This window comes from Arvicanthis niloticus, chromosome X (genome assembly GCF_011762505.2).
Source record: "Arvicanthis niloticus isolate mArvNil1 chromosome X, mArvNil1.pat.X, whole genome shotgun sequence".
Taxonomy (NCBI): Eukaryota; Metazoa; Chordata; class Mammalia; order Rodentia; family Muridae; genus Arvicanthis; species Arvicanthis niloticus.
Genome location: NC_047679.1, coordinates 102,862,284 through 103,141,810, shown reverse-complemented (window position 1 = coordinate 103,141,810; position 279,527 = coordinate 102,862,284). Strand labels below are relative to the sequence as shown.

Here is a 279,527-nt window from a genome sequence, read left to right as displayed (position 1 = left end):
CAGCCTACAACAGCTGAGCACACTCTGATAACATCTTGTTTTTATATACCCAGGATTTTCCCTTGGGTGTGTGTGACTTAAAGGCATGACTTAAGAAGTGAGACTTATAAAAGGCAAGAGGCAGACAGAAGGGGAACTGGAAACTTGGGACTTGGAGGCATTAGGGACTAAGATCTAGGGACTAGGAACTCGAGACTTGGGACTTGGACTAGGAAGAGAGACTTGAGAATAAACAGGACTGAATCACTCTGGGTCTCCATTCTTCATGTCTGCCCTCACACTCTCTCTCATGCTGAACCTTGACCTGCGGACAGGAGCAGCAGTAAGAGCCAGAACCATTTAGCCCCCAAAGCTTGGGGCAGTGTGGGCTCTAACAAATTTTGGCCATCAAGCTTGGGGCAATGAGGGTTCCAACATTTGTCAGAGCAGTCCCCAACAGATGTGCACATGTGTGTGTGTGTGTGTGTGTGTGTGTGTGTAATATAAAGTTACACCACTTGAGGTGATTACTGAACCAAAGAGCCATAGACTGTCTTAAAATAGATAAATAAATAAATAGTACCAAGGACAAGGAATTTCCTTTAGAGTGTTGGCCATGGGAGTCTAAGAAAGTCCAAAAATAGTATAGGCGATTGCTGTTGCCCTTTGTTTCCTCCCAGAATTAAAGATAGGTTCCTATTGCTGGAGATACCACACACTGCAGACAAAATACTTGTTTTGTTGTTGTTGTTGTTGTTGTTGTTGTTGTTGTCTTGAGACACATTACTTGTAATAATAGAGCTGGATCTAACCCAAAAGCCTCTTCCCTCAGGACTGGCTTTCAAGGTGTTATGAAAGCTGCCAAAAGAGTAATGCAATGACCAGTCCAACCCAACTGTGACACCTAGGAACCACAACAATAACCAGCCAGGCAAGAGATCCTTAAAGATACACTGCTAGTACTCACATGTGGGTGCGTGCTACTTTCCCAAACCAGTATAATCTGTAAGGTTATAATACTAAAAACCCTGTGGTCACATGTAAAAAAAAAAAACTCTAATTGTGATGTGTCCAGGCCCAAAAGATATATCTATAACACAACCCCTACACCTAAGGCTCAGGGAACATTGTGGAAGAGTGGGTGGAAAGATTGTAAGCCAAAGGACCAGGAAGTCTTCTGTAAGATTGTGTCTTCTAGATAAGTTACAACCATGAAACCTCAAGAATATAGGTTATCTAAACAAAACCAGAGCAAAGAAAACAGCTGACATGCTAACATGGATGATGGGAAAAGGAGATAAGCTTATCTTTGGGATATTCAGGCCAAGACTACCACAGGAAGGCTATCTTCTTATTCTAGTCTTAACAGAGCTCTAAGATCAACCTGCACTCTACTTAATACTATAGAGGCCTGCCCCCTTGGGGAGCAAACTATCATAGGCACCCGATATACAGCCAATGACCTAGAAGGTGTTTGTGTGCAGTCAGTACTATCATTCTTATCTATATGGGACTGAGTTTCCACAAACTGACTCTCAATATGTATGCACAATGCACAGACTTGTGTTGGCCTGTGGAAATACAGATCTATCCTGTAAACCCTATTCTGCTAGTTCTGCTAGACTAATCAGACAAATCAAGGGTCTGGTAGCTGTTTCAAGCTTTATGGGTTGGTGTCTCATCATTTCATCAAGCTCTTTATATTGTGAAGAAGAGATGCAGAAGAAAAACAACAGCAGTTTGACTTTTTTCCTAGTGGAAAATTCAGGATTTGAGGCCTGACTTTAGGGAAAAATTTGGCAAATGAAACTTGTTTCACCACACCCTACAAATCACAAGCCTTGGGTAACTGCCTACTCCATCAACATAAAGCTGGCTCTAAGTCTAAAGAGACTCATATGGTGTCCAGCTGTCTCTCACTTAAGAGTCCAAGGCTTGGACTTCCTCTTGTCTTCTGTAACCTAGATTCCATCACCTTCACACGGATCACTGGTGGGAGCCATATGTTCAGCATTTACATGCAATGAATTCATAATGGAAAATTCTAGTCAGACTTCTGTAACAGATATCTGGATGTTAGTCTTGTTAAATTTCTCTGGACGTGGAACAAAGCCATTTGGCAGTCATCTCTCTCCCCAAATCTTATAAAAACCAAAGTTAATGTTTTTGTACTAAGGAAATTTCCTTGGCTGCAGATTATAAAGACTTTTGTAAATATTCTTGCAAGCCTGTGATTTCCTCTTTTCTATTTAGATTAATATATCCCTTTCAGAGATGAAATTTAACTCTACATTTCTAAATATATTCTGGTTGTTCCACAATCCAAAGAACAAATACTCCAAATGCATATAGTATATCATTCAATTGCAAAAGCCATTCTTCTAGTCTAGGTAGATGATTCCTCATTTCATGATCTGTCCCAATTTATAACTTGCTTAGATAAGGTCTCAATGATTTGCTGTGTATTAAGCCAACAATACTAACTATTTTGTAACAACTTTGATACTCTAATCATGAATTACTGAATTATACTGTTTGTATTGCCCACAAAATTCACTGCAGCAGTGAGCATACAGTAAAAACATTGTAAATGAGAATAGCAGAATCAAATTAGCCTTCTTAATCTATTTCCATAAAATGTTGGGGAGGAAATTTTAACATAAAATCAAGGTCTGTTGACTGGGGAGTGTAGAGGAATTTTAATTCAGCAACGTGGCTCTTGTGGCAAGGGATAACATCCAATGACCCAGGTCTGCGTGATCTGGCTGGAATGCAGAAACTCCATACACCTTTAATCCCTCTGGCTAGAATACAGTCAGGCCTTTAGTACACATCTTTAATCCCAAAAATTGACATCTAGTTGAAAGGCAGACAAAGTGATGAATCAGAGAAAGATTTGACAGAGTGAGTCAGAAGTAGAATATAACAAGTGGAGTTGAATTTGGTGACATATACTTGAATGCAGTTGAGTTCAGTTCAGTCAGTCAGTACATTTCCTACAGTGCACTTGAGTTCAGCTGAGTTTGTTAGTGAGTTCCATTCAGTTTGTACAGTTCATCCTGTGAAGGTCAGCAGAATTAGTTGAAGTCAGAGAATAAGGAATGAGAAGATTAGAACAAATTGCCAGAGTTAGTTTGAGGCCAAGCAGAGCAATTCAATGAGGAGCCAAAAGAAGCCAGTTTGGATCAGTTGTCTTGGAGAGGAGTTTTGAGCCAGAACTGCTAAGTTGAAATCAACCAGCCAGAGTTCAGAAAGAACTAGAATAGGTAAGCTTATTCGGTAGTAAGCTTCCGAGATGACAATTATTTGGTGCAAATAAATATTACATTTACAGAGGAAAGCTCATCAGTATTAAAGAACTACCAGGAAATTTTTCTGGGAGTATCTTTCCTCATTATTGTGATGGCTATACAAGTCTATATTAAAATACTCACCAAAGGGCCAGTAAGTGCACTTGTTGCCAACCCTGATGATCTGAGTTCAGTCCCAGTAATGCCCATGGTGGAAGGAGAAACCTGATTCTCATAGTCTTTTGACACCAAATATGCACACATAGTTTGCTCACACACAAATGAAATAAATTTAAAAAAATAAGCCTTTCACCAAAAGCAATTTATATGTTAGAATTTTTAGGATAAAATAGTTTTATGATAAAAATAAAAGCAAACAATTGAATAAATTGTAGTTAAAATCAGTTATTTTATTAATCTTAAGATTTAAGCTAATCTTGGTTTCTTGTCCAGCACTGACTACAATGCTCCTCTCCAATCACGCTAAATATCTCAACTTAGAGTTGTGTGACTAAAATTGGCTTATATATCAGAGACAATCTTCACATAAAATTTCATTAAATGCTATACTCCTTAGTAAACTTTCTGTCTTCTGAATTATACCAAAATTTTCCATATCTAAGCTGATCCAAAAAAAAAAGAACTTCACAAAAGCCTATTAGAATGTCAGTGCCTGGGGATGGGGATGGGGATGTCACACAGTGGATCTTAATATTTATAGGGCCATAAATTCCATTCTCAGCACCACAGGAGAAAATAGTAGAATCTATTCAATGCATGGTGACTTTTCACTGTATCACAAAGGACAAATAGTATACAAGTTTTCTGTTTATATCTTTGAAGATTTCCTTATACAACACAAGATTCAAAGTTACACAGACACATGGTTTATTTTGTAAAATTACATAAACCAAAAATGAACATGAGGACAAAAACATAAAACAGGATCATGAAGAGGATTAGGAATTTGAAACCATGGATCCCTACATAGTTAATAAAGTAAGAACTGAAAATTGGGCTCTGAACATCCTGGCAGCCAAACAACATGATCGTGTTTCCACATTGTCAGTTGTTACATTTATATGGTCCATGAGGAATAAGCATACCAGTGACTCAGAATGAGCAAAGATTTTCCTGGTGCTTACATATGAAATATGTCATGTGAAAATGTCACATAGAGGACACAGCATAACAAAGTGAGTGAAGTCTTCAACAACATCTTTAACAATGCAGTGAACTTGCTCTTTCAGGATTCTACAAAATTTATGTTAAAAAGTATTCCTGAATCAATTACATTATGATTTAGGCAATTTCTGACCTTATTTGTATCCATTCCACCATCTTTCTATCAGCACCAATATCCTTTGACTCTGTGACTTTATAAATTTTCATTTTTGTGCCAGCTTTACTGATTCCTTCATGTACATATATAAGTACACATGCATGACACAGAACACTCACTTTCTCTTCCACATCTTCAAATATTGCCAATTTCAAACACAAACTTAATAACAGACAGCTTGAAACCTGGTATAATTATTTAATAATTTTTTTTTATTTTTTTTTTTTTGCGGGGGGGACGGACTATTTAATGTGGTGTGAAATACATCAATATCAATTCCCTGGTTGTTGTGAATACCAAAGGTAAACCTGGAAGGGGAGAAAGGAAAGAAAAAAGAAGTGTTAGCACAACTTCAAACAAGTATGGGTGGCAAAGGAAAGCAATCATGGGGACAGAGGCAGTCCTCCTACCCTAGGGTGATCAAGGCATGCCTGGTGATCTACCCAGGTTATTAAGGTGGGAAGGGGGCTAGAACAGCTCTCAGCAGGCTGCAGCCCCGCTGTGAACACTTGGGCAGCTCCACTGGCCTCTGCTCAGCCCCCGATAGGACTAACATGATGGGAATTAGGAAGCGTTAAATAACCATCTTTACGGAAACAACATTCTTGCAGAAAGTGCCTAAGCTCTGCCCATGATCCACAAGCCTCATAGAAAAGGATGACAAAAAAATAGGGCTGACATGGCATACATGAAGCTGTCACCTGAACAAAGACCTAAATATTGTTTGTATAGCCAAAGGCCCTGGGCTCTAAGCCATACCCAGTGTGGTCCTCTAGAGAAAAAACTAACTATCTAAGAAACCAACACAGCTCTTGGTCCTAAAAATGATGTCATGTGCAAGGGACTTGCCCACGTGAGGAAGGCAGTGTCCTGCTCACAGATAGGCCCTGCAGCTGGCCCAGGCTCCTGGGCTGACTTTGGAAAGCAGAGCAGCTGCAGTGACTGTTTAGATTTGGTCAGTGGAGAAGAGAAAGGAAGAGATTACCATCTATGTATTGCCTACAGGTGGATGGAGCCAACAGCCAAGGTTCTACTGACAAATTGTAGCCTCCCAGCCTGCCACACTGAGACCCAACAGCTGTAACCCCTGCACATACTTTAAAAGGTAACTGAAGTGAGGCAAGCCAATGTATGTGGACCACAGAAGGCCCTTCCATTTCCAAGGAGGCAGAAAGATGCCTTACCCCTTACATCTCTGTAGCCTGAGGAGCCCCATGGGTTAACAGTTCAGACCTCAGCCCGGAATACAGGCTGGGAGGCCTTCCTGGAACAAGAAGAATACTATGATTTCCAAGAGAGAAGACCTTGGTAGAAATTCCACAGGACAACAGATGTTGTATTCTTCCTGTTCCAGTAATGGATAATGCAATAGTTGAAATACAGTAAGAAGCAACATTTCATCCAACCTCAGTATATGGTTCACTTAGCTTATGGAAAGAAGCCTCAGCTTCCAAGACACTGTTACTCCAGAAAGCTGCTGTCGAAACTGGCTATAGCCTGACAAGTGCTCAACAAGAATTTCAGCAAGGCTATTCAGAGAAACAGTAACATTGTGAGGGGGACAGGGAGGGAAGGCAAAGACAATTCCCTGCGGCTATTTCCTGGGACATGTGTTCTTTACATACCAGTCAGCTTAAGCAGAAAGAAGTGAAATCCCAAGGACTCACTTTTTGGCCAAGAGGATGCTAGGAAATGGCACGTGAGCAGTCTTCAAAAACTGCTCCTCTGAGTTGGAAGTAAGGGGAAAGGAGAAAAATAAAAGAGGGGCATGCGGACCTGGGGCCCAACAAAGGCTGCATGGAGAAGTGGATGGGAGTCAGTGGGTGCCTCCTAGGCTGAAACCCATAGGCAAGCTTGTGGCAAAAATTAGAAGCCACTTTCTATCTGTGAAATATCTCATCTTCCCAAGCAGGATACCTTGGTACCTACATGGCAAAGGACCCTGACAGAGAGGTTCCAAGTAGGGCACTGGAGGCCAGGTACCTGCGGACCACTGCTAGAGTATCTCTCTTCCTTCATTCGAAGCTCTTTAATACAAACTCTTATGCAAAACAAGCAAACAAAAACCCTCCCAAAAGAATCCTTTGGGTGACATTTGTCAATTATTTGTGCAGACTAGAGGCACCTGTGAATGATAAGGCTACTGAGAACTGAGAAGCAATACTGGCCCTCTACCTGGCACTACCAGAGGGGAAGTGGGCCTGAGGGGATTCCCTCCCACACAGCCAGCCACACCCTCCACCTCTGTTTCCACAAAGACTCTGCCAGGGACACCATCCCCAGGTTAAGAGAGGCAATGGGACCTCCAGAGGAGTGACAAGAGCCCAAACTGCCCCAAGTTCTATTTATAAAGAAGAAGAGTCCAGGCCTGGGTATTTTCATTCGTCACGAGCTCTGAAAAGGGCCAAGAGGGGTCTGAGCCTCAGAGCTGGGTAGGAAAACACTGGAGTCCTCTGACCTGCCAGCTTATTGTGATGGCAGCTACAGATGACATCATCTAAGACTTTTCAGTTTACACTCACCAGCTTCATCTGCATACCCAACCGTGGTGAAGCCCATAGTACCCCTACAGGTGTGAACTATGTAATTGCATGAGGTTTGCATACCTGCGTCAGCCATGTAAGGCTACCCCCCAAAATTCAAAATTGTTAAGTGTCCGATGCCTTCCAGGTCAGTGTAGAAGCCTGGCATGAACCAGGCCTGACTGGGCTGCTGCTCCCTTCCCAGTATGTCCAAGCACCGTGATCTTCTAAGCAGTGCCAAAGGAGGGCTCTTTGGGCCCTGTTTGCCCTGCTGTTTCTGTGCTCGGTGCTCCAGGGCAGCCAGGGTCATCTGTAGCCCTTGGAGAGCTAGATGGTTGAGCCCCAGGACTTTCAGCATCTGGTTCCTTGGGGGTAGTGGCAGCCTCCGGCCTCTGCTCAAAGCCAATGTCAGTGAGGGAGCCCTGGCCCCTGGCAGTCAGGTCCTGTACCCTCTTGTTGAGGTCATTGCGCTCTGTCTGCAGCCCTCGGCACAGCTTCTCCAGCCGCTGGATTTTCACCTGCAGGCCTTCCAGTTCTTTGTCCCGGAGGGTTTTCTCTTCAGCCATCTGCAGCAGAACCGTTTTGCTGCTCTCCCACCGTGATTGATACATTGTGTTCTCTTTCTCCAGTTTCTTAATCTTCTTTGACATCTTTTCGATTTCCTGTTTGAACCTGATAAACATCTCATTGCTTTCAGAGAGTGTGCTCTGGAACTCTTCGAACTTCTCCTTATACATGGTGAGCTGATGCTTTAAGTGGATCCCCTGCTGCTTCATGACTTCACACATCCTCTGGGACTCTTGTACTTCTTTCAGAAGAAACTCCTTCTCCTGCTCGTGCTGCTCCTCTGCCTCCTTCAGCTTTTCCTGGGTCTTCTGGAGTTTGATGTCCGTGAGCTGCTGCTGCAGGTCCTTATGTTTGAAGATTTTGTAGATGAGCTCCTCACGGAGCTCGTATTGCTCAATCAACTTCGTGAGCCTCTCTGCTAGTTTTGTATTATCTTGGCACAGCTTGTAGTTTGGGTCATTATGCTGTTCCATCTGCAACTTGATGGCGTATTTCTTGCACAGCGCAGCTAGCTTCTCCTCTGGGTTATTCAGCGCATTCAGTATCTCTTTCCCTAGATCTCTGATTTTCTTCTTTTCTTGTGGCCTTCGATGGTCTTGGTCTTCGACCTCATCACTTGCTCCGATCTCTTCTGTACCAGGCTCCCCGTTAGAGGTCTCTTTCTCGCCCCTGACTACAGAAACACCTGATTCTGGTTCCCCATTCCTGGCTTCATAGGTTAGGGGCTTTTCTGTGTCTTCCGGCTCTTTGGCTTCACCCTGTGCTCCCTCTTCACCTAGGCCCCCCTGATTGTTGTCCATACGGTATGTACTCGGAATGTCTTTCAACTGCTGGAACATCTCCTCAGAGATGTCACAGGGAATCCCAGACGGAGCTGCTTTAGCTTGAGCCCCCTCAGTCATCTCAGGCGCCTGGCTTGTGGAACCTTCAGCTTCTGCTCCAGGAGCTAACCGTCTGGCTCGTCCATGTGCTCCCTCCGGTCCTGCTTCCTGTGGCCCCGGACTGCTCTTCCGGTTGGAGTGTTTGGCAGGCCTATTCTTTATGTCGTGGTTCTTCATTGTGACGTCACTGCTGACGTCTGACTGCATCCCCCTCTCTGGCCAAGCACCAGAAACCTTATTTAATGAATTTTTAAAGATGTCCTCATAGACTTCCCATCACCCTCTTCTCAAAAACAAACCAACCTTCTTGCTAGATACAAATACCTGAAATTGTTCTACTCCTAGGCAAAAGGGTAAAAAATAGAAATACGAAAAAAATTAGTTGACTCCCTACTATGTACTAGATACTTTGTACTAGATATGGGTTAGCCCATTTACTCTTCAGAGCATTTCTGAGTCGGGTATGCAGTCCCCACTAAGAAACAGGCTTATGGTTTGTACAGTAAGCCTAGCTAAGCTGCAACTGTAATCACAATTCTCTTCACTTTTCTGGATGGTTCAAGTTAAGCACAGGTGATAAGAAATACTTTGAACACAACTTGTAATAAATGATTGGATATAAAGCAGCAGACAACATATTATTTATATATAGAAAAATGGGTGGGGAGCATCAGCTGTTGTTGAATCTCATAGATGTCATTCATCCCTTCTTTTCTGGTTCAGTGGTGGTACACAGTCCAGCCCTACTAAGCCTCCTCCTTCAGCTTCTCTGTACAATTCTGAGAGAACATGCACAGGCTAAAAGTTCTTTAGCACCCGTGAGATGTACTCTGTCAGCTTCTGTGGCTCCGGGACCAGGTATGTGATTAGCTCCATAATGAAATGTAACAGATTGTTCTACAGGACAGCCCTACCTTTGAAGTTGGAAGCTTGGAGACCGTGAGGTATTGGTAGGGATTTCAGTCCTCACAGGTTCTGGGCAGGTACTCATAAGGTCTGGTGTGACCTTGCTATCCTCTAGCTTGCATCTATCTTTCCTGTTTACCGTTCTGATTGCAAGCCTAGCCTCGGACATAGAACACCAGTTTTTATGTTAATTGTTTAACCAACTCCCACCACTTGGTAAGTCCACTGCATCATAGCACTCCTAAGCATTCTTCTTCAGAGACTGAACATTGAATGATACAAGACTTGATGGAATAGGATTATTTGTGGAAGGTCACAAGGCTACAAGACAAAATTATGATATATATATATATATATATATATATATATATATATATATCCACATAAGTTTTGATGAGAAGGAGTAGTGATTTTCCCAGGAAGAAAGATGTTAAGCACCGGGCAGTGGTGGCACACGCCTGTAATCCCAGCACTTGGGAGGCAGAGGCAGGTAGATTTCTGAGTTCGAGGCCAGCCTGGTCTACAGAGTGAGTTCCAGGACAGCCAGGACTACACAGAGAAATCCTGTCTCGAAAAACTGAAAAATAAATAAATAGGTAGATAGAGATAGATAGATAGATAGATAGATAGATAGATAGATAGATAGATAGATATAGATAGATGTTAAGCATTTGTACCCAGTTCTACCAAGCCTATACCTTGCTTTATTTTCTGTCATAGAATTTATCACCATGTAACACACAAATCCAATATACTGAACTATTATATTTTGCTCAGTGCCTGAATACCTAACTAAAATGTAAGACCCATGAGGCACAACTGTATGCTTATTCTGTACACTGATCCCCGGTGCCTAGGAAAACATTTCACTCCGAACAGATGTTCAACATTTGTTACTGAATGAACAGAAATAAATCACAGAGTTAATAAGGACAGCACTTGGAACTAGAAACACTAAAAGAATCAAAAGTTAATCGAGGACAATTACAAGGAATGTTTTCATGTCTCTCTTAAAATGTAAAGCTAGTAGAATGAGATGCTTCAAACTTGTCAATAACTTAGATCACTGAAATGAAAACCCCAGAGAAATGGGGTGCTAGAGGACTGAGGAAGGAGTGGGTAGGAGAGTGGGGGAGCTTCCTCTTAGAGGCAAAGAGGGGGGGATCAGGTGGGGGATTCATGGAGACCGAGAAGGGGGGGTAATATTTAAAATGTAAACAAATAAAAGGATTAATAAAAACAGAAATAAAAACCCAATAACAACAATACAAGAATTGTTTGTCTCTAACCTGCTACCTCTGACAACAGCTCGATTGTAGAATACTGCTATGTTATCCTAACTTACAGGTTAGACACTGATAACTTCTGGCCTTTATCTCCTTAGGACACAACACCAAGAAAACAGGGAGCAGCTCGTACGCATAGATCCCAGACTGACTGTCAGAGCCAGAAGTGCATTAAAGATAACCTTTCATATTAGAGGTGATGACATTGAAGCTTAGAAAAAAGTGAGTTGCCTAAGGTCACACACCTAGATATGGGGTTCCTGCTACCTAGTAACCAATCTCCACTCTCCTGTGACCCTGAGCAAATTACTTAACCTCTCTAAGCAGTAAGAGAAGCAAAGTAGTATCTGCTGCCGAGGTTCTGTGAAAGTTAAAGGAAAACAATGCATAAGAAACACTCAGCCCCATGCCTGGTATGAGAGAGCATCACGAATTAATGGTTATCTGTCAGTGCAAGACATGTTCACAGGTACACACACCACAAACCATCAGTACAACTCCTTCTTCTTCGTTCACACAGACATCTAACTCACACCATCTAAATCAGCACTTAGACTTTTTTTTTTAAATACAGTTTACAGTGACAGACTCTGAAACCTCTCCAAGAATCAAAGAAACCTCAATAAAAATGCAAACATCGAAAACAGGGATGTTCACATGCTGAATAAACAGATTCCTTGCTGGATCCCCTTTAGCTAGCATATTCCTCTGGCACAAATTTAAAATTGGATTTGTTTACCAGGAGTGAATTTTCCTCTCTACCATTTCAGGAAGAGACACGGTGGCAGCGTTCCAGGCACACCTGCATTCATTGCAAGCCATCTGGAAAGTTTCTGACATCCTCATTTCCCCAGTGTATGGATGTTTTCTGGCTCCCATGCTGTTGCCTGCCCTCTCTGAAAGCTGAGAAAATGGAAAGGAAGTCACCACCAAGGAGAGTCTTCTCCATGAGTAGAATTCCTACCAAACATGGCATTTTGCTGGGACTTTCTGAAGTGGGCCAAGAAATTGAGAAATGACTGTCCATAGGCTTTGAAGTTGTGCCCTGTCAGCTGCCTCTTCAAATCTCATTCTTTGGATGACTGACTTCATCTTCCAGTACCTCTTCAGTCTAAACCTGTCACAGTTAGCGAGAACATGCTACTTCCATGCTGAATGGTTTCCACTATTGGTGAATGATCTGTCCAGAAAGGCACTATGGGAGCATATACTTTCTTATCTGCTGCAATGAAAAAACTGAAAGTTTCCAACTACAGTCATGCATTGCTCAATGACAGGTTTATACTCTTAGTGGCTGAGGAGTTAGCTCAATGGATGAGAAGCATCTGTAAGCATGGGGACCTGAGTTAGACTATCTAGCATCCATTGTACATACCTGTAACCTCAGTATTCAGGAAGAGAGACAAAATGGGAAATCACTGGCCAGGCAACCAGCCAGCTTAGCCAAAACAGTAAGTTTCAAGTTCAGTGAAAGACCCTGTCTCAAAGGTATAAGATACCCTGTCTCCAAGATATACGATAGAATATGATAGAGGAACATACTTGCTATCCATCTCTGGATTCTGCATGTACATGTGTGTATAGTTGTACCCCACACTATACACACACACACACACACACACACACACACACACACTAGTAAGCAATATGTTCACAATAAAAATAGATACATTGGACCTACTTGCTGTACAATCACAAAATATATGTACATAAATAAGATAGCTACACTGTTACAAGTTCATGTAATCTTGTGGAACCACCATCATGTAGAATCTATCATTGATTGAAAAGTTGTTATGCAGTGGATTGCTTATTTCCAGTTACTACTATTTGCCTTATTAAAAGAGGGCTTCCTTTCCCTTCTATCAAACACAGATGTGTGTGTGTGTGTGTGTGTGTGTGTGTGTGTGTGTGTTCATATGTATATGAATATATAGGCCCATATATGTATATGTGAATATATGTGTGTATTAATTACTGGGGCCTTTGTTAAGCAAAACCGAAAATCCTGAGCAGGCATTGCTATACTCTAGAGGTAGGGGAGAAGGAAATAGGAGAAACTCGATTCTGATCTCTGGCCCATTCTCAGATCTCACAGGTATTAAAATGATCTAGATTAAAATCTAGATCTAGATTAGATTAAAAATTAGATCTAGATTAAAATGATCTAGAGCCTTCTACATACTTACAATAGGGAACACTGTGGGAATCACTGTGATGTTTCCAATTAGATCTCTTGAAACTTGATACTGCATGGAAAATTTCTAAGAGGACTGAGGGCAGGTAATAATCATCCTACTATGTTCTATCTATGGCCAATCTCGTAAGCAGAGTTAAAAAGTTCTTCTCCGTGTGTAATGCACTTGTGAATATGTATTTGTGTGTTCTAGTGTGTGCACAGACATATGTACATGCCTGTGTGTGCCTGTACATGTGGAGGCCCGAGGCTGACACTGTGTCTTCTGCAATCACTTTATGTTTTGAGATAGCCTCCAACTGAGCCCGGAGCTCACTGATTCAGCTACAACACCGCCTGACTAATGGGCTCTGAAGATGCACCTTACTCAGCCACTTCCATCTCCTAATGCCAAATCCTGTATCCCCACTGAAGTTTTAGAGTTACAGACAAGTACCACCACACATCCATCTTTTACATGGTACTAGGAATCCAAACTCAAGTCCTCATCCTTGCACAATATGCATTTTGTTGTCTGAATCATCTACCTAGCCCCCAGATATTTCTATTCACATAGCCAAAAAAGACAAATACCTATAAAGTATATGCTTTTGAGCATAAAGTAAGATGTAACGATTTGGAGTCTTGAAGGGTTTGCCAGTGACAACCTAGGTAACTATCACTAAAAATATAAATTTCCATGAAATTTCCATGTTATCATCTGTAGCAAGATCACCATGGTACAATTTCATTGGATTATTATATTAAATGACATAAAAAATGTACTCTAATGTTTGGCACTTACTTCATAATACTTCAGCATAGCTAGTGATATTGTTGTTCCAATGTTTTTTTATTTTCTTTCTAGAGTCATTCCCATGTTCTCATTAGGATGCACAGGTAGTAACATGGAGCCAGAAAAGACTATATTCCAGACATGATGAATCAGCTGAATCAGATGAGATGTGTCAGCTACTCATATCTCAAGCACAGGATACTACCTCCTTTTTGCTAAATTATATTACAAATGTCAAAAGGTGCTTTCATTTCCCTACCTGTTAACTTGCAGGACAAATATTTTAAAATAGGCTTTTACTGGCTTAAAATAAAATGCCTAAACTCCTTTCACATATGCTCTCGCTCTTGTACAAAGAGGCTGTACAAATCTAGGGTAACTTGTAGTCTGCCGACACTTTTTTTTTCCTTTGTGTAGCCTTAGCTGTCCTGGAACTTGCTCTGTAGACCAGGCTGGCCTCACACTCAGAGATCCTTCCTGCCTCTGCCTCCAGAGTGCTGGGATTAAAGGTGTGCACCACTACTGCCTGGCCTGCCTATACTCTTAAGGAAAGGTTTTGAAGCTAACTATCTAAAAAACTCTAATCTATTCACTGTTTTTTTCCCTAAATGCCTTCTAGTATTAAATATATACTACAAAGACTAACAGCGCTGCTATCAGGAATGCCATCCTCAAGAACTGGGGACTAGAAAATAACAGAGCCCCGAGTTCTTTCTTAAAAAGCAACTGTTGAGTCTGTGTTTAAAAATCTTCCAGAATCAACTTTTGAAAAATTTTTCAGGACTGGTATTGTTATTGAGGGGGTTTGTGGGTTTTATTTGTTGTTGTTTTGTTTCATTAGAGACAGTGTAACATAGTCCAGGCTACTTTCCAACTTGAGGCAATCCTCCTACCTGGGGCTCATGTCTGTTAAGATTATAAGCATGGGCCACATTGCCCAGCTTGAAAAACTCTGAAATTTAAAATGTAGAATACCCAACATGAACAGAGGAAGATTTAAAGAACAAACTGGCTCCTGGTAAGAGAGTCCAATGCTAGTTTCCATTGCTCCTGGCTTTTTGATTAAAGCCCCTTGCATGTGTGTGGCTTCTTTCCCAACTTCTTTCTTCCAAGGATTTTCAGTTTGCCTATAAATTCCATTTCTTTTCCCTTGTCACAGATTATTATAGGTAGTACCTGTGTCCTTATATACTTTGATATCAGAAACCATAATAAAGCTGGGAACTCAAAGTTGGGAAAAAATAAAAGCTAGTTTTTGATGTTTCTTTTTTTTTTTCTACATACAACGCATTTTGATCATATTCTTTCCCCTCCCCAAACTCCTCCTAGATCCTTCCTACCTCCCTACCCACCCAACTTTATGATCTATCCTCATTCTATCTCTCAAAATAAAATAAAACAAGGATCAAAAAAAACAAAAACAGTAAGAGAGAAAATATCAAAACAATACTCAAACAAAAAAATATGGCGTCCATTTTATTCTGGCCAACTATTCCTTGGCATTAGCCTGCCCTGGAGTATGGTTTATACACTCAATAGCAGTCCATTGGGAAAAACTGCCTTTTCCTCTTCCAGCAGGTATCAATTGCAAATAGCCTTTTGGTTAGCGATGATACTTTGTGTCTATTTTCCCTTATCTGGGCTGAGGATTTATCTTGTTTGAACTTCGGCAGGTCTTGTGTATGTTGCCATGGTCTCTCTGAGTTCATATGTGAACTGGCCCTTTTATTTATGGAAGACACTACCTCTGACGCTTATCATCTTTCCACCTCCTTGCCCACATAGATCCCTGAGCTTTGTTGAGATGGTTTTGATAAAAACATTTGGAGCATGGGGGCTGAGTGCTCTGAAGTCTCTTGGTCTCGGCACATTTTCCAGTTGGGAATCTCTGTTAGTTACAAGCAGAAGCTTCTTTCATGATGGTTGAGTGATATGCTGGTCTATGGGCATATCACTAAGTCATTGTGGTAGTAGTAGTGGTGGTGGTGGTGGTAGTAGTAAGAAAGGAGGAGGAAGAAAAGGAGATAGAGGTGGAGGAGGTAGAGGAAATGGAGGAGGAGAAGGAAGTTTTCCTCTGGGCCCCTGACTATCTAGTCTTGGGGTCTTTATAAGGGCTCCATCTCATGGAGTAGGCCTTAAATCCAATCAAAAGGTGGTGGTACCCGCCCCCCCCCCATGTCTCTGCCACTGTTGTACCAATGTACCTTGTAGGCAGTTGTCTGGTGTAGGTCACAGGTTTTGTAAACTGGGTGATAACAATGATTACCTTTCTTTTCTGGTAGCATGCAAAGTACCCTCAAGTGCTATGAGTGCTAGTCAGTTGGAGTGAAACTTCTGGTTGCACACCCGTTCCCTTCCGTATGATTGCTAATCTAAGTAAGTGGTATCATCAACAATAGAGCATTAGCGTCCGGTTGTGGAAGGTATCCAACAGCTTTGGTAATAGCTTGTGATGTTTAGGGGTTTTATGGGTCCCTTTTATCCAATGACTCAACAAGAGCTAATCTATTCTTGCTACTGGAGGTTTTATTTGGTGGTATAAGATGGTTATTGATTTGTTTCTTGACAGAAAAGAACACGGCAGATCAAGATCCATCCTCCACTCACAGACTATCATGTGAACTCCAGCTTGTGCTTTGGCACAGATTGTCCGAGGCAATAAGTACCTTATCTTTAAGGAATTGGATCATAACCTGTTCTGTTATTTTCCTCAAGGAACAGAGCACATAGCCCCAGTTACATCAGAGACTAATACAGAGATATTTTCTTGGGCCCGCAAGTTCCAGGCCAACACAGGCAATATAGGCAAGTCCAATCTAAAATCAAAAGGCTCCTGTGTATATCAGGGAATCAGGAAGGCACACACATGCACTATGAGGGATATACACTCAAGAAAAGCTCAAGAAAGGCTATGAGTATATCTCAGGGATATAGAGCACCTGACAGCATGTACACAACTATGAATTCCATAACCAACACTGACAATAAGGAAATAGAAAAAGAAAAAGGCCTGTGTGTACAAGAATAGACCAGTCAGTCCACAGTTAGACATAGATGGAAAAAGGACATCTAGGCCATAACCGTGACTGTTGAAATATTTGCTACTACTAGATTTGGGGAGAAGCAAAGTTATTCTCTTCACTTTTATGTTATTGTCACCACTGGTGACAACACCAGACTCCAGTGGATAGTGCCAATCCAGTGGTAATACAGATATCCTTAGTTAAATGAAATGTATCACAAAAAAAAAAAAAAAAAACGTTCTGAGCTTGAGAGAAAGGTCTGATGGGGAGATTGAAAGGCTGACTGTTTTAGGCAGGAGATAAGGTGAACAATAAATCAGTGGTTCTCAACCTGTTCGTCATGACCCCTTTGGGGTTGAACAAGCCTTTAACAGAGTTCACCTAAGACTATCAGAAAATACAGATATTTACATTATAATTCATAACCATAACAAAATTACCCTTATGAAGTAGCAATAAAAATAATTTTATGATCAAGCATTGCCACACCATGAGGATCTGTATTACAGGGTGGCAGTGTTAGGAAGGTTGAGGACCAATGCAATAGATGAAAAAAAGAGAGATAGAAAAGAAGGGGGTTGTAAGAGACTTTAAAGTCTAACATCTGTTCCCAGGCAAATAGAAAGCAAAAGTTAAGCCTGCATTGTAAACAGTGCAGGTGAGTATTGAAGAAGCACTCCAACACAAAACGAATCCACAAATCCTGAAAACATCTGTTTTTCCCCTTCCCTTTATATTTAGTTCCTTTTTTTCCCTCTTCTTTTTATCTTTGGTTGGTTCTGAGCATTTAAGGTAATTAAAAAAACAGCTTACAGTAGATATGGTAAAATATAAACTTTAGGGGCCCATGTGACTAAGAATAGAAACTTAACAAAAGTTTGTACTTAACAAAATAGTATAGAAATGCCACCAAACTAATAGCAGCAGCCACAATAATGGGTGATAATGACCTCAAGAGGAAATAAGATCAAATTCTGGTTAAGGTGCATATTCCAGTTTCCAAAACTACCAGTTTTGTTTTTTAAAAAATGTAAGGAATGTGAATATCAATAATGTGTTCCTTATCTATAGAAAAAAATTCAGTTCCTTGAGATGTCCTGTCATTGGAATTACCACACAAAGACTTTATATGAGCTATTAAATATTCAAAACCAGGACTGGGTATGGCTTGGTGGTTGAATACTTACTGCTTTCTAGAGAACACAATTTCAATTCCTTGAATCCATATTAGTCAGCTTGAAACTGCTTGTAACATCATCAACTTTGGGACATATGATTCCTTCCTCTGCCCTCCACACACGGTATACATACATACACATAAACAAACATGGGAAAAACAAATTTTAAAGAATATATTCAAAACCTAAAGGAAACCAAAAAATCAGTGTCTCAACAACTACAGAGTATCACTAAAAGATAAGAATAATTAAAAACATTTCAAAATGAAAAATCAAATTTACTAAACAAGTTCAGCAATTGGCTAGCAAGAAAACTAAACAGTCAGCAAGTTTACAGATGGGTCACTTGAGATTGTTCAGAGGAGTCAAAAGAAATAAGAATCAAGAGAAATGAAGAGAAGCTGAGACCTATCAAACACTCAAGATATTAAGTATATCAATGTGTGTGCATAAATAAATTCCCAGGAAGAGAGATGAGACGGAAAAAAACAATCATTAAAGAAGAGGTCATAAATTTTTGAGGGAGTGGAAATAGACATGAAGGAATTAGGGGAGAGAGAGGGACAGGTAGAGATGATGTAAAGACAGTACTCATGCATGAAATTCTAAAACAAAATTTAAAAGTAGGACTGGAGAAACACCTCAGGAATTAGGTGTACTTCTTGGTTCAGTTTCCAGCATCCACATGACGCCTAAGGCATAGGAAACTCCAGATCCAGAGGATCTGATGCCCTCTTCTGGTCTCCACAGGCACTGCATATACATAGTGCACAGACATGTATGCAGGCACCACACCCATACACATCAAATATAAAAATAAGTGGGTTTTTCTTTTTAAATTAAAAATGTACTCCTTGATAAACATAAAATGAAATGACCTTATCAATAGAAGGCATGCAATATAATATGCTAAAAGAGAGTCATGTGATATAAAATGTTAGCACACGAGCCATCAGCCCAAATACCATAGGAAAAAAATTTTAAAAAGGTAGAAAATGTATTTAGAAACATCAATATAAAAACTATTAAAATTTCAAAATAAATTCTTTCTTTTTTCATCTTTTTCTTTCAGATTATTTGAAAGACAATGTAAAATAATAATAATAATTACAGGAACTTGAGAGTTGGCTCAGCAGTTACAAGCACTTACTGTCCTTGGAGGGGACTGTGTTCAGTTCCCAGAAGCCACATGGTGGTTCACAATTATACCTAATTCCAGTTCCAGGGGCTCTGTCTTCTGCCCTCCATGGGCTCCTATGTGTATGTGGTACACAGAAAAAAACTTCATGCAGGCACACACTCATATATGTAAATAAAAATAAAATTTAAAATATGTGAAGATATAATAATAAGCACATAAAGATATAGTTGAGAAAAGTAAGTCAAAAAGTGAACTGGAACTGAAACCAGCACAGTTTTGAAACTAAATATTAATTCAAATTTAAATAGAACAACCATAGAGTAACCACCAAAGAAAGGAAATATAGGATAAAGGATAGGAAAATCAAAATTATACTCTTTAAAAAGTCATAAAAGAGAGATAGAGAGATGGAGCAAAGGTTATTGTGATTGCTGGATGAGGGTAGTGACTACCTCCAGCCCCAGAAAGTGGAAGCAGAACCTTCAGAACAATTTGGATAATGAGACTTTACTTCTTGGCATCCTCTGTGTTTAGTTCAAAGATACTGCCTCGAAGAATAGTATAAGAGCAATTGGGGAACTTTGAGCTTCCACACACACACATGTACATGTGCACACGAACACCTACACACAAACACAATTAAGTGCCAATATCATACATACAGTTTTAAGATGCCACAGAAGGCAATAATGGTGGGCAAAGTACAACTAAATAACACAAAAAAAGCAAAACAATTAAAAAGAGTCAGGGGCATCTACAAAACCCTGCAAATAACACAAACTAATGCTATTGCTCTTGGTTGGCTTCCAGAACTTAATGGAACCTTAGAGCTAAAGACACCACATATTTGATCATGGGACAATCAAGCTGGTACTAATCTAGAAGCTTCTTCCCTTCTGACTAGCTTTTACTAAAATGAATATAGTTTCAAACTAACTTCTAAATATTTATCCTTATGCCCACAGATTAGAGTACCTCTCATCCCTCATCAGAGAAGCTTCTTTCTGCCATTAACACAGTGACATGAACCTAGTCAAAGTGGAAAAAAAATAAGACAGGCAAATAACACACACTCCCAAAGGCTAATGGAACACCTAAGGAGAGGCAACAGAATAATTGTAAGAGCCAAAGAGTATAGAGTACTGCTGTCAAATGATGTCTTCTGGATGATATGTGACTATTGTACTCAAGAACTTACAGCACCTGTGGTTGTCTCAAAAGAACCTGCACAAGATCAAGCCAATCCGCATTTCAGAACTGATAACAGAGGTACTTGTGAGGTCCCATCTCTAACTAGAGAGCTAATGTTAGTTGATGGTTTCTGGAAAAGGGGGAGTCCCTTTCTTCGGGGATATAGCTCAATGGTAGGTTACTCAAACTTCAGTGGATGCCCCTAACTGATGCAGGAGATGAGCAGGACTAATTAGACTTAGTGCATTAAAAGGCCATAAAGCTAGGTAGGGGTGAAGAGAGACATGGGAAGAGTAAATGGAAGGAGCGATGAGTGTATATGATTTAAATACATCACATTCATGTATGAAACTACCAAAGAATTTTTAAAGTACTAAATCTCAAAATAAGATCTTTATCAGATTTTTGTAAATGACAAAAAATAGACATTTCTAAAAGAAGATACACAAATATTTGCGAATCATATAAGATGGTTAAGACCACGTCATGAGAGAAATGCAAATTGAAATCATAGAATTCAAATCAGAAACAATAACTCGGGGCTGGAAAGTTGGCTTCGCAGTTAAGAGCACTTGTTGCTCTTGCAGATGGCCCAAGTTTGATTTCCAGCACCCAAGTGATGTCTCACAACTGTCTGTATCTCTAGTCGTAGAGCAGCCAGTGCCCTTTTCTGACCTCTATGGGCACCAGGCCCACATGTAGTACACAAAAATGCATGCAGGCAACAAGCTTATAAAACAATCTGGATAGACAGTTTGTTACTGCCATAACTAAAAAAGGCCAATCTCACAGAAGTTGAGAGTATAAGAGTGGTTACAAGAGGTCAGATAGGGACTTAAGCAATGAAGTCAGCATTATAGTAAGATAGAAAGAAGAAGAATATCTGGTATGCTATTGTGTTGCTGTTGACAACAATAATGTACCACAAATTTCAACATGCAAGAAAATGTTAAAAACTTACATCATAAAAGATAAAATAAAAAATAAAATAATAAATGTTTGAGGCAATATGTATGCTTATCCCAATTAAAGCATGGCATTTAAATATGTATTAAATTATCATGCAGCCCCATTATATATTTTAATCTTTTGTGTATTATTTTAAAATAAGAGGAAATACTGGAGGCTCTATGGACAGTGTGATAAAGAGTCCTCATGAGTGAAACCCAGTGTGCAATTTCCAGCACTGCAAAGAAAATTTAAAGTAAAATAAGTCAACTTGCCATTAATAAAGGATTTTCACTTTCCTAAAATATATACATAGATAATAAACTTCTCTCTCTGCACTATGACATAGGTATAGAGACATTATGTGTATTTTGTTGATAACAAAACAGCATTACAAGAGAGAGGGGCAGGAGAAAGAAAAGAAGAAAGAAAGATTGGTTAAATAATTTGGGTGAATGTAGCTTGGGGACTCTTATGGAAAAATAGGAGAAAGGATTATTACGGACCCCAAAAGGGATAGGAACTCCATAGGAAGACCAAGAAACTCAACTAACTTGGGCCCTTGGGGTTCTCAGAGACTGAACCATACATATGTAGCAGATGTGCAGCTTGGTCTTTACGTGGGTCCCAAACAACTGGAACAGCAGCTATCCTTAAAGCTGTTGCCTGTCTTCCAGATATGTTCTTCTAGCTGGGCTGCCTGGTCAGGCCTCAATGGGAGAGGAAGCGCCTAGCTTCGCAGAGACTTGATGCACCAGGGTAAGGAGATACCCAGGGGCCCCTACCTGCTCAGAGGAGAAGAGGAGGGGGAAGAGGAAAGATTGTGGGATGGGGTGGCCAAGAGAGGAGCTGTGAGCACAATGTAAAGTGAATAAGTTAAAAAAAACTATATTTTAAAACAAAACAAAGATGGCTAAAGGTAGATTAAAAATTCAGATCTTCTAACTTTTTGTTGAAAACTTTTTTTTTAACTCAGGTTCCAGAGGTGTAAATTCTGAATCAAATAGGTTCAAATCAAGAGTAGAGAATTGGAGACATGGCTCAGCAATTAAGAGCACTTGCTGAGCTTCAAGGGAACCTGAGTTCACTTCTCAGCTCCTATATCAGACAGCTTCACAACTGTCTGTAATTTGAGGTTGAAGGGATTAAACATTGTCTTATAGCCTTTGTAAGCATTCTTTTACACATAACATACAGTCACACACACGAACACATACACATAAATAACAATAAAAAAGCAAGAGCAATATCACTACTTAAGAACCAAGAAGGGGTCTAGAACTTTAGCTGAGTTCATAGAGTGGTTGCCTAGTATGCACTAAGCCCTGGGTTCAATTCCCTTCATTGCATAAACTAGTGTGGCAGTACACAACTGCAATCCTATCACTCAGAAGTGGGGACACAAAGATTAGAAGTTAAAGATCATATTTAGCTACACAGAAAGTTCAAGGGCAGCCCAGGATACTTGAGATAGTGTTCTAAGAAAAAAAAAAAAAAGACGGAATGAGAGAGAGATGGAGAGGGAGAAGGGAGAGAGGGAAAGAAAGAATAAAAGGGAGGGAGGGAGGGAAGGGGAGAGAGAGAGAGAGAGAGAGAGAGAGAGAGAGAGAGAGGAGGAGCAAGAAAGAGGAGAAAATGTCAAATAAAATTCATGTCTTTGTACACTGACCCCTCCCCACCCCGCACCAGTGTGTATCAGTGTGCTGAGTATATGTAGCATGCAGAAAAAAGTAAGATCTACAATGAGAAAACCACACCACCCAGCACCATCACTTCCCACCCTATTAAAAGCCTTTTTTTCTGGAATGAAAATGCTCAGAGCCACAGATCTGTGAAACAATGGAAACTGGGTGCCTGAGTCTGTTTTTCATTGCTATCGTTCTTCCAAAACACCTGAGAGCAGGTAAATTATAAAGAATAGGAAAATATTTGGCCTACACTTCTGGAAGCTAGGCAATCCCAAGGTTATAACACCTGAACCTGCAATTGCTGAGAGCTTTCCTGCTGCATAGGAGCTCGGCATGATGACACAGCAGTGAGACAGACCAAACAACTTAGCTCAAGTGTCTCTGCTTCTCTGTATAAAATCACAAATGTCCCACCTTTAGGAATTCATCAAGCCCCAATTACCTGCTAATGTCCCACCTCCAAATATAATTAATATATGATTTGATGTAATAAGTTTTAGTATATGAACTTTTCAAACAATAAGTCTTCCATCCAAATGAAGTACCTGAAATCTAGCACAGGAATCAAGCATGGAAGCTGCACACCTGAGGTAATCAAAGACAAATCCTATTTCGTTAAGCTTCAAACCATTTTTCTTATTCAGCTCCCGTAATGCTTTTAGTTTATACGGCTTAATACTTACATGGTTGCCAAATGTTACAAGATAAATTCTATACTGGCTCAACAGCTGTTGATAGAAATCAGAAAACATACAAGAAAAGCAGCCTTCAAAACCCTGGGCTGAGCTGGAGTGATGGTTCGGTGGTTAAGAGTACTGGCTATACTTACAGAGATCTTGAGTTCAATTCCCAGAGCCTCACACAGTGGCTCACGACCATCTACAACTCGTCTCATAGAATCCCTGATATGCAGACAAAATACTCATCTACATAAACAAATAAGCCTTTTTTTAAAAAAAAAAAAAAACTGGCCTTAAAAACTCTAATTGTCAAGATAGAATATATATTTGCAATCTTGAAACAATATGACATATCACAAAAAAATCCAAGATTGAGCCATTGAGATGACTCTGTGAGCAAAGACACTTGCTGCCAAGCACAAAAAGACCTGAGCTTTATCCCTGGAACCTAACACCTACAAATGAGCATCTATACACATACACATAAATTAAAATGCAAGAAAAAATCTAAGAGACCAGAATAAAGGAAATTCATTTAATCATGGAAATTACCACAGTGTCATTCCTACTTTACCGGTACATAAACAAACTCAGAAAGCACATGCATCTTGTCAAGAAAACATAGGCAGCTAGTGGAGATCCAGAAGTTGAAACAAGGTCTGTCTGCATTCAAGAGGACTCCATTAACTAGAGAATGCTTTCTTTGAGAACTAGAACTTGAACCAGGGCTTAAAAGATAGGAAAGTCCTGACATTTGAAGGATCTTGTTTGGATTTTGATATGGTAAATATCAAAACGCAATATTCACATGTGTCTTTGTACTCTGTTTATTTGTTTATTCTGTTTGTTGAGATAGGGTCTCACTATGTAGCTCTGTCTGTCCTGGAACTCACTATATAGACCAGGCTGGCATCAAATTCATAAAGATCTCTGCCTGCCTCTGCCTCCCATATGCAAAAATTAATGGTGTACATTACCGTGCCCATCAGGATTTATTTACTTTTATTTGTATATTTCTGAATATTTTGTCTGCATGTATGTTGGTGCACCATGTACTAGTGCCCAAAAAGACCAAAAGAAGGCATTGGGTCCCCTGTACCTGGAGTTACATGCAGTACGAGCTGTCATGTGGGTGGTGGGACCTGAAGTCCAATCCTCTGGAAAAGTACCAAGTGCCCTTAACCACTGAACTAATTCACCAGCTCTACAACAGCTGTGTTTACCTACAGGAGACCTGCCCAAGGTTGGGCTCACCAACATTTCAACTTGTATGGGGCTTATATTTCAACTCATGAGGCTCCACCCCAACAAGGGACTATTGGCAGTTAATGGTTGCTGGGGTAACGAGAGTTTTTGTCTCTCCAAAGGAGTAGGCCACTGGTAAATTGCCCACACTCCAGTACATAGCCTCACATCCATGTTCATGCAAGCAACTCTAATTAAATTAATTTAGTCATCAAAAAAAATTTAAAGATGTAGAAAGGGGGAAGAAGAAGGGTTTGGGGAGGAAAAGGAGGGGGAGGAAAGGATACTGGGCAGTGAGAAGACTAAAAGAAAATTACATGTGTGTGTGAAATGGTAAAAAAAAAAAAAAAAAAAAAAGTTTTTAAAAAGAAATGTGCCAGAGTGGCATAATGAAACCAAGAACTTAAGATCTTGAAATTTGTCTTGAACAGCTTGTGTGGGACTGTGCTCCCACATGTGTCCAAGTAAGGACTCCAAAGGTAAACAACTGCTGCCTGCTAAGCCGCTTCCCCAGGCCTGCATCCGTCTCTACCACAGCAGGCTGCTCAAATTTGGAATCTCTGACCGCAGCGACAAATGCTTCAAGTGCAAATGCTCTGGCAGCTGTCTTAGACAATGTCCTACTGTTGACAGGGGGGCCAGGGTCATCTCATGAGACGCCATGGCAGAGGTTTCATCCACAGATCACACAATGGAGCAGAAGAACCCCATCTCCCAAATGTTGTCCTCTGACTTCAACATGCATTGTAGCACATGAGCACGTTCACATACACATATAAACACACACAAAATAGCAAACAAACAAATACGTAATTGTGTTACGTTTAAGGCAGCTAGTTCAGGAAGACAACTAGGAAACTCACCCAGAATGCAAACATTCAGTACTCCACAGCACCCTGAACCATAATTGAAGGAGATACAATGGAGGGCAATGAAATTCTCTCAGCTGGGAAATTCTAAGAATAGACTGGGATAAATTGGGGGTACAAAGCAGGAAATACTGTGGAACAGACACATCCAGGACTCACCAGCTCCTGCATAGGACAGAAGCAAAGCATTAAGTGAGTGGCTGTGTGCCGAGGTGAGTGGATACAGGACAGCACTGGAACTCAACAGCAGAGATGAGGAGATCTGGTGAAACTCAGACTTGAGACGACTGCATGGAAACAGGAACAAAGCATCCTAGCAGCTGCTCCCTTGCACAGTGTTCAGGGGGAGGAGAGTTGTCCTCATGCAAGGGTAAAGATGACAGAAGGTCTCAAAAGGATGTATTGATGGAAAAGCCAATATTTTCTGAGTTCTGCAGAGTGGGCTGGATTTAGAGAAAGTATACATCATCTCCTGACATACTTTCAGGGTACTACATCAGGGAGCCACCTGGCAGCTTTACTGTTGTTTGAATGTGTCCTGCTCAGAGTATCAGAAAACCCTGCAGGTTTGCATCTCTAGGACTCTGTGGACATCCCTCTGTATAGTCTCTGCAGGCAACTAAAAACAACTTTAGCTCATGGAAGAAACTGGCTCAAACTACCTAAGGCAATGCTCAACTTGTGGATTGTGACCCCTAAGTTGGGAGGGGGAGGAGAGGTCAATGGACCTTTCAGAGGGTCATGTATCAGATGTCCTGCATATCAGGTATTTACAGTACAATTCATAACATTAACAAGATTACAGTTATAAAGTAAAAACAAAAATAAATTTCTGGGTGGAAGTCACTACAACACAACAAGCTGTATTAAAGGGTCACAGCATTAGGAAGCTTGAGAACCACTGACCTAAGGGCTCTAACCTGTGGAGAGCATTGCTGAGTCCTGCAAGGCCATGTAGAAGGAATGGTGTAACATTGTTTCCTGCCCTAGAAACAGAGCTAGTAGGCCCCATGAGCCTCCATGAATAATAATGGTTGCTGGGTATGAAGCATGTGTGTGTGTGTGTGTGTGTGTGTGTGTGTGTGTGTGTGTGTGTGTGTGTGTGTGTCTGTGTGTCTGTGTGTCTGTGTGTATCTGTGCGTGCATATGTTCATGTTCCTCCTTCTGGAAATATTCTCCTGCCAAGATAATCAGGGAACTTTCTCTCTGCCAAGGTTAATGACTCCATGATAATCAGAGACAGCATGAATACCAGAGATGAGAGTGTGGCTATGTACCTAGCAAAAATCTTAAATGTGACCTACAGAGCAGTCTTTAAGGCTATGGGAAAGAACTCTAAAAACGGAAGCTCAAAAATATATAATTCTTTAACTATGTAAAATATAAGGATGCAATATTAACTATATGAAGGGCTTCAAGGACCTAAAAGAACAGAGGCAGCTGCACTATGAGCCAGCTTGTCAGAAAGATACAAAGGCAGACAGATACAAAGGTAGGCAGATTCCTGAGTTGAAGGTCAGCTTGGGATACAGTGAATTTAGGTTCAGGCATGGATAGAATGGTAATTTCAGTACAGGATCCCATGCAGCTAAGTTTATTGTTTGTGCTTACAAAAGCAGGCAGATCTCTGAATTAACTTGCACTGCTAAAAAAATAAAAATAAACTTGCTGTCTGTTTCTAAGAATCGGGAGGCTGGGGTCATGAAATACTGATTCATGGGATAATTAAAAGAGATCCTGGGGTAAATGACTGGTCTGGTATGTAAACAAAAGACTGGGCCTTGGTCTTCAAGAGCTGAGCTATCTGGATGAGCTCTCTGGAGATCTCTAGAGAAAGCTGTCTCTAGCAGAATGCAGGCCATCAGCTTGTACCCACAAACTGACTTTGAGTCTGGGTTTTTTTGGTTTTGGCTTTTTGTTTGTTTGGTTGGTTGGTTAGTTTTTGTTTTTTCTTTTGGGAGTGGTTTGGTTTGGTTTGGTTTGGTTTGGTTTGGTTTGGTTTGGTTTGGTTTGGTTTGGTTTTTTACAGCTCTCAAACACCCTTTCTCCCAGGAACCCCTCTCCAAGATGAGGTGGATCCAGATCCTTGGCAGAACATAGGCTGTAATGCAGGGCCAAGCAAAAGATACTTCCCTTCAGTAAATGGTAGAACAGGGAACACATCCTTGGAGTCCCGGGTATAACCTATAGCCTGTGGTTTTGCATAGTTACAGAAACTGAGATGCCAGGATTAAGGACATCAGAAAAACAGGTTGGTACAGCTCTCTCCTACAACAAAATTTTGGAATTCCATTGTCCCCACCATCACCCATAAAGGCATCTGAGAACACATGGTAGTTCCATGTGTTCTGCTTCTGGGGTACACAGCCTAAGATGCTCCAGAGAGTCTTTGCTTGATGCCCAGTGTCTTCCTTAATGATCTTTTCTGACATTCAACTCAAATTTAAATAGCCTCAGTCAAGACATCTCTATGTGATGTCTGTAAGAATGAATGGAAGGGTAAAAGGCCTTTGGTCAATACCCTGTTCCACAATATACTGACTAGAACAATCCAGAATGCAGCTTTTTTCAACATAGCCCTTTGCAGATATTTCAACTTAAGAAATGTAGGTAGGCAGGTTTTATAGTATATGCTTATAATCCCAGCAGTTAGAAGGCTATTCTCAGCAGTTAAAAGGCTATGAAGATACCAAGTTCAGATCCTTTTGCCTTCACAGTCCCAAGTACTGGGATTGAAGAATCATGTCACTATTCCAAGTTTTTTAAATGTTTTATTAGCACATTTTAATAATATACAATAATGTTTTTCATTATAACATTTTCATATGGGTGCAAAAATTAGCTTATTTCATCATCTCTACTCCTACTAACTAACCCTCTTCCTCTTCCCAACTTGCTCCCCTATATATTTGTCTGTTTGTGTATTTATGTGTGTGTGTGTGTGTGTGTGTGTGTGTGTGTGTGTGTGTGTGTGTGTGTGTTATGAAGGACAAAGAGAGAAAAACAGAGAGACTCAAAAAAAATTATGATTGTTTATAGGCATATGGGCACCTTATTACTACATAAGTGACTACATCACTGAAGAAAACATGTCTCCTACACCCATCACCTGTGTATAAATCCTCATGAAAAGCAGAACCCCATAAATACATCACTTTTCCATGAAAACGTATTGTTGGGCCCAATCTAGTACAGATCTTATATGTGTAATTACAACTGCTCTTGAGTTCAAGATTGCAGTGTTCATTCATGAAAAGAAGTCAACATTCCATAGCAGTCTTGCAGCTCTTTCATTCATTCAGCCTTTTCTTGTGTAATGTTCCCTGAGCCTCAAAGAGTAATATAGTTCTCTTGTTTCTGGATGGGTATTCAACAGTGCAATGACTAATTTGTTTGTCAACTTGATTACATCTGGAATTAAAATGCAAACAGCTGGGTACACCTGTGAGGGATTTTCTTGAGTGGCTCATTTGAGGTGGGAAAACCTACCCTAAATTGGGGTCTTACCTTCTAGTGGCAGCCCACATAGAAGAGCATGAGAGAAGGAAGTGTTTCAGGTTTTGACCATTTGTTTGTTTGTTTGTTTGTTTGTTTTTTGCCTGTTTGCCCTCACTCTCATCTAGCAAGTTCATCTATCCTGTTGCTGAAAATTTTGTTTCCTAGTATTAAAACTTACTTCTTTGGGATTTCAACATAGATTGAAGACCAACAGCTGTCTAGGATGTCCCTGGGACTTCAGCAACAGATTGAGACTGCTGAGACATCCAATCTCTTGGACTAAACACATTCCTGGCCTTTCTGTCATCCATTGTGGGACTACTCAAACTATATTCTGTAAACCATTCTAACAAATATCAAACACACACACACACACGTTTTTCTATCAGTTCTGTCCCTTTAAAGAAACCTAACTAATATAAGTGTTTAATCACATTACTTTAGCTAGTTATGAGTCTCAGCAGACATTACTACCATTGCAAAAAGAAGCTTCTCTGACTAAAGCTTACAGCAGCACTAATCTATGGGTATAAATATAGTTAATTAAAAGGCAATCTGGTATCATGTCTATTTAGCAAAAAACAGCAGCAATAACCACTCCAGCCTTGTTATTTTGACCAGTTTTACTATACCAGGTATAAATTCTATACTGTCAAGTAAGTATCAAATCCAATCATAAAGGTAGTTAGTTATATAAAGCACTCTACCAACTGAGGCATATCCTCAGCCCTGAATAACACACATACTTTCAGTGATTAGAAAGGTCACAGGGTAAGTCTTAAAATTAAAATCATTAAATTCTTTCTTAAAATTAAAGTCATTAAATCAAGTAAACCTAGAAACAGGCATAGCAAAATCTGTGAGATACAGCCAAAGCAGCGCTACGAGGGAAGTTCATAGCAATGAGTAGTTACATCAAAGAAAACCAAGTAAATAAACATCAGAGCATAAAGAAATGAAATGGAGTGTCTTTGGTTACTTTTCTATTGTTGTGACAAAACAACATGACTGAGGCAGCTTGTAGAAGAAAACATTTAATGTGGGGTTACCATGACCATCATGGCAGGAAGCATGGTAGCAGAAAAGCAGGCATGGATCTGCAGCAGTAGCTGAGAGTTCAAATCCTTATACAAAAAATAGAAGACAGGGAAAACTAACTGGGAATGAAGAGCCTTTTGAAACCTCAAAGCCCACTGCCAGTGACACACTTCCTCCAACAAGGCCATACCTCCTAATCCTTCCCAAACAGTAGTACCCACTGAGGACCAAGCATTCAAATATATGAGCCTCTAAGGGCCATTCTTATTCAACCTGCTACATAGAGACTATAGTACAGTTCAAAGAATCAATGAATCAGCCTTAGTTTTTTGAAAAAAAAAAAGGTTCTTTGAAAAATGAACAAACCTTTAGCCAGAATAAGAAAGAGGAATTGGAAACAAGAAAAGATAACTGATAACAGAGAAATTCAAAGTCTCATAAGTCTTTATAAAAAACTGTATAGTAACAAATGGAAAGATCTAGAAGAAATGGGTATGTTTCTGGACACTGGACACATATGACTTACCAAAACTGTATAACATGAAAAGTATCAAAAAAAGTGTTGATGAAAATACAATCTCTATAACAAATGGTTCTGGATCTCCACCTGTAGAGGACTATCATGAGATACATATTTCTCATCCTGTATAAAAAGCAACTGAAAATGGATCAAAGAACTTAATGTCTGACCTAAAAGTCTAAAACTACTAAACTACAATACAAGGGAAACCCTTCAAGATGTTGGCCCAGGTAGCAATTTCCTCAGTAAAATTGAAAGTGTAGAAAATGGAGGCAAAAATATGACAAACAAGATTACATCAAATTAAAAATCTGTACAATGAAAAAAGCAATCAGGTCCAGTAAGATGGCTGAGTAGATAAAGGAACTTGTCACCAAGCCAAACAACCTGAGTTCTATAATAGAACCCATGTAATAGATGACAACTGACTTCTGCAACTTGTTCTCTGACCTCCATATGCCTGGCATAGCAGACAGTGTGATCTGTGGATCAACAGACATAGCATCACTTGGGAAATGGTTAGAAATGCAAATTCTGAGGCTCCATGCTAGATTCATTGTATCATAATCCCTGAGAATGGGGATCCAACCATCTGTGGTTTTACAAATCTTTTAGATGATTCTGAGGGCTATTGCTATAGGCCTTCTAAATCACTACAAACATACCAAACACACACACACACACACACACACATACACAACACATACACACACTCACACAAGCACACGTGCATGCTCATACACACATCATACACACACATATCATACACACATACAATAAATAAATAAATGTTTAAAAAGGGAAACACTCAACACAATAAAACACAATCCACACAATGGAAAAAAAATCTTTTACCCGATATTTATCTTACAGAGGATTAAAATATAGACTATATAAAATAAGTTAAAAAAAAAAAAAAAACCCTAAACCACAAAGGTAATCGAATTTAAAAATGGAAAAAAATGCAAGGTCTGAAAAGATAGCTAAGTGGCTAAGAGCATATACCACCCAGCAGAGGACCAGAATTCAGTCTTTAGCACCCAAGCCAGGCTGCTCATAACCTACTTTTACTCCAGTTCCAGGGGATCCAACATCTCTGGCCTCTGAGTCCACCTGCTTTAATGTGTTGTAGCCATATACCTACACATAATTAATTTTTTAAAAAAATTGTTTTTAGTAGTCAAGTGCAGACTCTGAAAGATAAATATCACATTTTCTCTCATATATGAAATCTAGGTACACACAAAACACACACACATACATACATACACACACAAAACCTGAAAATAGGAAGAAAGGAAGAGACCCATAGAGGGGTAATAGAAAGTGAATATGGTGAAATCACATTATTATATACATGTATGAAAAATGTCACGATAAAACCTATTATTTAAGAAAACTAAAATTGTCCAGGACTTTTCAAAATATCAAAATGAAATGATTTACATGAAAATGGATAGAACTGGAGATCATCATGTTAAGTGAAATAAGCCACAAGTGTCACATTTTCTGTTGGAATTGGAACCTGGGGAGAAATAAAAGGGACATTAAACTAAAAAGAAGGTTGTTAGGGATTTAGAACAGGAAAATGGCAGAAAAAAGGGATGGGAGTGGGTAAACAGGGTAAAGAAGATCAAAAGCATGATATTCATAAATGGAAGTGTCACAGATGAAATGTATTACTTTATACATCTAATATACAAAAGTTTAAAAATTATGGTTATTAGAATCCATGGAGACAAGAAAAATATGGAAGGGAAGAAAATACTACTGAGATTTTGATTTTCTTTTTTAAACCACACATCATTAAACTGAAATTGCCATTTTTAATCAATGTACCATTTAACAGAATTTCCATTACCCTGATGTGGTTATCAGTTTGCTTTCAGAGCACACAGTCAGCTGTCAGGGCCCAACATATAGCAGAGATTAGATCAAAGTCAAGAGTTACCATCATCATCATCATCATTATCATCATCATGAACTGTAGTAAAATATCCTTAGAGGAAGAAAGAAAAAAATAGTATTTGCTCTTCTGAAAACATCAAAAAATCAAAAAAGTTTTTGGTTGTCAATTTCCTCAAGCATAGGATTAGCACCTGTCACAAATAAATTAAAAAACACGAAAAGGTCACCTGCTTGCAACTTTTCTTTCTTGCTCATAAGTCAACAGGGGGTTTCCCAGGAAAGTAACACTCTCATTTAAGACATTCTGGAGCCTTTGTTTCCATTTCAAATGCTAAGTTATCTCTACTTTTGATTAAACAAGTAACTTTGACCCACCACCACGACTTTGACATCTGTGAAAATGGTATGTTTCTGAGAAGGAGCATGGGGAAAATCCACCAGTACACCAGCCCTTCATCCTCCATCCTAGAGCTTTTGCTACCCCACCACCAGGAAAGAGCATTAGATGTAATAGCTGAATGTAATTTTATGTAATAAGTACTGGGAGATGTAGAGGAAAGTAGCTGAGGAACAGCTGGAACTCCCAAATAAGATCAGATTTGACTTGGGCAGGATCTCAGGAAAGTATTACTATGTTCCCATGTTTGATACTATATGGTTCAGCCATCTCTGCTACTTCCCCTGGGGATAAAAGGTAATGATTTCTCCTTCCTAGATATGTCCACCTATTAATTCCCCAAACCTATATACATGTGACTTTATATAGCAAGAAAGACGTGGGAGCTGTGACTACATTAGGAGTAACATCCTGAATTATCAAGACTCAATAGTATCACAAGATTCTTATAAGAGGGAATCGCCAAGGCCAGGGTCAGAAGAGTAGAGGGTTGAAGAATTTGAAGATGCTGTGTTTCTGCTTTGAAGATGAAGAGACAGACTATGACTCCAAAGTGTGAATGATTCCTTGCAGTTGGAAAGAGCAAAGAGTCATTGTCCCATGGAGCCTGTAATAAGAATGGATCTCTGCTAATACCTTGACTTTAGAACTTTTAAATACAGAACGAAAAGAGAACACATTTGTGTTGTGTCACATCACAAAGTTTGTGCTAATTTGTTACTGCAGTACTGATGGGGTGAAAACCCACAGATCAAAGAAAACAAGAAATTGTTTATTCTGTAGCCAAATGTGTGTGACCAAAGCCCAGAAATACAGATTTAAGTCACCACAAATACTATGTTCTAAGGTGGTAACCATTTCATGAAGTTTTTATAGTAACAGAACAAAGACAGTCATAAGTCAAGACACCTTCCAAATGTATTGGTGGAATTCAGGGATATAGATCACAACAAATTAGAGAAATCTCTGATACAGGCCTCAGATGTCTCCATCATCTGGCTGTTTAGATCCAACATGGCTTTCTCTCTTCCACTTCACCTCCCTCCTCCAGACAGCTGCTAAGATTTACAACTTGCCTGCCCTACAGTTTTGTTTTGTTTTTAGAAATTCCAATAAAACTGTCCTCAAGCTTTCTTCTGAGTCTGGTCTTAGATTCTTCTACTAAGAAAACTAAAACCTCTGAGAGACCCCGATTTCCCTGCTAACACCATAAGCAATAACAGTGTCGGCCATGCATGCAAAATGAAGAGGAAACACCACATCTCCATCATACGTAATAAAGTATATCCCTTTTCTCCAACTCAAGACACAAGCTAGAACACTTCACTTAATGTTCAAATTATTGTGACTGAGATTGTATATAATTATATTGACAAGAAATTCACTCTTTCTGTTGGAAATCCCTTAGAAAAAAATATCAAACACATTTCCTGAAATCATTACTTGGTCCCTACATCTATCTCCCCACCCTCTGCCTATATTATCAAGCACAGGAACTCTGGGGCTGTTACCCCAGATAAATGTTTCAAGGTAAAGTAGACCCAGACTCTTCCAAGTCTTTTCATACACATGGGGTCCTTTGTTTTGACTTAACCCCACTTCCTCCTCTTCCTCCTCCACCTTACCACACCCATCCTGAGTTGCTGTGCTGAAACAGACTTTGGTCTTAGCAGCCTCAAAGACTTCATAGAAAACTGCCCATAATTCTAGCACCTCAGGACCTGCACCATAAGGACCAACCACCTTCTTCTTCTTCCTTTCTTTCTTTCTTTTTTTTTTTTTGTTTTGTTTTATTTTTGTTTTGTTTTGTTTTGTTTTGTTTTGTTTTGTTTTGTTTTTTGAGACACGGTTTCTCTGTATAGCCCTGGCTGTCCTGGAACTCACTCTTTAGACCAGGCTAGCCTCAAACTCAGAAATCTGCCTGCCTCTGCCTCCCAAGTGCTGGGATTAAAGGCATGTACCACCACTGCTCGGCAACCACCTTCTTCTTTTTCCTCCTATCTAAACAATATTGTCACCCTTTCTTACCTCCAGAAATTGACCTTGACAACATAGTCCATCCAATTTTGTTACAATGTATGTGGGCCTCAAATAGAAATTTAGTCTGAAATGTAATATCTTAATTTATCTCCTATTGAGTCCCTAATATTCCTTATGCAAATACCTTCCATTTCTATTCCAGACAATGGGGGGGGGGGGGGGAGTTTCCTATTGTGATGAGGATATAGTGCTTTAGATTTAGGTAATTAAAGGGCCATTCTGATGATTTGTGCAGAAGAGAGAATAAAAGGAATTCATAGTGAAAGAGATTCAAAAGCAATCAATGGTTTCACCAAAAATTCCCAGCAACTTCAAATGTTCCCTTCCTTGCTTAGAAAATGAATATAATCCCCCCCCCTCAATCCCTACCCCAGTACCCTTACCCCCATTAATTTGTTATTCCTGGTTTAGGTAATGAAAAGACATTGGCACCTTAAAAGGGGGAATTAAAGTTGATAGAAGCAGAAACAAGTCTGGAAGCAATAAACGTGAACAACTTGGCAGTGAATGCAGTCAAGGGGGATTGTGCTTAGAGGTAGTTGAGATGGGCAGAGCCCAATAGATGTCAATAGATCAGGGCAGCTTTATCAGGGAACCCATACACACTGATGCATGCAGGACTGTCTCAGTGCCTTCTGTTTGCTTAGTATCACCTTATTAATGTGCAGCTACTTCCACTTGACAGGTTTTCTGAGTTTACCCTGTTGATATAGGCCAGAGTGGGAATCTGGAGGACACTTGCTGAGATTCCCAGGTTCTTCCGTTTCAGAACCTGGGAATTAAACGTGTGCCACACAGAGAGTCGGAGAAATAGAGTTTATTTATTAAGAGGGCACTTTCAAAGAGTAGAAATGAGCCAGGCAGCTGGGCAAAAGTTAGAAGCTCAATGGCACCAGGCCAGTCATAACCCTCTATGAATATGTGACTCAGTACCTGACTTCTTCCATATTTGTATATGGGAGCTTTTCACTCACATGCTCTGTCCCTCACATGCAGCACTTGCAGGATAGTCCAGTCTTTCTTGTCATTGGTTTCTTTTATGGGTTGATTTTGGTCCCTCTGACTCCATGATCTACTGAAGAGCTCCAAACTCTGGAGACCCTTCCTCGAGCCTCAGGACATTGCGGCCACCCAAAGATCACAAGAAACCATACCTGGATGCAATCAGCAGAGGTTTATTAGGGAAAGAGCTGGCAGCCAGCGGTCTGACCAGGTACTCGCGCTGGAGTCAAGGTCCGACCCCCACGGCCAGTCCTTGGAGGGTTTAAAGGGAAAAACCACAAACCAGGGGAGTGGGAAGGGAGGTGAGGGGTTGTCAAAGATACAAAACATGAAAACAGTGGAACAATTCAGAGGTACTCACCCTAAATGATTAGTGTCATGTGGAAATCGCCCTGCATTCTTCTCAAAAATGTGGTTTTTACCATGCTATTGTGTCCTATCCTGCCATTTCAGATTACTATCTTTACTTTTTCCAGCTATAGGGCTATAGCCCCACCTAGGTGGTAGCATCTTTATCTGTAATCAGGAATGTCTTCCTGCCTTGAGCCTCTCCCACCTGTGGGAGAGGCTTGAGGAATGTCTGCATTTTTCCTGCTCAGGTATTCTTGAGAACGTAAGTTTTTCTAAGGCGAGAAATCTACACATATTTCATAAAATGGCCTTTATAATTTTTCACTCTACACTACCACCCTGCCATCCTACAACCAGGGTTCCCAGATTTTGGTCCATTAGACCAGTAGAATCATCCCAGTGGAAACTTGGTAGATATGCAGGTTTTCAGACAGCATCTTGAGTAGGCTGGGGCTGGGGAGCAGGAGGGGAGCAATATGAGTCTTTGTCATTTCAGGTGATTCTGTTCGCATGTGCAAATGTGAGGACACACTTAAATGTGTCTTAATCAGCAAGCTCCCTGCCAGGTGCTGGAGTGGAAATTAGAGTGGCCAAAGAAGACAAGAGGCTCAAAGCCGGATGTGACAGTTCATGCCTGTAATCCCAATACCAAAAAAGCCAAAGCAGGAGGACTGTTCACAAGTCTCCAGCCAGTACAGAGTGAGACTGTTTAAAAAAATGTTGATGATAGACAGACAGATAGATAGATAGACAGACAGACAGACAGATAGACCGACCAAAATGTGTACAATTTAAAACTATTGAAAACTGTTTTAAAAAAATAGTATAAGACATAGAAACCTTAGCAACTTCAATTTCTGCTGCATGACTTTTTTTTTTTTTTTTATTGCACGGGGTATAATTAGCAAGCAAGCCTGGTTTGGTGGTTTGCTTGAAATCTCAGTACCTGGGAGGATGAGGCAGAAGGATCAGACTCAGCTCCAAAGAAAAGTTCTGGCCAGTCCTGACTACTGGGGAGGCTGAGTCAGAAGGACCACAAGTTCAAAGTCCATCTGAATTATAGCGTAAGTTCAAGGCCAGCCTGAGTAATTTAGTGAGGTCCTGTCTCAACTATAAAAAGAGACCTAAGTTATCTTGTAATGGTAGAGTACATGCCTGTCATGCAGAGGCTCTGGGTTTCATTTCCAGTATATCCAGTATACCCACCACACAAAAAATGTTATCTATCCTGAAATGCAAGTTTGTTTTATTTATTTATTAACTTACTTATTTCTCACTATGTACCTCTGACTGACTTTGGAAACTGGGTCTGTACTCACTGTTCTAACTCAAGGAAATGACACTCGTTTTCTTTTACTTTTTTTCTCTGTGATTAAACTGCTGGCCCATCTGTATACGGCAGCTCCTGTGAATTAGATAAAGGCACCTTTCTATTGATTGATGCAACACCACACTTAGATGCGCAGTCTGAAAGAGGGACTCTAAACTGAGGTTTCGCCCCTGCTCACCCCGCCCCCCTCAAGCTGCACAGTTCTTTGTGACAGATCAGAGCCCACTGCCCTTCTGACAGGTCTTCTTACTGCAGGGCTTCTTGGACTCATTCTAATTGCTTACACTTGGCTTTGTTTCAGAGTCCATCCAGGGAGGGGAGCGTCTGCTCCCCACCACCCAGACTCGGGTTTTCTAAAGCCACGTTTGTCAAAAGCATCCGTGTGCAGATCCTTTTGTTCATAATGGTGGCATTCAAGTCGAATTGCGCATGAAATAGTCTTGCTAAAGAAATTGCAGTTCTCTATATAAAGGGGGGGGCAAGAGAAATGGAAAGATCTGATTAGTTAATAGAAATTCTGAGTAGTGAAATTTCGGATTAGCATAAGACGGTTTCTTGTTCCGAGCACGTGCAGCACCAGAGCAAAAGCATTCTTTTCTTTCCCCTTTTCGGTGAAAGCATTTAGTTCTAAAATAGTATAATCACAATAAGAGTTTCCAACGTGTGAATTATCGTATATTAAGTCATGACTAATTGCATTGATTTGCATTCAGGGTTTTTTAACATCTGTGTGGTAATTATCCTAATCCAATTTGTTATGCAGAATACAATCAACGTTATATATGTTGGTGTTTAGGGCCCCCCCCCCCCCCCCGACACCATTTCCTGCTAAAAAGGGGGACTGAGATACAAAGGTAGCTCAGGTGGAAAGACAAGCCCATCTTTTAGAGATATCAGCTCCCTTTCTTGATCTCCCAAATTAGCTGGGGGTTGGGAGTGGGAGAGGGTGGAAGCAGAGATCAAGCAAATTTCATTAGCATTTTAAAAGGAGGCCCAAGAAAAGGAAGCAAAGGAGCAGAGCCAACGGGAGCGCCTGTGAGAACAAGGGAGAGCAAGGTGTATGAAATCCTCAGGAAGATTTTTTTTCCCCTAACAGGCTGTGGCTTTCAGAAGCTTCCAGAAATAATATCCTGACCTTGCCTGATAATGAGCCAATAAGACCGTGTTCTGCTGACACTGTGCTATTTCTGTAAGGGTTGCATCTTACCTGGGAGTCCGGGTTTAGCTTTGAACCTTTCTTTTTTTTTTTTTTTCCTCTGTCCTTTCAGGAAAAGGATAGAACACTGACTGATAGCGCTTAGAAAGTCCTGTAAACCTGGGGCACAGCCAAAATATATGAGCTGACTTCAGGCAAAGGCAAGAGAAACAGCAAGCCCCGGCTGCTGTCTCTACACAAACATGCATCTGAACACCCACTTGACACCTTGCTGCCCTCTCTCTGCAAGTGTCTGCATCTACGTACTCTGGAGCATCTGATCAGCTAAGTTTCAGTCTTCCTTTAGCAACAATACAAACCTTAGTGAGCAATACTTAGCCAGGTTCTTGTTTGTTTGTTTGTTTGTTATTCATTGGACTCTAACCCAGGGCCTCCGATCTGTTCTACCATGGCAATATTTCACCAGTCCTTAACCAGTCCAGCCTCTTTTGAATTTTTTAAATTTCTTTTCATACAACATATTTTTCCATTAATTTATTTATGTATTCACATCCCAATTGCAGTCTCCCTCTCCTCCCAGTGCCCCCTTTCCCACGGCCCCTCCCTCCTCCCCTTTACCTCTCCTATTCTTTCCCCTCCCCCAACTCCTCTCAGATTGCTTTCCCACCTCCCAATTCACCCAACTTTATGTTCTTTCTCTCCCTCTTTCCCTCTCTTTCTCTCAACGACAAAAGGAACTAAAAAAGACAGATGAACTAAAAAATTAAATAAAAGAAAGAAAATAAAATCAGTAAGACAAAAAATACCCAGACAAAACAAAGCAGAACATGAATTCACACACACACACACACACACACACACACACACACACACACACACACACACAAATGGACATGGGGCCTGCCCTGCTGTGGTATACCCAGCCACAACACTGCATGGGGGAAAACTGATTTTCCCTTTCCCAACAGGCATTAATTGCAAATAGCTTCTTGGTTAGGGGTGAGACTTTTTGTCCACTTCACCATTACAATATTGGGATCTTTGTCTGTTAACCAGCTTCTTTTTAAAAGAGCAGGCTTTATTTAATTCAAAAAAGACGGGAAAGAAAGTGAAGGTCCAGATGTCTGAGGGACAACAGAAGCCCCACAGGGGAGGCCTGAAAAGCCAATGTGGCAGCTTTTGCCATCTTCACTTAATTCGCCATTTCCATAAGCACACAGATCTTGAGCCCTCCAAATATGGCAGGAGCTCATGTTGAAGAAAGGGATCAAGGAATCCCCTTCAACCTTCCCTCATCCCCGTCCCTCCCCAACAAGCCGGTACTGTCTTTAGTCAGCCCACAATGCAAGCCTATGGCCCCATGCCAAGCTGCTAATGAGAATCACCAGGAAAGCATGTTAAACATATAGTTATCTCATTCCTCCTTCATTGACAGGGGCTTAGTAAGGATCAAGCCTAGAGTTTTCAAAGTTCTGAAGATTCCAATCAGCAGCGCACACTGGCAGAGGCTCTGAGTCTCAACATGCATCCTTATGAGTAAAACAGATTGGTAGTCCAATCTGTGCAGAGGAAATTCACTCCACAGCTAAACAAAAAAGTAACAGTTTTTTTTTTTTTATCAACTTTCCTTAGTCTATTACAAAGAATTCGGTAAATAAAGCAATAATAGAACTATCCATATGAATACAAACTGGCATTTTCCCATTTTGGAGCAGTCCACTTTCAGTTAGGTTGGGTCTCTATGTAAGCAATTTCCTTTCCTACAGCTCATGACAGTTCTAATTGGTTGATGCCTAGTCCTGATGGTAGGGTGGATTTTCAAGAAGACAGCTTCGTTTTGATTGGCCACATTCTGACATTTGCAGTTAGGTGAGAAGAGGGTTCCAATTTTCTGTTTGGGAACATTTTCTGAGACCAGGCTTGCATTTGGAGGGAACACCATGAGTTCCTGCCATAGCAACTGTCAGACCTAATAACAAAACTACATTCCGGTAGACTAGGAACACCAAGGTTTCCTCCTTGATTAAACTTCACTCAGGTGCCTCTAAGCTCTCTTTTTAACCAGTTCTTCTCCTTGGCCTGGCCCTCAGCCTATCTTTAACAAAGAATCCTTTTAGCAAATGTATCCCTACCCTGATCATCCTTGATTCTTCAACTTTCCACCATTAACATCTAAGTCTTAGAATATCCTTACTGCCCTGCACGCAATTCTCAAAGCAGAGAGAGGGGTCATTTTTACTAAGACTCATTTCCAGTCCATTTGGCATAAATCTCCCAGCTCTGAATGTCTAACCAAATTCCTGTTGGAAATGATCATTGGCTAGCTATACCACTTGTCCTCAAAGTGGTTCAAGTTGAGTCCAGCCTCCTCCTAGTCCAGGAATCTTGAAGAATCTTACTTACTACCACTTGCTTATAAGTGTCAGAATATTTGTTGTTCAATAGGCTCCTGAGAGAAATGACTTCTTAAATGAACAGGGCTTCATTTAACCAACTACTTCTAAACTAATAATCCAGGCCTGTCCCAGAATACTAACCAGGTTGCTGGTGAAAGACCTCCAAACGAGGACCCTCACCCAAGTCCGGACCTGCACGAACCCAAAGACACACGAGAAACCATCTTGATGCAATTGCAGAGGAGGTTTAATGACGAGGGCCCTCGGGCCGGAACATATCTCACGCAGGAGATAGAGATTCCGACCCCGGACCCAGGAAACTTGGGATATTTATCGGTAGGGGTTGGGGAGAACGGGAAAATTTGGCGCGGTTACATATGATTGGTTGCACTTTCAAGCGGCTACACATGATTGGATATTTCAAACATCAGCAACTTGTAGAACTGGCAGAACTTGCAGCACCTAGGACCTTCCAGAAAAGGAGGGAGAGAGAGGTAAACACCAGATAGCCCATTACTCACTTGGGCTTGTTTGGACTTGTCTGGGCACGCCCTTGCATGCCTTTATTTTTGGTCACCCTGCCCCTGTAGGGACTTAATATTTTATTATGACTAAATTTAACAAATTGTTGGTGGTCTTTGCTGACCATGAATGTTTCAACGCTGCTTTCAAATTTTATTTTCACATTGGCAGCCCCTTAATAAAGGAGCTTAATGAAGAATCAAAAGTCTCTCCTAAGAACTGGCCCTCCTTGTTGAAACTTTGTTATCGGGATATTTCTGACAGGAAGATGCTAAAGGTCTCGGCTAAAAGCACTTGTTGCTCTTGCAGAATACCCTGGCTTGATCCATCCCCACTGGGGATCACAACCATCCATAAGTCCAATTCCAGGGATCTAGTGCCCTCTTCTGATCTCCATAGACACTAGTGTTATAAATCAGGAACTCTTAGATCCTGCCTTCAGAGACTCTGGCCCAGCAGCTTACATCATCGCCCACTGGTACTTAGTGCAGCACATTACCACTGGCAGTATAAGTTGCTAGTTTTCCTATGAGACACACACACCTTTAAAAGGTCCCTCTAGATACCATGGCTCTCTGTCGCCTTCTCTCTGCCTCCCAGCCTGTCTCTTTCTCTGACCTCCCTGCTCCAAGCTGGCCTTTCAGTCCCCTCTCCCCTCATAAACCTCTTGTGTTAGATCTGTTGCATGATGTGAACTATGTAGCATACCTTAGCAGCTGCTAAGTTATCTTCTGCAGCTTAATCGTCACATCTAGTATAAGTGTGATACACATATATGCATGCAGGCAAAATACTCATACACATAAATAAATAAATATGTCTAAAACAGGTTTTAAAACAATGCTGAAATTTGAGGTCAGGGTAGGCAAGGATCAACATGGTTAGCAATGAAGCCTGAACCAGTCAATCACATGTCCTTTTTTGTTATCCTCGTGTTTCTTTATTGAAAGATAGCTGAATGTTTTCATTTCTAATATCATATTTACCATTCCCTTTGAAAAACAACATCCTAGTTGATAAATTGACATTTTACTCCACACATCTGTGATGCATAAGAAGTTGCATTACTGGTAAGACATCTGTCTTACTACTAATGTTCACACATTAAAGAACCGTATGGGGCTGGAGAGATGGCTCAGCAGTTAAGATCACTGACTGCTCTTCCAGAGGTTCTGAGTTCAATTCCCAGCAACCAGATGGTGGCTCACAACCATCTGTAATGGGATCCAGTGCCCTCTTCTGGTGTGTCTAAGAGAGCCACAGTGTACTCATATACATAAAATAAATAAATAAATCTTAAAAAAAAAAAAAAAAAAGAACTGTACGACTGGACACAGTGAAGATTGCCTCTGATCTCAGCAATCACGAGGCTGGAGGACAAGCAGCATACACAATGAAAACAGCCTGGGTTACAATATGAGCTCAAAGCCAGCATGGATTATAGACAGATCAAAAGCTTGTTTCAAAAAATGAAAAATTGCTGGGTGGTGGTGGCACACGCCTGTAATCCTCATACTTGGGAGGCAGAGGCAGGCAGATTTCTGATTTCAAGGCCAACCTCTATAGGTCTACAGAGCAAGTTCCAGAGTAGTCAGAGTTTGACAAAGAATCCTTGTCTCAAATAAAACAAAACAAAACCAAACAACTACAAATAAGAAAATGATCACAGAAATGTCTCTGACTAATAAAAAGTTCTATATTTGCTTTAATTTTTCCACAATTGAATATACTTACAAGTCAAAATTAAGATGATAAGTTACAGCTTAACATATTTTAATTTTTACTCTTATTTTTTGTACATGCACACATGCAAACACACACATAGTATGGCATACACATGGAAGTCAGAGGACACATTGCCAGAGTCAGCTTTCTCCTTCCATCAGGTGGGGCTGAGTAACTGACCTCAGGTTGTCAGGCCTGGTAGCAAGCTTACTCACCTGCTCAGTACTCAGTGTCTTAGGACACAGAGTTTTCTAAAGCTTATTATTAGTAATATCATTATTATTATTTTCTTAATTATGTGTATAGATGTGTGGGTATTGGCATATTAGTACAAGTACCCTCAGAGTTTGGAAGAGGATATCAGATCCCCTGGATCTGGAGTTAGCTGTGGTTATAAACTGCCTAATGTAGGTGATGAGAATCAAACTTGGGTCCTTGGCAAGAGCAGTTTGAACTATGAATGGCTGATCTATCTCTCCAGCACCTCCCACAACCTACTTTCTAACTGACCGAAAATAGTAAAATAGTATCTTGCACATCAATCAATCTCAAAAGGAAAGGAACATCAATCTGGGAAGAAAGAAAACTAGAAATGAACAAAGGACATGGGAGAGTTATACTCAGATTTTCTTTTGTGCCGGCTACAATCTGCAGGGACCATTTGACTTTTTTAAAAGCATAGGAACTAGCCTAGTAGTGTACAATAGAGCTCCCTGTGATGATGGTCCTATACTACAGAGCCATCGTCCCACATAGCAGCCACTTCCCACATGTGGCATTTGAGCACGTGAAATGTAGCATAAACAAGAAAGTACATTTTAATAATGAATGTCATTTCACTCATAGTCACATGTGGCTAATAAAAAAAAAAAAAGCACAGGTCTAGAGTTACTACACTGTGTATTCAAATCTCAGATCTAACTATTGTTAGAAGTCTTAACCTAGTGGACTTCTCTGTACTTTAGTTTATTTATCTGTGAAATGGAAATAATAAGGAATTGCTGAGGACAACTGTGAGGAGTGTGTGTGCGTGTGTGCGCGCGCGTGTGTGTGTGTGTGCATGTGTTTGATAATTCAACATGTGCCTGCTGTGTGTGTCACTATTTTTCCAACAAGACACACTAGTAGAATAACACTCACTGGCCACTGTGAAATCTTTGCCAGGTAACTGAAGCTCCTTATGGCCACAGACAGTGAGTAAAAGTCAAATGCTCTTCTTAGTCAGATTTCAGAATACATGCCATTTAAACCACTGTCCTTTATGGAAATCTCTCTCTCTCTCTCTCTCTCTCTCCCACCACCCCCTCTCTTTCCAACCATGTGTGTGTATCCAGATGAGGTACTCAACTTGACTCTGTCTACATCTAGGGCTTCTCTGTAAATATATAGAACACCCTTCAGCTTTCTAAGCTTACAAATACATAAGAGAGAGAATTCTTGCAGGTAAACGTCACCATCCTTAACAGTGAGGTATCATAATAGCTTATAGGACATAGTCATAGAGATCTGAATATGAATCCCAGTCTAGCCCATAAGTGAAAGGGCAAGAACTGGTACAGGACTTCCCATCTCTGGTCCTCTGCTTCTCCCTCTGCAAAACAATGGTACGTAAAGTGCACTCTTTCCAGATTTCGCTGTGATAAATGAAGGAAATAATATAAGCTGAGCATTCCACACAGAAGCTGGGGCTGCTACTTTTTATCATCCATATCTGTATGTTGAAAGGAGAACCAATTGAAGGTATGTAGGTGAGTGGAATCATGTCACAAGCCTTCATTAACAACAATTTAAGCTCAGATGTAGATAAGAAAATCCACTTGTTAACGCTGAGGGAAGGAGAAACCAGCTGCGAAGCCAAGCTAAAACCAAGTCCTCCTAGCCCCAGGCCAGGCAGAACCATAGGCTCTTTGAAATGGCCTGCTGGCTGCTAGTTTCTGATGGGATTGTAAAGTATTTTTTCATCAGTCACTCTCAATGTAGGAAACAGAAGTGCAAGCTACTTCATTAAAAGCACTCACACATAACTGGATACATTTACATATTAAGCAGGCAACTGAGACTCTAATCTTTCTATTTTATGTACAGCTGTAATCATTACTCAACATCAGAATGCTTGTTAAATACTCAGGGTACTATAGAGAACTCTCAGATCTTTACTAAGCAAAGGTGCCGATTTAGTAGGGCTCCCATTCACTCCCCGTCAACAAGCTTTCAACACTGGTGACAATGTGCACAGGCACTCTGGGGCTCATTCAAGTGAACCTACACTATAGAAAATATGTGACCATAGATCTTCTAGCATATCTAATTATCTAACTATCACAGGCAGAAAGCAAGCTGCTTTTATGCATTGTGTTCTTGGCTTGCAAGTAGGGTACAGAAAGGAAACAAAAAAAATTCTAAGCAGTTGGAAGAATCACCATTTTTAGCTGTAGAAAGAGAGGTCAAATGTAGTTTTACATGCTAAAGGCAAGTAAATTCAAATCAGAGAACTTTACATTCTTATATCATTATTTTGCTCCACAACTTGAAAAACATCTCTTCTCTATGTCTGTCTCTATTGTTTTTTGTTTTTAGTTTTTTTTGAAACAAGTTTTCTCTGTACAGCCCTAGGTCTCCTGGAATTCACTCTGTAGACCAGGCTGGCCTCAAACTAAGAGATCCACCTGCCTCTGCCTCCTGAGTACTGGGATTAAAGGCATGTGTCACCACCACCCGGCTAACTCACTCAATATCATATCAAAGATGCTATAAGAAAGCTGCCAAAGGATATCATTGGTGAACATACCACACACAATCCTCCCAGAAATATTGACTTGTCACATCCAGCAATACATATAAAAGGACATTATTACTTCAGGGTCAAACAAAATTTATCCTAAGAACACAAGCCTGACTAAAATTTTAAAAATTATTCAGTATAATTTACCATGTCATCAAACTTTAAAATGAAGAACCATATAGCTGTCTCAATAGATGCATAAAAAACAATTGAAAAAAACAAAGACTAATTTGTGATATTTTTAAAAGACTCTCATAAAATTAAGAATTGAAGAATAGCTATGAACAACTCACAAATAATATCACACTTAAACTTTCTTCCTCTAAGGTACCAGAGAAAGAACAAGGTGTCCACTGTTGCTAGTTCAATTTGACATTGTACTGGTAGTTCTAGACAGAGAAAGTAAGCAAAAAAGAATATGGGTTAATATAGAAGACAAAAGATATGAATTAATATAGAAGAAATAAGGTTGTTCTTATTCATAGGTGTTGTGATCACCTACATAAAGTGTCCCAACCAGTAGAGTGTTCGGTGTTTGCATTGCTTATGCAATGCCTATAGGTTCAATCCTCAGAACCCAAAAAAATAAAAATAATAAAAAAAACCTGCTGCTGCAACTAACAAAAGGTTAAAAAAAATCATAAGATATAAGGTCAATATAAAAATCATAATAACATCAATTAGAAGTTGAAAGTCGCTGGGCAGTGGTGGCTCATTCCTTTAATCCCAGCACTTGGGAGGCAGAGGCAGACGGATTTCTGAGTTCGAGGCCAGCCTGGTCTACAGAGTGAGTTCCAGGACAGCCAGTACTACACAGAGAAACCCTGTCTCAAAAAACAGAAAAAAACAAAACAAAGCAAAACAGAAGTTGAAAGTCAACATACAGTATCGTTTTCAATAATAGAATTCAAATGAAATACTTAGCAATAAATCTAACAAAGTTTGTTCAATATGTAAATGTAGGAAAACTACTAAGTATTGATAAAATGAAGAACTAAACAAATGGAGAGGAATACCATGTTTGTAGATAGTAGTTTCAGTGGGCTTAAGATCACAGTTGTTACTAATCTGGTCTATAGATCAACATAATCTTAGTGAAACATCCAGCATCCAGAATTTTTTCTCCTTTAGAAATTGGCTAGCTAGGCTAAGGGCATATTTCAGTGGTAGAGTGCCTGCCTAGCATGGGTTTGGTCTTGGAGTATGAAAGAAAGAGAGAAAGGAAGGGAGGGAGGCAGGGAGGCAGGGAGGCAGGGAGGCAGGGAGGCAGGGAGGCAGGGAGGCAGGGAGGCAGGGAGGCAGGGAGGCAGGGAGGCAGGGAGGCAGGGAGGCAGGGAGGCAGGGAGGCAGGGAGGCAGGGCTGCAGGGAGGCAGGGAGGCAGGGAGGCAGGGAGGCAGGGAGGCAGGGAGGCAGGGAGGCAGGGAGGCAGGGAGGCAGGGAGGCAGGGAGGCAGGGAGGCAGGGAGGCAGGGAGGCAGGGCTGCAGGGAGGCAGGGAGGCAGGGCTGCAGGGAGGCAGGGAGGCAGGGAGGCAGGGAGGCAGGGAGGCAGGGAGGCAGGGAGGAAGGGAGGAAGGGAGGAAGGGAGGAAGGGAGGAAGGGAGGAAAAAAGAAGGTGACACACAGGCTGATAAGGGACATATATCCAGAAAACATAAAGAACTTTCAGAACTAACATGTAAAGGCCCTTTTTTTGCCCTTCCACCTTGTATCATGTGAGAATGTGACACAGAGCATGAACTCATCATTCACTGAACCTGCTGGCATTGTGATTGTAGATTTCTAATCTCCAGAACTAAAAAACATAATTGTAAAAAAAAGGGAGGGATGGAAAGAGGAAGGGAGAGAGAGAGAGAGAGAGAGAGAGAGAGAGAGAGAGAGAGAGAGAGAGAGAGAGAGAGAGAACACATGAGTAGTTTCCTAAGCAGGAAGATCTCTTCATGCTGTTGCTGGCTGTGTTTAGCTGTACGTCCCTTCTGTGCCACCCACCCATTGGTAAATGTACTGCTTCTCACTCCCACAACCATTGTATGAACTTTTATTCCCTATATTGTCTCCAGCATTCATTGTTTTATGTTTTTTTTTTTTTTAAGATTTATTTATTTCACCTATGTGAGTATATTGTCGCTGTCTTCAGTCACACCAGAAGAGGGCATCGGATCCCATTACAGATGGTTGTGAGCCAACATGTGGTTGCTGGGAATTGAACTCAGGACCTCTGGAAGAGCAGTCAGTGTTCTTAACCACTGAGCCATCTCTCTAGCCCATTTTCTGTTTTCTTGATTTAGGCATTCTGACTAGGATTGAATGGAAGCTTAATCTAGTTTTGCCTTTACATCTCCCTAATGGCTAGAGATGCTAAACAATTTTTCATATACTTTTTGACCATTTCTCTTTTGAGAAGTGCCTATGAGTTCATTTGTCCAGTAATTGATTATATTATTGGGTGTTTGATTTCCTTACTTTTTTATATATTCTGGATTTTAATCTCTTGTCCAATGATCAGCTGGTAAAGATTTTTCTCTACCGTGTAGGTTATCTCTTCACTCTGTTGATTGTTTCCTTTGTTGTGATAAAGGTTTTTAGTCATATTCAATCTCAGTTGTTAAAGCTGGACTTTTAGGGCAAAACCCCCCACTTAAGCAGTCCCTATATGTAAGGCTTGGGCACCCAATCCAATGTGCCAGCTAAAGAGATGAGCAAAGGCAAAGGCTGAGAAAACAAAGTTGATCTATGTGTGCACTAGTAAATAGAACAGATAAAGGGTTTGGTTACCTCCAGTTTGTTTGGGAGGTACTGCTTTAGATTTTTTTTTAAAGAAACCTTTGGATAAGAGGCATACATAATTAAACAGTCTCTATCCTGGTATAGCTTGATTTACCATTGGCTCTGCACTATGGTCCAACAAAGGGACAGTGTCAGATGATTCTCAGAACATGACTACTTGTAATCCAGAATGCATGTTGGACCTTATCAGGGGATGGCCTTGTGCTAATGGCTTTTCTGTTCATAGACTCCAAGGTGGCTATACATTAGGACAATGACTAGTACTAGTACTGTACACTGGGACAAGTACCTTTTGGGAATCTGGAACAGGACACTGTAAGAAAGGCAAACAGTAAGATGTCTCAGTCATCGATTATGTGTGTTCCTTTAACCTTGAAGAGTGATAAGCTAGATTAGCTAGCACTGGTTTCTAGACAGACATTTGTGATTGTCTATATTATCATCTTGATAGGAATTAGAATCACCAAGGAAACAAGCCTTTGGGCATATTTGTAAAGGAAAACTCTGTGTGTGTGTGTGTGTGTGTGTGTGTGTGTGTGTGTGTTATGGCACATATGAAGGTTTTTCCTTCTACTGTTTCAGTTTCTGGGATCAAACTTAGGTCATCAGGCTTGGCAGCTAGCATCCTTACCCACAGAGTTTTCTTACCATTCCCATTAGAGAGAACAATTTTAGAATTGTTCAATTGAGATAGAAAGGCCCACTCTAAAAGCAGCATCATTCCAAGGGCAGAGCTCTTCTTCTACTTTCTGACCATAAACCATCAAACTGTAAGCCAAAATTAAACCCTTCTTTAAGCTGCTATTCTCAGATATTTTGTCACCACAGTGGAAAAAAAGGAACTAATACTCATCCTTGGAATGGATTACATGCCTCTGTGCAAAGATAAATATGTATACCATAGTAAAAGAGACATGAAAGATATAGGCAGATGGCCAGGCTTTTATTCTGTTTGTAGGTAACTAACTGCTTTTTTGCAAATCAGTTGTGTTTTGTTTTGTTGTTTTTGAGAGCAGATATCATATATCTCAGGCTAGCCTTAAACACCATGTATACAGGGATGTGTGTATACACCCCCTTGGATGCCTGGTTCTCCTGCCTCTCCTTCCCAAGTGTTGAGATTACAGGTATGTGTCACTTCTCCTAGTTTTATGTGGTGCTAGGAATTGCGTTTAAATTTTCATATATAGTAGAGAAGACCTCTTCCCACTGAGCTATATCTCCAGCCTAGTAAAATCAATGTCTAAGTATACATGTCTTTCTTGTGCCACATGCATGTCTGATACCCATGACAACTAGGAGAAGGCATCAGATCCCCTCAAATTGCAATTTTGGATGGTTGTGAGCCACCATGTTGGTGCTTGGAACTTAACCTGGGTCCCCTAGAACCCGTGTTTTTAACCACTGAGTCGTCATCTCTCAAGCTCTGGAAAGGTATTTTTGATACCTGTGTTGGTTAGTTTTTCTGTCCACTTAACATAAGGCAGGGTCATATGAGAGAAGGAAACTTCAATTGAGAAAACACCTACATCAGATTAGCTTGTAGACGAGTCTGTAGACATTTTTCTTTTTTTTTCTTTCTTTTTTATGTTCCTTTTTTATTTATTTTTATATTTTATTTACATTTCAGATGCCACCCCCTTTCCCTATTTCCCCTCCCTAGAAAACCCCTATCCCTTGCCCCCTTTTCCTTTTTGCTTTTATACAATTTTTTAAAATGTTAATCAAAGGCTTTATAAGTTTGGTAATGCTCAATCAGAAGCGTAACCCAATACCCAACCTAGATATAAAAACTATCTTTGACTGGTGGAGACACGTGAACATCTGCCTCCATGCCCCCCCCTTCTCTATCTTTCTCTCTCTCTCATCACCTAGCTTCACCCTTCCTGTTAAAATAAATTTTTTTCTCTCAAAACGCAATTAGAGCATAATTATTTCTAATTGTACCAGTGAGGTACAAGATAGTCCTAATACCCAGTCCATCATTTTGTTGACTAACCAGAATGTAGACATTTTTCTTGATTAAAGTAGATGTAGAAGGGCTCGACCCACTGTGGACAATGCTATGCCTGGGAAGGCAGGCCTGGGGCGTATTAAATTCAACCAGGCTGAGCAAGGCAGGAGAAACATTCCTTCATAGCCTCTGCTTCAGTTCCTGCCTCTAGTTTCCTGCTGGAGTACCAGCCCTGGCTTTCCTCAATGATGGACTGCCAAACTGGATGCTTTTAGTCATGGGTCTTTATCAAAGCAGTAGAAAACAAGACTCATGTTTTTATTGGTGGGTGGGGAGGGGGAAATGGGCCTTCAGGGCTGACCTAGGTCCCTCACTGCATATGGCTTCTTCATTGGTACTGCTTTCGGAATTCTGTAGCTTCTTCAAATCTAGAAACTCCAGGGGGCTGGAATTTAAGCAAACCCACTTTACAATATATTTCAGTTTCCTCCTCAACGAATTCTCTTTCACAGAATACTGTGTCATTCTTTAAGTGCGCACCTACACTCAGCAACTCAGCCACATGCCCATGTCCTCAAGTTGTGCCATGATAATCTACTAGGAAAACAAAAACCAACAACAACAACAACAAAAAACCCAACAACAAAAAACCCCAACAACAAAATCTTTTCTGGCAACAATCACTTCAACCATAAAAGTGTCAAGACAACTTTATAGAAGAAATAGTTTATTGGGAGCTTACATTTAAAGAGAGTTCAAGTTTATGACCTTACTGGTGGGGAGCACAGCAGCGGGCAATCAGGAAGGTACTGGAGCAGTAGCTAAGAGCTTAATCCTGATCCACAGACAGGAGAAAGAGAAAGCTAACTGGGAATGGTGAGAGTCCTTTGAAATCAAAGCCAGCCCCCAGTCACATACCTCTTTGAAGAAGGCCACACCTCCTATTCTTCACTAAGCAGTGCCACCAGCTAGAGACCAAACATTCAAATAGATTTGAAAGGGCTGGAATCAGCACAAGACACCCCAAGACCAAGTTCTCAGCACAAAGGAAATTTATTTGCCCCAGAGGGACAAAGGGCAGGAAATAAAAGACAAAACAAAAACAAACAAACAAATAAAAAATGGGACCTAGAGAATGAGGGGGCAGAAACAAAGGAGAGGGGAAACAGATATTTGGGGGGGGGGGGGTAAAAGAATGCCTTTGGATAGAGAGGAGACCACATGGCCCATAGGCAAATGGGAGTTTATAAAAGCAAAAGGAGAAACTCTGAGTTAGAATGAATTAGTTTGTTTTGATTGTGCATGTTAATTAAGGTAGCCAAAGGGGAACTTTTGCTAGCTGGAGCTCAGTGGCCAGCCTTAGGGAAAGGAAATGGCAAAATAAGGGAGAGACCTTGACGGCTAGCTTTAGGAATGTAATCTTACAGTTCAGCTAGGAGGACAGGATGGGGATATGGCTAGGTCTGGCAGAGCCATGTTTGCCACGTCCAGATCTGCTAGAGCCCTTCATTGTGAGCTTGTGAGGGCCATTGTCACTCAAACTACCACGTATGGTTTTGGCACTATGGTCAAGAACCGAATGGTTGTAGCTGCATAGATTTATTTCTGGGATCTCTATTCTATTCTATTGGACTACATGTTTGTCTATGCATAATGCCACAATGTTTTTGTTACTATGGCTCTGCAAAGTAGAAAAGTCTGCATTCTTGGAAGCCTACACAGACTCCTTACCTCTTCTGTGTATAACACTATTCTGGGGCATCTTCTCATTTCCCTGCTGCATGACTGGGGTTTATTCTTTCTCTTATACTTCCAAAGACCAATATTTCTGGCTTTCCCATGATTGTTGCAGACCAATGCCATTCCGAGACACCCTCTTCTTTGCGTAGCCACATACCTCTTATTTGGCTCCAGAGTTGCAGGCATCCTCCTCTGCCTCTGTTTATTAGTTTCTCTACTTCTGTTATTCTAAAACAATAGGTCTCAAGCTGACCAGCTCCCTTATGTCTAAAACAAGAGCAAAATCACACACTCATCTCTTAGAAGCTCAAGCATGTGAATAAAATGACATGCCATGAAAGGAGAGAACATAGGAGGCAATGGGGAGGGAAGTACTTGACAAGTGATAACCATTCTGATTCCTAAATCAAAAGATGGAGAGTAGAAGAACGAAGCAGCCCAACTGGTAGGAAGGATGTGTGGGTGGCATTGGCACCTTTCATACACAACCACATTCAACTCTATGTCCCACTTGTGGCATCACCCATTTAGTGGGTGACCTACATTCTGGAATTTCCAAGACAGCCATAATTCTAGTTCTCTCCCCTCACCCAGGGGAATGCATGTCAAAGTTGGGAAAATAGGGAACCACAGTCAAAGGACATATTCCTGATCCCCCCCTTTTCATTTCTCTCTTTCTCTCCAGTGAAGGGTTTGTTCAGAGTTCTTTCATACAGAATCAAACAGAACTGGAAGGTAAATCTCCTGGGTGGAAAAAGAAAGCAACAAAACTCCATGACTTTCATATAATACATTTCAACACCAAACAGAAATGGCTGAGAGATCAAGTCTGTTCTATTTATCTGTGACTTCTAATTTCTCCCTACCCAACCCTTCCCTCAGCCTCAGCCTCAGCCTTCCCCCCCTTTCTCCAGAGGTGGCTAGAGTGGAAAAGCATTTGTCTCTCAGCTGATCAACTGGGACTGGCGCGGGTGGGGGGCAGGGAGGCAAAAGAATGATTTCAGCTCTGCAGCAAGTGTGAGTGCGGGTTTTTCACTGCCTTCCTCCCCTCTTTTTAATTAATGAACAATCTGGCCCATTACTGCTCCCGTAGGTATGCAAAATAGCTTCTTGTTTGAAATCCCTGTTGTTGAATGTACTCTGTGGGGCACATTGCCACCCCCTGTTTTGCATAAGAAACCGCTGTTTCCAAGATAAGAATCTTTTCATTTAGCTGTCATGAGCTCATCCTTTTTCCTGCGCATTGTAGCTCCGACTCCTTTGAGTCAATACCCAAACAATGACTGCCAGCGTTCAGCCGCCCTCCTGCCCCCAATCCCCGGAAGACAGAAGGCTGCGGCCTCCGGAAGCCTGCCTAGGAAGGCACCCCGAGTTCTTTTCAGTCCTTAGATGTCAAGAGGGCGAGAAGTAAGATCTGAGACCACTGAAAATCTTCCACCCGCTTTAAAGCCGACCCTGTGGGGGAGGGGGAGACCTGAATGATATGGTGTGTGGTAGGGGGTGGACATGCAGGACTCTGGGATCATGAACTTAAACAGCCTGGGAAAATCTAAGGGCTGGGAGTTAGGAACCCATCAATGTGCACAGCTGCTAGGTCACTCCTCCTCTGTCCCTGATCATCAGACTGCATCCTGCCGGTGCCCTTTGGTTTGGAACAACCACGCCCACAGCACAAGCGACACAATAACACTCCATTCCAAGTAAAAACTAGAGGTAAGACCGAGATTCCGGGGAATTCAAGCCCTTGCCTCTGTCTGTGGGTAAATTAAGGCCAGGGAGGGGGAGAGCAGCTTGCTAAGAGCAGTCACATAGTTAGCTGAAGACATGGGTGTTGAAACTCCAGCTTCATGCTGTTTATCCTGCCGCACATGGCTGCTTCTGGAAGGAATCAATAACATTTGTGTACAAAGAACCGAGGAAAAAGACAAGATAGGGGATTAAACATGGCCATGGTAAACTACAAAGTCTATACAAACAGTAGGGGTTTTATTGTTAGCCTTCTCATTTGTAGGAGACAGTTTCAAAAGAGCAAAATTTAACCTTTGCCAGGATGAAAGAATTTTATAGAAAGAAGTGAGTTTCCAGACAAATAAATGCAATCATTTTACCTAGAGAGGGGAATAGCATGTTTGCATCAACTCAGACCTTTCTCCTTTATTTCTTCTTCGGAGGAAAGAAATAATACAACAAAGGAGCTCTAATTGAACCATAGACAGCTAATGTGTAGTTAGCAGGAGACCAGGTGCACCGAAGTCCACAAGAATTGCAATAAACAAAGACCCTGCCTTTACAGAGAGGGCAAGCTGGGTTGATCCGCCGCCGACGTTGTTTGGTCTGTAGTTTGATCATAAACCGGCCTGCATCAAGGCCAACCCTGTGTATCCCTGGTAACTTCCAGCACTGCAAAGTGCTCACGGTAGGTGCCTAGTCTATCCTTACTGATTGGCTGGTTAAGTAAGATCCCGTGCTGCCTCTGAAATGTTCCCAGGGCTGCTTTTTCCCCATGCTTGGCATCAAAGAAGATTCATTACAGTTTCAAAGAAACGGTTCTGCTATCAGTGCCCCCGAGAAATTTCCAGTGATTCACAGAATGCTTGACTTTCAGGGGTTTGGAGGGAAACATTGACCTTCCAGGCACCAGAAGTCATGTTTCAATGTCACTAATGAAACTGACGGGGGGCGGGGGGGGGGGGGGACACAGAAACATGAGAACGAAATGTCTCTCTCATTTGCCCAGCAGGTTTTGGAAGTCAGAAACCTCATGTTCTACTCCTCCCTAAAGGCTCGTTGGCAGTTAACGGTTGCTCAGGGAGGGGGGATCATTTTCTTCTGTAGCAAAGCCTCTGAAGAGGAGCTGCTGTTGTGATATATAACTCCTCAGCCATGCCCATGCAAGCAACACTAATGAAACTCACTGTGTCACAAAAAGAGACATCAAAGTAGGAGGGGGCATGTTGCGGAGAAGAAAGATTCCAGCAGGCAAGAGATGACAGGGTGGAATGGGAGTGTATGAAAATGACCAACATACATTATATACAGGTATGAAATTGTCAAAGAATAAGAAAGGGAGGAACGAAGAAGAATGAACAGAAACCTGGTGGCTTCCATCAAAAAGCACCAATAGTTTAAGAAGCAGCAGCCTGGGTGTCCACCCTAACATGGCCCTTCATTGGTTAATGAGATGTTGGCAAATACCTCTCTGGCCCTGTTTTCAATCTCTTTGTCTGAAAAATGATTTGACCGAGGTTGACCAAACTGAAGATTGAAGTCAAAATGTCTTTAAGAATTAGGGTGATGGGGAGGGAGATATGGATGTGTAAAATAAGAGGTAACTGGTGGTGAACAGACAGGAAGCACTGGACTGAATGAACATTTCTAGTTATATTTCATGCTTCTATGAAATCCAATTTCTGTTCATGGAATAGGCTTGAAAATGAACCCAGTGTTTGTTATTTAAAACAATTCCACTTCCAAGTTTAGTCTGGTAGATCAAACACATGCACTTAATTCCTTCCTACCGTATCTCAAAAATGGTAAAGGAATTAAAAGGTCAAATTTTGTAATTACAAAGGAAACATGAGAGGGTACCATGAGCAAGGCAGGGCACTTACATGCATACATGATTGTACAAACTATGGAAACTAGAAAATGAATACAAAATAACTGACAATATATCAGAGAAAGCTAAACACCAAGGAAGCTATCTATACTTCATATCCCAAATAACTCAAGATTTGGAGGTACCACATATCACCGAAAGTGAGAGTTTGGGTATAGTGTTGAAATCCAAAAGATTGATTGACCATTTTTAGAAGAAGCAGTTAGTTGCCAGGTTGCTTTCTCTTCCCTAATGGAAGAGGAGACACTGAAGCCAAGAACCACTGAGATGCCAAGTTGAAAATGGGGATTAAATTGAAGTCAGTATTCTGAATATTAAGACCCTCCCAATTCCCTTCCAATACTTCCAAATAATAAGAGCCAGGCTTACACATGCCAAGCAAGAAGTTGGAAAGACTGCTTTGGGAAACTACTGGAACTCAGAGAAATAAACTAAGATGATATTGGAGAAGGAAGCAGGAGTCAGACTATGTTCAGGTTCTTAGGACATATGAAGGGTTTTGGGATTTCAGCCCCAGATCAGAAATTATCCAGGGGTTTCAAATAGTAGGACATAATCAAGCTTGCATTCTTAAAACAGTTATTAAAAGGAGCCATATGTGTAGATTAAATAAGCTAGTTTTGGTGGTTTGAAAATGTGTGGCCCAGGGAGCGGCACTATCAGGAAGTGTGGCCTTGTTGGAGGAAGTATGTCACTGTGGTAATGAGCAATGAGACCCTCCTCCCAGCTGCCTGGAAGACAGTAGTCTTCTCCTTCCCATCAAGATATAGAAATCTCAGCTCCCGGACCATGCCAGCCTGGATACTACCAAGTTTTCCTCCTTGATAATAATGGACTGAACCTCTGAACCTGTAAACCAGCCCCAATTAAATGTTGTCCTTTATAAGAGTTGCTTTGGTCAGGTCATGGTGTCTCTTCCCTGCAGTAAAACCCCAAACTAAGACACTAGTATATCCATTCATGTAATTAAAGGAGCTAGTATATCCTTTGTTCAAATAGAAATGACTCTAAACTACATTTGTGTGTCACTTGCAATCGTATAAAAATGCAAGGACTCCTGTTCTCTTTCCACTCTTCTCTCCAAGTGGGAAGGAGTAGGAAAGAGGCCACATGAGGGCTTATCATTGCTATGCAGGGGTCACAGAGTGCTGGGCAATCAAACAGGCAACTGGTGGCCATGAGGCAGTAACGGGAAGCAAATGGGAACTGCACAGAGATCAAATAGAAGTGTATATATTTCGGTGCCCAAAGACATGAGGTCCTTAAGCAGTATAGAATGCCATATGGAAATATATTGGCAAATGTGTCAACTGATATAGAAGAATATAGACCATTAAGACTGGGAAATGTAGTTCAGTCAATGAATGTTCCAGTTTGGCTTTCTGTTGTTGTAGCCAGACTTAAAAAAAAAAATTTAAAGTGACCAAAAACAATTTAGGAAAGGCATCATTTCATTTGACACCACCAGATAACAATTCTTTAATTGAGGGAAGTTAGGGCAGTAACTCAGGGCAGGAACCTGGAAACAGAAACGGAAGTTAAAACCCACTGAGAAACACAGTCTAGTGGCTTGATCCCAAGTTCTCAGCCAGCTGCTTTTCTTAGACAGCCCACATGCCTACGGGGTGGCACCACTTCAGTGGCTGGGCCCTTCTCCAACAATCAGCAATCAAAAAAAACAAAAACAAAAAAAAACCTACAGACATGCCTACAGGCCAATCTGATGGAGGCAATTTTTCAAACGAGAGTCCCTTTTCCAGGTGTATCAAGTTGAAAACAAGCTTTGCCACCATACCAGAGTATTTACCTAAGGGCATGGTATCCTGGGTTCCAGCCCAAGCACCCCCTCAAACAAGTTAGTGGCACATGCCCATCATCCCAGCATGAAGTAAATGGAAACAAAAGGATCAGGAGTTCAAGACCATCCTTTGCTATGTAGCTAGTTTGAGGCCAGCCTGAGGAACATAAGCCAGTTTCTAAACAAAGAAACCAAAAAAGGAAAAGAGGAATGTAGGTTGGCAGTGACGGTATACAGAAGTGGCAGATGATGTTGGCTCATGTTCAAGAGGAGACTGGTTGGCTACTTTGAGAGAATAAGCGAAAACTACATCAAACCTGATAATTGCTGGGATTCTTAGTTTTGAAGATACTTAAAAAAATAATACTAAAGGACTGAGGGCAGAAAATAATGTAGTAGAAACCATACTTTACCTTTTCCACCAGCATAAAGTAGACAACTGTAAGCTAAGCTGTCATTGTAAGTCAGGAACTGTTGAGACACACTTCCCAGCTCTGTTTGCTAAGAGACATTCCACAAAGAAAGAGCACACCTTTTTTTTTTTTTTTTTTTTTTTAGATCTTGGTTTTCATTTACTATTCTCTGATAAAGTAATGGAAAATGTCAAAAGGACACACAAAAAAGCAACTTGAACAAAAGCCCCCACTAGTGAAATCTGCAACAATCTGGGCATCAAAATAAATGATAGTGATAGATTCTGATTGATTGTGTAACTTAGGAATCCATGTACATATAGTGAGATAAATGAGTTAGTAAATGGAACACAAAGCAGGCTCTAGTCTACAAAGATGTCTACCAAAACATATTGTAAAGGCTATTCTTACAATGTGCTATTAATAACTGTCCTGTGGAAAGGTATGGGCTATATTCCCTCCCCTTAACCCTATATAGATATGTGTGACTGCCTCAGATAGGTGGAAGTAAAAGCTTTCCTTCTGAGGTCATGCCACACAAGGACTACTGAACTTTGTTCACTTTGTCCACTTTGTTCTCTTGTAATGTTATTGTATCTCAGTCACAACCCTGGGATGAAATCAGGCAGCCACACAGAAAGGCTTCATAGAAAGGCTCTAGCTGACAGCCCAAGGTGAGGTTCTAGCCCTAGCCATGAACCAGCATCAGTTAGTTATGTGAGTAAACCACATTGGAAGCCTGTTGGTCAGCCCAATTGCTCTAGTTGACATATCACCTTGCCAGAATCACAAATTTAGAAGCTGGCTAGGCAATTATCATTATAAGGCACTAAGTTGGGGCTGATTTGCATATTAACAATAAATATCTGGAACAAAAGACAGTCTCTTCTCTACAGTAAGTTGTCAAATAATGTAGAAAGATTGATGGAAATAAAGACTCCCTATTTGACTATCATGACAGTGGCAGCTAATTTAGGAAGCTAAGGGTGGTTGGTGGCTGATTGCCAAGAAACTGGATGTTAGCATGATTTGCAAATATTGCTCCCAAATTTTAATCTATTACAAATAATGAAATTGGTGTGTTTATAGTGGGGAAACCTGCAGATACCAACAATTGGTAGGTGTTTAAAGTTTGTATCACCAGTAACAGGAGTAGAGGACATGTGCCTGCCCTCTGGCATTTAGTACTAATAAGAGCACAGCAACATTTCTAGCGTATTCCTTCCAAGAGGAAGGGCTTCTCACTGAACCAATGGCTCACCAATTAGCTTAGACTAACTCGCCAATGAGCTTTGGGAAATTCATCTTTCCAGGACTAGGGTTACAGATGCACAAGAATACTCAGCTTTTATGTAGGTGCTTAGGCTCCCAATTCAGGACCTCGTGCTTCTGTAGCCCAAGTGCTTGCAAAGCAAGCACTTTGTTGACTGAATCATCTCCCCAACCCTTAAACACAGTAATTTCCAAAGCCACTGTGAAAATGAAATATAATAAAAGACTATAAATGCTATCTTCTAGTGAAGGAGCCTATAGAGTTACTATAGCAGCTAACTTTTGGACAGACACTGTTGATGGCCAACTGCTGACAGCTAAATATTCCTGGATGGAATCCTGAACCAAAAGGGTAAGAGTGTCAAAATAGTAAAGTTGTTAAGGGGTCCATAATTTAAATGATAGTATTTTACCAATGCAGATTTCCTGAGTTGAAAGATCACATACTGGTAAGTTTGAAGAATGGACGTAACTTGAAGGTACATACACAGGAATATTTAGGGATGAAGAAACATCATATATGCATCTACTTTCAATCTCTGCAAAAATGGGAAAATGATAATGGGATTATAGGTGAAAGAAATTTGGAAACTTTGGGTACTATACTGGTGATTTTTCTGTTGGTTTGAAAGTATTTCAAAATGTACTCTTTAAAAACCGCACAATTGCTCATTTTATCAAATAATTTCAGATCAAGGGTTCATTGCTTAATTTTAACCACCCAGCGAAGTTTGTTCTTCAGAGAAAAGGGGCGCGTATGGGTAGGCATAACCCCAAACCACAGATATGCAAATCACATGGCAAACCAGGCTCCAATTGATACTAATTCATCAACATTTCCATGCCCGCTGCTGGATCAGCACTCTCAACTCCAACCCAGCCACTGTAGCTTTTGCTCTGCTCACTCCCAATGAGCTGCAGGTGCTCATCGCACAAGACAGCCCTATGCCTCATCTAATATAACAAAGAGGTACACCATTGTGGTAACAGGTTTTATGTGTCATCTGTTACACTGGACAAAACTATTAACAGACAAGGATTGGAAAGATGGCTCAGCAGTTAAAAGCACTGGCTGCTGTTACAGAAAACTAGAGGTTCAATTCCCAGCACCCACCACTGCAACTGTGCAACTGCATCCAGGAGACGCATCGAACTCCATTGGCCTCCAAAGGCACCTAGCATGCACATGGTATAGACACACACACACACCACGAATGCATGCATGCACACGCGCGCGCGCGCACATACACACACAGACAAATGCACACGCATGCACCAAACAGCCTGTGATGGTTTGAATATGCTTGGCCCAGGGAGTGGCACTGTTAGGAGGTAAGGCCTTGTTGGAGTAGGTGTGGCCTTGTGGGTGTTGGCTTTTAAGAACTTTGTTCTAGCTGCCAGGAAGCTAGTTTTCTGTTTACCTCCAGAACAGAATATAGAACTCTCTCAGCTCCTCCTACACCATGCCTGCCTGGATACTGCCATGCTCCCACTTTGATGATAACGAACTGAACCTCTGTACCTGTAAGCCAGTCCCAATTAAATATTGTCCTTATAAGAGTTGCCTTGGTCATGGTGTCTCTTCACAGCAATGGAAACCCTAAGACACTGTCATTCATTATATATATATCAAAATAATACAGGTTTTTTTAAACTATGAAGTGTGTATTTGGTGTTCTAACATCTTTTCAGTGTCATTCTTCCTTCATTGTCGTCATTCCCTGCCCCGGGTGTCGTGATGGCTCAGGCATTATTTTAATGCTAGCTTTCCAGTTAACAGTACACACAGAGAGCCTTTCCTGTTTTTCTTCCAAAATGTTCTAGTCCACAAACAAACAAGTTTGACAACAACAAATCCAAATGGCAAGCAACTAAATGGAGAAAATTCAACACTATTAATAAGTAAAGAACACAAATAAAAATAGAATGTAGTAACTATTCATTTTATATTAGTACTATCAATATAGTTAGGAGCATATTTATGCTATGTATTGGGTATCTTGATATAATTACTCTACTCTTGGAACTTTAACCAGAAACATTCACAAGACGATATTGATGTAATATTAAACATACAAATGAAATGTGCAATATTCATGCTCCCTTTCAACTGGTTATTGCTGAGAAGCTAGTACATACCAAGTATGTGCCAGAATAGATTATGTGTAAGTCTTATGATAAACTGACACCAAGAAATGTTACACACCCACGGAAACTCTGAGTAGAAGCACTCATATATGAAACTGTTTACAAAATGGTGTCAAGTAAAAAGCGAACTGTCATAGGCACAATGTAAGGGTATGTACAGACTGTAAATTATAGCAATAATACAATAAATAAATAAAGCCATATATGGACCATAAAATACAATAAAATTAAAATTTTATAGGCACTATGTGGAAGTAATGTGCAAGCTATAAATCAAACAATAATAAACTCTGTTCGGTGCTTAAATAGCTAATTGAAATGCTCACAGAAATTCTAGTGTTATTGTTCACATGGTACAATAGGAAACTGAGGCTCAGGGGGATTTAAACTAACATTAGAGCATTAGTTCTCTAAGGAAATGCTTTTATGCCTTGTTCACTGTAGGATCTCCAATGTCTAGAATGGTGCCTCACGTGGACCAGACACTAAATAAGTAGTTCTTGACTACTAGAAATGGCTGGGTCATGAGTTCAGTGTCCCCCTAGAAGTGTACATAGAAGCTAGATATACCAGGACTTCCGGCAACAAACGTGTTTAGAAATGGACTGTAGAACCTACAAGTTCCTTGTTGGGTTGCCTGAGCCTCACTTCCTTTCCTATTGTTTCTTTTCTTTTTGATTGCCTGCCCTCTGGTGGAGCAGTGAAGAGTGGGTCAAGGTCATCATGAGCCGCACAGATCACCTATGTGTTGGTGATGTATACGGAATTAACATTCAATTTTGTCTGTTTTTCGATGCTGCAGAATTGACTAAATGGACTTCCATCAAATTTGGAACTAATATTCAAGGTGATGATTGGACTTAAAACGTATTAGCAGAATGTCCTTGGCAGCACTTCAACTCACAGTAATTTTCTTTTCTGAGTTTGGGGGTCTAATTTCATTACAGGTCTGTGTGAGTTAAGACATTTATTTTTCTTTGAGGTGCAGCAATCTCACTTGGGGCTTTGTGTGTGCTAGGTAAGTATACTACCAGTCAAATACAACCTAAGCCCCACTCCCAAGTATTTTGCATTCTGAATTTTTCTAAAATGTCACCAGCTGAAGACAATGTACAAACATTTTTAAATTACATATATGTATTTTTTCAAAATTATGTGTATTCACATATGTGCATGTGTGGGTAAAGGTGCCTGTAGAGTCCTGGAGAGGGCACCAGATCCCCTAAAGTTAGAGTTCTAGGTAGTGTGAGCCACCCAGTGAGTCTCGACAAGAAAACAATAAGCTCTTTACAAGTTTACAAGCCATCTCTCCAGCCCAACACTCAAAAAGAAAGTCTCAAAAATGATTTATTTTTATTTTTTCCCACATAATGAACTTACTAAAAGCCACAAAATTCACCCCGAGGATGAATAAATCTTGGTTTTAAAATCATCAACACCATTTTTTTTTTCTAATGAGAATTTTTACAGGAAAAAAAAAAAAACACTCCGTTTAAAAAGAACAGCCACACAAGGGTGGGAAAGTCCGTCTCTTTCAAGGATGAATGACCATGCTATGGGAAGAATGCCTGGGGAAAGACCAAGAGAATCACGTTCTTTCATAGGCAATTAAAACCAAAGCCCAATTCAAAGAGACATTTGGCTGCTGATTAGGAGCTAGGTAGAATATAGATCTACATGCTTCTGCTAGAGAAAGCTGTGCCTTCCAATGTGAGCTCAAAATCAGCCACACCATGGAATTTCTACCACTTCTATGTGTGGAATCTTCAAAGGGTGCATGAGTGTTCCAATGGAAAGGGCTAAGCTGCCAAAAATGCTCAACTCACTATTTATGGCTCAGCACCCACAGTCTCAGCATGTCTGAGCTGGTATCAGAGCTTAAACTGTACACTGCGGTGGAGTGATGTAAAAGGGAACCCAGTGGGTCTCTCAGGCTACCCCTTTATCTTTTACATGCCACAAATACCAAGTGAGCATCTTTCTGACCATACCACAGCTATTAATAAATCTCAAGTGCAGATGCCTCAAATAATTGGCACTGGTTTGAGATAGGGCGGCTTCTCCCATAAGCAACACTATGCAATGTATTCCTAAGAGAGCTACAGGGATTTATACGAATGTGCTCCAAAGCATAGCAATGAATACGACCTCTGAAGACACATGTAGCAAAGTAAGAAATATCCCAGTTCAGAAGTAGTATCTCAACTACAGAGGGTTACCACAATACCAGTAGTAGTGTCTTTATTGTCTCTGGAGGCTTCATCTAATAGTAGATACATATTCTGTGAAGCACAGGGAGTTTCCTGGAGTCTCATTACTTCCTGCACTTACAATGAAGGTGTACAGAATTGTTCATTCCCATTTTCTCTTATTAACAAGAGAGAACAGCCAATTAGCCACTTAGAAATCCAGAGAGGCTGGCATGCTCCTGGAAAAATTATAAAGGACATTACTACCTGTTTTCTAAATGATTTAATGATAACTTCAGATGACTGAGTTTCTGTTTTGGTTTTTTCGTTTTGTTTTGTAATGATTGTGACAAACAAAATCCAGCTGCGGCTCACTAGTGAAATAAAGGCTACTTTAGCTGAAGGATTTTAGAAGAGCAAGCCCAGTTATGAACAAGAGCAAATACCAGAGAGCTCCAGAAGGCCTTTAGCAAGAGCCGCTTCATGCTTCATCCGAATCTACTTATCACTCCATAGGTGAATCAAATTTTCGAGAAACTTCTGAACTGACCTCACTCCTAAAAAGTGAGAGAAGATAGGGTGACTTGGTGGCTGTTGCTGCTGGGACAGAGACAGGAGTTTCTAAAATAAGACTGAGGTGCTATTGCCAAAAAAAAAAAAAAAAAAAAAAAATAGAAGAAGAAGAAGTCAGAATAAATGCAGATGAGGGAAGGAACAAAAGAAGAGGAAAGGGAACGATGTTTCTAAGGCCTCCACAGCAAAGTGCCTAAATGGGCTGCAAATGGAGTTGGGTGGAATGGTGTATCCTCTATATGTGTGGGGCTCTGCACGAGCCACAGCACCATGAAAGCATGCGTGGGACAAAGGGCTCATTAAGATTAAATGAGATCATAAGAGCGACCGTGGAGCCCTGGGTGGAGGTGGAGGTGGAGGTGGAGGTGGAGGTGGAGGTGGAGGTGGAGGTGGAGGTGGAGGTGGAGGTGGAGGTGGAGGTGGAGGTGGAGGTGGAGGTGGAGGTGGAGGTGGAGGTGGAGGTGGAGGTGGAGGTGGAGGTGGAGGATGGGGCTGGATTAAATGAGTGTGCGGGTAGGGGGACTTGAGCCAGCAGGATTAGTGTCATCGGTGCATATCAATCAGTCGCAAACACTCTCCCCTCCTCACCTCCTCACTTTTCCTTTCCATACAAACACGCCACAGAATCGGTCACTTTGTTCTCAGATTTCGAGTCTCCGTTACTGTGAGAAAGTATAATTGTATACTTTAAGGCACCTGGTTTACATAGCTGTGTAAGGAATGACATAAGATGAATGTAAGCCAACACACAAAACTGTGGATACAGTCTAGGAAGTACAACACATCTCATATGATGTAATAACTTGTAGGTATAAGTATCCTTATTTAGTTTGTGTCCTACTTTGCTTTCTATTTCTGTGATGAAACCCATGACCTAAAGCAACTCTGGGAGTAAAAGGTTTATCTTGCTTGCACTTTTATTCCTCAGTCCATTCTTGAGAGAAGTCAGGGCAGAAACTCATACAGGAACCTGGAAGGAGGAACTGAGGCAAAGAGCATGGAGGGACACTATTGGCTTGCTCCTCCTGGTTTTTAATACAACCTGCTGCTCAGGGTAGAACCACCTACAATGGGCTGGACCCACCACATCAATGATTTATTTTAAAAATGCCCTACACATGTTCCCACAGGTCAATCAGCTGGGAGTAATTCCTCAGTTGAGGCTCACTCTTCCCCAGGTGACTATAGTTTGTGCCAAGCTGACAAAAACTAAAGAGAGCATTTTTGCTAAGAATAGAATTGATTCTGTAGATCATTTTCACTAGTAACTGCTTCCTTAACAAACTAGATCTTGTAATCCATAAATACAGAATCTATCCATATGGCCTTTTATGTTGGCAGCACCTTTAGTCTTCACTGTAATTTATTATTTCTTGATCAAATTTATGCCTAAATATTTTACTCTTTTTCTGCTATATAATTAACTTCATTTTCAGAGTGTCCTTTGCTAGAGTGGAAAATTACAACTGGATTTAGTACCTTGACATTGTACCTTGCAATTTTTTTTGAAATGTCTTAATTCCTCTACTATCTGTATGATCATGTGCTTGTATACATATGGTCATTCCTTACAGTTACCACATGTGATCTATTTCTAAAGATAGTTTTATTTATTTTTTTATTTGATTTATTTCTAAAGATAGTTTTATTCTTCTTTCTTTCTGATGTGATTTTGTTTCTTGCCTAATCCTCCTGGCTAGAGTGTCCTATAAAATGTCAAATATTATTGATAAAGCAGGCATCATGTCTTTCTTAATATTAGAGCATGTGCTTTCAGTCTTTCATCATTGACTAAAATATAATGTTAGCTATGTGCTTTTCATTTATACTTTTGTCACATTAAGAAATTCTCTTTCAATGGGTATAGTAGCTAATGTCTTTAATCCCAGCATTGGAAAGGCAGAGGCAGGAAGATACCTTTGAATTCAAGAGTTCGAGGCCAGCCTGTTCTACATAGTGAGTTTCAGGACAGCCAGAACTACATAGTAAGATATTGTCCCAAAGATTGAAAAGAAAAGAAAAGAAAAAGAAGAGAAGAAAAGAGAAGAAAAAAGATAAGAAATTTCCTCATTCATAAATTTGAGTGTTCTTATTAAGAGAGTGAGATTTTGTCAAATGTTTTGTCTTAACTAACTGATGTATGTATATGTTTTTTGTTGTTGTTGTTGTTGTTTCACACGATTAACTTTCATATATTGAAACTCTCCTTGGATTCCAAAGTTAAATTTCATGTGATCATTGTCTGCAATGCTTTCAGTGTGCTGCAGGACGTTTTCTCCCAGCATCTTGTTAGCAATTTCTATAGCTATATTCATGAGGAATATTGGTTTGCATTTTTATTTTCTTATTGTATCTTTCCCTGCATTTGATATTAAAATGATGGTAGCCTAAATGGAGTTAGAATTTTTTTTAATAATTTGTATACAAAATGACCTCCCATTGCATAAGAAATGTTCTCTCACCGGGCAGTGGTGGCACACACCTTTAATCCCAACACTTGGGAGGCAGAGGCCAGCCTGGTCTACAGAGTGAGTTCCAGGACAGTCAGGGCTACACAGAGAAGCCCTGTCTCAAAAAACAACAACAACAACAACAACAAAACAAAAACAAAAAAAAAAAGAAAGAAAGAAAGAAAGAAAGAAAGAAAGAAAGAAAGAAAGAAAGAAATGTCCTCTCAAAAGGCTCGAGTTTCAAATGCTTAGAATTCAGTTGATGGACCCAATCATTAAAAAGGAATCAGATCATGCAGGCTGTAGCTTCATCAAAACATTGCTGGATACATGATTTGGTGGCATTATTTGGAGGCTTAATACATTTTTTATAGGAGGGACCCATTCAAGAGGAAGCGGGTCTCTGGGGGAATTTGCTTGGGAGTGATATCTCATCCCATGACTTTGTGTCTTTGCTTTCCTGGTTAGTATGAAGCAAACAGCTCTTCTCTGCCCTATGTACCCAATCCATCATCATGATGATGCCTTCCCATTGGCCCAGAAACTGGAACCATGTGATCATGGACTAAAACCTCTGAAACCAGAGTTCAACATAAATCTTTCTCCTTTAAGTTGTTTTACTCAGATATTTGGTCACAGAGGCAGGAATTTTTTTAAAAAGCAAAATGAAACAGAAATGCTCCTTCATGTTGTGTATTTTAAAAGTTCGAGAAAATTTAGAGCTATTTTTTTTTACTAAGTAACATGTAGTAGTCTGAATATTTGTGACTTCCTTAAATTCACACGTTGACACCTAATCACCATTGGTGATGGCATTATAGGGTATTGGAAAGTAATTAGGTCAGTGGAGACTTAGTGGCCTCCAGAACTGGTGAAAATAGGTAGCTATTATCTATAAACTACCAAGCTTACATTAGTTTTTATTATGGCCAAAACAGACTAAAACAGTTGTTAATTTTGTAAGCATTTAATGATACCATGAGCATGAGCTTCTGGTCTGGACTTTTATTGGTATTTATTTGAATATTAGTTTATTTTCTATGCTATCATCATTCTATTTGGATTTTCTGGGGTTTTTCTATTGAATTAATTTTGGTAGTTTGTGTGTTTCTAGGACTTTCTTTTCACTCAGGTTATCTACATCTGACAGAAGGCTAATATCCAAAATTTACAATGAATTCAAGAAGTTAAATACCAACAACACAAATAACCCAATTAAAAATGGGGTACAGAGCTACACATATAATTCTCAACAGAGGAATCTCGAATGGCTGAGAAGCACTGAAAGAAGTGTTCAGTGTCCTTAGTCTTTAGGGAAATGCAAATCAAAATGACTCTGAGTTTCTGCCTTACACCCATCAGAATGGCCAAGATTAAAAACTCAAAGGACAGCACATGCCGATGAGGTTGTAGAGCACAGGAACACTCCTCCACTGCTGGTAGGAATGCAAACTTGTACAACCACTTTGGAAATCAATTTGGCACTTTCTCGGAAGATTCTACCTCAAGATTCAGCTATACCACTCCTGAGCATATACCAAAAGATGCTTCACCACCCCACAAGGACATCTGCTGAACTATGTTCATAGCAGCTTTATTTGTAATAGCCAGAAACTGGAATCAACCTAGATGTCTCTCAACTGAACAATGGGTACAGAAAATGTGGTATATCTACACAATGGAATACTTACTACTCAGCCATTAACAACAAGGACATCATGAATTTTCTGGGCAAGTGGATGGAACTAGAAAAGATCATCCTGAGTGAAGTAATCCAGACACAAAAGGACATGCATGGTATATACTCATTTATAAGTGAATACTAGCCATAAAGTACAGGATAACCATGCTATAATCAACAGACCCAAAGAGTCCAAATAACAAGAAGAGCACAAGGTAGGATGGTTGAATTTTTCTCAGAAGAGAAACAAAATAGACATTGGAGGTCGATGGAAGGAAAGAACTGGTTGGAAGGGGGATGGGTAAGGGAGTGGGACTGGGGGCTCATATATAGGGAGAGCAGGAGAGAAAGAAAGGAGATAGGCTGGTGGATGGAAACAATCTCTAGGACAAGAGACCTGGGATGGAGAGAGGCCACAGAGGATCTATGGGGGTGACTCAAGCTAAGATTCCTAGAAGTAGGGGTATATAGAACCTGAAATGGCCACTTCCTGTAGCCATGCAGGACTCCCAGTGGAAGGATAAGGACAGCAACCCATCCACAAAGCCTTTGACCCAAAATGTGTTCTGACTACAAGATATGCAGGGACAAAGATAGAGCAGAGTCTGAGGTAATATCCAACCAATGACTGCTCCAACTTGAGACCCATCCTGTGGGCAAGAACCAATCACTGACACTATTAATGACACTCTGTTATGCTTGCAGACAGGAGCCTAGCATAACTGTCATCTGAAAGACTCCACCCAACAGCCAATGGAGAGAGTTGCAGAGATTCACACCCAAACAGTAAATGAAGCCTGGGGAGTCTTATGGAAATGTTGAGAGAAAGATTGAGGGACCCAAAGAGGACAGTGACTCCACAGGAGGACCAACAGAGTCAACTAACCTGGACCCTTGGGGGCTCTCAGAGTCTGAACCACCAACCAAAGAACATACATGGGCTGGACCTAGGCTTCCCACTCATATGTAGCAAATGAGCAGCCTGGTCTTCATGCAGGTCCCCCAACCACTGGAATGGGGGCTGTCCCTGATTCTGTTGCCTGCTTGCCTGCCTGCCTGCCTGCTTGCCTGTGGATCTCACACCCCTAAATGGACAGTCTTGTCTGTCCTCAGTGGGAGAAGATATACCTAGTCCCGCAGCAACTTCATGTGCCGAGTTTAGGGGGTATGATAGGAGGAGTAGGGGGATGACATACAGAGGGGGGTTTTCCCTTCTAAGGGAAATGGGGGGAGAACTTACATGAGGGGGTACTGGGAGGAGAGGAAGGGCTGACATTGGGTTGTAAAGTGAATAAATACATTTAATAAAAATGTACCATCTAGTTAAAAATTGTTTAATAAAATGTGCTAAACTACATTGAAGAAAGTTGGGCTGGGGCTGGGGCACCACACAGCAGGCTTATTCCTACCCTAGCGTCAGCAACAGTAACAGTAAGCATGGCAGTCTGAGTAAATTTATGTGTCACAACTGTAAGAAATAAAATTTCCCAAGGTTATATAGTGAGTAGTTTATGGATACAATTTAGGTGCCTTTAATGCCATAATAAAAGTGGATTCTAAGACCAGAAGAAAGCTTGAGACAGAAACAAAATCTGAAAACTATACAGAGGATCAGTTGAAGCTCATTCAGTTCTCTGGGTCAGTAAACAGAGAAGGCCAGGGTCATTCAAAAACCTGACGTGATCAGGAAGAGACTGAGACAGTTTTGCTCTTCTCTGAGACTTCCAGTACTCTCATCTGGAACTTAGACTCCCCCGTCAACACACACACACACACACACACACACACACACACACACACACACACACCAAGCAGTTTAACAATGGGAAAAAGAAATAGAGCACTGTAAGTATTTGTGGAGTTAATGGCTTCAAAAAAAAAGCCCCAGGCCACATTTGACAAACCAAAGCAGCAAAAAGCTGTCAGTCTCTGCAAGTAATCACATTGTTTTACTTGAAGAAGCTAGGCCAACATCCAGCTAGGTCTAATTTGAGTTAAAGAAAGAGATTTATAGGAGTGTCGTGGTAGGTAAACTGTAAGTGTTTACTAAGTAGCTCTTCATAACTAAAAGCCTCCGATGTGTGGTATTTGTTGATTTTCAACACTGAAATACTGTCACTGTAGCCGATCACTTGTTCTCAGTGTGACTGTGTTTGAAAGCTTTCTGTCACCATGACAAAAGAGCTTGGAAAATCAGCTATACATACGCAAAGCTTGCTTTTGACTCATGGGCTGCATAAATGACCCCATCAGCTCTTCACAACAGCCCTGCTAAATTGGCATTGCTCTCTTAAATGGAGACACTGGCACAGTTAAGTGTTAGACTTGTTTAATGTCCAAAATCCTTGGCAGAGCTAGCATTCAAATTTGAAAGGATATAAACTGTGTTAAAAACTAAAGCATTTAGTGGTTGCCTCTGGATGGGGAAATTATGGGATTTTGCTGTCTTCTTTTTGCTTAGTTTTTCTACTCTATAATTAAAACTCCAGGACAACATAGCCATGTAGATATGCTGACAGGATCTATGATGTTTTTCTTCAGAGGCTCAGTGGGTTTGTTGCTACTAGTTTCCAGAAAAACTAGTTTCCAGAAAACCCATTGAAGAGGCTAGAGACACATGCAAACACAACCATGAGAATCTGAGTTCTGATCCCCTAAACCCACCCAAATCTGAATGTGTTTGTATTTGCCTATCATTCCACCACTCCCATAGTGAGATGGGATGAAGCAATAGGAAAAGCCATGCAAGCTGGTGTGTGAAGTAGGCAAAACCAAAACTTTGTCCCCAGAACAGCAAAGTGGAAACTGGAGAGATGTCTCAGTGGTTAAGCCTGTGCAATTTACATTTCCCCCTGCCCCTCTTCTAATATCTCAGTGCCCATAATCAGCTTGAAAAAGTTAATGAAGAGTCGGCGCCCCTATTCCCTGGGCTTGGGGACTGAGGTAGTTAATATTGGGCTGTCTTTCTAGGGAAAAGTAGTGGGTTTGGTGGAACAGGGAGGATTAGCTAGGATTTATTGCATAGCCATAACCTATTGGTAGAAATATGTATAATTGTTATTAAGATGAAATTATAATTTCTTAAATGGTACAAAATTTACTTTGATTTTAAATTTAAGGTTTTTATTGGTATGAGTTTCTTAATGATATAAAAGTGAGATGAATATTGTTACTCTCATAGGCATTGTGCCTGTATAACACATTTAGGAATACAAGGCTTAGACCCAGTCCTTCTTTAACTTTTTTTTTTTTTAACTGATTTGACATGGTTAGCCTGTGAGTTAAGGGCCTATAGCAAATTCATGGCTTTGAGTTTATTGTTAGGGTGTTTTCTATATTTTATTTAGAAATAGCTGAGAGGAGTTAACACACAACAGTCTAGATTACCTTTCATGGATAGTTGGTTTTCAAAACATCAGAAGTCCACAGAATTGACATTACAAACATTTCTGTATTAATGTTCATTTTGATTAGAGACCTGTCTGCTCCTGACAGCTTCCTGTCTTGGATTCTAAGAAGAAACTGAGCATCTTTGGAGTTACTCCAGTTGTGGTGAAACACCTACTAGGCAAGAATTGCCTCTTCCCATCTACAGACAAATTACTGTCCAGAAAAGGACACACTTGCAGAATAGTCGACTGATTATATCTGCCTAGACAGAGTAATAAGCCCTTAATAATTCTGTATCACTAGGTCTGTCAGATGGTCCTAGGCCAGAAGGCTGAAGATCAGATGTTCCAACGTTCTGTAGTATAGGGGCTGTCCAGGTGTTCAGCAGTCTCTATAATTGGCTAAGTTTTAGAAGCTATGCTTTGTGCTTCCCATAATTATAGTTAACTCAGTCATTCTGGATTTCTGATGGGGTTGAAAACTTACAGTTTCATATCCAATCCTGGCTATTTACTTTGAGAGAAAAGATTTGAGTGGATGGTTATCAGCTGACATTCATTCTAAAGCCAAGGAAAAAGCCAGGTTCAGAACTAAGTGTTTTATTTAGGAGAAATGACAGAGGTTCTGGTTAGTTAACAAAATGATGGACTGGGTATTAGGTCTATCTTGCACCTTACTGGCACAAATTGGTATAGTTATGCTCTAATTGTATTTTGAGAGAAAAGTTTTATTTTAACAGAAAGGGTGATATGTAGGAGGAGCTAAGGTGGGAGGAGTAAGGAGAGGAAGAGGAGGAGTAAGGAGAAGAGAAGGAGGAGAGGAGGAGCTAGGTGATGAGAGAGAGGGAAAGAGAGAAAGTGGGGGGACATGGAGACAGATGTTCACATGTCTCCACCAGTCAAAGATAGTTGATATATCTAGGTTGGGTATTGGGTTACACTTCTGATTGATATTGAGCATTACCAAAGTTGTAAAGCCTTTGATTAACATTTTAAAAAATTGTAAAAAAGCAAAAAGTAGAAGGGAGCATGGGATAGGGGTTTTCTAGGGAGGGGAAATGGGGAAAGGAAATGGCATCTGAAATGTAAATAAAATATCCAATAAAAAAACAAATTAAAAAAAGAGTGTGCATTACACTAATCATACTTTGGACATGAGATCAGTTCTCCGCAGCCACATCAGTGACCCACAACTGTCTGTATCTCCAATTCCAGGAGATCTGATGCCATATTCTGGTCTTCTCAGGCACTGCATGCATGCATTGCTCTTGTGTGCATACTCACACAAGGGAACATTCATGCACACAAAATAATATTTTAAAAATAAAATTGATACCAGACTTAGCCAAAGTGAGATCTTGAAATTCCCAGTCCATTTCTGTTATTTTGCATAACCACCTCCTTCTCCCTTTTATCACTTTTTTTTTTCAAAGAAGAAAGTTTTCTCTCCTCTGATAAAGCTGTCTCTTTCAGCCATCTCCTTCTGGGGTCTAAGTTTCACGCATTCTACAGACACTTGAGCACTTGTTTACCAGACACTATGAGAGACACAGAAGACAGAGCTAGATACAAATCTAATTCCTACTAGAAGAGTTTATGATTTTTCCCTATCGTGTCCCTGCAGATGTTCTCAAATCTTGTATTCAGCCCGGATATGTTCCAAGGCATCAAATGCTACTGTTTCTACTGTCTCTGATAAGTGGAGTAGTGGCTCCTCTGAAGAAATCTACATCTACAATTCTAAAAACTGTGAATAACATTGGTGGTGGTGGCACAGGCCTTTAATCCCATCACTTGGGAGGCAGACAAGTGGTTCCCTGAGTTTGAGGTTTGAGAATAACATGATCTCCAGGACAGCCAAGGCTACTCATAGAAAACCCTGTCTTAAAAAACAAACAAAAAAACAAAAAAACCTCTTGAATATTACCTTGTATAGAAAAAAGGTGGTAGTTGGACTAAGAATCTTGAGACTGAATACTATTCTGGATTTATCTCTGTGTGTGCATGATATAACCACAAGTGTCCTTAAAACAGAGAGGCTGAAGGAGCTTTGTCACAGAACAGGAAGAAATATAACCATAGAGACAGATGGTAGTATTGTTGTGGCTAACTAAAGAATTCTGGTAGCCAATAGAAGCTGAACTAGATAAAGGAAAATTTTTCTCCTAGAACTTTTAGAAGGAGCCAAACCAGAAGGTACCCCAATTTTAGTTTCCTGGTGTCTCATTTTTGAACAGCCCGTCCTCCAGAATTGTTAGATGATAAACTTCTGTTCTTTTTAGCCAGTATATCTCTACTACATGTCCTTTATCACATATACACCCTGAAGGGGAGTCAGATGAGTGGGCAAAAGTAGGTTGTTCACTACTGCATAGCAAGGCTCCAGTGACTCCAAGATGACCCATGAGCTCACTCAGTCTCAATTATTTATATCCTACCAAAAGATAAGAGATCTATATTCCACAGGGTGGTCTTCCTACTGCAGTATCCAAACTACATTTTTCTGTGTTATCAGGGTATGAATTATTCTGCCATTTTGAAAAATTAAAGTTTCAAAGTATGCTTGACATCTATCTCCTCCTTCACTTCCGAGCGATTTCTTCAAGCTTAGATGATATTTTACAGTTTCTTTAACTGTGCCTTGTACTGTATGATCTACTCAAATTGGCCTTTTAGGTTCATCATTACATGTTAAAGCATGGGACACAGTTGATGCCCAGTAATTGATGCACACACATGGGTACTTTGTGAGTCAGTATCCTTGTGCAAATGTTCTGGATGCAGTCCACAGCCACAGGGTACTGCTGTGCATAAGAACAGGTGGATGAAAGAGAGGGCTGTTTACTCTGCCTTTGATGCTCTACTTAACTGGATGTGGTCTAGAGAGCTCACATCATATTTAGGAATGTGGTACCAAGAGTTGAATGAAATTCCCTTCTGCCTAGAAACTCACTCATCCTTGAATTCTGAAGCTTGGCTTTATTTAGATTTATTTTATTTTGTATGTATGAGTGTTTTTTTTTCTGCAATGCATGTGTGCCTGGTACCAACAGAAGTGTTCAGAAGTGAGTCCAAGTTCTTTGCAAGAGCAGTTTGTGCCCTTAACCTCTAAGCCATCTCTCTAGCCCCAGAACTTTTTTCTTTTCTTTTCTTCTCTCCTCTCTTCTCCTCACCTTTTCTTCCTTCCTTCCTTCCTTCCTTCCTTCCTTCCTTCCTTCCTTCCTTCCTTTCTTTCATTTTTACATAAGAAAATGAGGCTTAATGAAATAAACAAAAATGTTCAGGTCACCAAGCCAAATGGTTCACTCATGCAATAATGCAGCAAATTCTTACTGACTGTTGGCTCTGCCCGTCAAACTCTGGATGGAATGTTGGGAACACAATGAACAACTGAGACAAATGTAAGCCCTCCCCTTCCTGACATTTTAGCATAATGGGAAAGACACAGGACAAATTGCGGTGGTTTAAGCAACATGAGTGTGGGGGAGGGACTCAAATTGCCTGGGAAACTATAAAGGAAGACACATAAGAGTGAAGAGGAAATGAACAGCTAGACTATTAGCTGAAATGCCAGCACAGCTGAGGAGGGAAAGTGGTTTGGCTGTTAACCCAAACAGCAGTTTCATGACCTGAATGATATTTATAATTCCAAGGAGAAGAAAGGAAGGCAACTCCCAGGGTCATGACCCTCGTTCCAACATTCCTTTACACTCGGCTCTTTTCTTCCTGTTCCCGGGCAAGCAAAAGGCACCAGAGGGGGGAAAAATACTTCAGTCTGTTCACGGACAACTGGTGGGTTAAATCCTACAAATTTGAACATAAATTGAGGAGTTTTCTTCTGTTTTTACCAACGGCACCCAGGATTAAAGAAGTTGCCAAAACAGAGGTTAGCAGCACACCTTTTGAGTAAGGTTTACAATGAGTTGAGGTGCACAAGAGATTAATAGCATGTATAGCCCAGTTTGGTTCAGTAATGTAATGTATCAACAAATCTATCTTAAGATCAGTTGTGTTAAAAAAAAAACTAATAATAATTTGAGGCTATTACATTCTGAAAATAACAAATTTGAAATGTATACATATATATAATAAATATATATAATATGGCTTGGGGCAAAACAATTACATTTTGATTACTCTTATAATTAAAATTTCTCTAGCTCCTCATTTTAGTTTTCATGAGAATAGGCTTATTTCCAGAGCTCTAAGAATACAGGGTACATACTTACTTGGAAGGGCCAGTACTGGCCTCATTTGCCTTAAAGAGGAGAAAGAAAACTGGAAACTTGTTCAGTGCACAGAGGAACTACATTTTCCCCAGCTGTTGTCGCTGTTGCTACAGCAACATTGCCAGGCATTTGGAATTCAGCCCCATCCCTGACACTGGTGGGTGAGGCTTGCCTGAGCATAACAGGAACATGTCAAGGTAGATCATGTAAGGAAAGGGCAGGCCACAGCATCTGTAATCTCAGCTCACTGAGCCTACCAAGGTGACGGCGGCGGCAGCAGCAGCGGCGGCGGAGGCAGCAGCAGCAGCAGCAGGTTTCCTTTGGCATCCAGATAGAGGAACCAGATCCACCACCCTATCCCACCCCCTATTTCCCTCTTTCATTTCATTCTTTCATCTCATTCTCGTCAAATTTTCCAAAGAAGAAAGTAAACATGTGGGTGGAGCTTGACAGAGTGTAGAAATGCAAATAAGACTGACTTCTTGTGAGAGTCCAAAAGGACTTGCTTCGTTATAGTGAGGGACTTAACATAAAAAGTAGAGCTTTCCAAATCATGGGCTTTAACACATGAGAGAGCTTCCATGGATTATAAGTACGGCGATTATCACTAATCTTCTCAGGGTTCGGGACAGCCAGAGGTCAAGGGGTCAGAGTCTGCATACCAGGCACTCCCAGCTGCTTGCAATCTGTTACGGATTTTTCCAAAGGGGAGACCATGGAGAGCACAATCAGGAAATTTGCCTTCCTTTCTCCAGTCATACATATCTGAATGCACACGTGGACCTTACTACCCAACTGGCTCATGCCAGTTATGTACAAGGGAGTGACCAACCAACAGGATGCCCACCTTACGATAATTGAGGGCAGAGAGAGAAGAGGAACTGCTAATATGTAGTTCTGAGTACCATTTCCCAATCCATGTCCTCACACAAGTAAGATATTTATATCTATTCTCACACAGTGGCCTGCATGTATGCTTTGCAAATTAATTGTTGCTGACACAGCAGCAGATAGATGCCCAACATGAGATTCAGCTGTATTTATAACCCATTTGTATTCCCAAAAGACATTTCATCATCACAGTACTTATCAATGAAAGATAATAAAGCATTATTAGATATCTTTTAATTGTTTCATTTATGATGCTGGGAATCAAACCCAGGGCTCTATGCATGTTAGACAGGTGCTCTAACATGGAGTTTCAACTTCATATCTATATCTTTTAAAGATAATTTTGTCCCGGGTATGTATCTCAGCGGTAGAGCATTTGCCTAGGACGAGCAAATCCTTATTTATGTTCGATCTTTAGCACTGCGTATATGTGTGTGTGTAAAATTTAAATTGGCATGCATTTTGAAGTAATTATAAAACATCATTTAAATTTATTTTTATCACCTACTTATAACAAACAAGTTTTTTTTTTTTTTTTTTTTTTTTTTTTTTTTTTTTTGGTTTTTCGAGACAGGGTTTCTCTGTATAGCCTTGGCTGTCCTGGAACTCATTCTGTAGACCAGGTTGGCCTCGAACTCAGAAATCCTCCTGCCTCTGCCTCCCAAAGTGCTGGGATTAAAGGTGTGCGCCACCAGTGCTCACTGCCTGGCCAACAACTTTTTTTTTTAATCAATAGTGAACATAGTGTTCAAAAGAAGACCACTGCAGTCTTGATAGGGGATAGCAACTAAGCATTTCAAGCTCGCTCAGTGATACAGAAACCACACTGAAGGAAGCAAGCTCAAGTTGCTCATTAAAGATTTTGAAGTATTTTACTTTTAAGTTTACAACAAAATTTTAAGCACTTTTAAGATATTTTATAATTTTAGTTATCACATGATTAAATGTAATCTCACCATTAAGTCCGATATAAACACCCACAAGTTACTCCCCGTTTTATTCAATCCTTTTTTCATCCAATTTATTTTGATCGCACTCTTTTTCCCTCCCCCAGCTCCTCCCAGATCTCCCCACTTTCCACCACTGAACTCCCATGTTCTCTCTCTCTCATATATATGTATATGTGTGTGTGTGTCCAAAAAAGCAAAGAAAAACCAAACAAAAAACAATAAGGCAAGAAACACACGCATGCGCGTGCGCTCACGCGCGTGCACGCAAACACACACACACACACAATGTTTGTTTTATGTTGCACAACTACTCCTGGGCATCCTGCCTCTGCTTCCTGACTGCTGAGATTAAAGGTATATACCACCATTGCCCAACTAAGGGTAAGGTCTTTTGAGTTTTCTGTGTATCATGGCTATCTCAATGTTTTGAAGTACAAAATACAAAGCAACTGATAGGATCAGTAGGCTGAGTTCTAAAAGGATTATTGCTAGACACACCACTCAAACTGATGATGCCAAAGTACAGTAAAGCTGAAAGTGATGAGTCATACTTGTAACACTTGTATCACAAGTTCAAAACCAGCCTGAGCTATGAAGTGAAGCAGGGTGGGCAGGCAGAGAGAGACACAGAGTTAATTAGAATAAGCCACAAAACTATCATATTAATTAGACAGAAGTAAAAGCTCACCCTTAAGGACAGGAAGAGAACAATCCCTTAACCCAGAGGAAACTTTCCTCACTTTCCCCTTCAAAGTTGATGGTAGGAGCTTTTTTTGTTGTTGTTTTTGTTTTTTGGTTTTGTTTTGTTTTGTTTTTCAAGACAGGGTTTCTCTGTGTAGCCCTGGCTGTCCTGGAACATACTCTGTAGACCAGGCTGGCCTCGAACTCAGAATCTGCCTGCCTCTGCCTTCCAAGTGCTGGGATTAAAGGCGTGCACCACCACTGCCTGGTGGTAGAAGCTTTTTTTTTTCTTTTTAAACAAATCTTAGCAGTTGGCATGTTTATACCTTAAAAAATAGTAACTATGACTCAAAAGGAACAGTATTCCTACAGAAATAATGCTGTAAAACCAAGTCCAGCATTAGACTATAGCAATGCTTTTACACATTGGTAAAATCTCTATGACTGGAGCCAAAACTATATTTCTGTCTCTTTTTTAAAAAGTCTCCAAAGCACCAGTAACCAACCCACAGCCAAATTTTGTCACCTCTGTCCTCCACCTCCTTGAAGATGATCTATCAGTCAGTTCCTAGGGCAACTGCTGATCAAATGTTAAGCACTGAGCCAAAGAACTTGGAGGTCTTCAAAGGTGGTTCAAAACCACCTAGTCCTTGTGGAAAGTAGCCTTCATTTTAAAAGAAAAACTTGGTCTGAAGAATGTACTGGAGAAATGTAGCTCAGATGGTAGTGTAGTGTGCTTGTCTAGCATGCAAAAAAGCTCTGGGTTTGACCTCCAGCACCAAATATAACCAGGCACAATGGTCCATGCCTGCAATCCTAGCACTTGGAAGATAGAGATAGGAGAATTAGAAGTTCAAAATTATTATTAGCTACTTACTGGGATCAAGGCCAGCTTGGACTACATGAAATCCTCAGGTAGTCTCTTGAATGTCCCAGATAGATAGATAGATAGATAGATAGATAGATAGATAGATAGATAAGATTAAATAGTGAAAAATTTGTAACTACAAATATGAAAATAATAACCCTTCAGCCTGGGTATAGTAATATACGTGAATAGTCCCAGATAATCAGGATGCAGTCTTAGCTTATTTATTTATGTATTTATTTATGCATTAATTCATCTATCTATCTATTTATTTGTGGGCATATGGAACTCAGCATATTGTGGAGTCAGAGGACAACTTGCAGAAGTCAGTTATCTCCCTCAACCATGTGGATCTCTGGGGTTGAACTCGGGTCATCAGACTCTGTAGTAAGTTACCTCCTGAGACATCTCACTGGACCAGCACTAGGCATTTTGAAATGGGAAAATCACATGATCCCAAGAATTTAAGGTCAGCCTGTTTAACACATGGAAAATCTATGTAAGAATGAAACAGCCTTGTAGGTGGAGAAAGATATCTCAGGGGTTAGGAGCACTGGCTACTCTTCCACAGAACCCAGGCTTGATTCTAAGAACCCACACAGTGGCTGACATCTGTATGATACTGTAGTTTAGGAGACCTGATTCCCTTTTCTGGCAACCCTCTTCTGGCATCCACAGGTATTATGCATGCAAGTGATGCACAGATACACATAGGTAAAACACTCAATACATATATAATAATTTTAAAACAAAATAGTCTACAGCCAGTTATGGTTTTGAATGCCTATAATCTTAGCACCCAGGAGCCAGAAGGAGATGGATTTCAAGATCCTTCACAACCTGGCCTACACGACAAATTAAAGGTCAGTCTGTGCTATATAGCAAGAACCTCATGATAAAGGTGAGTGTCTTGGTTAGGGTTTTACTGCTGTGAACAAACACCATGACCAAGGCAACTCTTATAAAGGAAAACTGCAGCTACATTATAGGTTCAGAGGTTCAGCCCATTATCATCAAGGCAAGAAGTATAGCAGCATCCAGGCAGATGTGGGGCTGGAGGAACTGAGAGTTCTACATTCAAAGGCAGACAGGAGAAACTGGCTTACAAGCAGCTAGGATGAGGGTCTTAAAGCTGATGCCCATAGTGACACACTTACTCCAACAAGACCACTCCTCCCTGGGCCAAGAATATTTCAACCACCACAGTGAGTTAAAACAAACAGACTTCTCCTTCCAGTCTGGGCCTGGGCACAGAACAGATCCTTGGTGGCTCTGCCCCCAATCTCACAGAACCCAGAAGAAGCAGGCCTCCCAGGAGCTTTAACCCAGGCAGTGTCTTAGGTGAGGAGACAACAACACCCGCCCCAAACAGGGAGTAACTGGGATCCACAAGGACCCAGGAATTCACTCTTGACCCTGAGCACTGGTTCCTTTCTGTCTGTGCCTGAGCACTAAGCAGATCTTGGGTCCCAGCCCTAAACCCAGTAGTAACACCCACCCCACACAATTCTGATACAACCAAGATAATAGGAAAGACAGGCTCCAGTCAGAGACAGGGCAGGTAGCACTAAGGAGATCCAGATGGTGAAAGACAAGCGCAAGAACCAAGTTCTCCCACACAAGAAAGTCCTGAAGTCCCCATATCACTAGGAAAGCAAGATTCAGATTTAAAATCACTTCTAATGATGATGTTAGAGGACTTTAAGAAGGACATAAATAGCACTCTCAAAGAATTTGAGGAGAACACAAGTAAACAGGTAGAAGCCCTTAAAGAGGAAACACAAAAATCCCTTAAAGAATTACAAGAGAACACAACCAAACAGCTGAAGAAATTGAACAAAACCATCCAGGACATCAAAATGGAAGTGGGAACAATAAAGAAATCTCAAAGGGAGACTACCCTGGAGATAGAAAACCTAGGAAAGAAATCAGGAGTCATAGACACAAGCATCACCAACAGAATACAAGAGATAGAAGAGAGAATCTCATGTGCAGAAGATACCATGGAAAACATTGACACAACTGTCAAAGAAAATGCAAAATGTGACAAGTTTTTAACACAAAACATCCAGAAAATCCAGGACACGAAGAGGAGACCAAACCTAAGGATAATAGGTATAGAAGAGAGTGAAGATTCTCAACTTAAAGGGCCAATAAATATCTTCAACAAAATTATAGAAGAAAACTAACCTAACCTAAAGAATGAGATGCCCATAATCATACAAGAAACCTACAGAATGCCAAATGGACTAGACCAGAAAAGAAATACCTCCCATCACATAATAATCAAAACACCAAATACACAAAACAAAGAAAGAACATTAACTGCAGTAAGGGAAAAAGGCCAAGTAACATATAAAGGAAGACCTATCAGAATTATACCAGACTTCTCACCAGATACTATAAAAGTGAGAAGATGCTGGACAGATGTCATACAGACCCTAAGAGAACACAAATGCCAGTCCAGGCTACTATGCCCAGGAAAACTCTCAATTACTATAGATGGAGAAACCAAGATATTTCATGACAAAAGCAAATTTACAGAATATCTTTCTACAAACCCAGCATTACAAAGGATAATAGCGGGAAAGCTCCAATACAAGGAGAGAAATTATACCCTAGAAAGACCAAGAAAGTAATCCTCTAACAACAAATACTAAAGAAGATAGCCACACAAAGATAATTCCACCTCTAATAACAAAAATAACAGGAAGCGACAATCACTGTTCCTTAATATCTTTTAACATCAATGGACTCAATTCCCCAACTAAAAGACATAGGCTAACAGACTGGTTGCTTAAACAGGACCCAGCATTTTGCTGCATACAGGAAACCCACCTCAGTGACAAAGACAGACTCTACCTTAGAGTAAAAGTCTGGAAAACAACTTTTCAAGCAAATGGTCCTAAGAAACAAGCTGGAGTAGCCACTCTAAAATCTCCAGCCTGAGAACACAAAGAGAGGGACTCATAGCTCTACCTGTATAGGTAGTTGAGGGTGGCCTTGCAACGCATCAGTGGAAGTGGATGGCCTTGGTGCCTGAAAGTTTGGATTCCCTAGTGTTGGGTAATTGGAGAGCAGGGAGGTGGTAATAGGAGGATGGTGGGAGCACACCCTCATAGTAATAGGAGGAGGGGGGATAGGGTAAGGGGTTTCGGGGGGAATGGGAGAGGAGATAACATTGAAAGGGAAATAAATAAAATATCCAATTTAAAATAAAACAAATAATGGGTCTAGCAATTATAGTTGAGCAGTCGAGACTTTTTGTCAACAACTTATTACGGGCATTTCGTATAATCCTCAAGGACAAGGTATTGTGGAAGAGGCCCATGGGACTTTAAAAAGATTGGTGAGACATATTGTTACTGAGACAAAGAATGATGCTGACCTGTGAGCTTGCTTGAGTGCCCTGACAAGGGTGACTGAGGAGCTGTATTGGATATATGTTTCTGACCCACCTTTGCTTGACTATATCCCAGATGGGACAAGCTGCCTTGCCTCAAGTTTTTAGACCTTGTGGGATAGAGAATCAAAAAAAGAAACTATGTCTCTTGTACTCTTCTTAAAAGTGCCCAGCTATTAGGACTCAATCATGTACTGGTCTAGAAATCAATCCAATATGGGAAATAACAGTCTACTTTTAAAAGACTGGATCTGGACTTTGTCAGAGATATATTTGGAAGCTAGCTGTAGCTAGCTGTGGTGTTAGGATACCAAGAGATAATGTTGGGACAGGATCTGGATTTCAAACAAGGGTTAGTGCATGTTTTAAGGCTCTTTTAATTGTCAAGCTAAAATTGGTTTTGTCTCTTCTACAGCATTTATTGTAAGTTGCATTGACTGTATAATTTCCAATTATGTTAGTGTGTTGAAACCTGGCATGTCTGTTATGGGGGTCTATTAACCAGCTTTTGTCTCACTGCTCTGAGTATTAGAAAACCTTGATTCTCTGAAAAAAGCTTGAAAGTGCTGGAAGAAGTGAGTTAGGCTTTAAGTAGAAGCAAGAGGGTAGCAGGCTTGATTATTGCTGGTATCAGAGCTTTAATTTCATTAATTGCTAGCACCACTGCTTCTGCAATAGCATTGACACAAGGAGTTAAGACAACTATTTTTGTTAACCATCTAGCAAAAAATGTTGCTAATGTATTGAGTATACAAGAGGATTTATATAGGTATCTGGAACAATGAGTGACGCTCTATAACCCATTCAAATTATCTGAAGGAGGTTCAGGGTTCAAGAGTTAGGAGCCATCCCAAGTGTCATGACAAACATTATTGGAGTAGTGTTACTTTTGAAATTCACAATGATTGTCATTATAATTAGAAAAAAGTTTAAACTTTAGGATATTTGGCTTAATCCTAACACCTCTCTGGGTGTGTTAACTTTGCATAATGAGATTATGAATTTAAAGAATGCTGCTCTGTTGACCTTTGATGCTGCAAATAATGCCAATAAAATTATCCATGGCCTGAGCTCAGTATTTCCATTTTGGACAAACCTTAGGAATGGCATATATAGCTTGATCAGGCTAGCCTTTCTTGTCCTGGGAATACTTTTATTCCTGCCCATCATGTTAAAGCTTATCTTTAACAACATCAACATGTTGGCAGCCAAAGTACATGGCTTAAACCTGAAAATGGACCCCCAAACAGAGTTATTAAATTAACAGGCTGACAAGCCAAGGACAGGTAAGATTCTGCACAGAGCCTTACCAACCTAAGATAGAAGTGCATTGCCTTTGATAATGCATATTCCATGATAGGTAAGGAAGGCATTCTTGTCAGAACTACCTAAGACAGGCTCAGTCTTGTTAACAAAATAAAAAAGGGGGAGAGGTGGAAAGCCTTTGGGGCTGCTTGGCAAGAATCTGACATGGGCCAAGGACAAGGAAAGGAGCTGCTTGACAGGAATATGACATTGTCCAAGGACGAGGAAGTAGGCTTCAAGCAGGAATCTGACATTAGACTAGAACAAAGAAGTAATTTCAGGTAGTAGTCTAAATCATAGGCTACAACAAAGAAGTAATCTCAGGCAGGAATCTGAATATTAAAATGGCCAGAACAAAGAAGTAATTTCAGACAGGATTCTTAATTTTAGACTAGAACAAGGAAGTAGGCTTCAGACATGAAAATGACCTTGTGCTAAGATAGGGAAGTAGGCTCAGATACTTTGGTCATCCTGATAAGCCTTTAGAAACAGTGATCATGGGAGTGTTCATGTAACTGGGTTTAATGCCTTGCTTTTTCTTTGACTATTTGGGTTTATTGTATTGCTTGTTCCTCAACTATTTGCACCTATTATATTGTTAGACCCTCAACCTAGAACTGACCTTATTACATGCATGTAGTCAGATGGTATAAAAGCATAAAAGAAGAGGGGGTATAGGACAGGGGGTTCTAGGGAGGGGAAATGGGGAAAGGGAATGACATCTGTACTGTAAATCAATAAAATATCCAATAAAAAAGAAATACACTTTTACATCAATATGCTATTTCAAAAAAATAAACAGACTTCAACTACACATGCAATATCACTAATCCATCATGTACAACTGACCCAACTCCTTCAGTTTTCTGCTGTGCTTTAAGTGCTTATACACAAATATGCTGCATGACTAGGGTAGTCACAGCAAAAAGATTCCAAGACAATGCAAGTTATACCACAGAAAAATAGAAAAAAAAATCATTAGCATCAGAACAATCCTGACTCCAGAAAATAAAGACGGTCTTCCATTCATTCACTCTTTTAGCCATTCCTTCACAAACATTTTACTTTCTCAAAAAACAAACAAAACAAAATTCAACAAGACCCCCAAAAGAAGAAAATAAAATAATACATAACCCCCCAATATAACCAAATAAAAGCGCATGCATGCATGCACACACACACATTTCCTCTTTCACAAGGTTCCCCCATCTTTGAGCAGAGGGACTTGATAGAGACATCCCATTTACATCTGAGTGTTCCAAGGTCTCTCACTCTCTGAGTAATACCTGGCTGTGGGTCTCTGTATTTGTTTCCAAATGCTGTAGGAAGAAGCTTCTCTGATGATGATTGAACAAGGCAGTGATATATGAGTATGGAAGAATGTCAATAGAAGTCATTTAATCACTGCTTTTTTTGTTTTCGGGCCAGTATTATTTGCTGTCCTAGATCCATGACCTATCTAGTTTCAGGTTCTTGGTCACTCAAGCAGCATCAGGTATAGGTTCCATCTCATGGAGTGGACCTTAAGTCAAATCACACATTGATTCATTAGGCCACAAGTTTTGTGCCACCATTGCTCTAGCATATTTTGCAGGTATATGAAGGTTTTGTGGCTGACTTGGTGTTTACAGTTCTCTTTTGACAGTGTACAGAGTACCTTCCTGTAGCAGGCACTGGAATGTAGGAGGAAAGGCTCTATTTAAGTACCAGTTTGACATCTCCATGTTCAATGACTTGTATATGTGTTGTCTTCAGCAATGGGGCCCTGCTGTCAGTTTGTGGCGAGTAATCTATAGCATTGGCAGCAGCCTAGGTTGTTTGGGGATTCCTGTGGGGCCCCTTTGGCTAACAACTCAAATGAAACCCAATAAATTAAACAAGATTAAATGTAACTCAGTCCCAGTACTAGAAGCTTCATTTGGTGACAAGAGATGGCCAGTTGCTACTCTCTCTGCTTCATTATTTGGCGATTTCATTTAGATCACCTTCATATATGTATATATTTTAGGAGGTTTTTACTGTATTAAGTGTCCACTCTGTTCCTCAATACTCCTTAATTTTAGCTGTCTCTCTCTGCATTCCTTCCCACATCTTATTTATTTATTTATTTATTTATTTATTTATTTATTTATTTATTTTCTTCTCATATATTACATCATGAATATAATTTCCCCTCCCTTCTCCCTTCTCTCCAGCATCTCCCTCCCACCTCCCACCTCCCACCTCACTTATCAATGGCTATTGGCTGCAAAGTAAAAGACAGTTATGCTATTCTATAGTACAGAGATCCTAAGTAGCAAGGGAGGCTTAAGGGGAGAAGGGTACAAGGATGTCCCTGGGAAGGGTAAATAAAATAAATTTCAAGGGAGGATTGGAGGTGGGTGGGGTTGTGAACAGGAGGGATCCCTCCCACATTTTAAAATGTGAACAGGTTTATTTTTTCGTCACAGATATAGAGATTTAGCCCATCATTAGTCAATTTGTTGCTTGTGGATTTGCATCGAGCCAGTATATCGCAGTGGAAGTGTGTTGGTGGATAGAGCAAGTTGCTCACATCACAACCAGATCTGGAAAGAGAATAAAAGGGACTATATTACCACTAGTTTCTTTGTGCTCATGTCCCCAAGTGAGCCAAAACCTCCACTAATCCCCATCTCTTAATGGTTCCACTATCTCCCAATAGTGCCAAACCAACAACCTCATGGACCTCTGGGGAAGATTCCTTATCCAAATTATAAGAGAAGTGACACAATTGGAATTTGAACTTTATCCTAAAGACAATAGGTTTCAGCAGAGAAACATCAGTAGTTTTACATTCTAGAGAAATGAGTCTGATTTCATGAAGAAAAGGGGAGAATAAAAGGGAGCTCAGTTAGAAGCCACCATGGGTGATCCAAGCCAGAGGCAATGGTAACCTCAGAGAGGATGCTAGGTGTCATAAGAAAATGAGAAAATTAGATGAACTTGAAATGTATGTCTGGAGTGGATTTTGTAGAGCTTGGTCATTGATTATATGAAAAGAAAAAAGGGGCCATTGCTAACTTTCAAGTCTCTGTCTTGAACATATTGTAGATACTTTTCATCAGTGGGATGAATTTTTAAACACATAGGACCTTTCGTTCTGTTTTGATTTGATATTTGTGTGTTGCATTGAATATTGAATCCAGGGCCTCAGACATGGGAGGTTCTACCATATGTGCATATAGCTCAGTGGTTGAGCTATATATGCCCAGCTGCAAATGTATAGACAGAACATTTAAAAAGGTGGCTATGATGAACTGTAAGGCCTAAGATCTTTGAATTTCCTGTTAATAGAAGTTGAGAAAGATGTGGTTTACAAACTATAAGCACTGAGCTTAGAAAATGAAAATATAACTTTGACTATAGTGCCAGCTACTTCCTTATGGGAAAAGGGTTTGAGAGAACCCTTGAATGGCCCTTCCAATTTCACATATGCAAAGCAAAATCTCTCCTTTATTCTTGATGGAAACGGAATGAAATGCCTTTAGATTGATGAACTAAGTTCTCTTTGGTAATATAAATTGTTGCAAAATTCGTTTTGCATAGTTCAAATAGAATTGCCTTATGTTTTTGCAGAACTTTTTGCCCTAGGGAACTCTGTCATGTTTTATAACTACTGCTTATTCTTTAGAGAAATGTCTTGCCCAATTTGACTGATCACACTGAGAAAATGATGAATTGAACTAGGAGCAGAATGCAGGACTGGTATTAATGTTAAGCAGTAGAGACGGAATTAAATACTAGCTTCCTGATTCTAGTAATTGAGGGCTAGCTTATTCAGACCCTCCTATTAAACCTTCCTAATGCAGCTACCCCTTAATTCATTTGTCATGTTATGCTGACCCCCAGCCATAAGATTATTTTTATTGCTACTACATAATTGTAATTTTGCTATAGTTGTAAATCATCATGTAAATATTGGTGTTTTCTAATGGTCTTAGGAATGATAGGGTCATTCCACTTCAAAAGGCTCACAACCCACAGGTTGAGAACCACTGTATTAAACTAACAAAAGTTGACTAAAACACAAAAATCACCATCTTTTTGATAAGTTTGTGTGCGTGCGTGTGTGTGTGTGTGTGTGTAGGCACATGCCACAGTATGTGTGTAGAGGTCAGAAAACAATTTTCTGGAGTTCCTGCTTCCTTCCCACCATGGGATCTGAGGATCCAACTCAGGTTGTCAGGTTTGTGTCTGATGAGCCCACAAGATAACTATTTACCAGAATGCCAAAGAGATCTGCATTAACTTTTCTTTGAGGATTTTTGAAAACACTTAATTTTTGAATTTTTATTTAGAATAATTCTCAACTGACAAGAGAATAGAAGTCAATGGCTAGAGTTCCCACAAATAGGAGAGCCTCTTCTGAATAAACTAAAATCCCCAAATGTTATGCCTCCAGGAAAAGAATGGGCCAGAACAGGAAGAGTCATTGAATAGCATTAGAGCCCTGTGATTCTCTGAGTTGTTTGGGAAACTGTAAGCCTTGAACTGGGAGTAAAGCAACGCCACACTGTAGGTGCCTTTGAGAACCTATTAGAGACAAACATGCAAGCTCTTTAGGTGAAGATGCCTTTATCCTTGAGCCAAAAGTGACCTTCAAAACACTGTTTTACTATAGGGAGAAACATACAGTCAAAGCTGACCAAGAATTCAAGGAATCCTGATTTTGAAAGGGAAATGCAATAGCAACACCCAACAACAAAAGAAGACCTCCAGATATTTCACATAGTGGAATTGCTAACAAGACACAAACTAGGGATTAGTTAGGAAATATGACTATGATAACAGAATTTAAAATAAGTTTGATGAAATCTGAAGAGAACAGGAAACTATGAGAAGTGACGTTGAAAATTTCAAAAGGAACCAAATTAAGCATAGAAATAACAAAATAACTGAAGTTTAAAACCCAATACTCTAGTAGTTAAGTGTTACTTTTTCTGAACTGAAAGGTGAATTGGGGGCTGGTGAGATGGCTCAGTGGTTAAGAGCACTGACTGCTCTTCCAGAGGTCATGAGTTCAAATCCCAGCAACCACATGGTGGCTCACAACCATCCATAATGAGATCTGATGCCCTCATATGGGTGTCTGAAGACAGCTACAGTGTACTTACACAAAATAAATTAATTAATTAATTAAAAAAAAAAAAGAAAAGAAAGGTGAATTGGTGAGCCAAAAGGTGGGTCAGAACAAATTTTCTAATATTGCAGACATACAACCAATGAAAAATAAGAATGAGTAGCTGTGGAATATAGAAGATAGATGTTCTCCAGTACCTGACCAATATAGATGCAGAAACTTACAGCCAACTATCGGACTCAGCACTGGGACCCCAATGGAGGAGTTAGGGGGAGGACTGAAGGAGCTGAAGGGGTTTGCAACCCCATAGGAAGAACAACAATATCAACCAACCAGACCCCCAAGAGCTCCCAGGAACTAAACCACCAACCAAAGAGTACACATGGAGGGACTCATGGCTCCAGTTGCAAGTGTAGCAGAGGATGGCCTTGTTGGCATCAATGGGAGGGAAGGCCCTTGGTCCTGTGAATGCTCGATGCCCCAATGTAGGGAGTGCGAGGGCGGAAAAGTGGGAGTGGGTGGGTGGGTGGGTAAAGGAGCATCCTCATAGAGGCAAAAAGGAGGGGGAGAGGGAGGATGGAATGGGGGGGTTGTGGAGGGGTAACCTGAAAGGGGGATATCATTTGAAATGAAAAAAGAAGAAGATAGATGTTTTAACTGTCAAGATTTGCTATTGGTTAGAAATGGTCTATATTCATAACTTGAGACAAGTTTGTCTTGAAAAAGAATTATACAGGAGTTTTTCTTTACATGAAGTACAGGTATAAAATATTATTCTGTTTTTAGCAAATATAGGCTTGTCTTTATGTTTATCACATAGTTATTGGATCCAGTTCTATTAAAAATGACACAAATTGACTTGAATTTTATTAAAGTTTTCTCCAAGTAAGCAATCCACTTATTTCTTCATAATTTCATTTTCAAATAAATGTTCCTCTTTCTTATCTTCTGAGATAGGTTCTTACTGTGTAGCTCTATTTGCCCTTGAGCTTGCAGTTATCCTCCTTTCTCTGCTTCCTGAGTGCTGGGATGTGGATGTGGTGGTATGCAGACAGGATGTACTACCACATTGAGCTCAAAAGTTTTCTTCTAGCATATCCATTATGTGTAACTACTATCTAATTTTACCAAATCAAAAGCAGATGATAAAGATAGCTGGTTTATGTTCAAACCGGCAACAAAACCACATGATTCATTGTGTTTCACCTGAATGTATTTCTTAGAAGCAAAAGCATATCTGGATGCGTTTATTTTAACAGGTAATCCCAGAAAACACAGGCTCTGAGTTATTTCCACTCTTCAACACTGTGTTTTGAACAGCTGAGAAGAGATAAGCAGTAGCTTTGTATATTTCATTCTTAAAGAGTGGTCCAGCAGGATGGGCTGGTGGTCAGAAATGTCAGAGATTAGAGTGGAAGCCATGGAATGCAGTGATAGCAGGACTCTGCATGGTGCACTGTTCATGCGCTGCTTTGTTTTTTCTTTTTCTTTCTTGTTTTATAGCTTGTTTTTGTAACCTACTAGTTCACACTGTCATGGAAGAAAGAGAGCTAGGGCCTATATGCATTTTACCTGCTGTCACCCAGGCTTTTTCATATGGTAACCCTCATCTCATCAATCTGGAGTATATTCATGTAAATCCTGTTGTTCTCACTGTATCTTACACCCAACACCATGGAGCACTGTTGATACACCAGGGGTCGTTCCAGCCACAGTGCTCTTTGGGGGCTGAAAGGATGGGGCTACCCGGAGGGCTGGCTTTTCTGACTGAACTAGAGTATTGTGGGGATCCTGTTTTCTTCAGTACATTCCCAATTGCAGAAAGCATATGAGGCAGCTGCAGAGAAATCTGTGGAATAAATGACACCGAAATGACCAAGGACAATGAGATTGTATATCTCAGTCCACCTACAGGTGCACACACAGGCTCTGAAAACACTGGATTTAAATAACTGTTGTATGATGTGGTAACGATTTTCTGAGAAATGCCTCTTGTACCCCACCTTCAGAAATTAAACTTTTACTTAACCTTGTAACCAGGAGAATCATAATGCCCTGAGTACTCATCTTGTCTAAATTAAACTTACCTTTCAGAGAAACAATGTAATCTATCTTACTAAACCTTGGACTCACCTTGTAATCAACTTATACGCACTAAGCTGAATGCACTGCTTTAATCTTAAATTACATTACCTGTATCTCCCTTGTGATCCTGATCCAGAGGTGTGTGTGTGTGTGTGTGTGTGTGTGTGTGTGTGTGCGCGCGCGCGCACGCACGCTACACATGTGTTTTGTGGTAATTAATTCTAATATCACTGCTGAAAGCTATCATATTGAAAACAATGTGTAACTAACAATGAATGTTGGGAGCAACACAACTTCTTCCTTGTAAAACTGGTAAAATTTTAAGACAAAGTTTGGCATTCCTTTTTCAAACCATGCTTGATGTGCTAGTCAATGGAGTTGAATAAGACATTCAGGATTCTGGGTAAGTGACTCCAGGAGTTGGTCTCTTTAAAGTGGCATCACCACAGTATGAGGGTTTTTTTTTCTTAAAGTCACTTCCTGGTCAGTACCCATCAGTTGATGTTTTTAAACATGCACTCAAGAAAATGTACCTAGCATATGTGATGCTCTGGGCTCCACACAGTTCCATGAAACAAAGAAAACAGCAAGTGCAAGGGTCCATGATTTGCCAAAGAATGATACCCCAGACTCAAATAGTACATAAATGCAAAGAGTGTTTTATTCTACAGAAGACCAGCATGCTGGGGTCTCCCATTACCAATCAAGATAGAGTGAGCTTGCAGGCCTGATTTAAAGCACATTAAGGGAATTCTGGGGTAGGTAGGCTTTATCTTATTCCATCTCTAGGCATTCTAGAACCATTACTGAGGCATGGTGCCTGAAAACTGTTGCTGAGGGATCCCGGAGTAAGTAGCATTCCATTACCAGGACATGGAGACTAGTTGGAAACTGCTTGTTTTAGGCCAGGTGGTGGGGCGACTTCTGAGGCCTGGACTTGCCTAGTCCTGAACTTCCAATTTGAAGAGTGTCGTAGAGTCAGCCTAGTCTCACAGAAACAAGAACAAAAACAAAAGCAAAAAAAAAAAAAAAACAACAACAACAAAACAAAGCAAACAAACAAAACTCTATCTTCCTTGTGGATGTGATTTATCGCATTTGAAACCATGTTTAAACTACTTTTCTGGGGAAAACAAAAGGACCGTATATACTTAGTATATACATCATGATCATTTTTAGGTAAATATATGTCCATGAAAGATATCACCATTATCTGCCTTTGCACTATATGAGGTAAAACAATCATCAATGAAGTTGTGTCATTAATAAAATGGACCTTGGGAGAAAAGGTAAGTAGTAGGCTTCAAGTATAGAAATGTGCTGATAGAACTTAAGACCTGTACCACAGGATGTACTGTAATCCCTTGACTTGTTGGTATTCCTTCTCATTGACTTATCTCCTTAACTTGTGAGCTCTGAGACAATGTTTCTTCTTCTATGTCCATGATACTTAGCTGAGCCCATGCATCGAGTAAGTAGTGAATATTCATGCCGAATTGGAACAATTCCTAATGAGTAGAATCTAAGAACATATTAAGTATCACGTCCTTTGAGTATGTAGGTTTCACAGTCCAGTAAAGTCTCTCTTTTACTCTCCCCGGCCCCATTACCACATCATTTGTAGTAGACACCTGTGATGATTAATATGGTGGTTTGAATGAGACTGCCTCCCCTCATAGGCCCTGACATTTGAATACTTGGTCTTTAGCTGGTGGTGTTCTTTTGGGAAACTTAGAAGGTCTTGCTAGAGGAAGTATATCACTAGCAGATAGACTCTGGGCATTGAAAGTCAAATGATAGTCCCAGTTCTTTCTTTCTGCTGCTTGCTTGTGATTCAAGATGTAAGCTCATAGCTAATGGCTCCAGCCTCCTTGCTTCCCCACTGCCATACTTCCCTGCTGTGATAGGAAATAGACACTTACTCCTCTGGACACCCCAAAACCCCTTTCTTCTGTAAGTTGTGTTTGGTCATGTTGCTTTAGCACAGCTATAGAAACTAAACTATGACCATTAATTTTAAATGCCAACGTGCCTAGAATCACTCAGGAAGAGTTATCTGGATCAGGTTGGTCTGTGGGTGTGTCTAGGGTGACTGTCTGATTATTAATTGATTCAGTCCACCATGGGTGGCACCATTCCCTGGATAGGAAAACAGTATAAAAGTGGAGATGTTAGCTGATCACTAACACTAGCAAGCAAATGAAGATTCATTTATTCTTTCTTTGCTCTTGACTGGGATAAGATGTGACTAGTTGCTTGAGTTCCTGCCTTGACTATAACCTGTAGTAAGCTAAATAAGGCTGTTTTTCCCTATGTTGCTTTTTTGTCATTTGTCACAGCAACAGAAAAGATGCCTGTAAGATGCCTACATAGTAGTTCTTGCTTTTCTTGATCCTACCCTCCTTTTATAGATAAGAGCCTCATGTGTACCATGTGACTCCACCCCCATCCTTGATGGAGAACCTGAAAGGACTTTAGCAAATTCAATTTACTGCCCTAGAAACTTTTTGTTAGGACATAAAATCATATCACTGGTGTCTATATTCAAAGAAAAGCCAGGAAAGTCATTCCACAGAAAGAGAAAAGCAAAGATAAGAAGTTAAAATAGAGAATATTCCCTAGGTTCTGTGTTCACTTTTTGATTCTGATTCTATTTATTCTGAGGTTACGCCATATTTTTCCTTTTAGATACTATAAGACCTTCAATATTTCCTTTTTGTGGATTGCTTTTGTGCTGTTGAATTCTCTTGTTGTTGCTGTTTGCTTTGCTTAAGCTTACCCAGGTACTATTTGATAGGTTATTTCTCTTCCATCAGTGAAATGAACCAATTTAAACCAGATTATATTATATTAAAGGCAGGTTTATTGGGAAGCTGCTTTCAAGTGAACAAGTTCACTGGCCCCAAGGCCCGAGGCCAGGGAAGTCACTTGGGGAGAAGGTAGGGCTAGGTAGGGGAGGGAGAGAGAAAGAGTGAAGGGGCACAGAGAAGAGGAGAAGAGGAGAGACCAAAATGTCTGGATTATATAGGGAGGGCCTCTGGAGAAAGGGCAGCCCAGCCCCTGGGCTGGGAAGTTCAAAGTTGGAGGCAGGGTATGCCAGGTAGTGACTGAGAGATGCTGGAAGAACCTAGAGGCCAGGTCTGCTTTGGTATGTAAAATATGTACATCAGTCCCTTGTCCCAGGTCCAAAACCAAACACTATTTGCTCCTTAAAAGAAGAATTTTACTAGTTCACCTCTCACTGCATCAGAATCTATCAAAGAGGAAGTGAGTTAACCAGGCTGATGAGCTTGAATCAGTGTACATTCCTGGCATTAGAAAGCAGTCGAGGTGATAGATAGAATGGTCTGTGGTTTGTTACACATCAGTAATCACTCAGACATCCAAGTTGTGATCTAAGGCCCCACAGGCTCAAAGGTCTGGTCCCATAACCAATGCATACAGTTTGGTATCATATGGTTTTAATAATATAAGCTGTCGGAGTAGCTTAGGATAGAGAGCTTGTCAGCCATTGATGACCTTGGTCACCTCCACCACTTCAAAACAAAACCAAAAATCACCAAGTAGATATGATTTACAATCATTTTTGAAACATTTTTCTAAGCCACTTTATTGCAGCATGATTGTCATATACATATTCAGTATCTATATCTCTATGTATTTGTATGTCAGTATACATCGGAATTATCAAAATCGTATACATTTCCATCTTCTCTTAAAGTTTTACTGCCCCTTCTATTATGACAATTTGTCTTGGGATGTGCACACATATATGTGCATGGATGGAGATTACTGAATAAAAGTTCTGTGGTAGTTTGAGTAAGAATGGCCCCCAAAGGCTCATAGATTTGAAAGCATGGTCACCAGGGAGTGGCACTATTTGAAAGGATTAGGAAGTGTGGCTTTGGTGGGGGTGTGTCACTGGGGGTATTCTCTCTGTATCTTTCTTTCTCTTTCTTCTTCCCTCCTTCCTTCCCTCTCCCCTTCCTTCCCTCCCTCCCTCCTTCCATCCCTCTGTCTCTAATCTTTCTGCTTATGGATCAGTATGTAACTCTCAGCTTTATCTCTAGCACCATGCCTTCCTGCTACCCTGCTTCCTGCCATGACAATAGACTAAACTTCTGAAACTGTAAGCAAGCCCTAATTAAATGCTTTTCTTTATAAAAGTTGTCATATTTTGCTTCATAGCAATAGAACACTAACTAGGACAAGTTCTAATCTCTTAGAAAATTTAAATTATGTAATACATTATATATAATAAATTAAATAATACAGCTATACACACTATATTGTATAATAGAACTCCAATATTTATTAATACTGCAAATTTAAACATCTATACAGTTTAACTACTACTTGGATATGGATATTTCATCTCCACTCTCTCTGCCTCTCTAAGTTTATTTTTTAAAAAAAAAAATCTCACCATATACATGAATTAAAAAGCCTTTGTTGTCTGGATTATTTCACTTAATGTAGCATTCTCCAACATTTATCTGTATTGCTACAAATGGCAGGCTTTCCTTCCTCCATTGTATATATGTATCATACATTCCTTTTATAGTCACTTTCTAGTGTGTATTTGTATTCTTACCATATCTTTGTTATGATGAGTAAAGATTCTAGTTCAAGTTCATCTGGATATATGTTGAGACATGAGTGTGGCTGAATCATATGCTACTTTTATTTTTTTTTTAATTTTTTAGACACCTCTGCAATGTTTTCTTTTTTCTTTTCTTTTTTCTTTTTTTGGTTTTTCGAGACAGGGTTTCTCTGTGTAGCCCTGGCTGTCCTAGAGCTCACTCTGTAGACCAGGCTGGCCTCAAACTCAGAAATCCACCTGCCTCTGCCTTCCAAGTGCTGGGATTAAAGGCGTGTGCCACCACCACCCGGCCAATGTTTTCTTTAATGACCACACCAATGTACGTTCCCATACAGTTTACAAGGATACTCTGAAAGGACAATATAAACCCCATTTGTTTCCATTTAAGGACCCCATTTGTCGCCATTTTAAGAACCAGGCCTAATTTCAAAAAAGGCCATAAGGCACCAGCTTTGGGAATAGATCATAAGTCCCAGAAACTAAGTCATAAGACATCAGCCCTAGGAACAGAGCATAAAATCCAGAACAAGATCATAAACTCCTCCCAAAGAACAGCCTGGAGATAATCACAAAATGGGGAACTATCTTATCTCAGAATGGGCCAGCTGTGCTGGGAAGCCCTATCTCATCCTGTGGTTAAACGTTCATGACATAGGAATGCAGACCACTGACCACCTGTAACCACCTAGCAACCCACCAATGAAATTTTAGATTACCTAATCCTTCTAGAGAGTTTCTCCAGTTCCCTATAAGAGGGCCTGCATGCCTTCATCTTGGGTCATCATTTCAGAGAATGGTTGACCCTAACATGCTGGTTGTTTCTGCAGAGTAAAGGCTCTTTGTCTTTGTATACTATCTGGATCTGGAATCTTTTTCCAGCAATTTGCAGGCCCTTACCACTCTTTCCTCCATATCATCTCCAGTGCTTGCCATCTTGTCTTACAGATAAGAGGCACTATAGTAAGTATGAAGGAATATCTTGTTTTTTATTTGTATTTACTTTATTTAGTGATGATGTGCATTTTTCATAGACTTCTTGGTCGTTTGTCTTCTTAGGAGTATCTGTTTAGTTACTTTGCCTATACTTAAGCGATTAAGTTTTTCTACTATTCAATTGTATATGTTCCTCATTGTAGTAGAAAAATAAGGCATAAAAGGGTTGACTGCCAGATACAGTGAGACCAATAGAAGAATCACATAGATCAAGGATTGCAAGAATTCAGTTTATTGGGACTTACTGACAGAATCACAGTCTATGGCAGCAGCAAGACCACTGGACTCTGACTTGTCAGAAGAAGGGAGGCTGTCCCATAGGAAGACCAAAAGTGCCAATTAACCCGGACCCCTAGGAGTTCCCAGAGACTAAGCCACCAACCAAAGAACATACATGGTGTGATGGTTTGTATATGTTTGGCCCAGGGAGTGGCACTATTTGGAGGTGTGGCCTTGTTGGAGTAGGTGTGTCACTGTGGTGTGTGGGCTTTAATACCCTAGTGCTAGCTGCCTGGAAGTGAGTATTCTGCTAGCAGCCTTCAGATGAAGATGTAGAACTTTCAGCTCCTCCTGTACCATGCCTGCCTGGATGCTGCCATGTTCCTGCCTTGATGATAATGGACTGAACCTCTGAACCTGTAAGCCAGACCCAATTAAATGTTGTCCTTATAAGAGTTGCCTTGGTCATGGTGTCTGTTCACAGCAATAAAACTGTAAGACACGTGAGCTGGTCTGTGGCCCCTGGCACATATGTAACAGAGGACTGCCTTGTCTGTCCTCAGTGGGAGAGGATGCACCTAATCCTGTAGAGACTTTATGCCCCAGGGAAAGGGGATGGGGGGGGATGGTGATGGGGGAGTGGGTGAATAGCACCCTCTCAGAGGCAAAATGGAGGAGGGAGGGCACAAAGAACTCTTGGAGAGGGGACCAGGAAGAGGGCAAACATTTGGAATGTAAATAAATAAAACAATTTTAGAAAAGGAAAGAGGCTGTACTATGAATTGGAACAAAGGTGGTTTAAATCCAACTTTAAAACTCAGCTTTAAATCAAAGGCACAAGGCATATCCCAGGTTCTAAGGTCCAATGGTAAAACCAGGCAACTGGTTTTATTTATCTACAGACAGGACAGAATTAAACCAGGAAAATAATGACAACTCATGGTTGCAATGGCTCTGTATTTCATTTGGTTTGGGTTTTAGATTGGGAATTCTTTTTGGTTTAGGTATTTTTGTTGGTTTGCTTGTTTGTTTTGTTTTGTTTTAAATTTTGGAATGACTTAAGATTTCAAAAATTGTAATGATAATATAGTGGATTCTCAAATACCACTACAATTTTGCCCAAATTTAGAACTTCTGGTTATATGCCATATTTGTTAAAACTAAGAAACCAACACTGCTAAATTACTATTAAGGAAAATACCGTCTTAGATTTCATCAGTTTTAATACAAGTGACTTTTCTTTGTTCTAGAATGCAACCCAGGACACTATATTACATTTAGCTGGTCTGGTGGTTTAAAAGAGAAATGCATCTGCGCCCCCCCCCCAACACACACACCATAATCACACATCTTTGAACATGTCTACAGGTGCTAGGAAAGGTTATGGGAATTTTAGAGGCTGGAGTATGTTGGTGATGGTGAACTTTGGGAATTTAGAGCCTCAAGCCATTTTCAGTTCACTCTCTGTTTCTTGCATGTGGATAAAGATGCTATCTCTCAGCATGCTGCTCTAGATACCTACTGACGAGCTTTCCTCACCATCATGTACTTCTCTTCTAGAGCCATGAGCCAAAACAAACTCTTCCTTCCCTAAGTCACTTTTTGTCATGGTGTTTCACCACAGCATCTAAAATTAACTAATACGGGTAGCCTTCCTTTTAATCTATAGCAGACAACGAGAGCCCATGCTGTGGCTGAAGAAAGGTGGTATTCAAGAACGATAATGACAACTTTGAACTTTGCGTATAAACATAATTATCTGAAAATTTTAAAAGTTAGTAAATATAAATATACAGCCAGTGTTTGATGACTAGATACATTTACACTCAAAATTTGTTGTTGATTGAATTCTTGATTTTGGAAGCAGGATCAAGTAACATAGCATAGACTATTCTGCAATTCAGTTCTCAACTTTCCAAGTGAGATTGTAGGGATGCCTACCGTGACTGGCTGAAGAATTTTTTTTCTCAACTAAATGAAAAACAAAATTAAAATTTGATATCCTGTTATTAATCGCCCTACAATTGTTTTGTGTTAGCATTTTTAAAAATGAATATCCTTTAGTAAGTGTGTTTAATTTTTAATCATTTAGTTATAACACCAGGGTTGTTTTAAGGGGAAAATGTCTTACTTGGAAATCTTTTGTAGCTCAGGAAAATGAAATAAAATATATCAAAATCAATTTTTTTCCACCACAGAATTTTCTGAGGATTAAAAACTCCTGAACAGCTACAACAGCCATAATAAGTCATGTTCCATTTGAGTTTAGCTAACGCCAAAGGTAAGTGACTAAACAAAAGGCGTATCAAGGAGCGAGGGAGTCCAAGTTTGTGTACACCATTTAAGCAAACATCAAAATACCAGATTTACAGCATTTACTTATTGTTCTGTGTCTAGAGATCTAAACAAAGCTTAAACTGATTCTTATATACCACAAACCAGTTTAAGTAGTTAAAATTGATGGGAATTTTTTAGAATTACCTAAGCTATAGATCCAAGTTAGAGCTCCTTTTAGAAATTAAAGTACTGGAAAACACTGATTTTTTTTTAAAGTTTTCATTAATGATACTATCAGATGTGCTACTTTAGAAAATGTGATTGGACAGTTTGACACAAAGAAATAATCAAAATACTTTAAAAGATTAAACAGCTGAGTGGACTTGGTTGCTTTACAGTTATCTACTGCTATGTTGGAAAGTACCCTTGAACACAGGAATATAAAGGATCATTTATTGAGTTCATAATTCTGCAGTTTGGAAGATTCTTCTGGGCTCATCTATGATTCCTCATGTGTCTGTACTCAGCCATGGATCATCTATGGAAGTGTACTTTGACAACTGACTAAATACATGCATGCAATGAATGTTAAAATGCAGTTGGAAATTTACACATGGCTTTTGTACTTAAGAGTCTATTGCATTTTAAGTGGAATATGGTGCCAAATGTTTGTAATCCCAGAACTTTAAAGATAAAGACAAGGGGATTGGGTGTTCAAGACCAGATATAGCTAGATACCCAGTTAAAGGCCAGCCTGGACTACATGGCCTATGTCACAAGAAACTAAACAAGGAGTCTATTCCATTTTGAAAAAGTATCTGTTAGACAATTACATTATCACAGATGCTTTGTCTATTGTTTAAAGATAACTTTTTCCTTGAAACTGAGTTTGTTTCAGTATTAATGTAGGAACATACTGTATCCTGTCTCTCCCATTGAAGATCTGGATACAAGGAATTTGAGAACTCTATAATTTAGTTGTAGCATACATCTTGGGGGGAAAACCAAAAATTCAATGACTCTTATATAATAGAAAAATAGACTATATGCAATGGAAAATTTTCAGCCCCAAAGAAGTTATATTGTTTACAAGAAAGTAAATGCAACTGAAGATAATTATATTAATCAGATTAAGTAAACCACAGAAGACAAATATCAAATGTTTTGTGGCATTTGCAGGCTTAGATTTTATGTAAATGCATAAAATCATGAGTATATATACATACATACATTTGTGAGTGTCATGTCATGTCACAAAAGTAGGAATAAAACAATCTAGGGAGATAAACAAGACAAATGGGAGAGGAAAGGGGCAAGAAAAAGGAATCTGGGAGTTTGAGGGGGATCTAACCAGAATATAGCTTTCACACAATACATATACCAACACTTGAAGAAACTAGATGAAACAAAAGAATTTTTAAGTATCACAAAACTAGCTTGTACAAATAGTTTCTCAGAAGGCCCTCAAAATCATTGTCTTAAAATAGTGCACAAAATTGAGAGTGCTAAGCAGTGTGTGTTCCTGCAAGGCAATGTTGATTAACTACACTTAATTAATTCTACATTGTACACACACAACAAAATGGCACTGAATCTTAAAATGTGTACATTATGATTTACCTATTAAAATAATATTCACAAGACTTTAAATGCAAAGCCTCATTCTTTAGGATGCATGGCTTTTGGATGATTTTGTTTTTATTTTTTAATTTTTTATTGGTTATTTGATTTATTTACATTTCAAATGTCATCCCCTTTCCCGGCTCCCACCCTCAAAACCTCCTAACCCATCTCCCATCCCTCTGCTTCTATGAGGGTGCTCCCTCACCCACCCACCCACTCCTGCCTCATGGCCCTAACATCCCCCTACACTGGGGCATTGAGCCTTCATAGGACTAAGGGCCTCTCCTCATTGATATCCAACAAGGCCATCCTCTGCTGCACATGCAGCTAGAGCCATAAGTCTCTCCATGTGTATTCTTTGGTTGGTGGTTTAGTCCCTGGGAGCTTGGAGGGTGTGTGTGTCTGGTTGGTTGATATTGTTCTTCCTATGGGGCTGCAAACCCCTTCAGCTCCTTCAGTCTTTCCCCTAACTCCTCCATTGAGGTTCCAGTACTCAGTCTGATGGTTGACGGCAAGCATCTACTTCTGTATTGGTCAGGCTCTGGCAGAGTCTCTCAGGAAACAGCTATATCAGGCTCCTGTCAGCAAGCATTTGGCATCAGCAATAGTGTCTGGGTTTGGTGACTGTATATGGGATGGGTCCCCAGGTGGGGCAGTCTCTGGATGGTCTTTTCCTTCAGTCTCTGCTCCACTCTTTGTCCCTGTATTACCTTTAGACAGGAGCACTTCTGGGTTAAATTTTTTGAGATGGGTGGGTAGCTTCATCCCCCAACCAGTGGCCGTGCCTAACCTCTGGATATGGTCTCTACAGGTTCTCCCTCCCCTTTGTTGGGCACTTCAGCTAATGTCATCCCCGTTGGGTTCTGGGAGCCTCTTGCTTTCCTGGCATCTGGGACTTTCTGGTGGCTACCCCCAAATCCCCCATTGCTACACAGCTCTGTTCAATTTCCTGACCCTCTGTACATCTCCTTCATGTCCTCCCACACCTGATCCTGCCCCCCTTCCCCCTCCCCCTCCTCTCTTCTGTTGAATGAAAAATTTAATTTAGTCTTGACCTTAGCTTCTAGTAAATATTAAGTTTAGTACTTGAACATTTCATGTTTTTCCTGAATGTGTTTGCTGTCATCATTAAAGAGCAGAATCCAACAAAATTTCTGCAATTTTCTTGTTCTTCCAATATCCATGCATCTTGTCTTTTCCTAAATTACACCAATGTTTTCATAACTCATAGCCATTATTTCAAACTTTCAAACCACTTTCAAGTACAAGGACACATACAGACACAGACACACACACACAGACACATACACACACACTGCTACTACCAATCTATGACCGAGACCTACAAAAAAGGTCTTCAAACCAATATTTAAAAATTCAAAGTCACAAGGCCATGAGATGGCTCAGTAAATTAAAGTGCTTGCTGCTAAGCCTGAAAAGCTGTTTTATCCCCAGAACCTACATGAGAAAAACCTAACTCCACCAATGCCCTCTGACTTTTTCATGTACATCATTACACATGTGCCCTCCCATATACAAAATGTTCTAAAACATCAAAGTTACCAATCTGTGTACATATTCTCAAACATCTATCAAGTTCAGAGGTAACAACCCTACTCAGTAAGTTAGTTCATGTGTTTCAACAGACATAACATTTACAACAAGTTTCTGATTCATGGCTAAGATCATCAGTAAATAATCATTGTTCAGAACCACAATTGTTCTTACAGTTTGTGTGCCTCAGATTTGATTATTGCTTAAAAAAATGTCCAGAGAAATGCAGCTCATGCACCAGTCTGATAAGTGTAGTCCTTACCCTTTATCAAAAAAAAAAAAGCTTCTTTTTGCAGCAGAGACCATTACAGAAATTCACAACTGGTCAAAATGCAAAGAACAGCTGACTATGGGGTGCCCAGCCCTAGATCAGTTATCTATAACACAACCTAAGGCTTGGGGAACATTGAGACAGATGGGGTAGAAAGATTTTAAGATCCAGGGAACCAGGATGTCTGCAATGAGATTGTGTCTTCTACTATATATGACAGGGAAGATGTACCCATGAAATTCTCATTCTTGCTGCCCCACGTTCAGGCACCAAAATAAATGTTGGGGACCGCACTAGCCCTACGTTAGGCGCCAAAATAATGTTGGGGACCGCACTAGCCCCAAGTTGGGGCGGCCAAAATAAATGTTGCAGTCCAGGCAAAATGTTGAGGCCCGGGCCGAACCACATTTGGGCGGCCACTGTATCCCGGCCCAAGCTGCTACTCCTCCAGTCTGCAGGTCGGGATTCAGCAAGAGCGAGGGTGAGGGCAGATTCTACCTAATGTCTGATGTGTATGAGTCTCTCTCTCTCTCTGGTCTGATGTCTGGTTCTGTCTTCTATATTCTGATTCTAAGCCACGCCTCTAAGTTACACCTTTAATCATGCCCTTAGGTCTTGTCTCTAACTCTGATCTCTATACTTCTAAGTCACACACCTTTAATCTCACACACCTTTAATCTCACACACCTTTAATCTCAAGGTATCTAAACCAAGATTATCGGAGTGTTCTCAGCTGTTGTAGGCTATTGTAATTCAAGTCTCATGTCAGGGTATATGGCTCAAGATGGCTGCAAAGCTGATAGCCGCTTTCTGCTAAAAGCCGGCCCCCAACATGAAATCTCAACAATATGGCTGCCTAAACAAGGCCTACTTAATGTTAACACTGCCTACAAATCTCACAAGGCCATATCCTGTAGATGAAGAGCTACAGGCAGTTATTGGGTGCTGAGAGAATAAGCCTTCTCTAGAGACAAGCCCTGATAGGGTATCCAATCCCTAGCAGCCGTAAAAACTAATTGGCTTTGGTAGGTCTCCATCTCCCCCCACCCCACCCCACTCCGCCTATGTGTGTGTGTGTATGTGAAAGAGAGAGAAAGAGACAGAGAGAGAACAGTAATTAAAGACAAAATTGTGAATTTGCAGAGTGGGGAAGAACACAGGAGGAGTTAGATGGAGAGAAGGGAGAAATGATGTAAATAAATTCATTACGTATGAAAATCCAAAAAAAAATAATCAATTAAAAAATTTAATGAAATTAAAAACCTTCTCAAAAGTGAGTGACTGGGGATGTCATCCGCCTTACAGTAGAACTTAATGTTGAGGTCTTTCTACATGGATGTACTAAAAATGCTTTCAAACTATCGATTAGTGTTGGTTTCAACTCTTCTCAGAGACGTTTCTTTTTGGTGTGGCAGCAGTCAATGCAAAGAGTTCTAGTTGGTCAAAATGCTAAGAAGAGGTGACAATTGTGGCCACTGTATTCACAAACTCACAGGCACTACAGTTACCCACCCAAGGCCATATCAGTATTCCTCACCACATGGTGTACCTGTTTCAATTATGAACCTAAGGCTATGAAACCCTATCATCACTCAAAGCCTGTAATTATATAGAATCTATTCTTGGAATCATGCATTCTAAGTCAGTCTTCTACAGTAAGTCCATTGCAAAAGGGCCACTGCATGATTTCCAACAATGACGTGTATCTACCATCAGAATATGATGAGGACTACCCTTGCCTTCAAAGTCCCCAGTGCTGTACTCCATCATTCCTTCTTCTCCCTATCCCTTGACATCCAATGGTCCTTTTTACTGTCTACAGTTTTGCTTTTCCGTGAGAATTTCATAGTTGGAAGTCAAGTAACATATATTCAGGAAGACTTTTTCCTTATTTACATGCAATTAAAATTCCTTCATATCTTTTCATGGTTTTAAAGCTAATTTTCTTTATTTTTATACCTATTATTTGTACAATAATACATTTTGAAATACTAATAAATGTTTTTTGCAATAGTCATACCTACATGTAATATATTTTGACCATATTCATGTCCCATTACTTTACATTTTTATCAATTATTTTGGCATCTATACGTAGCATGCATTTGAGTATGCAGGCATGAACACACCTGTTTATGCATAAGTAGAGACTATCTTTCTGAACCACTTTCTCATGCATACCTTTAGGGCAAGGCATCTCACTGAATGGACAGCTGACCATGCTGGTTAGTTTGGCTGGCCAGCAAAGTGTTGGAATCCATCTAGGGTTACAGGAACATACAGGTTTTTATGTGGTACTGAGATCCAAACTCAGGCAGGTCTTAATGCTTGTATAGCAAGTGCTGTCACATGCTTAGCCACCCCAGCCACCCATTACTTCCATAGAAAATCCTAATATAGTGATGTTCTAATTCATGGACCTTGTCCTCTTATTCTGAAATCTACTCTTCTGCTTGATCTAGTCCATTGGAAAATTTTCCATGGAGCTTCTTGTATGACTCTTTTCATTTCCATACTTATGACTGGTTACTTTGAAAATGCCTGTGACCTTACCTTCTCATTCACATCTTTTACTGTAGTCCTTACCTTGCCAGAGTGTTTTTCTGTATTTTACTGGAATTAACAGACCTTTGAAAAGAAATCATTATTTTGAAATTTAGAGGATAGATTTGAGATAGTCCCATGTCACCCAGGTTGGCCCCAAACTATGTAGCAAGAACTGACCTTAAACCACTAATCCTCCTGATTCCACCTAACTCCTGTTGGGATTACAAGTGTGTGACACGATTCTTTTAAAGATATTTTGCTGGGTGGTGGCAGTACACACCTTTAATCTCAGCACTATGGAGGCAGAGGCAAGTGAATCTCTGTCCCAGACTGGTCTACAGAGTAGAGTTACAGGACAGTCAATGCTACACAGAAAAACCCTGTTTTAAAAAATAAAAAAAGGGGGGATACTTTTTAAAATTTATGTGTAAGTGTGCCTATGTGTGTACACACATGTGCTGTAGTGCCCCTGAAAGCCATAAGAGTTCTAGACCCCACTGGGGTTGCAGGTAGTTGTAAGCCATCCAACGTGAATGCTAGGAACCAAATTCTGATCCTCTACAAAAGTAGCAAATAGCCTTCCCTCCAGCCACACCTTTTGAATTCTTCACCCAAATTTTATTAATATATTAATTACTTTTTGCTATGATTAAATACCATGACCAAGACAACTTATAGAAAGAAAGGTTTACTTGGGTTTATGATTTCAGAGGGATAAGAGTCAATCATAGTGGAGTAACAGCAGGCTTGGTAGCTTGGTAGCAGGCTTGGTAGAATTCACATCTTAAACTGTAAGCAGGATGCAGAGAATGTGAACTGGGAATGGTGTAGCTTTAAACTCTCGAAACCCACCATCAGTAACATCTAAGTGAAAGTCACACCTCCTAAGACCCCCTAAATGGTGCCACCAACTGGAGATCAAGTATTCAAATGCTCAAGACTATGCATGTATCTCATTCAACCGATTACAATATGCTTGTCTCTATAACAGCCTTTTTTAGGGACTAGCTTTGTCTTGATGTGTCCCAAGATACCAGGTGGTCATGACATGAATATAATTCCAATTTGATTTTGTAGTAGTTTTTGCGTTACTTTTAACAAAGCACATACTATGCCAGAACTTAATTGGCTGTGTTTTCTTTGTACAACCGTATAAGTGGAATTTTTCTAGCAAATCAGGCAAATGTGTTGTAGACAGTTAGACAGTGAACAATATTGTGTATGCCCTTTATGATTAGCACTGTCAACGACATAGTCTGAAAGGATCTAAAATGAGCTTATGATATGGCCTCACATAGGTCAATAGCTGTCTTTGTTGTGTTTCTCTACTGTTTCTGCAGAGGTTAATATTCAGGAACAGCCCTTTAGGCTCCTAATAGCCATGCCTATTTTGATCCTGGTGGTCAGTTGAAGGAGTATGACTCCACCCCCATTCCCTTGCCTATTGGCCCCACCCACAACTCCAAGTGATGTTTGAACCCACTGAGTCCACTTAGTACTGCCAGTGTGTACATGGGTGAAAGGCTATCTATTGAAGCAAGGGCCATATCACCGAAGAAAAACAACCTTCCATTTATTTTCCTATTCCTTCAGTTAAAGTGTTTGGAGCAGATATGATGACATTTAGTAGGGCTTAGAGTTTAACCCAGCAAGAAAGCATCTTATATAGGCAATTCAGAACATCATGCTGGATCCCTAGCACCCTGAAAAATGGGTAAAATACGTACTAACAAACCCTTGTCTGGCGACACCTGTAATCTCAGCATGTAGGTTACCAAGGTGTAGGGAAATTACCATGAGTTAAACAAACAAACAAAACTGGAATGGAGAGATGGCTCAGCAGTTAAGAACACTTTCTGCATTTGCAGAAGACTCAGGATTGGTTCCAAGTAGCCAGATAGCAAGTTACAACCATCCATAATACTAGTTTCAGAGGATCATCTAACACCTCCTCTGGTTTTTGAGGAAAACACCAGGTATGTACATGGTGCACATACATACAGGCAAAACACCATATGTATAAAATGTGTTTTAAAAGCAAAAAGAGTAATGGCAGAAAATTAGAATGAAGATACAGGGACCTTTGTATGTAGCCCATATAGCCCATATAGCCCCAAAGCAACAACATAATCCATATTAAAATGCTCATGACATTTTTTAACAGAAATGAAGCAATTCTGACATTTATATGGAATAAGAGACTCCAAATAGCCAGTGTAATCTTAAGAGAAAAAAAGTAAGGCTGAAGGTATTCACTAGCTGATTAAAAAAAACTACAGTAATTAAAATAACATAATACAGGTAGAATAAAAACAGACACAAAGACCAATGGAACAGAATAGAGAGCCAGAAATAATTGCACACTTTTATGGTTGACGTCTAAGAACACACAATGGAGAAAGGTCATTTTAATAAACAATGTTGGAAAAACTGGATATTCATTCACCTGAAGATGAAAGTAAACCCTAAACTAATACATTATATAAAAATAAATTTATTAACAGGGCCAGAGAGATGTCTCAGTGGGTCAAGAGTTCTGGCTACTTTTCTAAAAGATTCCAGTTCAATTCCTAGTACCCACATGGCAGCTTACATGCGTCTCTAACTCCTGTCCTAGGGGACCAAGTGCCCTCTTCTGGACTCAGTGGTACACACAAAGGCCAGCAAAACATCCATATACACATAAAAAAATAAAATTAAATAAATTTTAAATAAGTAAGTAAATTTACAATAGATTAGAATTTAAAGACCAAAAACAATAGGAGAAAATTCTTCAGGATACTGGTCTGGGCATATGGCCCACAGAACATAAGAAATAAAACTGGCACTGGTACCAAATATCTTTAAATTGGATCTTTGAGATTGAAGCCTGGACAGCCAGGGCCACACAGAGAAACTGAGTCTCAAAATAATAAATAGACAGATAGAAAGAAAAATAGGGCTATATTTAAAAAAAAACAGGGAAAAAACATTCATAAATTATATACTGCCCTTGTTCAAAATGTTCAAGAAATTAGTACAAGTAGACAGCAGAAAAATCAAATAAACTGATTTTTAAAATAGGCAAAAGGCTTAATGACACACATGTGGCCAAGAATTATATTAGTCAGTGCTCAGTATAACTTAGTAAGTTCATGGAACATATTGTGGATGGCCCTAAAAAATTAGACCTACCATTAGGCTTCATCAATCCTGTTACTTGTAAGAGCATATAGGTGGACATTGTCTCAAGTGACATGAGCATAAGCACAGAACAGACAGTATCTCACTTTTATGTAGAATCTTTAAAAAAAAAACAAAACAAAACAACAACAAAAACTCAGAGAATCGAAGAGGTAATTCCCAGAGTCTGGGAAGATACAGTTTCAAGAAAATGGTTAAATATAACATGTTGTTCATTTAAATAACAATGTGTATCACTGAAAAAGCATCAAATGTATTCTCATAACAAAAGTAATAAACCCTGTTTGGCTTACAAATTTCACAACATATTACAACGTATGAACATTTGAAAACATTAAGATGTATGTAATAAGCAACTGACATCCAAATTATTAGATATATGATGTAGACATGATGCTCTAGAATACAGGGAGCAAGCAACCTTTTGCCTCCTGAGTCCTGGGCATGCTTCACCATGATATATTTTTTTAAGAATATGAATAGCAGAAACCTATAAGAGTCAAGTAATTAGCTGTGCATGTTTTGAATTCTAAAATGTAGAAGTTACTGGGTAGGGAACACTTCCCCCCACCAGGCCCCCATCTTACCTCACCCACATTAAGGTTTTACACACAGGAGGGTCACTTTTGCTGTCTTTACTTAAAATTCCCAGCCCTAGTTACTTCACTCCCATTTCATTTGACCCATCTGTTACTTTGAAAGATGCAACTTAAATAGCAGCTTTTCTTGTTCACAATTAGTAAAGAGTAGGAACAAACATGTGTCTAGCTAATTAATAAACTGTTCTTTATGTTTACAATGGAATATAACCCAGGAATAGAATGAACTTTTCACATATAAAACATGCATAAATATCAGAAATATCCCAAGATAATTTTATATTGACTATAATGTATATTATAATATTACTATATAATATTATTCTGACTATAATGAAACTGAGTCAATAGCGAGACTAAGGACTGAAGTTAAATACTTAAGCATTCGTTAAAAACAGCAAATATGAACCTAGTTTGCATATTTATCACATAATTTGCCAAATAAAAATTGAGTATTAAGTGCTTAAAGATATGTAGGCTGCAGTAGTTAAGAAGTATGCCCATGTTTGCCATTTGCTTTGAGACAGACAGCTTTCATAGAGAAGATATGAACTGATACCAAGTACAAAATATGTTAACCACTAACTTTTTCCAACTTTGTTGGTATGTGATACTTTTCATGTAAAATGTCAGAGGTACCTGCCTTACAAAAAAAGGTCTTCTGAGCAAATCTTCTATGAGAGCCTCCCATAGCACCTTTCAAGAAAGATATACTTGGTCCAGTTTGTAAAAAGTGTTGCATTTGTGTCCTATGTCCTAGGAACTGTATAAAATGTCAAAAACAGAGTCCATCTTTCTGTTCTTTGGATGTCCACCCAGGCAGCAGTGGACAGAAAAAAAAAGATTTGTTGATCTCAAGGGATAATCTAATCAAATTTTTCATAAAGTTTCCTCGTATCAATATTCCTTATGCTTGGCTGTTTTATTTTGCTGAATCATTACAACTGCCAGAAATATCTATGTGACCTAGTACTCACCCATATGAATTCTTACAAATTTTATTTAGGATATGTATTCACATATGCATGTATCCATATACGTATGTGACAGAGGATAACTTTGTACGAGTATATTCTGTTCATCTACCACGTGAACCCAGATCAAATCTAGGTTATAAGGCTTGGCAGCAAAGGACTTTTACCTGCTAAGCCATTTTGTTGGCTTATGAACTTTTTCTGAGTTCCCTTTGTGAAAGGACATTGAAGAAATTTATCTTAAATTATCCTTTTTATTCCAACATCCCAACTTTTAAACTTCAAAAGGCTCAGAGCTTATGTTTAACTTGTATGTTACAGAAGCCAGTTGAATAACATATTACAAGCAATGTTTATCCACACCACTCAATTTTATATTCAAGTAGATTCCTTGAAGAAACATGACATAACAAATACTATGCCATTTTACCTTTCTGTAACTTTTGCGCTTTTGGTAGTCTCTGTATAGTCCTGGTTAGCCTGGAACCTACAATGTAGGCCAGGCTACTCTTGAACTTGCAGTAATCCTCCTGTCTCAGTATCTGGAGTGCTGGGATTAGAGGTAGGCATAAGCCAGCACACCTGGGTTGCAACACATTTCTCAACTTCACAGTTTCAACAGTTTGTAGGACATAGCAGAGCATGACAGTCTAGGTCTGAAGACCAGTCCCTCACTGATTACCCATTCATCTTTGTATAAGCTTTGCTAACTTTGCTATGAGTCATTTTATTCACTTCCTGGTGATCTGTGAAAATAATGGAGTAGGGATAATGACAGGTCTCATGAAGACTTGTGAGTCGTTACATGTAAACTACTTAAAACAACAGCCAGCAATATTATCTACCATTCTGTAAATTTAGTTTAGAACCACTGATGACCAAAAGACTCCTTGCACAATTTACAAATCAATCAAAATGAACAGTGTACACTGATAGAATTAAAAAGTGCAACGCAAACTATCATACAGAATCGACAATTTTCAATAATGAAATGCTTTTTTCAAATGCCGGCTTTCACACATCAGGAGCCCATTATCTAAAATAAATTTCCTTAAATCAGGACCCCTTTTCAGATTTTTTGTCCTAGCTCTTAGTTCAAACTTAATGATTGTATTTTTCACACTGAACTGTGATGGAAAACCCTTTTCACACACCTGACACAGTAGGTATTCAAGTATATCCTAAATGAACAAGGTAGACATTTCAAGGTGTGCTTAATCTATACCAGATGAAATGAAAGCAGGAAAGGTTACAGGGTGCGATTTTAAACAACCCAACTAGGGATTTAGTCACATTTAAAACTGTGTATGATTTATTAAAAATATAAACTGGTGATGTGTTCTATAATAATCCCACTCAAACACATTGGAGTGTAATAATAAACCTAATTTGTAAAGCATTTAGAACCACCCTCTTCCCTTTTGATTACAAGAGATAAAGCATACAACATACTGTAGGTTTATTTTTATTCAAAAAGTTACTGTCTCAAGACATAAATACAAATCAGCAAACAGTACAATTAGGACAATAGAATGTGGAGGACAACAGGTTAGAGTAATATAGAAAACAGTTTAGCTGGTTCAAAACAAAGCTGGAAGAACTGCTTTCACAAAGAAATACTCCTTTCAAGAGTGAGAAAAAAAATCAACCTAGGTTTCAAATCATATATACAGTCCTCTCCGCAGTTCTAGGAAATGCAGTGGTGTGTAAAAGAACATATGCAATACGTTTGCACACAACGTTTGTATGTTAGACAGGTCTGGTTTTATTTGTTAACCATGAATTAATAAAACAAATGTATTTTGCGGTCTTTCATTTAACCTATGGTTTTTTGGCTACCACAGCCCGATGCTTGTTGATTTCCTGACTCGAAAAACCAGAAACCTTTTGGTATTCACACATCTGAAGATATTCTTGTATTGCAAGCATATTAAGGCATGGAATGATTAAAATAATATACCTCAAGAACTGAGAGACGACTGACAAAAGATAGATATACATGTAATATAAGTTAATATTTTGTTTTAAACGATGTCTAGCTGCCTAAGCCTCGCAAAATGAGTTGATGTCAAAATGGCAAGTGGCCACTTTCTGTTTTAAACTAATTCACTTGTGAAAGGACATAAAATGAAGTTTAAAGCTTAGCTTTCAAAGAATATTATGGGTTATGAGTTCTATTATCCCATCTAATTTACATACAGAGGAAATGTACTGTAACCTGTTAGAAGTATCTTTAACCTGAAGACTGCTTGCAAAGACAGATAGATAAAACAATATAAAATACAAATTTAAAAATCATTTTAAAGCATGAACAGTCATGCTTTTCTATTTTTAAACATTGTTAAACTTTCAATATATTTCTGAAACCTCATAATTTTAAGTTGGAATTTAAAAGTAAGAAAAAACTAAACAAACTGCGCAATTATAAAATCAGCACCAATTTATATATATATATAATTTTATTTAAAATTTAGATCCCTATTCCCACACTCTAATAAGCTGTATAATTTTTGTTTAAATTTTCTGCAAACATACTACAATAAGCTTCTTTTATTTGGAGACAAAATACAGTGGCACTACTGGAAGGAATATCACAACGTTACATTTTTATCTTAAAGGACAAGCAAACTTTCAGGGCTGCTATGGGCTAAGCATGTTCAAGACTGGTTACCTTCTGGCAGTTCACTGCATCTGGATTATTTCTGAAAAGTATACAGAAGCTCTTGGATTTTAAAAATATCTTAAAATACATTTTAGATGAAAAAATTGTAAAAGTTCTGCTTATAAGTTTAACTTTTTTCCACAATTACAACATTTAAAACAAAGTTTTGTTGATTGATGTTTTAAGCATTTAAATTTAGAATGCTAAAAACAATTCTATCCTACACTTTCAGGGAATAAATCCATCCTCAACTTTTGTTTCGTGGATGTAAACAGAAATCCAGCAGAGGTCATCATTATTTAGTACAACCAGTAAATAAACGTGAGAAGATTCTTATCTGTACCAAATACTTCTTCAGATTGTTATATTTTTTTTTAAAAAAAGCATGAAATAATTCCTTTAAAAGCCAACTAACAGCGCATAAATAAAATATTTACTTTCTAAGAAAAACTGTAGCTTATCATCAAATTGTTTACTTGTCCTTTATTTTTTCAGGCAAACAAAACTGCCCCTCAATGCACTTCATCTTGGTAAGCATAAGCATGTTATATTCTCCTTAGAGAAAAATCTGTACAGAATTTTTCACTGTATCTACCACACTTTAAAATTTCCTCTTCCACTTAGAAAATGACTTCACCACAGATTTAAATGTGTACTGGTATTAAAACATTGACACACCAAGAACCTAATGAGAGAGAGAGAAAAAAAAATCTCATTAAAAAGTCATTCATTTCTTAATAACAATTTGTAAATATAATACTTTATCATTGTTATGCTAAAATATTAATAAAACTACTCTGAAAACATCTCTTCAGATATATAAATACAAAAATAGTAATCATTAATCAATAATAAAATAACAGTAGTATTCTTTAACATGTCAGTTAATTCACAAATGTGACTAAAAGTAGGGACTCTGGTGTAATTGTTACAGAATCACCTAAAGCCTAAACTGAACATTTGTGGAAAAGCAAAAAATGTAGTTCCCAGCATATCTTTCTAGCATTGGTTCAATGCAAAGAATTTAAGGAAGTCTCAGTTGTACCCTCAAGTAGGTGGTTTTTAAAATAAGCATCTATCTGAACATGAAAACCAAAAAAAAAAAAAAAAAAAAAAAAAAAAAAAAAAAAAAATCAAGAACAATGCAGCTGCATAAAAGAATAAAAAGCTTTCTTTATCAAATCTAGTCATAGTTATGAACAGAAGCATACACTATAAGAAGCACCTAAAGGGAGTAAAATGAGTTATTCTGGTGCTTTGCTTGTATATTCTAGTTAGAAAAGGATTGGTAGGCAAAATCTGATAACTTGTTACTTAAACACTCGAGCAGCACATAACTTTGATTGTAAGTATTATGTTAAATGTTTCATTTAGAATTCTAGCACTCATTAGACCAGTTAAATAAAACTTTGGGCCACTGTAAATAAGCGAGACTGGTTAGCAAAGCCGGAATAAACTGAGATCGAGATCACTAATGGCTCAGAATTTTCACTTCAAAAGAAGTCAGAATCTTATGAATTGTTTTCATCTGAAGGAGCTTTTTATTCTTAGACAAGGAAAATTTGTGTACTGTTGTAGTGAATTATCAAGTAAAGTGCTTAGACTCTCCAGGAACGAAAACAAAAAGGAGTTGCATATTCATGACAACTCTGCACTTCTCATCGCTTGTCCTTCTGGCTTCTCTAAGAAGTCTTAGGTTTTCTGTTAGAGTTCAGAGCTGGGGAGTTATTATGTTTCCATTAAAGAGGGCTAAGTAATGTTTAATGGTTTCTTCTAGTCAAAATACTTTATAACTTTGAATAAGTAGACTTCTAATTATTAATGAAAAGGTAAAATATTTGAGTATTTTTGCCTGTACGTATATATGTACATCACATGAATGCTATGTGTGTGGAGGCCAAAAGAAGGCGTCAAGTTCCCTTATAGGCAGTTGTTAGCTACACATGTGAGCCGGGTGTGCTCTAAACCACTGAGCCATCTCCCCAACAACACTAGTCAATTGTGAATGTAGAGTATGCTACTAAGATGATCTCAAGTGTTTTTCAAATATAGTGCTTAATCAGGAAGCACCTGAACACCTGACATTCATTTGTTTTTTTACAGAGTAGCTGATAACCAGACTTCCCCATTAGAAATTAAATTAGCTGTGGTACATTGAGCACTTTTCTAATTTTATGCTGCAGATAACTCTAGTTGGAGAAGTTTGGCACAAGTGACACTAGTGGCAATGTTTTCAGAGTTAACACATTAGACCTATTTTTGATGTCAGCATTAATAAACACTTAAAACATATATTACAAAGTACCAACATTAAGTTTTGGAGTGTTATACAAATACCAACAGGAAATGACCATACCATAGAAGATAAACCAATTTTGTTTCTAGGTGTGAAATGTACTATACTATTAAACTAGAATCCTATGCATATACAACTCCAAAAACAAATGTGCATAATTAATATATTACCATTCCTAGACAATGTAAACATCATAACCTAAAAGATAGTTAAGAATTGTTTAGTTGTAGCCTGATGTATCTATATTAAGTGCTTTGAGTTACTTCACTTTGAATTAGAGAATCTGAGAACTACCCATTAAGGAATTCAAATTCTAGTTTTACTATTTTGATGACATTTATCATAGTTTTAATTATAATGTATTTATTGTAAGAAGACTTTTTTGCATTCAAGATCTTCAATTAATCCTGTTTCTTATGTTATGATTGAGACACTATACACTGCATAGATATTTCTTCAAGTCATGGAAATTTAAAATTAGCAGTCAAAGACTTGGAAAGATACCCAAATCATTAAAGATTACTGAGCACTCAGTTATGTGACTGCTGCCATCATGTGGTAATACTATAAAATTACATATATACATGTGCTCATTTCCTTATTTTATTAGCACGGGCATCTAAAACATTATCAAAAAGGATATTGTTTACTCTCAATACTCAATATACATTAGAATGTGATAAAGTTGTAGTGATAAATACTGGGTACCTATTCTTTGTGCATCATTAAGCTATAGTTTTCTTTACAAGTTAAATGTCAAAATGGGTAGAAGCAGTTTCTTATGGGTGTTTCATTATTTTTAGGACTCTGACATTTTGTGATGAAGGAAGCAAATATTTAAGGTCATGGCACTAGATAAATACAGAAGAAATATGGAAAGCTCTAGCTGCCACATTTTAACTACAGTTTCTCATTTCAACTTCCTAATCACATTTCTTCGTATTTCACACAAATAAGATCTTAGTTTTAGTAAGTAGATATGGCAGTAACAGTGATCAAATTAATGCTCTAATGCCTTTAAATACATTTAAATACCACAAAATTAAATATACAATTAAACTATAGAATTATGGATAGGTTAGGCTGCCTTTTTCTATAGAGCCATGTACTCAAAAGAATGATCCACAGACCAGAAGTATTAATAGCACTTGTTAAAGATGCATAACCTCAGGCCACACTCCAGACCTAAAAATCTAGTTGTATTTTTAAAAGATCTGTCGATGACTCAACTGCACATTAGAAATTGAGAATGATTGAATTTAAGAGGACCTCTCCCAAAGGGCTGAGAATATAGCTCTGTGATAAGGCCTTTGCCTAGTATATGTGAGAGCCATCTTCAATTCCCAGCACCACACACTAAATAAATAAGATGCTCTTTGAATAAGATTCTCTGTAAAGCTTTTATGTTATGTAAACAGTTATTACTATATTATATGATATAGTTTGTCAAAACATTTCCCAGATCTGTCTAAAGGGTAAGGAAATGGGTAAGTAGAAGATAATACTACCAAGGAAGACAGAGCAGTAATTACCCAAGTTATGTATAGAGAGGAAGCAACATGAGTGGGTAAACACAAAAAGTGAGATGGGAAAATATGCAAATTATTTGACTAAAAAGGAATAATTATGTTAGGCAGAACTCAAACATAATCAGCAATGCTTCAAGGACTGCAGTCTATCAAGGATGAATACATATGATAACCTATCTTACTATGCCAGTGTGGTGGTTATCACAATGAAAGTATGTATGAAGTATTAAAGAAACAGAGAATAAAATACCTATCTGGAGAGGTCAGCAAAAATCTCTCAATCTCATGCTCCATTATTAAACCCTTAAGATAGTTCTTTTTCCTTTATGAGACTGTGGTCAAGTTTGATCCTATCTCATGATCCTCTCTCAGCTTCCAAAGTGCAGCAGTTACTAGTGAGTACTACTACTATTGGTTCTGTTTTCAGTTTCTACCATGACTTCAGATTATATTTATTCCTCTATTTATTTTGCCCATCTAGAAATGCCAAAGGATTCTTGCTTAAATACATTTTGGTTTCATGTCATTCCTTCATTTGAAATCCCCCAAAAGACAACCCAAACCTACAGGAAAGGTCTAAATGCTTAATATTCAAATTCCAGTTGGTTAAGAATTTCAAAGTACTTTTAACCTTTTATTACTACTGCATCAAGTCATTGCCTAAAGTTTTGATTTAAAACTCCTGGGGCATATTTAAATTAAACCTACTGATTCATCCATAATTGAAGCTGGATCAAAGAAATCAGGCTTCAGTTCAGTTCTCTCTCTTCTATTCTTTGATGGTGGCTAAGAAAAAAGAGAGAAAGTTGATTTTTGCTAATCATAAACCAGACAGTAAATAAAAATATTTATATAAATGTTATTAGTTCTCTGAGTAGTCTATGTGATTTTCAAGTACCTGAAAATACTTCAATCATTGCTTGCCAACATCCTATCATCCCCCCAAAACAGAATGGTTATAAGCACAAAAAACTTCATTAGTAGAAAAAGTCTTAAAAGTAAAACAGACTTTTTCACTTTACTTTAAAATTTAAAAAAAAATCACTCTTCTAATATAATTTTTCTTGAATGATATCATATGACATAGCATTTCCTTCAAGAGTACCCAGCAGTAGACTAAATACCAAAGCCACAGGGACTTAGCCTGTTATAAGTTGCACTTTATAAATTTGAGAATTTTTTTCTCCTTGGATGAACTTTTAAGTTTTAATATCTTCTATCATCTCAATCTATCTCACAATGTTAAATGAGATTATTGCTTAAAATGAAATATGTATGAGCATACTGCATGAACCCTAATGATAAGTTACTTTAAAAAGAAAAAAAAAAAACAAAAACTTTAAGCTGGTTGGGGATAGCATATGCCTTTAGTGCCAACACTTGGGAGGCAGAGGCATGTGGACCTCTGAGTTCAAGGCCAGCCTGATCTACAGAGTTCCACGACAGTCAAGGCTACACTGAGAAACCCTGTCACAAAACAAAACAAAACAAAGAAAAGAAAAGAAAAAAATTTTTTTATATATTTATCTTCTCAAGATTCAAGTTACTTTTATTTTAATTTTACTTAACATTCAACACAAAAGTCTGCCTCAACAAAAAGGTTTCTACCAATAATGCAAAAAACTATATTTGATAATGAAAATTTAGAAACTGGTGTGATAATATACTCAACTTTTAAAAACTTAGAATGTAAACACTGAGTATTATTTGATTTTTAGAGTCTAAGCAAAATAAAGTTCTTTATAATTTTATATTACTAAATTAACTTCAAATGTAAATATACAATTTTTATTACTGCAAAGAATTCTTCCTGCCTTCAGAAACTGAACTTTTGTACAACCTTGCAAGCCAGTTAATAATATGCCTTGAAAAAAAATAATATGCCTTAGACCATTTAAAACAATTATTTTTTGTTTGTTTGTTTGTTTTTGAGATAGGGTTTCTCTGTGTAGTCTTGGCTGTCTTGGAACATGCTCTGTAAATCAGGGTAGCCTTGAACTCAGACCCACCACTGGCTTCTGCCAATGCTAGGATTAAAAGTATGAGCTACCAACCCAGCTGAGGCAATTTAAAAATCAATGTTTCACTACACTGTTTTCAGCCTGTTTAACTTTCCTTTAAGAAAAGAATGTAATCAATATTACTGTACCTTGGACTTCCCATGTAATCAGCATTTTACAAGCTAACCTAAACACTTAACTCTCTCTTAACTTAAATCTTAAACTACATGCCTTTGTATGTGACTGACCCAGAATAAAGTGATAAAGTGTGTGTAAGAGATAGAGAATGAGAATTTTATGGTAATCATGTTCTGAAAACAACTAATGCATTGAAAGTAACCTTAAAACAAGTATGTCATAGAAATACTGAATATAAAAGGAATCATTTCCCCTTATGTGACACAGATGCAGCAAACTAAGATCTTCAACACATGACTAAATCCCTTCTCGTTTACTTAAATCCCCAAAAATGACTTTAAAATTTTTGTAGAACTTACTTATCTTTCTCTAAGAAATAATGAACTTTATTTTCAAAGGACTTAAGACAGGAAAAATATTCCTTCTGGATGTTTCTTACCAAGTCTATATCCATGGTGTCAAAGTCCATTCCCTCATTAAGATCCTCAATCCTTCCTTCTGAGGACATCATAACATCTTCAACAATTGGCTCTTCATCATCTTCCATTAGGCTTGTACCACGCCGACTAGAGAAACATAAAACAAGGTAAAGATCTGAACCAAGGCATGACTATTAATATATAGGCAGCAAGTGTGTAGCTTTGTATATTCAAGTATAATGGAAAATGATGGAATTAAAGGTCAGGGAGAATGATTAGGCACTGATCATGTCATCAATGGCGTCAAAATCCCAATGTTCACTTGTTTTAAAATGCTAAAGATTTATGTTTATTCTATATTACTTAGATACATTTAGTTTCATAATTCTGATATGCCATATACAATGATCAACAACAAATTTCCACATGTGAACATAGCAGATACCTCAAATCCTTCTTTGAAAGTAGGCAGGGTACAAATTAATAAATATAAACAGACCAAAGAAATAACATTTTCTGAATGCATATATTCTGATTTTACCAAATGTTAATCATTAGTAACCCATTCACTCAGTGACAAATGTATACAGCAGCCATGCGTTCACTCACACCTCCAAATAAGACCTATACCATGACTGGCTTCTAGAGTGTCCTATGGATGAAAATCGTGAGGAAAACACAATTCTTGCCCTCGAGGAGCTTACAATATACTATGGGAAAACAGAGATAAACCTGACAAAATGGTACATATTACAATATATGCATCAAATGCTCTGGGAGTATACTAAAATAATTCTGCCTCATATAAAAATTAACACTTAATGCTTAAAAGCTAAAACTCAAAGTCACAAAAATATATAAAAATAAAAAATAACATCAAGGTCAAAGCCGTGTTTTTTTTTTTTTTTTTCCACATAATCACAAGGAAAATAAATTAAGTTCACAAATTAGCCCAGGTCAGCATAAAGTAGGCAGCCCAAAGGTGAATGTGCAGCCCAAAGGTGAATGTGCATTTGACTTCTTGCTTTCCAGTTTGGCTAACATCACCATCTTTTCTTTTGCAAAGATACCACAGATACCAAAAACAACTCACCAAAATCTAAGTTATTTAATTAAATATTTTCATTGTATACAATACTATGGTAGATCACAATTATCTGATCCAGGCTTTCTGAACAGATATGATAATGCCAGGCATAAAGGTTCTGGATAATAAAAGACAATTTTTATTACATTTTTGTGGAAATAAAAGTAAAGGCAATCTGTGTGTTCTGAAGATCATATAATCAAAAACCAGAAATCCATTCTGTATTTCCTTTACATTACACTGATGGCATATGTGATATAAACTATGGAATAAAATATAATTCATGTTATTTTAGTACAGGGTAGGTATCATGAATAAAAGAAGATTGATAAAGCAAAAAGTTTCAGGCAATCAACCATTTATGGTACAACTACCAAAAGAGTCCTCTGGTAATAGTTGTTTATCTCAGGCAATCCTTTTTAGTTGTCTGGAGGAGACTGTGCATAATCAAGAACCAATCCAAATTGCAAACAAGAAAAATGAAAACAGTACTGAACGAGACATTCTAGACATCAAAGATCTTAAGCACTGGAATCAAGTTTTAAGAGGACAAAAGTAAACCAAGTAAGTATATGGTAGAATTCTGAACTATTTGGGTGGCATTTAACTGGAAGCTAAGAAATTGGTTGTAGGTCAAGCATGAAATAAAATGCAAAATAAGGAAAATCTGGCAAGAGAAACAAGACAAAGCCAAGTGCTGGTATATATGATAACACAGGAGACAAGTTGTAACGGCACATACTCAGTGAGTCAACACTTTCTTAGGAGCACTACAGAGAGAACTAGAGAGAATATTTATATGCCACCATTCATGTGGTGAAGAATCATTTAAGAAAAATGTGAATTCTTATTTTAAAGTCAACAATGTAAAACAAAATATAAACTTTAAGAGAGGCAACAATCACTATCCCAAGTTTTAAAAAATACATTATGTTACAATGCTTTCAAACTTAAATAAAATAACATTTTGCCATGTATATAAGGCATGATTTCAAGTCTACTTGTCAGCAATTTCATTTAGAGTCACAGCTAATTAGGATTTCTGAAATATTTATCAAGTTTCCATACAGAATCCAGTAAAAGCAAAGTAAGAACAATTTTTAAGCACTGAACATTTACTCATTCCATGAACATTTGCTTAAGTGCTTTCTATGTGTCAAGCTCTTAACAATGAGATCCTTGCCCTTGAGGAGCTCACAGTCTAGAGAAACGGACACTGTAATACACAAATAATTACAATACAATATGGCAAACGCTGTAAGAAATGCAAATATACAGGGTTATAGGATCACAGAAGATTACAATTTCACTTACGGTGACACTTGAGCCTGTTTTCGCCATGGATTTACTAGTATTCAGGTAATGAGACGTGATATACTAAAATGGAGTCAGGGGGCATATTTTGAAAGATCTTGCATGCCATGAACTAAGTAAAGAAACTGAACTTTATCCAGCAGGCAATGGTGAGCCATGGAAAAGTTCTAAGTAAGAAAGTTACATGGTAAGACTTTTATTCTAAAATTATAATTCTTGATGGTAGTGTGAATGATGGAGTGGTGGAAAGTGTGAAGGGAGAGGTTTGGTGAGCAGATAAATGGGGGGTTTGAGGGAAGAAAACCAGTTAGAAAGCTAATTACAATAGTTCAGGTGAAAGATGAGGACCTGAACCAAGGTGGGAATATAATTAAGATGTAACACAAATGTATTTTTAATTCTGTGTACCAAAATAAACAAGGATTCATATTTATACTTTTCCAACAGATCAAATTAAGAGTGATTGGTCCTTTGGCTAACTAGTTAATATTTGACTTAAAACATTTTATTTTTCTGTTGGAAAGATCAAAATCTCGTTCCTTGATTATTTCAGCTTAGTTACTCTCGAGAGTTTGCTGAAATTGTAGATCCGGCACACATTAAAGGTATGTTAAAATGAATTAGTGAACTTCCTAGACTCAGACAATAAGGCACTCTCACTTACATGGCATGCTGAAGATTAGTTCGCAGTTTAACATAGCTCATTGCTGCTCTCTCCTGCTGTTGCCTTGCTTCCTCTTGTTGTCTTTGAGCTAACATCCATGTTACCTGCGTGCTTCAAGGAGAATTTTATTCTTCTTTTAACTTAACTTTTTTCTATGTAATTGATAATGTTCTAGTAAAGAAAATGATCAAATGTACTTACTTATAATCCAGAGGAGTTTGATGGTGTTCTGTCTGCATCGGATAGACACTCATGAAGCTATCTTCAGGCCGTAACCTTTTCGGTTCTCTCATAATGGTGGAGGTGAGCTGTGGTGTCTGCATCATAACAGGGGTGTGCAGTGTTTGCTCTCTGCTCAACCACATACTGTCACTGCTACTGCTTTCTTCAGCTGAAAGAGAAAATGACAGCCATGATGTTTGGTTACTAACTGTAACTCAGCCAGAGTCTTATAAACAACAAACATCTGGTTGCTTTCCATACAGTAGTATTAGAAACTGGGTCCCACCAGGTCCCATCCTGGTCTTCCGGTCTGTTTGTAGAAAAGAAGAGGTAAGCAATTACAACACAGTATTGGTACTAGGAGAAAGGAATACAGAGGGCAGGGGAGTAATAACAAAGACAGATACAGCTCCCCAGAAACAATGGTTAACAAGCATCTGTACTAGGAAAGATTCTCTTTGCAGACCATAAGAGCACTGATGCGTGAAACAGCAATGATCAAATCATGTTGATATCTGACTACAAAAATGCCAATTTCTTATGGTTCAAATTACTAGTTTGCTACCACAGGAATGAAAAGATCACAAGAATAGGAAAAGACTGAAGAAAGAAGCAGGTTTCACTATGTAGCCAGGTACGTGGTAGTTAGGCTGTAGCACTCAGGACAAGGTGGGAATAGTGGAAGTTGAAAGCCAGCCTGGAGCATACAGTGAGATTTTGTCTCAAAAGCCAATGCAAACAAACAAACAAAAAAACTAATATGTGGAACATATTGTGATTTAGACTAAGGGGATAAACTTGCTAACAGTCTGAAGGGAAGCCATTTGGTGAATTACATGTTTTAGTCAGTGTGGTAGTGGTATGGATGAAGGAATGCTAATGAGTAACAGGCCAGATGGGAGAGTATGTGGCTCAGAGAAATCCAATTCAGTACAAGGAATGGAATGGGGTGCTTTTTAGCCTATAGGGTGTGAATGGAGTTGATTCTAAGACGCTAATGCCAAAGTAAACATATGTAACATATGCACATTAAGAAGTGGATTATTAATGTCACACCTATAGAATCTACCCCATCAAACATACACAATGGCCCCATCATTACAAATGACAAATTCTTATGTCACTGTCACTGAGTTAATAGTAAGGTAAAATTAGTTACTATGAATTTGAAGGAAAGCTATTTTAAAAAAATAATTATTTATTTTATGTACATCTACACTGTCTCTGTCTTCAGACACACCAGAAGAGGGCATTGAATCCCATTACAGATGATTGTGAGCCACCATGTGATTGCTGGGAATTGAACTCAGGACCTCTGGAAGAGCAGTCAGTGTTCTTAACCACTGAGCCATCTCACCCCCTGGAAAGTTATTTTTTACAAGACTGTGTTTATGTCTGCTGTGCACCCATTTCATGTATATGTACAGTTTTAAAGAAAACTTTTGAGGGTAAATGTGCTACTACCCAAGTGATCAAAGGCTTAGACATAATCTGCTCATGTTACAATATGGTAAGACTATTTATAGGTCTATATTTTCAGGGTCATTTTCAACTGACCTGGCATTTATCCTTTATTACATTAATTTACTAATGCCAATTTCTTTTTTTTTTAATTTTTTTTATTTTTTTATTGGATATTTTATTACATTTCAGATGTAATCCCCTTCCTGGCCCCCAACCCAGGAACCCCTATCCCATCTCCCTTCCTCCTGCTTCTGAGGATATGCCCCCACTACCCTCCCACTCTTACCTCCCCACCCATGATTTCCCCCACAGTGGGGCGTTCAGCAATCACTAGACCAAGGACTTCCTCACCCACCTATGCCTGACAGTCATCCTCCCCTACTTATACAGCTGGGGCCATGGGTCCCTCCCTATGCGCTCCCAGGCTGCTGGTTTAGGCCCTGGGAGTTCTGGTTGGTTGGTATTGTTGCTTTCCTCATGGGGCAGCAAACCCTTTTTGTAAGATATTATATAAATACCAATATATAAAGTGTTGCTGAGAATATAAAGGAGCGACTTGGTGATTCAGCAGAAATTTTAACTATTTAAAGATTTTTAAGATTTACAATCATATTCAAGAAGCATCCTTTTAATTTGATAATTTTCTATTAAAATATTTCTTATAGTTTCTTATAAACCATCACATTCCATTTAGGAGTCTTTGTTCACTTACAGTGATACTGGGATTTTATAACCAAGTCTAAAGCTCGATGTTATGATTATACAAAAGATGCTGAAACTACACAGCAATCAAGTTTGAGGACTATATACTTGATAAATGAAGGCTGATAAATTATATGGCAATTTAAAACTGTCATCACAATTTCCATTGACACCCTTTACACTAAGATGCAGAGAACTGAGCTACGCGATGTGGTTAGAGTTCTATAGTTCCATCTCTTAGAAAAATGGGCATGAGATTCTTAAGTTCAAGGCCAGCTTGGGCTATATGAGACTCTGACTTATAGAAAACAAAATTTTAAAAAATGAGGTAAAGAACTATATATCCCTTCTCCTGAAATCTATTGAATTCTTAGTTACTAGAACATTATAGAAGTTATACCATGCTGGTGTGCAGGCTGAGGCCTCACAATGATAAGCTTCCACATCCTGTTTTTAGAGTAGTAACTCTTAGAGCTTAGTGATATGCTCATATGTAGATATTATAAAAGGGTTCTGAGAGACAGTCCAGGTAAAGTCAGGCTCATAACCATCTGTAACATGATCTGATACTCTCTTCTGGCATGCAGGTGTACATACAGATAGAACATTCATATACATAAATTCGATAAATAAATATATCACTATTCTCTATTGTATGCATATAAAAATTGCTCCAATATGATATCAGATAATTTTGTTGCAGCAAAATATTTTTTGAAGAAGCTCTGGAAGATCACCAAGTGCTCTTAACCACTAAGCCCCAGAATAGTGATTAAAAACAAACAAACAAACAAACAAACAAACAAAAAAAAACCCCAGCAATCTGTCTTTACTGTTTTTCATGTGAAAAGGGAAAATGTGCCTTAAAGAGTTGACAGAACTGACTGTCATGCATGTAAAATGGTTAAAACAGTACATTTATACATAATTCATAAGTTGTATAAGCTACTATTGAATATCACATATGTCATGAGAAACGAGGTAACTCTTAATGTCATTCAGTTGGTCAACAGTAAAAAGAAATGAACTGCTTCCTTACGGAGTGCTAGTTGCATGCCTTCAACCACTTTCCGTTTTCCTGTAGATGGTTTGGATTTTTTACTCCGTACAGTTGATCCCCGACTGCTCATTCCACTAATGACTGACATGGTATCATCATCGCCACCAGCTAGCAAAGAATTTCGGTAAGACATCAGAGGAAGCCATACATCTTCTCTTCGGAGTGACATCTGAAAGGTCATGAACTTTTCCAAATAAACATACCTTAAAAAGAAGTAGAAAGCATTAGCTTTGATGCACAGAGCTGCTAGGCAAACAAGGTTGCAGGAACATGAGCCTAATACTTCACTACTTATTCTCAGCCTCAGTAGCAAAATGAAAGAAAACATCTACTCAAACCTCACACTGAATGAAATAATCCAGAGTACTCTAGCTTAATATTTGTTGATCATCTGCTATGTCCTTGGTACTGTCAATAGGTATCTAAGTTCCCTATGCACGAAACTTCAGCTTGGTGGAAAATATGTATATACACTTGGTTTTGTTTTTAATAAAAAAATTCTCATCAAACTATAACTAACATTCACATGATTACTATGTGCTAAGCATTTTTCAAGATATTTTAACTAAACTTACAGTTTGTAAGGAAAATATTCTTTCCATTTTAGATGAAGAAATAGATGTTAAGAAAATTAATATACCCATAATCATAAAAATGACAGTATCATCATGATTTGAATCGCAGGGTGTGACACTAAAAGTGAAGATCAACTAAGTATATTGTACAATTCAATAAATTAGAGTAATTGCAATAAATAATTCCAATCAATTTAGACTTATCAACGTAAGTAAACTCAGTTTTAAAAAATGTACTGCTTTGTGGTAACTGTTCAATACATCTTTTTACTTATAAATACTTCTGCCATCCTTACTACTACAGCACTCTAAATCATAGCCTATAAACGGGCTACCAGTCTGGAAACCAATACCAGTCTGAGATAAGACTCAAAATTTCAGCCAAAATAGACTAACTGGCAGAAAAATTAGAGCTCTGTGCCACTACGTCACTTAACAGAATATTAACAATAAGGAGCCTCCAGGACAGGGACATGGCACAGTGGGTTAAGAGCACTTGGTCTGCAATTCAAATGTCCCAGCACTTAATCACAAACAGAGATAGGCATGCTTACAAAGGTCATAACTCCAGGACTGGGGAGTAGAGACAGGTAGATAATTAGAAGTTGGTTGACAACAGAGCTGAGAAACCATGTCTCAGAGAAGAAATGCAGTGCTCTAGACACCCAGTACACTGCTCTGGCCACCACGCATGTGCACACCTATACACTCATGTACATGCCCCACAAACAATCAAACATTCTCCTCATAAACACAATAATAAACAAGTAAATAAGTAGCCTTCGTGGAAGCAAAAATCTGTGCCTCTTTAGCCCTGAGTCTCTACTAAGCTGATTTTTTTAAATTTAAAAGCCTCATGTACACATTTTCAAAATACTAAAATATAGTTATCTACTATAAATATCATAGTGTACTTTTATACTTTTCTATTTGAACTCAGCATTATACTTTTAAAATCTATTTACTATTCCTTAATAGTTCTTATTGTATGCACGATTCAAAGATTTTTATAGAGCATATACATGTGAATGATGAAGTGACTGGGCCTAAAGATAGGAAGACACTTAACCATTACTAGGTAATGTCAGATAGTTCCAAAACTAATCATGTATCAGTTCATGGCACCAATAATGTATATAATCTTCTCTTTTTCTACATCCTTGAAACAATGCTATCAGAGTTATTAGTACTGTTCAACTGTTACATAAGAAATGGCATTGTTTAAATCTGCATTTCTCTGATTAATGGTCTAAGAATTTTGCTTTAAATGGCAAAGTCTAGGGTTAGTAAGATGGTCCAGGATTATTAAAAGATATTAAACTGTGGTATTTCTAATTTTCTACCCCCTTATACATCAAAGAGCTGGGGGGAGAGGGTGAGCCGTCTCTCTTACAAGTTACCATTTTAAAAAATTATTTCAGAGAAATTTTCTGTTTAAATATTAAATTGAAGAAAGAAACCATTAACGGAATAGACAGTTTTGCAGATCAACCACATTTCAAGATTAAAAACTAACCCGGGTGAGTCTCATGGATTTTCAATATTACCATCCTTTAAATGCTACCATCTTACTTGGGCTACTGTAATTATTCAACACTACAGAGAGTAGAACTCACAATACTAAAGTTCAGTATTTACAAAGAATAGTTATAATGCTGAAGATTATTAAAACTGATGAAGTAAAAAATTTTATAAATTAATATAATGCTACAGATACGTGTCAGAAAGAAAACCAAGTATAACAACTGTTCTTCAGCCTTTCAAAATAAAATTAAACCAAACATGTCTAGCAAATACATACACTGTTCTTTTATCTTGTCGGAGCAGTTTAGAAGAAAATTCACTGAGAATATCAAGAAATGCCAAATTTAAAGGTGGATGGCTCTCCCCTTGTGGATTAGGCTCCTTAAAAGCAAATTCTATGCCATCTCTGTAAAGGAAATAAAATAATAAGTATTATGATGTTTACTTCATTTGTAAATTTTTTAAAAATTAAAAATAACCCTATTTCAATTTCAGAATATTATCAAATCATTCAAAAACAAAATAACACAGAGACACACATATACACCAGCACCAGTTAGCCATTAGCTAAATGTAGTTTGTTTTAATCTATATTCTCTTTTGACCTCTTTTTAAAACATAGCCAAGTTTTCAACTTGTGATTCTTCTGCTTAGGCCTCCTAAATGCTAGGAATACAGGAATATATTCCTTACTCAAATATTCTTTCCCACAAAAATAGCCAAAATTCTTGTACATAATGACCAATATATTATCTGTACTTTTTTTTCAGAATAGCAAAGTCATACTCTGACATATAGGATTACCTTAAAAGTGAATAATGCCCACTTATAATGTCTTCTTTAAAGCCTTTAAAATTAAACTCAGGGCCCATTTAACCATATTAACATCACAATTTAAATATTGCAACTGATCAAAATAATAACCATCATTGTACCCTACCAAAATATAACAGGGTAGAGAAACAACGAAGGCAAAATTGGGAGGAAAGCACATGAAGAAAAAATGTAGCTCTTACACTAATTACTCTATGTATAGCTCTTAAATGTTACCTAAAATTATCACCTATATACTAAAAGGCATACAACAAGGTGAAGTAAGAGAGTAAATTAAAGTTGGAGAGAAATAGATAAAAAGAATAAAGGCAATAAGTTATGTGCAATTCATGTGACAGTACACAAATAATCCCAGGGCTCACTGGCCAACCAATATAGCTGAATTGGTGAGTTCCAGGCCAAGCACAAAACTTATTTCAAAGGAGATGGATAGCATTCTGAATGATGACATTTGATTCCAGTTTGCACAAGTGTACCCATGTACATATAAACATACGTATATTTATAAAAGTGCAAGGTATGGGGGAGGACCACACTACAATAGGTTTTTAAACTTACGAGCTTTATAAGACAATAATAAAGCAAGCTTATTTAGGTATTCCAAACGAAAGTATGAACACAAAATTAAGATTCATGAAAATACAAGCAATAAATAATTAGGAGATTGGTTACTTGTGGAGCATGGCAATTGCTTCTCTTGTTTTCAATTGATCAAGTCCAAAAGTTAAAGCAAAACGTCGAGCAAGTTCTTTTATGCCACTAAATGTTGAGGATGATCTATCAAAATTATAGCCATTCTCTTGTATCATCTCATTAAAAAGCTGTTTGGAAAAAAAGAGGAAAATCTTAATATTTTTATAAATATAAATTAACATGTTTTAAGCATATTTTTAAATTTAAATATAAAAGATAAAGGATATACTACATTGATGACACCTGAAACACAAAAAAGTCATGATACAAATTGTGTCACATAATACACTTGAAATCATTATTGGTGTCCTGAATATCTATATAGCAAGGAAAAGAAAATGATTATTTCAAAGAGACAGCTGTACTGCTGTGTTCATTGTATAGTATCACTCACAATGACCAAGAGATAGAACCAACTTAATTGTCCATACATGGACGAATGCCATGTATCACATACATATGCTTTCAAAGAAACAAAAGGAAGTATTATTTAGCAGTTAAAAGGTAGAAATTAGGTCATTTACAAAAGCACAGATTAATGCAGACAATCCATTAAATGAAATAAGCCCGATGTAAAAAGCCAAATACCATGAGTGTACTTACTGGAACCTAACACAGTAGAAGCTAAAGATACAGAGAATAAAGTGACTACTGCCACAAGCTAGGGCAGTGGAACAAAAATAATCAATTAGAGTGATTAGGTACCAGAGATTAACTGTCCGCTATGGTGACTGTAGTTAACAGTGACAGAGATACTATAAAGAGACTAAGTGGTAGAGTATCTGCCTAACATACAAAGGGCTCTATACTCCACTAAAAAAAAAAAAAAAAAAAAAAAAAAAAAAAAAAAACCCAAAACCAAACACAAAAGAACTTAAAAAAAAAAAAAACCCTAAACTAGCTAGAACAAACAAACAAACACACACACACATATAGGCCCACATATTCGTACACTGTTTTAGCTCCTACACACAAACATCCATACAAATCCTATATATTTAAAAATTGCTATCCAGGTAACAGTGGAACAGTGGCACAGACTTCTACCTCCAGCTCTTAGGAGGCTGAGTAAAAAGGAATTTTAGATCAGGACAACCTAGGCTACATGGTGAAACAAAAGCAAGATAGTTTAACTGGTAAAAAATCTCCTCAATACATCTGATGATCTAAATTTGATCCCCATAGGATAGATGAGAACTAACTTCCCCCAACTGTGCTGTGCTCTTCACATGCACAATCTGTCACACTTGTACACAGGCAATCATATAGGGAGGCTGGGAAGATGGCTCAGTGCATAAAGTGCTTAACCTGCAAACTTGATTGAGGACCAAAGTTCAAATCCTACCATCCAAATAAAACGCAAGTGGATGTGGAAGCTTGTCTATAATTCTCAGTGAAACAAGCTCCAGGTTCAGTGAAAAACCCCACTTCAGTAAAGAAAAGCAACCAAAGACAATACTCAAGAATCAATCTCTGGCCTCCACACTCATAACTGCACACATGTATATACTCCACACAGAAGAAAATTGCTTAGACTTGATTAAAATGATCTTACTGCAAGTTGTGAATGAGGGAGCTGATCAACCAGACTCAATCACTTCTCATATGTGTTTAAATTTCGTGTAAAACATTCTTTACTAGTAATGATAAACATTTTGTATTGCTACTTTTATGAACTGTCTGTCATGTCCTCGTCCCAGTTACAATTATTACCAATTTTATTATTGACAGTTAATGTTAAGTAAAGCAGATACTCAAAGTCTTACCTGCTGCAAACTGAGAATAAGGGTCTTAGCACACTGAATTTTGTCAATCTGCCTCGTTTTACTCATTGTTTCTTTGATAATATCGCCATAATCATTATAATACTGGAAAAAGAAATTGATGCAAATTAGTTAAATCTCTTAAAATAATTGGACAGAAAGACTAACTTTAGGTTAATTCTATAAGCACAAAGCTCATAGAATGACAGTAAAGTTAGATTTAAGTACTGTAGATTTAAGGTCATTTCTAAAACATCTTTAACTTTAAAAACAAAGTTGAACACCCCAAACTGTTTAAACAAAGCAGGCATGAAATAAAAAAGTTACTAAGTTATACTGTGTTATTAAGTTATACTGTGTTAAGTTTTCTTTAAGGACAATAGAGCCAGTTTACTCTAATTGTTAATAAGATAGGAGGCCAACTTCCTAATTTGGCTTACAGAAACAAATATCCTATAAACTATTGCGTCTAAAATTTGCATTATATATTACATATGTGCAATTTTTCTAAGTTTAAACAGTGGTTTAACACTTATAAAACAGCTATCAAAGATAACAAAGGAATATACAAGATAAAAATTTAGTACTTTTTGAGATGTCTCACCAAGAAACTCTGGCTATCCTGGAACTCACTCTGTAAACCAGGCTGGCCTCAAACTCAAGAGAGCTGTCTGCCTCTGCCTCCTAGGTGCTGGGATTACAGGCAAGAGCCACCATATCCAAATAATATATACACATTTTTTTTTGGTAATTTCTGCCATTTAATGAAGTTGAGAAGAGTACAGATATAGACATATGGTGTAAAAATCATTCATCACGCTAATGATATATCTTCAAAACTACTTTTAAATGATGCTAAACCTCTTTCATATACTGAAATATTCAAAATAGAAAATTAATTAGGCTTTAACAAATTACATGGATTTTTATTTGTAGAGAAAAGATACTGCGTGTGGTGGCTCAGACCTTTAATCCCAGTATTCCAGAGGCAGATGCATGTGGGCTTGAAGCCAGTCCTGTCTACGTAATGAGTTCAAGGACAGACAGAGCTACATAGTGAGACTCAAACTCAGATGAGATATATTAGATAGATAGATAAATTTCTGTTTAAGCATGAAATACTATCACACTGTATACTCTCAATCTCACCTTCATATACTGCTTGAAGATATCTGCTGCTGTGTTCATCTCCACCACTGTATATACAATTAGCTTACAAAATGCTGCAAGTAAATTTCTTCTCTTATGCAAAGCTTCAATTTTGCTGGCTTCATCCTCTTGTTGACCATCTGGGGGAAGAAATTCAATAATCAATACATCTTATATTTTACTTCAACCATACTTTTTAAACATATACTATACACCTGCCCCCTTATTGGAAATTTGAAAAGTGGGAAAAAAAACATTAAAGCCAAAATTAAAAGTTGCAACTACTCAAATAATAAACTATATTTTTGAGACATCATGGAAAAGGAACAGATGTAATAAGTAAAAGGAATTGATCAGTTGTAAGGTTAAGCTCATCTAATTCATTCTTAGACTTTCCTAACAGGATGATTTGTCAAAAAGACCTGCATATTCAAAAACAGGTAGAATGAATTTCCCTCAGTGAAAGCAAATTAATGTCAGAAAAATTCCAATCATTTCCAATGATGATCACATCCCCATTTTATCTCTGATTCTTTCTTATATATCCTTAATTATTTAGGCAGGTTCTTATATGTATTGCCATGACTGGCCTAGAACTCCCTAAGTAGACCAGGCAGTCGTCAGACTCAGAGATTAGACACTGTCTAGCTCCACTGCAACCTTCCCCACAGACTGGAGGAGAAGACAAGAGAATAGACAGAGTTCAGAGTGTGCCAGCTACCCTGATGCTGCAAACGTCAACATGGACACTGTCTCAAGGTGTGAGAACTCTAAGTATGGGTCCATATCCAAGTTAACACAGACACAGTAATTTGGGCACACACATACCAAAAATTTCCTTTATGGACAGATTTCAAATCAGAAATTAATTATAAACAAAACTACGGCGCACACAAAAGAAAATTACTGTTCCAGTTTTGTTTGGTTATTATTTCTTTAGTGATATTAATCTTTTCAATATTAGACATATTTTGTGAACAATTAGTTGGTCTATATCCTATTAGCCTTTTAATACAAGATTCCCAGTCTCTGAAAAGCACCTCTAGTAACCCTGACACCAAGTAGGAAATTATCCAGCTCAATGATTTGAGGATACTAATGTCTGAAAGCAAAGCATGAAGAATGAAGTCCATAGTCTTATCACTAAGTTACACCTTAAAGCCCTAAAATCAAATTAAATTCTAATTTAATTTAGAATATCACAGAATATCATCAAAAGTTTTATTTCAAGTATATACTCCAATGTCAAAGTACTTGCACAGCAATTTAAAAATGATGATTTGCATTTTAAAAAATTGCTTCTCAACTGCTAGGATTAAAGGCAAGTGCCACTACCTTCTGGTATAACTTATGACTACCATCATATTGGATCACTTTTACATAATTTTCAGTCATTAGTAATATTTGCATGAACTCGAAGTATAAACTTCCTCCTACAGGCTAAGTTGTCCAGATGAAGAGTATATATATGAGGATTCAGAAATGAAGAGGATTACCTACCATGAATGTTCACAAGTATCAACTACCTTTATTGTTGAATATTACCAATGGATTACTTCTGGATACATTTCCTATTAACTACTTAGTAGAGTATGAATTACAAATCAAGAATGTAATAGTTTACAATATCAAGGATTATGACAACTATATAGCAATAAAATGGTATGTTGATGGTAGGTTGATTAAGCAATTCAACTATTGGACAATCCACAGCTAAATTACAGTATACAAAAACAGTCCCTAATCCAACTCATTCTTACATTTATGTATAATAAACACACCTTTTTCAAGTAAATAAGCATATTTGTCGTAGCAATCTATAATCAGGGAAAATTAGAAATAATCAAAATGCCTAACATTAGGAAATATAATTGTATCGTGGTCAATTCTTATGGTGCTCAGTGGCTGAGACAAATAAATTGTAGTTACACATCAATACTGAAAAGCAATCTCAAAATTTAAAAGAGTATGTTTTAAACATTCAACATAATAGCATTCATGTGAAAGTTAGCAACATAAAATTATAGAAAAAATTCCAGGTATGGAAATATGTGATAAACACCAAACTTATAACATTGGGCACTTCTAGGTAAAAGGAAAAATAATGATACTGGTCATGAAATAGGGTGTGTGTTTGGTTCTTTCAAAAAACATACAGCCACAGACAAAGATGGGTAGACATGTTTGTACATTTACACATGCGTACCAAGAGTAGAATATCTTTCATTTAAAGACCTTAACAGAAAAGAAAGCAGTCCAAGCACTGAAGATGCAAAACCTAATCCTACATCCTGAAGCTTACTTTCATTTGGTTTGGAATGGTCTAAATGAAGCCAACATAGTTGTTAACTAACAAAAGCTGTATTTCAAACCTTCTCTATGATATTTTAGAAATAAAACTATGACTTTGCATACAAGTTGTATAAGAGCCTTTCTCATCTTTCCATATGTACTTCAGATGCTAGTGTCTAATAAAGTTGCCAACCAGTTCAAGTTCCCCTTTACTGGTACACTTTACACAACCTTCTATTATCTTTAAAAATACATTAAAACTATTTTATTTCAGATGTCTTTTCCACTTTAATTCTTGAGGGACCGTCTCAATTTTTTCATATCCAAGGCATTTAGCAACCTGTTGACCAATAAGTCTTTGTCTAATTAATAGTGAAAATTATGCCTAAGCCAACAGCTGCAAGTAGAAGATGCAAACCTGAGAGTGTAATGTTCGGGCCTGCTGAGGTTTTGGCACTGTTGTCTAAATTTGCCCACATTTACAGCTCCTCTGAGATACATGAAGCTGTAGTACCAAAGGTAGACACACTTGACAAACTTTAGTAGATGGATTTTTAATCCCAGTTTTGGTTACTCTGGGCTTCTCAGTTGTATTCTAGACATGGTTTTATTTTGTGAGCAAGAAGCTTTATATTGTTAAATATGGGCCTCAAGCCAAATCTTGAATTCTATGTTTATTTGGGAAACATAATTCATCACATACAGTGACAAATTAATATATGAATAGAAATGTGTTGGTGTTTTATTTTTCTTTAAATATAACTTTAAAAAAATTGAAAAGCAGAAAACGTCAAATACTACTTGGTTTTCCATGACTTCATATTCAAATAAGAGATTTATCAGTGCAACTGGAATATTGAAAATAACTTTTTAAAAGGTTGAGTGCTTTGATTATTCAATTGCAATTATTCTAACTGCCCCATAGTCAAAAGTTTCAAACATTATTTCTAACATTCAAAAATGACTGAAAAATATGAAAACCTATGATATATAAATACACAATAAAAAGTAACATAAATGTCCTATTCTCCTATTAGTGGAATGTAATATTCTCCTAATAGCTTAGCCATTTTAATCCTGTTAAGTAGGTTCAAACTAGTAATATAAGAGTTAATAGTAGTAAGAAGCATATATCTAGCTTGAAAGCATATACTCTACAACTCCATATAGTATACTCATGACAGAATGAACCTTGTTTTATATTGAATTTGGCTACCTAGTGTTATACGCATACACACAAGAAGAAGTGAATAAAATTACCTGCACTATTACTATCATCATCCTGTTCAATGAAGACATGATCCAAAATAAAGCTGAGCAACTCAGACTGTAATGAAGAATCAGGAGTATAAACTAATGGCTCTAACATGTCACGTCCTCCAGACATAATCTGGTGACTGAAGATCATCAAAATATCACACAGAATAGTGAAGGCCTGTTAAAATAAAGGGAAATGATGGTATTAAGTTTCTTATGAAATATCATAAGTAGAATAAAAAAGAATGTATTTAATGTAGGGGAAAAACATAATTTTCTGTATTTGAAATAATTTAAAAATTGTTAGTATTTTCTTAAGTTTAAAGTTTAAAAGTTTAAAGTCTCTTAAGTTTAAAGCTGAAGAACTTAATTTCTTAAATAAATATAAATGCTTGAACTATACAAGCAACAATTTCACACTTTTTTTTAGCAGCATTAATTGGCTATAAATGATGCCATACATACACAACATACACACAGGCACACACACATACAAAATAAGCTCCTATTAAATGAATATGTCATTTTATTACGAATAAGTTCAAAATATTGAGTGGTTCTTTAAAGCATAGCATATTAGATATTCTTACTATTAAAATTTTTAAACAGTTTTGTATGTTAAACACACCCCCTTGGGATGATGCTGCCTACAGAGCACTGGACCCTCCACCCCCCCCCATTCCATCAGTCAGTCATCAGTCAGGATAATCTCTCAGTCTGATCCAGACAATTCCATACATGAGGTTCCCCTTTCCCAGGTGATTACTAACCTGTTCCTTAACAGTAGTATTCACGTTGGTCAAGTAATGCTGACATATCTGGCAAAATACTCTCATCTGTTTCTTTAAACGCAGTAAGTCCTCCTTTAAACAAATTTAACATGAATGTTTTAAAATACTGTATAAATTCAGTATCTCTTTAAAACTCTTGATAACAAACATCATCATGAATATTAGCTCTACTTGAATTTTTAGTTTAAATTTATTTTTCATAATTTTTTTACAAAACTAGACAAATCATTTCTTTTTTCAAATCTCTAAAGTGCACTTCAAGTACCTAGTATAAACTTCTAAGTACCACTCAAAAGATTCTAAGTCAGCATACTGCCATGTTTACTGCAGCATTATTTCCATGATTAAGCAGTGGAATCAGACTACATGACTAGGAACAGATGAAGAGGTACAAAAAGTGAAGTATGCATCCATAATAAAATTATGCCATTTAAAGGAAAACTGGTGGAACTGGAGATCATTGTTTTAAGAGAAATATGTGAGATTCAGAAAGACAAATATTCTAAACTCTCTATTAGAACAATAAACAGGCATGCATATGTATACATATTTAAATACAAATATAACTTAGTTGGGGAAAATAGCTCTAAAAAAGAAAAAGATAATACAAGAGAAAAAGAATAAGAAAAAATGCATGTACATTTTCATATATAGAATATAAACTTAAATACACACTCATATATGCACATGTATACAAAAGGACATTAAAAGAGAATATTCTGGGGAAGGAAGTGGACAAGACAGAATGAGGTGAAGAAACAAGATGATGGGAGCAGGGACAAGTGAAGTACAATTGTCCTAGATTGCTATAGCTATTAACTTGACCCAATTGGGGACTTCCCCAAATCAGAATAGCATGCAGCCATGTTTGATAAGGAAGGGACCAGCCTCACCATGGGTGGTGGTATCCTTAAGACAAATGGTCCTGAGCTGTATTTTTTTTTTTTTAAAAAAAAAAAAAAAGCTAACTGAGCAGAGAACCAGAGAACCTTGTAACCTACTTCAGTTCCTGCCCTGACTTCCTTCAATAATACATTGTGGCCTGTATGTATAAGATACAATAAAGCTTTCCTCTCAAGTAGCTTTTGGTTACGGTGTTTACCACAGAAACCAAGAGCAAAGTAAACACATATGAATGAAAATGTTACAAAGAAACCATTATCTTGTAATTACCTAAAAGTTAACAAATAACAAATACAAAAACTTAAAAAAAATTAATTGGTATATTGATAATATCCTAAATGACCAGGGAACACTTATATAATTATATATAGCTAACTTCAATGAAAACACTAGCTCAGAATGATGAAATAATTATGATCCATGTTCATATATTATTAGAAAGTGGCAAATTCATGGGAGAAAATAAACAATTATTTTTCATTTCATATATGTACAGTCTAATCTTTAACTCCCAGTAACTTCTTAATATTTTTTTAAATGAGCCCCCTTAGAATGATTATCTTCAATTCAAACACAAAACATGATTTGAGGGGCTGGAGAGATGGCTGAGTAGCTAGGAGCACTTGTTGCTCTTATAGAGAAGCAGGATTTGATTCCCAAGGTCTCTCTCAACCATGGGTAGCCCCAGTTCTAGGGGATCTAACAAACAAGCAAGTGATATATATACACACATGAAAGGCAACACATTGATATAGACCCTAAAGAAAGAACAATAGACCCTACAGAAAGAACAACATTAACAAACCAGACCCCTACAAGAGCTCCCAGGGACTAACCAACCAAGGAGTATATGCGGAGGGACCCAAGCTGCATATGTAGCAGAGGATGGCCTTGTAGGGCCGTGGGTCCTGTGAAGGCTCGAGGCCGCAATGTAGGGGAATTTGAGGGGGGAGGAGGTGGGAGTGGGTGGGCAGGGGAACACCCTCATAGAATCAGAGGAAGGGGAATGGGATAGGGGATTTCTGGGGGTGGGGAGGGGGAGAACCAGGAAAGGGGATAACATTTGAAATGTAAATAAACATAATATCCAGTAAAAAAAAAAAAAAAAAAACCTTAAAAAACTGAGTTTGAGAAACTTTAAAAACTACCAATGAAGTGATTTCAAGAAATAATCAGTGCATGAGACAATCTAGAGAGACCTGGCTCATTATCTTTCAGTTTATAAAATCTTATCACTTTGTGCAAATGTTTTAAAGGCTCTACATCAAAAGTACTCAATTGTTCTACAAAATTTATGTTATTAGGGATGGAAAGACAGATCAGCAATTAAGTGCACTGGCTGATCTTCCAGAGGTTCTGAGATCAATTACCAGCAACCACATGGTGGCTCACAACCATCCATCTGTAACTGTAGTCTCATGGAATTTGATGCCCTCTTCTGGTATGCAAACATCAGACAAAACATCCATACACATAAATAAATCTTTTTAAAAACTGGCTTTATATATTTTAAGAATTTTAAGAATTTAACAATTTTAAGAATACAGAAAGTCAAATTATGTAATATTTCCACGTGAACAAATTTTAAATCCCACAAAAATCATCCCTTGACACAAAACATGTCAATGTTTTCACTGAATATACAAACTAAGAGTACATATAATAAACTAGAAATACATGACTTCACTAATTTTGCTCTTACTAAGTCTAAAAGGCTAAAGATAAGGGTACTAGTTAGTGAGAACAGCACTGAACTACCACACACCTTTGTAGAAGTGCTTTCAGTGATCTTAGCAAGCTGCCAAAGGATTACATAGTGAGCACACTGCAGTGCGTGAATAACAATCTATAAAAAGAAATACAAGATGAGAGGTGAAATTGAGTCACAAGCTTTCACTGTCAAAGTGCAGCATAGCCAGTAGATATGTCACAGAGAAATCAATAAAAACCTGCTCAGGCATATCTCCATTTTCAATTCCGGTCTTCAAGAGTTTGTAATTACAAGCAAACAAATCCCATTTTGAAAGATCATGGGCACTGTAAAAAAAAAAAAAATTAAATTAAGTTATATTTTAAAAAAACTAAGCCTAACCATAGTTGTTTCAGAATATAACATGCCTTTATCAAGTGATTTCTTTATTTTAAAAAAAAAGAAGAAAAGAAAATAATTTGAAAGCATAATAATCCACAAAATAAACAGGGTTATTTTGCTAAAAAAAAAAAAAAAACCTCACAGATTCAACTTACTTATGAAAAGCAGTGATCCTCTTCAATGTTGACAATACCTGATATGCGTCATCTTCATCAGGTTCTTCTCCCTATGAATTATAAATTACAGATCAAGAAATATCAAAATAATCAGAAAGTGGTGGTACATGCACTTACAATATTGGGATCTGTCAGTTTGAGGCCAGCATGGTCTACAGAGTGAGTTCCTGGAAAGCCAGAGCTACACAGAGAAACCATCTCTCAATAAAAAAAATAATAATAATAATAATAATAATAATAATAATAATAATAATAATAATAACAACAACAACAATAGGAAGAAGAACAAGAACAACAACAATAAGGAGCAGCATACAACAACAACAATAATAACAAGCAGCATAGTGGTGCCATTAATTCCAGTACTTGGGAGATAGAAACAGGCAGATCTCTGAGTTTAAGACCAGTCTGGTCTACAAAGTAAGACATCGTCTCAAACACATGCACCCACACCAAGATAAATACCAAAGTAAAACTGTTTCTCAGTTATTTTGGTTCAGATCAAGTAAAGAACTACCAAGTAATAAATCCTAGGCTATTGAAATGGTGACACCACCTTAGGAGGAAAAAAGAAAGAATAATACAATAAAACCCCCAAAGAAGCTTCATCATTCAAGACCTATATCTGCCAAACTGAAGAGAATGTGGCTGAGTCAACATAAGATTGTAAACAGTGACATAAAAGGAACAAAAGAAAAATAGAATATTTTCCTCCCTTTTCCCATTATGTAATATAGACATGAAAATATTTTAAAATTTTATATTTCCCAGTACTAAATGCACTAAAGCAACATACATTAGATGATAACAAAAGAGCTAGATAAATGAAAAGAATAGTACCCAACAGAAAGAAATAACAAACCAAACACACATAAATGGGACAAATCCTATGACATATACCAGTCCTGACTGCTCACATTTTAGAGAATTTTATGAACCCAATTATCTATAGCACTGAAATCTAGATTGCTCACAAATACACCATTTTATACTTTAACTTTTCTTAATAATAAAATTAAATTAAACTATTATTGATTTAAAATTATCTTGTCTTAACTACAGTCATACTGAAGCAAAAGCACAATTATTAGTAAACCTAAACCTAGAATAATATTACACATAAAATATGGAAATGAGTTGGGGGCCATCAATAACAAGGTAGTATATAAAAGATCTTAGAATGAAGCTCTGGCTGGCCTGATACTCACTAAGTAGTTTGAACTGGCCTCAAACTGAAAATTACTTTTCTGTCTCAGGTTCTAGATTGCGAAGGTTATTGTAATTGTTAGTCAGTATATCCACTATTGTTGATGGACATTAAAAAGTTCACAATTTCTAACAGCTGTGAACATTATCAAGAATAAATGTCTGTCGGGCACAGTATCAGACACCTTTAATCTTTACACTTCAGAGGTAGAAGCAAGCAGATCTGTGTGAGCAGAAAGCCAGCCTGGTCTCAATAAAAAGCTGGTCTCAATAAAGAGTTAAAGGAAATAAATGGACAATTATGACTTGACTCAAATAACACACACACACACAAATGTACTTCTAGAACAAACCACACTAAAAATACGTGTATATCTGACTGCCAATATAAGCCTCCTTCAAAGTACAACATAAGAAGCAACAGCGATCATAATAGCACTTACTATGGGGCTATGAAGATTCCAAAGGCTTTACATTCATCAGTCTAACTCTATGATCTAAAGTCTAACAACCATTCTTTCAGCTAAGATAAGGCAACCATCCAGTTAATTTCTTTAGAACAAAAGTGAGAAAAGGCTAGTTTTTGTCTGTCATCTTTTCAAAGTTGCATATCCTTGCCATTTTCATCTTCTAGTTCTGATGATTCATAGAACTGAAAAGACTCACCAACACCACTAGACTATCATAAGACTACTGCTGAATGACTCAGTTACTGGAACTGTCCAACAGACAAAATACTTGTAACATATACCTCTTGCAGAAAATCTTCAAGAAGCCGGTTAAATTTATCTGCTAGTTCATCTATCAGCTGACTTCTTGAAATATCTACTCTGTTGAAGATCGTGAACTCTTCATTACATAATGCATGGTAAGTTTTAGAACATGCTTCCAAAACATCTGTGTCTGTGTGCTTCTCTACAATATTTCGGATCTGGCGCAATAAGGCATCCAAATGCTGCAAAATAAAATGGTGCATTAAAACTAATAAGGTAGAAGGCTTAAGACATAGCTCAGGTATGCCTAATGTGTGTAAGCCCTACTAAGGAACGTAGGCACGTTGTGACTATAGGAAACCACAAACTGGGACAGTTATTAAATATACTCAATACCTCAGACACTATTCTAATTTGAGTAAGCAAATACACTGATCGGCCCATACTTATTTCTGCAACTTTAATGGAAATAATATCTATCTCACAGGGCTTTAATAAGAATGTTAACATCAATGGTTATTAGAGCATATAAAAAGTATTTTATAAATACTAAATAATACTAATAATTCATGACAAAGAATAAGCATAAATGATCAGTGATATTGGTCAAAGAATGTATAAGAATGGAAGTATAGCTATGGGCATAAAGCAAAAAAAAAAAAAAAAAAAAAAAAAGATGTACAGAAAACATCTTACCTTTTCTAATCGTCCAGTGGTGTATATCTCCAAATCAAAGTACTGAGGTAACTGCAACAAATTGGTCACCTTTTCTGCATCTACAGAGTACTTTTGGGGGGAAAAGATAATGTTAAAAACATTATAATAATGCTGACTAATCACAAGCTGTGCCATTTTGAAAGAATTTGTGATGTATGAGAAACACTGAGTTATCAACCCAACTTACTTTTGCTAATAATTGTGGAAGGGCCACAGCAAACAGCTCGGTGATTCTTGTTCTGTCATCCAACTGTGTCTTCTTCTCCTTTGCTGTCAGCACCTGTAAGTATCAAAGATTTCCATAAACATCTACACAATAACAGTGTTAATTCCTCAAAATTTAATTACCACAAATAAAATAGTAACAAACTTTTTAAGAAAAAAATCTTGTATTTACGGCCCACATTGGCCTCATTTCATTCTTTTTCAGTCTCTGGAGTCATAGGATTATCAATAAATAGAACATGTCCAGTCAAAATTTCCCTAATATAAAACTTTAGCCCTAAAAGTAACAGAAAACAATTTACTCATTGTTAAGGAGGAGAGCAATTTGGTGCAGTGGTGCACAGTACTCAGGAGTCTGAGACAGGAGGACAATAGTGAGGCTGAGGCTATTCTAACGTAGTGAATACCATTCTATCTATCTAGCCAGAGCTACATAGCAAGATACTGCAGCAATAAAGAAAGAAGAAGAAATAAATAAGTAAATAAAGATAAAAAATAAACTTGGGGGAAAGCCACAAAAAATAACAACCATACAAAAAACACTGAATAGTCTTAGAATGAAGACCAAAATCTAATTAGAGAAAAAATGGTGGAATAAGAACAAGCAGCACTCTCCAAAATCCCCTAAGAAAATTTCCAACCTGTGACTTTAAAAAAAAAAAAAAAAAAGGGTGAGAATGTCAAGGGAGTACAGCTGTGAGTAGCAGGCTTATGAAAACACTAGATAAAATGCAGAAGTAATGAATATATTACTCACTAGAACAGACAGCTCTAAACACAAATAGTAGGGAATAGAAAACCTCACCTTCATAAACCACCACTAGATTCAATAAATAAATAATATAAATAAATAAATAAAATAGAAAAGCTCCTGTAGAAGGGAGGGGGAAATAAATCCCACACATTTTTAGATGAAAAACCAACAAGTTGCATAATGAGGGTTGGAGAAATTCCCACATGCCATTTCTCTGCACTAAGATCTATGAAAGCAGACTCTGCGGGAGCAGATACCAAATCTCTACAATTAAGCTACTTGGCAGAAAGAGCAGAATATACAAGGCAAGCACCACCCCATTCCAAGAAACAAGACCAGAACTACACAAACAGGGAAACACCCCACAGGAACTGAATTTTAACCGAAACTCAGTGGAGTTTAACTTGAGTTTAAGTTGAGTTTAAACTCAAGTTAAGTGTGCAGACTCAGGTCTTGATAAGAAATTTCCAACTACAATGGTAAACTCAAAATATTAAAAGAAATTGAAGACTCCAACTCTAAAGTGACACCTCCCAAGTGAAGGCTGACAGCAGGGTAGAAAGAAGTTCAACCCTATGGGCAATCTGTTGGAAATCCACTGTGGTATGCCAAAATAGATTAACCTGGTTGAGCAGTTTTCAGCAGGACGCAGGCTGATTACTCTCAACTTGGCAAAGTTAAATGGACCACACATCTCAACCTTATAATTAAGTAAATATATTTAATTGCTCATTTTCTTTACATTCCTATCCTAAATGACTAATACCCAACTGCACACTATTCTATAATTGTTCTTTTATTCTTCAAAAGTCGTTGGATTTGAAAAAGCAATTATTTTTATAACTATTACTCTATGTTCACACCAGGCCTGCCCATCACTAGGCACGGTAGCCATCACAGTATTTTTTCTTGGAGTGGTGCTTCAGGTCATGTGTCCTCAGCATATAGATTCAATGTTACAATCTAGTCCTATTAAAACACTTTTAAAATACATACCCTGAAAGAATAACAATCTTACTAACAACCTAATCCAAATATATAGATCCCAATGCAGAAACACAGCATACATGAAAATCAGGGCAACATGACTCCCCACTGATCCCACACTAATAGGCTTCCAAATAGAGTGAATTGGATAAAACACAAAGGATTTTTTTAAAATGGTTAAGAAGGTTCAACAAAACCAAAGAGGACACAAATCAATTTTGCGATCAATTCGAAGAAAAAAAAGCAAATGAATGAAATAAGGAAGGCAATAGAGAATAAAAATTCAATAAAGCTAAAAACAATAAAAAACTCAAATTGCAATATTGGAAATAAAAAACTTGAAGTAGAAAACTCAGTGGAAAGCATCATCATGTATAAAGAGGATCCAGTGGAAGACAGAGTCCTGGTGTGAATACAAGACAACTGAATCAGAATATTAAGACAATAAAAGCTTAACTAATAAGAAAATACATACATAACATACAAGGTATTTAAAACATTGGATTTAGCCAGGTGCCTTTAATCTCAGCACTTGGGAGGCAGAGGTAGGAGTTCCACACCAGTCTACAGAGTAAGTGCCACTTACAGAGTAAGGACAGCCATGACTATTACGATATTAAAAAACAAAACAAAAAAACAAAAACAAAAACAAAAACAAACCCTGTCTTTAAAAAAAAAAAAAGATCGGACTTATATGAATCTTGGACTTACTTGTACAAACAAGCTCAGGGAATAGAAAACTAGTAAATTCATGGCAGGAAAATTCCTAAGTTTAGGGAAAGAAAAACATTGCCATGCAGATGCAAAACACATTTAGAATGCCAAAACAGATCAGAACAGAAAAAAATTTCCCATATATTATACTTAGAAAACAGTATATAAAAGAAAATAGTGAAAACATTTAATCATATATAAAGCAAGCCACTGAGGATATCAGCACTGACAACGAAAGCCTTTGCCAGGAGAGCACAGAACAACACATATAAAAAGGTCAGAAGGAAACAACTAGCACAACTGGCAACCCAGATTATAATATCTAGCAGTATGAGGCTATGTAACTGAAGTAGAAATAAAATTGTCAATTATGAACACAAACTAAAGAAATAAAACTATCAAAGGAGCACTACAAAAGATAATGTGAAGATATCTTACACATGCGAGAAAGAAATAAACACACATATCACAGCAAAGAATAAAATGTACTAAATAATCAAGAGATTAAAAAATATGCCAACATTGCAACAATGAGATTAAGGGAATAGTGCCTCTAAATACTAACTCTGAATGTTAATAAACTCAATTCTCTAAATAAAAGATAGACAAGCAGATTTGATTAATAAGACCATTTATTTGCTGATTTAAAAAAAAGAGCTTTGCAACCTACCTAACTGGTAAAGACAAACACAACCCAGGTTGCAAGGATAAAAGAACATTTTGAGTAAGTATATTAAAGTATGGAAAAATAGACAAACTAGACTTGAAATTAACATTACTTGCAATAAATCACTTCATATTAAGTAAATCTCTCAAGACGTAAAAACTCTAAACAAACACACTTATATTTCGAAAGACCAACACAAGTGGATGCACCAATACAGTAAAAGTGGAGAACTGAACAGCCTTGTCTCAAACATTTCATTAAAAAAGAAGAAAAAAAGAAATCAATCAATCCATCAAGTTATTGTCAACAAAGATGCATCAGAGCTAAATGATAGTAGAAATCAAACAGACTCAAGAGGAACCTGAAGAGTATTCAATCCAAAGACTATAGAATATACATCTTTCTTTGCAGTTCATCAAACATGCTCTGAAAGAGATCATAATGTAAGCAAGTCCTAACAAACAAAAGGAAGTGCAAGTCATTTCTTATATTTTATCTATTAATGGTGGACTAAAAGAATAAAGGAACAGCCAGAGAAACTAAAGAAAAAAATATAAACTTATGGAGACTAAACAAGAAACTACTGAACGATGAATCAATCACTAAAGAAAGGAGATTCATTTTGTTTGTTTTTTGGTTTTGTTTGTGAAAAGAAAAAATTTTAAACTTTCAGAATTCAATGAGAATGAAAACACACCATACCAGAACAAGAGACATAAAAAGTACAAAGAAAACAGTTCTAGGAGAAGTTTATAGCCATGAATGCCTAACATTTTTAAAAAAATTATACAGATCTCAAATAACTGGGGACACAGTAAAGGACAAGCCAACCCAAAGTCAGTAGATGAGAAGAAATAGATCAGGACTGGAGCTGGAGAGATGACCCAGCAGTTAAGAGCAGAACTGAACCCAAGTGCAGTGCCCAGCACTACAGAAGGTGAGTCGCAACTTCCTGAAAATCCAGTTTCAGGGACTCTTACCTCTGTGAGCACTTGCACACACAAGATACATATAAACACAGCCAACCACACATACACATAAATAAAAGTATTTAAAAAGATCAGGACAGGAATCAGTGAAATAAAACTGTAAAGAACAATAGTGTTGAAGAAATTACTCCCAGTCCAGAGTTTCCACAACAGCCAAGAATCAATGGAGCAAAAGAATTTATTCATTAAAAAGATAATTAATTGACAAACCTTTAGCTAAACAAACAGAAAGATAATGGCATTAAAAGATTCAACAGGGAATATTTAAAAACAGATTCTAGTAAATTTGAAAATGTATAAGAGAAAATTCTAGTCTGATCTGCCAAAATTAAACAGAGGCGATAAACAACTTAGACAAACCTGTAAGAATGAAGTTAATACTGTGTTAAGTCTCCCAACTAAGAAGAATATTTAAAAATATTTAAGAATATTTAAATATTTAAAAATATTTAAGAATACTTTAAAAATATTCCATAAAACAAAGGAAAAGAGCATACTAACCTCATTTTATTAAGCCACTGTTATTCTACTGTCAAAACTAGAAAAAGATATGCACTCAAAAAGAAAACTATAGGTCAATTATAATGAAATAGATATAAAAATAAATAAGATTCAAGGATAATTTGACATGTGTGAATAAACAAATGTAAAAATGTCACAAAATGGACTCAAAAACGTAAATTACATAAAAACAGAAAGAAAAATGGTTTTTGACAAAGCCTACGAACCCCTCATAATAAAAACTCTGAAGAAACGATGACTATAAGGAAAATACCACAACATACAGTATGCCAATAGAAACTTACAGTACAAGCTGGAGAGGATCAGGTAAATGTTGTTGCCACATAAAAGTACAAAACCTGAGTTCGAACTCTGCAATCCACATAAAGACAGGAGGATATGACAGCCAACATTGTACTAAATTGCTGAAAACATAAAGCATTTCCTACTCTACTCTTATTCAATGAAATGTTTCAAGTCTTACAGCAATAAAAAGAAATAAAAGTGATATAAATAGAAAACGAATTAGTCAAGTGATCTGTATTTGCAGATGATATATATGATCCTATATGTAAAAGCCCTAGAGTTCACCAAAAAAGCCTTCCTAGAATTGATAAATACATTTAGCAATATAAACTACAAAATCAATGTATAAAACTCAATTGCCTTCATACATGAAAGTAACAAACTTGAGGAAGAAATGAAGAACAAATTTTTTTTGTTGTTTGGTTTTTTCAAGACAGGGTTTCTCTGTGTAGCCCTGGCTGTCCTGGAACTCACTCAGGCTGGCCTCAAACTCAGAAATCAGCCTGCCTCTGCCCCTCTGCCTCTCTGCCTCTCTGCCTCTCTGCCCCTCTGCCCCTCTGCCTCTGCGCCTCTGCGCCTCTGCCTCCCAAGTGCTGGAATTAAAGGTGTGCACCACCACCGCCTGGCTCAAAATCTCATTCTTAATAGATTCAAAAAATAAAGTATCTTGGATTAAAACTAGCAAAGGATGTGAAAGACCTTTATAATAATTTATTTTTCAATTTAATAATATAACAATAATGGTGTGGTCAGTGCACTCAAAGCAGCTGTAGTTACCTGCACAAGACCAAGTCTTGCAACATTCTCTCAGAGATTGAGATGTTCATAAAGCCCTGCTTGGGCCAAGGGAGCTACTAGAAGGTAATAGTCATTTAGCTCGCTGATCTAGTCAGATAATTAGGTAAATGTCCTCCGCTCAGGCAAATACCCTCCTACTCATGTTCACACAGGGAACCCTAATGAATAGAGTGACCCACAAGAGAATTAATCAAAACAATATGAAAGAAGAGGGAGTTTGTTGAAAAGGAGTTAAGCAGGAGATGGACTATAATGGGTGTAAGTATGTAATAGGTATAATGATATGCATCATATGTGTATGAATAAAGAATCAAAGTGCAAATTAGAATATCAATCAGAATATAACTTCACAATGCAATGACAAAATATTTACAGGTATCAGCCAAATGGCAGAATATTGTTCACTAACTTTAAGCAGAATAGATATATAGATGTAATTTGACAATTCTTGGATGTAATAGTGAAAAAAATGAGATTCAAAAGGTTTAAGTAGGACAAAGGTGCCAAGAAAGCATGTGGAGACTCACTAGAGAAAAAAATCCATTGTGAAAAAGGTTGGTTTACTTAATATGATGATTTTTTATATTCATGTGTATTATTTTGCCTCAATATATGTAAATTCATATTCTAATAAATTTAAATTTTTTATAGCTGACAAGAAAAAAAAAAGAGATTGAGCTGAGCATGGTGCAAATAGATCCTCTGAGTAAGAGACATCCTGGTCTACAACGCAAATTCCAAACCAGACTGGGGCTGTCTCAGAAGGAAGGTAGAGAGGGAATGGAGAAACACTACAAGATGGAGAGACTTCCTATGTTCACGAAGAGCCAGAAATAATAGCATGAATTTGGCTTTATTGCCAAAAGTAATCTACAAATCAATTTAATTTCCATCAAAGATTACAATGACATTCTTCACATAAATTGAAGAAAACACATTATTCATAAAAAAGCACAAATGACATCTGAGCAAAGAGAATTATCAACCAGAATTATCAACACACCCTATAGAGGCACAGCAAAAAGACAGCACAATATTAGTTCAAAAACAGGCACGGGGAAGAATTGAGAGCTTGAGAGTCAAATACACTTATAAGACTAACACACACCTACAACCACCTGATTGTTGACAAACGTACCTGAAAAATACAATAGAGAAATGATAGCATGTTTGATAAATAGTGCTGAGAGAGTAGATACCCACTTGTAAATGACTAAAGCTACAGCTCTATCTCTCAGTACCAAAATCACTTCAAAATGGGCAAAAGAAGTTAATTTAGGAGATGAATGTCTGAAGCCATGGAGGAAAATAGGTGCAAGGTATGGCAAGGACTTTCTGAAAGGAATGAACACGACTCTAAAAGCTCAGGAAATAAATGCAAGAATTAAGAAATGGAACTAAGTTAAAAAAAAAATCAGCTATAATGAAACAACTGAGTCAAGTGTCAACCTGCAGAATGGGAGAAAAGCTTTAGTAGCTACAAATTTGACAGAAGATTAATATCTAAAACACATAATAAATTCAGCTTGACCGTAAGTGGGATAACATAATGAATGTATACAGTACTCAGATCAGAAAGTAGAAACAGCAATAAACATGAAAATATGTCCAGCATACCTGGCCATAAAAGACAAAGTAAGACTGACATTCTATCTTTTCTTAATCAAAATTGCTATATTATAAGAACAGTTAACAAATGCTGACAAAGATATAACAAAACATGAACACTGCTGCTGAAGAATATACTATACCACTATGGAAATAAACCAGTATAGAGGCTCCTCAAGAAACAAAAAATAGAAGAGTCATTATAGCGCAACTATATAATTACTGGCTATATATCTGAAACATTCTAAAGTAACAACCTTTCATGAAGAAAGGTCCACATTGATGCTCACTGCAGCATTATCACAGGAGTCAAGCTAAAGACTCAGTCTAGGGGCTCAAAAAGTTTTCCTCAGACATAAAGAATGAGGGTATACTACATGCAGGAAAATGAATTCAATTGGAGACACTATGCAAAATGAAAAACTAAAAAAAAGCAGATATTCTATGTTTTCTCTCATTTGTGGTATCTCATTCTAGATATTCTTTAAGTACATGAAATCATATGTATGAATATAGACCTGAGCTAGAAGCAAGAGGATCTAGAAGAATTAATGGAAATAATAGGAGAGAAAGGAGATGTGGACATGTGCCTAAGCATTTGACACACTTGTATGAAGATAGATCTTTACAAAAACACCAATGTAAACAAATACACACTAATTTATTTTTAAAAGTTCAAGAAAATTATTCAAATCTCCCTTTGGATAAGAAGAAAAAGAGTTAACCACATGAAATCCATCTTTTGGAGCTTACATAACAATGATATTAAATAGTATTTTAACTTACTCCATGTTCTGGGACATGAGACAAAGATCATCAGTTCAGAATTCAAATTTGCTACCCATAATTAGAAAAACAGAAATAAAACATAAAAATAAAACAAAATGAAGAAAAGAAAAAAAAAAAAAAAAACAGAAATAAGGGCTAGGGGTGTAGCTCAGTGTAGAGCACTTGCCTAGCATGCACAATGCCCTGGGTTCATTCCACGGCACTGCAAAAAAGATGATTAAATAATTAAAAAATGAGTAACGAAAACAGAATTAGAACAAAATATATTGGTTAAGTATTACTTCATGAAATTTTGCTACACATATATATATATTTGCATGTCACACTATAAAAATGCATTTTGGTGGTTTATAATCAAATATTCGAAAGTCTATGGAAATGCCGGAATTTGTGAACTTCTCAATAAAGTATTAAAATTTGAACCCTAAAAGTAGAAATTACTTCATCATAAGCCAACATCTGCTTCATTTCAAACTTCATATTATAATAAAAAATATAAACTTATAAATAAAGTAAAATACACATACATAGTATTCTACATGAATACACTACAAATGGTCTTGAGTGTCACTCACTGTCATCATATGTATCAACCAAAGACCCTCTGGAAAATCAAATTTCTCAAATTGCTACCACTTTAAAATGACTTATGAAATATGTAAAAGTAATTAGAAAAGTAAAACTAAAAATCAAGTATTTTTGTTCCATGGTCAAAATGGGCTTGAAATATTTCAAACATAGAGAAATGAAGTCCAGAATAAGAAAAACTGGCATACCCTTTTTCCTGTTCCTCTTCCCACAGGAGGATGACATTCAGCTGCTTGTCTAATAGTACACAGCATTATTTCAATCAAAGCACTCTCTTGTCTGTCTGTTAGAGCTAAAAAAAGAAAATCAGAAAGAGTTAACCTATTTCTTTCCATATACAGCTCTTGTAACTATTATGTAAGTTTCTTCTGCCTATGAACAGGAACTGACCTCACATACAAAAGAAAATCCATTATCACAAAAAAGACTAGAACAAGTTAAATCTTAAATTTCTAAATATCAGAATTCTGATTAAGTTTGCTGTGTGTGTGTGTGTGTGTGTGTGTGTGCGCGCGTGTGCTAACAGACCTGGCTAAAAATACTAAATTTTAATAGCAATTAAATCTTTGTATATCACATAATATTCATATATATGAATATAAGATAGGGAATATGTTTTAGAATTAGTGTTCATTCTACCATGTACAAGGCCTTCAGTTTGATTCCCAACACTCCATAAAACAATAATGGAAAATTAACACTAATAAGAATTTATAGAATGAGCAAGATCTATTCCAAAACAGTATGGACAAATAATAACAACACGATTAAACACCCTTACCTTCCTCTCCACTAAGAGGTTCCTCCAATAACAAGCTATTCATACATTCCCAGTCTTTCAGGAGTTCAGTAGCACAATCCCACATGCTATCCACAAGGTAAGCTGCATGTTCATGTAACTAAAATTGAAAAATAAAAAGCTCTTAGACAAATAGCACACTAGCCTTAGGACAAAAGAACAAACGCTTTGTGGATACCACATTAAAATCTTAAAATGAAATCTGGTTTGGGGGAACAAACAGATTAAAGAGCAGAGAACTGCTATAGCTTGCTGTATAAAAGTAAATTTTGTTAGAGCATTACTACCTCTGAACATATTAACATAAAAAATTTTACAAAAAGACTAACTACATTGCTTATTTTGAACTGATACTACATCAGTTAACTTTCCTTAATTCTTAGTTATACTATAATTTTAAAAGACTATAGTCTTCCAACTTGGTTGAGGGGTTGAGCTTCATCATGAAACCAAAGATTTTGGAGAATATTATTTCTCAAACTATAAAGACAAGTATGCTTCAGTAACAGAAAGAGAATATCCTCAATAATTACAAAGTTTGATTCAGCAACATACAAAAATGAGCACTGGATTACAAGGTTTGACTGATGCTTAAAAAAATAATTCAACACATTTACATAATGAAAGACATAAACAAATACATAATATGAATCCTAAATAAAATTGAATTTTGAGACCTCATAAAATATTTAACAGACAGAATGATAACTTCGTGAAGACTAATGGAAATTAGTTTCTATATTAATGTTAATACAAGACATGAAGCTAGGTGTTGTGGTTCACATGTATAATCTCAGCACTTAAACTAAAGCAGAGACAGGCATGGTAGCACATACCTTTAATCCCAGCACTCTGGAGGGAGAAGCAGGCCAGTCTAGCCTACAGAGTGAGTTCTAGGACAGCGAGAGGAATACATGTAGAAGCCTTGTCTCAAAATATTGAGGGGGGGAGGGGGGAACCTACTTGAGGCAAAGGCACATGGACTGGCACAAGATCATGGTGTGTCTGAGCTACATAGTGAGTTCCACACCAGCCTAGGATATAGTGTGAGATCCTGTCTGAAACAATAAGAAGCATTAATTTTGAGACCTTACAATGTTCTAAGTTGTTCTTTTACAAAGATTGTCTCAGGTCCTAATGTGGGTCCTGAACAACTGGAACAGGGGCTATCTCAAAAGCTGTTGCCTATACATGGGTATGTTCTACTAGCTGGGCTGCCTTGCGTGGCCTCAGTGGGAGAGGAATCACCTACCCTTGCAAAGATTTGAAGTACCAGAGTGGTGGGATAACAAGGGGGAACTCCATCAGCTTGAAGAAGGGAATGGGGGAAGGATTGAGGGAAGGGGTGACAAGGGCATTGGGTAGGATATAAAGTGAATAAGTAAAAAAATTAAATTAAAAAACCTTTTACCTATGGAAAAAAATTGAGTAACTTAACCAAGATTATACAATCAGTATTGAGAGGAATACAGTTGGTAATAATTTCCAAAATTATACATAAATCATAGTTGTTGAACACCTGTCTTATGAAAATAGAAAGCACTTTTAAAAAGTGGAATGGATAGATTTCTGCTGCATTCTGTATTTCATAATCTGTAAGATTTTAGATATCCATCATTTCAATACCATAATGTAAACTAACCTCACTTTCCAAGAAGAAAAAAACCAAAGTCTTCACAAGGTTGGCATTTGGACCTTGTCTTCCCCTTCTTTTCATTATTCCATCCTCTTCTGGATCTCTGCGGCTAAAGAGCCTATGGGCAAAAAATACAATGCATACTTGAAAACTGTGTCACAAAAATTAACTGTATATTCTATACTTGAGCATCTAACAACAGAATAATGTAAAACTGGGTTGGTGAGCATGAAAAAAAAACAAATAATCAATATCAAACTGTTCATTTCAATCTTGATATGCCTAAATTCTTTGACTTCTTAAATTTGTAACACTGAGTTACACATTTTTTGAAACCTTACATTTTTTCATACAATTTATTCCGTTCATGTAAGTAATATAATGGCTGCCCAAAAATATTTATATACAAGTAAAATACACATTTTTCTCTAAAATATAACATTTATCATTCTGTTTTCTTCTTTGAACATTACCTTAGTTAACACAATGGCCCTTTTCTAATAGATACTGTGGTTGTTTTTCCTTAAGAACAACAAAGGAGAACTGATATTTGATAATAATTAATAGACAGATTAACACAAATGTTTACATCAAATATCCTAGTAGTTGCTAAACCCCAAAATAAATGTTTTAATAAAATCTTAACAAAGATGTTAGCCTAATTTGTGATTAAACATGTTCTCTTAAAAAACACTATATAATATTTGCTGAATCACGTTTATGATCATATATTCAAAGGGCTGTATCTGAAATGTTAAATATCATCATAAAAGTATAAGAATAACAGAGATATGAATTTACTTTTTGTAGAGAAATTCTCCAGCTGCAACTGCTACTGGCCGGTGAGCCGAATAAACCAGATGATAGACATTTTCACAATCTTCTGCAGTTAGGACTTCTTCACTACTCCTGATAAGAAAGTATCATGAGCCTATCAACATTTTATGTACTAAACTTCACAAATCTATGTTAAAAATAAATAGAATTTATTTGAGTATAAATTTCGGTAAAAACTCTGCCCCAACAAAAGCACTACCTAAGTGTATCAAGATCAAAGATAGCTGCTGTAGTGCACAATGAAGAATGAATAGAGGGCAGGCACCCTGGGCTGTTGCCTGTTAGCCTAGGACTTCAAATCCTCCAAGGCAGGAGGGTCAGACTTTCAAGAATAGCCTCAGCTAGACATGAAGTTCAAGGTCAGCCTGGCTTTATGAGCGGGGAGAGAGGAAAAGAAAGAAGTAGGCTGCAACTGGGCAAAGCAAAACTCAGAGTGAATACAGGAAAAAATTTTACATGATTCAGTTCCCTTTCCCCCCTCTCTCCCTCCCTCCACCCCCTCTTTCCTTCTCTTCCCCTTCCCTCCTTCCTTGCCCACCCACACAAAGCCTGTGTGTCACAATAAATGTGTGGCCACCAGAAGACAAACTATTGGGAGTCAGTTTTCTGTATTTAGACAACGTCTCTCTTGTTTCTACTGCTGTGCTGCATATTCAAGGCTAGTGAGCCTGTATGCTTCTAGATGATTTATCTTGTCTCTGCTTCCCATCTCACCACAGAAATGGTTGGTGGATGCATACCACCACATGCAGGTTTATATGTAAATTCTGCATACTCAAGTTGGGTTGTAAGGCTTATGCTTTTACCCAAGGGCCAAACTCCTGGCCCATGCTGTACTAAAGTTTTGTTAAGACTTTTTTCTTTAAAAAGAATGCAAATGAATATTACATCTTGGTAAGATTTTGTAACCATATCTAAAACTACAATGTGGTACATTTCATATAAACAAAGATAATAGACATCTTGGTAAGATTTTGTAACCATATCTAAAACTACAATGTGGTACATTTCATATAAACAAAGATAATAGAAGCTACTATAGTAAATGACAGAATCCAAATAAAATACAAATGATGGCTACTACTAATAGGTTAATTTAATATTTCTTACTACTAAGACTTAAACCCTATCATAAAGAATATAAACTATATAGTGTGAACATTTTCAATTTCGACAGAATTTGCAAAGATATACTTTGAGTAATTTACACATGTTCTAGCTTGCTCTCCATTGAAGAAAAAAATACTGACCAAATCCAACTTAGGGAAGGAAACAATTTATTGGATCTTACAGATTGAATCTATCATAGAGGGAGGCTACTGCAGGCTACTATATACAGGAACCTAGAGAAGAAACAGAAGCAGGGACCATAATGCAAGGCCCCTTACTGGTTTGGTTTCTCTGGCTTGCTCAGGTACTTTTGTTACACCATCCAGGACCACCTTCCTAGGAATGGCAGTGTGCATGCTACAGTAATCCCTGCTATAGCAATAATTTTTTAAAAGGCCACATAGGCATGCCAACTGGCCAGTCTAGTAGATGTAACCCCTCAATTGAGTTTCCTTCTTCCCAGGAGACTATGGTTTGTGTCAAGTTGGCAAAAACCTAACCAATACAGACCAATTAATTCTCCTCCAACACTGCATATGGACATAGTTCTACATAAAATTGAACAAATAAAGTATGTTACTTCCCAAGTGGTGTTTTTAAAAAAGTGGGACCCTCAGACCAGCCTGTGCATGCTCTTTGGTTGGTGTCTCAGTCTCTGGTAGCTCCAAGGAGTTGGGGTCAGTTGACACCACGGTCTTCCTGAGAGGCTGCCATGCCCTTCAGTTCCTTCTATCCATCCCCTAACTCTCATATAGGGGCTGCAAACCTCTCTCCAATGATTGGCTGTGAATATCTGCCTCTGTGTCAATCAGCTGCCTTGTCTGGCCTCAGTGGGAAATGGTATACCTAATACTATACAGACATGATGCCCCAGGATGGGGGGATAGGAAGGGGAGGTACCCTCTCAGAGGCAAAGGAGAGGATGGGGGGGGAGAACTAGGCAAAGGGGGGCAACATTTGGGATGTGAATAAATAAATAATTAAAAAGTGGGGAAATCTCATTTAAATGTGATGTCTCTGCAAAAAACTAAAATATATTTTCGTATGGTTAATTTCTATTTTCTTTGGGGTTAAAAAGCTGACCTATAATTTCTATACCTTCAATTGGAACATAGAAATTAGTGACAATGCAAATATACAAATTGAAGTACATGCTAAGCAAGCAGTACATTATGGAACTACATTTTCAGCCCTCTTTCTACTTACAGACAGAAATGTCACCTTGTCTCCTTCAAAATCTCATGTGCTAGAATTACTGGTCTGTACTACTAAACCCAGATTACCAGTTCTATCCATCCCTCAATACAATGTACTTCACACACACACACACACACACACACACACACACAAATATACGTGTGTATGTGCATGCATATATATAGATAGATAGATAGATAGATAGTCAGTCAGATATAGTCTATATTCTTATTGTTTATTTAAGCAACAACAAAATTTTAAACTTACAATAGAATTACAAGATGTGAAATTCTATTGGGATACTCCACACACACCAAAGATAATGAATGTTGATTAAATTATAGTGATTTCTTTAAAGATCCCTTTTGCCATTCTTATTTAGATAATCTTAACTAGGAAAATGTAAGGAGACTATATATCTTTAAGAATTGTTTTGTTTCTTTTATATCCCCTTAGTGAATCCTATTAACTTATTTTTTTCTGAGACAAATCTCTCTCTTGAAGTTAACCAAGGCAGTTTTCAACTCAGGTTTAAGAAATCCCTTCTACTTCAACCTAGGAAATAGCTAGGACCATATTTATCTGTATAGTGAGGTTCTTGTTCAGTCCTAGGTATTTTAATAAAATATTTTTTATTTTAAAAGTGAGCAGACTGAGGAGGAGGGTAACCCCATAGGAAAACCAGCAGTCTCAACAAAACTGAACCTCCAAGATCTCTCAGACACTGAGCCACCAACCAGGCAGCATAGAGCTGGTTTGAGTCCCTGACACAGGAGAGGACTGCCTGGTCTGGCCTCAGTGGGAGAAGACGTGTATAACCCTCGAGAGACTTGAGGCCCCAGGGAGTGAGCAGGTCTGGAAAGGGGGGAGGGGAGGGTCATCCTCTTGAAGACAAGTAATAAAAAAGCAGGCCAAATAACTTTTACCAACCTAAAATAAAAGTACTTGCTACGTTATAAGACATGATAAATATTTTAGAAAGACTATCACTAGTGAAAAAGATCTGGATGAATTAGAGCTCAACATACAATGTTGGTGGGAATGTACAGTGACATGACCACTCTACACTATGACGTTTCCCCAGAATATTAAACACTGGGCTGACAATGTAGCCCAGATAATACAGTATATGGAATACCATGTGAATAGTTCTAGGTTCAATTCTCAGCAACATCATCCCTAACACCTCCAAAATTCGTAGAGAATTACTATACCATTAAGCAATTTCTTTTCTTGTTATACACAAAAGAACTGAAAGCAAGATCATGGAACAACTATGCACATAGATACATCCATCAACAGATGAATGGAAATATGCAATATGCTATAAGCATAGAGTGAAAATAGTATCCAACAAAACAGGAGAAGCAATTCCTGATACATGCTTGTGTGTGCCAATCAAAGGACAAACACTACGTTGTATTTCCACAAATATCAAAAACAGACAAATTCATTCAAGTTTTTACGAGAATCTGAAAGGAAAAGGGGGGGGGAACTACATATTTAATGAGTACAAATCTAATATACAATGATTTTTAAAAGTTGAAGAGATGAACACAGGTGACAATAGCCTAACTGTAAAAATGTCTATTGCCACTGATTCTTATGCTTAACAGTTAAAATGTTAACTTCTATGTTATATATTTTATTGCAATTGTTTTAAGTGGAAAATATTTGATGTACCACTATCACCACTATTACATATTAATACAGTTCAGTAAATGTTCCTATTATGACAATGTAACGAGGATAATACATACTTTTCCCTGTTCCCTGAAAAGTTTAACTTTATTTATATAGCATCAAGACCAGCTAAAAATGAGAAGATTCTCAAGAGAATTGGAAGAAATAAATTCTCAAATTAATGTTTCACAGACTCAAGAGTTCCTTCTTCCTGTGTTTTCTGAACTTTACATGAAAACATTAAATTTCTAGCTGGGGTTGGTTTTGGAGTAGTTCACACCTATAGTTTAAGCTAGAGCCTAAAGTACAAAATGCACCAGAGCCCAAGATTATGCAACCACTCTGGGGAACATAATAAGACATCTATGGATGGATGGATGAATGGATGGATGGATAAAACTTCTTACCTAAAATGTTATGACTGAAGCTATTAAAATGTAGGCATACATGTATGTGAACAAAGCATAAATGAATGTATTATCAAAATATCTGGATACAAAAAATATACTTACTGTAAAACAAGAGTGAGTAACTTTATTGCTTGTACTGCAACATCATATTCTTTGTCAAGGGTCATTGACACAATTCTATCCTAAGAAAACAAATTCAAGTATTTTTAAAGGAAAACAAGAAGAGTATTTCAAATTACAAATAATTTTAAATACTTGATGAAAACTAACCTTGAATCGACTGGTAAATAGTTCCAGTTTGGAATTAAGCTCTTTGTTATAATAAAGCCCTTGTAAAGCAGTAAGACATTTGAGTCTTACTTCACCTTGCTAGAAGAAATGAAGAGAAAATATATTCAAACCATGTATTTCCAAGCTCAAAATTTAAGTATATATTTTCTACTTAAAAATGTAAATATTTACTCAGAAACAATAATATTTGATAATAAAAAAATATATATCAGTACAAATGTTGAAGATTAAGAAGTCACAAGATTACTATAAGTTGATAGTATTTATTAAAAATTGATCAGAGCAACACTATTGTGAAAGGTGATAGATAGTACCACATTCCATTACATGCAAGGAACTCTCTAAGGTTAATGAGTTAGCTTAAAAAATGATAGTTTATGAAAAAATATGTATTAAAGTTCAGAAGCCCAATTTTAAGACATAATTTGACTAAGATACATTTTTATTATTATTACTAAAACAAGATTAAAAATTAAACAGAAACTGAACTGTAGGGCTGTGGGTAGAACACAAACCAGTGTCCATGGCTTAAAGAAGCAGGAGAATTTGTACTACTGACCAAGTTTTGACAGAAAATATAGAAAAAGAAGAAAAAGAAGGGCTTTAAGGGATGTGGCTAAAAGTACACATACACATGGATAGCTATCGTTTTCTTTTTTTTCTTGTCAAACAAGATCTCTAAATAGTCCTGACAAATCTGGAGCTGACTTTGTAGTTCAGGCTGGCTTCAACTCAGAGAGAACCTCCTGCCTCTGCCTCTGCTTCTAGAGTGCCGAAATTTAAGACATGTACCACCACACCTAGCTCAGATACCTAATTTATATGAGACCTGTGTGCTCATATCTATGTAAAGATGGAGAAATCAATGGAGCACATCTTACCTTATCATGCATAGTCCAACCAACATATTTTAAATAGCTGTCATTAAGGAAGGCATCACTATACATCTTCATCCAAATGCCAATCTCTTCAATGCATATAGCTCTGATTTCAGCAATTGCATCCCTAAATGGAGGAAGTCACATAATCAGTGCTAATGTACGATTGAGCATATGGCCTACCTATTACAGAGATGCCATGTATCTCTCACCTTAATACCCAATCAACATTAACTATTGATGAAGACTAAAAGGAATTGAAATGAAGCATGGCTCCAAATGTCAACATGCTTGCAATGTAACTGGCAAAGAAGAATAAAAATACTTAAAGCTTAAAGCAAAATTGTTTCACTGCTTAGTTGGTTAAAAAAAAATACCTGTCTCATAAACAAAATCCTGCTTTGACCTTTTACTTCAGACCAGTTATCTCAAACTTCCTAATGCTGCAATCCTTTAATAAAAATGTTGTGGTGATCCTGAACATAAAATTAAAATCTCGCTACTACTCAATACCTGGAGTTTTGCTACTGTTGTGAAGGATAATATACAAGCATCTGTGTTTTCTGACGGTCTTAGGGGACACCATTGAGATGGTCATTCAATCCCAAAGGGGCCCTGATTCACCAGTTGAGAACTATCTCCTCTAGACCTTATCCCAGTCTTTGCTTACAACTGTGTTCAGAAGATAACAGGCAAACAAGCATAGCAAGATCATAATCTTCCAGGTATAATTACTTTATACCCATAACACTTAGGCCAGCCTATGATTCTTTTTAAAAGACAGAGTCTCACTATGATGTCTAAGCTGGTCTCCAACTCCTGGGCTCAAGTGACCCTACTGCTTTCTATTCTTGAAAATGCAAATCTGGGTCACCCTATTTGGCTATAACTAAGTGATTTTGAATTCATTTTTTGTAAAGTGGTAAGTCATAGAAAACATAGGAATAACACAGACAAGAATATTTTAGGAAACTGGAATAATCAATGAACATAAATATGATGAGGGAATAAACTAAGAGAATAGTGGCAAAACAAAACAAGAAGAATTAATATGGGAATAGTATACAAGCATTTAATGGATTAAGTAAGTACCACGGAGAGGAAACGAGATTGAATAAAACTGGTACTAATGTTTGCAAATATGTTATAAACTGTGATAAGATTACCTTTTTCATCTGCTGATTCAAAAATAACAAAAAGAAGCATCTTACTTTAATCTATCCAAATTTTCCCAGTGAAATTAAATAGAAGGGTAAGGAATCAGCAAAACAATATATCCAAAAGCAATTAAGTATTTTATACCCTAACTAAAGAAGAGTACTTTCCCATGGCTGGTCTATGACAAGTCAGGCAGAGCATTACCCTTTATTCAGACAGGAAACATCAATGTCAGAGCAGTACAATGCATTTCCCAGACTTACTCAGTAGCAAAACTCAGTCTCCAAAATCTATCTTACTATAACCTCTATTACAGTATAATGTCTGTCTCAACCACTTTAAAAGAATCTGTCTTGCCTTACCTGTATCTATGTACAAACACTCCTTTAAATATTGCATTCATCATATTTTCTATCTCATCTTGATTTTCCTGAAGCTATAAAAAAAGAACATATCATTTTTTGAATTGCAAAAAATGTACAATCAAAAGAACACTTAAAGGTTGTAAGTAAAAATAAACATATTTTCACCAGTATTTAGAAATTACATAGTTTATTCTATTAGATAAAAGTAACCACAGAGAAAAAAAAGTTGGCTGTCAAGTAAACAACATCTCTTGTTTCCTGAATATATGACTTATGAATTTCCACTGATCAATAAACATGTATTTCCACTTATGAGTATTCACATAAAAATGCAAGAATTTTTCATCCATATATACTTAAAGAAGTATTTTTCTTTGTTTTCTTCTGCTTCTTTGTATTCCAAGACAGGGATTCTCTGTGTAACCCCGGCTGACTTGTAACTCCCTGTATAGACAAGGCAGGCTTTGAACTCAGAGATCTGCCTGCCTCTGCCTCCAGTACTGGTATTGAAGGTGTGAGCCATCATCACCACCCAGCATGTCTTTACTTTTCTTAACTTTGCGTCAAATTATTTGACTAATTCAGAAATAAGTAATCTAAAACTTTAGCTTCTACTTCCACCACCAGAAGAAAAAAAAAAAAAAACAACTTCCCAGGCTTAAGTAAAAAAGCTATAGGTTATCATGAATTAAATTTTATATATAATTTTTACATTAGTTTGATTTTGCAAAAATTTAAATCTCATTATGAAATAGAAAAACATCAACAATGAAGAGAAAACTTAAGTTATGAATGGAACATCAAAAGACTTTATCTGTTATTGTTTAAGATTAAAGCTGAAACTGAACTTCCTTATTTGAAGCTTCATTTCATAAGCAGAAAACCATGTCACCTACTATAAAGAAATGAATGACTTAAAAAATAGAAAAAAAAAAAGAGAGAAAGCCTTTAATCAAGCCATGATGGTGGCACACACCTTTAATCGCAACTCTCAGAGGCAGGAAGTTCTCAGCCAGCCTGGTCTACAGAGTGAGTTCCGGGATAGCCTAGACTACTAAAAAGACAACCCCTGACTTGGGAAAAACACCATACAAAGGCTTTAAGTCATTTTAAAAAGAGTTCTTATTAACTCATTTCACATCACTGATAAGCTGAGGAAGAGAGTAAGGACAGAGTGTCAGTAACATGAATAATACTGAGGCTTAGATAACTTTCCAGACTGATCGAAATCATGTTACTTAAGCAAAATAAATACTCAATGGTAGCCTACACAGAAAATGTATGACATACTGTTGGCATGGATATTTAATAAAATTTTAAGACAGGTGTATAAACAATATTTAACTCTTCCTTGGACCTGTAGCTCAGTGGTAAAGCACATACTTGGTATTCATACGGTCCTAGGTTCAATCTTTACCATAAACAAACAAACAAACAAACAAACAAACAAGTAACTTTTAAAACTTATCTGAGCCTAGAAGTTGTAATTAACAGTAAGCAGGCTGGTTACACAATAGCAGCTCTAAACACTTAACACTAAAGTTTACCTCTTTACGCTTCTGTAACAGGAGCTCTAGCCTTTCATTGGCTCGTTTTCCAATCATTTTGTTCCGTTCTGCCTCATACTGTCTTTGTGTGTTATCCATATTAATGCTAAGATTTAGTGCTACATTTACTAGAGCAGTCATCAACTTCATAGCTAGGTTTTAAGGGAGAAAATGTTGAAATTAGTATAATAGGTACAAAATTGTATTAACAAGATCAAATTAAAAGCAATTAAGTGAAGAACAGCTAATCTGCTTTGACAAAATTAAAGCATACAACTGCTATGAATGATAACAGTGCATAATGTATAGAGTGAGTATACTGGCTAGCTAAATCCTTATCAGGGATTGGGTTAGCTCTCGATCCTCAGAAATGCCAGCCAAAATAAGAGCTAAAGATATTGAAACTCAAAGACATTAAGAAAACTGGGTCCATGGGCTGGAGAGGTAGCTCAGCAGTTAAGAGCACCAACTTTTCCTCTCAAGGACCCAAGTTTAATTCCCAGCACCCATGACATCTTACAGCCATCTGTAACTCCAACTCTAGAAAATCAAAAGCCTCTCCCAGCCACCCAAAACAACAGGCACACACATAGCATACAAACGTATGTACAGAGAATAAACTGTTTCCTACAATGATTTCTAGAGATTGTGATTCGTCTTCTAAGTAAATTACAGTTTATATCCATTTTACTATCTATCTGCCTAAAGTACTATTTTAAAATACTATTTTTAAAAGAACTTTGAGACAGGGCCTCACACTGTTGCCCAGGCTGGCCTCTAACTCATGATAACCCTCCTGTATAAGCTCTTGAGTCCAAAGATGATAAACACAAGCCACCATATCCAACATTAATAGCCTCCTATCAAATTAACTTCGGTTAATAGTTTTATAAGTATCCACTTTTATCCTACACACACAATGAAAAGGTAATTAACAAAAGGCTTTTTCATGAAACATCCTCTAAAAACTTTTGTCACTGTACTTGGGACAATCAGACTACTTTTGAGTGGAATTTTGAATGCATTAATCATTAATCCAAAGATCTGATAATAATATCACCTGCCATTGTGTGATATAACAAAGCAGAAGTATACCTTTATTTGTGGCTACAGCACTTGCGTAAACTATTTAACAACCTGAGAAAAGAATCAACAGTAAAAGTACCAATCGATTCCCAAAGGTTCACAGTGAGCTGCAGAAAGCAATTATTAGTTTAGTGGTCAATTTATTTAAAGAAAAAAAAAAAAACCAGCACTCAGGATGCAGAGGTGGATGTTTGTGAATTCAAGGTCTGGACAGTCAGAACTGCGCCATCTCAAAAAATACTTAAAAGAAAAAGGAATTCATATTACTACTTGTTTCCTCCTTTGATGGTAATCATTGTCTCTAACTGAAAGGAATGTCCAGAAAATATTTCAAAATACCAACCTGCCAGGGTGCTTGTATGTCGAAATGCTCTGACTTGGGAGTCAGATAATCCAGTAAGAAGTGAAATGACAGTGTCCATCATGTACTCATCATATATGATACTGTACTGACACTGCCGTACTAATACACCAATGAACTCACAGAAGCTGGACTTGAACTTCTTCCACTGAGGACCAGCCATGGTGAGTGGGTAATCCCCACTATCCTGAAGTAAAAATATTTACAGGGCAATTCACTTTCAAGTTCATGGCTTACTTCACTTGTTTTTAATAAACTCTAGGTAAAACCATGAATATACTACTATATCTTACCTTCTTTTCAACAATAAATTCTCAAAGAAAACAAAAGAACATGCAAAGATATATGCATACCTCTTTGAACATTGCCCTTTTATTTAAGATCAAAGCAGGCATTTTAATGAACTTCAATTTAATCAATGAAGTTAAATATCAATTACTGAGGTTAAAATATTAAGTTTTTTCCCTCATCAAAGTTGAACATTCTTCTGAAAGCCACAAATATACCTACTTAATTTCTTTTGAACAAAAACAAACCAAAATTATTTCTTCAGATTCAAAATAACAAAACTGTATTCTCAGCCAGTTAAACAGAATAATACATAAAGCAAACGACAGTTAAAATTTTTTATTAGTTTCAAGACACCAGATAGTCAATGGGCATAAATAATCACATAATTTAACAAATGCAAAGATGATATAAAGCTCAGTAGTAGAATACTTGTCAGCATGAGTGAGGGCTTAACTTTGATCCCAAGCACCAAATAATAAAACAAAATTAAATAAATAAGAGAAAATGAAATGTAGGTACTATATTCTTCAAAGGCCTGTGTTTAAGTTTTTCTTTATATAAAACTGAGGGCATTTGTCATTCTGAATGTAAACTTATATCCTCAATATACCATCAGAAATAAGTCTTAGGCTGAGGGCTTAGTTCAGTAGTAGAGCACATGCCAAGATTAAGGCCCTGGGTTCCATCCAAAGCATGTATGCATACATATATTTAGTTAAATAAACACATGAAACAGAAATCAATAGTATATAAAAATTCTAAAAGGGTCTCTGGTAAAAGACACAAAATAATTTAAAATCCATTTAATAACCATAGTATACTTTTTAATATTTAACATCATAATTTTTTTAACTTATGCTATATACACACAAGTTCTGTGCTTGAGGCTAAGGTCCTGGTATTCTCCATAAAAGATTTCCTTCTATTTACTTTTCAAACTGAGGAGAATTAAATGCAGAGTCTAGACCAAGTTAAATGCTCACTTTTGCCACTGAGCTACTGATAAGTTAATTTGACTATACTGAAATATAGTTGTGAATAAATTGGTTTGCTCTGATTTTATCATTATTTCAATAAGATTAACCTGAACCCTTGCTTTCTTTTAGTAAGGCTCTCACTTGAACATTTACTACTGAAAAGGTAAAAATCACCACTGCTCATAAATACCTTCCTGCTACTAAGGGACTGATTAATAGCACTTAGTGGCATCAAAACCACTTAACAACTCATCTGTCACTTAGAATGATAGCTGAAAGCTTTTTCATTAGACAGAGTAAGAAAAAAATGAGCAAATAAAACAAGGGAGACAAGAGTTTATTCTTGAAAATTCAAGTTGTTTTAGAAGTGTAAAATTCCTGGAGCTAGAATACAACTATGAATAAAACCCAAATTTGTATCCTGAAGAAAATTTCACATTAGTAAAGCTATCAAAAAAATATTTCAATGATATCATTGTTGTAGTCAACTTTAACATATTTTTATTGAATTATGAATTGAATTATGAATGTTTTATGTAATAATCTATATAATTCTTTAAACTATCTACTTCTACAATTTGAGCAAATTTTCCTTTTCCAGTATTTCAGAATGTTATATTCTCAATTACGTTCTCAGATTTTTATGTTTATAATAACATTTATTAGAAATGTGCAAAAATAGTTCTTGCAATGTGTAAAAAAATTCAAATGCTATGTAATATTCATAAATTAATCAATTTTTGACACCAGATGTTGTCTATTGCCAGTGTCTTGAAATGCCACTTTCAGAGCAAGATTATAACAAAACTCATTATCCCCACTTACAGATTAATGTAATGACACTAATGCTAAGACAACTTACCTGAGGTTGCATAGCTATCGCTTAATACCATAAACAATATCTATGAGTAATTAAAAATATCTGAGCACTAAGCCATGATTGACATGAATAAAACTATTAAAATACTTAGAATATTACCTCGTCAAATTCTTCTGTCATTTTTCGAATTATCTCAGAGTTCTGCATATGTCTAAACATCTCTGCTGTGACGACTCCTGAAATTTCCAAGTATCAAAAGATAATATATGAAGTAATGTAAGGTACTGAAAAGAACTAACAGACAATGTCTACATTCATATTTAAAGCATACTTCTTGGTTCTTCTAAGCATGACCTACTACCAATGAAACTTTACTCATACTATGATATGCTATGATGTAACTGGCTCTCTGTATTCATGTGGAATAGGATACCACAATTCTGGGGTAGGATTTAAAATTGTATCATATATGGATATAATCTATGCATAGCATCCTTTTAGATTATTTCTACTATTTAATACAGTATTAAAGCTATGGTTGTTATAGTATATCACTGTTTAGAAAATAAGAACAAGAAAGATTTTTATAACTATTTGGTATAAGCACTTTTTAAAAATGTTTTAAATAACCAGATATGATATGATAACTAACTATATAGGCTTTACCTCTTTACAATAAACAATCAAAGGTAACATTTAAAAATATGTGGATCAATGTGAAATCCAGGCACTGTTCAGTTTACCACGCTCCTTTAGTGAACAATACTATGCACAAAACAACTAAATACTGACATCCTCTAATTTGACTATAGATAAGTATCAGTAGCAAGTTACAGGTCCAGTAAGCTAGTGGATATTAAAAATTTATAAAGCTATCTTCAGCAAAAGGGTCCCACTGTCAAGTTCTAGAGGGTAACCAGGAGCACTGATGCCTATAAGCCTGTGGATGAGAAGTCCTACTGACAAACAAACAAACAAAAAAAAGAACTAACCCATTCCTGACATTGGTCTCTGTCTTTCCTAGCCTGTGTAGCCCCGTGTTGTTCAGTAGGTGCATTGTTAACCCATTTAATCTCCATTTTGACTCTTTTTATGTACATGGGTGAGAGCATGTCAACCTCTCCCATCCATCACCCTCCCATGCTCTGTGTGTGTGTGTGTATAAGTAAAATTCAGAAACTTTTTATTACTATTTATTCCAAAAACCTCTAGGGCTATATATCCCTCCATGGATTCCCTGCATTATCTTACCCTCCCCTTCCAGACCCATATAACCCACTTTTTCCTCCATTATTTCCTTCTAATACTTTATACCATTGTGGACTGTCCCTATTGGTTAGTTTTCAGAGTGCTACTAGGTACTAGGTTTGCTTACCAACGGGAGAAAATACTCATCAATCCTACCATCCAGAAAATGAAAGCAATAACTGTCACTATTATCGGACAAAGAACTGATGACTACTACACAGGTCATAGACCTTGCTTAGCAGAGAAGCTACTACTGTCATTCTACTAAATGGACATAGTAGTAAAGTAATTCTGACTGACTTCTCATCATACCCACAGATTAATTATTTGGGGATGGTGATCAAAACACAGAACTACCAGCCAAGGTACAGAGAATAAGAGACTACAGAATTCTAAGTCCTGAACTGAACATATATTATGATCTCCCTCCTCCTCTCCAAGATTTGGTTGACATTGTAGAAGATGGGGCAGAAAGAACGTAAGAACAGAGGTGGTAAGTACATGAAACTTGTACTTACTGATACTGAACAGTGCAGAGCAACTGCATATATGCACTCACAGTGACTGAGACAATATATACAAAATCTGAGAAATGGAAAACTACTTTTCTCTAAGAGTACAGCCTAATAAACTGACCATGTTCCAGGAGAAAGCCTCAGATCCAAGAATACTTTAACAGTACAACTTTGCTTTGGTGAATTTCTTCAACAGAAGGGGATAAAAAAGGGTAATAAGTTGGGTGGGTAGGGAAGAAGGGATGGATCAGGGAGGAACTTTAGGATGTACGTATGATCAAAACACATTGCATGGAATTCTCAAAGATCTGATTAAATAGTTTAAAAGAATGTTAGAAATTTGATGCCTAAAAATTTGAAAGGGAGAAGCAAAGGAAATAAATCATTACAAGTAGAACACAGTAAATTCCCAGATGAATAGTAATGCCAATCCCCATTTTGTAAGATCCTTTCCTCCTCACAAACAAGATGATAGCAAGCAACACAAAAATAAGCAGAAAAATATCAAATGCAGGAAACATAGATACCAGTAACTCTGGGCCCTGAATCCAGAGCAGTCATCAGAACACTAGGCCACAGCCTAAAGTCAGAAGATGTGCAAGACAGGAATTGAAAGTGCTAAAAACTAGTAAACAAAACAGTGACAGGTGTCCAGGAAAGAAAAAATAAGCAAAAACTGGGCTGGCCACAATAGTAACAACAGAGCAGCCCGGAGTCCCTCTCAGTACAGCCAATGATCCCTAACTGAAAGAACAACTGCACAGGTGATCATATTACAGTAAAACGAGAAATAAATGTAGGCCCTAAGGCTACAATGGGTAAACTAAATGACTAAACACAGAGAAACTTATATCAAATTTACAAATAAGTCCTACCAAAATAATTTTATCTGTTAAAGAATAAATTCTGATAATATACAAATTGAGTACTTATAAAACAAATACATCTATACCCAAATGAACATGAGAAAGTTTTTAATGCATCGAAGTTTTAGAAATCTGGTTTCCAGCAAGTCTACAAATGTTCATAAGCAAGTCCTTATTCATCATAAAACAAAGCAACAGCACACAAGGATAAATCTAATAAAGAGTGAACCCAATTAAAATTACTATATTTTTAAAAAGATCTTGTAGAATTTAAAGCAACTCATTTCTTACATCTATCTTCCCCACATTTAAATGACTCATTTTTTAAAAGACATCTTAACTTTTAATTATATTTTAAGCCTGTCTCTCCCTCCAGACTTTCAATCCTCACAATGCTGGTGATATTCTCATTAAAAATCTAATAGCCCTTAAAGTACAAAAATGTTTCTACCTAGATCCCTGTGATAATGTGCGTGTCAGAGACAAAGGAGAAAACAGAAGCTACCCATGATCTTGACTGACTCATTTACTGATCCAAATGAGACTGTGTGTATAAGGTACCAATTTACATAATTCTTTTGCATTGCTAAGTCTGTCCTAAAGAGTTTTGCCCTAAGTAAAACAAAGCAAAAAAACCTATAGTGTTCTTTCCCCACTTCTATTTCAAAATATTTCAAAATATTTTTAAACTAACTAAAAATATCAAACAATTTGAAACCTACAATAAAGGGCAATTTCACTACAGACAGACATTTATGAGTTTTAACCCCTAACTATTATTATTCAATATGATAACATCTGAAACTATCTCTTCATTATTTACCTTCCCCCCTTCTCATTCCATTTCTTTATTCTAAATCAGATACAAAAATTAGAAAATTTAATAAAATATCATAAACATTATAAATTGCTAAGTTTTTAGATAAATTTCACATTGAATATATACCTTTGTTAACAGATTTTCTCTCTCTTGGTTTGTTCTTTGCTTTTCTCCTTAAACATTTTGCACAGATATAATGTAAACAATTTACTACCTTGACATTATTTTTCATGAGAAGGAATAACACTTCTTGAAGAAGTGGCTATTTGAGAGCTTATGATTCTAAAATAAATATATTTTACCTTTGCAGCCCGAACACTGAATAAAAAAGTTGATAAGGTCAAGAAGTGCTATATCTCGGTCATGCTTGTAGGATTCGATCCAATCATCCACTACCGACTGTAACAGAAGAAGAAAATCGTTCATTTTTAATGGTTGTCTAAGAAGTAATTCTAATGAAGTCATAAAATTTGATAGTATATTGTACCACAATTATAAAGATATTCATATTTTTACAATGAAAGTTTGACCTTAATTTTAAAGGATTAAATTCAATAAGTAACTGTCTTGATAACACAAAACAATCATCTACCCTCCATTTATTATTTTAAAAGAAAATAATGGGACAATGAGATAATTCAACAAGTAATGGTCCTTGGTGCCCAGTTTGAAGACATGAGTTCAATTCCTAAGAACCAAATAATATTAGAGAAAGAGTTCCAGTCCCCTCAAGTTATAAAACCATTGCCACAGGAAAGACATGACAGACACACATGTGCGAACACACCCATACATAGACAAACTTTTAAACAATTAAAAATTATTGAAACCACAAATTGTCACAGCACTCTATTCTATAGCCTATACATATGTCTTGAAGAAATTCATAATATCCTAGAAAAATATTACCTTCAAATTTTCTATAAAAAAGATTCCTTTTCATAAGTGTCACACCAATATTTTATGTTTTAGGTAAGACAGGTACATACTTGTGTGAAGACACATGTGCAAGCACAAACAAACACATTTTTAAAAATCTAAATATTAGGCAGGCAGTGGCAGCTTTAATCACAATGCCTGAGAGACAAAGACAGTGAGTTTGAAGCTAACCTGGTCTACAGAATGATTTCCAGAATAGCCAAGGATTATAGAAAGCCCAGTCTTGAACTGCCCTTCCCCAAAATATCTAAAATTTAATTTTATAAAGTGTATTTGTTTCTCTGTGATGTGAAAATCTAGGAAATATATCATTCCTTAAATTAATACCTGGGAGTATTCAGGGTGCTGTGGCCAAAGAGATGAAATGAGGCTTTAGCTAGCTTTTGCCTATGGATGGTGTATGGATAACAGCTTTGGACAAAGCTGATCCTGAACCCTTAAAACAGTGCTTTCTTGGTAGGTAAGTGTAATTTTGAGGGGATTGCTGCTACAAATATGCTGGTTGAATTTTGCAAGAAAGTGGATGTGGGAAAGGAACAGGGAAAGAAGGTTGAGAAAAGTTAGTAGGCACTACTTGGTAAGATGTTCTGCTGTGTCCACTGGGTACCCTCACTCCTGGCATTGGAGGGGTGGAGATGCTTCCTTTACTTGGAGGATGATCAAGTCAAGTCTGTTTTCTTAAGTGACAGATGTGAGGCTTCTGCATTGTCACATCTGAACACAAAGTTTGCTTAAGACAACTACTTTCCTCCACAAAGACAAATGCTGAGCACTGTCTTTTTTCACTTCAAGTTAAAGGAACTTGAACTGGCCAGTGATGCCAGAAGGCAAGACTACCACTCACGAAGGATAAAAACAGCTTAAATGTTGCCAAAGGCAGTCTGGAGAGACAATATGCATGTTATAGCATGTTGGCATGCTGCATTGGGCAAATGAATATTGTTGGATGCCACTGTATTTACTTGATTGAAAACATTTTAAATAGAGCTGCCTGGAAAGCAAGTGTAAATAGTGTGGTGTGCATACTTAGGCAAAGACCAAGTGTTGTATTCCTTTTATCTCCATCAAGTATTTATAACATTGTTCACCTGCCTTTATGAACTTGAATCAAGCCATGGAGCACAGTGTTGATGAACTGAACTGTCATTGCTGAAGAAATGGGGAGGGAGGGAAGGTGTTGGTATATGATACTGACAGTATAACAGCTGTTTCTTGCTTGTACTTTGACCAATATTAAAAGGCTGGGAATTTTAAATGCACAAGCGGGATCAACAGTGTTTGATAAAATGACTACGGGGGAAACAAGATTTGAATAGAACACACTTGAATAGAATGCCACACTGAATTCCACTGAATTTAAATAAAATAAAAAGTTATTCACAGACACATATACTTACATATGAGGTAAAAGACAATCAATGAGGAAATATAAAAGAAAAGCTTTTTCAGTGGTGGATCCTAATAATACCATGTTTGTAAAAAGCACAAATTAAATGCTAAGTGAATAAATCCAAAATAAGAAAGATGATTCACAGATCTGGACAGGTAATAGCAGGTGCTCAATACTACTAAACTTATCCCAGTTTAACACTTATTAAATTCCAACTGATGTATTCACAAATATTAAAACTAATTATAAAATTCATAGCTATAAAGGAAACTAAATATCCAAATCAGTACTTAAAAAAGGAAATATCTAACCTAGGGAGCTAGCAGAGTGGGTAAAATGTCTGCCTCACAAGCTAGAGGACCTAACTTAAATCCTAGAACCAATGTAAAAACTGTCTGGCCTTGTGGTGTGCACTTGCACTCCTGCTATGAGTAGACAGAGACACAGGATCTCTGGCAGCTCTAGCCTAGTTGATGTGCACCATGCCAATTAGAGACCCTACCTCAAAAGAAGTAGACAGCATTGCCGACAGTGATACACCTAAGGCTGTCCTCAAGCTCTGCATACATGTAGGCACACACCTACTTAAGTCGTATATGCAGACCTAGACAAATATGCAAACGTGTATATACACACAGATGCATTAAAAAAAGAAAAAAATCTGGTAGACCCATGCTTCATGATTTCACACCTACTACAACGACAACAGTAGAAAATATAGATTCCCCAGAAATAAACTCTCAATACTCACAGTCATAAAATTTTCAACAAAGATTCTGAGACAATTCAGTTTGGGAGGTGGGTCAAGAGATGACCCAGAAAAACTGGATAAATGAAGTTGGACACTGTTTTGTCATACTTACACTATTTAACTCAAATAGATCAGATACCTTTAAAAAGAAGCAAAAACTACAACATTCCTAGAAGAAAATATAACAATAGATTACCATAAAGGCAGAAACACAAGAAAATTGAACATGACTTATTCAAACTAAAAAATATTTCAAAGGCTTCAATCAAGAAAGCAAAAGATAATGCACAGAATGAGGGAGAAAGTGTTTTAAAATCACTTATCTGACAAAGTACAAAAAATGTGTTTAAAAAAAAACTTTCACTACTAAGTAATTTTTTTGAAAAAAGCTTTTTGATAAAGCCTGAAGAGATGGCTCAGAGTTTAAACTACTCTTCCAGAGGATCTGGTTTTGGTTTCTAGCACCCACAGGGTATGTAACTCCAACTGTAACTCCAGGGAATCCAATGGCCTTTTCTAAATTTAGAAGGCACTAGGTATGCATGTGCTGCACTTACATGCAGACAACACACAAAGCTGGATGGATGGATGGATGGAGGGAGGGAGGGAGGGAGGGAGGGAGGGAGGGAGGGAGAGAGGGAAGAAACGAAGGAAGGAAGGAGGGAGGCATAGAGACAGCTAGAGAACTAAACATACAGAGTTATGTAAAGGCAATAAAAGACAATAAAGACATGAAAAGATGTTTAATACAGAGAAAGAACTTTAAAAGAAAATAGAAAAATACCACTTCTTGCATATTAAAATGATTATAATTATAATTTTAAAACTACAGTAACAAGCATTGGCAAAACTGTGAAAAGATGAAACGCTAAAACACTGCTACCAGGAATATGAAATGGTAGTCACTTTGGAAAAATATTCTGGCAACTCCTCAAAAAGTTAAATATAGAGTTAGCATATGACACTGCAATTTGACACTCAGGTATATATTACTCAAGAGAAATGAAAACATATGTCTAAGCAAACACTTGCACAGTACTTCAAAGCATAAGTTGTGACAAACCAAATGTATATGAATGTAAGAATGTATAACAAAGTCGTGAATGTTCCGATCAACCAAAAGCAATAGTCACAATATATACCACAACATGAATAAACCTTTATAGACTTAGGATAAATGACAGAAATTCCTCATAAGGAACCTTAGGCTCTAGGATTCCATTTATACAAACTGTCCAGAACAAGTGAAGATATACAAAGTAGATTAGTGGTAACCTAGATCTGGGAAACAATAGTTAATATTATGACTTTCTTTCTGGGACGTGAGCTTTCTTTCTGGGAGCTTGAAAATGCTCTAACACTAAATTGTAATGAAAGCTTTACAATTCTGTATACAACTAAAAACTACTGAAATTAATTCTTCAATATTCTTCTTACTTTGCCAGGAAGTGGTGGCTCACGCCTTTAATCCCAGCACTTGGGAGGCAGAGGCAGGTGGATTTCTGAGTTCGAGGCCAGCCTGGTCTACAGAGTGAGTTTCAGGACAGCCAGGGCTAAACAGAGAAACCCTATCTCGGAAAAATAATATTCTTACTTCTATAATTTGTATCAGGAATGTTCACGCCCCATGCAAAGGTCCATGTGTTAAATGTTAAAGGCTTAGTCCTCAACTTGGACTTCATCCTCAATATAGGGTGGTAGAAACTTTAACATTTGGGGAACTAATGGGAGCCTCAGCAGTCAGAGGCACATCCTCAAAGGAAATTATATAACACCAGTACCTTCCTCAGTCTTCTGACTACTATGAGATAAACAGGTTTATCACATGTTCTCCCCAACATTGCATATCACACGAGCCTAGCCCCAAGAAGAGGACAAAAAGAGGCGGGAAAGCAAGTAAGCACAGACCGAAACTTTGAAAATTAGTTCAAATTAACTTTTATGTTAATCATTTCAGGTATTTATGGCATATATTTAAGTCATTTTCAATATAGCAACTTATATATGCTAACCAACACAATTGGCATGTTTTTCCAGAATGATTAATGAAAAAAAAAAGAATACATCACACAACTATGATCATTTAGAAGCATGGTTGCCAAGAAACTGTTTTGGAATATAAGGTGTATGTATATCTGTGTGTGTGTTGGGGAGGGCGGGTGTCCGTGCCTCATTTCCTTACAACAAAGTTGTAAGATTATGTTCAAAATTAGGTCACAGGAATCCACATCGCTCAACTGTTTGCTTGGATTGCTAGGAGATAGGATTTTACTTAAGACTCCAAACTCAGACAATATACTGTAAAAAGCCCAAGTCACATGAAAAGTTTATTTATAGATAAAGTTCTGGCTGTCTTCAGACTCTGAGTTACCACAGACCATGCTTGAGTAAAGATTTAGGACAACTGTGTTAATAAGTTCTAACAAAACAACAGAGCAACATCTTTCCTATATATTCTTCCTGAATTCTAAAAGCATTTCTATGGGTGAGTAGCACATTACTAGCAAGAATAAGGGTTCACTAAACAATATAAATTTTAAACAAATGTCTAATGAAATTTAAAAAGAGATAACCACAAAGCAATAAAAAACTAATTCTTAAAAATGAAGTACAACTTAGAATACAAACATAAGTCTTTCACAATTAAAAAATGTAAAAAAAAATTGCAGGCTGTTACACTAAAAGTGGTTTTAAAAATACTTCCTTCGTGCCGGGCAGTGGTGGTGCACTCCTTTAATCCCAGCACTTGGGAGGCAGAGGCAGGCGGATTTCTGTGTTCGAGGCCAGCCTGGTCTACAGAGTGAGTTCCAGGACAGACAGGGCTACACAGAGAAACCCTTTCTCGAAACATCCCCCCAGAAATACTTCCTTCACCATGTACCCAAGGCTGAGTTGGATTTCACTGTGCAGCCCAACCTGGCTTAGAACAAAAGATCTCTCAGACATAGTTCCTCAGGGGCTAAGATTTTAAGTGTGTGCCATCACAAACAGCTAAATTTTCTAATCAAATAACACTAAGAATGTATTCAGAATGGAGGCATAAGCCTATTATATAATATCAGCACTCGGGTGGCTAAAGAAAGAGAGTCACTAATTCAATGCCAGCCAGGCTGCATGTTCTGTATCAAATAAATGAATGAGGAGAAATTAGAATCAGACACACACACACATTACAATAATACGATATTGTAATGTGCTAATGAAATGTTAAGAGTTAAAGTTTGATTGAAAAGGAGAAGTTAGTACCTAAGAATGCTTTTCAAAATAGGGATATTCAGGGGCTGAGAAGATGGAACAGAGGTTAAGAATACAAACTGTTTTTACAGAAATGTCTGAATTTAGTTCCTAATATTTACATCAGGCAGATTACAGCTACCTGTTACTCCAGTTCCAAAGGGTACTCAAGTGCACGTACCTACACAGAAACACATGCATACATAGAATCTAAAATAAGATTTTTAAACAGTGATTTTTTTAATTCAGCCAGTCCTATTTGATTTAGAATAAAGAAATTATTCTAAGTGTCTAGAGAAACATAAAGGCCTGAGAACAGAGCACATACTGCAGCTGAAAAATAGAAAGTGTGTCATAAGGAAATCTGGGCTGGAACTTTTGGTATGAACAAACTCCATTTCTAAAAAGCAGATTTCCTTGATCAAATTTGGCCTTAGGAAAGGAACACAGGAGGAAATACATATAATGACCAGAGGTGAACAAGAGCTTTAGGGCAATCCCTGGGGAGATAACTAGGAGCTGTCAGAAACAAAGTTCTGGTCAGGGTTTTATTTTTACTTTTTTTCTTATCTTTTTCTTCTCAGTGCTGGAGGCTAAACCCAGGTCCCGGTACAAGTTAGGCTAGTCTAAAAACATTTGATAACCTAAAATAGTCAACAAAAGCCCAGAAGAAGGGGAAAATAGAAGCAGCACCTATTCTGTTGTGACTATAAGCTAAAATTTCTAGCAAGTTGTATCATTTCAATACTGCACATGCTGTTGGGACCTGAGCACCAATCAGTATGATAGTATTAGGAAAATTTCACAGGGTATTATTAGACAATAAGAGTATATAAAGTCCTCACAAATAGGATTCATGTTCTTATAAAATAGAACCCAGAAAGCTGTCTTGTAACTTCCACCAAGAAAAGACACATGCAAGGAGGCTGGCTCTATCTATAAACTACAAAGAAGGCCCTACAGACTCTGAAATCTACCAGCACCCTGATCCCAGACTTTCCAGTCTCCTTAACAGAGAAATCCTTTTCAGTTGTTTATATGCTATCTAGTATTATTCTGTAGCAATACAAAGAACTAACATCCTAACAAAAGACCTGGAGTTGTAGCTCAGTCAGTGAAGGACTTGCTTTAGCACATCAAGTCCAGGGACTGACTTCCAGCGCTGACCAAAAAGAAAACAGTAAGTCGCTCAGTTTCTCAGACTGTCCCCCCTCCGTGTGTGTGTGTGTGTGTGTGTGTGTGTACGTGTACGTACCACACATCAATGTTTTTAGCTGATTAAAACAAAGTATATAGAGAAAAATAACAAAACAACAAGAAAATAATGAAGTAGAATGCAATATAGCTGAGAATAACATGTCCCATTTGATAAAAACTAATGCAAAAGGAAATCAGAGAACAGAGGTGAGTACTTTAAAACTAGAGAAACTAAATAAAATAGAATATATGCCAAGATGACAGACAGCTAGCTCATCTTAATATACAAAAAAGTAAAATGTGTATTCATATTGTAGTACACAAGCATTAAATATAACTATATTAAAGTTAAAGTGTAGAAGATGAATTAGAATGATGAACTCATCTGATATGTTCCTAGCTTTATGAAATTGCTAAAGGCACAAATGGCTACACATTTTTATTTTGCATATGAAACTACTGGTCACATTTGATATTTTACATCTTATTTACAAAGTCAAATACTTAGAATATTATATAAGCAAATTATGCATTTAAAGTGATTGATAAAGTCTAGATAACTACTCCTCTGATAACTACCCTTTTATATGAAGTTAATTCCCTGTAACATTCAATTCACATTATACTCCAGGTAGAATGTGATGGTATATTTCTATATTCTTAGCTTTTAAGGAGGCTCAGGTAGAAGCATTGCTTGAGCCTAAAATTTCCATAGCATCTTGAGTAAAACAGAGTCACCATCTCAAAAAAGAAAAAACAACAAAAAGGCAGTGTGTGTGTATGTATATGTGTGTGTGTGTGTATATACATACATACATACATACATACATACATACATATTCCTTGGGTATTTACTAAGACTCACTTCCCTTAAGATAGTAGCATTATGTCACTCAAAAGTTCCGTTAATGGTAGTTCTAATGAAACTTGGCACATAGGCTCCTATATTTGAGTGCTTGGTCCTCAGTTAGTAGAACTGCTTAGAAAAGTATTATGAGGTGTGGCCTTGTCAGAGGAGGTATGCATGGGAAGTGATCTCTAAATTTTCAGTTAGAGCTTAACTACCACTCCAGTGCCATGTCTGCCTGCTTGCTTGCCTGCTATCATTCTCCAGGCCATGGTGATGATGGTCTCTACTGCCTTCTGGAACCATGAACCCTGTATTAATTTCTTTTTTGAATTATATTTGTGATAGTTCTTTGTCACAGCAATAGAAATGTAACTTAAGACATTAAGCAAACTCTTAATTATTTATTTTAGTTTTATTTTATGTGTATATACCTGAGGGTATGTATGTGAATGATGTACATATGACAAGTCAGAAAAGAACTTCAGATCCCCTGACACTGGAGCTACAGGCATTTGTAAATCAACATGTGGGTGATGAGAATTGAACCCAGGTCCTCTTTGTGGTATTTTTGAATAAGAATGGCTCGTAGATTTGAATGCTTGGGTCATAGGGAATAGTGCTGTTAGGTTTATCCTTATTGTAGAAAGTGTATCACTGGTGGGCTTTGTAGTGTCATATGCACAAGTCAGGTTTAGTGTCTCCTCCTGCTGCCTTTTGGATCCACCTGTAAAGCTCTCAGGCAGCACATCTGCCTGTGTGTTGTGATGCTCTCTGAAATAAGGACGATGAACTAAACCTCTGAAACTGTAAGCAAGCCTCAATTAAATGCTTTCCTTTATAAGAGTTGCTGTGGTCCCGGTGTCTCTTCACAGCAACAGAACATTGACTAAGACATTCTGCAAGAATAATAAGTGCTGTTAACCACTGAACATCTCACCAGCCTCTAAGACTTCATCTGTAAATAGCAGCTATATAAATGCCAGCTATATAAAACATGAATTTTCATAGCCAAGCAAAAAATATCAATTTTTCAACCAATTAACTTCTTGCCTTATGTTATTAAAATTTACAAAAAAACAATAGTAATTGACTCAAGGCACAGCACTGGGTGTGGTTGAGTGGTAGAAGACTTGTACAAGACCTTGAGTTCAAGCACCAAGAAAACACATACACACAAATACAAAAGACATCAAGGCCTAGAGATGAACAGTGGTTAGAACACTTGCATAGAATAGAAATGGCTATGGGTTGGAGTCCCAGCGACCACCAATGAAAAGTATTATAAATACATTCATGGCTTTGGGTTTTTTAAAACACAATTAGAAAAATCAAGGAAGGGCCAGCGAAATAGTTCAAAGAGCTGGGTGGTGGTGGTGCATGCCAGCCAGGGCTACACAGAGAAACCCTGTCTCGAAACCTCCCCCCCCCCCCAAAAAAAAAGAGAAATAGTTCAAAGAGTAAAGCGCTTCTCATGCAAACCTAACAACCTGAGTCCAATCTCTGGAGCCCACAGTATAGAGAGAACCAACAGCCTACTGAAAACTCTCTAACCTCCACATGTAGATCACGGTATGCACAAAGTGACAGTCACACAAACATGTCATACACAATAATAATGAATAAAATTAAAAGAGGGCCAGCAAGATGCTTCTGTGGGTAGAGAGGTACCTGGCAAGCACATCTGACGAAAAATTGCTATTTTGCTTGGCTATTAGGTTTGCTCTCCCAAGCCCTCATAAAGATAAAATAAGGAAGATGACTTCAACAAGCTATTCCCTAACCTCTCTGTACACACGCCATGGAGCACACGTATGCATGTACATGTATACACAAATGACACAGACAAACCAACACACACACTGGAGCTGGGGAAGAATGCATAACAGAAATAATTGCTTTAGAGAAAGGAAAATCAGGACAGCACTTTATATGTTACCAGAGCTTAAAATGCAGAAATAAATGTCAAAGACCATTATAAATGTTACCTGCATAGCACTCTTGCCCATTTTAACAACTTCAAACAACATCATGTTTTCAACTCCATTCTGTTGATGATGACCATTCATTCGGTTTGGACCAGAAGGAGGTTTTCCTCCTCCATTTCCACTTTTACCCTTTTCGGCTGGACCCTTTTTGCCTTTTTTTACAACTCTGTAAAAAAAAAAAAAATAACAAGAACAACAGAAGTTGATTAACTTACATTACTCTCACTATCCTTGAGAATTCAAAACAAAGGTGTGAAGAAAGCAACTAATAATTTTATAACATGATTAAATTTGATATATTAGAAGAGGTCATTCATATATAAGAAAGTGACAGGATAATTATAGCCTCTTTTGTTTTTCATAAAGCTCACATTATGTTACAGTAGATTATAACCCCTGATAACAAACTATAAGGCTAAACTTCTATTCCTATTAGCAGAGTGATTTTGGACAAGTTGCTTATTTACACATTAGTCCACCCACTTCTTTCCCATCTGAGCATAGTAGCAGATGTTTAGAATTTCAGCATTCAAGAGTTTGAAGCAGAAGGATCAGGAATTCAAGACCATCTACCTAACAAATTCAAGGTCAATCTGGGCTACATGAGGCCTTGTAGAAGAGAAGAAAAGAGAAGGAATGAGAATGAGAAGAGCAAAGAATGGGGAAGGGGGAAAGGAGAATAAAAAAATAATTTTCCAGTTTGTGAGGTGAAAGATCAAACTATGCCTACCCAACAGGGTAATTGTGATTATGAAAACAGAAAATATTTACTACAAATATACTTAGCACATAATAAAGTAAAAAATTGCTATAATTATCACTTCTGTGTGAGAAGAAATTCAGTAAATGCTATTTAGATCTAAATCTCCTAGAATTATATACTGAATTTGATTTAATTGTGAAAAGTTGTCATACATATCACAAAATATCAATAAAGTTTGAAAAAAAATCATTAAAGTTTTATCTTAGTCTATCACACTATGTTAAGGTTCAGGATAAAGCGGGTAGCTAGAATAACCTCATAAAGTAATCAGACTGAGTTCAACAATCTAGCTTAATTCCTTCTGCCAGGAGTATAACTCACTGCAATATCTTTTTCAAAATTTCATTTTATGTATGTGTGCCCAGAGACCAGAAGGGAGTATTAACTTCCCAAAAGTAAAGCTACAAACAGTTGTGAGCCACCATATAGGTACCAGGAATCCGACCCAGGTCCTCTCTGAGGACCAGTGCTCTTAACCAGAGTCATCTCTGAGGTCTCATCACCTTGGGGTTTGTGGAGAGTGTAAATAAAGTTATAAAATCCATTATTTTCTCTGGGCCAACTCTTACCCACTCTGAGAATTCAGTTAATATCTATCGGAAATAAAGTTCACTTCTAAGGAATCTGCCAGCATTGGAAGTAGGAGTTTCTGGAAATCAGCAAAAAGGTTCCCAGAGAGATGGCTCATAAGGTCAAACACTTGCTGCCAAGCCAGATGACCCGAGTTGAATCCCCAAGATTCAAATGACAGCAATGAACAACTCCCACAAGTTGTACTCTGACTTCTACAAGAAGCACAGACACATCCCCACTTATGCACACCATTCACATGTATGTACATATATACATACACAATAAATATGTACATAAATAAAAATGCTAAGGATTACTATAATTTATGAAAATCACTTCTATAATTTTTACACCTTCTTAAAGAAAAAAAGCCATTCCTAGTACATTTTCTTTTAATTGAGAATTTTATACATGTATATTTGGTTCAAATTCACTTCAATCTCCAACTCTTCAATGTTTACCCTATTACTGTTTTCCTTCACAATTACATCTGTTCCCTCCATCCCTCCTTCTCCTCTGTCCCCTACCCCTCACCCCTGGAACAAAAGGAATCTACTTATTATCTGCATGACGATAGGAAAACATACTGGAGTATGGATGGATAGCCTCTCAGGAGCCAAATCCTGAAGAAACCTAATTCCCCTTTCCCAAAACTCATTAATTGCCAATAGCTCCTCAGATAAGGGGAAAATATCATAGCTCGCCCCCTTCTCCATCCATGCTAGAAGTTTGCTATAACTTGATCTTGTGTAGGTCTTTTGTATACTACCAAGGAATAAAAGTGATCAACCATTTTACCCTAACTCATTTTTTATGAATGTATGAGTGTTTTACCTGCATGTATTTTTGTATTTTGATGTACCATGTGTGTGCCTAGTGTGGAGGGAGAGCAGAAGAGGGTATTAGAACCTTTGCACTTCAACTTCCAGACAGCTGTAAATCACCATGTGGGTACTAGGAACAAACATTGGTCCTTTGAAAGAACAGCAAGGAATTGCTTAATTGCAATTCCTCCAACCCCTCTAACTCATTTTTAAAATGCTAGTCCCAAAATAAAATCTTTAAAGGAAACATTTCAGAGCCCTGAGTATGATGATTTCATGGCTCCTTTTAGAGGTATACATTTTTGTGATCTAGAGAGCAAAGGTCAGCAAACTGACTATAAAGTTAACACTAAATATCTGGCTTTATGGGTCCCCGTTCTTGTTTTAATTTCTATTGCTATAATAAAATACTTAGAGAAGGAAGGCTTTATTTGGCTTATAACTCCAGGATACAGTCTATCACTTTCAGGGACAGCACTGTAGAAATTCAAGCAGTCACACCCCACAGTCAAAAGCAAAGAAAATTAGCACAGCCTTGCTTGCTCTCAGCCAGCTTTCTCTTCTTTTACACAGTTCAGAAACTCTTACCTAGGGAAGAGTATCACCCAAAATGGGCCCATGGGTTTCCCTGTATCATTTAACAATCAAACAAATATCCCAAGACAGGCCCACAGACCAACTTATACAGTTATTTCTTCATCAGCACTCTTCAAGGTAATTTTAAGAAGTGTCAAGTTGGCAGTTAAACCTAACATACTCAAATATAAACTATATCCTTATTTAAAACAAACATTAAAACTATAATCTAAAAGCAAATCTTAGTCTGTGATTTTCTGACCTAGAGTCACAAATGTTTTTCCACAGATACTCTGTGTGTTTGCATATTACTCTATAGAGGGTCCTTTCTCCTTCAGTAGTCCACAAGCACCATATTCCGGTCTGGGGTTCAACAAGTTGTTCAACAATTCCTTTTGGTGTTCCTATTTTGTGGTAATGGGGATCGCCTCAGGGACTCACTAATGTAAGGCAAGCACTTATCACTGAGCTACATTTCCAGTCCATTTCATTATTATTTTAAGACACAATTTTGCTAAGTCATTTCCTAGGCTGGATTTGAAGTAATAAAGAGTCCACCTAGGAATGAACTTGAAATCCACCTGCTTTAGCCTCCTGAGTAACTGAGATTAAAGCCATATGAGATCAACCTAGCAAAAACACTACTATGCTTAATAGTTATTTCAATAAACAACTTCCACAATATTTGTGAGATATTGCCTATTAAAGAATCAGTCTAAATCATTAATTCATAATTATAAAATGAAAGGATTTTGCACCAAGTTAAAAAAATTTTGACAGACATAAGGCTAAAAAAAATTACATAAAATATACTAAAATGTTTTTTTTTAATTCATAGGATCAGGCTGGAGAGATGGTTCAGTGGTTAAGAGTACTGACTGCTCTTCCTGAGGTCCTGAGTTCAATTCCCAGCAACCACATGGTGGCTCACAACCATCTGTAATGGGATCTGATGCCCTCTTCTGGTGTGTCTGAAGATAGTGACAGTGTACACTAGTACATAAAATAAATAAATCAATCTTTTAAAAAAAATTAATATTATCACAGAACCAAAATACTTTCAAACTGTATCGTGTGTGTAACTATGTTTGGTCACTGTAAAAAATAACTACAATTAAAATGCTTCATGAGGGAACCGTATGGAAAAATAAGGGAAATAAAGGAAGTAAAGCTTGATGTAATCATAGACATGTAATCCCAATACTGAAAAAAAAAAAAAGAAAAAAGATCAAAGGCCAGCCTTGGCTACAAAATATGTTCAAGGATACCATGGGCTACATGACACTGAGGCTGTCTCCAATAGGAGAGAAGGAAGAGGAAGAGGAGGAGGAAGAGGAAGAAGAAGAGGAGGAGGATGAAGATATTAATATTAATATTAATAAAAATACTAACCTGAGTATAGTTTTAGAAAGAAAAAAATCCCTTCTAAAAAAGACTTTTGGGGGTAGCATAGGAGGCTATCAGGAGTCTATAGACTTCAGCTTCTGTCTATAAAAGAAGCAAGTCTTATATTCAAGACTTTCCTTAAACTATGTGCATGGGTATATACACATAAGTGGAGGTGACTGTAGAAGCCAGGAGCATCAGATTCCTAAGATTTAGATTCCTGCCTGAAGCCCACTTCTGTGTCCTTGGCCAATGTTAGATTTCTGCCAAGCAACCCATTTCCTTGTCCTTGTCCTATGTCAGATTCTTGCCAAGCAGCCCCCAAATCTCTCCACCTCTCCCCCTATTTTATTTCATAAACAAGACTGAGCCTGTCTTAGGTCATTCTGACAAGAATGCCTTCCTTACCTGTCATGGAATATGCATTATCCAAAGCAATGCACTTCTGTCTTATGTTGGTAAGGCTCTGTGCAGAATCTTACCCATCCTTGGCTTGCCAGCCTGTTAATTCAATAACTCTGTCTGTGGGTTCATTTTCAGTTTCAAGCCATGTATTTTGGCTGCCAACATGCTAATGTTGTTAAAGACAAGTTTAACATGATGGGCAGGAATGAAAGCACTCCCAGGACAAAAAAAAGGCTAGCATGATCAAGCTATATATGTCATTCTTGAAGCTTGACCAAAACAGAAATACTTACCCATGGCAACACAACATTTCAACATAGCATAATGGATTTATTGGGAAATCAAATGTGTTGACATGCCACATTTTGCTTAGCATATTATACTTTACAAAATGACCTACTAGAAACAATAATGTTCAATAAGTTCATTATTAGTAATACAGATACTCACAAAAGCTATTTAATCTGAAAACATAAAAAATGTATACATATTCAAATATGCCATAAAACTGAATCCCCAAAACAAGCCAAAATTTGAAGGATAAAATTCTCTTTCACTGAAGTGTGCATGCACATACATGTTTTAAAAAAAAGGTCACATAAATGATACATACTTTGCCTTTGCCTTGCTTCTGATTTTTTCCTTCAATGTCTTCAAAATCTGTGTCAGAAGAAAAATGTGTTTCTGACTCCCTATGACAAAAGATAAGCAAACATTTTAAACCTTCTTTAGAAATGTAGATGATGTTTCCAATTTTTCAACATTATCTAAAAACTAAGAAATGGCTGATTCATTATAAAATAAAATGTAGTTCTGGGTGGGGAAGAGGATGAGATGGCAGGAGTTGGGAGGAGGAAAGAAAGGCTGGGAGGAGAAACATAAACAGAACTTACTATATACATGTATGAAGTAAGCAAAGAAGGAATTTAATAAGAACTCAATATTATTATTAAAAGTAACTTATATACTTACATAAAATATACCTTAAAACATTACCAAACATATAAGACTATAAGATCAATTACAAGGACTACTATAAATCTGACCAATTACAAAGAGTACTAAGACATAGGTTTCTCTAAATATTTATGTTTTTGATAATTTTTAGTCAAAACATGAAACTGAACAAATAGCTAAAAAAAAAATGTGATAGCCAGTTCTACTTTCTGATACAAGAACATACTTAGGGAAATTATTTTACTACCAGGCAGTGGTGGCACATGTTTTTAATTCCAGCTCTTTATTCTAAATAACTCAAACAGAAATATTTGCCAAATCCCAAACTCAGGAAACTTTTGCTTAGAGTTTTAAATTTATGAGCCAATTTGGGCAGGCAGATCTCAAAGAGTGAGTTCCATGACAGTCAAGACCTAGTCTACTCCTTTCAATTTTTATTACCCATTATCCTATAGCAGACCCATATTATCTTAAGTATTCTATATCAATACACTAATATATAAAATAAACTTGTTAATGATTTTCAATTTTGATGTGCATAAGAAATTGCATATTTTTTGCTTTGTAACTGTTAAATGGGAGCTCCTAGAAGCAGACATATCTGTCTTAATTCCTTATCTAATACACTGTCCTTAATTCCTTATATTGTCTAATACACTGTGGTTTACAGGACCACTAAACATAGTTCACTATCTCTTTTAACAAAAGTTTATTCAAGACCTGAGTACATTTCTCTAAAGATGCTATTTTTCCTTAGGAACTCAAATATACACTGCAATTAAAATATCACAGTTTGGGCTGAAAATGTAACTCAGCAGACTATTTCTCTACAACTCCCCGAGTTCAATCCCTAGCAATGCATAAAAATGAACAAGGTAGTATATTCCTGTAACCCAAGCATTAGAGAAATAAGGCAGAGAGTTCAGGGTCATCCTAAGCTACACAATAAATTTAAGGATAGCCTAGGCTCTGTAAGACTGTCTCAAAACAAAAATATAATTTTGGAGACTACAGATATAACTCACAACTTGATTAGTATACATGATATCCTGGGTTTAATCCTAAAACCTTGAGGAAAAGTCATACTATTAGCCAAAAAAACAATAAACTCATAATCTCCACCAAACAAAAATTATTAATATGAAAAGATGCCTACTAACAAAGTAGAAACTGGTTGCCATGTAGAATGTATCTACATACTCAGTCAACAGTTTTATCCATCAAACTTTTTCTACTAAATCAAGCTTCATAAAGAATCTAACAGGAGATTGCATGTACATAAAGTAGAGCTAAACAGACCTACTGGGCAATTTAAAGTCATACTTTTAATTGAGACACCTCTTGGAATTATTGCTTAATATAAAAGCAGCTACTATATAACAGGCACAGTGGTTTGTTTGTTTGTTTGTTTGTTTGTTTTTCAAGACAGGGTTTCTCTCTGTAGCCCTGGCTGTCCTGGAACTCTCTGTAGACAAGGCTGGCCTCGAACTCAGAAATCCTCCTGCCTCTGCCTCCCAAGTGCTTGGATTAAAGGTGTAGGCCACCACTGGCCCACTGTGGTGCAACATCTTTAATCTCAACACTTGAGAGACAGACATGGACAGATCTCTGTTAAGCTGTAGACCAGCCAGAGCTACATAATTTTTCAGATCTGGTCTAAAAAAAACCAACAAACAAACAAACAAAAGATCCCACCTACACAGCACATGTATGCACATAAAATGACTCCTACATAGACAGGGTCTCACTGTATAGGCCAGATAGACCAATATCTCATTATATAGTTCAGGCTAGCTTTGAACTTGCTATCCAGGTACTACTATGGCACGCAGTTTACTCCCACTAAAAAGGAAATACTGCAAGAGCTACAATCCTCACCACAACCCTCCACAAACACTAAAAAAAACACTAAATAAAGCAAGAAAAATTACAACAAAAGCAGACTAAAGAGTACATAGGTAATGTTTTATAGGTTTATTTTATATGTATTTTATATGTGTTTTATGTGCATGTTTGTGTGCCATGGTGCATGCCTGCTGCCCAAAGAGGTTGTCAGATCACCTGGAATAGTTACAGATAGTTGTTAAGTGACCCTGTGAACCAAACCTGGAGACTCTGCTTGTCCTCTTAACCACTAGACATCTCTTCAGCCTCAAGAGTATAGGGAACTTTAAAGACAGGATGGGGAAATGGAGAAGTAGATGGATGGGTGGTCAAGTATTCAAACAACTTTTCTAGACTAATATGCATATAACTTGTTTTGCAACAAATAATTGAGATGTCTTATACTTATTTCATTTAATGACCAGACTTGACACTACAATCTAAACACTAATGTATGATATCATTCCTTACTAACTGAAAGATTTTAGGAATTTTAGTAATCATGATATTCTTCCTCAAAAACAACTAGTACTGTGTAGTAGTTTGAATAATGGCCCAGATAGGCATATATGCTTGGTTCCCAGTTACTAGCACTGCTTGAGACAGATTAGGAGATGTAGCCTGGTTGAAGGAGGTGTGCCACTGTAGGCATTTGAAATCTAAAAGCCCACTCCAGATGCAGTCAGTCAGTAAGTCTATCAATGTCTGTCTGTCTCGGCCCATTTCTGTTTGTCTCTCCCTCCTCCAGTTCCAAATGCAGATCAGGATGTAAAGTTCTCAGCTACTATGATAGCACCACACCAGTCTGCTTCCTGCCTGATGATCACAGACTAACCCTATAAAACTGAAAGCAGGCCTCCAATTAAATGTTTTTTTCATGAGAGTTCTCACTGACATGATGTCTCTTCACGGCAAGAAAACAGTAACTAAGGCATAAAAAAATAGTAGAAGCTGAAGAGATGGTTCAGTTGTTAAGGACATGTAGAGCTCTTGCAATGGTCACTTTCCAGGGAATCTGATGCTCTCTTGGGGCTTTAATTGGCAACATGCATATACTCAACATAGAAACATGTACACAAACATATAACTGAAAATAAAATAAATATTTGTAAAATAGTAAACTGTACCCTGTACAAATTTTAAAAATAAATCCAAAATATTACAGAAGTGGCAAAAATAAAATTGAATGAGTACTGATAAAAAAAAAACAACATATGCACTAATTTATATATTAAGATCTCATGAAGAAGTGATTTAATCAAATCAAAATTAGTATTTCAATTTTGTGGAAAAATATGTAAATGTTATAATACACAGTACTTACTGCAGTAGATTAAAATCAGTTGGTATTTCTGGAGCTGCTATCATTTCTTTATCATCTTCTGGATCACCCCAATGTCAGAAATATATTCATATATTTATGTGAGTAAATTGACTGTGTGCTTCCTCAAAGAAAGACAGTGCCTTTAAAGAGAAAATGACATTCATTATAAATCACCACAAACATCAAGAAATATTCATACTCAAAAGCTAAATTCCCAAGTGTCTCTTAACATGTTTTAATAAATAAGTATTTTGTTCTCTTCCATTTGGCTGGATGATAAGAACTCTTACAGATCTACAGTAATAATACAACATCAAAGACTATTTTATCATACATAATTTTGTTTAAAATTACTCACGACACAGTAACCTGATGCTCCCCCAATCCCTGTCCATCCATTAACCTATCGATGCATACAGACTTGCATGTATATATTATGTATATATGCATAAAACATAAAACATACAAATATCACACATGCACACTAAAAAGAAATAGAATAGAGTTCTTTTACTAAAGTCCTGAAGTCCCTAGGAAAAGTTTAAATCACAATATACTGTGCCTAAAACGTTTTAGCTTTTTATTGATGGTATCCAGACATGTTTTTTTTTTTTAAAAAAAAAAAAAAGAGCTTTTTATATCTTAAGATACAATTTTAAAACACTTTAAGGCCAAGTTTCTCCATTCTTAATAAAACATATAGTACAACGCTTAGTTTACTAAAAAGAACCCTGTCATAATGCCATGTTGTACCCGGAATTAGTCTGAATAGCATTGGACAGTAGGCTTGAGTATGATCCTCAACAGTACAAATAAAAACAAGTCAGAAGAATGTAAGAATGCTACTTGTAGCTAGCTATGGTGGTGTACACCTACAACCTCAGCACCATGAGTTTGAGGCAAGCCTAGGCAACTTAATAACATATCTCAAACAAAAAAGACACTTTTTTACCAAAATAAGTGTAAATCTGGGCATGAGAAAGGGATCACTTCTAACCTTGACAGTCACAGGTACATCTCCTAAATAAAGAATGATCTGCTATCAAATAAATAGTATATAACAAAGAGAGACAGGGCAACAGGCTGAAGCTTGGGTCTGAATTTCTTCTTTATTACTTACTAGCGCGTATATCAATCGGAGTGTCAAATGTGGAGGTCAGAGGACTTCTTTGTGAAGTCGACTCCTTCCACCTTCATATCCTCAGGTTTGAGCACCATGTCCTTTACCTGCTGAGATATTTAGCCTAACTATGGAGCTTGTTGTTGTTGTTGTTTTGGGATTTTTTTTTTGGGGGGGGTCCCTTGAGACAGTGTCTCACATATCCTATACTAGCTTCAAACTCCCTATGTAGCTAAGGATAACCATGAATTCTTGATGCTCCTGCCTCATTCCCCAAGTACTAGGATTATAGATATATACGACCACACTCGACCTTTTATAGCTTTCAGGTTTTTTGTTTTTTCTTTTAAAAGAGAACCTAAGTTCTTGGTGGTCACTCAAAGTAGATGAGGACCTCTGAGATAGTCAGTTGGTAAAAGCACCTCCCGAAAAACCTGATAACCTGAATTCAATCCCTAGGACACACATGGTAGAAAGAGAAAACTTTTTCAAAATGTCAAATGACCTCCAGATATGCACCATATGTCATACATGCACACACCAACACCCACATAATTCTACACACACGCACCAATAAATTGATGTACAAACAAAAATAATTTTGAAATAGGTAAAGTTCTATATATCTTTATAAATGTTCAAATATACCACACTTGTGAAATTCTAATGACCCTTTCCAATAAAACAGACACAAGGGGAAAAAAGCTGGGTATGATGTTACACACCTATAATCCCAACAATCAGAAAGTAAAAGCAGATGATAATTCTAGTTTCAGGTTAGCCTGGTCTAGGTTCATAGAAAGAGAAAAGGGCAGGCAGAGAAAAGTAAAGTAAGAAACAAGAAAATAAACAATTTTCCCATCAACTCATTAAGCCCTTAAGAAACATCAATAGATACATGTGCTCAAAACACTATTCCCTATAGCCAGGCTAAAAAAAAAAAATATGTACCATGAATAATAGTATATACCTCTAACCACAGAACTTGGGAGGCAAGAAGATATGAAGTTCAAGGTCATCTTTGGCTACATAAAGTTCAAGACTAACCTGACTACTTAAGACCCAATCTCAGACAAAAGAGAGAAGAAAAAGAACCTTCTGTGGACATCAATAACACAGTGCAAAATCATTGAGCTTATCTTTTATCTGAAATGTCTTCAAGTAGTAAAATCTTAAAATATAACTACTATTACTAAAGCACTGCCCCCGCTTCTAAAACCTTTAAATTTTAATCCAGCTTTATTAACTGTACCCTAAAGAACTGTCTAATATTCTGTATTTCTGAGATTCATCATCACATATAAAATATATCTTTGTCTTCTAATACCTTATTAATGTTTTAAAAGAAAGGGTATTTGATATTTTAAGGGAATTGTAAAGGCATAAATTCTCAAACAACACTTCAGGAAATTAGGATTTCAAAAATATGTACTATCCATCTGTGCTGTGTCACTGCATCTCGGAGCACTTCACAAGCAATCTTTGTGGGGCTAGAAGTATTATTGCTCAATAGCAGCACTGAACAGAACCATGATATTTCTCATGGAACTACATATACAAGAAATATGAAAAACATTAATTTCTATAAGAAAATATATACCCTTAAACCTAAAATGCCAAACTCCATATATTTTTGTTATATGTCTGTTTTTGACACAAGGTCTCACTATATACCTCCGGCTGTCCTGGAATTACTATACAGAACAAACTAGTCTCAAACTCACAGAGATCCACTTGCCAAGTTCCAACTGCTGGAGGTAAAGATGTGAGCCACCAACCCCAGGAGTTTTTGCTATTTTTAATCATTTAGTTAACTTACTAACTAACCAAACAATTTATCATAACTGAACAAAAATGGTAACATTGCTTTGCAATTTCGAAGAGAATGCAGTGGATAGAGTTGCCAGCAGCAACTTCAGAAGTGGAAGAATTGTGAATGTTTCTTCTTATTTTAAATGTCTACACCTGCATGTAAATACAATTGCTTTTCCCAAAGACTTGCATTACAAAACTTACAAAATAATGACTTCAACCAATTGTGGTAGCATACGTCTGTAATCCCAGTACTCAAATGCACAAGGCAGATGGATCTCAAGTTCAAGGGCAGCCCAAACTTGACAACTTAAGTGAGAACCTACTTAAGTGAGTAAAACGGAAAGCTCAGGGTGTAGCAAAGTACGCGCCTAGCAAGTTCAAGGTCTCCACTACAGTACCTGCCCACCAAAGTCTCTTTAAATGTGCTTAATTCTATTAGAACTCAAGAATGTGTGATGCTTATATTAAATAATAGCATAAAATATTAAAAATTCAATCATTTCTGGACTGCTGTAGGTTATTAATTTAATATACATATACATATGCTCAAAGATCACAAGGTGGAGCTCTCACCCAGTATCAAAGAAAATGTTTGAGGTTTTGATTGTATATAGGAATTCCCTGTAACTACTACAAAAGAGATGCCGTTCCAACAATTAGGGAAGACAGCACAGAGACAAAATATGAATACGTCTCCATGACTATTTTCCTTGGAAGGCCATCAGCAGCAACTAGGTTTTGCTTTTTGTTATCGCTAAGTAATGCCACTGCAATGTGTACACTGAGTAAATAAATTAAGACCATCTCCTTTAGTCTCCCAGGCAAACAGTATACTCTCTCCATCTACACTTTACTTGACCATAGTTCACTTAACCTAGATTAAAAACTCTACAAAAATAGCAGGTGAAAAAGTTCTATAAGGAAACAATTCTGGATCTGTAAATGCTCACAATTACTCTAATTTACAAGATGAAACTTTGCATTCTCTCCTCATCCCACCTGATATGAGATCCTTAGTCCAGTATACCCATCCTGCACATATAATACATGCCTGTAGTTACGCAGTAGCTATCTCAGTTATCACATTCACTATCTCAGTATCACAGTGCTTTTGTTCAATACCGCTTGTTTAACTTAGCATAATGGCCTCACAATGTGTAACTTTTTATCCATTATATTACAATCTTCTGTTTTAATATTACTTACTGTTAACCTATTTGCAAACTAAAGTATTTGCAACCTATTTATAAACTAAATTGTATCATATATATGTATAGGTGAAAAAATACAGTACCAAATACAGGGGTCACTTCCATCTTGGTTCTCAAGACACCCACTGAAAGTCTTAGACATATGCCCACATAAAGTGAGGTAGCTATTCTATATTGCTAGTAATTGTTAAATACATTGAAATAAAAAAATCTTGACAGCAAAGCAATAGGTGATTACAGACATTCAATTTTAAACACTGACTTTAAAAAAATAATAATCTCATTAAAACTGCTTTTTAGGGCTGGAGAGATGGCTAAGTGGTTAAGAGCACTGACTGCTAGTCTAGAGGTCCTGAGTTCAATTCCCCACAACCTCATGGTGGTTCACAACCATCTGTAATGGGATCCAAAGCCCTCTTCCGGTGTGTTTGAAGACAGCTACAGTGTACTCATATACATAAAATTAATAAATAAATCTTAAGAAAAAAAAAACAACTGTGTTTTATAGAAAGAAGACCATAAACTTGGGGCCAAACCTAGTGACATATGTCTTAGGTGGGGGCTGAGGGGCCTGAAACAGGATGGTGAGTACGAAAGCCAGATTAAGTTATAAGAGTTCATATCTTAATGGACACAATGTTTCAAAGTATTTAGTCAATTGTTATGGGATGTTATTCTAATATGCATTGTAAGTTAAATTTAATAACAAAACACCTTCTGGGGTTGAGTTGCACTAAGAAGCCTGGTACTTGTATTTACTCTGCAGCAACATGGCATACATACATGCACACACACACATATGTACACACACATACACACATGCACATATATATACACACACACAAAAACTTCCACTTCTGAACACATGAAGAAATTAATTACTGAAGCATATAAATACAAATAAACAGAACTGTTTATATCTTTAGCTGCAGAAATTGACTTTTAAATTTTACTTAAATTGTACCAACCAAATTGAAATACAAACACAAAAAATGGCATTTTGTAATGGTTTTTAAAAAATAATTTAAATTTTTTCCTTTAAGAATAATTATTTGAAATGCCTTTAATTCAATCTCAGATGGTCCAAACAGAGATTACTAAATCATGACGAGCAATGTTCATAACATGGTAAAGAACACCTAAGCAGCTGGTGTATTCATTTTAACACTGGCAGATTCATGTCATCATCTTACCTTAGTGCTCCTCTTCAAAAGTCAAATTCTTCTACTCATTATTATCATATCTAAGATGCCCATACACCCTTCCAAATTGCCACTGACATTATAAGCACTGAAGATTACAAATTACTTAAATATTCAACCATGGATTAAGTGGCTGTACATCACCATAGCAATAAAACATTCACACAATGAAACTATTTTTGACTTTGTATCAAAGTAGATAAAATCGGATACATTTAAAAACTATACACAATAAACTGCCTAAAATCTTATTGTTAGTGCAAGAAAAATAAAATTCTGAAAGAGAACTGTACTCTACCAAAATGTCCACAAGGTCCAGACACAGTGGCATAGCTTGCCATCCCAGTACCAGAGACTAAAGAGGAAGGAAGTACACAAGTTTAAGAACAGACAGATATATGGCCAGTGAAAAAAATTTAAAGCTGGAAAATTACAAAACTATGCTGCTAAAATATGATTCATTCTAGCTTTAGGTTTATAATGTCAAAAATTTAGACATATAAAAACTGAATCCTATCATAGGATTTCCTTTATTATGCTTGCCAAGTGTAGATTAGCAGGGAATACAGATTTTTCTTTTGGTGGTATTAGAGATTTAACTGAGGACATTAGACATGATAGGCAAGTACTCTAATGAGCTGTATATCTCCAGACCAGGGAACAGAAACTTCCTCATAAATGACTAACAGGATCAAAGGTATGTTTCTTCCTATTGGCCTAGCTATATAAGTTTACCATTTAAGCTGATTAAATGTCACATAGCAACTTTGAGAATACAGGCTAAGAACTGAAAAGCTAACCATTTAAATTAGACATAAATGCATACCTTTAAAGGAGAAAAATATGCTGCCAACTGATGATTAATAACCTTTAAATTTTATCCATTTCAAAATATTCTGCCTTCCCTCTACCAGGCTCCTTAATGTGTGCCAAACTCTTCTGAGTTACTGTGGAGAATAACAAATTATGCAACAATGGCATGTTCTATGACCAGTAGAAAAATCTGAATCTAGAATGTTCTTGATACCACATTATAGCTACCACATACATCATTTGCAAATGCATTTTCTATAAACATGATCAATCCTAAAGAATTCATGATGGTAGTTCATGATCTAGACTACAGGAAGGCATAATCTGGAGAAGACATATCTTAAAAGAAATCTACAAAAAAAAAAAACAATGACGTTTCCTAATTTCAGAATAAGTCCAATATCTACACTTACAATCTTCAGGCTATTTTAAAACAAGTAGACAAACTAAATACACTAAAGGCCACAAGTCTTCAAAACTAACTTTTATGGGGCTATGTAAATGTCTCAGCAGTTAAGAACATTTGCTCTTGCAGAGGGCCTAGTTTTGATTCCCATAACTGCTTACACTCCAGTTCCCATGTGGCCTCCACTGGCATCAGGCATGCACATGGTGTACATACACAGAATATAAATAAATAAATAAATAAATAGTCTTTAAAGAACAGCATATTTTAAAAGGAAGGGATGAAATAAATTGAGGCAATCTACATAGATATGGCATAGCTATATAGAAACTAAAATCATACAGAATTGGAAACACATCTACCTGTGAACTGTAGTAAGAATTAAGACTAACTACCTTGAGTCTTATTACAGGAGTAAGAGATGGAAGTTCAACAAGAAAAAATTATCTAACTTATTCCTAAAGAGCCAGTACTCTATGAGCTTCTACTCAACTGTACACAGTTCCTGATTGCTCCAAGGATTATACCCTTTTTGATATACACTCGTTTTATCTCCCAATCTCAGAAACTAGAACCATCCACATGAACCACTGAAAATAGTTTCTACGTGTCCAAACTTGAAAAGCTTTATCATCCTCTTCTCATCTGACTGGCAACATGCAATGAATACCATAGTACACCTAGTAGTTAGATAAAATCTACTATTTAATTCTAAATCTGCTAAATCCCCAGTTTGCTCTAAGAACTACAGTGAACTAGAAATCATATGGCTCTAATAAAAAGAAAAAATTAAAACACAGTTTTCTCATGTAGCATCACCTTACAAATAATTTCTCAGTACAAGCATAGTAGCACATGGCTTCAATCTCAGCGTCAGACATGTGGAGGAGGGGGATCTCTGTGAGTGCGAAGTCAGCCTGATCTATATAGCAGCAAGTTGCATGCCTGCCAGTGCTATATACTGAAAACACTATCTGGAAGGGAGGAAGGGAAAAGGAATGAAGGGAGGGAAGGAGAAGATTAACAAAAAAACAATTTATTAAGTTAATATTAAATTTTTTAAAAATTGGTAATGCCCACCCTTTTTTAGGTGGGGGTAGGGTATGGGGATTGACCTAGATTTTGAACGTCCTCCAAAGTCTTATGTGGTAAGGCTTGGGACTCACCCAAGTAACACCATTAGCAGGTAATAAGAAGTCGTATTAACAGGTCTTTAGGTCACTGGGGGAATGGTCATCAAAGGGAATGCAAATTAAAACATAATTCAAAGTGCAAAAAACCCACTTAATAGAGTACTCTCCAGGTACTCTGCCTTCATGATCATGAAGAGGTAAGTGGTTTTACTGTCATATTTTACCATTATGATACGCTACTTCAGCACAAGCCAAAAGAAATAGTACTAAACCATCAACAGACCAGAAGCTTCAAAACTATCAACAAAAATACAACTTTTCTCTTTAGAAGTCAAATATTCAGGTATTTTGTTATAACGCCAGAAACCTCACTAAAACATCATGTATATTTAGATTTTTAATTTACTTAATTTAAGTATGTATCACATTAACATGATTTCCAACATGTTAGGACATTCTAAATAACCAGAACTACAAGTGTGTACTATAGTGGATATAAACATTTCAATTTAAGATATAAACATAAAATTTGAAACAAACTATTTCAAATTCTGGTGTTAACACTAATAAATGAAACAGTATTGTTCAAGCAGAACACAACATTGGTAGCCAACTTATTTCATGCTGGATACTACTTGCTCAACAGAAAATATAAGGCAACAGCAATGCAAGTCTAATGGCAAAGTAGATGAAGACAAAATAGTTTTACCTAGATTTATTTCAAGGGAAATCTAAATTCTGATTTTGCAGAATATTTGCAAGAAAAAGGATAGAATGAAAATTATGGTATTTAGTGAGGTAAAATCTAGAATTAGAAAGATAAACTAACACATTTTTTCTAAGATGCAGATTCATGATTTTAATATGTGTTTGTGTGTGTGTGTGTGTACACATATGGGTGCGGATATGGATCATGTACTGAGAGAGAGAAGATAAGGTTGTAAGGAACTGGAAGCCTTAAGAGACACTACTGAGAGTGGAGGGTATAGATAAGAACAGGCACAGGGGAGAGGGAATGGAAATGGCTTGCTGAAAACAAAGTCTACAGGAAAAATGGTTTAATGAAGCCCATTACCATTACTTTGTATGGTAACTAAGAAACAAAAATAAATAAATCTTTATTTTACCTCTTCCCAATAATATATTATTTCAAAAGCTTCCAGACAAATTACCTAGCATCCAGAAGTCCCTGGATTCAACCCCTAGCACCATAAGAAGCTAAATCTAAGGGCCATTGGAAGGGTTGTATGGAAACCTAATATAGTAGAATTCTCTTAAAATATATACATATATAAAGAAATCTAAATGGGATCACCAAGTAACAGGAGACAAAGCCCCAACTAGACATCTTGTGCTACCAAATGAAACCTCCAGTGCAGGAATGGGTTACATCTAATTGAGTTATTGACCAACGGGGTGCCTTGGAAAGCCCCAAATGAACCAGGCTATTGCCAAGGCTATTGGTTTCTCTGTGACACATGCCTTTAATCCCAGCACTTGGGAGGCAGAGGCAGCCGGATTTCTGAGTTTGAGGCCAGCCTGGTCTACAGAGTGAGTTCCAGGACAGCCAGGGCTACACAGAGAAACCCTGTCTCGAAAAACAAGAACATAACGACAAAACTAATGATAAGACCCTGTTGCTGAAGACAACACCAACTTCTTGAACATGGTGCCTACTTAGAGCCTGTACCCCAACTGACTAGTGTTCATGGTACTGGAAGACACTCAGCATGCTACTAGATAAAAGGGCAAACAACAACCTAGTTACAAATGTTTCCCTTCTATCTACAATGATGACAGGCCTACAAGATACAATGGGGTAATACTGGCAAAAGCTTGTAGGACAAACAATCACTATCTGGTAATATTTAAGGCCCACTGCACGAGATAAAACACATGCCTGACTGACACTGCTTGGGTGGCCAAGAACCTGAGACTAGACAGGCCATGCACTTAGGGGATGACCAAATACTGCTGTTCTGCTGATGGAATCTAACAATGAAATGACTCTTAATGACATTCTACTATATTCATAGATCAGTGTCTTGCCAAGCCATCAAAGGTACTTCTTCCTGCAGTAGATGGGAACAAATACAGAGACCCAGAAGTTGAAAATGTGCAGAGAGGAAAAGGCACCTTGAAATGCACAGTTCTAAATGTGATGTTTCTATCAAATCGCTCCCCTAAGGGCTCAGGGAACTCTGTGAAAGAGAAGGCAGAAAGACTGTGAGAGCCAGTGGCTATAGAAGACACCAAAGGAAAAACAGTGCCTTCTAGACACAACAGGACTTATGAACAAATGAACTCACAGTGGTTGTGGCATCATGCACAGGGCCTGCATAGTCCTGAGACAGATGGGGTCCCAATGCTGACAGGAAGCCCCCAGAAGCTATTTCCAATTGACAGCCACTCTCAATGGAAAAATTCATTTTCTCCAGTGGAATCTCACTGGCTATTCAAACCATTCTTAAAGACAGGCCCAGCAGTAAATGGCCAACACAAAACAAACTCAATGGTTATGTTTGAGGGTTTTGTCTCATAATGCTTTGTCTGGGCAATTTTTTTTTTATCCTTCCAGGTCTTTTGCATATGTATTGTGGTTTCTGCTTTTTTTATGGGATTTCTGTGTGTCTTAATGTGTGTGTGTCTCAGTATCTGTATTTCTTGTACTGTTTCTTTGACACTTTTTTTCCTGTTTGTTTTGTCCTATTCTGGTTTGTTTTTTATATAATATTTTATTATTATTTTAGATGCCTGTTTTCTACTAAAAGTGAGAAATTTGGGTATGTGAAGAGGTAGGGAGGATTATGGGAGAAGTTATCAGTGGGAAAACTGTAATTAGAATATATTGTATAAAAAAAAAACTTTCAGTAGCAAAAAGTTGCCAGCTATTTATCCAAGGTATCAAAAAGTACTGAAATATAACATTGTGTTTTAATAATAGAATAAAATCAATGTGTAAAATAACCACTTTACAGAAGACTGTGGGTTTTTAGGTTTTTAATTTGTTTTTTTTTTTATTTACTTGGAGGTATATAATAAGGTTTCATTCACTATGTAGACTGGCCTTTAACTAAAAGAGATCTATCTGCCTGTATATCTCTGCCTCCTAAGTGCTAGGATCACATGCATGTACTATGCCCAGCTTACAAATAACTTGAATTCTAGTTTAAGTGAATAGGTGCTTTGCCTGAATGTATGTATGTTCACAATATACATGCTGGAGCCCATAAAGGTCAGACTCCGGCATGCATATTGTGAACATATATACATTCAGGCAAATGGACAAAAAACAAAAGGCATGTGAATCAGAAAGGTAAAATTATCTTTGATCCTGGATGACATGATCTTGTATTGTTTTTTAAAAAGAACCCAAAATTTCCACACATACAAACAAAAAAAGTTAAAATTCTGTAAAGTTTCAGGATACAAAAATCAGTAGATAATTCCCTTTCCTTCTATACTCTAACAATAAACAACCCAAAGCAGAAATTAATAAAATAATTCCATCTTCAATAACATCAAGAGTAAAATACTTATAAATAAAAACAACTAGAGACAGAAGACTTGAACAGTGAAACTACAGAGAAAGGTACTCCATTATTAGTAGTGTGGAAAATTTAATACTGTAATACTTTAACACTTAGTGGGGTCAGTAGATTTGGTGTAATTCTTATCAAAATTGGAGCAATACTTTTTACAAATATAGAAATACACTTCCTAAAAGTCACACAGAATTCAACATGCCCTAGGAAGTCAAACAAATATTGAAAACAAAAACAAAGTTATGAGGATCATACTTCTTGATTTCATGATATGCAAGCTTTGGTGCACATCTGTGATCACAGCACTCTCCTGGGGCAGGCATTTTACTGTGAGTTTATGTCAGCCTAATCAAAGAGTCCCAGGGCAGCCAGGGATACATGGACTATATCTCAAAAATATGCTTAACAATATATATACTGTACAACAGTAATCAAAACTGCAGTGCTAACACAAAGACAGAAAGAGAAAGCAATGGATTATAATACAGAGTCTAAAAAGTATGTGTGTATGTATTTATGTATGGAAGGGAGGGAGGGAAGGGAGGGGGAGGGGGAGGGGGAGGGGGAGGGAGGGAGGGAGGGAGAGAGATAGGAAGGATCTAACAAGGGGAAGGGAATTCAACAAATGGTGCTTGGAAACCAAAAACCATACGCAAAAGAACTCTTAACCATTCAACAAAAATCAACTCAAAATGGATTAAATATCTATGAGACCTAAATATTCTAGAAAATGTCATGGCATTGAAAATAGAAAGAATTTTTTTAAATGATACTAAAGTCAACAGAAGAAAAATTAGGCGGCGAGTACTGTTTTAAAATTAAAGCTTTAGTGCAAAAAAGCCCATCTAGAGAATGGAAGAAATTATGTACACATCATGTATTTAATAAAGAGTTAATATCTAAAATATATGCCGAGTCCTACTACTTAATAAAACAAAAGAGGTATTAAATTTTAAAAGTTGGTTAGACTTTTCTGAATAGATATTTCTAAAACGATAATGGGCTAAGAGTAGGCCAATAATAGATCAACAGTATACAAAGATGCTGAATAGCATCAAATAAATAATCACCAAATAAGTAAAAATACAAATTAGAATTAGGTATAATTTCAAACGAATTAGGATAGCTACTATTTAAAAAACAAAGGCTAGGGAGACAGCTGTGTCAATAGCTACACAAGCATGAGGATCTGAGCTGAATTTCCAGAACCCACATAAAAAGGCTGTGCATGGATCTACCATAGTAGATCTACCACAGCCAGTAGTTCCATGATTAAAATATTTGCTGCTCTTGCTGAGAACCTGAGGTCAGTTCCCAACACTTGCATTAGATGACTGGCAACAGCTTGTGACTCCAGTTCCAGGGGATCCAACATCAACATCTTCTTCTGGCCTTTGTAGGTACAATCTTTGCGCACACGCACACACACACACACGTGCGCGGGCACTCGGGCACGTGCACGTACACACACACACACACACTTTTTTAACTGGCCAAGAGGATAGCTAGATGGCATTGCAGGTAAAAGTGATTGTTCTACTTGTCTGGCAACTCTAGTTCTATGGCCAGAACTCACCTAAAGGTGGAAGAAAAAAGAATCAACTCCACATAGGTCTCCTCTGACTTTATACATATGTTGTGTCATAGACAATAAATTTTCTCATTTTTAAAACTTGGGCATGTTTACATGAACCTATAAATTCAGTACTGGGAAGTAAGGACAGGACGGGGCTTCCTGGCTTGTCAGCATACATAATTTGGTGAACCCCAAGCCAGTGTAAGGTCTTGTCTCAAAAAAAGAAAAAGACCAAAAACCAAAAGGTGAAAGGCCCTTGCAGAAAACACCCAGGGTGTCCTCTGTCCTCCCCATGTATCTGTACATGTACACTTACATAAATATATACAAAATTTGTACGGATGTCAAGAAATCAGAATCCATTCCACTGTTGAAGGAACTGAAAAATATTGTAACCTCTATAAAAAATGGTATAGAACTTTTTTAATATTTGAAAACACAGCTACCATATGATTCAGTAATCTCACTTCTTAGCACACACATAAAACAGAAAGCAGATGCTTGAGTGAGTATTTGCACATTCACAACACTATTACTGACATTATTTGTGAGGCAGAAGTAACCCAAATGTCCATCTATAAACAAATGGATAAACAAAATGTGCTGTATAAATACAATAGGCTATTCACTATTAAATCTTAAAAAGGGAACTGTCATATAATAAAACCAGGAACAGAATAGCAGAAACAGAAAGAAGTATACAGGAAAAGGGAAGTTATTTTATGGGTTTTCAGCTACAGATTACAACATGTAAAATTTTCTGAAAATGTATTTCCTTACATTGCAAATATACTGTGCAATACTGTCCCAAAACCAGCAGGGCGGTGGTGGCGCACGCCTTTAATCCCAGCACTTGGGAGGCAGAGGCAGGCGGATTTCTGAGTTTGAGGCCAGCCTGGTCTACAGAGTGAGTTCCAGGACAGTCAGGGCTACACAGAGAAACCCTGTCTTGAAAAACAAAAAAACAAAAACAACAACAAAAAAAAATACTGTCCCAAAACCACAATGAACAAAGATAACTCAGAAAGGGGTTAACTCATTTTAAAAGATATTAAAATATTCCATGGGTGTGTTACAGCTATCACTTCTAAACTGTATTCCAAGTTCACTGTCTGACTATATACATAAGCATGTATCTGTACTTTAGTACATGCAAACAAAGCAACTCACAATCTCAGATCAAAGATGATTGGACTTTTAAAAACCTTTCTAGAGCATATGAAATCAAAATGCTATCAAATTTCTAAGTCACTAAAAACCCAATAAGCCAATTAAATCATCTTACAAAACATCTGTATTCTAAGACAGGAAGCAAAGTAGTAACTCAACATTCTAAATTACTAAATGTTTGTTATTATTTAAAATTATTTAAAGTAAATACGGATTAAAACTAATGTGACTGTTTTGAATAGACAGTAAAACTATATAGCAATGAACCTGAAACAACAAGCACAGAAAGATTCTTTAAGTTATCTAATATTATGACATCCTTGGTTGAACCAATGGCTTGTTTGCTAAGTCACTGGTCAGGAAAAGAGCCAGCTGAATTAGAAACTCTTCTACAGCAAAGTAAATGTAATTATCTACTACACACATACAGACACACACAGAGAAAGAGAGACACAGAGAGAGACCAAGACAGAGTTATTAAATATGGCAACAAGTAGGAAAAAGCATGTATAAGCAGATTTTTCATATGCAAGGATCTCTCATCTTACTCTATTCTGTCTGTGGTTCTGACTTTGATGAAGGTACTAGAAACGCTCTTTTTAACATGATGAATAACTCTTCCTCCACCACCCATCAATGACTATGCTTAGCTCTCCTGGTTAATAATTCCCGACTTAAAAAAAAAAGTTTTTCTTCTCCAACTGTTTCATATAAATTATTCTGTTGACTTTACCAAATATGCCAGTTATATATCAGTTCTTGAGTATACTTGATTATGTCTCCACATGGGTTAATCTCATGTAACCTTCTTTGGCTAACCACAACAATTTACTACTTTGTGAATGTTAATCTTGATTGTCAACTTGATTGGGTAGAAAAATGTTAAGGAGATTAGCAAATTATACCTCCAGGTGTGTCTCTAAGGCCATTCCAGGGAGAATTAACTGGAGGAATGAGGAGGCCCACCATGAAGTGAGAGGAACCACAAAGCCTGCAGAGCCAGTAAGAATAAAGGGAAAGGAAGGGCCAGCAGAGCAGACACTCCACCTATCTTTGCTCTCTGGTTGCTTTAAGGTGAGCTGCTATGCTTCCTATGTTCTTCCTACAATGGTGTGTTCAAACTCTGGAAACAGTCATAAGACATTGTATGTCACATATTTTGACACAGCAACTTCTTATCTGTACATTTCTCTCCCAAAATTAAGAGCAACAAGAGTTTATTCATTGCTATGTACATTTTAACTTAGTTACTAGAAGACCTCCTATTTTATGGTATAGGTAATTTGTAGATCATATAAAATGGTTCAGAAGCCAGGACAGTAGATTCAACTGTGGTACCATAACAAAAGACTACTTTCAGGGGTTCCACCTGCATATCATTATCCTGAAGATCTTCTGCTAGGTAGTCTAGCATTTACTATCATGGTTTTCATGAAGCATTGTTGTCTTATCCACACAGGAAATGGTTTCAAAATAACCGTGAGGGAGGGAGTATCTACATTTAAAAAAAATCTGAATGGAGTCTGGTGAGATGGCTCAGTAAATAAGGGCACCTCCTGCTGAGGACAAGAAGTTGTCCTCTTAAACATCCCCCCCCCCAAAATATATCATGGCATACACAGACAGGCAAGCATTTCCCCACCCCATCCCCACACATACAAAATTAAAATGTAATTTAATACAAAGGCTAAATGATTAGAGATATTAACTCACTGGTAGTGTAACTTGCCTAGAGCCACAGGCCCTGGGTTTGATAACGAGTTCAATGAAGAAAAGGAAAATTAAAGAAAGCAAAGCAAATGGGGTACACTAGAAGAATTAAGAATATTTTATAGTGGTCTGCATGGCACAGGGAATGACAGTATAAATGTATAAATGTAGAGTGTAGACTTTTCCTATAATTTCAAGTTTTGAAGTACGGAATCAGATTTCTCATTCAAAAAATGAAACTGAACTGCACTCAATCGTGTGTATCAAATTAGACTGTACATGAGAACACAGAGAAAGCATTTAGTAAATCAAGTCACATTAAAAGAACTTTTCATCCTTGGGGGCATGGATTCTAAGAACAATAAAAAATGAGAAAATTGGAGTTGGAGGCATAAACCAGTGGCAGGTTTACTCAGCACATAAGTCTTGGATTTGATCTCTAACACACACACACACTCCCTTCTTCTAAATGTACCTTGTGCCACAGGAGAAAACAGAGCATTTATAGCATGGTTCTAGCATGCTGGAAGTCCTGAGTTTATTATCAAGCATTATTTTTAAAAATAACCAAAACTTAAGTATGAAACAATTAGCCAAGAAATGTTTTAAGCATATGCTGAAACTGGAGAGAAATGTAAATTTAAAGACAGAATATCACTATGCCTATCACAATTACCAAAATTAAAAAGTGACATCAAATCCAGCAAAGATACAGAGAAATTGACCTCAAATATTTCTGTTAGAAACATAGAATGATAAAACCACTCTTGCGAGGGGCTTACAAACGTCTTTAACATTGGACATGCATTTACCATAGCAACCAACAATCTTACTCCAGAGCATTCTTCCACAGAAATGAAACCTACTGCTATAATAAACTGTGTGTGAAGCTTTACAATAGCCAAAATTTGAAAGAAATTGTACTGAAGTGTGTCCCACAAAAATTATGTTGAAGTGTTGGCACAAAGCTATAATGTCCTCATTTACGTAGGACTGAGGGAAGAGGAGGATCTCAAATTCTAGGTCTGGAGGGCTACAAAATGAGACTTTGTTTAAAAAATATCCACAGGCTAAGTAAGACCTAACTCCCAGCACTTCAGCATGTGAAATCACATAAAATGGGGGGAGGAGAGGGATACAAAAATTACCAAGTTAAAATGAGGTCATTAGTGTGGGCTTTAACACATGAATAGCAAGTGTTCTTATTAAGTGGAAATTGGGAATGTAGATACACAGGGAAAATACCACATGAAAATAAAGGCAGATCCTGTCACATCAATAATAAGCAATTTGGAAATTTAAAACATAAATAAAAACAAATATAGAGAAATGGGTGATGCTTCCATAAACTAAGAAGACCAACGCATGCTAGCAAGCTACTAGAAAGTAGGGCAGAGCTGGGCGGTGGTGGCACACACCTTTAATCCCAGCACTTGGGAGGCAGAGGCAGGTGGATTTCTGAGGCCAGCCTGGTCTACAGAGTGAGTTCCAGGTCAGGCAAGGCTATACAGAGAAACCCTGTCTCGAAAAACAAAAAAAACAAAAAAAAAAACAAAAAAAAAAAAGAAAGAAAAGAAAAGAAAGAAAGAAAGAAAAAAGAAAGAAAGTAGGGCAGAAGACATGAACCCAGCACTCAGAAGGTACCAACTATGCCAACACACTGATCTTCACTTCTGTCCTCCAGAATAAATTTATCAAATTTATCACTATATGGCTAAGCAGGTAAAGGGGCAGAACCTGAATTCAATTTTCTGCATAAAGAGACATATCATGGCACCAAAATGCAATGGGTTTTTTTTTTTTTTTTGAGACAAAGTCTTACTGTGTAGCCCAGGTTAGCCTGGAACTCAGTCTATATAGACCAGACTTACCTCTAATTCAAAGATACACTTGCCTCAGCCTCTTAAATGCTGGAATTAAAAGTGTACAATACCATGCCCCCACTATAAAATTCAATTTAAAAACTTTTTCTAAGTTCAATACTATATTTTAAAAGATTACGAGTTTTGTTTAAAGCTACAGAAATATTAAGAAACAAAATTTTCACCAGGTGTTGTGGTGCATTCTTAAAATCCCAGCACTCTATCATGATATAGAAAGATAGAGAATAAAGCCAGACTAGGCTATAAAGCAAAACCCTGACAATCAAAGAGTTTGGGGGATTGGTTTGTGTTTTTGTTGTTTTGGATGAGATGAGGCAGAAGAGTCGAGAAAAAGAGCCAAACTCCTGGGTTAAAACCATCTTCTGCACATTTTTCTTCCATATTTATCCCTGTCATATTAAGTTAATTCACATTGAGTTATTAAAAACATAAATGAGATTACACTCCATTTTTTAACCATTGAAGTTTCATTACCTTCTACTGTATTTACGTAGACTATTTAAAACTACCACATAGACATCCCTGAAATATCTTGTATCTTCAATGGGTACAATAAAAAAAAAAATCATACCGTATCAGTGCAGAAAAGAAAAAAAGCAATAGTTTCCTTAAAATTACATATACAAAAAGATCTCTAGAAAAATCTTGAACAACAAATCCTCAGGTTTACCTTACCATTAATTTTATTATAAAGCAGTAATTTGTAGCCAGCTATTAATTATACTTACTGGAGGGAATCTGTAACTCTCACTATCTGTAGGTCTCTCTAATGAATAAATGAGGGGAATTATTATGTAGAAGAATTTGAATTCAAAACATGGCTGCTCTGGCAAGAGATCCCATCCAAAGATCTTCTGGGTCTGTGTGATCTGCTGAAATACTGACATGACTTTAATCCCAGGAGACAGAGTCAATCAGATCTTTGAGTTCAAGGCCAGTTTGGTATAAAGCAAGTTTTAGGTAAAGCTTAAGTCCAGGAGTGATGGACTGTACATGTCTTTAATCCTAGCACTCAGGAAACAGAGGCATGCAGATCTCTTGAGTTCTAGTCAGTTCTGTTCAGTCCATGATTTTCAGAGGCCGTTTTACAAGGAGAGTTTTACAGAGACAGGTGGAAGAGAGAACAAGCTAGACAAAAATATAAAGACAGAAGTAGCAAGAGAATGAATGAGAAGGAGCCAGATTAGAACAGATTGTTAGAGTTAGTTTGAGGCCAAGTAGGGCAGTTCAGTGAGAAGCAGAAAGAAGGTAAATTTGAATCAGTCAGACTTTAGAGGAGTTTTGAGCCAGAACAGCTGAGTTGAACCAGCCAGAGATCAAAAAGAGCTAGAAAAGGGTGAGTTTATTCAGCAGTCTCTTGGAGGTTGAAAACATTGTTGGCCTAGATAAGATTGTCCAGAGGCTAGAACCTCCCAGGACTAGGCCTAAATTAGCAGCCTAAGGCAGCACGCCTCAGAGATAACAATTACTACAGGAAAGTAAGAGTTACTTTGCATCAGTATAAGACAGAAGCTGTCTAGGCCTGAGTGAATACTTCAGTGTTAGAACACTTGCCTAACATACACAAGCCCAATTCCCTCTATAGGTGAAAGGGGAATATTCTCATGAATTCTAGTATACAAAAGAACCATATGAAATGCTTGTTGAGATAGTTATAGATACTAACTCTGTAAATCTTTAGGTTTCAGCAATCCACATCATTCATACACCCCTAAATCCCCTAGTACAGCTCCCTAAACTGTGGGCTGCATAAAGGAATGTGGAAGCCAAGCAACAGTATTTCCAAACACTTAATAACAAAAAAAATTAATTCAAAAACAAATATGTAATAAATTCAAGTTCTTGCCCATGCTACAGTAAAAGACTTCATGGTAGCCTTGTTTCTCTACACAAAATGTGTACTTCACACTGCAACATATGAAGTATGCACTTTTACAGAAACATAATACTTTAATTATAGAAAATAAAGACAGTATTTTCCTACTGCTATTCTTCTATATGTAAGTATCAAATTAGAATATATTTGGATTGCACTGTTACAATGTTTAATTTTAAAAACTGCTGTTTGAGTTACTGGCTTTTCATTTTAAAAACTTGAACGAATTCTGCCTTGAAATTAGGACAGAATTTCCAACAATTTCTAAATTTTCACTATTTCATATCTGCCACTTCAAGCTATGTATTTATGCAAGGAGGCATTCTCAGTACTGACAATTATTAAATCAAAATATTGATCAACTCTGAAAACCAGTGGAAATGTTGTCCTGAAATATAAAACATTCATTCAAGATCTAATTCCCCATCAAGTATTCTAACTTGCTATTTTCTTTAATAAATGGTACATGTATATGTATAAGAACTAACTGGGTTAAAGGTAAGATTTATTTAGTTTTGTTTTATTTTATGAGTGTTCTGCCTGAATGTGTCTGTGAATCATGTGTGTCTTGTACCCATGGAGGTCAGGAACCCCATAGAACAATGGCTTTCAACCTCTGGGTTGCAAATCCCTTTAGGGTTGTATATCAAACATCTTGCATTATCAGATATTTACATTACAATTCATAATAGTAGCAAAATTAGTTATAAAGTAGCAAAGAATTAATTTTATGGTTGTGGTTCCCCAAAACATAAGGAACTATATTAAAACGTCACAACATGAGGAAGGTTAAAAACCACTGTCCTAGAACTAGAGTTACGTATGGAAAGCTGTGAACTGACATGTGGGTACTGGAAATCAAATCCTCGGTCCTGTATAAAAGTAGCAAGTGTTCTTACCCAGTGAGCCATCTCTCCAATATACTACCTACCCAACAATTGATTCAAAATAAATTTATAATTTATTATTAATTAATGTTTGATATTTATGCCTATCTCACCTACTTATGCCCAGAGTTGGTAAAGGGGGGTCACAGGTAAGAAAATGTTAAGAAGCCTGCCCTACTATAGATAGATCCAACCCTCACATTAAGAAAAAAGTACTACAAGTCATGAAATCAGCAACCTATGATATATAGGATGACCCAGTTTTAGAGACACTGAAGGCATGAATAGGAAAGGAAACAAACACACTTCCCCCTTTCTGCCTTGGGCCACTTAATCATCTGAACCTTATTCACTCAAATGCCAGGAACCCACAGGAACCCACAAGCTCAATGATGCATTTCTCCAGAATGTTTTTAAGAGGCTTCCTAAAGACCAATGGTCACCAAAGACCAGCTAACCACTCTTCCTTCAAGACAGAAATATGCTTTTCCTGAAAGGTAATATCCAAGTTTAAAAGTCACCAGGATTAAAATCTCCAGTCCGATCCAGATGTGTGGTGGCACATATATAATCCCCAGCACTCTAGAAGCAGAAACAGGACAGCCAATCTAGAGCAGTTTGAGGCCAATCTGTTCTACCTAGCCATTTGTAGGTCATCGAGAGCATAGTAAGACCTTGTCTCAAAACAAAACAAAACAAAACAAACTCTCTGGAAGTTCCATGTGTTTTCTACATGTATACAAAGTTTCTATCAGTTTCTGCCAGAATAACCTAAAAGTTTACTCAAGTGGAATACTGTTATTAGACCGAATATATAGCTGGGCTGAGGAGTTGGCTCAGGGTGTAAAAGCACTATCCATGAAAGAAAGCCTGACCTGAGTCCATCCAATCCTTGGAAACCACATAAAAAGCCAGATGTGGTGGCATCCATCTATAATATCAGGATGCCTACAATGAGCTGGAACGTGAACCAAGAAAAATCCTTAACTGAGTAGACAAACTCTCAAATGTCCTCTTTAGCTGGATGTGATGGTGCAGGCCTTTAATCTCAGCAATTGGAAGAGAGAAGCAGGTGGATCTCTGTGGGTTGGAGGCCAGCCTGGTCTACAGAGTGATTTTCAAGCCAGCTGGAGCTATACAGTGAAACTTTGTCTCCAAAGAAATAGTTGTCCTCCAACTTCCATATAGCATTTGTAAATATACACGCACCAATAAATAAAGATTTTAAAGAATATATTGTTTAATTTGTGAGTTTAAAAAAAAAGACCAGGTGGGGACTGGAGAGATGGCTCAGCGGTTAAGAGCACAAAGTGCTCTTCCAGAGGTTCTGAGTTCAATTCCCAGCAACTACATGATGGCTCACAACCATCTGTAATGGGATCCAATGCCCTCTTCTGTTGTGTCTGAAGATAGCTACAGTATACCCACATGCATAAAATAAATAAATAAATCTTTTTTAAAAATTAAAAAAAAGAGAGAGAAAAAAAAAACAAATAATCTCTTTAGGCATATATACTTTAACATCACTAAATCCATTGACATCCAACTGTCTTAACTTCTCCAGTAACCAGAACTCCAAAACACATGCCATTATGCCAGCACAGAGACCAGTATGTGTGGAATGATGAAAATGAATGATATGGCTCATTTCATAATTCCAGGTAAATTCTATATTGTAAAGTGCTTTTTTCCATCTCTGCTTCTTTGGTCTATTAAACATAATTACCACTTTTATTCAAACTCCATTATTCTACTTTTTTAAGGCTAATGCAAATTTGAATTTTCTTTTCTTTTTATTCTAATTTTTATTTAACTTTTTGACAATTTCATAGAACTAGTGAGATGACTCAGTAGGTAAAGGCCCTTGCTGCCAAGCCTGATGACCTGAGTTCAACCTCCAAGACCCACACAGAGGGAACAAGTCCTACAAACTGTACTTTGTCCTTTGCAGAGTTGCTGTGGCACAAAGGTGCCAAACAAAAAACATTTCATATGTTTATATATGTTAATCACAGTTCCAACCTCCTCTCCACCGCCCATCTTCCTCCCAATTCATAGCTTTTTTTCTTGTTTTGTTTTGCTTTGAAGCAAGGTCTCACTATGTAGACCAGGCTGGCCTCAAATCCCCTGCATTGTCCTCCCAAGTTTTGAGATTAAAAATGTACCATCATGCCCAACTGCCATTTTTAAAGGTCTATTTAAAACCTTGGCTACTGGATCAGTTCCTAGTATTCTCCCAACCCGACTAACCCCTACCCTACGCCAAACACCACTGCCTAGCTGCCTTTCTAATAATTATAAAAATTATCTCTGTCCCATGAATCTATCTTTACTCTAGCCCCCCAAGGAACTGCTCCTTTCAGAAGTATGACAATGTCAAATGCACAAAATTATGATTTCAATTCCAATATTAACCACGTCTATACCAGAACTGATAGTCAGATTGTTATAAATTCTAAATCATCTAAATGTAAAAACATAAATCAAGGACCTTAATGGTGAAGTGTTTGTGCATGATGTATAAGAATGCATCCAACTTACAACTTACTTCGAAGTAAATTTTTAAAAAACTGAATAAATAAACTAGATGCAGTGTTTGGAAAGCTGAGGTAGGTGGACCCTGGAGAATTTGAGTCCAGCCTGGTCTACATCTTTTTTTCAGGACAGCCAGGGCTATCTGGAGAGACAAAATAGATGATGGAAGCCAATGCCAAATGAACAAAAACATTTAAAAGTAAATGCCAGCGAAACTAAGAGGCCAAATATGGTGTTGAGTATATAAATGTTCACTGTACTGGTGTTTGTTGTTTTTCATAATAATGGATTCAGAAAAATTAGTAAGCATTCTTGTCTAATTCCATGAGTACAATGCCAGCCTTAGATAAACAATTACTATAGAGTACAGACATAAATATGCATAGGGTGCCCCAGATTACAGTGAAGTAGCTGTTAACAGGAAAGGGGAGCTTAGGAAGGGTTCCAGGTGACCCCAATCTAAAAATAGAAGGGCATGTACCATTATGCTGCCAAGTGGGTACAAGAGTATTCAAAGCATTATAAACAGTGCAAGCAAAGAGAACAGGCATTAAATAGCCCGATGTCTTTGGGGGAACTAAAACTGCTAGATCTAAGCACAATTTATGAGAAAAGAGGATAAAATAGTTGGTTTGAAATGGCCTAATAAACTACTAAACCTTAATTATTCTCTCCTCTGTAAAATACACACCCTTAAGGGTCAGATAATCATCTCTTTCTTTTGCTATAGTTAGTTTATACAAACATCCATGTACTAATAATTTTGTGTTTTAGTCAGGAGGTAGTTGTGCATGCCATTAATCCCATCTCTCTGGAGGCAGACAATCAGATTTGTGAGTTCAAGGCCAGTCTGGTCTACAGAGCAAGTTCCAGGAAAGCCAGGGATACACAGAGAACCCCTGTCTTGAAATACCTAATAATAACAAGGCCAATGGTGATTCCTTTTAATACCAGCAGTCAGGAGACTGAGCAGGTAGATCTCTGAGTTCAAGGCCAATTCTGGTCTACAGAGTTCCAGGACAGCCAGGGCAACACAGAAAAACCCTGTCTGGAAAAACAATAATAATAATAACAACAACAAGTTTGTATGAAGACCCTGGAATCTATGGCCAAAAATTTATCCTTAATAATTAATTCTGAAATGACACCATTAAAATACATGCTAGACATGATGGCAAACAGCTTTAATCTCAGTATTCAGGAGGCAAAGACAGATCTGTCAGAGTGTCAGGCAAGCCTGGTCTACACTGCAATTTTCAGGCTAGCCAGGACTACACAGTGAGCCCTGTCTTTAAAAGAAATATACATGTACAATAATAGTATTGTTTAAATCACATGCCTCTGAGTTTCCCACACACAACAAAAAATGTCTACACTAACTTAAAAAATAATTATACAAACTGAGCATGAGAGTAGATACCTAATCCCAGCACTCAGATGGTCTGAGTTGAGGTGTGAGTTCAAGTCTAACCTGGGCTAGAGTGTGAAACTCTATCCCAAAAATATTTTTAAAAACCAAACAAAATCAGGCCAGGCCACAGTGGTAATATACATCTTTGGAAAGCAGAGCCAGGTAGATCTGTGAGTTTGAGGCCAGCCTGGACTAAAGAGCTAGTTCCAAGACAGCCAGGGATATACAGAGAGACTCTGTCCCAAAAACAAACAAGCAAACAAAAAATTAATTTTAGTCCCTTACTATGTTCTCTTATTATAATTTCATATTTTATTTAAAATGAAACCTTTTTCCTTTGAAAAAAGTATGTTTAAGAGAAAAAATAAGGACATATTTATATATATTGTTCTGTTTCTTTTTTCATTTAATGATATTGTCTTTGTAGGGAAGGGAAAAATGTTACTGGGGCTTGAATCCCTTAGGTTTTTATAATATTAGTACATTTTAGTGCTAAATCTTTTATATTTATAAGTCCAATCACTTCTACAAACTATCAAGAGTGATTACCTCTGAAAGTTTATAAAAGGGAGATGAAAATGTTTACATTATACTTCTTTGTACTGAACTTTTAAAATGAACTAGAAACATTATATATCTACAATTAATAATATAGTCATTCCTTTTTGAAGTTAACATGCTCTAATATTTGAATATCTTTTAAAGACATGAGGACCATGATTCAGAAGCTACATCTTCTGAATTCTCTAAAATACACAACCAGAGAAAGGCAAACACTTCAAAGAATTCCATTACAGAGAATTAAAGTTTCACCCACAATATCACTTCCCAAACATTAGTTTGAAGTAAATGAGACAGAAACAGAGGAAAGACAAAACAAAAGAATGGGGCAGATACAGACATAGACACACAGAGATAAAGAACCTCATCGGTTTTACATGAGTAACTCCAACTCCACTGGACACTGAAAAAGTACTCAGGTCAATTTGCAAACCACAAAGAAACCTAGCACATGAACCCAGGCAAACTCCTTTTAATAAATTCCTTCCAAATTCCGAAAACAAATAAGAGTGTAGTGGCACACACATTTAATCCCATCATTTGCAAGGCAGAGGCTGCTTGGTCTGCATAGGGAATTAAATAGACGACATCTCAAATAAACGTCAAAACAGCATACAAATGATAGATTGAGTAAATCAATTGTGTACTATGATGAATAGAGATAGGAAACAAACCAATTCTTTAGCAAGTTCTAAGAAAGCAGTGACATATACAAAACAAACACTATAAAATAGATCAATGAAATACTTGAAAGAATTTGGAAGACAACTAAGAGTAATGAATTTGTTTTGCTGGTTGACAAAGACAGGCTACAAAACAAACAAGAAGAAAGGGATATAGAAGAGTATAATGGATGCTCACTTGCAAAATAGTTAAGTGTGGCATTTATCTAGAATTGAAAATATAAAATTTGCCAGGCAGTGGTGGCGCACAACTTTAATCCCAGCACTTGGGAGGCAGAGGCAGGTGGATTTCTGAGTTCGAGGCCAGCCTGGTCTACAGAGTGAGTTCTAGGACAGCCAGGGCTACACAGAGAAACCCTGTCTCGAAAAACCAAAAAAGAAAAGAAAAGAAAGTATAAAATCTTTAGTTACTTGAAAAACTGAAATTTTATAAAATATACTGTCACAAAAATACATAATAGATAAGTGTACTTATTAAGGTCCTAATTTTTAAGAACAATAATAACAGTAAAATCTCATGTTACCATAGGAATGTAACGAGTGGAATGATAATGTGTGCTAAGATTTACCAATAAAGAAAAAAGCCAGGTCATGAGACTATTAAAATGCACCCCAAGTATAAAAAGTAACACACTGCACAATATCAATTAGATCAAGCCTTTGAGTACTTTAGTGCTTAATAGTTTTTAGCATATACTACTTGGAAATAATATAACTCAATTCCCCTTTCTTTATTATAAAACTATCAATTTTGAAAAAATAATCAAAACAGTCTGAGATTAGAGGTCAGTGCCCTGGGTTGAATAGCCAACACGTGCACATATGCACAAACATGCACAGACAGCATTCCAATAACCTGAATAAATCACTTATTTTCATTTCTTCACCTACCCTGTGCTCATATGTGCATATATGCCTGTCTCTAATACCTGTCTTTCAAATCTGTAAGCACAAGCTAAGGATATGACTCAAGAAAGAGCATTTACCTAGAACACACAAAGCCTTAGAAACTATAAAATCTGTAATTTTAAACTGAATTCAATACATAACTTTTTCTGTCCATGCGGATATCTACTCTCTGTAATATTCCTAAGAATGTCTAATAAAAATTTATGAAATCCTTCCAAATATGATAATCTACTCATTTGTTTATATATATATATATATATATAGTGATAAATTATTTTTTATTTTCGTTAGATTAAAATGAAGCCACATTTATTCTAAGGATCTTGATACAAAGTAAATTATCTCTTGAAAGATTATTATCTAGGGATTTAAAATGACAGATATCACATACCCACCTACCTTAGTGCCTGGCACTTACTTAGCTCAATAAATGGTAGTAACAGTACTTAAAAATTCCATCTATCATCCAAACTGTCATTCATATCACCTGTGTGAACATTACCTGGAATTATAAAACTTTTGTTCATATTTTCTGTCAATGCCAGGATGTTAATTATGACTATCAAATTGATTAGATTAAGAATAACTGGGAAATTATAACTGGTATGTCTGTGGAGTTGTCTTCATAGACTAACTAAGGAAGGAGAATTTACGAGGAATACTGTGATACCACCCGGTTGTGGGTTGCCCTGATGCTGTTTGTATTCTGATAATTCTGCTTCCTCAAGTTGCCCCCAGGAGCAGCCAATCATGTGGATACTCAGGTGATGTCATGTAAACCTTCTCCCCATTTTAACTGGTCAGTACAGGCTAGAGCCTGTGATTGGGCAGTGGAGGGAAAAGGTAGAACTGGAGGGAAAATGCTAATAATCAGCATTTCAGATCAGTTTAGACAGTTACATAAAGAAAGAGATTTATTTAACCGATTCTGGTGCTATATTTTCTTAGTATTTTATGTCTGTCTGTCTGTCTGTCTGTTTGTTTGTTTTTAAACAGGGTCTCATGTTGCCTAGGTTGACATCAATTTACAGTATAGCCAAAACTGGCCTAGAACACCTGATCTCATGGCACACTAGAGATCATAGTTAATGCTTTATGCATACATTGCAAAGTACTCTACCATCATGCCACATCCCCAACCCTTAGCTTTTTGCAATAAAGTCTCACAATATACATGTAGCACAGGCTGGCACTAAACTAGAATTTCTCCTGTCTTCCTCTCAAGTGCTATCTATGATTAGATGTATGAGTCACCACATCCAGATGTTTTATTTTTTTAACCTTAGCACAACTTTTTACATTGTCTAGTAATAAGTTCCTCATCTCAAATTTTTCTGCTTTCACGCTGACTTTAAAAAAATCTTAGGACTAACAAGAACTAAATTTATTTCACAGTATTTTAATTAGTACTTGCATACATTTACTAATAAAAACAACTCAAGTCAGTCAGACAACACTTAATGAATAAGTGTACCATACCAGACACTGTTTCAGACACCAAGGTTACAGCAATAAACAGAAGTTTTCCTCTTCAGAAGAAGTTTAAGGTCTATTTACCTTAAACTAGCAAACTCAGAAGTACAAAGAAATACCAAACACGGGCAAGTGCAAACATGGAAGTCAAACAAGGCAACAGAGTTCAAGGCTAGAGATCAATTCTTTACACTGAAATGTATAAGGTGTATTATTATCTTACGTGAAGCTATATATAATGCAGTTACATCTCTTAAAGAAAATAAGCCTTAATTAAGCCTGGCATGTGAAATCCCAGCACATACAGACTGAAGCAAGAGGATTACTAGGAGTTTGATGTCAGCTTAGGCTACACAGTGAGTTTCAGGTCATCCTGAGCTAGAGACCTCATCTCCAAAGATATGATACAAACTGGCCAAGGTTACTTTATCCTCCTTCATGACTGAAAATAATCATCATTATTTAGAAACAGACAAAACTACTAACAATAATTTCATTTCACTGTGGCCTTCACTGCTAAAAAGACTATCACACACACAAAAAAAAAATTTGAGTTTTTTCCCCCACAATGGTTCCTTTTTTTGTTAATTTATTTATTTTACAGCCCCTCCCTCCTCTCCTCCCAGCCCCAGCCTTACAAATCCCATTACTCTCTCCTCTTCTACTCAGAGAAGGGGAAGCCCCGCTTGGGTACCACCCAGCTCTAGAACATCCAGTCCCAGCAGTTAGTACATCCTCTCACACTAAGGCCAAACCAGGCAGTCCAGTTAGAAAAATGGGATCCGGGGCTGGAGAGATGGCTCAGTGGTTAAGAGCACTGGCTGCTCTTCCAGAGGTCCTGAGTTCAATTCCCAGCAACCACATGGTGGCTCACTACCATCTGTAATGGGATCTGATGCCCTCTTCTGGCTTGCCTGAAGACAAATACAGTGTACTCATATATGTAAAATAAATAAATAAAATCTTAAAAAAAAAAAGAAAAAAGAAAAATGGGATCAAAATATATGAAGTCAACTCATCTGCTAACTGGCTTTTTTCACTGACTGCAAATTAGCACCAGTGAGGGCTAGGCAAAAGAATGGGTAGATTACTACAGGTTTTCTAGCAGACTGCTATCCATAAAGGAAAATGAATTAAGAAAACCACAAATAAGGTAAACAGATACTACAAAATGACATATGACACCTATTTTTAAAAGTTAGATACATATACTTAATACTAAAACACATCAACAGCAGTAATTAACCAGAAAACTACTATTGTATTATTGTATTACTAGTACTACACTAGTATTGTATTGTATTACTAGTACTACTGCACTAGTATTGTTTGTCACATTCAAAATATTCTGCTGAAAAGACACTGTCCATGGGACAAAACAGCAGATTGGCAAAGGATCTTCACCAACCCTATATCTGACGGAGGGCTAATATCCAAAATTCATAAAGAACTCAAGAAGTAATATACCAACAACCAAATAACCCAATTAAAAGTGGGGTACAGAACTAAACATAGTCTGGGTGGTGGTGGCGCCCGCCTTTAATCCCAGCACTTGGGAGGCAGAGGCAGGCGGATTTCTGAGTTCGAGGCCAGCCTGGTCTACAGAGTGAGTTCCAGGATAGCCAGGACTACACAGAGAAACCCTGTCTCGAAAAACCAAAAAAAAAAAAAAAAAAAAAAGAACTAAACATACAATTCTCAAGAGAGGAGTCTCGAACGGATGAAAAGCACTTAAAGAAATGTTCAAAGTCCTTAGTCATCAGGGAAATGAAAATCAAAACAACTATGAGGTTCCATCTGACACCGGTCAGAATAGATGAACACACCTCCATTACTAGTGCAAGTGCCAACCTGTACAGCCACTTTGGAAATCAATTTGGCCGTTTGTCAAAAAACTGGGAATAGTTCTCCCTCAAGACCCAGCTATAATACTCATGGGTATGTATATATACCCAAAAGATGTTCCACCATCCCACAAAGAAAGTTACTCAACTATGTTCAAAGCAGCTTTATTTATAATAGATAGAAACTGGGATTTTCTAGATGTCCCCTCAACTGAAGATTGGATAAAGACAATCTACACAATGGAATATTATTCAGGTCTTAAAAACAAAGACATGAATTTTGCAAGAAATGAATGGAACTTGGGAATATCATCCTGAGTGAGGTGACCTAGTCCCAAAAGAACATGCATGGTATGTACTCACTTGTATAAGTGGATATTAGCCATAAAATACAGGATACCCATTCCACAGACCCAAGGAAGTTAAACAAAAAGGAAGGCACAAGCAAGGATGCTTGAATCTCACTTAGAAGGGGGAATAAAATAGTCATAAAAAGACAGATGGACAGAGGGAACTGGATAGGAGAAGGAATGGGGAGGTAAGAGAGGGGGGTGTTCAGGATCAGGTGTGGGGATGGACAGAAGAGATGGCCAGATGGCCATGAGAATGAATGGAAATCTGCAACTGACTGGAGTGAGGAGGTGGTGGGAACCTCCAGGATGAGACTGAGAACTGGGACAAGAGAGATACCCAAGAATCAATGGGGTGACCTTAGCTGTGACTCACAGCATTAGGGATATGGAACTTGAAGAGGCTACCTCCTATAGCCAGGCAGGAACCCCAGTAGAGCAGCAGGGACACCAACTCACCCATAAAACCTTCAACCCCCAAATTATCCTGTCTATAAGAAATGTAGGCAAGGGGGGTGGAGCAGAGACTGAGGGAAAGACCAACCAATAATCATCCCAACTTGAGACCCATCCCATGGGTAAGCACCAATCCTTGACTATTAATGATACTCTGTTATGCTTGCAGACATGTCTGTCTAGCATGGCTGCCTTCTAAAAAGCTCTATCCAGCTGCTGACTCAGACAAATCCAGACACCCATAGCCAAACAGTGGATGGATCTTGGGGACTCTTATGAAAGAATAGGAGAAAGGATTTCAGACCATGAAGGATAGGAACGCCACAGGAAAACCAACAGAGTCAACTAACCTGGGCCCTTGGGGCTCTCAGAGACTAAACCACCAACCAAAGAGCATGCATAGGCTGGATATAGCCTCTCCACTCATATGTAGCAGATGTGCAGCTCGGTCTTCATATGGGTCCCATACAACTGGAGCAGGGGCTATCCCAAAAGCTGTTTGTTGCCTGTCTGTGGGATATGTTCTTCTAGCTGGTCTGCCTCAGTGGGAGAGGATGCACCTAAGCCTGCAGACTTGATGTGCCAGGGTAGGGGGATACCCAAAGAAGGCCCCACTTTCTCAGAAGAGGAGAGGGGTTGAGAGGATTTGTGGACAGGAGTGACCAGGAGTGGTAAGCGGGATATAAAGTATAGATAAATGGATGGTGGGTGGGTTCTCATGCCTGTAATTCCAACACTCTGGGAAGTTGAAGCAGGAAGACTGCAAGTTCAAGACATGCCTAGGTTACAGAGTGAGTTCAAGACCACTTTTGGCAACTTAGTTAGTGAATGTCAAAACTGGGGGAAAAGACTGGGCATATGGTTTAGTAGTAGGGCACTTTGCCTACAGAATGACTTCAGTAGTAAGAAGTACCATTAAATATGGAGGGAAGGAAGACAGAAGATATTTCCAAGTTTCCAAGCTGTAGGTAATTCTATTGGAATACTGAAAAGCATTTGAACACACAAATAACAATGATTGTTTCTCCTTGCAACACTTAGTTGTAACTGCTTAACTGGCATCTTTCTACTAGACTATACATTCCAAAAGGTCAGGAACCAGCCCTTCTTCATTGCTAAATCCTCTCTAACTTACTGTAGTGTTTTTCATATGATGTCATAAACTATTTGTTGAGCAACTACATTTCTGGGAATAAACACCAAAGAAACAAAAGCAGGGGTGGGAGGGACTGCAAGTAAAGTTCATTTGGTAGATGAATTGGCTTAACATACTTAAGACTCTGGGTCTGAACTTCAGTAGTGCATGCATGTACACAGAGGGAAACAAACTTATAGTACATTATGTTAAGTGACACAGAGAGACATATGAGTTGACAAATACTGAGAAATGACTTCAGTAATAAAAAGTACCTAAAAGAGTTAAATACAAAAAAAAAGCAGACGGGACCAGCTGATAGGTGCATGAGTAGGAAGTTAACTACTGCTTAATACTGAGACACGTATTCTAGTTTGGGTTTTTAAAGATATATTTTATATGTATAAGTATTTTGCTTCCATGTATGGATACCACATGCATGCCTAGTGCCCAAGGAGGTGAAAAGGGGGCAATAGATCCCCTGCAACTGTTTATTCACCACCATGTGAACCAAACCTGGGTCCTCTGCAAGAACAACAAGTAATCTGAACTGCTGAGCCATTATTTCAGCTCTGCATTGATATTTGAGACAGGATGGCTGGCTGATCTCAAAGTCACCATACTACTACTGCCTCACCCCCACCCCCTACAAGTTCTAGAATTATAGTTATACATCACCACTCCTTGCTACATATGGTTTTATAATGGGATAAAAATGTTTGAGACAGATGGCAGTAATGTTTATGTAAAAATGTGAATATACTTAATGGTACTGAATGGTACCTTTAAAATGGCTGAAAGCACTAGTAAGAAGGCTCAGTGGGAAAAGGATGTATACAACTCTGTGTGTGTGTGTGTGTGTGTGTGTGTGTGTGTGTGTGTGTCTCACACACACATGCACTCATATACATCCTGTACACATGCACATATAGATACACAGACACACACAGAATTATAAAGTATAATGGCTGCTGGTGGTTGGAGTCAGACCCAGAGCCTTATGCATTCTAGGCAAGTACTCTACCACTAAGCTACATCCCTAGATTATATGTTTTTCCACATAATCTTAATTTAGAATAAAGAATTATGAGTGACTTTTCATAATGATAGTAGTTTATTTTAAAAGTTATGTTTTAATCTTTAATTTTATATATGTGTGTTTAGATGTAGGATTAGTACAGGAGTACAGTGCAGAAGGCAGCAAAAAATTCCTTGGAGCTGGAATTACATGTTGTTGGGAGCCATTCATCTGATACGGTTGCTGGGAACTGAATTATGGTGCAACTTCAGAGCAACAGGTACTCTTAGCCTATGAGCCATCTCTCTAGCTCAGAGAAAGAAAATTTCCTAAGATACTAGACACTAATCTCTAGCTTTATTTCAACCCTAGGAAGGTTTTCTCAAAAAACTTTGGTTTCCTATACACTTACTTCACATGGAATTACAAAGGGGAAAAAAAGAAAACCTGTTCTTTTCAAAACAGACTTCAGAATCTTCAATTGGAATTGCGAGAGCTACACTAAAAAAATCAAATTACATTACACTATCCTACTACCATTCATGTATTTTTAAGAACAGTAAATTCTTGCACTATACACACTAAAGGAAATGTTTCCCACAAGGTAATTCCAACAAAATTCCACTTGACATTTAGAATGCATTATATCAGATACACCCTCCCTTCCTATCCCTGACTGCCTTTCATTCTTAGAACTAACCTGGGCCTCAGTGAGAGAGAACCCAATTCCCATAAGATACCACAAAGAAAACAATCTATGTAAGTGTAACTATTGATTATATCAACTTTAAAGGTAATTTTACCTTGATGTAATTTGAAGGACTATCTATACTTTTAAAAGCATCTCCCAGATGGTAGAACATAGCATTTGAATTCTTTTCAAATCTGAACTGATTGTGGATTGTATGTTACATTAATCCTAGACTTTCTCACTTTCTTCTACTCAGTTTTAAAGCTGACATCACTGACTCTGCTCTTTAGTTTTAACTTCTCTCCTCTATAGACAATGTACACTACAGATGGTAAACACCACCCAATATTATCTCCTATTCATATCTATACTGAAATGGTGCTGCATGCTATTAGTTTAAGGTTGAAGTATATAACATTTTCTCTTCAAAATGGAAATATTTATGTCAGACTGCAGTACAGTCTTTTTTTTGTTTTTTTTGGGGGGGTGGGTGGGAGAGGGGTTGGTTTGAGGCAGGGTTCTTCTGTGTAGCCCTGGCTGTCCTGGAACTCACTCTGTAGACCAGGCTGACCTGGAACTCAGAAATCCGCCTGCCTCTGCCTCCCAAGTGCTGGGATTAAAGGCATGCGCCACCACCACCCGGCTTCTGCAGTACATTCTTATAAAGTATAACCATATAAATTATGACAAAAACTGTTCTGAAAAGAAAAAAAGGGGAGTGTACCTACAGAGACATACAGATCTCTGTGGGTTCAAGGCGAGCTTGGTCTCACTATAGAGACACTGTCTCAAAAAAGAAAAACTGTGAAGACATCAGCAAACTGTGCATTCAAAACATTAATGAACACGTTTTTAAACTTTAATGTCTTTCTATAATGTATACACATATTCAAATGACCTAGGAGTCTATATATCTACATGTTATTTTCTAAGATATCCTATTGAAAGCCAACTGTATCTGTTACATGTTTAGCTCCATTCTAAGCACATCACAAATACACTATAAATGACTATTCAAAGAGTCTTTAGACAGAATGTATTAATTTTATGAGGGCATGGAGAAGCAGCTTTACAGCAAACCTGTACTAAGAGTAAAAGGCTCCAGAGAAACTAAGCTGAGACCAAATCCTCCTGGAACGCAAGGCAATTCAAGAGAACAGGAAAAATGTTAAGATTTAACTGTCTTCCCACCTCTACCTCAAGAGGCTCAAGTACCTGCCTCAGATCTATTAAAGATTCAGTTCATTTACTTCAAGATCACCTTGAAAATAAGTCTGTGTATCTCAGGATACTACATGAAGCACTCATTTCAACAAATACTAAAGACTTACTTTGTCCAAAGCACAGTTCTGAGTGATAGAATTAGGTAACAAAGAAGACCCATAAGTAATTTTACTCTCGTTGAGTTTGCATTAATGTGAGGGAACACACAACTCATGTATGTTTGATGTTGATTAAGAGCTATGGAAAAGACAAAATGGTGGGCTATGAGCAAGGGACATTTTTGATGCTATGACTAACAGGCTCTTCTGAGGTCAAAAGAGGGCACTGGATTCCCTGGAAGCAGAAGTAAGGATGGTTGTGAGCCACTATGAGAATACTGGGAACTGCATCCAGGTCCTCTAAGGCTCTTATCATTGAGCCATCTCTCCAGCCCCATTGCTTTATTTAGGTTCTGTTTTCTTAACTGTAAAATGAATATATTACTCTATCATCTAATAAAGTAGTATCTGATATAAGGAATATACTCAACAAATAAGACTAATATTCATTATCTTAGGGATTACCATGCCAACAAATCCCTAAGTATATCATCTGTCACCCAGGAAACACTCAGGTCAAGGTTTCTTACCTTACTGCTATAATTCCAAGCCAAATTAAATAAATTCTGTGCGCATCTGAAATATATGAAAATTCCTTTAAGGATGTCCAAACGCACCTCACAATGAACATATGATTTAAAATACATTGCCAGAAAAAGTGTTCAGATGAATATCTACTTATCAGCAGTATGATAGTGTAAAGAACAGGGGCATGGTAGCCATACCTGTTAGCTTAACATCAAGGCTTCAGTACTTCCTAAGTGTGCCCTTGGACAAGTTCAAGTGCCGTGTGCCTGAGTTCACTAGTAAATAAAAAATAGTAACACTACCTACATCAGAAGACTGTTGGAAAGATTAAATTCCCCTTTTATTTCCAGTGCCTATTTACTAGGGTTGCCTAGTGTTAACGGCATAAAGTATAATAGGTAAAGAACCATCAAAATACTTCAACTTTCTATGAAAAACTTTAGAAAATATTTTTAAAAATCCGACAGTGGAAAGGTAGCAAAGAGAGGCTGGGGATGTGGGCAGGGCTGAGAGATCTTATCCAGAATGCTCAAAGCCCTGGGCTCTTTGCCAGCCCAAGAAACACAGAGGGTAAAAGAAGCAAATAGGGAGAAGCAGGCAAGCTAAGGGTAAATGAAAAACCAAAATCAAAACCTGGTTTCTTCACATTGCCTAATTTAGACCAATTTACCTAAACAGATTATTTCTATAACTTTTGTTCTTCAAGGAAGCAGTCTGAGTCAGGGCATGAAGTAGTAGAAAGGCAACAGCAGAGGAGAAAAATGACACTGGAGTATGATGACACATATATGAAGATGTCATGATGAAACCCATTGCTTTGTATGTTAGCCAAAATACACTGTCATTTACTGAGCCACATATGGCAACAACTTTTTGTTTCAGTTCATGTTATAAGAATGCTAGTTCCTTAAAATTAATTCAACTGTCGTTTTCCTAAGGACTAAAATAGTAGAACATAAACTTTACTAACTCTTGTTTAGATGCCAGTCGTCTTCATGCAAAATAGTAATACATGTGCAACTTTAGACAGAAAGGAATTTATCCTTACCAGTTCTCCGGAGAAAAATAAGCCTTTCTCAAATCCTAAGCCCCCTAAGTTGTCTAAGGACTTAGAGGCATTTAACTGTCCTCTATTTAAGATGCTTGTTTCCTTTTAATATCTTTTCCCAAAGAAGGCATCACCATGAAATCTATAAATCATCCCACTGGGAGGCAGTGTATCACCATGGGAAGAAAGGATCTGAAATTAAGCAAAATTAGACTCAAAAGTAAGCACTTATTAGCTGAGTGAACTTGGGCAAATCTTGTGACCATTCTGAATTACAGTAAGTGAAAAGAACTCATCAACTACTTCACATGCTATTGTAAGAAGCAAAAAAAAAAAAATTAAATGTTAAGGAGTCTACTATATACTCCCATGTACTAGGATAATGCTACGTAATGGTATCTTGTCAAGAGAAAAATTATCTATTACTGCAAAGGCAGCTTAGAGGAAACTGGTAATTGACTATGTCTCTTACAATATATAGCTATTGAACATGAATAACAAGATTTGAGGACTACATTTTTATACCTAAGATTTTAATTCAATTACCATTTGAGAACCTGTATAATATAGCCTGTGCAATGGAACAAGTACTCAAAATCTGATAAAAAATATAGCTCCTGGACAGGCAGGGCTATACAGAAAAACCCTATCTTGAAAAAAACCAATATATATATATTATATATATATATATATATCCTAAACTGATAAAGGTAACAATCTAGTTGTAAGAAATAAACTTAGATACTTACCAACATTGAACATTTATACAAGTCATATTTACCAACACACAATTACCTCATTACATCTTCCATTTTTCTATAGTACTTTGTAAATTGTCTCAGACTAACCTCAAAGGATTAGGAACTCATTACCTATAAAAGAAAGTTTCCTAATAAAATCCCACCTTATCTAAATGATTCCTCTGTAATTTTTCAAGGACACTAAAACCTTAAAAGTCTACTAAATATTTTTTTAATGAATGGCAGAATTTTATGCATTGATAATCTAAACTCAAGAAAGTACACGTTCCAGTAAGAAAAACCTGTGTCACTGACAAGTTTTTTTTTTTCTTTTGGTTTTTCGAGACAGACTTTCTCTGTGTAGCCCTGGCTGTCCTGGAACTCACTCTGTAGACCAGGCTGGCCTCTAACTCAGAAATCCACCTGCCTCTGCCTCCTGAGTGCTGGGATTAAAGGCGTGCACCCACTGCCCGGCAAGTTTGCTTTTCAAAACTATCAGTGAATACTTTTATTTCTCCACAATCCATGGCTACACCACTTCCTCAATTCTGCCAGAGGTAAAGGAATATCTTTTGACCTGAGTGACTGGTGGAAATAGGAAGAAACAGATCCCAGAGGAAAAATATTACAGCTTTGCTAATATTTCCTAAGTTTTCTCTCCTGTATCACAGTAGAGAAATTCAACAATTCCTGTTCCTTACTATCTTTAGTACTATTTCTTTAGGACATGGCACTTTAAAAAAAAATAAGGGGGTATTAAATGAGATCTTTCCAGCAAGAGTCTAATTGCCATAAAGTTTGAAAAATAGCTACAAACCAGTAGACACACTGGTAAATAAAAACTCATCTTGCTTTAAAAAATAAGGGGGATTAGAAATCTAAGAAAGGGGAATATCATACATTCCAATCTGAAAATGAAAGGATCTGAGGAGCTGGACAGATAGCTCAGCTGTTAAGAGCACTTGCTGCTGTTCAAAGGACATGGGTTTGATTCCCAACAACTACATGGTGAGTCACAACATTCTATAACTCCAGTTTCAGGGGAACCAATACCATCTTCTGGCCTTGGGATGAGAGGAACCAGTGTGTGTGTGTGTGTATGTGTGTGTGTGTGTACATGTATATGCATATATATTTTTTAGGAAATTATCATATACATGTATATACAATATGTTAAAATTGAATTTAGTATTACATACACTACTAAAAATTTCAAGCTAACATTACAAAAAATTAAAGTTAATTAACATAAAAAAAGGCTGAGGATATATCTCAGTGATAAAGGTAGGTTCTATCTCTAAAAAATAGTTCAAAAACCATTTTTAAAAACATCACTGATCTATCTTTAAAAGCAGGTGTGCTGCAATCTTGGAAGGTAAAGGACAGGAGTGCCAAGCAACTTCAACTACATAGCAATTTCAATACCAGCCTGAGTAACATAAGACCCTGTCTCAAAAATAGAACAAGGGACTAGAGATATGGCTCAGCAATTAAGAAAACTGATTATTCTTCCAGAGGACCCAAGTTCAAGTCCCAGCACCCACATAGTAGATCACAACCATCTCTATCTCCAGTTCCAAAGGATCCAGTGCTCTTTTCTGGACTCCATAGGCACCAGTCATGTACATGGTGCACAGACACAGATGCAGACAAAACATTTATACATATATATTTACTTATTTTATCTTTGGTTTTTTTGAGACAGAGTTTCTATGTGTAGCCCTGGCTGTCCTGAAACTAGCTCTGTAGACCATGCTGGCCTCGAACTCACAAAGATCTGCTTGCCTCTGCCTCCCGAGTGCTAGGATTATGAGTGCTTTGGTTGCATATATAAATGTACACCATATGCCTGGTGACAACAGAGGTGAGAAGAGCATATGATCCTCTGGAACTGGCGTTACGGATGTTTATGAGCTACCATGTCACTGGATGCCGGGAACAGAAACCTTCAAGATAAACAAGTGTTCTTAAGCACTGGTACGTTTCTCTAACCCCAATATATAAAGCTGAAAAAAGATGGATACAGTTAAGTGGTAGAATGTTTAAAGGTTTTTCTGTACACATGAAGCCCTACATTCAACTCCCAGAACGGGGGGGGGGGGGGACAAAACAATAACACTCAAACCATAAACTAAATGTATTGATTTACACTTGAAAATTACACAGTAAGAACTTGACATAAAGTCAAATGGGAACATGTCCTTAATTCTGCCATTCAGAAGGCAGAGGCAAGCCTCTCTCACTATGAGTTCCAGCCAGCCTGATCTACACAGTAATTCTCTGTCTAAAACAAATTAAATCAGGCCTGCTGTGTTGACCAAACCAGCCTCAAACTTCTAGGCTCACCAAATCTTCTTGCCTCCGCCTCCCAAGTACAGACCCAAATCATTGCACCCCATTAACAAATATATTCTTTTTACTTCTTGCTGCCTTTACACAAAAACAATACCAATTGGAAGGCCTCAAACTTTTGAATAACAGTAAATGCTAGAAGCAACAATGATGAACTCTACTAACTCAGTTTATTAACCACCAAAGGAGGTCATTTCAAGGTAATATTAGCATCCTGTGTTAATTTTCTCCTAACTTTCATAGCAAGCTGTATTTTTAATAACTGTCACTATTTCACATTAAGGATACTATGGCAAAACTGTATTGATGGTGGGCTAAAGGTAGCTCAGAGGCAGAGTGTTGGCCTAGCACACAAGAGGCCCTGTGTTCTATAGCTGGTACCGCAAACCAAGAAAAAAGGCAAGGAGTAGCACACAGTCTAATATTGGTACTTGAGAAACCAGAAAAGGAAGAAGACAGGACTGAGGACAAAATGGGTTGCATACCCAGATAAACTTGAAGAAAAGAGAAAGACCTATATAGCATACCAGACAAGTTTTTAAAGAACTTCTGCCAGGCACACGCCTTCGGTCCTACAGTAGGGAAGCAGCCGAAAAGGAATTCCTGAGCTCTAAGGAGTAAGTTCTAAGCCAACCAGGGACAAATGGTGAAACTTTGTCTCTAATGTGTATTCATTTAATTGTGAAAAAGCCCAAACTAATAGTATTAAGGGAACAGGATAAGTCAGCAGAACTTGGTGAAAAGCCACATAATATCCTGTGTTACATGCATGAGACTCTAGTACAATCTAGTACATAATATCCTGTGTTACATGCATAAGACTCTAGTACAATCTCTAACACTACAAAAAAATTACATACATCAGCTCCCAGCACTATCAAACTTCTGTCAATTTGTTTTTGAGACACTATTTTTTTCTTCTGTGTATCCCTGACTATTCTGGAACTCAGCCTGTCCTTAAACTCAGAAATCCGCCTACCTGCCTCTGTCTCTGGGGTGCTAGGATCAAAGCCATACACAGCAGCAGCCATCACCACCTAACTATACTCAAACTTTAAGGGCAACAATGCATTTCTAACTGCACTAATTTTATACACCTTAAAAATACATCTTGAGCATGGTGGTCCATGCCTTTACTCAAAGGCAGAGGCAGGTGTATCTCTGAGTTCCAGGCCAGCCTGGTCTACAAACTTTCAGGAACACTATACGGGAAAATGTCTCAAAAACAAATCTTGTTCATTATTTCAGAGTGTTCATGAACCTCCACATCATCTATGCTCTCCACCTTTACAATTGCCAATACGGTTAAAGCAATTGCATTAAGCTCGCATAATAAATCTCCCCAAGTTCCTTCCCTCCAACTGGAGGTCAGCAGAGGCAAATTAGTGAATTTAAGGCTAACCTGGACAACTCAGGGAGAGTCAACATTAAAACACAATAAAGAGCTGAGGTCAGAAACCATTAGTAAAGTATTTGTCTAGCTAGCTTATATAGTGTGGGCCTCTGGATTCAATTCCTAGTACCACAAAAGTCTCCCCAAAATCGTTATCTTTGTTTCCATGCCACAATGAAGTCCACAAATTCCTTCATCTGATCAGAAATTTAATCTTCCTCCCAGTTGTTTTCTTGTACAATTTTAACTAAGCAAATTAGTATGTATAACTATTTAGTAGTAACTCAATCATATGGTAGCATGCTAACAGCTACAAAACTTCCAAAAATGAACTAGTTAAGGGCAATAAAAAAAATCAGTCCAGGGGGCTGGAGAGATGGCTCAGCGGTTAAGAGCACTGACTGCTCTTCCAGAGGTCCTTAGTTCAATTCCCAGCAACCACATGGTGGCTCACAACCATCTATTATGGAATCTGATGCCCTCTTCTGGTGTGTCTGAAGAGAGCAATGCTATACTCATATACATAAAATAAATAAATCTTTTTAAAAAATCAGTCCTGAACCACCACTTAAAGAGCATGCAGGGGCTGGACCTAGGCCCCTACACATTTGTAACAAATGTGCATGCAACTTGGTCTTCATGTGGGTCCCCTAACAACTGGAGCAGAGGCTGTCTCTGACTCTGTAGCCTGCCATTAGATCCCCTTTTCCCTAAATGGGGATCAGTGGGAGGATGTGCCTAGTCCTGCTGTGACTTGATGTCCTCCAAGGGACAGATGATTGCAGGGCAGGGGGTTGTGAGGGTGGAGGAAAGAGGGGGTTGCAACCGGGTGAATAAATAAATGAAAAAAAGAAAACAGTCAATGAAATACTAAACATATGACTATAAAAAACAGTCCTCTGAAGATCATGTCTCATATGGTAGTACACACCTTTAATCCCAGCACCTGTGAGAGGCAAGAGGATCTCTGAGTTCAAGGGAAGCCTGGACTACACAGCAAGTTCTGAAATAGTGAGGGTTATATAAAGAGACCCTGTCTCAACCCCAACCCCAAAAAGTTGTAAGCAGAAAAAAAAATCAGGCCTCTACTACTCACCTATACTCAAGCAATAAAAACTATGCCTTAGTTTACAGTAGAAGTAATAAGTCTATACCAAAATCATTTATCTACATTTGAATTCACATTTACTAACTTGGCAAGAATACCACATACATGAGTAGTCCAAGAATACAAAATAACTGTAAAACCTATCACAGAAGTAAGGAGTGGTAGGATTGGGGGAGTATAGTGAGACTTATGAAGTTTTGGTTTCTCTAAAAAGCACAGAAATATAAGAATGTTATCATTTTAATCTCAGATGTGGGATATGGGGCTGATTCAGATGGTCCACAGCAGCTGACTATGATTTGTCTCATGCTCTAACAGGGGCATGATTTTGCCAGCTGCAGATAGTTTCTGCAATAGTGTGACATTTGGAATTCTAGGGACTTTTTCAGATGGTATATAAATGCTAGGGTCCCAAGAGGTGGGATTGGTTGTTGTGGGTTTTTAGCTGTTGTTGGTTGCTGATGGTCTCGGTTCCTTAAACAATCATGTGCAAATAAACAAGAAAAAGAAATTAAGGAATCCTGACAGAGAAGATCAAGTTTATCCCAAGGAACTCAAGATTCCTAATCAGCAAGTAGTAAAGTAGTCTAACAGTAACATTGTCCCCTTTCCAAACCCTAACTTTATGCGGAGAAATCTTTTCCTCTGTCTCTATCCTTTTTCTCTCCTAAATCTAGTGTTAGGGTTTTGAAAGGGTGGGAAAGGGGTAGAAGAAAGAAGAACCCACACAATAGAAAAAGAGCAGTTTGGGGGTGGGGGGTATTGAATACCTTATAAATGCTAACTCACCAGCTCTACCACTGCATGCACCCTCATCCCAAAGATAACTATTTAGTTACTGAAGTGGCATCTGTACCTCTCCAAGTCCTAACTCTCAGATTATGTTATAGGATCAGTTTAATATCAGGTAAATCCCTAAACTAGAGCATTTTCTTTGGATACCATTTCTCCCTAGTCCCAAATATTACCCTTCTCTTTTCAGTCTTCTCAGAGGGACTCCCATGAAGTATACCATCCATATTTCTTAATATTATTATACAGGAGATGTGAATACTATATAAGAAAAATAAACTCAGATACTGTTATCTTGGTTTTGATTTGTTTTACTTAAGTAAAGATCAAAGACATCGAGTTTCAACATTTAAGATACACAATCACCCTAGTCTAATAAGTTCAAAACATTGTATTAGAAATTCCCCTGGGTTTAAAAAACATGATATCTTCTCTTTTACTACTGACCCTGGACCAATAAAAACTTACCACAAAGAATAAAAATAACCAAACTTTCCAATTCCAGCAATTTAAAGTAATTTAAATCACTTTCATAACCATAGAAATCGTAGAGGTTTGGAATCTCTTCTTAACAATTACTAATTGGGCAAGTTATTAGGCCTTCATGTTTCCTCTTCTGGAAAAGGGTCTTATTACTTAGAGTCATCATACATCCCCATTTCTCTGAGACAGTCCTAGTTTATGCTCTTATCCCTGCATGATGTCTGATTAATGCTCCCTCTTACTCACAAAAGTATTCCTAGTTTGGCAGAGTGTGTAATTCATGCCTGTAATTCCAACACTGGGGATGGTGAAGAGGGAAGATCACAATGACTTCAGTTCAAGGCCAGCCTGGACTAGACAGTGAGTTCTAGGATAGTTAAGGGCAACATAAGACACCTGGCCCACCCCTAAGGTATTCTATCAAAAAACTGAATCATATAGGTTGGGCATGGTGGCACATGCCTTTAATCCCAGCACTTGGGAGGCAGAGACAGGTAGATCTCTGAGTTCCAGGTCTCAGTCTACATGGTGAGGTCCAGAATGACCAGGGATACCTCGTCTCAAAAAAAAAAAAAAAAAAAAAAAAAGGAAAGACAAAAGTGAATCATGTTGTTATGTTACCTCATAGGATTATGAAAATTGAATGTCATGATACATATAAATAGTATGTGGCATATAAATTAGTTTAGTTAGTATTAGTTATTATCAATGTCTTTTTAGAAAAGATTTTTAATTATGTAATGAAAATGCTCCTACAATATTTTCTTACAAATAAAATTATGTATGCATTTAACTATACACATTCAATTCTTTAAAACGACTTAGCAACATTAACTGCCAGAAATCAACACTAACCAATTTATCAGAAAAAATGGCATTATCAATGGCACTCACATTTTATCATACATAAGTTTAAGAGGCTATATCATTTTTCTTAGCAAGAAAAATAACTGAAAATAAATCTCTGCTTTATAGCTCAATCAAGTCTCAATATTCTAGTAACATCTGTAATCAAGGTTCTTTGGATTAACTATACAATTCAGAAAACTTGAGTAAACATTTCTGGCACCTACCTTTTTTAACCTTTTGCATGTAATGGACACCTTGCATTATAATTCCATCATGGAACACTAGTTTTTGGTATTAACAGAATACAAAAAAAGAAATATGGATAAAAAATACTCAATATTGAAACACTCTAGGTAAAAGAAAAGTACTCATCACCCAGAAAAGTGATTTCCCGCAGGATGAAGTTGAAGGGGGTGATCAACACAAAGTGCATAAATCCAACTCACTGTCATGAAAGCACCAATGCATATATATTATACATGACATATTGCCCATGTAATATTTAGTACAGGTGAGTTCCACCTCATTTTCACTAAATCCAATACCTAGAATTTCTTCAGAGAAAACTCTAAAGTTTATGAAAAGCAGGAGAGAATAATAAAAGAAACAGATCATAATACTAATCAGTAATAAACCTAATAATCTTAAGCACTGATACTATTTATCACTCCATAAAAATAAAACAGTAAGTAAAATGTGAACTGAAATAGAATGTAGAAACAAAAACTATATCTAAAGAATGTTTAAAATGTCATTAAGCAATGGTAGGGAAACCCAGCTATAGAAACAAAGCAGAGGGGCTGGAGACGTGGCTCAGGGATTAAGAACACTGCTCTTCCAGAGGTTCTGAGTTCAATTCCCAGCAACCACATCGTGGCTCACAACCATCTGTAATGGGATCTGATGCCCTCTTCTGGTTTGTCTGAAGATAGCAACAATGTACTCACACATGAAATAAATCAATCTTTAAAATAAAACAGATTCTTACTAGATAAGCCTAATTTTTAAAATTTAATTCATTGATTTAGGATTTCAGTGTTTTGCCTGCATGGATATACATGCAGCACATGCCTGTCCAGTGCCCTCAGAGATCAGATGTCAGAATCCCTGGTTATAGATAGTTGTGATGCACCATGTGAGTGCTGGAAACCCAACCTGGGTCCTCAACAAGAACGATGGTTATTTATTCTATACCATTTCTCCAGCCACCAATCCTAAATGTTTAATTAAAATCTAACTACTCAATAAGCTGAATGACTCATAAAGTATCCTTATACAAATATAGTGTAAATAACAAAATTTTTAAAAATTTTTAAAAAAAATTAACTATTCCATGTGCCATAAAAAACAAACATTGCTGGGCAGAGGTGGCCCATGCCTTTAGTTCAAGCACTTGGGGGGCAGAGGCAGGCAGGAGGATTTCTGAGTTAGAGGCCAGCCTGGTCTACAGAGTGAGTTCCAGGACAGCCAGGACTATACAGAAAAACCCGTCTTGAAAAAAAAAAAATCAAGACTTCAATATTCCATGAATTTTAGTAGTCATACTCAAGCAAGACTAAAATTCAGAGTTTAACTACTTCTAATATTAGCTATATATATATTTACCTTTACCAACAGGTATGGTATGGTACGTGAGCCAACCTGATCTATGTACAAATTCCAGGCCAGATCTACATACGAATTTTGTAGCCAGGGCTACAAAAACCCTGTCTCAAAAAAAATTAACCTTTATTTATTTTGGGGGGAGGAGCATATGGGGTATGCCATGGTGGATGTGTATAAATTCAGAGGACAACTTGCAAGGGTCAATCATCTCCTTCCACCATGACAACTACAGAGACAGAACCCACAGCCATCTTACTGGCTCCAATGTAAGAATTTTACCTTACATCAACTCACCTGACCCTGAACAAAGATGATATTTTATCTTGTATTACATATGGAAAATCCTGATTTTATAAAACTAAAACAATGAGGATTGTAGACCTAAAGTCCCTAAGAGAAACATCTGAGTTTAATAAGCACAAAAAAACATTAAGGATTTGAGGCCAAGCCATCAAGGTGTGATTTGGGGACAGTTATTGACTATCACCTAGAACCTCAACTTCCTTCTGTAAACTAGCTTGTAAAACACATATATTCAGCACTCTGAAGGCAGAAGCAAACAGATCTCAGAGTTCAAGGGTAGCCTGTTCTACAGAGCAAGTTCCAGGACAGCCAGGGCTACACAGAGAAACTCTGTCTCAGAAAAAAAAAAAAAAAAAAAAAAAAAAAACAATAGAAACCTAACAACACCTATCTTGCAAAGTTTATGAGAGGGTTCATAATAAAAAAAAAAAAAAACATGGTTTCTGACACTCAAAAGGAACCCAAGGGGCTAAAGAAATGTCTCATTGGTTAAGAGCATGTGATTATATCTGTAATCCCAACCCTAGAAAGGCTTAAATAGGATGATGACAAATTTGAGGGCTAACTGGGCTACAGAATGATATTCTGTCTGAAAGTAAACAGATAAGCAAAGAGACCATTGTGTCTACCTTATCTGGGGAGAGGAGAACAAAGCTAGTTGATTAATCTCTTAACTAACTCTCTTCTCTACAGACAAGAACTTGCCAAAGTAGCCTGCGGCTGATCTGATACTACTATCCCAAACTGGCCTCAAATTTGCAGCATCCTACATCAGCCTCCCAAGTGTTCAGATTACAGGTGTGAGCCATTATACTTAGCAACACTAACTCAGCTGGTGTCCACTAATCAGTATCAAAGTAACTATGTATTAACTCTATTCAGGAGGAAAATCTTCTGGTAACAGATTACCAAAGAAATTAACAATGTTCTGTTTTTTAAAAATTCATATACACAAAACCCAATCCACAGAGCCATATTACTTAGACAGAAAAATAGAGAATTTGGTTAAATTAATGCAAAAATGCACTTTAGGAAAAGCAAACGAAGAATTTTAATTCTTGATGTCATTGCCACCAGAACATGAAAAAACTATAATTTGTGAAAGACAAATATTAGTATACGGGGCACAGTATGGAACTACACACAAAAAGCCCTGAGCATAAGTATCAAATGTAGAAAACAACAAAAAAATGCAAAGTATCTTGAAACAGTAATTCTATAGCTCCTCTTTCCTCTCCACCAATCACATCCCCATCTGCACTGATACCTAGCTAGGAATACACTAATAGTACACTGCTAATTGGGACTATCCCTTCCTTTTCTTGTTTATTCTCCCAACTCCCAAAATAGTGCTCCTCTAAATAGCAAACTGTACATCTTAATGTACAGTTTAGGTTCAAAATTAAATCTTTCAGCATCAAAAACTGAAGTGTTCCATCTAGTATAAAGAAGTAAAAGCAAAAAAAAAAAAAAAAGCTATATTCTGTTTACAACATTCCTATAGGGCTGTGGTGACATGTTAAGCATGCAGACTATCAAACATTACTAACGTGACAATGATGTATTTTCATCCCTAACCCTGTATTCCCAAAGAAATTTGACCCTGATCCTAGGCTAAGCCCCCAATTTTACTCATACAAATGATAAAAGAAAAGTTGAATTTAATTTCATTAAAATTGTATTCACATTTGGACTTTTTAAAAATCCAAAATCAACTACAGTGCTGCCAAAACGTGTAATTTGTTGGTTTAGTAGCCAGTTACTGAATCATAAGAAATCAAAGCTGATGCCACATTTTAACCATTTACTTAAGAATATTAGCATAGGAATAAAAATTTGAAGCCAGGAAACTGACTTCTCTTAATATCCTCATAAAAGCTAATGACCGTGAAATAATAACAGTTCAGAAATATTTGCTCCCGGACTAGGGTAAAATTTTTCTATAATAGTAATAATTGGGGAATATACTTTACAAACACAAAAATAAAAATATCCATTGCTTTGGATTCCTTTCATAACTTTTAACATATATTCAAAAATGCATCTAACAGAGGAACAAAATAAACTTGAGGTAGAATATCAGACTGCAAAAAGCAAGGCACTTACCTTGGACTTTGGGAGCAAATATACTAATTAAAGGAGATCAAGGGTCTTAATTTTAACTGAACTTTTATTGCTGATGGCAGTATGAAAAAAATGTTCTTAAAAGAAAACAGTGAAATAGTTTTTCCTGTCAACTTTCAAGTAGTTAGAAGAGCAGACAGTTTGGAAAGGGTACATCATTTTAAATGTAAAATACTCAATTTCCTATTGGTTTAAAAAGAAGAACCCTCTCTGCCCTGTCTCAAATACCTTATACTACCACTTCACAATGGGAAGAAATGGCTAGTAAGTCCCTTCCTTTTCCAATCCACCTCTCTACCTAGTCATTAAACAGCAACGACTGAAGCTGCATTCAGCCGTATCAAGCTCCCTCTGGGAATGTTCCCTGTGGCACCCCAATCCCTTCACTGTCACTTACTTGGCTGCCAAAGCCCCTCCTATTAATAGTAAATCCCTCTCCTACTGACTCACTGCAGCTCCAACTTAATGAAACACACACCAAGAACAAGTTGTTAAATATACAAATGGAATTTCCTATTTTCAAAAAAAATCAAAGGGAAAGCAGAAGCCCAGCACGTTCCATTTTAAGTCTTATCTGTAAGGATTTATGTTGTTTTCCCTGCAGGGCTTGTTCAAATATTTTCGAAAGTTGGTATGCTAGGCATTATGTAATTTCCTACACACAAGCCTAAGTTTCCGTGTAAATAACTTAGGTAAATATAAAGTCAACACATCAAAATGTAAAAACTTTGAAATTTTTCTTCCAAATCCTTGTTTCTCAACTACAGAAATTTTCAAGCAAATAGCAAAGTAGAATAAGTTACCAATGAGCCTTTCTGAGCTTATCTGGCTATAGTAATCAACTGGCTGTCACCTCTCTTCTTCTCTGGCCTCCTACTCTCCCTATCTTTAAAGAGAATGGAGAAACGATACTCAGTAAGGACACTGAGGATAACCTCAAGGCAACAAAAGTATCAAAGTAACACGTTAAAAAGTCAAAAATCTCCAGTGTTACTGTAAAAGCACCCTGCCCAACTCCTAGACAGTAACATTTAAGAATTCAGTAAAAAACATTGAAATGACCATATTTACTACTCAATGAGTACATTTTATATTTCAAAAGGATAAATAGAAATGAGGTGAAATGAACTTAAATATATAATTAGGAATTTACGCACTTGATCTGAAAATGAAAAAAAACAGACGATTTAACATAATCTGTCATGAAATTACAATTCAACCACTTGAAAAACCGCTGAACACTTATGCCTTAGCTGGTCCTTCTGATCCCTAATTATAGATTGATATCAACACAGAAAGAAAACCAGGCATTTTGACGTAAGTGGTTTAAAATGTTCAAAATTAACCCCACCGTTCATTGAGAAATATATGATATGAAAGCAAGACCAAACTACCTGAATTGCACGTCGTTAAACAGAAACGTATCCACTTTCCAGGGCCATCAAAAAAAAAAAAAAAACATAATAAGTTCACATATACCCTTAAACGCTTAAACGCAACGCACTGGGCTCCAGACAGAATTAGGAGACCGCCTCCTGCTTTTGCTCCTAACCAATACGCAGAGAGAGAAGGTTGGCAGGAAAGTGCTGCGAGGACAGTAACAAACACCAGCAAGCTCCCGAGCAGGCCCTGCTAGAGCCAGGAATGACGCACTTCGGTAACCCGACTCTTTCTCCCCTCCACCCCCCGCCCCCAGCAGCGGTGCTGACACCGCCAACAGCCCGGAGTAGGAAAAAAGACAACAGAAAAAAAGGCAATGCTTGGACCGCACCAGGTTTCATTAAGAAACCTCGATTATTCCTCTTTCGACACTAACCACCAGGACTAAACAGGAAAAGAAGCTTCGTGCTGAAGCAAGTCCCATCATGGTGGTTTAAGTCACTAAATTAAGCTGATAATGAGTCCAATCCACAGAGACATATACACAGGGTGTGGCTGCCGTGAAATCCGGCGGTCCATGGGAGAAAGGGGGACGGAATTTACACCCCAGTGTGAAGGGAAGATGGGGCTTTACCAGGGTCGAGTAGGAGGCGGCCCGCGCATTTTAAGGAACCATTGCAAACCAACACAAGCGTCTCCTTTAGTTAAACCTAACCCCACAGATCAAAAGTTTCTGATAGACAAAACATAGAAGCTGGAAATAATTATTTAATCAAAAAACACGACCCTCAATTTAAAAACTACATCCAGAAGAAAGGAGGAGGGAGAGGGAGGGGGTAGGCAACAACATAAAAAACATCCTAGGCCACGGAGGAGAAAGTCTCCTAGACCGGATGAAACTACTAATGCAATATTAAAAATTCAAGTCGAGCACCAAAGCACGAAAAATCACACGATAACCCATTACCGTTGAGGATTAAAAATAAAATGGCATATAACACCGAGGAGAAGAAACTAAATGTCGAAAGTACAGCGGTTCATCAAAAAAAAATAATAATAATAATAATAAAAACTAAAGGCAAAACAAGACATTGTCGCGGCGGGAGGGAAAGGGGGAAAAAGGCCGAAATCAACAATACGTTTACAATTCTAGGCCAGAAGAAAATGGGAACAGGGCTCAAAGTTTTGCGGAACTACTTGATGCTGTTTCCCACACCTTCTCTCTCCCATGGCCCATCCGACCCTTTTTCTCCTAAAATTGCAGTCCGCAGATCTCCGGGTACGCGAGAGAAGAAAAGAGAAAGTCGCCCTCAAGCAAGAATAAAAGTGTGGAGGGAAAACAGAGGCTGCCTACCTGGGGCAAGGATCAGCTCAGTTCGTGCCTTGAGAAAGACAGTGCGGGTGGGGGTGGGAACGAAAAAGCAGCACTAAAACTAAAACAAAAGTGGCGCCAAAACCCCCCAACAAACAGCCTTCCACTCCCGCCCTTCCCCCCCTCCGCCCATGCCAGGCAGGCAGGGCCCCCCTTCGGGGCAAGCTCTACGCGCTGGGTACCGACGCCGCCGGACCCCAAACGATTTCGAAAATTGGTGCCCTAAGAAAACTGACCGAAGTCGGGGCCTCGGGAAGGATGGAGAGATCGATGCCAACCGCTTTGCCCAAGCAGTTCCCCCACCACGCGCTGGAGATGATGGGGCGGGGGAGAGAAGCCGAGGGGCCCGTCACATGAATGTTGTTCCCTCTCTAGGAAGGGAGGAAGAGAGGGAGGGAGGGAGGGGAGGGAGAGGAGGGAGGGAGGGAGGGAGAGGAGGGAGGGGAGGGGAGGGGAAGGGAGGGAGGGAGGCAAGGAGGGGAAGGGAGAGGGGAGGGGGGACGAGGGAGGGGTGTGAGCAGAGTAGATTTTCCCTCGCCTCCCTCGGTCCGAGGCCCAAATAGACACAAACGAGCCTGCTCGGCCTCCCCTCCCCCCGGGTTCCCAGCACCACCATCTTGCTCGCTTCCTTCCCCGCACCACCACGGCGCGCTCTCCCACTACCCCCCCCCCAGCACACGCCACCCAGCCGCGGCCTCCCCGGGTTTGCCCTTTCTTCTCCACCTGCCCCCCCCTCCATCCCGACTAGGGATGGCACCCCCACCCCACCTCCAGTCTGGGGGTCTCTCTTCGCTCCCCCTACGGGCTGCTTAAGAGGCCCCGGGAGGAGAGGAAGCGACCAAGCAGGCTACGCGGAGGCGCCGAGCCTCCATCTTGCGCCGTTGCGCGTTCTCCATTTTGGGCCACCCATGGGGGAGGAGGGAGGCCCTCCGCCGAGGCCCCGGGGGAAGAGTTGGGCGAGGGAGGCGAGAGAAAAAAACCTTTCAGCGAGGGTAGTGGGAAGGAAGCGTCCTGCGCTTGAAAAGCGGCTCTGGGAGGAGGGAGGCGGAGAGGGGACGCAAGGGGGGAGGTGGGGACTGGAAGTTCCTTGGAAGTGTTGGGGTAGCGACTTGGCGACGGAGAGGCCAGGCGGGGGCCGTTGCGGGCCCGCGGCGCAGGCTCGCTCCCCGCCCGCTCGCTCGCTCGCTCCGTGGCTGCCCCGCGCGGGGCCCTGAGGAGGCCGCGGCCCGGCCCCGGAGCGCCCGGCCTGCTCCGCTCCCTCCCAGCCGTACGCTCTCGTCGCCCGATCTCAAGCACACACACCTCACGGTGGGCCGCGCGCCCTCCGGGTGCCCCTCCAAACTTCTAGAAGCTTCGCCTCCGCCATTTTATAACTTACCTCCCCCCTCAGCGTCTACAGAGGCAGCAAGGAAGACTGTTGGCCTCCCCCACTCCTTCCTTCTTTCTCAGGCCGGGGGCTTCTTCACCCCTGGGCTGGTACAAGATTTTTTCCCCCTTCCTCTTCTTTACACCCTTGAATGCTACTGAGGGACGGAAGCTCCCGCGGGTCTAGAGCCGTGGGGGGGGTTGGAAAGTGGCGGTCGGATCCGACGGGGTGCTTTTTTTCTGTTTTTTTTTTCTTTTTTTCTATTTTTTTCTGTTTTCTTTTTTTTCCTTTTTTCTTTTTTCTTTCTTTTTTTTTTTTTTTTTGGTGGCGCTTCGGGATTGTTTGGGGTGTTCGCTCTTCGGCGACTTGGAGACGAATGGAACGCGCAGGCGCCATCTGTCGGCCGCGAACCCGCGGCCAGCTCCTGTTGGGAGGGAGCGCCATCTAGCGGCAGCGGGCCTGCCATTGCGGCGCGCGCCACGCAGCCCTCCCACCCGCCAGCCTCCTCCCCGCGTCCCCGGCCAATCGCGACCGCCCGACTCCCCGCTTCGGCGGCTCGGGCGCCTCCTGTGAACTGGGCGCCCGCAGGGGCGCGCCGCCGAGTGGGGTAAACAAGCTGGCGTGCCCGCGCCTCGCTTACTCAGCCGTTGGGACGCGCTTCCGCCCAGCACGGACTGGCTTGGGGGCCCGCGGCGCCACCGGAGAGGTCGCCGGGAGGCCGGCGACAGTGTCCGCCGGAGCCCCGCCGTGGGAATTCCGGGACTTAGCGAGCCGATCGTCCGGCGCCCCCGCCCCCTGCCCAGCCCCAAAGTGGCATCCCTGCAGGCTTCGAAGCTCTCCAACACACCCACCCCAGCAAATGGCCATTAGGTCCTCGTTCCTGGATTCCTGCTTTCCTCACATCCTTTGCAACACTCCTCCTCACACTTCCCACCGAAAGAACCCAACTCGGCCACTTGATCCCAACCTGAATGGATAGCTTGCAAGTCTGTTTGCTTTTTATTTCCTTCGAGTATAGTGTAAAGATTAATTCTCTTAACCAGGAAGACTACGGCGGAAATGTATATATAATTACATATATGTGTATAGAGATGTATATATGATTTTCAGCTGACTATTCTTGTTCCATAAAAATGTGGACTCCATACTCAAATTCCTAGGAGACTTCAGGAACTGGACTTCTACGCTAGTTGGTCGCTCAGCCCATTTTATAGGTGACTTTTGGGGGCAGAAAAGGAGATGGGACCAGACAAAGTGGTAGGAAATCCAAGTGCTAGGACAGGGTTGGCAGGGGACCTGTGGAGACTATTAGACACTCACGGCTGGCCTTATGTGGAGGCAGCCTTGCCACATTGTTAACAATTAAGTTCCTTGTACTTCCTCTTAGCCCTCCCACAAATGTTTTGAAGTACAAAAAGACCTTTTGCACCCTTCCCAACTCCCTTGACTCTTTATCACCCTTGGGTGTTTATTATGAGGATATTTTTTCTTTTTGTCACTTCATTTCCAGTCCACCCTACGTGACCTTTGCCTAGAGCACTCTATGCGTGGGTGGGGGACACTCAGGAATGGCCTGTCCCTGCCAAACTCCTCTTCTCCTAGGACAGGAAGGGCACTATTAATTACAGTGTCTCCATTGCTGTTACAGAACTTCCTAACCGCCTAAAATAGCCTCAGATTAAACATTATTTGTTTCATTTTTTTGCATATGGATTAAAATACCTTTCTCAGTATTAAATTGTTTCAAATAAGTAATAAGACAGATGAGAACTATTATGAGCTGGGTAAATGGTGACATTACACCCAATCGGGAATTGCAGGGCATGCCTAATGCAATAGAATGATGACTTTCAGTGCTTCAGTTCTATTCTTTCCATGTCTGTGCTCTGTGTCTTAGGTCTTCTCCCATCCACTGAGCTTAGTGCTCAGTTTCCTTCCAACTTCAAAAAAAAGTTATGGTCTATTTAATCAGGTGGACAGTAAAAGTTAAGCAGAAGCAGCCAAATAGCAACAAGAAGTAGAGCCTTAACCGTTTTTACTTACCAGTAAAGCATCAGGAGAGGAACACCATTAATGCAAAACAAATTTCCATTTCTTTTCTAAACCATCTTTGCTAGAATTTTGTGAAGTTTTTCATAGATTTACGTTTTAAAATGGTGCGTCTAGAGCAGTAACAGGGAGCAGAGGAAAGTTGACAGTTAAAGCAAAATTCAACCGGGAGGAATAGAACAACTGGGCTGTGTGGCAAATAATCTTACAAGAGTTAATAGTTTGTTTGTGTCAGTTGTAAGTAAATTAGTTACTGTTTTAGTATTAACTGGAAACTTGATGTTCTGCTGCAAACAGCACACATACACTTTCCCATAAGTTTTAGAAATTTAGGTTTTAAGTTGCCTGCTTTAAGTCGAATTGAAAAGTTCCTCTTGAAATTTGCTTTCATTTTGAGGAAAACACTACTAAAAATTAGTAACTGTGGTATAGCATCAGAAATGAACTTCGTAGCAAATGTCTACTAATAGTCAGCAGTGTTTACCATTGGCTTTTTTTTTTTTTTTTTGCTGCAGTTCTTTCAAAATATGAAAACTCCCCAATATGTTCCTTAAACTATCCTAAGAAGGGACTTTTATTTTGTACAGGACTAAAAGACCTACAGATCTCATCCTTCCTCTTTGAACTGAAAACAAAAATTCCATTAAGTGAAAGGTGTCACTGCTATAAAACTGTCTTTTGGTGGTGATTTTTTTATTTATTGGTTTGGGGTGGAGGGGATTGGTTGTTTGTGAGATAGGGATTCTTTGTATAACCTGGCATGTCAAACTCTTTTTTTTTTTTTTTTTTTTTTTTGGCTTTTCAAGAAAGGGTTTCTCCTTATAGTCCTGGCTGTCCTGTAACTTGCTCTATAGACCAGGCCTTGAGCTCAGAGATCCACTTACATCTGCCTCCCAAGCCTTTGGCTCAAAGGTGTGTGCCATCACACCCAACATGTAAAACTATCTTAATCATGATTTTATGTAACATGCCCATAATTTGGGAACAGTCATAGGAAGATTTATATTTAATTTAGATTTTAACAAAGATTATCTGTTACAATACAGCCTGTACATTTCTAGTTACCAGAATATTTTTGCATCAGAAAGTGTCATATTGCCGGGCGGTGGTGGCGCACGCCTTTAATCCCAGCACTTGGGAGGCAGAGGCAGGTGGATTTCTGAGTTCAAGGCCAGCCTGGTCTACAGAGTGAGTTCCAGGACAGCCAGAGCTACACAGAGAAATCCTGTCTCAAAAAACCAAAAAAAAAAAAAAAAAAAAGAAAGAAAGAAAGAAAGAAAGAAAGTGTCATATCCATGACACAGCACCAAACATTTATAGTCTCTTACTTTTCAACTTTCCCATTCCAGTATTTATCAGGCACCTAACATGCTTACTTTGAATATTTTATCATGGACATATAACACAATTAATTTTCTATTTCCTAACACTATCTTAAACATGAAGCCTAATGATGAATGCAATTGAGTCCACAGAAAGTTGAAGTTTCATCACAATGTCATAAACAAGGACAAAATATAAATAATGAACTGTGAGGAAATATTTGCTACATGAATGACATGGCTAATTATCATAGCATACAAGGGACTCAAGTTAGTTAATAAAAGCCCAGTAGAAAAATGGACAAAGGTTATGAACAGTTAAATTACTGAAAAACATTGATACTAATGAATATATAAAACAGTGTTCAATTTAGCTGGGCAGTGGTGGTGCACACCTTTAATCCCAGCAGTCTGGAGAAAGATTCAGGCAGATCTCTGAGTTTAAGGCCAGCCTGGTCTACAAGAAAAAAGCAAAAATCTCAATGGTGGAATCTTGTCTAGAATAATGAGGCCCTGGGGTGGATCAACAGTACTGAGAAAATATTCTCCAGGTTTTTTTTCTTTCTAAAATATATAGAGAGATTTTTAAAATGTCTTTAATTATGTGCCATGCACTAATTTTTAGTAAATATATAATTACATAGGTAAATTTTTGAGAGTATATTTATCTGCTCTCTCTCTGTCTCTCTCTCTCTCTCTCTCTCTCTCTCTCTCTCTCTCTCTCTCTGTGTGTGTGTGTGTGTGTGTGTGTGTGTGTGTGTGTGTGTGTACACGTACACTACAATGTGTATGCGGAGGTCAGAGGACAACTTGCAGAAGACAGTTCTCTCACTCTGTGGTGTCCAGGGATCAAACTGAGGTCATCTGGTCTGGCAGCAAGTATCTTTATCCACTAAGCCATCTGCCAGTCCTTAAGTAAGTTTGACACTTTCTTTTAGGTTTGGTTTGGGGGAGGGGTGTTTTGTTTCTTCCCAGTTCTTGCTAATATATCCCAGGCGGCCCTGAACCCATGACATTCCTCTTATTGCAAGTTTCAAGAGCTAGGCCTATGGGCATCTGCCACCACACACAACGGTTTGTGTTTTTGTTATACACCTAACATATGACCAGCAAGTGTTCTCCTGAGCAGTTATCCTAGAAAAAAATGAAAATGCATGTTTACATTAAAACATACGCAAATGTTCATAGCAGCTTTATAAGCAAAAATAAGAAACAAGCCAGCTATTCATCAAACGGTGAAATGGTTAAACAAAGTGTGTATTCACATATGGAATAGTGCTCAGAAATTAAAATGAACCATTGATTCATGGGGAAAATTAAATGATTCTCAAAGGCATTATGCTTAATATAAATATTAAAAACCATCCACATGAAGTTACAGGCTATCGGGTGGGTAAAGATGGTTCAGCAGGTAAACATGCTTACTGACAACCTAAAATGCGGAGTTCGATCCTCAGCGCCTATATTGTGGAAGGAGGCTAGCCACCTACTACAACCTGTCCTCTGATGTCCACACCTGTGTTGTGCCATGTTTACAACGTACACCCCTAAATAATGTGAAAAAATAAGTCATGTGCATTATAAAATGTTCTTAAACTGACAAAATTACAGTTCACAATAGATTCAATAGTTGACACTGATTAGATTTTGGGGATAATACGCCTATCAAGGGGCAACATGAAGCAGTTTCTGTATGAAAATTGAACTGTATGTCCTCATTGCATTGATCACTCATATTTAAATATGCAATAAAATTCCATAGAACTGCACAGACTTCATGGGAAAAAAATTGATAAAATGCAACAATGTACATGACCTGGCAGTATTGTATCAAAGTTAATTTCCTACCTTTGATATTTATGAGCTGTTTTCTGCAAGTTGTCTTCTGACCTCCACATATGTATTGTAGTGTCTACACACACACATAACATCAGTGATCAGGGCACTATTGGTTTTTTGTTTGTTTGTTTGTTTGTTTTTTGGTTTTTTCGAGACAGGGTTTCTCTGTGTAGCCCTGGCTGTCCTGGAACTCACTCTGTAGACCAGGCTGGCCTCGAACTCAGAAATCCGCCTGCCTCTGCCTCCCAAGTGCTGGGATTAAAGGCGTGTGCCACCACCGCCTGGCTGTTTGTTTTTTTGAGACAGGGCTTCTCTGTATAGCGTTGGCTGTCCTGGAACTCACTCTGTAGACCAGGCTAGCCTCGAACTCACAGGGCACTATTGTTATGGTTGCTATTATCATTAAACAAAGCTGTATAAAGGGTAGATGAAATTTTCTGTATTATTTTGCAGGGGTTTCTGAGCACTAAAGTATTCCAAAGTTTTTAAATATAGTAAAAATATTCAGCCAGATGCAATGCTGCATGTGTCTACTCAGGAGCTTGACATAAGAGGGTTTCTTGAACCCAGGAGTTGAATTCTGCATATCTAAGACCTTGTCTCAAAAAAATTAATACTGGGAAAAAAGAAAAAAAATCTATTAGTGGAAAGATAAGTATATCAAAGAAGTACCTCAAATTTCTAATTACAATCATTTTGTGAACTTAGATATATGACTAATTCCCAAGATCCCTTGTCATTCCTTGTATGACTAAGGGCCTGATGATGCTGCAATACTTAGATTAGACCTTTGACCTGTGGCATCACCAGGAAATAGCCATACCTATAAGCCTGATCCAAAACAAATGACTAACACTTTTAAAAAACATCTTAAATGCCGATTGCTGTATCTTCTGATTCTTTTTACTTTGAATAACATGCAATCATTCCAATGAGTTAATGTATAATGTAACTGGAGGTGTATGTATATGCCTAAGATTAAATCAATCTCTCCCTTTCTCCCTCTCTCCTTTCTTCCTCCTCTTTTTAGGCTTTGAGACAGGCTCTTTCTTCTCTATGTAGTCCTGGCTGTCCTGGAACTTGGTAAAGTAGTCCCAGCTGGCCTCAAACTCACAGAGATCTGCTTGCCAATGTTGGAATTAAAGACAAGTACCTCCATGCCTAGCTTTTTCTTTTCATTGTTTTTGGCTGGGGAGCAGGAGTCAGATTTATCCTAGCATTTCAGGTCTTTAAGGGCTTAACCTCCAGTTATCAGCCTTGGCAACAGAGTTCTTTTACAGGCGAAGCCCTGTTACCAACCCTAAGAACTGATTATCTCTTATACCCAATACATCTCACTTCACACCTGCATTACAGTAATAGTCCCATGTCCAGTTTCTTTTGCATCAGATTCAATACTGATCAGATTACTGCATTTTATACTCATTAAAGTGTTCCCCTATTTACTCATTTGATTACATTTTTTTAGATAAGATCTCACTATGTAGCCCTGGCTGGTCTAGAATTCACTATGTAAACCTGGCCCTCATACTTACAGAGATCTATCTGCTTCTACCTCCCAAGTTCTGGAATTAAAAGCATGCACCACCACATCCAGCTCAATTACGTAATTTCTTATTGGCCCACATTGCTTACATTCCTGCTTGCTTCTATAACATCTAGGTGTATCTGGCGTCACCTGAGGGACAGGTGTGGTGGCACATATCTGTATCCAAGTACTGGAAAAAGTGGAGGCAGGAAGACCTAAAGCTCAAGGCCAGCCTCTACTATGTAGCAAATTCAAGGTCAGCCTGGGCTATGTGATAACCTGTCTCAAAAATTAAAATAAAAACAAAAATACCTAGGGATCATCCTTAGATGCCAATTTTGATTGAGAAGTCTGGAATTAGTGTGAAATTGGGGATTCTACATAATCCAGCAAACTTCCAGGACACACCTATACTGGTGGTCTAAAGTCCATGCCTTGAGAAGTAAGGACTAGAACAAAGTGTAAAATCTTTAGGGTATTTCTCAGCACACTCCACACTCATCCAAATGTCATCACTCCTCATGGTGAACTCTGATGGCGTAACCTCTCTATTGTTTGGTTTTCTATCCCCTTTTCTTAGCACTTTGAGTGCTCAGTGAATAAGTACTCAAAAAGTAGTTTTGAAATGCTACTGACTGTGTTAGGAAAAAGGAACCTTTATACACTGCTTGGTGGTGGTAGTGGTGGTAGGGAACTGGTGTGGCAATTATAGGAATCAGCATGGTTCCTGATAAAACTGAAAGTACAACTGCCATATGATCCAGCCATAGTACTCCTGAGTATTCATCCCCCAGTTCCATCCATTCTCCAAAAGAGTAAGTCAGTATCAGTACACTAAAGACATGCTTGCATATCCATGCTTATTGCTGTACAGTATTCACCAGAACTAAGAAACAGAACCATCCTAGATGGCCAGCAATCAATAAACGGATAAAGAAAATGTGATACATACACATGATGGAGTTTTCCTCAACCACACATAAAATTGTAAATTATGTATTTACAGGAAAATGGGTAGAACTTGAATGATTATGTTAAGCAATATTCAACAGATTCAGAAATAGAGCTATCATGTGATTTCTCTCACTCACATAATGTAGATACAAGAATGTATGTGTGTTCTGGGAGGTGGTGATGCACACCTTTAATCTCAACCCTTCGGAGGCAGAAACAGGCAGATTTCTATGAGTTCAAGGGCAATTTGATCTACAGAGGGAGTTCCAAGACTACACAGAGAAACCCCATCTCAAACAAAGGGGGGGAATAAAGAGAGAAAAATGAATGTGTATCTCTATGTGTATTATGTGACATGTATGTATACAGACAAATAGAAAAAGGAATGTAAAAGTAAAAGATCTTACAGAGGAAAAGAGGGTAATTGAATACAAGTTACATAAAAGCAGAAAAGGAAACTATTGCAGGGGAGAGAGGACCGGCAAGGGCTTTAGAGAAGGACGGTTGAGGGAGTAGATGACTAAATATCAGGATATATATTTGTTGAAAGTGGGAGAGTAGCTCAGGAGTAGAATGCATGGTTAGCAAATGGAAGAGTCTGGGTTAAATGTACTAATACCAAAAGCCTTTTACCTAAGTGGTTATGTATTTGTTGAATGACTGAAAGAATGAATTAGTAAACAACTACTCCCTGCTCATATGCCACATAGTTTCATTTGGTTTGATGTGTTAGTACCATGGATGTGACCCAGGGTAACTTATATGCCAGGGAAGTACTTTACTAATGAGAATCATACTCAGCCCTTAGCCAATTGTAAGCAAAGCAAATTACCTAGTTCTTTCCAAGTATTTTCCACCTCTGTACTTCTGTACTCCAACTATTTCTCTTTCCTTTTGTAAGATTTTCCACATTCAATCTTGTCCCATCTTAAGTTTCTAATTTAAATATGGAAATTATGTCTCTCATTTTGGAAATCATCTCCCTACCAGGTTGGGATTTCTTAATTAATTTAAGAGATGTATTTATTGTATATATATATATATGAACACTTTTCTAGCAGTGTGTTTGTGTGTGTGTGTGTGTGTGTGTGTGTGTGTGTGTGTACAACATACAAGCCTGTTGCCCAAAAAGGTCAGTCGAGGACATCACATCCCCTGGAACTAGAGTCATAGATAATTGTGAGCTACTGTATGGGTGCTGGGAACCAAACCTGGGTCCTCTCCAAGAGTAAATACTCTCAACAACTGGAGCCATCTCTCCAGTCCCCTTACAAGGATTTTTTAAATGTCTTGCAAATATTAATATAATAGCAATTGTGTTTTTGCACTTATTACAACTATTCTACCTAATATAATGTTAGCATATGGTAGAAAAATCAATAAATTTTTTACTACAGTGAAACGATAAAATACATAATAATGTAGGTTAACTTTTTTAGAATGTTTTGCCCTGGGCTGGTGGCACATGCCTTTGATCCCAGCACTCAGGAGGCAGAGGCAGACAGATCACTGAGTTCAAGGACAACCTGGTCTACATAGCAAGTTCCAGGACAGCCAGGGCTACACAGTGAGACTCTGCCTAAAAATAAGTAAATAAATAAATAAAATTTTGCAATGATGACAATTTGTATAACCTGTGTTGTCCAATGTGATAACCATATGTTACTATAGAATACAACACTTATAATGTAGTTAGATTATCTAGGGGTGAATTTTTAATTAGTTTTAATTAAAAGTCAAATGGAAATAGTCACATGTGGCTAGTGGCTACTGCAATGTCTATCTAGAGACTTCTGGTTCCAGTTGTTTTTCATTTGAAAGTATTTACTGAGTGCCCCATGTGGCCCAGACACACAGTCCTGTAGAGGTTGTTAATATGAAGAATGCTTGAATTGAAGGAGGTACTTGACCTCAGGTAGCTTTGAATCTGTTAAAGGAGACTAAGACTCATCAATCCAAACAAGAGTTACAGAAGATTGATAACATAGGACATGCACAAAGGAGAATGTGGCAGAGTCCCAAACGGAAGGTAAGAGTTGAGGTGGCATAGCATTCATTAAACAAACAACATGTAAAGCATTTGCTCAGGAAGGAGTGTGAACGGGAGTGCAAAGTGAGAACTGAATGCCCATCATCCTCTGGAAGTCTGAGACCTATGTAGTTCATTGGGACAATGGGGAATAGAGGGCAGGGGACACTGTTAAAAGAACCCGAGGCAATTACACAATGCTGGTGGGAACGTAAACTAGTCAGCCACTGTAATATAAGTATGTGGACTTCTAAAAAAAATCAAACCAAATTAGATTCTCCATATGATCAAGCTATACCACTCTGGGGTACAGCTGAATTCCAAAGGACTCAAGTCATCAACATACCAGGGATACTTGTACATACTTGCAGGAGAGGCAGGCGGGAGGCCCAGTCACCAAGGTTATCTTCAGCACTAAGGAAGGAACGTGGTATTCTAACAATAATAGCTGAGGAAGCAGAACAGTTAAGATAGCATTTTAGAATGGTGTCTCTGCAGGGTGCATGGGAAAGCAGAAACCCAAGGAGCACTGAAGTGAGTAAGTAGCAGTGTGTGGTGCTTGGGATGAGAGCTGTGCCCCATAGGCAGCTCAGGCATTTGATCTCTTGGTCCCCAGTTAGTAGTACTGTTGGGAGGTGGTTGAGGACTTAAGGCCTTGCTGAGAGACGTGCATCATCAAAAGCAACCTTTGAGAGCTCGGGTGCCTTTCCCACTTTCCAGCTGACTCTGCTTCAGGCTTGTAGTTGAGATGGCATCTCTTAGCTTTCTGCTCTTGTCACCATGGCTCCCTGTCATGATAGACCCTTAACCCTCTGGAACCCAAATATACTCTTCCTTCCATAAGTTGCCTCAGTCGTGGTATTTGTTTAAAGCCACAAAAAGTAACAAATACGTGGTAAAAATGTACTCAGTTTAAATAGGGTATAGTACACTTCATAGCATGAAAGCAAACTGAGAATTATGGGCTGGATATGTAGTCCCATGGTAGAAAACGTATGCAGCATGGGGAGGCCTGGCTTTCCACTTCGAGCACCACAAAAGTGGGGCGGGGTAGTTGGATTAGGGCTGGAGAGATAGTTTAACAGTTAAGAGCATTTGCTGCTCTTGCAGAAGACTCCCTACCGGTGTGGTGGCACATAACTCTCTATAGACCCAGTTCCAGAGTGTCTGACACACTCTACTTACTTCAGGAGCTCAAGGCACAAATGAGGTCCACGTACAGCCATACAGATGAAACAAACACACTAAAATAATAATAAAAAAAACTAAATCATTTCCCCCCAAGTACAGTGGAGGTGAGGCTTTTAACAACTAAAGATGTCTGTGTAAAAAGCACAACCTAGACTGCTTCACATCTGGACATTAAAAAAGAAAATCTTCTGACTACATTATTTGAGAAATACCAGACAAAATAATTGACTACTATTTTCACCTAATTTTCTAATCACTCAATGCTGGCAGAGGTCCTACTTATCAGTATTTAGTTAAACACAACATGGAGTTCACTTACATAGAAAAATGACATGCACATTATTTTTAGTGTCAGTTTACAATAAATGGTTACCAAGAGAAGAAGACCTATCAACTCAAACTCACCAACTACTTTAAAGGTACAGGACTTTTTAAAAAATAGGCTCTAGAACAGCCCAGGCTGGCCTGGAATCACTATGCTTTTGTTCTTATTGAAATGACAACCACAACAAACAAATGAAAAAAAATATTCCACTTTACTAGCTGTCAGAGAAATTGCACATCAAAATTGCATTGTGATTCCATCTCACCCCAATAAGAATGGCAGTTGTTAAGAAAACAACACATGCTAGGGGGTTTGTGGACAAAGGAGGAACTCTTACACACTGTGGGAGAGAAATATAAACTAGTCCAGCCACTCTGGAAGTCCATATGGATGTTCTTGAAGCAACTAAACATAGATCTACCACGTGGTCCACTTGTAGATTATTACTCAAAGGACCCAAGCCCACATGCCACAGAGATTCTTACACATCAATGTCTATTGCAACACTATACATAATCTAACTATGTTATCAAACCAACCTAGGTATGCAACAAGAGAGGATATATAAGGAAAATGTAGTATTTGTTAGATCAAAGCTTTCCCTGTAAAGGGGATGAGGCACCTCATGTATCCTAATTAGGACATTCTTTAAGCTGGTACACTAGTTTATAACAGCCCCAAGGTAGGGTGAGCCAGTAGGATTAACTTCCTAACATACCCACTTGTAGTTTATCTAGTGAGTTCCCTACCTTCTAAAGTCTATCGATGTAAAGAATCCCCCCTGTTCTGAGAGCTGCTGCTGGATACCTTTTTCCTCCTACGTGAATGGCTGGTGTTAACAGATCTGATCACCTGAAACCCATCTCAGTGCATCTCTCTACTGAATCTGAAAAGAATCTTTATTATTTAAAACTATATATGTACACATACATATAAATACACAATATATATGTATGCATGTGTATATATGTTTGTGTTTGTGTATATGTATATGTGTGTATAAATTTTTTGGACCTTAAGAAAGAATGGCGCTGTATAGTTTGCAGGAACATGAGGTCAACTAGAGATAATCACATTAAATAAAGCTAGCCTCAGAAAGGTATGTAGTTCCTAGATTGTATAGCAATACATAAAATGACATGTATATATGACATGGGAGTAGAAGTAAAACTAGGGTGACAGAGGACTAAGGAGAAGGTGAGAAAGGAAAGGGAGGGGAGTGTGGTGGGGAGAAATGTGCCCAATACATAATATTGTAAAAAAAAAATCATTTTGGAGACAAAATCATAGGTTATTCTTAGACAGCAAAGGCCCTTGTCACTCCAACCCCAAAACAAGCACATTTTGCTTATTTCCCTACAATACAGAAAAGGATTTGCTTAAAATTAGCATGTCCCATGAACCACCAGAAAGACTCATTTATTGGCATAGGAACAAGCTTTTAAATCAAAGGTCATATTAATAACTAAGAGAGACACGGAATAGCAACAAAGACTACTTGAATTTAAGTGCAGTGTTTGTTACACGTTAACTACCAACATTAACTAAAACATTCAAACACCAGAAGCACTGTCAGCATGTTTGCTGTTTGATGATAACACCTCTAATGTTAGACACTAGAAATTAATGTTGTGGAAAGATTAAGAGGTGTGAAGAGGAGATGAGTGGGTATTTGCCAAGTACAAGAGGGCTAGAGATAGAAGCTTCTGAGAAAATATTGTATTCCCAAATCCAGATAATACTCAGTTTTTATTCTTGTAAACAGACATTCAGGACTGTGGCAGTTTGGTCTTTTGCTATGCTAAATACTGGTTGCTGCCAAAGACTGCATCTAGACCCAGGTGATGCTATGTGACCTTGTCCCCCAAGAGTTATCCCTGATCTGTGAATAAAGGGGCTAACAGCCAATAGCTGGGCAGAAGAGACGCAGACAAGGGTTCAGGATTCCCAGGCTTGGAGCTGGAAGAGAACCATGAGGTGAAGAGAGAAGAAGGGGATAGAAGAGAAGCTGTCATGGGATAAGAATCTTCAAATAATGGCCATGTGGGTTGGCTAATTGGAGCCCAGACAAAACAGCAAATTGTATCATGGAATTTTGGCTGGGAAATAGACATAATAGCACAAAGGATAGATATCTGCCCAGCTCTTGTACTGATTAAGGCTTATTATAAATATAAAGGTTGTGTGTGTCTTTTATCCAGGAACTGAATGGTCAAAGACAGATAGAAACCCCGGATTGAGATTAAATATTTTTACAACATAGGACATTCTTAGGACAATAGACACAGCTTGAGTGACTTCTAGTATATTGTATTCCTGTTGATTATTGTCATGTGGTTATGCCAAATTGTATCTTTATTCTTTGTAAATATGAACTCAACTGGGCAAGATACTATATACATTTGTAGTCTCAACTACTTAAGATGTTGAGGTAGGATCATTGTTTGAGCTCAATAGTTCCAGACCACCCTGAGCAACATACAAGACCTTGTTTCAAGAAAGAAAGGAAGTCAGGTGTGACCACACAAGTCTATGTTCCCCACACCTTAGAGCATGAGGTAGGACAAGCAAACCCCCATTTCAGAACAACATAAGAAAAGGAGATATACCCTGGAGTACTTAAGGTTAAAGGAGGCATTATTTCTTTAAATTACATACAAATAAATGTTAGCATGAATATAATCCTTGTGTATACTTTACATTAGTGCATTGGTGCGCAAGAGCGGCCTAACAGCAGGTCACAAAAGGTGATTGTACACTTGTCTTCCTAACTCTGGTCCCATGATCTCACGTTGATATTTGTCATGGAAATCAGCAAGCAGAGTGGATCAACACTACCCATACTATGCCTGGTAGGTTATTAAAATATTAATAAAAATATCCATCTGGGTTCTAATTGGAGGCATATGCTGATAGTCTCAGCACTCTGAAAGCTGATAGAGTGAGTATGGAGGTCAAGGCCAGCCAGAGCTCTAGAGACCCTGTTTCGAATTCAAAACAAAAGGACCTACCAGCGCTGCTAAATACAAAACAGATAATAGTAAAATATTGTCCACTGGTCATCTGGAATTATCTTTCAAATGCCTCTTCCCCAGAAGAAGGTAAATATATGCATTATCCCAACTTTGTAGTAACTTATTATGTGATGGCTTTCTTTAAGCATACTTCTTTCCTTCAAAGTCTCCATTGACTCACAGGATTTTGAGAGGGTCTCTGTTGAATACATTCTGACTCTTGTCCCTTCATGCCAGCTCCTGGAACTATATGAAAGATACATAAAAGTACGACTAGAGCTGTCCTTCCTACTTTTAGAGGAGAAATACAAGAGTCAAGAAATGAACTTCTCACACACAATATGATGTCCTGGATAAGAGGTGGGAGCAGCAGCCTCTTCTTATCCCTTAATTTTCCTTAAGCCCCTCCAGAACACACCCTTTAATCCCAGAAGCCAAGAGACAGAGACTGTTCTGAATATTGAGCTTTGAAGCAGTCAGGGATACATAGTGAGAACCTGTCTCAGGAAAAAAAAAAAAAAAAGGAAAAGAAAAGTAAACAACAACAAAAGAACACATTTTCCGAACTAGTTTCAGATATATGAACATCCTCCTCTTCATCCTGGCAAAATTTAGTGTGTCGATTCATGTCACGAATAGGAGCAATTATCTTACATAGTATTCAAAACCATCAAATTCCTTAATCAATAAATACTTGTTATAACCAGTGTAGAATCTGCTTGTTCAAACTCCCTTTTTGATTTTCCAAGCTATAAAATCTACCATGTATTTTCTTAGAGTTGTAAGTGTAGTCATCTAGGATGGTAGGTGCTCAAATGCCTAGGCAGAAATTAAAAATTTTACTAAGCCTTGAGTACTTATTGAGATTGCATGCTTTCAGATTCAAGTTGTGGAACACTTTGAAAAATCAACCTAAAGTCACTTTACATGAAACTATATAGTCAGCATATAAACTCAGCATATAAACTCAGAGATATAAATATAGATTGCTAGGAGCAGTAATTGCCCAACTGCCCCCCCCCCATTTATTCAGTACTGGGGAATGAACCCAGGCCTCCCACACTCCAGACAAGGACTCTACTACTGATATGTGGACCCAGCTTTGTCCTTGTTTAAAAATAATATTTGGGGGCCATAAGATGGTTGAGCAATAACTTCACTTGCTGCCAAGCCTTGACAATCTGAGCTTGATTCCCAAAACTCACATGGTAGAAGGAGAAAACTGAGTTCTGCAAGCTGTCCTCTGATCTTTAGGTACATGCATGTGCACACAACACTAAGAAAATAAACAACCAAATAAATAAAATTCAATACAAGTTTTTCAATGATATTTTCATGGGCTGGAGGTTTAGAGCAGCAGTAGGAATGCCTGCTTACTGAACCCCAGTGTGGCAAAATATTAATAAGCAAATAAATAAGTAATCCCCTTCATAACGTCTTTAGGAAAACTATAAAATTCAAATATGACAAGGTTTCAAAAGAACTACCAGAAGAAATTTAATGAAGCTAGTAGTCTATTTAAGGTCTCAATCACCAGAGACATTTTAACTGGGGTCTTTAGCCCTTTATGAGTTGCTGAAACATTCTTAAGGTTTATAGCCTACCATTCAAAGCAAGTTAAGACCAATAAAACACCCACTTGACAAACTCAGGCTTACTTCCCAAGAAGAAACAACAAAACAGATTTTGAAAAGACAGTCATTTTTATGATTGTTGTGACACAGTGCTCAAAAACCTTTGAAGTACAATGATCAATCGGTATTTTTACACATGATATAAAAATAGTATGCTGACTGATTGGAGGTCAGGTTCCATCCTCCAATCTGCAGATAGCAGTGAATGCAAATCTAAAGGAAATAGAAGATTAATAAGACCAGTCTTTTGTTAAGACATCATGACTTCAATCAGAGTAGGATTTTGATGCCCAAGAGGATGGCTGCAAACCTTAGAAACTCATAAACACAACGAATTTGGAAAAAAATTATAAAGGATGAGACACAGTTTCTTTGCACATTAAACAAAAGAAATCAAAGCTATATTTTTAATGTCTTTCTAAAAATGTCTAAAGAACTCTAGAAAAATTCTTATGTGCGTGTACACATGAAGACACATGCAACAATGGTCACTGAAGCACTTTCATAATGGGGACCAACCACCTAAGTAGTAGTCACAAAAGTCACTACTAGATGGTAATATATTCATACAATGCAGTAGTACTGTGAAGTGAATTGGTGGCACAAGTATCAATAGGGATAACACTCAAAAATATTAAGAAAGCAAAGTATAAACATAAAGGCTAACACAAGGCATTAATTTTAATGACATTCATATATATTTATGAATTTATTTTTTCAGTCTTCAAAACAACCTTATGATCCAGATACTAGAACAAACTCACAGTTTCTAGGAAAAATGAGGCACATAAACATTAAATGGTTTCCTAAAGGTTACAAAGTTAGTAACATATACAGTATGTACTACTGACTGGGTCTGCCTCCAATGTTTATGTTCTTATGCTCTATTGTTTATTGTAAAATACTACTTATATAAAGGTTAAACTATTTAAAACAGTGTCATATAAAAGTTATGATGAAATATATACATGGTAAAATATGAAAGCATGTATGGAAATAAAGGTATCAAATTCATTATTATGGCTACTCCTGAGAAAAAGAAATAGAGGAAATGAATGGGAATAGGAAGCTTTGATTTTATCTACAAAGTCTGATTTCCTTTTGAAAAAGTTCTCCTGTAAATATGGAAAAATTTTAAAAATCTAACAATGCTGAGTGGTAGGCATATAGAAATTTATAATAAATTTATTGTTTTCTTACATGCAATGTTTTATGAAAATATAAAAAAATAAAAAGGTATAATTTATTTTCTTTGATTTCTTATTTCCTTGTTTGTTTGTTTGATGAGACACTGTCTCACTATGAATCCCAACTGGCCAGGAATATTCTATACAGACCAGGCTGGTCTTGAACTCACAGAGATTCATCTGTCTTTGCCTCCCAAGTGTTGGTATTAAAGGTGTATACACCCAGCCTAAAAGGTGTATTATTAAATAAGAATATTCATTACAGGTCTCAAATTTAATGAACATTTCAGATTGTAATTTAAATATTTATCAAAATGCAAAATAAAGATTCTATGACAGTCAGCAACCCTTTTGTGTTTCAGTTGAAATGCACTTGGATATTTAATAAAAGCTGGATGATGTAGCCTGAGAAAAATTAGATTCTACAGATAAAAGTAATGAAAACTTCACATTAAAATCTTATTAGCACCCTTTTATGTAAACACTACACATAAAGTCTATTGAAAGATCATGCCCAAGTTTAAACCAGCAGCCCAAACAGTCGGTTTGAAATTACTCAAGTGCAAACTTGTTGCTGTATATATGAATATTCTATTGTTTAAAGAAAGTCATATCAAGAAAACAGTTTCATAAAGTATACTAACAAACTCCCAGCTTCCACGGGCTACAGAGTCCTATGGAATAATAGGGTCCTTGGTGCAACAACTAATGTTTTTCATTTAAAGGTCAAACAATTGATAAAATGTGAGATAGAAGAGAGACAGGTAGTTCTACCTGTCTGTTTCCAGACATTCAAGTAGTTACACAAGAAGCCTTGAATCTAAGATCCAGTTGCTTTTTGTTTTTTAAGGGATGGTGGTGATCTTGGGGTGTGAGTCAGTAATAGAGCACTTTCCCAGTGTGTGCAAGGCCATTCTGAACACTCCAAGAAAACAAAAGTAAAAACACCACAAAAATTACTGTTCACAGATTGGGGTGGAAGGGAACATACTTCATTCCTTCCCTTCCTCTTCATCTCTTTTGAGTAAAACAGAAAATCCTCCAAATAGATTTTATGTCAATATATCTTTCCTCAAAAAGACAGTCAAGAGAGCTCTGGATTTTATAAATATCCATGTGAAAAATGTCCTTTCCCAGACATCCCAACCCACAATTTCCCATCCACAATAATTAGCCCTGACTGAGATGAGTTTTCCACCTCAAGTGCTGCTCTCTATTCACTGTACCCCTAAATTAAGTTTCTAATGCATCACTTCTCAAAGACTTCCAAAGCAGGATTCCCACTACACTCTTAGGGTCGTACAACTTTGGCTACACCTCTAAGTCATGAAAGTATCACATTTGTGAGACATTTTGGCCTGCTCTCTCTTTGATGTGTGTAAGCTTCACACCTTCCGTGTGGAAATCTGGGAAAGAAAGCAAGAAGGAAACATGGGGAAATGAAAATACTTTGAAATGGTATTCCATGACTAGAAGTTCTGAATACTCTTATGTCAGAATGCACATTCTGTATATGGAAGATTAAACCGCCGAAGTATCCTTTCAGTTTTATTCTATATTATTTGGAAATAATAATACAGGTTTGACTTACCTTTGTTTTTTGAAGATAGATTTTGTTCATTTGTGTCTCTCTTTCCCCCTTTTCTGTTTTATTTAAAGATATTGTCAATGGACTACCTAATACATGAATGTACTCTTCTAAGAAATAAGAACATGGAAGGAAAAGTAAGCCAGTTGATAGAGTGCCTGCCTACCATGTACAAAGCCCTGGGATTGCTCCTCAGCACCATATAAAACGGGGTGTGGTGGCAAACGCCTGTATTCCCAACCCATGTCATCTTAATGTCATCCAAAGTCATCCTGACAGATCTCAGGCATAGTGTTTAACCACAAACCTTTATCTGCTTTGGCTGAGTTGAGCTGATGCAAGGTTAAATACCAGAATCCTCTTGACAACTACCCTTATCCATCCCCTTTCCTTCTTCCTATAGATAACCTACCTTGAGATTTAGAATCTATCATTCCAGATAAATTCCTTAAATATGTTAACTCAAATAGGTACAAATAGGCTTGGTGTAGTGGTTCACATCTGCAATCCCAGGCAGAGGCAGAAGAATCACTATGAGTCTGAGGCAAGCCTGGACCACATAAGGAATCTCAGATCAGCTGAGCTAAAGAATGAGACCCTATCGTATTTAAAAAAAAAAAAAAAAAAAAAACGAACAACAACAACCCAAACAAAACAAAAACTCTAGGGGGCTAGAGAGATGGCACAGTGGTTAGGAGCACTTGGTACTCTTTCAGAGGACCTGAGTTAGATTCTTAGCACCCACATGGGACTAATAGCAAGCTGTAATTCCAATTCCAGGGGATCTGGCACCCTTTTCTGGCTTCTATCGGCACAGCATGCACAGGTGCACAGACATACGTACAGGCAAGACATCCATACAAATGAAATCAAAACAAACAAAACTTTTTTTACAAGTCTATAAAATGCATTGTGATGCAATGTTTGATGTAAATGGTATCCTATCCTATACGCCGTTTTTGGCCCGATGCTGGTTTTTTGTTGTTGTTTTGCTTTGTTCTGTTTTGTTCTTATAACATAATATTTTCAAAATCTCTGGGGATATAGCTCTGTGGTAAAATTGAATTGTTGCATGGGAGTAGTGGTACAGGCTTTTAATCCCAGCACTAGAGAGGCAAGTGGATCTATGAGTTCAAAGCCAACCTGGTCTACAAAGCAAATTCCAGGACAGATAGGGTTTTTACACAGAGAAAACCTGTCTTGAAAAAAAAAAAAACCTTTTTGAATTCTTACAGTTCCACTCCAACCCCTTTTCATTTTTGAGGTGCTGTGGATTAAAATCATTTCACTCAAAATACTATTCATATTTTTTGACAAATGCTCTAATGTAGACCAGCCTGGCCTCGAACTATATAGCCAAGGATGGCCTTGAACTCCTGATCTTCCAATCTTCACCTCCCAAAGCACTGGGCTAAGAGATGTGAGCTGCTAGCATAGCTTTTGACAGATTTTGGTTTCCCTGTTAGTCTCATTATTGTGTTTATTTTTCAAGACATGGTTTCCCTGTATAACCCTGGGTGTTTTGGAAATTGCTGTGTAGACCAGGCTGGCCTCAAACTCAGAGATACAATGGTCTCTGCCACCTGAGTGTTAGAATTAAAGGCATGTGCCAACATGCCAGACAGGGTATTAACTATCTTCATAGAAATCAAATGCAAAAGTTTTTACAGATACTCACAGTGTCCCTCTCTAGTTTTTCTTTCTTTCTTTTTTTTTAGTATTTCAGTAGCTTTATTTAAACATCTATAGATACTTAACTGTACTTATTTAAAACACACTATTATATTTTAGATACTATTACCATAAATGCCCAAATTACAAAAACATATGTTGTAAGTAATTTCATTTTCTGTCTTTTGCCAGGCCTACAATTTTAAGTACCATTTATACATTTTTCTTCTTCTTCTTTTTTTTAATATTGGGCTGTCTTTCTAGGGAAAAGTAGTGGTTTTGTTGGAACAGGGAGGATTAGCTAGGATTTATTGCATGGCCATAACCTATTGGTAGAAATATGTATCATTGTTATTAAGATGAAGTTATAATTTCTTAAATGGTACAAAATATACTTTGATTTCAAATTTAAGGTTCATTGCTATGAGCTTCTTATTGATATAAAAGTGAGATGAATATTGATACTCTCGTGGGCATTGTGCCTGTATAACACATTTAGGAATACAAGGCTTAGACCCAGTCCTTCTTTAACTTTTTTTTAAACTGATTTGGGACGGCTAGTTTTTCTTTATAACAGATATATTGTCATTTCTTGTATTTTTGAGGAGGTGAAGGAAGCCTCGATGTTATCTATTTCCTGCTGCATGCCATCATCAGATATTTTCCTAATAGAATGATTGCTCTCACAGTTTTCAATTGGAGGCAGTATGTCAGAGGGCTTTGTCTTGCTTTTTGTTTTGGTGAGATACCCCAGCTTTCCACACACTGTAGATTATATGTGGTTCTGGTTGTAGTTCACAGCCTTGTGTTTTAGAGAGGGGGGGGAGGAGGAGAGGGAGAGAGACAGACACAGAGAGAGAATGACAGAGACAAAGAGACAAAGAGGCAGAGAGAGAGAGAGAGAGAGAGAGAGAGAGAGAGAGAGAGAGAGAGAGATGACTGTTGAGTGACCCCTATACTCAAACAGGCATTCACAGTAGGTGGAGAAGACCTTAAGATAAATTGACAATTACATCATCATGTGGTCAGTGCTGTGTAATAGATTTGAGTTATTTATAGGACCGATCAGTAGCCATCATGATGGGTTACATATAAAGCCCAAAAAGCTGGGGAGAGAGCTCTGAGGTTGTGGGCTACTGCAAAGTAGGTTGGGTGGAGGGCACTCTCCTGAGCCCCAGAAGGAATGATCTAGTGGTTATGATGTTCACTTTTGAGATGGGCTCTCACTAAGTAGCCCAGCCCAGCCTCAAACTTGCAGCAATGTTGGTACTTCCCAGGTGTTGGGATTACAGATGTGCAGCGCTATACCTGGTCCATTGTTTTTTTTTTTTTCATGTTTTCTTTTGCATTTTATTGTGACAGGGTCTCATATAGCCCGAGGTAGCCTTATACTCACTCTGCAATTGAAAAATGGCCGCGAACTTCCAACCCTCCTGATCTTCTGCCTCAAACTTCCAAATGTCTGGATTAGAGGCTGGTTGTCACCCTCAGCTCCTGTGGTACTGGGAAACAAACGCTGGTCCCAAAGCACGTTAAGCAATCACTCTAAGACCTGAGCTATATCCCAACCCCTCTTTCACTTACAGTTTCTTGGCATAGTTTTCAAGATCCTTTGTGATCTGGGTTACTAGCTACTTTCTCACGGCTGAGATCAAATACAGGACAAAAACAGCTCAAGGACATGTAGTGGATTGAATGAAAATGTCCCTCCTGGGAGCAGCGCCTTGGAGGTCCCGTGGATCTGTGTCTTGCTTCAACAGTGTTTGGACAGAACAGACCCGGGGACTCCTGCTTTGTTAGCTTCCAGCCGCCTTTCAGTCTCTCCAGTCACAGCCTCAGGGACCATCTCCTCGCTGCCTTCGGCTCCTAGGACCAGCCAGCCCCGTCTCTTCGCGGTTAGCTCCAAACTCCAGATCAGCCATGACCTCTCAGATTCGTCAGAATTATTCCACCGAAGTGGAAGCTGCCGTAAACCGCCTGGTCAACTTGCACCTGTGGGCCTCCTACACCTACCTCTCTCTGGGCTTCTTTTTTGACCGGGATGACGTGGCTTTGGAGGGCGTAGGCCACTTCTTCCTCGAACTGGCCGAGGAGAAGCGCGAGGGCGCCTAGCGTCTCCTCAAGTTACAGAAGGATCGTGGGGGCCGTGCACTCTTCCAGGATGTGCAGAAGCTATCTCAAGATGAATGGGGTAAAACCCAGGAGGCCATGGAAGCTGCCTTGGCCCTGGAGAAGAACCTGAACCAGGCCCTCTTGGATCTGCATGCCCGGGGCTCTGCCCGTACAGACCCCCATCTCTGTGACTTCTTGGAAAGCCACTTCCTGGATAAGGAGGTGAAGCTCATCAAGAAGATGGGCAACCACCTGACCAACATCCGTAGGCTGGCAGGGCCACAACCAGTGCAGATTGGCGCACTCCAGGCATCTCTGGGAGAGTATCTCTTTGAGCGCCTCACTCTCAAGCATGACTAGGAGGCCTCTGCGCCTTCAAGGGGCTCCCTCCTCTGCTCTGTACCAGCCCACCTCAGAACCTCCACCTGAATGAACATCTCAAGCCACTAGGCAACTTTGTAACCGCCCTGGAGCCTCTCCCAAGTCTTGGACCAAGTGAAAATAAAGCTTTTTGAAACAGAAAAAGAAAGAAAAGAAAGAAAGAAAGAAAGAAAGAAAGAAAGAAAGAAAGAAAGAAAGAAAGAAAGAAAGAAAGAAAGAAAAGAAAGAAAGAAAGAAAGAAAGAAAAGAAAAAAAAGAAAAGAAAAGAAAAGAAAAGATCCCTCCTAGGCTCATGCATTGGAATGCTTGGTCCCCACTTGATGGAACTGCTCGGGAAGCATGAAGAGATGCAGACATATTTTGGAGGAGATATGTTACTGAGGGTAGGCTACCAGTTTCAAAAGCCCACACAATTCCCAGTTAGAGCTAGTGTTCTCTCTCTCTCTCTCTCTCTCTCTCTCTCTCTCTCTCTCTCTCTCTCTCTCCTCTCTCCTCTCTCTCTCTCTCTCTCTCTCTCTCTCTCTCTCTCTCTCAAAAAGAAAAAAGTACCCTTTTCAGAACCTTTTTCCTAGACTTCTAACTTCTACTTCCTTTGGGCATGAGAATGTCAGAAGCATGCCAAACTATAGCAGGGAAAAGAGACAAAAAGGACAATAAAGAAAAATAATCAAAAGTTTAATGAATATGTATATGTATGTACACAAATGATGAATAAAGAGGTAATAGTCAGCTATATGATTGATAAAAATGGGTCCCATAAACCAGGTGTGGTTCATTCATCCCAGAACCCAGGAAATGGAGGCAGAAGGATTAGAAGTTCAAAGACATCCTTGCTTATACATCAAGTCAAAGTCAGCCTGGACTACTGTACAGTATCAAGACATATCTCAAAAACCAGGTCGAAGTAAATTAATTTCTCTTGATGGCTAACCCCTTCAAAATTTGACTCTACTGCTCCTCATTTAAAGAGGCTTAGTTGATTCCTCCTCCTGGTGAAACTTGGCTGAACATAACACTTGCTAGGACAAATAAAACACAATGTGATTTTATCCTGGCATTGCTGAGAACAGGAAGGCTTTATGAAAAGTAGTCACTTCTGTGTTTGACTTTGGTATACAGTTGTCATATAAAGAAGTCCAAGATACCCTGCTGAAAGGAGGCCATGTGAAGATAGTGGCCTACTTGTGACAGCCACAGCTGAGCCCCATCCCATGGGGACCCAGTAGTAGCAGGCTGCAGCCACAAAGTCCTAGAAAGATCTCGATCTCTCTCTCTCTCTCTCTCTCTCTCTCTCTCTCTCTCTCTCTCTCTCTCTCTCCTCTGTCCCCACTCTTCCTTTTGCTCTCTCTCTTCTCCCTCTCCTTCTCCTCTCCTTCCACCCTGTGTCTGTGTGTGCTTGCTTGCTCATGTGTAGAGGTGGGCGCAGAAGTGTATGTGAAGGCCAGAGAATAACCTTGGGTATCATTTCTCATGGGCCATCTACATTGGTTTTTGAGACATGGTCTCTCTTTGGTACCTGCTGCTCACAAAGTAAACTAGCAAGCTCCAGGGATCCACCCATCTCCACCTCCCAAGCACTGGAATTACAAGAAAGGAAGGAAGGAAGGAAGGAAGGAAGGAAGGAAGGAAGGAAGAAAGAAAGAAAGAAAGAAAGAAAGAAAGAAAGAAAGAAAGAAAGAAAAAGAAGGGATGGAGGGAGGAAGGGAGGAAGAAGAGAAAGGAAGAGAAAAAGAAAAAAGAAATGAAAAAAATGATTCTGGGACTCAAACTCAGGTCTCCATGATTGCAAAGCAACCTCTTTACCAACTGAGCTTTCCTCGCAGCTCAGAAAAGCTATTTTTCAGGAGAAAAAAATTATTTGTGTGTTTTTTGAGACAGGGTTTCTCTGTGTAGCCATGGTTGTTCTGTAACTGGCTCTGTAGACCAGCCTGGTCTCAAGCTCACAGAGATCCTCTGGTCTCTGTCTTCTGAGTACTTAGACTAAAGTCGTGTGGTACTATGCCCAGAGAGAAAATCTTATTGTATAAAGCAACATGTGTTTCCTGAGAAAACTTTCACCAAAACTCCTCCTTCAAGCCAGACATGGTCCTGCATATGTGTAATCCCAACACTTTGTAGCCTGAGGTAAAAAGATACAAAATAACAAGTTAGCCTAAAATATAATTCCAAGACTATCTCAAAAGAAGGAGGAGGAGGAGGAGGAGGAGGAGGAAATAGGAGAACAAGGATCATTTCCACATTAATAAACTCTGGGTTCTTAATTGAACCAGTTAGTTTGCTATTCCCAGCTTTGATTGGATATTACGTGGGGTACTTGAATATCAGCATAAAACTTGTCAAATTACACATGGTTAGACTTCCTTTTCAGTTCCTATAGAATGCCTTTCTGAAGAGCTCTTTTGTTTTCTCCTTATAGCTTAGCACCAGTTTTATGTTTTAGAGGTCTTTTTTTGCTTTGTGTCTAATTTCTCAGCCATGTTTATTACATGTTAAAAAGCTGGCCATTTCAGACTCTTGAAGGCCATTACTTCTTTCCACCTTGTTTGAGGCTGCAATAGTGGCAAGCGTACCTTTGTGGTAAACAGTAGTTCTCTAATTGATCAAAAAACCCACAGAACCGAAGGGACTTCATCCCTCCTACTGGAAACTTAGTTAACTGCTCAGTGCTAGTAAGTCATGGTCACTGGATTTGTCTATTACTGTGAAGAGACACAGTGACATGACAACTACTATAAAGGACAGCATTTCATTGGGGCTGGCTTACAGTTCAGAGGTTCAGTCCATTATCGTCATGCTGGGCAGCATGGCGGTATCAGGCAGCCATGGTGCTGGAGGAGGAGCTGAGAGTTCTATATCTGGATCCACAGGCAGCACAAGGAAACTACCACACTAGGCCTAACTTGAAAATACGAGACCTCAATGTCTACCTTACACTTACTTGACACACTTCCTCCAACATGGCCACACCTACTCTAACAAGGCCACACCTAACAGTGGCACTATCCATGGGCCTATGTGGGCCATTTTATTCAAACCACCACACTGGAGAACCTACAACCACTGCTCTACTGAGTCAGTAGAATCCCTAACTACACTCTAAGTATACGTTTTTATACCCACAGCTAAACAGAGTATTTCTGTCATCAAGGAAACTTCTCTTTGCAACAGATGAAGAACAGCACAGCAAATCACAACTAATCAAAAGAGAGAGCTGGAGAACACGGTCCCAGCTGATACATTTACAAAACAACTCCCACACCCAAGGCTCAGAGAACACTGCAGGAGAGGGGGCAGAAAGTGTGTAAGAGCCACAGGATCAAGGAGTTTGCTGGGAGATTGTATTGCCTAGGAATGTCAGAAGCTCCATCTATAAAGTCTCACCGGAGTAACTGTCTAAGCACGAGCTGGACTCGGAAACAGGAATAGAGATGTTAACATGGACAGGCAAAAGTCCAGGAGGCCTCAACCCTCCACAAAGAGTTATGGTCAACTAAGGAATGCTGAGAGTCGGAGAACTGGTTACCCAATAACAAATGGTCAGTCCTGAAAACATAATAACTAACATATGGACTAAGCAGGTTGTATCTGTGTATTTTGGAATATATACATAATATACATACATGCATTCATACACACACACACACACCTATACATGTATAAAATGTAACAACAATTAATGAGGAAAGAACCCATGAATTTGAAAGGAAGCAAGGAGGGGTTTATGGGAGGGCTTGGAGGAAAGAAATGAGAGAGGAAAATGACATCATTATAATCTCAAAAAAATTTAAAAATTGGTTTTAAAAAGACAGGGTATGGTGGCCTTAATGAGCTGTCCCCTGTAAGCCTTAGGCATTTGAGTACCTGATTCTCATTGGGGAGGATTAGGAGGAATGGCCTTGCTGGAGGAAGTATAGCACTGTGGGTAGACTTTGAGTTTTCAAAACACGTTTGCCATTTCTTGTGCACCCTGTCCCTCCAGGTTGCGGTTTGCTATGTGAGCTCTCAGCTGTTCCTAATGGTAGGCCATGGCTCTGCCGTCACTGACTCTCCGGAACTGTAACCCAATTAAACATTTTACAAGTTGCCTTGGTCATGGTGTTTTTAATCAAGGCAATAAAAAAGTAACTAAGACACAGGGTTTCAATATGTAGCCCTGGCTAGCCTGGAACTCACAGAGATCTACCTGTCTCTGCCTCCAATGTGCTAGAATGAAAGTCATGAGCCAGCATGCCTGACTCCTTAATGCTTTTAAAATTGCATGTAGTTATTTGGGTACATGTTGAGGTCAGAGGGCAGCTTGCGGAAATTAGTTTTGTCTTCCCACTGTGTTGGTTAGGAATATAAAACCCCTGTCTACAGGATTAGTTTACGAATACATTTCCCTGCCAAACTCACTGGCAGAGGACGTTCTTTTGCATGCATGAGGTCCTGAGTTTCATCCCTAAAAATCATGCAATTAATATTTTAAAAGGTGAAGATATCTCTTGGAGTTCATTGATGCGATTAAGTTGATCTTTTACATTCTTTGGTGCCTGTTCTCACAGAGCAGGTGGATGAGCCAAGTTCTCTAGAAAAACCGACACATGAAAAGAAAACCCAAAGAATTAGTGTTCCTTACTGTGTGTGTGTGTGTGTGTGTGTGTGTGTGTGTGTGCATGGGGAGAGAGAGAGACAGAGAGAGACAAAGAGATAGAGAGACACAGAGAGAGAGAGAGACAGAGACAGACACACAGAGAGAGTCTCACTACAAAGCCTTAGCTTACCTGGAGTTCTCTATTTGTCCAGGCTGGCCTCAAATTTGCAGTGATCCTCTCCCCTCAGCCTCCTAAGTGCTGGAACTGCAAGTGCATGACACCATCAACTGCTACATATTATTTTAAAGGTGGCTGATATCAGTGGCTAAATAATGTAGTAGTCACTTGAGAACAGGAAAACCTACCTGAGCACTGTTATTTTGAATACCTATTAAAGGGGAAGCATGTCTGAGAGACTCACTGCTGTGTGTAATTATGCCCTTTGAAAGCACGATTCATCCATGGATCTCAAAGCGCATTACCAATCTTAATTATTTTTCATAACACTTCCATGAAACCATTATTCCCTACAGACCAATGAAGAAATGGAGACAGAAAGGTTACGAGGCACCTTCAATCATCATGAGTCACTCGCTCAGTTGCTACTATTCCCAATTTGGCATCTGAATTAATGAACCATTTCCAAATGAAAGAGCGTTTTGAATTGTGCTTTAAATGAATTCTGGCTTCTTTTTTTGTTGTTGTTTGTTTGTTGGTAGTGGTTGGAAGCAAGAGAGGCTTAATTCTTCCTGAGATAAAATGCTGTTTGAATACTTATTACTCAATTATATAGGATGCATATGGAAATGTGTTTTAAATATTGAATATTTATATTCATATTCATATTGAATATGAATACATGCCAGCACACACACATCAGTCTATCCTGCAATACCCTGGGTTTTGCAGTTTTCCATCATTAACCTTACAGAGAATAATAGAGAGCAAAACAACACACACACACACACACACACACACACACACACACACACACAATTCACAATTGTAATGCTATAAGGTTTATATTGTTCTCAGATCTCAGGTTTGATGGCATTATTTATTTCCTTTTATTTCATGTGCTTTGGTGGATCTGCCTGCATTTATATCTATGTGAGAGTGTCATATTCCTTGACACTGGACTTAGAGACAGTTGTGGGCTGCTGGGAATTGAACCTAGATCCCCTGGAAAAGCAACCAGTGCCCTTAACTGATGACCCATCTGTCCAGCTCCAATGGCTTTATTTTCATCAAATTTCTGCATTTATTGAACCACAGAGTATTTGTGTTCTATGTTTTTGTTGTGGTGACAGTCTACACCAGGGCTTCTCAATCATTTTCCACTCATAACCCATGAAAATTTTCTTTTTATGTGAGAAATTTTTATATAACCCCGAAAATACAGGACTATGAAAGAGGCTCGCAGATCAAACTTTTACCAATAATAAATAAAACAATTATTTAAAAATAATTCTTTTGTATACATAGAACTTTATCACGTGTTAAATTTGCATACTAAGGTAGTTGTGTTTATTTTTACACACAAAAAGAACTTGGCTAAATATTTAATACTGCAGGATGTAGAGTAAATATCCAAGATTTTTAGAGTTGATTAGTGTTTTGATTTTATAATTGTCATTGTGATAATGCCAGTTCACATAAATATACAGCATAAAGTGGCAGATGTATGTTTAGTGTCATTTTGGAAGGTGTTAGAAATGTTTTCTTAATGTCATACCCTCTTGCATTGAATGGTTATTTTAAAAGGTTTGTTTTTATTTTTAAAATTATGTGTGTTGGTGGGGGGCAGGGAGGTAGTTCTGTTATCCTTGAAGGCCAGAGGCATTGAATCCCACAGAGCTGGCAGTAGAAGCAACTGTGAGATACCCAATGTGAGTACGAGGAATTGAATTCAGAGTCTACAAGCACAGCAGTTGCCAGTTGTAACCCCTGAGCCAGTTCTCCAGTCACCTGGACAATTTGTTGTAAGTATACAGTCAGCAACTCTAACATCAATTTTTAAAATAACTTTTTTTTCTTTAAAGAATAATCTTTATTTTACTTGGCTGAATGTTTTGCCTACATGCTTGTTTGGGCCCCTCATGTGTGCTGGATGCCAAAGGAAATGAGAAGAGGGCCTTGGATCTGCTGAAGTTGGAGTTATAAGGTTTGTGAGCCACCATCTGGGTGCTGGGAATCAAACCCAGGTCCTCTGGAAGAGCTAACCACTGAGTCATCTCCTCAGCCCACCAATTAAAGACTAATGCAACACAATGGAGGAGCGACTGATTGGATACTTACATGTTAAGGAATGATGGGAGGAAAGTATTAGCTTGTGTTATAGATAATTACACCATTACATTTCCAAAAGGGCAGAAAACTTTCTATGTATGATAGGAACACAGATTCAATAAAGCAATAGTTTTACATCTGAGTCAAGGTCTTCATGCAGTGTTTTCCTTGCCTGTACAGTGCCAAGCATTCATGTGCTATGTTCAGAAGCAAGGATGCAGCGGACTCAGGTGATTCGATACAGGAGTGTACCACCCATTTTGAATTAATTTTTGTTGTCACACATTTAGACACCCTCCACTCTTGCTAAATTTTTCATGACTTCTACATCTATTTATATGATCCTAAATGGGCTGGTTATACACAGTTTAAGGAGCTAAGGTCTATACCACCCACTCTAGCATCATACCACAGGACATTTGCACTCCCTCTTTTAATGTTTTTTTTTTTTTTTTTTTTTTTATTTTTTTGCCCAGCACTGAGAATGGGGCCAAACCCCAGCTCTTTAAGTCTTTTTTTCTATCCTATTTGCCAGAATTTCCAGTAAGCACATACTATAATTTGGCTTAATAAAATTAAAAGACTAACAATAATTTTATTAAGATCAGTAGACAAAGTACCTTAACTAAGAAAAACAATGATTTGCTTTTGTTTGTTTGTTTATTTATTTATTTGTTTATTTATTTATTTATTTATTGTATAGCCTTGGCTGTCCTAGAACTAGCACTGTAGACCAGGCTGTCCTTGAACTCACAGAAATCCGCTTACCTCTGCCTCCGGAGGGCTGGTATTAAAGCTATGCACCACTACTGTCCAGCTGGCAATTAATATCTTTAATCCCAGCATTTAGGAGGCAGAGACGCGTGGATCTTTGTGAGGTAAAGGACAGCTTGCTTTACATACTGAGTTTCAGGCCAGCCAGGTTTACATAGTGAGACCTTGTTTAAAAAGAGTTTTTTTTTTTTTTAATGTGTGTATGTGTTAGTGGGTCTGTTTGTGTGTGCTGCATGTGCACGGGTGGCCAATGAGGTCAGAGGAGGGCACCGTCTCCTGGAGCTGGAGTTACAAGTGTTTGTGAGCCACCTTGTGTTGGTGCTAAAAACCAAACTTGGGTCCTTTAGAAGAGGAGGAAGACTACTTAACCGCCTAGTCATCTCTCCAGCCCCAAAGTAGTTTGATTTGAAGATATCTTTCAAATAAGGAGGAGCCTATGAATGGCCTGTATAGGTCATCCACCCCAGAAAAGATCGGGACGAGATGACCATTGCTGAGTGGAAGGATATTGTTTTCCTTCTGTTCCAACCTATACCACAAAACCAGCTTGAGGAAAACAACTAATTTCCTTCTCTGAACTTCAATGCACCTCCTTTAATCTTCATTTCTTGAACGTGGCAGTGGAGGAAGAGGGAAGCAGAGCAAATTTATCTTAAACAGATATCCCAAAAGATGCAGCGCATATCAAGAACCTTAAGTGTTGCTGATGCAGCTAATGGGATACTGTGCTAGTCCAACGTACACAAGCACACCGATTTCCAGTAACAGCACTATCAAAAAGGAAACTAAAAGTAGCCTGGAAGATTCTCAATAAATGCCTTCAGACCTCTTCAAACTTCCGTTTTTAAGACTGGGCATAGCAGGGTGCACTTGTAATGCCAGCTACCTACCTGGGAGCCTCGGGGTTGGGGGAGGGTGGAGAATCTCCCAGACCTACATCAGCAACATAGTGAGATCTTGTCTGAAAACCAAACAAATCTTCCCATTTTCCAGTTCTTCAGACAGCCCAGCTTTGTGATTCTGAACTGTGCATTGTTTCTCTGCAGCCAGAACTCTTGTCCTCCAGTGTTTTAAGGCTCCCTTCTCTGAGGACTTTCGTCATACCTTCCCCCACACCATTTGAACTAGACAAACTTCCTTTTGCCCTTCAATGCTCTATGACAGGAAATCTAGAACACAGCCTGCTGGCACGCAGTAGATGTTTTACGTTTGTTTTACAAAGAATGGCAGGGTGCCTGCAATCCTTAAATTTTGGAGGCAAATGCAGTAAGATTGAGATTCCTAGTCCAGCCTGGGCTACACATTGAAACCCTGTCCCCTGTGAGTCTCAATCTTCACTGTTTCCCCTAGGAGACAGACTTCTGAGTGTGTCTGGTGAGTTTCTAAAGGCCTTAACTAAGGAAGGAAGACTTAGCCCGAGTGTGAGTGGCATCATACCATGGACTGGGGTCTGGGGCTGAATAAAATCAGAAAGTAGACAAAGCCAAGTTGAGCACCAACATTCCCCTCTGTTAGGGTTTTTTGTTGTGAACAAACACCATGACCAAGACAACTCTTGTAAGGACAACATTTAAGTGGGGCTGGCTTACAGGTTCAGAGGTTCAGTCCATTATTATCAAGGTGGGAGCATGGCAGCATCCAGGCAGGCATGGTGCAGGAGGAGCTGAGAGTTCTACATCTTCATCTGAAGGCTGCTAGGAGAAGACTGGTTTCCAGGCAGCTAGGACTAGGGTCTTAAAGTCCATGCCCACAATGACACACCTACTCCAACAAGGCCACATCTCTTAATAGTGCCACTGTTTGGGCCAAGCACATACAAACCATCACACCCTCTTTCTGTTCTGATGGTGAAGGTAGTGTAGCCAAGTATCTGCTCCTGAGACCACAGCTCCAGCCGCTCTCACCAACACCCTTCTCTACCGTGATAGACAATAGCCTCAATGATTCAGAAAAAGAAAATGTTACAGCTTCCCCAAAGAAAATATATATATATTAAGAAAAGTCAGTATTTTATTTATTTTATTTTAGAATACACATTTTTCCATTCTCAGCTTTTAGTTTTCCCATCCCATTTGTTCATTCATGTGTTCATTCATTCTTTCACATGATGTCCATTCAACTCATTACCTACGTGCTGAGCTAAAAAGAACCTAGTGTCCAGTAATGACCTTCTAATGGACTAGGTAGTGTCCTCATCACTGGGAACATAGTGACTATAGGGAGACATGTGGCGACATCCTGACATCCAATGTTTGCCTTGTCAATGTAATAATGTAGTTTAGAGATAGAACTTAATGCTTCAAACACATTAGGTAAGCCCTTTGTTACTGACCTACTTACCCTCAGAACCCATTTCCAAACGTTTCCTTTTTGTTTGTTTGGAGCCACAGTCTCAGCATGTCGCCCAGTATGGCCTCAAACTCCTGATCCTGCTGCCTGTACCTTTTGAGTGCAACACTGATGCCTAGCACGCCATTCCCCCAAGAACGGAAATTTAAAATGTACTTACATCTTTTGAATTTTTAGTCATTTTATCAAATCAAGTTTAAATCACCTAGACAGGCAAGGTTCAAATTAAACTAGGCAGATTAAGGACTCCCCACACCCATGTATCACCTATAATTTTTGTGCCTTGGTATCATATGGCCAGCCTTGCCTTGCCATGCCAAAAACAAAGAACAGCAAAACAAAACAACAACAAAACCAAAACAACCTTTTTAAAAAAACCAAAAACTAAAACAAACAAAACATCAACAACAAAACAATCCAAGAGCCTGGATTTGGATGTATACATACATGTCAGACAGCAAGGTTGCCGATATAGCTAATGCCTAAAGTTAGCTAGAAACAGCTTTACTGCCTATAAGAATAGCTTGACTGATGATTCACCATATGATTTTGGTGAGTCATATAACCTCTATGTCTAGGCCTCCTCAGCTGTAAATTATATACATGGCACAGATATAATGAATGAGAGACACAATGGCATGGTGTTAAAGAGTAGAAGGGTTCTTGGGTGGTCGAGATGGCTCAGTGGGTAAAGGCACTTGCAGCCAACTTTGACCACCTAAGGACAATCCCTGGATCTCACTGGATGAAGTAGAGAACTGACTCCTACAAGTTGTCCTTTCACCTCTGCATATATTCTGTGGCATTCATACCCACACCCATACGTGTAGTGAGGATTTTGGTTTCTTTGAAAAAATCACAGAAAAATGATGCGAGTGTGTTATCATTTTAATCCCAGATGTGGGATATGGGGCTGCATCAGATGGTCCACAACAGCTGACTATGATTTGCCTCGTGCTCTAGCAGGGGGTGTGATTTTCCAACTGCAGATAGTTTCTATGATTGTGTGACGTTTGGAATTCTTGGGACTTTTCAGAGAGTATATAAATGCTAGGGCCCTGAGAGGTGGGGTTAGTTGTTGTTGGTCTCGGTTTGTTAAAAAAAAAAAAAAAAAAAAAAAAAAAAAAAAAAAAAAAAAAAAAAAAAAAAAAAAAAAACAAGAAGAAGAAATTTGGTATCCTGATGATGAAGATCAAACATACGCCAAGGAACTCAAGGCTGCTAATCAGCAGGAAGGAGTCTATGGATAATGATGCCCCCTTTCCCCTCTCTCTTTTCTATCCTATCTAGTGTTAGGGGATTGGCAGGGTAGAAGAAAGAAGAAGCCACAAGTAGCAAAATAATGTATACACATGAAAGAAATAAATGTAACAGAAGCAAAGGCTCTGGTAACTTGGCTCTACTTACCTGCAAGAGTTTGAGTAAGTCACCTAGCTTCACTGTGGCTTTTTTCACTATTTTCAGAATCACAAGGACCAGTCCCTTTGAGAGGGAAGTTAAACATGAAGTGGGTAAAGTACTTTGAAAATTCATTTTAGTGATGTACCAAGAAACCCTTTGAGAACATAAATTATCATGCCTAAATATGTTTTACATGCTTTTATGGTCACATGTTAGAAAACTGATCTGACTACCTCCAAATTTTTTATGTGAGGGTCACTACTGGTTTGTTATTCTTGTTGGAATGTTGGGGACTATATCCCCACCTCCATATCTGAAGGTCAATTGAATGGCACAGTGTAAGAACATAATTTTCCTGATTTTACATAGCAACAATGTCTCCAATTCCCCCTGAGCCATTACACATATTTTTCTGATTTAAACACAGCACTTGATGATGTAGAGTGGAAGGGAATGAGAAAATGGATGGAAAGCATTTTGAGAGCTGTGAAAATGGCCATAAATGCATTTCATCATCCTACATCCCTGATTAATCAGACACTGGTCCTCAACTGTTTCATTTTGTGTGAAACTAACCTGTAATTAGTTCACACACTCTAATTAGATGAATGATTCTTCAGGCTCATAGAGGGTTTAGTCCATTTAAATATCTTTCATGTGCATTTTTCTCACATGGTCTTCATAATCCCATAGGGAAGGAGAAACAGGAATGGCTACCCTGATGAATTATCATTTTTTGTTATGTTCATTTCATTTAGTGAAAAGTATTGGCTTGTAACTATTGTTAGCGTTTGCTTTTTCCATTCTTACAGCTCACATAAAATGTAACATCTGAAAAGTTTATAACAGAAAGCTAAGAAGTAGAGTATATTCATCTTAATAATCAAATAAAATGTTGAAAAAAAAACAGGTTTTTCCAGATCTCTTAGGGCATTCTCTTAATGATTAACATAAACATTTGTTAATTTTTTACAAAGAGCCATGATCCATGTTTGAATATTCAATGAAAAATAATTTTAGATTATTTCCCTACTTCAGAAGACTAACTTTTTTAAAAAGGTTAGCTTTATGGAGGGGGCCGGAGTCTTGTTTTAATAGCAGTTTTTCTGAACCTCAGTTGGTGTTCACAAAAAACACTTCTGTGTCTTCCTTTTCCCCTCCCCTTCCCTCCCCCCTCTCACTTGCCTCAGGACAATTGTTACTGATTTTCCAGAAGCAGAGCCTAATTTCTGGCAAAATAAATTCCAGTATTTAATGAGAAAATACATTTTTGATGCCTTAGTCAAAAATGCAAAGCTCCTTATATAATAAGCTAGGGGAATTAAAAAGAAATCCCTAGTACCTTGTAACAGAATAAAGCTAAAGAAGCAGCAGGTGCTGGTGAGCACACAGAAATGAATACACAATGAAAGTTTATTTTAAAATGTCCATCGGTAATTCTCTATGTAAAACATGTATTTGTGGGGTTAGGGATACAGCTCAGTGATAAAGTACTTCCCTAGTATAAGTGACTTTCTAGGTTTCATCCTGGAAAACACTCAGCCTCTCTATCTAAATATATGTATACATGTTGACAGTAAACTAATGCTATTGAAATAATTAAGATTTTGAAAGCCGGACATTATGGTTCATGTGTGCCTGCAATACAAGCAGGCCAACTTGAGCTACATTGGAAATTAGGTTTTGAAAGAGACCTCTGTTTCAATACACAGTATGCCATTTAATTATATCCTAGGTTTTCTTCAATTTAAATTCTTCTGGGGAAAAACAAAAGTGAAAATCTGATTTATTTGAAATTAGTATTCTTCCAATAATTAAACAGATTAAAGTTAACAAGTATAGGCCTGTGTAAAAGATTTTCTTTGCTATTCTCATTAATTATTATTCATTATATTATTTTGGGGAATCCCATACAAACTACGACTTAAAATAGTAAATAAACTGTCACCTAGCCTCTTATACCTATTGAGACTTATTTTGGTTACAATATAGATGGGCATGTATCAATTCACTGACAACTCTCATCATCTAAAGACTGAGTCCTCTATTTTCTTTTGTGTCACACTTTAAAATTTTCAGAACTGAAAAAGAATCAGAACTCTTAATTATTATCAATTAGAAAGGCCGACTCCTTCCAACTCTGAGATCCTTTCCTTCCAAATTAACGACTCACATTTCACTGCAGTGTTGGCTCTCTAGACGTGCAGATCCGTTCTGCACAGTGCCATCCAGCTGCTGTCATCCACCAGCACTTACAGCTCAGCTTTCAAATCTTTAAATTTCACTGCTTGATCAAAGGATAGTTTTTAAAAAATCCTACTTATTTGTGTGTGCAATACTCTTGTACAGGCACATACACGTGCTCTAGTGTGCATGTGGAAGTCAGGAAAATAGGCAGGAGTTCTTTCTCTTCTGCCTTGTGGGTTCGGAGACTCAAATTCATCATCAGACTTGTTGGTACCTTTTACCTGCTCAACTATCATGCCAGCCTTTGATCAGAGTAGTTTAAGGTGAGTGAGCAATTGGGGGTCATTCTGATTGCCATTACAAAGCTCAAATGTATACTGAAAGAAGGGAAGCATTTTCTGAAAGGGAACTGGGAATAGTGGTTGATGCCTCATCTCAGCACTTGACTGGCTGAGGCAAGAGGATTGCCAAGTTTAAATCCAGCTGGAACTAGAGATTAAGACCCTATTTCAAATATGTTGTGGATGTGTTGTCAAAAGTCTTGTTTGTTTTTTGATGACAATGGTTTTGACAGTGATTATACTGTCAAAGATTAACCAGTCTTGACACAGATGGCCTGAAATACCTTTTTCTTTTTGAAAACAGGGTCTCATATATCCTCAGTTGGCCTTGAACTCTCTTGAACCCTTCTACATGCTGGATTTATAGGTATGTGCCATCATCCCTGGCTGGAACATAATTCATTTAAGAACCTGTATTGTGGATTGTTAGGAGGGATGGGGCAATAGTCACTTGAACTGCTCCTTGTAAACTTCTGTCCAGGGGAGCCTGTATCAGTTTGAAACTCTGGTCAGTATATATCCTAATTCACAAAACTCCCTTTGCTGCCTGCCTCAATGGGGCAGTGCTTCGTAGACTCATCATTCTTGGCTTGCTGGCACCTTGTTTTTACAGTGGCTGTATAACTTTGAACACAAACAGGCTACTCTTCGAGGAGAGTGGTGTCAACTATTCATTTTTCCCCTGGTGTTGGGGATTAAATCTAGGCTCTCATGTATGCCACTGTTGCCAGCAGCAGGTTCTCTGCCACTGAATCACACTTTTAGCCCA

At 38.0% G+C, this 279,527-nt stretch overlaps 1 protein-coding gene and 1 pseudogene across 4 annotated transcripts; both read right to left on the bottom strand.

The window, feature by feature from the left end:
• Positions 1-7,249: 7,249 nt before the first annotated feature.
• LOC117695395 (alpha-taxilin pseudogene) lies at positions 7,250-8,758 on the bottom strand (annotated as a pseudogene).
• A 103,431-nt stretch (positions 8,759-112,189) lies between these two features.
• On the bottom strand, positions 112,190-241,027 carry Stag2 (STAG2 cohesin complex component). Of its 4 annotated transcripts, XM_076918432.1 has the most exons (34): positions 240,890-241,027; positions 189,842-189,981; positions 186,284-186,368; positions 181,150-181,308; positions 171,106-171,202; positions 167,514-167,590; positions 165,249-165,453; positions 163,820-163,971; positions 162,270-162,343; positions 160,753-160,876; positions 159,851-159,949; positions 159,683-159,762; positions 155,145-155,252; positions 154,350-154,461; positions 152,690-152,807; positions 152,097-152,200; positions 143,170-143,262; positions 142,962-143,051; positions 142,304-142,507; positions 140,326-140,396; positions 140,028-140,115; positions 139,844-139,924; positions 137,155-137,247; positions 136,388-136,562; positions 132,836-132,975; positions 131,690-131,791; positions 129,903-130,051; positions 128,674-128,802; positions 126,277-126,500; positions 123,051-123,240; positions 122,850-122,960; positions 119,805-119,931; positions 117,936-118,013; positions 113,920-114,087 (listed from the first exon to the last, which is right to left on the bottom strand). In XM_076918432.1, exons 2-34 carry the CDS (start codon positions 189,883-189,885, stop codon positions 114,064-114,066), a joined length of 3,807 nt encoding a protein of 1,268 aa, XP_076774547.1. In that variant the 5' UTR covers positions 189,886-189,981; positions 240,890-241,027; the 3' UTR covers positions 113,920-114,063. The 4 variants fall into 4 exon arrangements, with proteins under 4 accessions (XP_034340766.1, XP_076774546.1, XP_076774545.1 ...); XM_034484875.2 differs by lacking the exon at positions 122,850-122,960 and having other exon boundaries at positions 112,190-114,087; positions 181,150-181,315; positions 186,290-186,368; XM_076918431.1 differs by lacking the exons at positions 122,850-122,960; positions 240,890-241,027 and adding an exon at positions 196,016-196,120 and having other exon boundaries at positions 112,190-114,087; positions 181,150-181,315; positions 186,290-186,368.
• Positions 241,028-279,527: the final 38,500 nt, after the last annotated feature.

Excerpts from the sequence above, each read along its gene's own strand:
- Stag2 (XM_076918432.1), bottom strand. The coding sequence starts at position 189,885 with ATGATAGCAGCTCCAGAAATACCAACTGATTTTAATCTACTGCA. Across the intron at positions 132,976-136,387 it reads TGATGATAGTAATAGTGCAG|ATGGTCAACAAGAGGATGAA; the intron begins GTAATTTTATTC and ends TTCTTCCCCCAG. Across the intron at positions 119,932-122,849 it reads ACTAATCTTCAGCATGCCAT|TCGGCGTGGTACAAGCCTAA; the intron begins GTAAGTGAGAGT and ends ATGTTTCTCTAG.